Source organism: Equus asinus, chromosome 11, assembly GCF_041296235.1.
Source record: "Equus asinus isolate D_3611 breed Donkey chromosome 11, EquAss-T2T_v2, whole genome shotgun sequence".
Classification (NCBI taxonomy): Eukaryota; Metazoa; Chordata; class Mammalia; order Perissodactyla; family Equidae; genus Equus; species Equus asinus.
In genome coordinates, this window is record NC_091800.1 from 46,987,444 (window position 1) to 47,275,801 (window position 288,358).

General features: G+C 34.9%; 1 long non-coding RNA gene across 1 annotated transcript; it reads right to left on the bottom strand.

Annotated features, from left to right (window-relative positions):
• Nucleotides 1-45,177: 45,177 nt before the first annotated feature.
• LOC139039797 (uncharacterized) lies at nucleotides 45,178-211,187 on the bottom strand. Its single transcript, XR_011493009.1, has 4 exons — nucleotides 211,031-211,187; nucleotides 55,857-55,926; nucleotides 54,204-54,247; nucleotides 45,178-53,310 (listed from the first exon to the last, which is right to left on the bottom strand). It is a non-coding gene; the product is annotated as an uncharacterized lncRNA (long non-coding RNA).
• Nucleotides 211,188-288,358: the final 77,171 nt, after the last annotated feature.

Here is a 288,358-nt window from a genome sequence, read left to right on the forward strand (position 1 = left end):
TTGCTGCCATAGCTCACAGACTACATAAGAGTTACTAACCATTCTGCGCTGAAACAAATTACTATTCTAACAATAGAAATACAATGGCCCTCACATAAGTCATGCCTCTATAGTGTGGATATTGATATAAAAATTGCTTAGGACACTTAGAATTCACCCGTTAAACTGTCTTCTCTGTTAAATTTGCCACTGAGATATTTTCTGTATGTAAAGAAATAAGGGAAATTGCTATGAAAAACTATTTGGGGCCCACCTTAAAAGTCATAGGACATGTTATGATTGCAATACTTTTTAAAGTATTTGTGAAATATGAATATTAAATATAAAAAAATAACTGCCCCCAAACAGGTCGTGTTTTAGTTTCTTCAGTTTTAAACATGATTCATTCTGTTTGTGCTTTGTTTAACTAATGATATACAAAGTTATTCAGCTGTATTTTGACCATTTAAGATTAATATATCTAAATCTAAGAATTAAAAAACTCTAGAAATTGAGTTTTTGTCTTTGCTGTCAAGTGCCTTTATTTAAAATCATGAGCTAATAAGCACTGAATGAAACTTACGTAAGTACTTTGTTAAAATTGAGAGTAACCAAGTGCCCCATTAGCATTATATAAAAATGGGAGAGTAAAATCTAAAACAATCAAATAAACTCAAATACAGGCACATATATGGACTATATTTTAGAAACGATATGATAAATATGTCTTTATTATGACATGCTAAAATTATGTATTAGATAATTCAAAGAGTTATTTGTAAAACAATTATGGATAACAAAGAGTTCAACAAAATAGGCATAAAGAGAAAAACAGTGTTAAAACATTTCTCAATATTACACAGATTTCTTAACCATGTCCAAATTTCCAATTGCTGTGATCTAAATTTAATCAGCATCATGAAAAGTTTTCTGCTGTGGCTTTTAACAATGTTTAAAATTGAATGACTACTCGAGGGAAATAATGCTACCAATCTAGGTGTCTAGATTGGCATTGTAACTTGGACATCAGTTAGAAGATTGAAATGTTTGTTTTTTGATCATTTGCCAAATGCGTACTTTAGTGATTTTATATAATATTTTTTGGATTCTTTATCTTACAATAGAGGGTATACCTTCCCATTTGAAAATAATCAATGGCAATGAGGAAGGCTACTCTTTTTACATTGGATATACCATCCAGAGTTTATGAATCTCTACAATTCGTTGGCATTTCATAAAAGAGAGGTCCAAATAATTCGTTTAATTTTTTCTTCTTGGCCTAAGTGTTAAAGTTTGTGAGCAGAGAAGAGTTCATTTCAGGAGTACAGCTGAGGTTTGGTAAACCAGGGTAAAAAAAAAATGAAACTTGGTTTCCTTAAAGATGCAACTTGTCCTCTTGAGGCAAGAGACATTTTTACTTCTCTAATTCTTTCTAAGATTAAGAGAGGAGAAACTAATGTTAAAAGTGAAAAATCAATACCCAATAGGCAACAATAACATTAATGATGACAACAATAATAATATTCACTAGGATGTACTAAGTATTTATGTGCTTAAAAATTCTAGGTAAGTTTGTCTTACCTTGTGGTCCAAATTTATTTGAATATTTCAATACTGAAATTGCTGTTGGATGAAGCTGAGGTTAAAAGTGCTTGCCTTCAACTAGTATGCTGTATGTCATTCTAACATTTCAAAAAGGAAGCAAGACTTACATGGCAATAACTGTTTGTAAACAATATCTTTTTCATGCAATTTTTTCATTCTTATTTGATGTTAGTGTGTGTGTGGGCACATGTAAAGATATACACAAAGAATTGTTGAGCCAGTACTATTCTGTTTCAAATAAAGGTGACCTGGTACATTTTCATTTTTGGCAATAACTTTTACACACACGCATACCTTCTTAGAAGATGCATTAAGTTATTTTAAATCAAGAAAGCTAAAAAGCCCTTAAAATAGTTGGAAGTAAATACAAAACAATTTCTAATTAATAGAGAAAAGATAAAATTGGTTTTTTGAGGAACGACATTTTTTTAATAGACAAAAAGACAAGTTTTTGGTAACATCACAACCAGTAAGAGTTCAATAAGTTTATTGGTCTTAAAGAAATAATATTGCTCTAAAAAGACCACATGAATTAATTTTGAACAAAAATAATAAAAAGTATATTGTCATATATGTAAAAATATATTCAAGACCTTTGTGAAGAAAAGTATATCTTAAAAAGGGATATGAAAGAAACCTAAATAGAGATGTATAATTTTCAGTGATGAGAAGACTGAGCATCATAAAATAAGCATTTTGTTAATCTATATGTTCAGTAGAATTATAATTTAGCTTAATATAGAAATTCATCTTTTCAGGGGCCGGCCCCGTTGCCGAGTGGTTAAGTTCATGTGCTCTGCTTCAGCTGCCCAGGGTTCCACCGATTCACATCCTGGGCGCAGACATGGAACAGCTCACCGAGCCGTGCTGGATGGCATCCCACATGCCACAACTAGAAACAACTAGAAGGACCTACAACTAAAAATATACAACTATGTCCCAGGGGGCTTTGGAAAGAAAAAGGAAAAATAAAATCTTTAAAAAAAAAACAAATAAATTCATCTTTTCAGAGTTCAAAGCCTTTTATGAAGCTACTATGATCAAAATAATGTGTTACAGGCCTAGATGAGAAACGTTGATCAATGGACAGGATGTAGAACAGATAAACTGCTCTTATTGCCACTGTTCTACTCTCTGCTTCTATGAGTTGAACTTTTTCAGATTCCACATATAAGTGAGATAATACAATATTTGCCTTTCTCTGCTTGGCATATTTCACTTAGCATAATGTCCTCCAAGTCCACCATTATTTTTGCAAATGGCAGGATTTCCTTCTTTTTTTCTGGATGAATAATACTCCATTGTCTGTATATATCAAATTTTCTTTGTCCATTCATCTGTCAATGGATATTTAGATTTTTCCATATCTTAGCTGTCTTGTGAATAATGCTGCAATGAATGTGGGAGTGCAGATATCTCATCAACATAACGATTTCATTTCCTTTGGATATGCAACCAGTAGTAACTGGGTCATATGGTAGTTCTATTTTTAATTTTTTGAGGAATTTCAATACTATTTTCCTAATACCTTTACCAATTTACATACATATCAACAGCATACAAGGGTTCCATTTTTCTACATCTTTATCACCATATCTCTTGTCTTTTTGTAAAAAGCCATTATAAGAGATGTGAGATGATATTTCATTGAGGTTTTGATTTGCATTTTTCTGAGGATTAGTGATGTTGAGTATCTTTTCAGGCAGCTGTTGTCCATTTGGATGCCTTCTTTGGAGAAATGTCTATTCAGGTCCTTTGACCATTCTTTAATTGGATTATTTGGGTTTTTTTGCTATCAAATTGGATAAGCTCCTTATATATTTTGATTATTAACCCTTTATTGGATATACAGTTTACAAATATTTTTCCCATTTCATAAGTTGCCTTTTCATTTTGTCAATGGTTTCCTTTGCTATACAGAAGATTTTTGGTTTAATATAGTCCCATTTGTTTATATTTGCTTTTGTTGCCTGTGCTTTTGCTATCATAGCCAGAAATCATTGCAAAGCCAAAACTCCAATTTTCCCAATGTTTTCTTCTAGGAGTTTTATGGTTTCAGGTCTTACTTTTAAGTCTTTATTTGAGTTGATTTTTGTATATAGTGCAAGAAAAGAGTTCAATTTCATTCTTTTGCGTGTAGATGTCCAGTTTTCCCATTACCATTTATTGAAGAGACTATCCTTTTTCCTTTACGTATTATTGGCACCCTTGCTTAGATTAATCAAATACATTTCAGTTGATTTCTGGGAGCTCTATTCTGTTCCATTGCTCTATGTGTCTACTTTTTCCAGTATCATACTGTTTTGGTTACTATATTTCTGTAATATAGTTCAAAATCAGGGGATGTTATGCCTTCAGTTTTGTTCTTCTGTTTCAAGATTGCTTTGGCTATTCAGAATCTTTTGTAATTCCATACTAATTTTAGAATTCATTTTTCTATTTCTGTGAAAAATGCCATTGTAATTTTTATAAGGATTACACTGAATCTGTAGATGGGTTTGGATAGTATAAACATTTTCACAATAGAGTCATGCATCCCACAAGGACAGGGATATATTCTGAGAAATGAGTCATTAGGCAATTCAATCATTGTGCCAACATCATAGAGTGTGCTTATACAAACCTAGATGGTATAGCCACTACACATCTAGGCTATTGGTACTAATCTTATGAGACCACCATCATATATGCAGCCCATTGTTGACCAAAATGTCATTATGAGACGCATGACTGTATTAATTCTTCCAACCAAAGAACCAGAATATCTTTCCATTTGTGTCTTCTTCAATTTCTTTTCATATGTTTTCATGTTGTTACTTAGTGTCTCTTTCTTTCAACTTGAAGGACTCTAACATTTCTTGCAAGGCAGGTCTAGTGACAAACTTCCTTAGCTTTTGTATGTCTGGGAATATCTTTATATCTCTTTCATTTCTGATGGACTGTTTTCCCAGGTATAATATTCTTGGTTAGCAGGTTTTCTTCTTTTAGCACGTTGAGAAATCATCCCACTCCCTCCTGGCCTGCAAGGTTTCTGCTGAGAAATCCACTGATCACCTTATGGGGGTTCCCTTGTATGTGTGAATGGTTTTTCTCTTGCTGCTTTCAAAATTCTCTCTTTGTCTTTGACTCCCACCAATTTGATGATGTGTCTCGGGTTAATCTTCTTTGGGTTGATTTTGCTTCATCCTTTGAGCTTCATATATCTGAATGTACACATCTTTCCAAAATTTGGAAAATTTTCAGTTATTATTTGTTTAAATAAGCTTTTTGAACCTTTCTTTCTTTCACAGTGTCCTACCTGGATCACAAAAGGCACTTCTGCCTATGGATTGCTACCAGATTATTGTTGCTGGGAAGGGATACTAGCAGATGAACCTGGTGTGCCATCATCTTGCTGATATTTCACCTGGATGGCTTAATCAATTACTTTAATGAAAGGATTAACTATACTGGAAAATTTATCCTCATTCAACAAAATGAATAAGTAGAATAAAATAAAAATACCGTCACTGTAGAAAGTTGGCACTACCAAAAACAAAAATGTAAGTCACCATTATTTGAAACAAAATAACACTGTCTCAATAATTGCCTTGGTATGTTTTTATATGTGCCTCAACACACATACACAAACATTGAATAAATACTAACAATGGGGAAAATCACAGAAAAACCATATTGTTAACTAACATTTACAATTCTACAGGTCTTCATTCTGTCTTAGAGTCATAGAAAGTGTATTCCCATTTATAAATTTATTTATTTTTAAAACAGTCATTTCATTACAACTTTATTATTTCAAAAATAATTACTGGATTTATTTAGATTTTCTGAATAAAATGATTAAGTACAAAATAATAAATGTGCTTTTTTTTGTACTTTTATTGACACACAAGGTTGGTTATAATTCCCTGAATTACACTGGATAAAATTTGTGATGTTGATCATTTTTGTAGTGATCATATTAATTGGAATATTTCTATTTATTCGACAATGGTACCTGTAAGGAATTTTCTCATGTTAGATATATACTATGTTTCAATATGTCCTCTTTTTTTACTCCTAAATTACAAAGAGACTTTAATTAACACAACTGTCATTTAACACTAGCTTTTCTGAATATTTGAAATTATTTTTCTTTGACCAATAGTTTTGTGAGTTATTTTAATAACTTTCTAACATTGAACCTTCTAGGAGACCTAAGATTACATCTTCCCATCCAAGAGTTGAAAAAAAACAGGAGCTCCACTTTTGTGCAGACTCAAGCTAAAACCCCACCTTTAGCTCACATTTCATCTGACCCTTACCTGTGGGTAAGGAGATAAGTCCAGTAGGCCAGGCCTGGCTCAAATATTTACCCATCAACTGAGAGTGAATTTAGGTCCACTTGAAATACATCGGACTCATGCTGGGTTATCTGTTTCAATCTGAGATCATTATCCTCACTTCTAAGGTCATCTCTTTCTCATAGAAAAGTCATAAACAAAATTTTTCAGATGTCCTTGCCCTTCTGGCCCCATATTTTTACACTGGAGTTTTCTAAAGCAAATAAATCATATGAGATTTGAAAAGGAGAAAAGAAGGACAATCTGTGATTCTCTGGGAGCAGTTGCAGACAGTGTCATGGGCTGATGTGAGAAACCTCCAGCCTGGTATAGATCAAGAACATGCAGATGGATCAGTGGAACAGCTACGATAGCAAAGCAACATGAATTTAGAATATGATAAAGATTAATTCATTCATTCAACAAAGAGTTCTTGAACTCTTACTATACGTAAGACAACAATCTAGGCATTGAAGGTGTAAGTTAAAATAAAACAACAAAAATTCCTCCTCCAATAGAGCTTACATTCTAGTGTTATGGGGAGAGAAGCAGAAATAAACCAAATATAGTGATGCATTCTATTTACCTACCTCCTGAATCTAGGTTGACCGTTGATTGTGTTGGCCAATAGAATGCAGCAGGAACAACATTGGGCACTTTCTGAGCCTGGGTCCCAAAACGTTTCTAGTCACACTCTTGGAATCTGTGGCTCCATATAAATAAGCCCATGCTAACCTGCTGGAAGATGGCATACTACATGAAGGATTCACTCTATTCAGCCATCTCAAATAAGGCCATGATAACTGATCTACCGCCTGACTACAGAATCATGAGCAAGTCCAAGCAAGATCATTTGAGCCCACTGTATCTAGAAGAACTGCCCAAATGAGCCCAGCTCAAATTGTTAATCTGCAATATCATGAAGTGAATACATGATTATTGTAATCCATTAAGGCTAAAGTAGTTTGTTCTAGAGCAAGAGCATACTGATATGAGGTTTAATGCTACAGAGAAAGTACAGCAGGTCAGATGCACAAGAAGCATCCAGGTTGAAGTTACAATTTGATGTAGGATGGGAAGAGAAGTCCTTATGGAGAAGACGATATTTGAGTTAATTCTCAAAGAGAGTTAAGAAAGAAGCAAACATATTTGGGGGTCAGAACATTTGAGCCAGAGAGGATGGCAAGTTCATACATGAAAAGGTAGAAGTATGCTTTATGTACTTACAAAACAGCAAGAAGGCCAGTGCAGGAAGAGCAAAGTAAGCTTTGGAAGGAATTATAAGAAGTAGAAGAAGCCAAATGCAAACAGACTATTTTAGACAATTTTAAAGGCTGATTTTTATTCTGTATGAAATGTGAAGAAAAAGATTATTGGAGTCGAGGGATATGGTCTGATTTATGTTTTAAGCAGATAACTTACATAGTTGAGTTGAGAAGACACTGTAGATGCAGGAGAGCAGAGTCAGGGAGAGAAGATAGGAGACTAAGAGTAATTCTTCAAGAATGATGAAGACATATTAGGCTGCTACCAATTAGAACAATTTACAGTAGATGATTACTCTTACGTTTACCTGTTACACTAATTTCCCAGATAACTCAGTAGTTAAATAATTAAAACTTGGTAAAACTTTATCAATGAGTTTGAATCGATACTCAGATTAAATGAAGAACTTCTAGTTATTTATTTGATCAATATGTTTGTTAATTAGTTGATTAGAGAGTTATAACACTCCTTCAAGAAATAACTTATGCCTGAGTATATAAACACTTGGAAATTTCAATGTATTATCAAAGGACTAAAAATGATAGTGAAAGAAGAAAGGACATGAAAGATTTCAATTACTTATCATTAGGACTTTACCTTCTATTGGAAGTAGGCATAATGGATAGCTTTCTATTAATGAAAAAATAGATACTTATTAAATACATAATATATAAAATAGAATATATAAAAACATTAGGATTGTTCATAAGAAAGATGTCTATTTTTTGTTTTTGACTTTCCCTACTCTAAAGGAATACTGTACTGAGAAAGTTATTTTAAAGGCATATAGTAAAAATATACAAAATTATATCCAAACTATCATTATAGAGTAAAAGTTACGTTTTACATGGCTGTTTATTTAAAGTATCAACCTGATACAATGATGGTGACAAGTAGAAGACAATGCCATCGAAGATACTGTGCTCCTCTCTGATTAATGTCATTATAGTACAATTCTTAACTAGCTGGTTTGACCAGGGAATACAAATTTGGAACTCTGTAGAGAAATAGATAGGATCTATGTCCTATAAATAACCATCCAAATACCTTTCCCCATAATCTCTAACAAGTTTTTGTAAATCTGAGAAGCAATGGGCTTGAGCGTCCAACTCCAAACAAGGACCTGGATTACAAGTACTCCATAAGACTAGTTAAATTAAAAAAATGTGTGTCATAGATATTTTAATGGAGACTATGGCTATTATTTTGTTTTAAGTAAAGCAGGACAGTAGGCTTAATAGATATTCATGGTCATGGAAAAGCTTTCTCAGCATGAAAGTCATGGCCATGTAAAACTGAAAAGTATACGTTTGTAGGTTGATTACAGAAAACTCCATAAGTCACATCTCTCACATAAAGAACAGTTAAACCCAAATGCAAAACTAGTAAAATATTTCTGACATATATGATGAACAAAGTATTCATATCCTAAATATGTAAAATCTTTCCTTCAAATCAATATGACATATATTATCACTCAAATAAAAAAGTGGAGAATGGGTGTTTGAAATTAATTTACAAATATCTGAAAATAAAATTTCAGGAAGTGGAATATAAAAGAAAATATACTTTTTCTCATATCAATTTGGCAACGATCAAAGAAAATTTTATGATTTTCCTATTGGGAATAGAAATCTAAATCAAACTTTTTCTATCTGGATTTTAGACTGTAAAATATTTCAGGTATTCTAGAGACTAATATACCTTGCAAATATGAGTATCTTTTGACTAGGTCATTGGTTTTTGCTGAGGATGATTCACCTTGAGCTAACATCTGTTGCCAATTCCCCTCTTTTTGCTTGAGGAAGATTAACCCTGAGCTAACATCTGTGCCAGTCATTACAGAGACCAGCAGTTTTGTATGTGGGATGCCACCACAGCATGGCCACAGATGAGGAGTGTAGGTCTGTGCCCAGGAACCAAACCTAGGCCACCAAAGCAGAGTGCACCAAACGTAACACTAGGTCATGGGGCTGGCCCCTTGACTTGGTCATTTTACAGCAAAAAGTATATATATGCACTAATAATATTAATAAATTTTATTCGTTTATTTCACATTTTATCTACATCTTGCCCATGTTGCAGGTGAGTGCTTTCTCTGTTTTGGAGAGTTTGTCTGTTGCTTAGCTCTTTCCTTTTCATAAAGATTTACACTTCATCATAAGACAATTATAGATTGCAAAGTTCATTGTCAAAAGTAATGTAAGCATTGGGGCTGGCCTGGTGGTGCAGCAGTTAAGTTTGCATGTTCCAAGACCCAAAGTTCATGGGTTCAGATCCCGGGTGCGGGCATGGCGCTGCTTGGCAAGCCATGCTGTGGTAGGCATCCCACATATAAAATAGAGGAAGATGGGCATGGATGTTAGCTCAGGGCCAGTCTTCCTCAGCAAAAAGAGGAAAATTGGCAGTAGTCACCTCAGGGCTAATCTTCCTCAAAAAATAAAAAGTAATGTAAGCATTTAGTCTTGTCATATGCATTAGTTCTTTATGTGTGATATGTAATAAAATTTTGTTATATAGAATAATTGCAAGAAATTACCAGCCAAAATAATTATTTTTATTATAAATACTGTATATCTTATATAATATTAGTTTAAATATTGGTTGCTTATTAATCAGTAATGAAATCTAAGAAAAATATTTAACTACTTTCTTTCCTTAGCTGAAAATTTATAAAATAAGCTTGCCTACCTCATGGGATAGGAATTCATGGAGCATAGTAACAAGTTCATCACAGTCATTGCCATATTTAAGTAAATAAAATGTCAACAAACCAACATTTTAAACAGAAGTTAATCTTCTGTTTAACAAAGCAGTTGCCATCTAGTGAGCAGACATAATTTGCATAGTTCATTTTGGCTGATCAGTATGCTAGAAATACTGATAATATTGTTTTTTAAACTGTTTAATTTTCATAAGGTACATAATTGATTTAAAAAACTGTTTCTGGGGTTGGCCTGGTGGCGTAGTGGTTAAGTTCGTGCTCTGCTTCACTGGCCCAGGGTTCACAGGTTCAGACCCTGGGCACAGACCTACACACCACTCATCAAGCCATGTTGTGGTGGCATGCCACATACAAAAAATAGAGGAAGATTGGCACAGGGGTTAGATCAGGGCAAATCTTCCTCACCAAAAAAACCTCAAAAAATGAAATCAAAAAATTATTTCTACTGTATTAAAATCAAAACCCTATTTAAGAACACTCAGAAATAGATTAATTTAACAAAATTTCAAATATATAAGAAAGTGTTGCTTATAGTTTTCTTGTAATAAAATTCACATCATAAAAACATTTCAAAAACATTATCTCACATGTTATAATCCCCTTTGAAAATGTTATTTTTGGAGAAACATGTTAATTATGATTTTATGCTAGTATTAATTCAAGTTGTAGTTTTCAAGGCATATAAATATTGTCACAGCTTGAAAATTTTTTGCAAAGTAATATTTTGTCAATCTTTTTTTTTTAAACAATGCTAGATTCATTGCCACTTCTTGGAATAGTAGTATTTGTAGGGTAGTCTTACTGTTTTATAGAGCAATATGAATTCATTCTTGCAAAATTTGACTGTTACATAAAATAATTATGTCAGCCATTAAAATAATCTAGTAGAATGACAAAAAAAGAGCAATGAAGCTATAACAAATGACATGTTATTATTCAAAGACCAAAATAAAGGTTTTTATTAAATTGTGCACAAGTTAAATTACACTTTTCAATATTTTTGTGAGCGTATCTTGTTTTATTAGAATCAGTTTTGTTTGCAAAAAAGGTGAACACTCTTCTTACAACCTCTGTGATCTAAGTAAATTGAAAGAATAGGAGGAAAATTAGTAAAACCTAGTTGCCATAGTAAAGTACAGTCACATCAAACTAGAGAAGAATGAAAAATACACAACTCAACACAATCTCATTATTCATCTATCTGTTGTTTTCTCCATCACCACAATGAACTGCTGTGTGCCAAAATTTAATACGAAGGGCACAAAAAGATCTTAGATAACATACTAACAAGGAACATCAACTTGAAAATTCTTTTGGGGGCCAGCCCAGTGGCACAGCAGTGAGGTTCACGCACTCTACTTCAGTGACCTGGGGTTCGCAGGTTCAGATCCTGGGTGTGGGCCTGCACATTGCTCATCAAGCCATGCTGTGGCAGTAACCCATACATACAAAATGGGGGAGGATTGGCAGAGATATTAGCTCAGCAACATTCTTCCTCAAACCAAAAGAGAAGGATTGGCAACAGATGTTACCTCAGGGCCAATCTTCCTCACCAAAAAAACAACAAAAAAAACCCCCTGATTCAATTACTTCAATAATGCTAGGACAGAAGAGTGATAATACCAAAAATATAATTTCTGTATATATTTTATTATGAGCATTATATTCTGTTTCCTGAGTACACATGATGTAGCAAAAGAAATACTAGATTGGGATTCTTTTCATTTCTTTTCATTAGATTAAGAAAATGCTCTATCAAAAATTTCCAGGGGAGTCTATAAATAATTAGCTAGTATTTGCTGTCTTCTTAACGTCAGTTAATATACTGAGAATGAAGATTACTTAAAAATTATGACTGTAATATTCTGATTGAAAATCTTGACACAGGAAAAAATTAGAGAAACAATGTATTGGGTTTTATGACCTTCAGATTGAATACTTGTTTTTCTATATTCACATGAAATGTATTTTGACTCTGCTCTTCTGGATAGGAGTTCATTTTATTATTATAGCACTTGTCATGACTCAATAAGTGAAAAGCAGAGTAAATGAGTCACTGTCTGTCAACTAGCCCTGATTCTGCTGTGAACTAGCTAAGGGACAATTCCCTTGATAACCCAGAGCCTGTGAAGACTCATATCTCTTATAGTGTAATCAGTCTAAAATTATAGCAGGGAAAGTACATTTAAAGCAGTGGTTTTCAAACCGTAGTACATGGAGCCATTGAAAAAAGAGGAAGCCAACTAAACAGGACCTCTATCCATCCCTTCTTCAACCAGAGACCAGCTTCTATGTTGTTTTATATGATATAATTTCTTGTCAAAATTTACTTCAGGCAAATATGTATATAGCTCTACAAATCTTTTGGCACAGCCTTGGTTTAATTTGTGTTTGATGATTTGAGTTGCCAATTCATTCCAGCCTTGGGAAACATTTTCAGTCCTACATATTGTGATTACTTAGAACATACCACTAAATCACTGTGAACTAATTGTTGTATTTAAAAATGTGCTTTGCTAAGGTTGAATGTTTTGGTTGACTACAGTTTCAATCAACAAACATTTCTGGTAATATGATTCTGTACAAATATATCTCATGTGAAAAATAAATGTGTGTCTAGATTTAGCTTTGATATATGTTGAATATTGAGGGTTTGCAGCTCTTTTCTTTTCTTATTAATTTCTGGCTTCCAGATATGCAAGGTGTTTGCTTAAAATTTTCTATTTGTCATGGAATCAAGTTAGACATATGGCAATAGTATTACATGGAACAAGTGGCAGTGACTGTTTATTTTGTGTATACTTTGAGAAGAAATCGAGTGTTCACTTAACTTTAAGGAGTATATGTTATTGATATTTTCATATACTGAGACAATATTATGGAATAAGAAAAAACAAATTAATGTCAATTACTGTGAATCATATGCATTCATGAAGATTTTACAGCTGACGTTTGTTTTTTCAGTCATAGATTTTTTTGTGTGTTTTTTAGATTTTATTATTTTTTTCCTTTTTCTCCCCAAAGCTCCCCTGTACATAGTTGTATATTCTTAGTTGTGGGTCCTTCTAGTTGTGGCATGTGGGACACCACCTCAGTGTGGCTTGATGAGCAGTGCCATGTCCCCGCCCAGGATTCGAACCGACGAAACACTGGGCCTCCTACAGCAGAGCACACGAGCTTAACCACTCAGCCACGGAGCTGGCCCCATCAGTCATAGATATTATGTTCAACAGAATTGTCTTAGCCTTATTTCAAATGAAAAACTAAAGAAGTGAGAGTTTCAACTAAGTACACGTAAATAATCTGAGGACAATATATTTCCAATATAAAATATTTACAAAATTAGACACCAAGCTTATCCTTAGCTATTCTTTTTGATATCTTCTAATAAAATTCTGAGAGTAACATGGAATATAAAATGAAAGTATATTTTAATATTAACATACAGATTGCATGATTTATAAAATAAATGCTTTGTGAGAACATTTACAAACTAAGGGGCCCAAAATGAGCACATTATAAAAGTAGATACTTTCATAAATTATTCATAAATATTAACATTTATAATTAATATATATTTTTTCTCAGATTGGCACCTGAGCCAACAACCGTTGCCAATCTTTTTTTTTTTCTGCTTTATCTCCCCAAACCCCCCTCGTACATAGTTGTATATCTTAGTTGTGGGTCCTTCTAGCTGTGGCATGTGGGATGCCACCTCAAGGTGCCCTGATGAGCGGTGCTGTGTCCTTGCCCAGGATCCGAACCCTGGGCTGCCGCAGTGGAGCATGTGAACTTAACCACTCAGCCACGGGGCCGGCCTCCTATAATTAATATTTGAATAAAAGGCCATAAAATGGAGAGAAGAAATTGCCAAAAGATTATCCAAAACCATCATAAAAAATTACACTGTTTAAAGTGGGTAAGTTATTTGCTGCATGTTACATGTTTATAGTCTGCAATTAAAAGAATTTAATACACAAAGAGAGTTAAAAAATGCCACCTTTGGAATAAAAAAGCAAAAGAATGATAAGAAGAGTAAAAGAATGAACTCAGTATTAATTTTCTTGAATAATAGAAGCAAAATAAATTTTGTCATAGCGTGTAACTTGAAGACATGGAACACTCCTTGTTAGATAGGATACAAAAGTTTTGAACCCTGACTAGACGCACATTGCATTCATTTGCTTTTTAATACTATTCTGAATAATAGATTGCCTGATTAAGCAAAACTGTGTGTGCGTTCAATAACGTAAATGAAATTGTATAAACCTGCCACAGAACTGAAGATTATTTTCTACATGCAAACATCTTTTATAAATTTCTTTAAGATATACAAAAAAATAGATTGAAGGAAAAGGCACTGGAAAATCGCTAACAATCAATCCACCTAGAAAAGCAGTCTGTTGCCATGGGAAGTAATTAGAGGAGCTCTTTCAAAAGGTGTATGAAGAGAGGGTGGGAGTGGGAGCAGGGAGCGGAAAGCAAGTGCTGCAGTTGAAATCTCTTTCAACTCTGTGCTTCAGAGGTGGTTGAAAGGTGCTGAGCAGCGGGCCTCAAGAATGAGTAAGAATTAATCAAACAAAAAGCTCCCCAGTGGGTCAACCTCTCACTGACAGACAGGAGCTTTTACTGCTGGAGAGGAGAAATGCAGAGCCACAGCTTTATTTTTTTTTAATTCACTCACTTATTCATTTAACAGGTACTTAACGAGCTCCTACATTGTGTCAGGCATTTCTCAATATGGATCATAAAGAGAAGACAAAACCCATAGAGACCTGCAAAGGAATCCAAGACAAAGGCTAATTTAAAAATGCAGATCTTGTTGGTGGCATTGCTCCTCCACAATCAGAGAGAAGAAACACAGAGAAACAAAGTTTCCATGTGTGGGTTTCCCATGATGTTTTCTCCACGTGTTATCAACAGACTGCTGGATCTCTATACTAGAAATGAAAATTTATATCAACTCTCTTTTAATTTTAAATATGGGGCAGAATTTTAAGAGAATCAAAGCGGTGTTAGGCAATAGAAGTATTTTTACCTCACTTGGTTTTAAAAATTGCTTTCTTTGATTATTCTCAACAAAAAGGAGGAATGATTGTGAAGATTCTGAAACTGGGTCAATGTACTGGCAGGAGCACACTCAAATATCCCCCTTCCTGTATAAAAGTCCATTCATTTATTGCACCTTACATATACATGAAGAAACCTGAAAGATGCTCTTAGATGACTAGAAACATGCAAGAATTCCTGAGAATAAAATGCAAATGTGCTGAAATTGATGGGAAGCAAGAATCAAAAACGGCAGACAAAGTTTGTCACGGAGAAGTCAAAATAGAGATAAAAACACTTTTCTCTAACAAGGACTGGGGGGAAAACCCAGCTCAGAGAATCAAAATTAGAATAAACACAGGGAGAAACAAGGCTAAATGAAGAAGGACATTTCTATCAAAGTATGTCATTCGTGTTTTATTCTTTCATGAATAGTGACTACAGTATTATTTGAAACCAAGAGGAGACTCCACAAATTGTAAAAGTTTGGTGATAAAATTACCTATATTTAAAAAGTGAATTAAGAATAAATTAATGTGACAGTTACAGGATTAGAACATAAAATATATATTCATATCCTGATAATGTTGAAATGAAACAGTTTACAAAAACTGTAAATTTTTGCAGCTAGAGCAAGTTAGCAGATTTCTTCATCTATAATATCTTGTTTAAATAAATTATAAATCAGAAAACACAACGAACTTTTATGACAATTTTAAGACAATAGTAGATTAATTTATTTTTATTTTTTTGCTGTGGAAGATTCACCTTGAGCTAACATCTGTACCTGTCTTCCTCTATTTTGTATGTGGGACCACCACAGCATGGTTGACAAGTGGTATAGGTCCATACCTGAGACCTGAACCCATGAACCCAGGCTGCCAAAGCACAGCGTGGGGAACTTAACCACTACACCATGGGGCCGGCTCCAAGATTGCTTTTTTTAAATGGCCCCAATTCTTTACCTCTCCTTGCATCCATGTCCTTTGTAATCTCTCTGCACAAATGCCTCTTGCAATGAGATGGCACAGCTCTAACTATCAGAGATAAGAGTCTGTCTCCCCAACCTCTCACATCTAGGTAATCCTTGTGATTTAATTTAGCCAATAGAATGTGGTGAAAACAGAGTCATGAGGAATGTGGGCTTGAGGTTTAAGAGGACTGACTCTGGGAACCCTAGCCCCACAGTGTGAACAAGTTTAGGCTACCCTGGTAGAGGATGAAAGATTATGTTGACCAATTGATAGCGATCTGAGCCCCAAATATGTAAGAGAACACAATCAAGATCAGCAGAGCTGAGTCTCTCCCACAGAGGACTGATGAGAAAACAGCCCAAGTGGAAGAAATGCCCAGCTGCCCCAAACACTGAGGAACGACTGTTTTAAGTCACCGAGTTTCAGGCGTTTGCTAAGCAGCAACATTAATATAATATGGATGTATGAGATGAAACATATTTTTTATTTCCAATGACTCAACTTTATTAAAAAAATGTTCTGCTCGTATTTTACAAAGAAAAACTAACTCTCAGATATATAACAGAGACATACTTAAAAAAATAGTAGATTAAAAAGGTGATTCATGGGGCCAGCCCGGTTAAGTGCACATGTTCCGCTTCAGTGGCCCAGGGTTTGCTGGTTTGGATCCCGGGTTCGGATCCCAGGTGCGGACATGGCACCACTTGGCAAAAAAACATGCTGTGGTAGGTGTCCCACATATAAAGTAGAGGAAGATGGGCCTGGATGTTAGCTCAGGGCCAGTCTTCCTCAGCAAAAAGAGGAGGATTGGCAGTGGATGTTAGCTCAGGGCTAATCTTCCTCAAAAAAAAAAGAGGTGATTCAGAAAAATTGAGGAATATATGTGATACTAAGTAGTAAGTATAAAACAAAAAAAGACAGAGGAATAATAAGCTGGTTTTGATCCAATAAATATACAAAATAAAGTATAGAATAAAATAATAAAATATATCATCAATAACTTGAAAAGCAAAGAATAAATACAATGATGCCCTCTCTAGATCCAAGAATTATCCACATTCTGGAACATTATTTGCACAACCTTTTTTTTTTTCTTTTCTGCTTTGTTTCCCAAACCCCCCCGGTACATAGTTGTATATCTTAGTTGCAGGTCCTTCTAGTTGTGGGATGTTAGATGCCACCTCAACGTGGCCTGACGAGCGGTGCCATGTCCGCACCCAGGATCTGAACTCTGGGCCGCTGCAGTGGAGTACATGAACTTAATCACTCAGCCTCTCAGCCGGCCCCCTGCACAACCATTTTCAAGTAAAGTGTAGATATCCTGACATTCATCCTGAATAAATCAGGATGTTTTTAAAAAAATAAGTATAGTCTACATTGTTACAATTATAATAATATCATTATTCATAACAAAAATATCAAATTCTGTAATATAATTTTATATCTAGTCCATAGTCAAATGTCCTCAAAATATTTTGTATAGGTGTTGATTTATTTGTTTGCTTTGGTTCAGGATCCCGTCAAGCTTAAATGATTATACCTGATGTTTAAAGCGCTTTAGTCTCAACCTAAAATAACCAACCCCCACACACACAGTTTTTTCTGTCCTTTCTTTGTTTCTCCCTGCCTTTCTTCTTTCCTTCCTCCTTCTCCTCCTCTCTTCCTCCTTTCCTCTTTCTTTTCTTTTTTTGATAACTTAGTTTGAAGACAAAAGCCATTGTCTTTAGAGTATCTTTTATCCAAAGGAAAAATTCCTTAGTTGATATCAATAAGGGGGCTCCAAGGAAGAAAAAAGCACCCCACATCTTGCTTTACACTGAGATGCTCAAGGTGAATTAATTATAAATATAGGTGGTTAGACTAATCCACTCCTGATAGATATAGATGCTACCCTTCCATCTTTGCTTAACATTTTACCCAGAGTAAGGACATCACACATTTGGTAGCCGTTTCAAATACCCCACAAATATTCTGTATCTTCTAGGCCTTAACTGTAAACCTGAGGCCCTGGACTGGAAAGCATTTATTCCTCCTCCGTGATACTACCTCTGTAAATTTAATAGGGAGAGACTTTCTGTGTAAATGGAATTATAATATTAAATGCACATAACAGGGACTAATTCTTAAAATTCCAGAAGGCTTGTCTAGTCATATCCAAATTGTGTCTGCTCTCTTATATTTGAATCCGATCCCAGATAAAAACCTTCACACCATACCTAGGTCTCTATGGTCTAACAATTCTGCTGACTTAGGAAAAACAATTGGAACAGAACATATTAACAGATAGAGCCTACCAAACCATTATCCAAACTTCCACAATATCCTTTGAAGCCAAATGCAAAGGAAGGGAGCAAATCTATACTTGAAGGCCTTATGTCCAAAACTTTCCTCATATCTCTTGCATCAGAGTTTGTAACACTCCTGTCCTGCAAGTGAGAAAATGAAACAGACAGTGATATTGATTTGTTCAAGACCTCAGGGCCATCAACCAAGTTGCTGTCCTTCACTTCCTGGTAGTACCTGACCACAACACCCTTCTGTCATCAGCTGCATCTGAAGCCACTTGCTTCATGTAGTGTATCTTTGCACTGTGCCTCAGACCAGAATAGTCAATACCTGATTGCATTCACCCAAGAAGCACAACAACATGCATGGGCATTCATGTCACCATGATTTTTTTTTAAAGATTTTATTTTTTCCTTTTTCTCCCCAAAGCCCCCCGGTACATAGTTGTATATTCCTCATTGTGGGCCCTTCCAGTTGTGGCATGTGGGACGCTGCCTCAGCGTGGCTTAATGAGCAGTGCCATGTCCGCGCCCAGGGCGCGAACCAACGAAACACTGGGCCGCCTGCAGCAGAGCGCAAGAACTTAACCACGCGGCCACGGGGCCAGGCCCCATGTCACCGTGATTTACTAAAGCCTGTCCCTGCTACACACACACATTGTCTACCTCTTGATTTCAAACCAAGACTTCAATGACCTAAACCCCTAAATCCTTTGTGTTTCAGTTTTGATACAATATGTAGATGATTTCCCACTTTTTCTAGAAAATAAAGAAGCTTGTAAAAAGGATTTCATTTACTTGTTCTCTGCCTTAGCATAAAAGAGACACAAAGTTTCTAAATCCTAAATTACAATTTTGCCAAAATACAGTTATTTAGCACATACTTTATCTGAGGAGAGAAAAACTCTCTCTTCTGATATGCTAAAGACTATACAAACTTATCCTGAATCCCTTCAAAACAACAATTAAAAGGATTTCTAGTTTTAACGGGATGTTGCAGGTAGTGGGTATCAAATTATTCTGAGATTAAGATATGTCCTTGTAAATTGACTAATATTCTAAACTTGGTTTTCGGTGGCCAGGAAGTCCTCACCAGTGAGCCAAACCTTTCAGAGCCCAAATAATACCCAAATGAGCAAAGAGAGGGCCTCAAGAGTTCACACCCTGTCATGCCTCCCTTCTTCTTTCTCCTTAGACAAAGTGGTCGCTGTCAGGAGAGTCTGAAGGAAGACATCTATAGTAATGTGCCCCGCAAGGTCCCATTGTCCTTCACTAAATTCAACAAGATATCCACCTGCTCATGGAGCCAAACTAACCAAGTCTCTAAGATGTCTTCAGTCACCTCTGCCTCAACAAACAAAAATGAGGCCCAGAGACTGGTAGGCCTATACGCTACTGGCACTCTCACATGCCCCATACAGGGATATTACAGTAACCATCCATAGCATTACCAGAAAAAAAGCTGCTTTTGAGTGGGGCTCAAGGCCCAACTAAATTTGCCATTTGAGTTGAGGGTCTCAGCTACCTCTCAGTTTGTCGGTTGGAACCTATTGCAGAAGGCCACTGCCACGGGCCAGAGGCACCCGTTTGGCTTGTGGACTCATAAGCTCCTGGATCCCTAAGCTCCCAGAGTCACTTGAAAGTACACACCCTTTGAGAGGAGATTATTGCACAGGATATTGAGCATATCACCCTTGGCCGTGAAGTGGTCCTGTGTCCAGAAATCCCCATCACGCTGTCCAACTAGATGGCTGAAGTCGCTGAGTCGGAGCAGTTCAAAAAACCTCTCTAGTGAAGGGAACAGGGTATAAACTGGAGCGGGCAAAACCCAGGCCAGTTGGGGTTTGGCAACTCCATGAAAAAGTCTCAGCAGTGCCCCTCCATGCCTCAGGCATGTCAAGGAGGGAGCCACTGTCTCCACCGGCACAATAGGGACCCAGCTATAGCGACCTCCTGGACCTCACTTGGGTCTAATTCACTGATGGCTTCTCCAGGTTGACTTCTACTAGGATGGAATAGAGTACAGCTGCCATCCGACCTGAGAGAGGACTGTCCCTTGTGAAGAGCAGGCCACTCTTTTCACTTCAATAGTGGAAAATTTCAACTATTGCTACTTCTTCTGTCTGACAGTCCTCTAACATAAATAACCCTATAAAAAACACAGTTCTTTATTGGAGTTTTGCCAATAGTTTCTAATCTACCTTCTTTCATCTAGTCAGATCCCCAGTATCTAAAACAATACTTCCATAGAGCAGAAAAATGAATGTTTCTGAATAAATTAACTCAAGAAGAAGCAAATATCTATGTTCCTCATCCCATTTTCCCACCGAGTACCATGGAAAAGAAAATTCCTGTCAACCTTTCTACCCTGTCTGTGCTAGTAAAGAACATTTAATATTTCTGAACTCTACCCACAGAAGTCACAGATGAGAGCCTCGTGTTTAGAGAGTCAAATGTATGTATTAGTCAGCTTAAATCTGTCATAGGCAATTTCTCATAAGTTGCCCGGCATCTTTTCATCCAGAACTGAGATTTTTTTGTTGTTGTTCTGTATGTGCTAAGCCCACCATTTCAAATCCACCATAAAAAAAAAGATATGGGATGTGTGTTGAATGTGCCATTTTGCCTATTTTTTGCCAATGCTGGGTTACAGAATCAAGTTAGCTTTTCATACCAGATGACCTCATTCTTTAATTTATCTTTTACTATAAACCAAATGTATAATATTGGTGCTTTTCTGCTTATTAATACATTTGATATTTTACGGGTTTGTTTTGGGTATCAACTCTTTCTATGTAACCTCCATTGGCAGGAGGTAAAGGGAGTCTGGAGTCTCTGCTCATATTGTGCAGCTCCAGGCCCGGCAGCCAAAGTGAGTCACCAAAATATCGGCACGTGTGGACCAGAGGACGGTAATCAGAGATGAAGACTCCTAGTAGAGCAACAGTGTGTCCTTAAGATGTGTGAACAGTGTGGCCTGCGGTATTGGAGACACTGTAGGCAGTTTTGTTGAGTATTCTCAGCTGCAGTTTAGCTATAAAAGGGGTTAAATTCAGGGTCCAAGAGTGCTGTCTGGAAATTCAAATGAACACAAGAAGCAGGACTAGCGTCATGAACGGAGACTGCTTTGTTTTCTGATGTCAGAAGTTTTCTTAGGGAACCTAAACTGATAACACATCTTCATTTCTCAAGTGACTGTGGAGCCCCTGGGAGACAGCAAATTCCCATCTAGACCCTACCAAGCTCTTGTTTTTCTCTGACCTCGACTCCTGTGACTGTTCCTCACTCCACTTGATCCAGACTAACAATCTTGCTGTTCCTCAGCCAAAATGACCATGGTCAGGCTTCAGTGCCTTTGCACTGGTGGTCCCTTTGCCTGGAATGGTCTTCCCTAGATACTGGCATGGAATCTCCTGAATTTTCTACAGACCTTTTCTCAAATGTCACCTTTGTGAGGCTGACTTGAGCAACCGGCACTATTGATCATTTTATCCCGTTCTATTTGTCTCCTTTCTCCATCTTAGCATTTCTAATCTTCCAAAATACTTTACAATTGACTTTTTATTGTAGATTATAGTAGGTTTATAAAGTATTTGCTCTTTAAGAGTAGGAATTTTTTGTTTTATTTGGTTCTTGTTATTCATTGGAGCATACAAAGCGCATGAAATGGTCTCTGGCCATTTAATAAGCACTCAATGAATAAGTAGAATGAGTGTGGTATGGACAATCTCACTTTCAATTTCTGCCCTTGTATAAAGTATTAATTCACTTTATTAATGAATGTTTTGGACTAAATTATCATAAGAAATGGCAAACTGCACTGTTGTAATGTTCTCAGATTGTGATCTTCTTTACAGAGAGCCATGGAGGAAGTAGAATAGAGACTTTAATTTACGTAGCTTTTTGTTAATAAGCTATGGCTGGCACCACTGCACACACACACATATTCTCACACATACATATACACATGTAGCATCATTGCCATCTAGTTCTTTGTTGTCTCGATTGTTCAATGATCCATAATCAAATTTTAGAATTTAGAGACTTAGGTTGCATATTAAAATACAGGGGTATGACTTTTGTCCGTGGTGAATTGAACATATAGCTCACCTATGGATCAAAATAAAGGAAAATCCCAAATACATTATCCAGCGTAATGAACATCGAATATTTTTGAAGGCAGTAAAATGAGGGAAAAAGGTAAAAAAGTAGCTTAAGATGAATTTAGAAATTTAGAATTGAGGGAGAACTACTTTAAACGTGAGAGACTGTCATCTTATGCCTAAGGAAAAAGAGCCATTAGAGAAATTGAAGGTAAAGTTTCAAGAGAGAGCAAATAAATGATGCAGAAAATTCTTTGAAAACTGTGAGAAAATGAGATGTGGACTGCAAGTAGAAATATCAACTCCCATTATATATTTCTCGTCAGGGTAAAAAGGAAGAAAAAAGGTTAATGTGTGTCTTAGCCTGTTCAGGCTACTATGACAAATTACCATAAACTGGGTGGCTCAAACAACAGAAATTTATTTCACACAGTTCTACAGGCTAGATAGGCCAAGATCAAGATGCTGGCAAACTCTGTGTTCGGTGCGAGCCCACTTCCTGGTTCAAGACAGCCATTTTCAAGCTGTGTCCTCAAGTGGCAGAAGGGAGGAGAGAGCTCTCTGGGGGTCTTTTTTAAAAGGGCACTAATTCTTTGTAACGGCTCCTCCTTCATGAACTAATCACTTCCCAAAGGCCCCATCTCCTAATACCATCACTTTGAGGATTAGGTTTCAACATAGGAATTTGGGGTGACACGAACATTCAGTCTATAGCAGGGTGTTTGGATAAGTCCTTCCGTGTGACAGCATGCGGGAAGTTGAGAGGGCTGCTGCCTGGATCACTTGGATAGAAAATCACCCATGTATACAATGGTGGTTGTGGTGGTGGTATGTGTGTGTGTGTGTGTTTGCGTGTACTGTGGTTCTAGGAGCATCTGTGAGGATTACGAGGGCAATGATATGCTTGGCATGATAAACTTGAGAAGAGTAAAAGTTTTGAAAAATTCCCTGGGAGTAGAGATAATGGGGATTACTAAAAACACACCAAAATATGTCTTTGTGGAGTATTAGTGATGTTACTCTGATTGAAAGAGATGTGAGTTTGTAAATAATTTTAATGCTTTTGAATAACATCCAACTTCATGGAACAACACATTAGTCTTACCATCAAAATATTGAGAGATTTTTATAAGGACTGACACGCTTCCTCTGTGATGGAAAGGCGATTTCAATGACTGGTTTAATGAGTAATCAATAAGATATTCAAGGAATTAAAATTTTCAATTTTTCTCCGCACTGGACCTATTTGTAAAACATCCATGCTTTAAAATTCAGAATCACTCGAAGATGTTAGAGCATCGTTATTTCTATGTCACAAACAGGTTTTTCTGGGCTCAAAGAGGAAGAGATTGTAATGAACTTGACTAAAAATATATTTCTAAAAATTCACTTGAGAGGACAAGCAACAAAAATAGTAATAATTTTGTATTTTGCATATGGTTTATATAACTTTCACAAGCTCAAATAATCTGTAATAAATTATCAACCATTTCCTTCATTGTGAATCATACAAAACACAAACAAAGAAATCATCTTGTACGCAGTAATCTTATTAAATTGTAGTGGCCTAATAAACAAAGGTAATAAAAAGGGGCACTTTCATATCGACATTACTGTATGTCTCCTATACTATGCAGTACTTGGCAAAGTAATAATTATTCAAAAAAATTTAGAACCAGTAGCAAGTCTAATTTCTTACGTTGAGGACACGTAATTCCTGTTCTTTGATTTCAGAGAAGATTTTGATATATTTTTTGAGATTTTAATATATTAAAGTGAAAGAGATATTTAGGCTGCATAGAAAGGAACATCAAAAAAATGACTTGAGAAACCATTTTTTAAAACTAACATATTTTGCCCAGTTTTAACCGTCATTCAGTTTTTCACCTATGAAAATTCTCCTTTATGGTAACTATATATTTCAGGCATGTTTTTCATTTTCTGGGGTAATACTAACTTGGTGACATTGGCAAAATTGTTTTAGTTTTAAGCTTGATAGAAAGATAAATTGGATCATTATACATAGACATTATCTTTACCTAAAATCAACAGCAGCATTAGTAGGGCTGTTTTGCCTATCTAGTTTTTTAAAAACTTTAATTACCTCTGTACCTGAATTTTCTGCTTATCTTAGCTGCTATAGATTGGCCATGAATTTCCAAACAAATATAAATAGACCGAAATTCAGCACGATGAGTAGATAGGAAACCTCCAATTCTAATAAATAACATTTTAAATAATGACACAACTCCCTAAAATTCATGTTCATGACCTCAGAAGGAAAATGAAATGTGCTCTTGGAGAGGCTAAATGTTACCCAACATAGGGACAACAAGAATATTGGAAGTAAGCCACAGGTGTTACAAAAACAGATAAAAATAATTACTGCGGTACTTCCTTATGTCCTCTCCAGAATGTCAGCCTTCCACTGCAGCCTCCAGGAATAACATTCCCAAAGAGCTACAGGCCATTCTGGTTGAATGTTTTTCTGTTATTGATAATTAACAGTTACTGAGAGATTAGGATGCAATTAGGTGCTGTAATAAACATCAGCTAATCTGATAGCTACCTGGTCTAAAGCGACAATATAAATAGATTAAGTTTAGATTGAGGTAAAAGAGAGAGAGTAGAATTCTGAAGGGCTGCATGGTGGTAAATCAAGTATGGAAAATTCTGTGGGAGAAAGTGTTCCTTGACTTATTTTCAAACCAAATAAACCTACACAGAAATGGAAGTCATTTATTTATTCCACAAATATTTAATTGACTGCCCACTGTGTGCCAGTCAATAACCTAAACACTAAGGACTAAGCACTTAGGAAAGAATCGTCTTTGCTCATTGAGTTTACATTGTAGTAGAAGACATAGTAAGTAAATTACTTGCTCCTACTTGGATTGAGGAGACCAGGGATACACACTTAGGGTCACAAAACAAAAGACTGGAAAGTATGAAGACTTCTGAGGTCTTGCTAGAACACAGCCACATTCCATTAATAGATTGCCTACCCCAAGACCGTTGAGGGAGATGTTTTTTCATTGTTTAAAGTACTATTATTTTGATTTTCTTATATCAATAGAGATATCATAGAATCCATAGGAATGCTGAAGAATCAGGCTCAGAAAAAGTGTCAGGAGCCAGAAGAGGCTGGTCAGTGAGGATCAAAGCCCAGCACACACAGGGCCAGTCCCCTTAGGACACAGCTGGTAATGGACTCTCAGTACCACTGCTATAATGAATAATTTCAGAGCTATTCTTGGTATTTTATTCTCTTAAGATTCAAAGTCGAGGGTTAAAGCAGCTGATTGAGAAAACCTAGGTTCCATGGCCAGGTTCTAATTCTTTGCAGGAAGAATACAAACTTCTGGCTCCTTTCTGCTTCCACAGTGCATTATTGCATTATGGGGCGATGCATTCCACTCAGACTCACACAATAGGGTATTGAATGAATAAACAAAAGACTTTTAAAGCTCGGATGCAAAACAACAAACAAATAAACTGACATACCTACTGTTTTATTGCATAGCCTCTAAAGTTAACTGCATGCCCATATTATTTCCTTGGACTGACAAGAGTGCTTTAAAATTTAACTTGTTTGTTGCTTTAACTAACAAATGAATAACTGAATGAACGGTTGTAAATAATTCCAAGTTATACGCAAATTCTCAACTTTAAATACAAATTTTTAGTTTTAAACCTAATTTAATATGATTTTCACTTTCCTTGTTTAGGAAGTAGCTTGCATGTTAGTTGAGTGGTAAAGATATTTTTAGAATCACTGCACAGTGAAATTTTAAGACGTGTTATTGGGAGATGCCGTAAAAACATGAATGGAAGAAATATACATTTTATCATTCAGGAGATCTTGTCTTTGAGAAGATATCTTGCTAGAAGGAAGAAATTTTAATTATTACTATTAGTTATTACCTAAATCAGATGCCACATGGATTACAAAGAGATGCCCATTTTTGCATATTGGTTTTATCGTTGAAAAGGCTATGGTCCTTTAGGAATAAGAAACTCAAAGATACCTCAGAATGACAATCACATTTTGAAATTAGATGGCATAGAAAGATTAAGTGAGCAGAGATGGTAGCTACAAATATAAAAGAAAGCTGGGATCTGCAAGGATTTAATCAGATCTAGAATAACTTCCTTATCCTCACTATTTGAAACGCAACCGAGAAATGAAATGTAATGTCCCTCAGCTGCAGAACTGGAAAGTGAAGCAAAAAATAATAACCAATGATCCTTGATGGCATTGTGGAAAGAATAATAGAAAAAAGCAACATGATTTTAAATACTCATTAATGTTATTAAATAAAGATGAATTACATTTAAACATTCTGATATTACTGTGCCTAATCTAGGGTCTCTCACAAAGAATCAAATGGCTAGCAATCATTAGTACCAATCAGTTTATGCTGCCACTGGAGAGTCTGAGAATTCCCCCAAGATTTTGACTAATGGGAAAAGGAAAATTTATTACAGAGTATAAAGAGCAGCCATAAATCTCTACTTTTTAAATTGGAATATGTATTGGCAAATTAACTGTTAAAAACATAAAATGTGCTCTGGAATCCAGAAATATAACATTACATTTATAGTTCAATATAGTTTTTTAAAGGAAGGTTTTTTCTCTGAAAAGTAAGGATTTGGTATAGATATGTGAAAAGATAGCAACAGTTAGCAGCAATGGATATGGAAATTAAACTTCAGTATACATGTAAGGAAATTAATAAAATTTCACCATTAAATCACATAAAGTAACAGCATCATACCAACAATTATTAAAATAACCTTTATAAAGATACCACTGATACTTGGAAGATGAAATATCAAATAAGGTTCAAAATACAGTAGTGTGATCTAAATAAAAAAAAGAGTTAACGACTTAGAAACAATTTTGCCATTTGGAATATTCTATATAGTAAGGGATAATGTGGGGCCCTGTATATAATATTAATTTGGGCCAATACTTTGGCATAGCAGTACTCAAATCATAGTATAGACTCATTCACTCCATAAGCTATTTATGACTGTCCACGATGAGTTAGCATAAAAATCGATGCCAAACATTGAGTAAATTTTGTAAGCAATTTGCCAGAGTAATTTTATGTCTGTTGAATCTAATGACAAAACTGTTGACCTTTATTTCATATATTTTTTTTAAATTTCAGTTTTCCAAATAATTAATTTGTACTGTATTTTTAAAAAGCCGGCCCGGTGGCACAGTGGTTAAGTTCTCACATTCCGCTTTGGCATCCCAGGGATCTCCGGTTCAGATCCCGGGTGCAGACCTAAGCATCACTTGGCAAGCCATGCTGTGGCAGGCGTCCCACATATAAAGGAGAAGAAGATGGGCATGGATGTTAGCTCTGGGGCCAGTCTTCCTCACCAAAAAGAGGAGGATTGGCAGCAGATGTTAGTTCAGGACTAATCTTCCTCAAAAAACAAAGCATCAATCCCCCACAGAGTGAATATTCTAAAGAAAACAGAGAATGAGAAGCACTAGACATTACATATTGGATTGATCTGAATTGATTCAATTATGAGAGGTCAGATATAGTGTCGCTTAACACCTCCTCAAAGTTGTTGATTTCTGCCTTTCACTTCTCTGTGAGAGAGCTCAGCGTAATTGTGAAGACTCATAGCCATCACTCATATTTGGATGTGAATCTGAGCTCAGCCACATATTAAATGATCTTATATTTTAATGTGTTGACCATGGTCTCAAAAACAAGGATAGTAGGGGATAAGTATAAGATAAGACATACGCCAACAGGACTCACAAAAAGAAAACAAAAAATATTAGTGACCAGTTCTCCCTATTGCTGATGGAAGAAAAGCCTAGACACAGAATGAAAAAAATAATTCCTTGAAGGAGGAAGAGAGTAGAGAGCTCTAGGGTGTTTTTCCATTTCCCAAGAAGGAAAGAGGATGATCCCACATAACAATTATATGTGGGGAGTTGGCAAAGGAAATGCAATGTTAACAATATTCCTCCAGTCCACAATGGAATGAGGGCTTTGCACCAGAATATACAGGAATTATATCACCAAGTATGCTGTTGAATGCAACTGGCATTTTGTTTTCCACAACAAAATAATTCCAAGGACAGAAACAAGGCAGAGATCTACAGTGTGTTACAAGTTCCTTATCTCATCAACTCGTTATAGCAAACAAGTTGACTGGTGACTTTAAGTAGGTCTATTAAATAGATTAGGTCTCAATGCAAAAGCAAATTCTAACACCTCTCTGAATAGCCGGATTCTGTCTGAACTGCAGTATCTCAGTGGCCTCCCCAGGGCTGCAGTAGGAACAGAGCCTAATGAAGTTCTTGGGAGAACCTTGACACGTGCCTCATGGAGATCCAGGGTCACAGAATGCAGTGCCAATTTTACCTAGAGGAATCTGGAAGTGGGACATCCAGTGCCCTTATGGCTGAGTCAAAAGAGAAGCAGAAGTAGGAAGGCCTAAAATATGAGAGTTTTGTGGGGCTGACTTTCACCTTGGGCCTAATGACTCACGGAAAGTAACAGACCTTACATTTTCCCGAAAGAACCTGCCCAAGAGTGTGCCCTTCCAGAGGTGTACCAGTGGGGAAGGGCCTTGCCAAGAATTGTGAAAGGGCTAAAACTTTACTCTTCTTACAAGCTAACAACTTAGCCTGCCACGGTTTCACAAATGCAGGCAGATAAGAGAGACTCCTGGGTCAGCAATAAAGGGATTTATTGATCATGGCAAGCAGAATGACAGCGTGAGCTTAATGTTCACATCAGTGTTCTTTGCCCCTACCCACCACGGGAGCATGTAAAAAGTAGGCCCAAGTATATGGAGGACACATGGTGGGTTTGTGTCACAGCTGATGAACTGCAAGTTTAGGAATCTCTAATATCTTATAGGGGGCTGCTAGCAAACTTGCCCAAACACTGCCTAGAAGAGACACGTTACATTTATTATTCTGGATATTAAACAAATCTGCCCTTTGACCTAGAGGAAGACACTGTATCTTAGAAACTGTTTGCTATGCAAACATTCTTGAAAAGACAGTCCAGAACAAAAACTGATGCAAAATGTGTATAAATTCTACAGAGAATTGCTTTCCAGTAGATCTGAGAAAGCAACAAGATTTTAGGTAAATTTGTGTTAATGTGGTCAATGACAGTTACTGCACCTTGCCATGAGAGATGAGAGAACTATAAATAAAAGTAAACATCTAATACAGGTTTGTTTCATTAGTTTCATATTTTCAATGTTGCATGTCACCCATTTCCTGCCCTGAGATCAGAGGAGGCAGAAGAAGCAGAGACAGAGATGAAGTTGGAGCAGGGAGAGTAGCATAGCAGCCTACCAACCCCCTCCTCCTCCATAAGCGGGCACACACACACCCCCCCCCCACTGCTGGTCTGTGGAATGAAGTAGTCAGATATCCTACTTAAGATGAGGAAAACATGAAAGAAGATTTGCAGAGGGTCAGAAATTAAAGTTTGATATTATTGGGGATTACATCTTTAAATAAATAGGTTACACACATATGACCTTGAATATATTATTTAGTACTAAGTCTAAGTTTTTTCATTAACAAACGGGGTTAATAGTAACACCAAGACCACATTGTATAACTGTATAAGGGCACATTCAAAAGCACATGGTTGAAAATAATCACAACAGAAATGTTTAATATTGATATTATTATTATTTTTGTCAATTAGATGATGGTATATGATTACATTTACTTTAAACGCATTTTAAATGTTTTTTGCTGGGCAATGCAGTACTGTTTTTGACAATGGAAACAGAATAGATTGTGTATTTAAAATTAACGTGAAACATGTAAACATGTTGTTGTTAGTCTATCTGTATCTTGGGATTTATACCTTAAAGTGATTTACACAATGAAGTAAATTAAATAGTAGACCTTGAGCAAAGGTTTGCACTGCCATGGGAGAGGAGGGAATCAGTTGACAGTGCCTAAAAACAAGCTGACATATATACTAAATGGATAATTGAAATCTCAGAAGCCTAAACTGAAGAGTAGATATTAAAACGTTCAAGATACTTTCTGCTTCTGTCCTGGACCTCAAGGTTGAACACCCTCATGAAATTCCATGTTCTGAAATATAGATCCCTTCCTCACAAAATATAGAATGCCATCATTCTAACTGAAAAAAATGCTTTGAGAAATACATCAAATATTGATATTTGAATTTGGATATAAACTGGTTTGAAGCCTACAAAAGACTAGAAAATTTTGGATCCATGAGGGCATTACAATCCAGGAAAGAACAATTGTGCTAGAAAGGTTGAATACATAAGGAAGACATTTAAAAATGATCCAGGCTGAACCAAGAAAACATTCCTATTGCTGCAGGTCCTAACAAAGAAGCAGAAAAGCTGTATTTTCTCTATTATAAGGTCACTTTGATTACAAGAGAAACTTGTGATTTAATTGGTGTTTAAGAAGAGAATAAGCTATTTAAAGAGAGTGAACTGCTTTATTTTAACTTAATTGATGATAATTTTCATGTCCTCCAGTGAAAGACCATCAGGAACAAATCTGAACTTGAACCAAGTTAAGTTCGTTAACTCTTTGCATCAAGGAGGAACACATACATACATACATATGTACAATAAATATAGTAAACATGCTTGGGAAGAGAAAAAAATGATCACACTGGATTTTTAAAAATCCAGCTATGTACTGGTTTACCAAGGACCAAACCTAGGGCCTCAGAATACTTGAAACTAAAAGGAAAAATGAATGCTAATTGTATCACTGTTTTTAATAGCTACAAATCAGGAAACCAAAAATAAATTGCAATATATTTATATGATATAATATTAATATAGCTATGAATGGACCACAGCTTCACATAGTAATGTGAATGTAAATTAGTACCAATCTAATTATGATTGAGACTAGAATAAGCAAGTCCTGGAAGATGACTGTTCATACAATATTCATAAACATATATCAAAATCTAAATAAAAATTATAGATATAAACATATATATAATAACACTGCTCTTAAAAAATGCAAAGAATCAATGAAAATAAAATTCAAGATCTGGGTTATTTCTGGGTGTAAGCAGGGAGATTGAATAAGGAAGGATCGACAGTAGATAGAAAGAGTAGACAGAAGTAGATGTTTTTACGTTTCTAGCTTTTGGGTTTATGTTGATTTCACGGTTGCTCACAAACCCCCACCCACACTCCTACATACATAAACACATACATAGTGCTATTGACAGACTAAGTCGTCGTGTCTTCAAATAAAGATTATGATTAATTCAATTCTGTTCACCCGGGGGCAGATTTTTTGAAAGTTTAGACACCTCTATCAACAACAAAACCTGTTCCATGTACTGAATTAATAATTCTTACTATAATGACTCATCAAGTGTTAACACATTGCCACGTGAATTAGATGCCCAAACAACATTATCTGTATGAGAGAATGGAATCATAAAATCCTTTTCTGAATGGTAAATCGGACTACTTACTCTGACAATTGTCACTAACCCCATTGTTTACATACAAATCCTCCAATTATTGCTTAAATAAAAAAAAAAATAAAAGAGCAATATTAGCTATTTTCACCTAATAGGCTCACTTGATTGCATTCGTTCAAATAAAGATGTTAAAGTTTAAACAGAACATTTTGTCATTTGGGGGTTATTCACTCTTAGGAGAAAGGAAGCTACAAATTAAGAAACCTAAAATACCCTAAATAAAAAGAAAAAGTGGAGATGACTTGTAACTATAGACTGCTGGCTGCTTTTCCCATGCTTAACTGCTTCTGAGGTCATCAGGGTGATGTTGCTAGGAGATTTCAGACATCTATTGCTCATGATTTCTGCGTTATCCCCCACGAAAGACCCACTCAAGTGTGTTTTATTTCCCCATTTTATTCTTTTAATCCCCAAACACCCTACTTAAAGTTAACATCCAAAAATCATGGAACAGCTTGTTAACCATATCTGTTTTTTCATTATTCTTAGAAAACTCATTTTTAAAGCACTGACTTCATTATTGACGGATGGATAGATAAAATTTAAAGTCTCAATTATTAAGAAGTTCCTCAGAAGATTCTAAAACCAGTTGCCGTCAAAAATTTGTTTTCCTGAATTTGTTGGTATATCATAGCTTGTCTTACATTAACTTTGCAACATTTTCTGTAAAATGAACTGAAGTATAAAGTCCATAAATTGTTTAATTAACATTAGATTAAAACAGGCATATTTTTATATTATATGCACTTATAAAGAGTGCCTTATGTGAAAGAAAAATAATCAATTCTACTTTATTATACTCTAGTAGTATTGTGTATGTGTGTATATACAAAATGATAAACTAATGTCTTAAATTATACAATATATCACCAGATAGAGGCACCTAGTTTTGAACATTAGAAGACACTATTTTTAAAATTTAATTTGAATTTCCTGAGATGTTATCCGAACTGCTTATTATTTATGTCATTTGGTAAAATCTGGATTAATTTGCATTTTTGACAAGTAGTAAAATAAAGACTGACATAAAAAATGTATAAAAGCAAGTTTGTAAAAGTAAAAATCCACTAGTGTCAAAGGAACTGTATACTTTCTCACTGTCATGACTTATATCTGTGCCCTTCTATCCATTTCCAGAGATGGAAGAGTTTGGCTTGCTCATCAGTGCCTGTTTATATCCATGAGTTTGTTGTGGGGTTTGGCACTTGGATGGGTCTAACTTGGCAACTGTCCTGTATGTTGGAACTGCTCTGTGAAATCTGGTATATTTGGTTGTTTACATTGCTGTTGAGATCCAGACAAAATTCAACCTTGAAAGTCAACAGGGCACCAAATTATAAACAGAAAGACATTATCATTTACTGACAACATGGCAGAACTCTTTTCCCTGTATTAAAATGATTTAGGCATGGTGATATTCTTCACAGTTATCTGTGGAAGAGAATTCAACCGTGTGACTTAACCATAGTGAAATAAATATGAAAATCTCAAGTTCATTAAAATTTAAAATTTAAAAGGATTTTTATTAATCAGGCTTAAAGATTATTTTGGTATTCATAATCTCCCTTGCATTCCCATTTCCATACCATTGGTGATAAAGACTTTTTATACAATGGGCCAATCTGTATCCATGCTCTTCAGCAAAACAGATAAGATTTTTTCTGTCAAAACATTTAATTATAAAGTTGTTCGTGTTAGTTAAGAAGTAAATCATTTAAAGAGTAAGAAAGATTAAATGTAATCTTGAACGGAAAATGCTTACAGATAAAAAGGAGAGAAACTTGTATTCAAAGAAAGAAAGTAAATTTGTCATTTCAAGATAGTTAATGAGCTTCAGATCTCTTTGATGATGAGAAAGAGTGTGATATACACAAAAAAAGCTTTAATGAAGTATAAAATTATAATAGATAATGAAGTTCTTTTTTTAGAATATGCAATGAGCTACTGTTGGGTTTTCCTATTTCTTAAAATTATAAATGTATTGACAATGTTACGAACATGTAAAACCATTTTGAGTATTTGAGTAAGAGTTATCAATTCTAACTCAGGATGATCAAGATCAAACTAACATGTTTTTTTTTTTTACCTCAATTCTCCTTTCTGAAAGATTAGGTAAAAAAAACAACCATCTATGTTCAGCATACAGGACTTCAGAAAGGTTTATATTATACTGCTTGAATTGTAATATTATGGGAATTAACTGAGGAGGTTTATTTAATCATATGGTAAAGAGGCTTCATAGTGGTACTCTGAAAAAAGAATTTGTGAATAACATGAACAGAAAAAGTAAAATGACTGATAATTTGGGAAACAAGAAATAGTGGAATTTTGTGTAGCTTTTAAAATTATGATACTAGAAACAAAGTAAGAAACAATACGCCATTTACCAGTAGATATGTTAAAGTTAATTTGAACCTTCAAGTCCCAATGATTTGCCTCTCCAAATACTTCTATTTTGTGATCATTTTTTATTTTTCGTCTTAAATGTATGTAATGAAATAACTTGTACCGTTGTAAAATGTGTATGTAAAAGGATGCTCCCTGCAGTTATATGCATAAGGATGTTACTCACGATACTGTTTGCAAAGAAATAACATGCAGATGACTGAAATGTTCAATAATAAAAATCAGCTTGGGGCCGTCCCGGTGGTGCAGCGGTTAAGTTCACATGTTCCGCTTCTTGGCGGCCCGGGGTTCGCTGGTTCGGATCCCAAGTGCGGACATGGCACCACTTGGCATGCCATGCTGTGGTAGGCGTCCCACGTATAAAGTAGAGGAAGATGGGCATGATGTTAGCTCAGGGCCAGGCTTCCTCAGCAAAAAAGAGGAGGACTGGCAGTAGTTAGCTCAGGGCTAATCTTTCTCAAAAAAAAAAAAAAGTTTAAATGTAATTTAATTCTCTAAAAAATCAGAGGCAACTATTATAAAGGTTAAGGTAGATATACATCTTATAGCAAAAAAGATGTTAATCAGCTAGTAATTGAAAAATAAGGTATAAAACAGCACATATACTCTGGCATTGTCTAGATTATAGATGTAGATTGGCTTAGTTGTGCATTTCTTGGTGCAAATCATCCGCTAAGGTTATGTACTAACTGGGTAATGTTGGCTTAGGGGGACATGCTTTTGGGATTTATCAGGATTTTCACTATTAGGTATAGTACAGTGATGTTTAAAACATTTTAAAGTATGCTTTTTTTGATGAGGAACATTGGCCTTGAGCTAACCAACCCCAGTACATAGTTGTATATCCTAGTTGTAGGTCATTCTAGGTCTTCTGTGTGGGATGCTGCCACAGAATGGCTTAATGAGCAGTGAATAGGTCTGTGCCCAGGATCCAAACCAGAGAACCCTGGGCCACCAAAGCAGAGCACACAAACTTAACCACTCCACCACAGGGTCGGCCCCTAAAATATTTTAAAGAAAAAATATACAGACAAAATAAAAGTAAAATATGGCATTGAATAATACACTATTAATATGTACACACGTTGCTTTTGAAAAGTTGACTAAAATCTTTCCTTAATTTGAATCTTTGACTCCCTCTTTAAATTAATTGTATTGAAAACTATTTGAATAAGCACCATCCTTAGATGTCCAAGAGTCTAGGTAAATATGATTTTACGTATCCCTTATGTAATCATTTCACTCAGAGGATAATGTTAGGCAATTGCCTTTATTAATGGTCCCCAAGTAAAGCAGAATATGCTCCATAATGTGGGTGAGCTTTATCCAATCAGTTGAAGGTCTTAAGAGAAAAGATTGATGTCTGAAAAGCAAACTGTTCTTCTCTAGACTGCCTTCAAATTCAAGACTGCAGCATCACCTTCTGCCTGAATTTCCAGCCTGCCAGCCTGATCTACAAATTTTGGTCTTGCCAGCCCCTACAATGGTATGAGCCAATTCCTTAAAATAAATCTCTTTCTCTATGTATATACATCCTATTGGTTCTGTTGCTCTGCAGAACCCTGACCAATAGTGTAACTAACAATGTTAAATGTATTAAAGCCCAAGTAAATTGCAGCAGTTTTAAATTCAAATGCTTTTAGATGATACCAATCAATAGGCTCACTCTGCTCGTCACAATCTGAGCCAATTAATCACAACAAGTTAGGGATTGAGAAAGGAAGTTTAATTAGATTAGCTGGCAAATCAGAAGATGGGTGACTAATGTCTCAAAAACCCATCTTCAAAAATTGCTGAATCTTGAGGTAATTATATAGGGAAAATGGGCAGTAAGGAAAGGGTCTAGAAATGTACATGATGGACTCCAGGATTTCTCATGGCTCTTTTCTTCTATCAGTGATGATGAATATTCTATAGTGTTCTTTCTTCCTGGAGGCCTTCTTATTCTCTGGGAAAATTCACTAAAGTTATGAAGAACAAAGCTATCAGAGTACCTCAGCAGGAGTATGTGCACAGGCTCAGAGGCAGAAAATCATGAAAGCGTGCAGCAATTTATAATGATCACATGCTAGAAAGGTTTCAACTAGGAAAGAGTTATTTAGTGTAACAAGATGGTCTCACTTATGTTCACTTATAAGATGGGCTTACTTATGTTCACTTACGTAGGGACATAGCAGATGACTGAAATTAGGAGATCAGATGGGTATAAAACCTTAAGTCATGGTGAAGTTGAGATTCTATTTTGAAAAGCATTCAAACTGAAATATGTTAAACAATGTACTCTAATCAAAAATGCATGTAGGCTGATTCATCATGTGGAATACCTATGTGTGACTTAGTTCAAAGACTTAATAGAAGAGCAATAGAATTGTGGGTTAGAATGAATAGGTTAAACTTCACAGGGGTAAAGAGACTGAATCTTCCTTTACCAAAACTGACTTAGTGTTCCCTGTAACTTGACTAAACTTGGCAAGATTCTTCCTGACTCTGGGTCCCTGACATTCCTTTTCTGAGAGCATTTGCTTTAGAAAACCGGTAGTTGTACATCCTTTCTCTGCTCCCTTGAGATGTAAATCTTTTAAAAAGAATCTTGCGGGGCTGGCCCCGTGGCCGAGTGGTTAAGTTCGCGTGCTCCGCTGCAGGCGGCCCAGTGTTTCGTTGGTTCGAATCCTGGGCGCGACATGGCACTGCTCATCAAACCACGCTGAGGCAGTGTTCCACATGCCACAACTAGAAGGACCCACAACGAAGAATATACAACTATGTACCGGGGGGCTTTGGGGAGAAAAAGGAAAAAAATAAAATCTTTAAAAAGAATCTTGCTAGCTTACCAAACAGGAATGTTTTTCTCAAGTAGCCTAACTTTGGCAAGTTAACTCCAAACTGTAAAACTACTGCCTGACCTGAAGAGATGAGAAAGTTTGCTTTTCATTTTGGTAAAACCCATTTGGAAACACACATGGCCTAAAATTCCCCAGTTCTAGCTCTTAAAAACTCTCTAGCCTTTTGTTTTAGTGGAGTTAAGCTCAAATTGAGTTCTGACCTTTCTCTCCTCTTTCAATAGCCTTAGAAAAAGTCTTCCTTGTGAAGCCGGGTACCTGAAGGTTAATGTAAATATTCAGTAAGATCTTTCAGCCCTGTTCCCAGCACAGACATAGATGAAAAGAAGTTGATCTTGTCAATTTGCTATTTTCTTGTTTAACCCAACAGGTGACTCAAGGGTCACAAGGACTCATGAGCTTGTTTTACAGAAGAAAAGATAATGCCTTGAGGGAGGTTTTGGTCACCAGATAACCAGTCCCCAGCACCCTTGATGCCCAGAAGTCAGATTGCCCAAGGGTTTATCTGGAGTGAAAGAAATACAGATTATGCCTTTGTTTCCCAAACTCCTCCTGCCGAGCCCCTTAGCTCTGTAAACCCTTGCTTTCTTCTCTTGTTCAGGTTGATTTGAGAGAGCCTATCCTCCTGCCTTCTTGTTTTGGTCAATTCGAGTAAACCTTTCTCCATCTCCAAGTCCTGATGTCTCAGTGGTTGGCTTACTGTGCATCGCACAAACTTGAGATTAACAGGTTCAGTATCACTTGCTTATTTAAATTTGTTGAGTGCAATTTTTCCTTTAATTTCATTTTCATATTTTCATTTCAATTAACATACAGATATAAGTAGATATAGATACCTGAAAGTTTGCCTTTGACTAAGAAAATGACAAAAACAACAAAAAATTATTTCAGTAGTGTATGTATTTCTTCTTATGATCTTTACTCCTTTTTCCCTCTAAGTCATCAGGAAGTCTAGACAATTAGTAGAGACATAATTCAAAATAAAACAAACAAATAAGAGACATGATTTTATTATAAAGAAGCCTTATTTCCAGAAGATTTATAAGTCACCATTTCACCCTGGTTGATTGATGAGACTCATGATTATGTAGCCCATTTGTACTTCTCACTAAATCATTGAAATTGCAGATTTTTCTTCCCTTTTTGCAATTACATTAAAATCAAATGCTCATTTAGCAACTGTGATACATACACTGTCTCATAATCAGCTGGAAATTTATTCTGCTTTTCAGAGATACAAACACAGACATAGGTACAGACATAAAAGTGGAGAGAGAGAGACAGAGAGTAGTAAAGACATTACATTGAAATGAAATCTCCATAAGGAAAATGACCAAATATGTTATCCACTCCACATTACAACAAAGAATTCCTTAGAAGGAATAAAACTTTCAAATTTTTTTCCCCCATATCATTAGTGAGCTAGAGCAAGAATCTTGACTTTTAGCCACTGACCTCTTTTTTTCTTTTAATTTCATTCAAAGGGCTTTAACTACTAAATTACAACAGGAATCTAATATTACTCTCACATATTAGTCAACAGAAATTCTGAAAGATCAATCTTTAAAGTTTACAATACCTATGAGATATATATACACATACATATATGTATATGTTTTATCTTTTCAGTAAATATAGGCTATTGTATTATGTTAGTATGATATCTAGCATTGAAACACTTTCATAAAAAGATAAATATTTATTTTGATAACCCAAGTCCTAATAAGCACAACTTTAGGAATGAAAGAAAGTTCTTTAATAGAAATGGAAAGTAAAATCTCATGTATACATTGTAAGAATAGCAGTTTCAGAATTCACAATGTGAGTTTTCCTCAGATGAAAGGCTGTCAGAGATATGAAATCTATTGCAAATTTCCATCTCTGACACATAGATTTCTTAAAGGAAACAGAAGAGTTACCAGGTAACTGAACAGTTTAGCATGGTCAGGGTCCATATTTCTAGTCCCTGGTAAAGCAAAGGAAGAAGTAAAGTATTTGGTGGCTCAGCATACTTCCTACATATCTTTCGTGATTGCAGTAATAGAAAAAAAGTGTGAAGAAAACTGTATTCAAAATTCACCAAAATGTATGCCAACTGGATGCGTTTAGAATAGAAAACAAGAACAGTGATATTAGCCACTGGTGATATTGAATAATTCATTTCCTAATTTATTGCTGTACTGAAATTCAGAAACAAATACAGAGGTACAGGACAGGTGAGTTGTGAATTTCCGACAGTTTAAGTGAAAAACACCTGAAGTTTAAGTTGACTACAAGTGGAATATAAGTCAATGGCGTGACAGGGCTGTCAGAAAGGCAATTTTGACTTAGAGAGAATTAATACTGCTTCAGCGTCCATATTAAAATAGAGAACCATTCCTAGCTGTCAACCCTACTCAGATTAGGTTGTATATAGCAAGATAAGGTCTAAGTACCACAAGTTACAAAGTTCACAAAATCTAACTTATTTAAGGGGATATTGTCCATTTGTTTTTAAAATTTGGCTAAAGGAAATGAAACCACTTTCTTTAAAGGGTTGGAGATAAGAATGGGGAGTACTGTCTTCAGCTGTTGAAAAAGTTTTCTCAAAATTAAGAACAATTTCCGATATGGACTAAATGCCTTTGTTCTCTCAAAATGCTATCTTGAAATTCTAACCCTTAATGTGATGGTATTAGTAGTTGGGGCCTTTGAGAGGTAATTAAATCATGAGGGTAGAGCCCTCATGATTGGGATTAGTGTCTTAATGAGACAGGAGAGAGAGTTTGCCCTTGTTCTCTCCTCTTTGCCACATAAGGATAAAAGGAAAAGATAACCATCTGCAAACCAGAAGCAGGCCCTCACCAGGTTCCAGATCTGCTATCACCTTGATCTTGAAATTCCCAGTCTCCAGAACTCTGGGAAATAAACGTCTGTTGTTTAAGCCACCCAATTTGTGCTATTTTGTTAGAGCAGTTCAAGCAGACTAAGACAATTTCATTCCTTCATTCATCTATTAACTCAATAAATATCCACTGAATGTTGAATTTCTGCTATACACTGAGCTGGACATAGAAGATTTACAGTGAGACAATAAAACATGGTCGGCATACGTAAAGAGACTTTTGTCTTTCAAAACGAGGGATTGTGACATTAACCATAATGCAACTAACTGTAATAAGGCTCTGACAGGGGAGCAAAGGGTATTTCATAAGAGAGTCAGCTAAACTAGCTGGGCCCGTAATAAGGGAATCACATTTCTACCAAGAACTGAATAAATAATCTGAAGAATGTGTAAGAGTTCAAAAACTATAGTGATAACAGAAATGCAGATGGATCAAAGGAGAGGAGAAATTTGTATAAAATAGCCAATGAGAGGGGTAATGCTTTGGATGATTTGAAAGTAATTCTGTACTTATAGATTATAGAGTCTCTGAAGGTGTGCGGCAGGATTTGTTGCAAATAACATGGAAAAGGCTCAAATGATGGTGGGTCTTGTCAGGCAGATTCAGAACTGGAGTTAATCCTACAAGTAAGAGCAAACCATTAAATGGAGGGATAAAATTTTTGTTGTAAGTTGTGTGTCCTAGATAAAATAGAGGAAGGTGAAAAACATCAAAGAGAATTATAACAGTTAAGTTAAATTTCTCAGGAGATAAAGATGATCTGAAGGTTGGAAAAGTGTGGAGATGACGGACAAAGGAAACAGTCAAGAGAAAGTTTGGAGTTAGAATCTAAAGTGGGTGACACACCAGAAGGGTAAGGCAACACAGCAAGGGAATTTGGGAAATGAAATCTTCAGCCTGTCTGGCTGTGCTCAGCTGAAATTATTCACACAGAGAAGTAGGTGAACAGATATGGGGGCAGGGGGAGGGGGAGGCAACTAGAAGTCTTTGACTTGGTGTCCTTACCATAGCAAAGTAAAAATTTCCATCAAGTCTGTAGCATCACAGAGAGCTTTTGACAAGACATGTAAATTGATGTATTCTCATAACAGTAGGAGGATATTAGTAGAATCTATGGAAGTAGAAGACTTCTATGATTATGCCATGCACAGGAAGAATTATGTATATATATAATAGTATAATAGTAAGATCTTTAGGCTTAAATGTTATACCCAGCCTTGACATTTGATTGTTTAGCCTTGTGAAAATCAATAAATCTTTACAGCATTTATTTCCTTAATTATCAAGTAGAGATAATTTCCCAGGATTTCTCATGGCACAGAATTGTTGATTAGATTAAATGGGGTACCATCTATATGGCATCTAGAAATTCCAAAGCATTATACAAATTTGAACTACTGTTATCAAAGCTAGATTTGTAAAAAATAGAAGATTAAGTTAGAGGTTCTATGATGTAAGGGATATTACAAAAGTATTATTGATTTAGGCAAGATATCTGGGTTACAAATAATTCCATTTAATTTTGTATGTCACATGATATGTGACAGTGGCTTTTAATGGAGACAAGATAGTGCATAGTTTACCTGAAAAATTTTGATATTATAATCATCCCTGGATGATTTGAAGAAAGAACTTGAAATATTTATTTCAGGGAAAAAAAAAACTTTTCTACATATTCTTTTTCTTTTTGAGGAAGATCAGCCCTAACATCTGCTGCCAATCTTCCTCTTTTTTTCTGAGGAAGACTGGCCCTGAGCTAACATCCGTGCCCATCTTCCTCTACTTTATATGTGGGATGCCTGCCACAGCATGGCTTGATGAGCTGTGCCATGTCCGCACCTGGGATCCGAATCAGCAGACCCTGGGCCGCCAAAGTAGAATGTGCGCACTTAACCACTGTGCCGCTGGGCCAACCCCATACATGTTCTTATCCCATGGATAAAAACCAGTGTTATAAAGTTTCACAGTAGTCAGATTGTGGAAAATAATATTGCCATTTGGAAAATATCCTCTAGTCTGAGGAGATACCTTTTGATAAATATAAAGTCTGGCACTGTACTCTTTAGTCAGTGTTTATCATATGCTTATTAAAATGACTGCTTTCTCTGAAGAAATGAGTTTTACAACATTTCACGTGGAGAAAGAGACAGTCATTTAATCCAAATTAAAGCTTTCTCTACTCTGCATGTCTTAAAGCAAATGGCTAGCACACAATTGTTTTGATCAAAGGAATGTACTGAAAATTTGGGTTTCTGCCTCATGAGGAAATGTCTTATCTCCTCAGAAGTCATATTATTTTGAGGGACTAAGTTAGTTCATGATAATTAGGTACTTAAAAAGGGGATTGACTTTTCAAACTGAAATAACACTTTACATATGGTGAAGAAAAGTATAGAAATATGAAACTTCAAGTGACTGACTATGAATTGAATAAAATTGAATCTGGAATTTCACTAAAATGATTTCTGTTATATCATATTCCTTATTTGTTTTTGTGACCACTTTGTCTCTACAAGGCCTGCCCTGCCCATACTTTTCTTAACTATCATGATACCTTCCAGCCTGGTGTCCTGTATGTTCCTCCTCATCGATTTGTACCTTACATCAGAGTTCTCCAGGATTGGGGTTTTGCTCCTTATGTCTTATCAACCTTTGTCAGCTCTTCCAAAAGTGGATTTAATGCATATGAGTAATGAGAGATATGTCTTAAAATCTCAGGATAAGGCATAATAATATGGTGTTTAAGGGCACAAACTCTGGATTCCTGCAGCCTGGGACTGAATCCTGGCTAGGCCACCCACTCTCTGGGTGACCTACTCTGCACGTAAATTTCTTCTTCTTCCTAATAAAATTACTATGACTAACTTTAAAGTCTTGTTGCAGATTTTAAATGATTTAGTATATGTAAAACCCTTTGATCAGTGATTAGCACACAGGAGGTCCTCTATAAGTATTTGCTGTTAATATTATGTTTATTAATAATACAACAACATATTCAATTTTTTGAAAGGCCAGTGAAGTTCTTTTGGCAAACTACTGTCCTTCAACTTATTTGAGGTCAACTTATTGTATAGTTTTTCATGCCAGACATTCCAACTTTTCACACCCACTGAAGTCTACGTTTAGTGAATGTTTCTTGTTTATAAGGCCTTGGTTCCAGCAGTTGTATTAATAGTCATTTTAATATTCACAGCAATTGCAGAAGGCAGGTGCTACTTTTATTTCCAGTATAAAAAGTAGTAAATCGAGGCCTATGTTTAGTAAACTACCCCAATCACACAGCTGGTGAGGGACAGACAGGGATTTGAGCCTGGGCATCTAACTCTTCAGCCAAAACTCTCAAACATCATGCCTCCTCAGCGTCTCAGAGAACAGACCGCTAATCTATAAATGATCGGTAATCTCTTCCACTCCTGTAACATTTATTTCTCCCTTTACTCGGAGCCCTTATCCTTTAAACATTGATAAATCTCATCCTTAGTAAATAATAAAAATAATATCAATTTGGTGACTGTTTTTATGTGTCTCATGTCTCTCAAAATGAAAACATTCTTTAAAAAATCCTGCTGTCTTCAAGCGCTGAAATTCTTCTTTTGCCTAGGTCTATTGAAATTGTCACTCGTCTTTTTACACAGTCTATTCTTGTTTAGGTCACCAGAGACCTAATAAGTTCTATACACAAAAAACACTTTATAGGGGGCTGGCCCCGTGGCTGAGTGGTGAAGTTCACACGCTCTGCTGCAGGAGGCCCAGTGTTTCATTGGTTCAAATCCTGGGCGCGGACATGGCACTGCTCATCAGACCATGCTGAGGCAGCGTCCCACATGCCACAACTAGAAGGACCCACAACGAAGAATATACAACTATGTACCAGGGGGCTTTGGGGAGAAAAAGGAAAAAATAAAATCTTTAAAAAACAAACAAAAAAAACACTTTATAGTCTCTTTGTTACTTTGGCTTTTTCATCACATCTTGTTTACATTACTTTTTCCCGTGTCTATTTACTTGAGTGACATCATTTTTTCTCTTATTATCCTTATACCTTTCTATAATTATTCCCGCGCTGGGTTCTTTTTATTCCTTGTCCTTTCTCTACCCCATAAATGTTTCTGTTACTCAAGATTTCATTTTGGGTCACCTTCTCATTCTGCCTACTCCCAATCTGTGTCTTTAATATTTACTAAAGTCTCAGGACTTCACAACTTTACCTCCAACTCTGACCTATTGTCTTAGCTATAGAGACCTCAAATTATTTTTTTCAACGTCTCTTTCTGTATGTATTTCACAGGAATCAGTGCTCGTCTCCATGCCTACTGTGATATTCTTAGCTCTCTCAAGTTAGTTACTTGTCTCAATTCCTTGAAATTCATACCCACTTCCTTCAACAATACATTTTCCAAGATAGTGGGGGAAATCTTTTCAGCTTTATATCAACTAATAAATTTTAGGAACCATGAAGAAGCCTGAGAAGACCTTTTTATTCAGGGGAAATCCTTGGCTTATACCCATGGGATGTAGTCTGTTCTCGTCTGGAAAAAGCAATCATACTATTTACACGTCTTCCATTTTGCCCACTTTCTATTGAAATAGGCTCCAATATTCTGGTTAAAGTTAAACCTTGGAAGTTTTAAGATTTTCTTTTTATGAATCTTTTCCAATTTACAACTTACGTCATATTTTTTAAAAATAATGACAACTTGAATATATGGAAATTATTATAATAAAAATAGTAGGGGAATAGGAATGGCAGCTTCTAACAGTACTACTCCTTCAGGTAAAGCGAGTTTTCCTGTCCTCATTTATTCAAATCATTCTTTCTAGTATTGTATGGACCCTTAATAACAATTAAAATAATGAAAATTAATTGAGATATATGCATGATTTATCAAGGAACAAGTATTTCATGGAGATCGAGAACAGAGCTCATGAGAAACTTGAAATCCCCATGAGTAATGTTTTTTAATGATAGTTTTAAATATAAACTCCCACTGGAGTTTCAGAGAAGTAGTCTTTACTTAACATATACTTACTCCAAAAACTTAGACTTTTTTTTCCTTTTTAAAGATTTGCACCTCAGCTAACATCTGTTGCCAATCTTCTTTTCTTCTTCATCTCCCCAAAGCCCCCTAGTACATAGTATATTCTACTTGTAGGTCCTTCTAGTTGTGGCATGTTGGACGCCTCCTCAGCATGGCCTGACAAGCGGTGCCATATCTGCGCCCAGGATCCAAACCAGGGAAACCCTGGGCCACCGAAGCGGAGAGTGTGAACTTAATCACTCTGCCACGGGGCTGGGCCCCAAAACTTAGACTTTCTGAGAATGAAAAAAAAAAAAATTGTTCAAGTAGATTGAACACATGAGTCATTTCTATGGCACCATAAGTTAGGTGCCAGGTGTTCAGGGACCAGATACCCACTTTGCTCAGAGGAGATGCTGAGACACATTAGGTTCATAAATTGGGACATGTAAGAATATATAAACAAGATCAATTCTGACATATAACTTAAAAAACATAGACCATAGTTTCAGATCAGATGATTAAAACCTGACAGTATTTACAAATTTGTGTTACTTATTATGATTTCAAAAGTTTCTCATAAAATCACGCCATGATTTTTACAAGAAAAGCTTTCCTAAGACTCTACCTGATATGAGAGAAAATAATGCCGCATTAAAAAAAATTTCTTTTACATAGATTTTTATGTTAAAAATATTTTTAAAAAATAGATCTGCCTGAGAAAAATAATTCAACTAGGACATTAAAAAATGCTTGCTATATTAGAAGCATACTTCTGCACAATTCTTCTGGAGAAAACAAACGAACAAACAAGCAAGCAAGTAAGCAAACAAAAAGTATGTGTAGAAAAAATATTGATGGGCACACTAATCTCTATTCAGTTTCCTGAGTAACTGCCATAATTACAAGGTAGGGTTGTCAGAGTGTTTTGCGGTTTCATCATTTACAGAATCTGCACATTTAAATGTGAAAAGGATTGGCATAACACTTGGCGCCTCATATTATTTTAAATTATAATGAGCAAGTTGATGTGAGAATATAAAGGACAATGAATATGTCAGTTTGTTATTCAGGAATCCCCAGCAATATAAAATCAGCAATAATAAATGTTTAGTTTTGTTTTATTTATATGTGTCAGGCATTGATTATACCATCCACTACTATATGTCAGTTAAAGTGAATTAACTGTATCAACCTTTTATCAACACAGTTATACCTCAAAAATACTTTGCTCAGATGTGATCAGTGTGCAGAAAAAATACGTGAATTTCAGATATTTATCTTGCTTTCTAGTTGTGTGGAGAGGGATGAATTCTTGTCTTGATTATACCATTGATACCAAGAGCAGTCCAAAAATTAGATTTTGCTACAGTCTTTGTGAATATGCTTGTTACCGTATCATGGGATTATGTGAGGTGAGTGTTAGGGTGTGTGAGCGTGCGTGTGTATTTTATACAAGGAAAGAGCACCTGAGTACTCTTGAACAGAGTCAGTGTTCTTTGAAAAGTAGCACATTCCATGATGGGAAGAGACAGCCTGAGTCATCTCTTTGTAGACAGAGAGCAAGAATGCTTTATATAAATATCCAAAAATAGTGTTTATAAAGAGTTCAGCTTGAAAAGGAGATTACTATTGTTTATATCATGACAATTTTAATACCCATAAAAATTATTAGCTTTAACTGGAAAAGGTTGAGTTGGCATTTTCTCTTGAAAAGCTGATCAAAGCAGGGTGAAGTAACTCATTTATATATGAAATATGAAATACTTTGAGGTGTTCAAATCGAACACCTCATTACTAGGAATTTTTGTAGTAATAGTGTTTATTGTGACAAGCTTTTGTTTGATTTTCTACCATATGTGAAGGCAATATTCTTAAAAGACTGAAAAGATGAGAATAACTAACTTAATAGCGAGAGAAGACAGTGGACTTCAACAATTCCTCTAATCAGGCTTGAATTCTGGGCCTACCAGGGGAACCTATAGCTGAGAAATTTGCCTTTGATTCACCCAGCTCATGGTAAACACTTAAAACGTGTTGAGGTTGTTCCTCATTCCTTTTAACTTATGAGCCAGCAGAACCTTCTAGCTGGAGTCTCCAGAACAATTAGAAGAATCTCCAGGAATTTAACTATGGGCCAGCTTCTTGAAGAACTTGATTGTATTTTGACTTTCATCAGTTGGTGTGTTTGGCCATTGTGTATGTTTGTGACTGAAGGACTGTGCAAGCTTGCCTCTGAAAAAAATGTTATGGTATACTCTGATTTAGCAGTTTTCTATAAACAAATAAATGGCATTCTTTACATATGTAAGATCTTCTATTATTTGCCTATTCTGTTAAACTGTATTTCTTTCAACCATATCACTCTTGAGGCTGTCAAATAAAGGTCTAATCTAAAATTCGTTATCCAAGCTGTCTCTTCTTACTTTAGTGAGAAAACTACATTGACATAAACAAAGGGTCTAAATGAAACACATGTCATATGTTCTATAATAGAGTAATATTCAGAAATAAAGAACAAAAAGCATGAATGCTAATTTTGTGTAATTCTGATATAGTGCTGTTTAGGATCAAATATCATCCTTTTAATCAAAGCCATTTTCTTCTACAATATAGTCCAGTGTGAAACACAAAAGTCAGTACTTCACATGACTGAAATTAGAATTATTGAAATAGCATTTGAATAGCACAAAGAATTTCAAAACAAAATTAATTTTCTAGGCATGAAGGAGAAATAACATCTTGATCATTTTAGTTCTAGAAAGCTGAATTAAAAGTTTCTTCATGATTCACATAAAGTTCATTATCAGTTAACTAAATTTCTCCAAGACTAACATTGATTTCATAGTATTAGATTGTATATAAACATGGGAATACATCTGCTACCATCATCTATAGACAATGGTTCAGTACATCTGGATAGGGCAAAGTAACAGCTAAGGATTGAGGTATGTTCCCCTCAAAATTCATAAACCAAATCTCTAACTCCCAGTACCTCAGAATGTGACTATTTGGAGATAGGGCCTTTCAAGAGGTAATCTAGTTAAAATGAGGTCTTTAGGGTGGGCTTTGCTCCAATCTGACTTGTGTCTTTGTAAGAAGGGGAGATTCAGGTTTTAGAGAAATACCAGGGATGCATGCTCACAGAGGAAAGACCATGAGAAGAAATAACAAGAGGGGAGCCGCTTTCAAGCCTAGGAGAGAGGCCTCAGAAGAAATCAAATCTACTGGCGCCTTGATCTTAGACGACTAGCCTCCGGAACTGTGAGAAAGTAAATTTCTGTTGTTTCTGCCACCCAGTGGATAGTATTTTATGTCTACTCTAGCAAACTAATATAGTAACTGTATATTTTAAATATTCTTTAATTTATTTATAACTCATTGCTATAGTTAGAAATAAACACTAACTTTTTGGCATGCATTGTATATGAAATATTCATTTTGATGTTTTCTCAGTTTTTTGTATAAATTTCATTTTTACTAGGATATAACTTCTCAACTTAAGTTAATATGGAAACATCTGTTTTTTAAATCATTTTCCTTGACCGTGTTACAAATAATTAAGCCCCTTCTAACAACAAAATTTGCTCCCCCAAAACATCAAAGGATATATGCAGCAACTAGAGGAAATACGCTTCAAGTGAATCTTTGAAAATAATTCAGTCTTTTGTAATATTATAGATTGATTTCAGCTATCAGATTGTCTTTTAGACCCACACATCACAATACATAAATATGTTTATATATAATTGTAACGAAATGGAAGAGACGTTAAAACAAAAGAGAGAGAAGGACTTGTTGAGATAACTCCAAAGGAGTGAAGTTACAAAGGACTTTAGGAAAATTATAACAGTCACATTTTGCCATGGAATTTAGAGGAAATTGATCTTGAACTAGGGAATTGGAAAAGTTTACAGATAGAGAATTCTAAGCACACCAAAATTAACTGAAATTATAGTAGGAGATGGTTACATAGGTTTCAAAGTACAGTATGGAGAAGGAAAAAATGATAGCATAATGGATTGTACAGTTTCTAACTCTAAAAGGTGAGACAAGCTGCTGTGACCACATCTTTAAAGAGTCAGGTGAAATTTGGATATATTCAAATCCAATTATAAGGATCCAAATTTAGAGTGAAAGATATTTGAGAAAGAGGGCTGAATTGTCACCTCAGTTAAAATGATATCAAAACAAGTGACTGAAGGACTAGGGTGGACTCAGCCATCCTCTAGCTTGTGTGTGTGGCATCTAAGGCCCTTTTCAAAGATATGGACCAGAGCGCATAGGGTGTGATGAGATATAGGTTGTAATGTGCATTGATTTCCATGAGGAGTAGAGAAGATATTCCACAACTAGCTTGGAGGATACAGTGATGTTGTGGGGGAAATGTTATTGTCTTACTTAAATCACCAATTGGAACATGTCACTGGAGAAAATAGTCTGTGGCAATGTTGCCTAACCAGAATGCATAATTGAGGTGGCCATTATATGCAGATGGCGGTCTCTGCCACCGTCATTCTCTAGTTGTTGTTGAGCTAAATGTACCCAGTTTTAATTGAGTATGCTAGATGTGAACTTGCGGAGCTTCTTAATCTCTCCTCTGGAATAAACACCAAGCAATACAGAAATCTGGGGAAGAGGCAAGAGGTCACTGCTATGATCAAGGTAATGGTGAGGATAGGAGCTTTCTCACTAACTTATTTTCTAATTCCCCCACCTGGCTTATAGGTAAGGCAGATGTGCATGGAGGCTGGAAGTGGACAATTGAAGATTAAAGGAAGTGATTTCTTTAATAGCTGAAACCATACTCAGCATGGCAAATAATGTACAATAAAGTTATGGACAAAGGTGATTAGTATATTTTATTGGATTAGTTATTACATTTTTCCACTTTTATTTATGAATTCAGCTAAGGACAATTTTCATTTATATGGGCTAGCCTCCAGTACACATTACATACTATAGACTGCATTATTGGTAATGGCTCTTCTTTTGAGCCTTCGAGAGACAGTTTATGGGAATCCTTATGGCACAACCTGACTTTGCTGGAATTAGAGGTTGAACGTGCCCAACTTGCAGTTTCATGGAGAATGAATAATGTTGAGTGAATACTTTTTACAAAAACTTTACTTATAGTATGAATTTTGGCTTTTTGCATTTAAAATCAGTCCATCTTAGCCACATATAATATTTTTTTGGCTTATGTATTACTATATTTGATATAATATAAGGATTACATTTTTTATTAATCTTCTTTCCATATGCTTGACATAAATATCCCCATTTTTTTTCCCCTAGTCTTTCTGAATAATTTGTTTTAGGAGAGTTTTTCTTTTGTTTTACAGAGTATATAATTGATTCCCACAGATGATCACATCAGCCAAAATCCTTGCTCTCTCCTTACAGATTGTCTTCATCCAGCTGACTTAGCTAACCAGACAAAAAATTAGAACTTGGGTCTTTGGCCAGTAATATATTATAAAACTGTAAACTAAATATTATCAAAGTAATATTATATTTAAAGTAATTACTCATTTATATGTGACAATAATGCAAAGTTACATAGTGAATTTATTTGTACTACCTTGCTGAAGAAATAGAAAAAGCCTTACTGGAAAAATGGCAGCACACAAGGTATCGAATGAGGATGTGCAAATCACAAAATTCAAACCTTGATTACTTGGACAGACCTTAGTCTTGCAAAAATACTAGTTGCAGTTTTCCATAACCATAAGTTTTGTAGACTATGGTTTAATGTTAAAACTGGCCATCTCAGTAAGATAAGAGAGAACAAAATTGGAGAAAAAACATATTCTGGTGACTTCCGAAATATTAAAATTTTAAAGCCAAGTGAGTTATCAAAGTAACAAAATTATCTCTCTCTATATATGCTAATATTAAATGAGAAGCAAAAATTGTAAAGGTAATGGTTAATAGGCTGTTAGAATTATTGTTGTGTAATTTCCTCAAAATTGGTTTGTTATGGGAAATTGATGATGCCACTTTCCATTTGAAATGATTTTTCTGAACTTCTTTATACGCAGCAATGTATTTTCTGTGTAGAATCCCTCTCTAGGCAAATCATATTCGGACCTCAAGGTGTGGATTTCCCCCTCGCATACATGCACAGCGTTCATTTATAAAGCTTGAACTAATTCTTATTTAAACTCAAGAAACAATATTATTCTTGTACAAAACCCAAAACCAACTAATCACCAGAGCGTTTGAAGAAGTATAGAACCATCGGAAGTCTTTACTTTTTCTTTCCTCCCTTTGTTCATTTGTTCCTTCCTTCCTCCCTCTTTCCTTCCTTCCTTCCTCACTCTCTCTGTCTTTCCTTTGTTCCCCTCTTCTTCCTCTTTGCTTCCTTCCCATTGTTTCTTCCTGTCTTTCTATCTTACTGTCTTTCTTCATTTTTCCTCCCTTACTTGCATTCTCATTCTTTTTTTTCCCTCATGTTTTGAACTGATATTATCCTCTTGAACATTGTATTTATGACTTTCCTCCAAAAGGGCTAACTGTGTCACTGTTCAAAGCCAAGCCTCCACTCCTACCTCTACAATAATGCACAAAAAGTATGATGCTTTCCTCTTAGTGTATGGTTCAAGATTTAAACTCTGTTCTTTCCATCAAATAAGGGTATATCATATTAATATTATTTATGATCTATATACAGAAACTATGTAAATCCAAGCTCCTAAATGACATTTTGGCATTATTTGATAAGTGAATGAATGAGTAAAATAATTAAAAGAAAAAGCAGCATATATACAAAATGTCAAATAGATTAACTTTCAAGGACTTTAGTTAATTATGAAAGTAGATACATTTAGTTCTATTCGCTCTGGAAATAATGCAAAAATGATATTAAAGAAATGAAAGCACAAACGCTCATAAGTGCAAAGAGAATAAGAGAAGAAACAGTAAGAGATAATAGCCATAAATATATATTTTTAAAGATGAAATGTGGTTAGAAGAGCTACAGAAGCTGGATGCTATGCTGCAGGAGCCAGAAAAGGAGGGTGTAATGAAAACAAAGAGAAGGTGAGGTATTTGGTCAAAAACTGTGGGATTGCTTGAACACCTCTATAAAGAGATTGTTAAAGTGCAGGTCTCCACTTAGACTCTACAAATAGGACATTACTTTATTAACCACTGCGTAACATGGAACAGGTTGAAGTAGACAGTTGCCATTCTCAGTTACACAAGGCACAACTGAGAAGAGGGATAAAGGACAAACAAAAATGGGAGGATCAGTTACACAGCTACATGCATATTGGTGACAATCTCTTCCTCTTTTCCCTCGTAAGTGAATCCACATTTAGGTTGCAAAGAAATTGCTAAAACTAAACTCTGAAATCATGGAACAGAGGTAGCCTATTATGTAAGAAAGGAAATGCAAAATCAATGTCATTAAGTAAATACCTATTTGCCCTTTCTTCACGTGGTTCAGCTTTAAAGCCAGTAGCAGCTAGGAACATATTCCCCTAGGCAGGAGACTGAGTATTTTTATCTGGAGGCAAAGAGGAGTTCCAGAGAAAGAACCTGTAAACACTGTGAGAATGTGAGGGTCCCCAACCAATAAATAACAGCAAGCCCCCAAACTGACAAGCCCCAGCCATTAAGTCAAGATATGAATGATAAAGAGCAAAGTAAATAGAATATGGGACCAGGAGGAAATAATGCACAGTAGGCACAGAACAAACTGCAAGGCAATAATGATAAACAAGAATTGGATACTATATAAAAGAATGATCAGAGAGTAAGAAAGAACCCTCAGGAATGAAAAATAAAGAATAAAATATTTATCAAACTATTCAGGTTTTAAAAAAACTCTCAGAAAGAAAAATTGAAAGCAAAATACCTAAAACTGAGATCAAAAATAAAAAATACAACCAAAATGAGAGGTAGAAATGAGATAAAGACAAGAAAATTAGATAATCAATCTCTGCAATGCAGTAACTAATAAAAACCATAACATGAGAAATCTGAAAAAATGCAAGTGAGGAAATTGACAAAAAATTATTCGTGAAAACTTTCTAGACTTAAATGATATTTTTTCAGGTTTGATGAACCCACTGAAATCTGACACAATTAACTTTTTAAAATATCACCACAGGGCCGGCCTGGTGGTGCAGCAGTTAAGTTCACACGTTCTGCTTCTCAGCGGCCCGGGGTTCGCCGGTTCGGATCCCAGGTGCGGACATGGCACTGCTTGGCATGCCATGCTGTGGTAGACGTCCCACGTATAGAGTAGAGGAAGATGGGCACGGATGTTAGCTCAGGGCCAGTCTTCTTCAGCACAAAGAGGAGGACTGGCAGTAGTTAGGTCAGGGCTAGTCTTCCTCAAAAAAAAAAAAAAATTTTTAAATTTAAAATATCACCACAGCAAATCTCAGAAATGTTAGAACCCAGGGATAAAAATAAAATGGTAAATCTTCCATGGAAGGGAAAATAAGATTGGAGAAGCAAAACAGTACTAATGATTCCCAGCAGCAGTATTGGAACTGAAAGACAATGGAATAAAGTCCAGAAATCCAAGAAAATATTATTTTCAACGAAAAATTCTACATGCATACAAAGGCAAAGATATAATAAGAGTAATTTCAAATATCAACATATCAAAACTTTACCTTCATCATTTCCTAGGAAATTAATAGATGGTCTGTTCCCTAAAATTTGTGAAATAACCCAAGAAAGAGGAAATAAACCTATCTTCTGAACAAGGAATCCAGAAATCCAACACAGGCACAATATGAAGGTGTCTCTGAAAGCTGACTGAGAATCAAGTCTCCAGAATGGAACAGGTGAATGTAGGTCCCCATGCAGGTAATGAGACTAATATTTGATATGTTTGAATTTGAAATAAGAGGAAGAAACAAACTCAACGCACAGTTGGAAGAGATGGTGGTAAACACATTAAAGATAAGCGAATGATATGGTAACTTTTAACTTCCAAAAAATTATCAGAAAAATATAATCAATATTCTCAATAGGGAAATATATTTAGAAAGATATATTAAAGTAGGTACTCAATGAATACTGACTTCATGAATGAATGCTCACATGATGAATGAATTATTAATCACAATCAATAAAAGAGAATCATCTCAAATGATACTGTGAAGGAGGAAAACAAAGAAGTGAAGCAGGGAAAATATATACATAATTAGGAAAGAATTAAGCAAAATATAATGTTTAAAGTTCTCTGTATAAAAATCATCCTATGTTTACCTTTAGGATTATTTTCATGAAATTCATCTTTTGCATCTTGAGATCTAGAAGATTCAGGAAATGAGAAGAGAAATCAAGGTGTTATAGAAATCATCCTGTCAATATAAATAAGATATGATTAATCAGATTGGGAAAATAGGGCATGTTAAAATATAATCAAATAAAGGCTGAAATTAATAGTGGAGTCTGCTATTACCAACGGACCAGGACTAACATGTGGTAGATGAGACTCTTGCTTGGGGTGCAAAATTTAAAGTTTTGTCAAGAAACTTAGTAATCAGGAAAAAATATTTTAAAGCAAACTTTTTTTAAAAAAATAAAAGTTAATGCAAAAAATCTATGATGAACAGAATATTACATTTTTTAAACTTAAATTTATTAACAGATTCTTTGAGGTCACCACCATGTGTGGGGTGTGTGTGGAATATTATTACTGATAGGAACTGAGGAGACCAGACCTTAGCTTCAGCAGTTGAATATACATTGTATATACTATAATATATTTCAGTAGTGATGGTAACAGCAGTGAGGATGACAATGACAAGAGTGTGGATAGAACTAATAGCAAGAGTTTCACAGGTGTGAGGTTCCCCACTTCCCCTGCTGGGTCTATTCCAAAAGTGTGGGGACATAATTTTGCCAAAGACTTAGAAATTAAGAAAACAAGTAAAACATCTGATTTTGGTGAGTAATGTAAGCCTTCCCTACAACTGCCACAAAAATAATTTTTGTAGGAAGCAGAGACTCTGAATTATTCTGGCAGAGATAAATGATGCCTTCCAGTTTGAGTGTCAGTAAAGATGACTGGAGTTTGCACCTGTGTACTTACAGACTAAGCTTAATCTAGAAGTCTCAGGAATCATAAGCAAAGGTCAAATATGCACACAGGTCAACCACCTAATTTGCTATCTCTGGGTCACGTTCCACTGTCTTCATGGTCTTCAGTCTTCATCACGCGTGGGGAAGGGCACTGAGGAGCAGGGAAGCATGCCCATTGCAATTCCAATAGTCTCATTCAAGGAACTTTTTCAACTATGGTGCTATGAAGAGGTTGGTGAAATCCTTTCTTCAAAAAATTGGACCAAATTTACCCAAACTATGCTATCCAAGCTCTAGAAATAGACGAAAGGCAGATAGTAAATTGAGAGACATTTATTCCTGAAAAACTGAGGGATCTTCATGAAAGAACAGCATTGGTCTGTGGCTTTCTTGCCTAATGCCACTCTTATTCCTCCATAGTTGATGTAAGTTATAGTCTTACAAGTATGTGTCTGACCTGAAAAGCAATCAGCCTTGTCCCTCAGAGGGGGAAAAATGGATCTGGGACCAGGGCAAAATCCCACAGCTTTGTCCTTTAATAGTAGTGAACCTGGTAGGAAACAAATGGGTAAAACTCAAACCGTTTTTGTGTGTGAGGAAGATTAGCCCTGAGCCAACATCCACCACCAATCTTCCTCTTTTTGCTGAGGAAGACTGGCCAAGAGCTAACGTCCATGCCCATCTTCCTCTACTTTATATGTAGGACACCTGCCACAGCATCACTTGATAAGTGGTGCGTAGGTCTGTGCCCAGGATCCAAACCCACGAACCCCGGACCACTGAAGTGAAGTGCACCAACCCAGCCACCACGCCACTGGGCCAGCCCCCTCAAACCTTTTATAGCCCAAGTTTGTGGTCCTGGTTGGGGTAGGTGCCAACAAGCCAGCAATTTAACCAGGAGATCCTGAAAGGAAAGAGCCATAGAATGATTATATATGTCTTCACATATACCTAGTTCTTATGAAACTGCACACAAGACCAGGAGACATTCAAGAGGGCTTGGTGGAATGTAAAGGCCATGAAGGACTTGACAAGTGGCTGACCTTCGAGTGTACTTCCTAGCCTAACCACTCTGGTACAATCGGCGGTGGGTGGAAGCATTGCAGGCTTGAGGTTTTGGAGTACTAACTTTGCCTAAATTGTTGACTAAACATTGAACTACACACATAAGGACTGACCACTTGGAAATCAGGCTAATAATACAAAGAAGAATCTAAACATCAGGTAGAAACATCAATGGGCATGTACAGAAGGAGAAACAGTCCAGGAGTCCAGCATAAAATAGTATGTGCGACCCAAACTCAGTGATGGAAATGGACTCTGAGTGGGCCTGGATGTTGGCTTTATCAGACAAGACTTACAAAGGTATATTATAAATATGTTCAAAAAATTAAAAGAAACTATGCTTAAAGGATAACATAATATATATTTTTCAAAAGTTCTACTTGAAACAACAGGTAGAAGTTAAATAGACTTTATTAGCTCAATAAGTGAAATGACTTTAAAGGTGAATACATTTTTAAAAGGTAAAGTGATAACCATAAGGCAAAAAGACAATAAACATGTTTTGAATGAATTGGTTCCATTTCCATGTCGTTTTCCAATGGCATACTACTAGGCTAGACACTGGGGAGAATTTTATTTCTATAACGTTTAAACTTTTCCTTCAAGGGTTTTAAAAATGACTTCTAAATTATATGAAAAATATCTTGTATTAAAATTGGGTCACTGTATTTATGATGATCACATTCCCATTATTTTTAGCACTAATTGTATTTTATTTAAACAAATTTCTTTTTGGTTATTTTACCAAAAATTACATTCAGGGAACTTACTTGATAAGAAATATTATATAGATTAGGACAGACACACGCCACTAAACAAAAGACTAAAAAGTAGAACAACCTCAGCAGAATTAAAATTTGAATGAATAATTCACCAGCTGTTATTATTACAGCTCAAATATGTGTATTTCAGTCGAAACACTTGGGATTTCTAATTGTTCACAGTCAAATTCCATTTGATTTCCTTAATCTATTTTTCTTCTTTGATCTCCCATAATCTGCAGTCCTGTATTAGTGGCTTTTATTAATCGTAATTTTTTTCTACTGAAGGGAATTAGTATCTGAACATCTGAGCTTTGCATATGAGTGTATAAAATTGTCACAGCTCTGAGTGAAAGCTCTTACTTTGGCATAGGTGCTATGCTTAAAAACAAGGTTATAGTACTTAAAAATAGAGCATTTACTTTTAAGAGATAAAGTTTTATATTTTGCAAGGACACATCTGTTTGAAATTTCTTTAGTCAGTAACATGTATTATAATATCTTATAGCCGCGCAATAGATTGTGGTTTCTACAACTGATGTACGTGAACAATTTCCAGATATTTGGAGATCATCTGAATTTATGTTAAAAAAAAAACCCACACAAAATATAAATAAGTGTGTTTATCTTTCAGGAGTGAGAGAAACTCCAGTTCTCAGAGGAGTCCATGAACCCAAAATAACATCAAAATCTACATAGAAATTGGAGAGTGAGTTCATATATGAGTATATGTGTGTGTGTGTAATTAAAACAATCACTTTAAATAGAATGAGAAGCCTTAGAAAATATAATCTATCTGATAGTAATTACTCTCAATCATCAGTCAACGTATACAAGGGAGGTTTAGCATTTTAAGTAGACATAAGATTGGAATTGCTTGGTTATATGCTAAAAGAACTCTCATGCCAATATACTTCATGGTGTAGTACACTTGCCATACTCACAGCTTGGGCAAATTCACTTTATTAAATGGGATTCTGAATATACAGATGCAGAAATGTTTGCTTTCTGAGGCTGAAGAAATCAGAAATTATGGGGAGTGTGATTTGGGTTTGAAGACAATTCTTTACTGTTCATTGGTTTTCTTAAGATATCCTGAACTTCATTAAGTTCACTGATACAATGCAATGTATGTTTCACAAGAATGTATAAATTTCATATTGGGCCAGAAAAAAACAGTTAATGTATGGTAATACATTCAGAAATTGCAATGAATTCGAGCTTTAGGATTCTGTATAAAATGGGAAATTAGTTTTAAATTGATTGAACATAAGCATAATGTTATTGCTCATCAAAAATCAGTAGATGGTGATTTTTTTTTAGCCATAACAATTTTACTTCATAAATTAGTTCCTTTTGTATGTATTTTAGCCTTGACTGCTCCTGTACTAGTATAATAAAAGCATAAGTCTTGTTAATGAAAAACTATGCGGTTACTTTGTTTAAGAGACAGATTTGGACTAGATACAAGGTAGATTTCCTCCATACAAGTTGGAGGGCTTGGGTTTAGAGTGTGAACATATTACATATTAGAAAGCAAACACTTCAGTGAAGGTGGTTGTTGGATGAGAAGCACACAGGAGGACAGCTTCTTCAAGAACACGCTTTCCGAACAGTAGCTTTTACGTACTGGCCAGCTAAGAGACATTCAATAAGAGAGACATCGGGAAACATCAGAAAGACTGTGAATTGTGCTGCATTGCAGACCTTAGTTGGAGCCTCTGCTTTATTGCTCTTGTGACATAATTTCATATTTCTAAAAGTGGATTAAGGTAAAATTCCCCGGGACTCAATGAGTTGACACATGTAAAGCAGAGTTAAACACAGTAAAAATTAGTTATCCTTTATAAGTGAAGTCAAAAATCTGCTTTTAAGTAGCCTGATCTTCAGTTTTGGTGACAAGAATGCATCTTTCCTAGTCCCATCATGAGCCTTTAGTGTAATTCTCAGAAGAAAAGACTTTACAGTTGCTTTGGAGGATTAGCTGGGATGTTTCGATCTCTCCTGGAGAGAGACTCACTATGGTGAATCCTCTGTACAGTATGAAGGAATCTTTCTCCAGGAAGGTCTTTATATTCTTAAGAGAAAACATCCAGTTTCAACAATGAAATCTTTATGTATCAAAAGGGATTTACATCTGCAAAAGGACTGTAGTAACTTCTTTGGGGACCTTAAAATATAGTCTGATTTTTTTTTTTTAATAAACACACTCCTAATAACAGTTCTAAGATTTGAGTACCAACTCAATTCTCCTTTCTTCACAGTGCCTAGCATTTCTCCCAGATTTGTATTTGCATTCCCATAAAAACAATTAATTCAAAATATATATGCCATTTAAAAAAAGTATATATCTTTTTGCTTTCCCCTCTTTTATTTGAAAAATAGTAAATACTTCTTTACAAATATTCATGTGATGCCATTGAATAATGTAATGATCTTGTCGCCTGGGAAGGATTAGACAAGGAAATCTGCTTAGAGGAATAATTTGACCCTACACTTAAAATCTGGATTTTGAATATAAAATTTGAATGATAAATGCAAAATTCAAAAATCAAAATTCAAAATCATTTGAACTACTCAAATAAAAATAATGTCTCAATTTTTGTTATTTTTCAGATAAGTGGATTTTTTTTAGCTCTAAATACCAAGGAATTTGAGGAAGTTCTATAATAACAATGCGTTCAGGCTTCATGATTTAGAAAGTCTCAACATGTCCAGATAACATGCTAATATTAGGAGATTCACTGTTATGAATGTGTGCCCTGGAGAGCAGTCCAAGGATGTGACTGGAAAATCATTTGCCACAGAAATTAAACATGTGACACATGGATCCACTCAATCATCTCAGCAAAACTAAGAATAGACATGGGATTATCCAGGGAAGATCTGTAAAGGAGCCAGCCTCTTGTCTAATGGTCTGGACCCCTATGACATAAACAGGAGACCTACAAGGCTTTTGAGATTTTACATCACCACAAACACTGCCAGCTCAAAGGAAAGGAACAGAAGCACGAACTGAGAAAAGAATGCCAGAATTCCAAATTTCTACGGGTAGAAAACAGCTGATAGAGTTACTGAGCTGCAAACGTGCTACTTTTCAAGAAAAAGGAAAAACTAACTTTGAGGTAGAACCTTCAGCCCAGAAAGTGGGGTCACAGGTGCAGAGACAGATGCTGGTGTAACCAGGTGAGCAGAGGGCAACACCACAGACCTATAGGGTGGAGCACTGAGCCGCAACAGATTATTCTCAGTCCTTCAAATGTATTAGAATTTGTGCTACTTGATTTCAAACTTGCTTGGGGCCCATGACCCCTTCATTCCTCCCATTTTTTTTCTGGAACGGAAATGTCTATAACTGTTATCCTATGTCTGTCTGCCCTACCATCGTATTTTGGAAGCAGATAACCTGTTTTCCAGTTTTAAAGGTCCACAGATAAAGATGAATTTTGTCCCAGGGTGAATCATACTGTCAAAGATAAACAAAACCAGACAGTAGTTAAAGTGTTAAGGATAAATTTTAATCAGTTAAAACTATTGCAATAGGAAAAAGAGTCCAGCATGAACTGAACTCAACTTTAATTTGTGCAGAGGTTAATGGGAGATTGAGAAAGTAGAGAGTGAGGCGAGTGAGGCAATTGAGGGCTCAGTAGAATCAGGGAATTGAAAAATCAACAAGGGTTAGTCAGCGTAAACGTGATTAGGCCATTTGTGTCTGCTAGCTGGCAATTATCAAAGTTAGAATTCTACCTTCCCATAGTGACTGTGACATAAAGGTCTTATTCTCAGGTGTTGGTTGGCACAAACAGTAAATATTTTTGGCAGCCTTGATTTTTCTCCGTCAGACACTTTAAGAAGGCTAAGATCGTCTTAGGGATGTGGCTTGGGGCTTTTAGACGCTATGCCACTGTTTCTTCAAGTCTTCATAGGCCAAGGTTGAGGCCTAGTTGAATGGGGATCTCAGAGGAGCCTGGGCAGAGTTTGGTGTAGGATAGAATCTCTGTCAATACCCAGAGTCTCATCCATATTTGATTCAGACGACTTAGTTGATGAGATCTGTGGCTTTTGAGCTGATAAGATTTAGATGAGATTTTTTACTTAGAGTTGATGCTGTAATAGGATGAGACTTGTAGGCATATTGGGATGGGGTGAGTAACTTTTGCATGTAAGACAGATAGGAATGCTTGGGGGCTAAAGGGCAGACAGTGGTGGCCTTAATGGTGGCATCAAAAAGATATGTCCATATCCTAATCCCTGGAAACTGACTCACACTTTACATGGTAAAAAAAAAAAAAAAAAAAAAAAAGGAATATTACCTTATATTAAAAATACATATGTGATTAAGCTAAGGATTTTGAGAAGAGGTAACTTATTCTGCATTATCCAGGTGGGCCGTGAATCCAATGACAAATCTTTATAAGAGTAAAGCAGTGTAAGATTTGGTTGAAACACAGGGGAGAAGATACACAACCACAGAAGAGGAAGCCACAGAGGAAGACAAATGAAAACAATCAGTGATGCCACTAAAAACAAGGAATAGCAAGAAATGCCAAGGAATGCCAGAAGCTGGATGAGGCAGGGAATGGATTCTTCCTTAGAGCTGTTGGACGAAGTGCAGCAATGGCAACACCTTCATTTCAGACTTCTGGCCTCTGAGAACTATGAGACGATAAATGTATGCTGTTTAAAGCCAACAATTCAGTGATAATTTGTTACAGCAACCACAGGAAATTAATGTAAATTCCCTTGCGGATGCAAGATATGACCATGCTAGTTTTTTCACTATTCATTCTTAAAAAGTATTTGCCAGTAATGGTCTTGTCATCTATACATAGCTGTATTGATTTCTAATAGCGATCGCACATACATACTCATACACACACAGACACACACACTCCTATATGAATGCACATTCCAAATTGTAATGGGAAATGGGGACAAGTAGAAGTTGTGAGAAACAAAAATGCTTGCAATAAGTAAAAATATACATACTTTTGTAGTTGGAAAGAAAAAAATGCTTCTAAGTTTGAGTAAGATTTTATGTGAGATTTTATTATTTTTCCTGAATAGAGTAGATAAATTGCATTTCAAATGAAAATATAAATTTTCCTGAGAATACACTAATATTTCATTAAATTATGCACAAATGTTACTTTATATAATTACATTAATATATATTTGAGGAAATTAAAACTTCTTAGTCCTAAAATTTAAAGAAAAAGTAAACTTCATTTTTGTCCAAGGGGGAAAGAGATTCAAGCATGCTGCATAGTCATTAAATATCTTTTAACCCCTTTCCAATTGTTCGACTCCAGGATATAATCTTTTGCTCGATCTTAGCATTTCTCACTTATTGGCAATAACTTAATATAGTTGAATATAGTTGACCAAACCAGCACTCTCAGTCAACTTGATCTAATTGATATTTTAAAAATACTCCATCCAACAACAGCAGAATGTCTATTCTTCTCACATTCACATGGAACAGTCACCAAGATAGAACACATTCTGAGCCATAAAACACACCACAACAAACTTGCTTAGATTACAAGTCATACAAAGTATGTTCTAAGACCACAATAGCGTTAAACTAGAAGTCAGTAACAGAAAGATAGCTGGGAAATCCCCAAATACTTGGAGAATAAGCAATACACTTCTAAATAGTACATGAGTCAAAGAAGTTTCTCAAGTTGAACTAAGTGAAAATGAAAATAAAACTTATCAGGATTGTGGGGTTGCTAAAAGCATACTTAGAAGGAAAGTTATAGCATAAAATGCTTATTTTAGAAATAAAGAATGATCTAAAATCAATAATCCAAGTTTCAATTTTAGGAAAATAGAGATAGAAGAGCAATTTAAGCCTAAAACAAGCATAGGGAAAAAATTTAAATCTAAAAATCACTGTAACTGAAAACACAAAAATACTGAGAAAATCAAGAAAACCAAAAGGTGGTTCTTTGCAAAGATCAATAAACTGATAAGCTCTAGCCAGGCTGACTTGAAAAAAGAGAGAAGATACAAATTACCAATACCAGAAATGAAAGCAGGATCTCACTATCGTGTCATAACCATTAAAAGTATAGTAAAGATTGGGCCTGCCCAGTGGCGTAGCAGTTAAGTTTGCGTGCTCTGCTTCAGGAGCCCAGGGTTCAGGCATAGACCTACACACTGCTTATCAAGCCACACTGTGACAGGCACCCCACATATAAAATAGAGGAAGATAGGCACAGATGTTAGCTCAGGGCCAATCTTCCTCAGCAAAAAGAGGAGGATTGGCAGTGGATGTTAGCTCAGAGCTAATCTTCCTCAAAAAAAAAACTATAATAAAGGTATACTACAAACAATTCTAGCCCACAAATTTGACAACTGATGTGAAATGGTCCAATTTTCCGAAATGCACAAAATTTGCACGAGGAGAAAAACATAATCAGAATAGGCCCATATCTATTAAATAAATTGAATTAGTAATGAATAACCTTTCAAATAAGGAAGTACCGGGCCCAGAGATTTTCACTGATGAATTCTAAAAAACATTTAAGGAGAAAAAATGATACCAACTCTCCACAGTCTTTTCCAAAAAATAGAACTAGGGAGAATATTTTTAAATTCATTCTGTGAGACCAACACTTTCTAAATACCAAAACCAGGTACAATTATTAGAACAAAGGAAAACAATAGACTAATCACTGTCATGAATATAGGTGCAAAAGTTCTTGATAAATAGTAGTAAGTCAAATCCAACAATGTATAAAAAAATTATATACTGTGACCAGGTGCTCAAGACTGATACCACATTTGAAAATCAATCAATATAAACCACGACATCAACAGGGTAAAGAAGATAAATCGCTTGATCATATTAACTACGTAAAACAAAACTTGACAAACTCCAAAATCCATTATTGAAAAACTCTTAGCACATTAGAAATACAGGGACTTTCCCAAAATGACAAATACCTTCAAAAATTGTATAGCTAACATCATAATTAAATCTTGAGAAACTAGACACTTCACCTCTAAGACTGGGAACAAGATAAAGATGTCCTTCCAATCAATTCCATTCAACAAATGTATTATAAGACTGAGCTTAGGCAATAAAATGAAAAAAGGAAAACAAAAGCCATGTGAATGGGAAAAGAAGAAGTAAAACTGTTTCTATTCAAAGATAGCATGATTGTCTATCTAGAAATTCCCACAGAATGATTTAAAAAGATTATAAAACTCCTGTAACTAATATATGAGTAAAGTTTCAAGATGCAAGGTTAACTTACAAACATCAATTGCCTTGCTATATACTAATAATAAACAGTTGGAATTTGAAATTTAAAACAGAATACCATTTATAATAGTACCAAAATATGAAATATTTAAATACTAATTTAACAAAGTATGTTCATTATATATACATGAAAAACTACAACCATCTGATAAAAAAATCAAATGAGATGGAAATAGAGAGATATTCTGTGTTTCAAACTGGAAATGCTAATATTCTTCAGTATCAATTCTTCCAAAGCTGATCTATAGGTTCAATGAAACCTTGACCAAAATACCAGCAAGCAATTTTGTAGATTTAAAAAGAAAACAACTCCAAAGCTTATATATAAGGCAAAAGACAGAGAATAGTCAATACAATATTGAAGAGGAACAAAAGTTGGAGGGCTGACACTGATTTTAAGTTTAGTTGATAAAAATCTATCGATATTGGTTTATTAATTGTGGTAAATGTACCATAGTAATGTAAGATGCTAATAACTGGGAAAAGTGGGTTCGGCATATATAAGAACTTTCTATACTATCTTCTCAGTTTTTCTATAAATCTAAAACTGTTCTAAATAATAAAGTCTATTTTTTAAAAAGCAAATCTATAGAGACAAAGTGCATTCACACTTTCTGGGGTCTGCACAGAAGAACAGGACTTAACTGCTAATGCCCCTGAGGGATCTTTTTGGGATGTTGGCAATCTCCTAAAATTGGATTGTGTAATGGCTGCATAACTTTGTACATTTACTAAAAATTAATGAATTTTATGCTTAAAATTGGTAAGTTTTATTATATGTAAATTATACCTCAATAAAGCCAGTAAAAAAGAAAAATAAGTAGTATAAATACCAATATTAAACAGAAATTGTTGAGTCATACATAGAGATAAATATTTTGGCTGAAGAGAAAGCAGACAGTATAGAGAAAGAAAAAATTGATTAAAAGAGAGAAATAAGGAATAGGTACTGACATTTGGAAGTAGAGAAAGGAGAAACTCAACACCAACTTCTTTTACTATCAGCTATCTTTTATTATTATTATGTTAATTATTTTAATTTTACTAAGAAGATATATGCAATCTAACATAGCTTAGTCACTAAATATAGTTTTCATGGATGTAGCATAAATATCTCCTTGAATCAACTAAATACCAAAGAAGCTTTTGCTTGGTCCAAGACAAGACACAGGCATCCTATTAAATGTTCTCTTTTTTTGTGAATCGTAAATTCCTCACGGGATCTCTTGTACTTCTTCCTCTGGTCCCTATTTTGTGGAAGAGCTGGATAGACATACTCCTAATTCTTTCAGGACTCAAAGGGGAGTACAGCACATTTAAGAAATTCTGAGATCGGTCACATGTACCCAAAGCAGACCTCAAAGGGGAGTCCAAGTATAGGTTTTGGGTTTACACATCCTATTGACCTTACTGACCCTTGACCCTATGGACATGTGGGTGGCAGGAGGATTGCCCCAGCAGGCCCCTGAAAGCAATCTACCAGGATGAAGCCACAGTTATTTGAAGTAAAAATGAATATGACCCTTTTCTGTTCTAGATTCTTTGCTACAGAACCTATGTTGGGCTCTTTTTCTTATGATATTTGTAGTTAATTCTTGACTGTTTGCTTAGGAGAGGATATTCAAATGAGTTGTACCTCCTCCATAAGCTTTGTTAGATTTTTGTTTTTGTGTTATCTTCTTTACTTATTTTTTAATTGTTTGTTCTTAGAGGAAGAGAGAGTAAAAAGCATTCCGGTTTGTATAACATTAAAAAAGAAATTCAGAAATGATCAATGTGTGTCTGAATAAAACACAAAATTTTGACTCAGGCAACATGTTGATGTTACTTAGGAAAACAATTTTCTTTGCTGACCCTTTTTCTTTAGCCCAACTCTCTAATGTTGATGTTATGCAGAGTTGTTCTTGACTAGGAAGCATTATTAACTAGATTTTATTTAAGGGGACACCAAATAATTAGCACCCTTGTGTGTCACATAAATTCTTATCCTACTGGGGAAATAAAGATGTCAACATGTGGAGGCCAGAGTTTCATTTTCTTTTCGATATAGGCTGAGTTGGAGGACCTAGTTCATATATATGGGTAAGTATTCTAATTCTGAAACCCTGACTTAAACAGACTTAAATGCAGATAGAGATTTTAGAGATTTCTGGCATAGGGAAACAGAGGGAAATATGGATTTCAAGTAGCAACATTTTGCTCAAGAGAAGGGGGAAGAATCCAGTGTACATATTCCCAGTTTATTCTCAAAACTCAACTTTTCAGGTTATTCACTCCACTTTCCTGAGGATACAGTTAAGTGAGGGAACAAAAAGAAGACATATGTGTTATATTACTGGAGCTCTCTCCACATGGAAGGGAATACGAGGAGTCGGGAAGTAGAGTCTCTCATCTAGGAAATATGGAAAGAACTAGTTTACTAAAAATTGAGGGGCCAGCCTGGTGGCGCAGCGGTTAAGTTCGCACGTTCCGCTTCTCGGGGGCCTGGGGTTCACCGGTTCGGATCCTAGGTGTGGATATGACACCACTTGGCAAGCCATGCTGTGGTAGGCATCCCACACATAAAGTAGAGGAAGACCGGCAGGGATGTTAGCTGAGGGCCATCTTCCTCAGCAAAAAGAGAACGATTGGCAGTAGTTAGCTCAGGGCTAATCTTCATTAAAAAAAAAAAAAATTGAAAAGTGAATCACTTGACCATGCCCAGATGGAATGAGACGTTTCAGGTAAATCATGATGCAGTAAAGGTAGAAGGATCTGTCTGGGTGGAGCATGTTTTCTGAACACGGATGACAGGCATGGGGATGGATGGAAATGAGTATGAATATTAATAGGGAGAAAATGAAAATTCATTTAAAGAGAGAAAAAGAAAAGAAATACATAGACAGAAAGGATTGTGCCAAATATAAAGTTATTTCACTTCATAATTTTTCACACACTCTTATTGGTCACATATGACAGTTTTGGTAGATGGAGTGACATATTCTACAGAGCCAATTTTATTTCATTGTTTACAGTCCTAACTAGGTCACTGTTGATTATCTGAGAGAGTTCACTTCAACTCTCTTTGAAGTTTTTTCCTCAGGGTTTTGCCTGGGTGCACATTTGACAAGGAGCTGCGCTCTAATTACTGTTCCATAGATTTGACTCGCTACTTCTTGCAGGCTGGTTTTCTTGCTACCAGATCTTTCTCCATCAAATATTTATTAGAGTTCACACTGTGTATAGGGCAAGGTACTATGAAGTTAAGAAGAAGTTAAGGAGTCAAAACCGATGTGTCCCCAGATCCCATCAGGTTAGCAGTTTGAAGCAGTCACAGGGCACAGGGCAAGGAAAAAAACCAGCTGCATATGCAATTGGATGTTTCAGACAACGCCAAATCTGTTTCTTCTTGTCAAAGCTTTAATATCATCATCATTTTTCCTTTTTTTTTTTTTTGCTTGGTAATTTTTAGATTTGCAACAAATGCAAAATTGGAATAATTGAATTATTTGCTAATTCGATCTGTTCCCAGTCCGTGATTAAGTGACTTTTTCCAGTATTGCTTTATTGTTCTTAAAGAAAGTAACAGACTTGGTAGTGGAAGAAATAAGGCTCAAGTAATGTTCTTCTCTTTCTTATTCCCTGAAACCAAACTCATAGACCTCAGGTGTATTTAATCACTTCAGTATACTCGAAATCAAATAAAAAGAAGCAGAAGATATAGTGAAGGAGAAGGAATATGATAATGTTTTATACACACAGCCTGTTTGCAAAGTAATTTATTATCCACAAGTCAAGTTAGAATACCCTGTACTATGGTTTTTTTCTGAATTATTGGTTAATGAAATTTAAATTTGAAAAATATACCAAGAATTTGGTAGAAACAGTAATTATATGTAGAAACAAAATTATATGTTCAATAATTGTTTGAGGCGTGTATTCAAAATACCGTGCTTAAAACTAACTTTAGTGTGGGAGTTAGGTTCACGAAAACTATAGACTTGAAAATATTTCTTTTGCATTTTAGCATGGGAGGAAAAAACTGCGTACATTGCAAGCAAATCAGGAAAGAAGAATAACCTGTGCTATCTCACCTCATCATTAAAATTTTTTAAACTAGCCTGTCCTATGAGCTGGAGAGACCGTCTCTTAGCCTTCCATATTTACTCCTTTGGAAGCTATGTTTTATCAAACACATTATTTGATGAGAGAAAAACACAGTGAGAATCAACATAGAGCAAATAGTTTCCTAACCAAAGAGAGGGTGTGAAACAATGCAATAAAAGATTTATCAGATGCTTACAAAGTACTCAGCACAGTAAGATGAGAGTAGGGACTTGGAGAATTCTCAAAAAAGAGAATTCACAAATTAAACAATATCCATTAAATATAAATTGGACGGGCTTCAGTTCCAGGCAGATTGCTTTACAACAACTCTGGAAAATAGAGAGGGGATCCTAGAGGGAGAGGGAGAGGCGGAGGATGAAAGCCCAAAGCAAATTTTCATCCTGGAAAGAACAACTGGGTAGACCATGCGCTCACTGTTCATTCTCATTTTGGAAGTTTTATAAAAGTGTAAATACAGATGTGATGGCAAGAAAACTAAGCAGTAGTCAAATTCAAGACTAAGAAAACTGGTGGGTTCAGGCAAGAGAAACTGCTAATAGGAAACAGGAACATTTATAAGTCTCTACCATTATAATCTTGTGATGAACAACAAGCAAATTGTAGAATATGTAATTGACTGAGTGCTATTAAAACTCTTACTTGTGTAGCAGAGGCAAAACTTTATCTTTACCCTCTCAGGGTTCTGAATGTACCTGAGAATTAAATTGGCATCGGATGGATTAACAGGAGAAAAGTGTATAAATTTATGTAGTACAAATTTTACATGACCAAAGCCTTCATAAGGAATGAAGATCCAAATAAACGCAAAACCTAAGTGTTTTTAAATTAGGTTGAACAAAGAAAGGCAATTGTGGAAAAGTAACTAAACTGTGTGGGAGACTAAAGGAAGATAAAATTATTTTAACACGGTCTGTTTGTACAACATTTTCTTGGTCTCAGCTTCTCTTCTTCGTCTTCTTGTTTTTGGTGCTGAAGGCTGGCCCTGAGCTAACATCTGTTGCCAATCTTCCTCGATTGTGTATGTGGGATGCTGCCACAGCATGGCTTGATGAGTGGTGTGTAAGTCTGCACCCTGGATTCGAACTGGCAAACCTCAGGCCACTGAAGTGGAGCGTATGAACTTAACCACTACACCACCAGGCAGCCCCTTATCTTCTCTTCTTTGATGGTAAGAATGTTTCTTTCCTTCTGGTGTAGGAGAATATCTTCCATATGGGGATTTTATCTCCTGTTTTCAAGAAGAACAAAAGAAAAGGTCAGAGCATCCTTCTTTACACCTGCTCTTTTCCCAATTGCCTTTAACACAAAACAGTTTTTATGTTGAAGAGGCATATTTTGAGGTGACATATTCTGATTTCCTTCACTTGTGAATATGTGTGCTATGAAATTACTGAAAATGATTAAAGATCAGTTCTTTTAAAGACTGTGTTGAAGTCAGCATCTATTACTACCTGTTGGTCTGTTTCAATTGTTTTGTTTTCCCTCTTTGTTCTGTTTCTTAGTGTACCTAACCATTTTTGGTTGAAAATCAGATATCAAATAAAGTACAAAAATATTGACTGATTGCATTAGTTTGGGTTCCCCCATTAACAAAACCTGAGACAAGAATTTGAGTGTAAGCAGTTTATTTGAGAGGTCCGGGAAATGCCAGTAGGGGAGTGAGGAAGTCAGAGAAGGCAAGGGAAAGAAGCCTGTAAAATATGTTATCAAATTAGTCACCATTATGGGAAAGCGAAGCATAATCCCAATGAGGAAGTCGGGAAAATGGTCCAGAGCATGCATCTCAGAGATATCTCACACAAGGGGCAGGAGAGCTGAAACATCTGTCACCAGGTAAGGTCTGCTGATCACGAGTGGAGAGTGATTAATTCCCCACCATTGCTGGCCAGCCACGCTAATATGCTGGACCAGTGCGCTCTGACAGCCAGACAAAGTTCTCAGGCAAAGAGATGCAGGTTCTGGCATTTGGAAATGGGACTGGCTTAAAGGAAAATAGTAAATGTCCAGGGGGATTGTGGAGAACTGACAGTATCTGCTGTAGCGATGTTATCTCCCTCCTGAGAAGATTCACATTATCCTGTGTGAGGGTTAGGGATGGAATAAATTCCTTCAGTCCAGTCAGGGACTGAGGCTGCTTTTCAATCTTTCAAGCCTCAGTCTTTCTTGTAAAGCCATCTTTCTAAGGAGTAGCTCTGCAGTCATCCCAACTGAGCTCCTGGGGTCATTGTTTCCCAGGATCCTCCTTGTTCCTTCCTAAACAACTTTAGCCTTCGTAGTACGTGAGCTTCTAAAAGCTCTGCTCTGCTTTTCAGCCACTTTCAACTTGGCATTACATGCTCTTGGCTTGTGCAAATGTTTCGAGGGAAAAATTGATGCTGAGTTTCAGTCTCACTCCTGCATTTCCCTTCTTTTAGGGATCTTGAATCCTTGAATCCTCTCTCGCAGCATTTTTAAACGTCTTTTTTTTTATTTGACCACCTCAGTCCTAGGAAGAAGCCTAAAGCTCTGTCAGCTTTTCTGACTCTTAGCAGCATCCCACTGCCTGGCTTCTCAAAAATGCTTTGAGAAGAAAAGCAGAACAGACGATAGGAGGAGAGAAGATGGGCTTGCCTTTGTCAAGATTCTCCTTTCTCTGGAACCTTGCTGCTCAATGTCGGCTCAATGCCATACAGATTTTTTTTCCAGCCTTAAGTTTTTACAAGCGACTCCATCATATCTGGAGCAGAAGTCAAAGATAGTAGAAGATAAACTGAAAAGCAATCTTAAATTTTGAAAAAATAAATAAACAGCAGATAGACTACGTACTGGGATGGAAAAAGTAGCAAGGGATTTCCTGCTTTGCATAAATATTTAATCGTATTCTAAGATACCAACATGTACACACAAATCTACGTAAGTTTATTTTTGACAAAGGCTAACATCTTCCTCTATGCAAACTTTGAAACGAGCTTCATGTCAATATAGGGCTCAAAAGCACTACAATATTATTTTTGAAATTACATGCACATAGATATAGTCTTCTCTCTAAGGAGTGTTTCTGAGAGCATGTTTGGGAACTCATTGTCTTTTTCCAAGGTTGAGAAATCAATAGAAAAAGCATCAGCTGCTTTTGGGATGCTTTGCTAACATATTAGCTTACACGCTTTTTCTGTCAAGAGACTCTAATCAATATTATATAGTTTTCATGGCAAGTAGATAATACATCATTAACAATTTTTGAAGGCAAATAGATAATTGCAATTTTCACATTGAAAGTTGAAGTGTGTACCAAACTGACAAGAGGAGTTAAGTGTGATCAAATTTAGAGCTTCATATATTTTCCTGCTTGTGACATTGAATTGTTAAGCTTGCCTCAGTACCTGTGTTTGTTTAATTTTCATTATCATGATTCCCAAGGGGACACTGCTATTTTACAGGCCTCATACACACAATAACTAAAATCAGCCTTCGTGGAAGAGGTTAAGGGTAGGGCAATTGGATTTCTGCAATACTGATTCAAGGACATAAGATAGGGCAATGTCTGTACAATTCAGTCTGAAAAGAATCAATACCGAGTGTCCAGGTATTACGCTACTCTGAACTGATAGAATTCTAAATATATCAGAATGGAATTTTAGAGTATATTTTTTATAAGACCCTAGCTTGAGAAGAAATGAAATTATTAAGAAAAAATCTTCAAGTTCATCACTTTTCTGTCTAACCCATGGGAGTCTTCAGTGCTTGTTCACATTGTTAGAGGAAAACTAGGCACTTTAAGAATGGAAATTTTCTTGAGTTGGTAGACTGGGTTAGAAAAGACATCTGTGGTTCTGTTACTTGTACAGCCATTCCACTGATGAGTTCTATGACCTCTCCCTAGTCACTTAGCATTTCTCTGAGCTTAATTTCCTTCTTGTGTATAGAGCAGAAACAGCACTTGTTGTAGATACTGTTATATCCAGAGATGAAAACTGCCCATAAGGGTGAAGAAGTATAATTAAAGCCTAGCATTGTTTCTTTAAAAATTAAAATCACATTAAAAATTAAGAATGTCTTAAACAACCTCATCAGGGCTAGGCAGGAAAACAATGAAGTATATTGTTTTGCCCCTAAAATCATCCCTAGAAGATTAGTTGTTCCTCATTGCCAATGATATTTACAGATGTAATTGATCGTGGATGCTTGCTGACCAATCTCTTACAGTATTTAGTCTTCATTTTAAATATCCCATTTCTAAAATGAACATGAATTATTTAGTTAAGAAAGAAGTTTAAACATGGAAATTTATTGGAATTCCAAGGAATTTATGAAACAAAATAAACAGTATGTAGATGAAAACAGAACCTATATTCCTAATAACTTAAAAGCACACAATTAGCTGTATTTACCAGTTACCCTAAAATTTAAACTAAATATTTTTTCTTATTGCTATATTACCCCTAATATACACATGCTTGGAGATTTTTCAGATCTGAAATTTCTTTGAAAGAAATGGAATCTTACCCCTAAATTTGTGGCTTTTCTTTATTGAGTAATTTAGAGAAAGAAAATATTTACATTTGCTTTTATAAAGGATTCTTTAGCTATTCAATCAATAATACCTTTTAAATTTATGTCCTATATTCCTATTTTTCATACTTTCTGGGTTAGTATAAAATTACTGATACCTTTCTATAAAAATCCACACCTTAGAACCACATTAAATTTAAATGAATCAAAATGAAAATTCACATCTTAGAACCATAATAATTTTCAATGAAGTGAAATAAAGAATTTTATTTCACAAATGTCTTTTACTTTTCAATGTGCATAATGCAAAGAACTTGATATACTACTGGGCAAAGATCAAAGATGTACCTGATTTGGATTCCATTCAATAACTATCTAGTGAGTATTTCATTGAATCTAAGACATCACTAATTTTAAATGCATCACTATTTCGTATTTCACTAAGAAAGAAAAAAAACACTGAAAAACTATAACAAAATAATTTTAACATGTAAAATATTTATATTTTGCTTAATGAGCTCTTTTATACTTATCAAAACATAAATTTTAGACAGAATTTTGATGATATATATTTGTCCAGGTTTCTTTGATGTATACATAAAAATAATAAGCAAAATCAACTTCTTTATGTTCTGATTTTGACTCTTCTGCATCACTTTTCAACTCAGAGCCAATTTCCATGCTTTTCTATACATTATACTCTACTTTCAAGAATATTAGGGGTTGATATTTTCTGGAGTTTCTTTTTGAGATAGTGATAACTCCTTCTTTGACATCAATCTGCATGTGCAGTAGAATAGAACATTAAATATCTAGATTAAGAAGAGAATAATCCGTAGGTTTAATAGCTGCTTTATTATTATTGTTTATGTATATATTGCCCATCACCCAAAGTAAGTCCAACAAACTGGATGGAGACAAAAATAATTTTTAAAAATCTCATTGAATTGATTGCATAGGATAAAGAGTTAGATAAGATTGCTTGAATATTGTGGTGATGGTGTCTTTTTAACTCCAAGAAAATATAGCACAACAGACATCTTGTCTCTTAATAAGCACAGTTTTAGGCATCCAGCTTCTTTAATAAATAGTAACCTATTTTGGCATTTCTCCCTAGAATTCTTCAAAAGATTTTATGAATTTTGACCTATGTAGCTTGCTTAAATCTAGGAGTGTTACTGAACCAGCTTCATATTTGCCCACTGCCCAGAAAGCCAAACACCGAGAGGATGAGATTGCAGCAGAGAGAGGGTTTAATCAATCACAAGGCAGCCTTGCAAGGAAACAAGAACATGAGCCTCAAATTTGCTTCCCAGAAAATGGCGACTCAGGGATATTTATGAAATGGGGGCAAGGTGGTCTGAAATGTGAAGGTAGGTGATTGGAGGTGAGGAGAGGTGAGGTAATTGATGATCTGCAAAAGCATAGTCAGACTTCATGCCTCTTCATAGGACCCATGTTCACAAAATGGCAGCCTGAGCATGATCTGAGGGTGGAGTTTTCAGCCTCTTGACATCAAAAGGCCATCTATTGGACATCTGTGTGGGCCCAGTTGATGAGCTGGTGGCCTTAACCGACCTGAAGTGGACAAAGAGTTCTAATTCCTGAAAACCAGGTCATACACCCATTACCATGGTGATCCAGGCTCCGGGGAGATATTATCTATAGGAGCTTAGTGAGAGTTAGATAGCATATTGCCTAAGCAGCACAGTTAACAATGGGTGAGTTATACAGCTAGAAGCTACAATTAGTAATTGCAAAAAGGAAAAAACTTTAGTACCTAGATACTTTAATCATCAATGGCTGTTTGCTGGTTTCAGGAGATGCCTAGCCTTTATTTAGTCATAGTTCTAATGTTTTGTATTTTCTAGTATATATGTGTCTTTCCCTCATCATGGGCTATTTCTTGCTCATTTCAGATTCATCAAAACACATGGCTTATACATAATGATACTTTTTTCTTTGTTGCATTTCAAGCTATATGCATTTTCTTTCATAGAGAGAAAATTAGACATTGATTTTCACATGTAGTTACATCCTGTTTCACATTAACACTTTAATCTTCTATACCAAGCCCTCCTGCCTACCTACTCTAGTTTTCCCATCTAAGCTAACACCACTTAATTGTTTCTGTTGTAAGGCCTTCTTTCTTAAAAGGAAATCTTTGTTTTGTTTCCTACTTCATCATATTTTTCTCAGCTTTCTGCTATTAGCACTTCATGGCCATGTCTTCTTGTGTAATGTGATAGCCTAGCCCAACAACAGATGAAACCACAGTTCTTAGAAGAAGTTAGAACGTTATGAATTTTGCCTCAACTTAAGTGAGATGTCCTACCAAAAATAGTTTTAAAGCTCTAGTTCCCTACTGTTTTAATAGACAATCAATTCCGTTGGATGCTAATAGCTGACAATAAAAATAAATAAATCTGCGAAATGCTTTGTTAAACAAAGTTAAATAGAGCTCTATTTCTCAGACATTTGAATACGTGACTCTCTATCATACATTTTTAAGTGACTACAGCCAGTATTTTCACTCATCCTCTTATAGAGAGAACATGCAAGCTTTCTTTTTTTAATCAAGTATACAAATTTAGCACAGCAACGAAGCCATAACATCGTCAAGGAGAGAGTTTTCTCTAAAATACTCTTCAAAATAAGTTCACCTACATTACGGAAATGTTAAGCACCAATTGAGACACCAACAGCAATCCTCTCAAGCAGAAAAGAATTAAAAATTGAAGGAATAAGAATAATTGAAAAAGTCACTGATTTGGAACTGAGTGTTGTCAAAAGTAAAGAGCTAGTTTGTAGCACTAACATATTCAAGGAAATGATGTGCAATTGTTTTCAGTGACAATCAGCAGAAGGGAATCAAGCGCCTCATAGTAATTACTGAATTTCTGCCAGAATCTGTTATAACATTGCCTTAGGGGAGGCAAGATAAGGAAGATTCTAGCTAAGAAGCCACATGAAGGAAAGTAAGGAAACGAGAAAGGCCATTGCAGCTTTAACTTGTGAAGCTATCTGATGATTAAAGATGTTATGCTTTGAGAACCAGGGAGGGTAGAGGTAATATTTAATACTGGGTAATTAAAAACAGAATGATTTTTCTTGGGAAAAACATCATAAAATAGAACTTTTTAAATTTTAAGGGCAAAGATTATATTAAATATAGTATCTTACGGTTTTGAAACAATTTAGCAAATAATAAACATTTTACCCAGTGTCAAGAATTTGCATACAAATACTGGAAAAACATCAAGTAAATTTTTAAAATTCTCCGATTTTAGTGAATGTACTATGTCATTAGATGTAGACAGTGAAAATTCAATATGGGATAAAGAATTGAATTCTGTAGCAAACTATAACAACAAGAAACTAAGTATAGTAAATATATAAATTACAGTAAATTTTGCCAGGCTTAGAATTGAATTAGAAAAATACTATGGCTTTTAAATTTGAGGGTGTATAATTAAAATATGCAAGGTAGATGCTACTAATCTTCAAAGATTTAGAATACACAAAATGCATTTAATTTTAAAACCAACTCAGTGACTCAAAATAATTCCTTATTGTAAAGTGCCCGTAAGTCATCATTTGGAAATAATGACTATTATACTGAAAATGAATGGTATTCATAAGTAAAAATTTATTAATCTATATATTTATAAATATATACTGAAGAATCAGAAAATAATGTTTTTTTGCAAGAAAGGTAGTTTGGAATAGATGCTTTATGTAGATTATAGAAGATGAAGCTTAACAAAGCACAGAGATAGATAAATCTATATATAGAGATATCTTTATATGCATATATATATATATATATATATATATATATAAAGAGAGAGAAAGCTACACCAGTAATGGCAATAACTTCATTGAGAACGGAAGTTAAGATATCAGGTAAGAAACAGAAAAATTGAGTTTGACAGGTTTAGGCATTCAAATAATTATTTACGTTGATTAACAAAATATTTTTTCTTATTTTGGTAGGCAATACAAAGCAAAACTCCTACGGGACTACACCCCCAAGTCAAACTCCCCCCTTGCCCCCAGACAGTGAATACCCCTCTAAAACCAGTGAATTCTGGAATGTTACAACCGGATGGGCCATAGAGATGCTTTGATATAATCCAATCCGTTTACTGATTCTGTCTAAACCCCATGTATCTTTAGAGATCTGTCCACATTGCAACTTCTCCTTGAAGTCGTCTTATCAAGAAAAAAACCTTCTTCTCTTCTAAATCCCCTAACATCTCTTTTGGAACTTGCAAAATCTGCTCTTTCTCCACCCCTCCCCCCTTCCTCTTTTTTGCGTGAGGAAGATTGGCCCTGAGCTAACACCTGTACCAGCCTTCCTCTATTTTATATATAGGACTCTGCCACAGCGTGGGTTGATGAGTGATATGTAGGTCTGCACCCTGGATCCAAAACTGTGATCTCCTGGCCACCAAAGCACAGCCTGAATGCTTAACCACCACACCACTGGGCTGGCCCTGCAAAATCTACTTTTTATTGCAGCAATTTGAATTTTTTACCTTGTATCATAGTCTGTCAATTCTTAAATATACAAATGAAGTTGTATATATTTTTATTTTCTCCGTATGCCTTTCCCTAACTGTATGAATTATCCTGCACTGGACAAGTAGCCACTTTCACTTGTTTTTGTACTATAACTTTCCTCACTTTGTATAGATTCCCAAATAACATATTGTTAAATTTTTTAATAATTGGACTATGCATAATATATATTATTAATCAACATATCTTACTATATGTAGCATTTTGAAACTTTTTTTTCCTAAATGTTGTATGTTTAGGTCTTATGCTTGTGTTCATAGCTGCATTTCCTTTTTCTCTCTTCTAGATAGTATCCCTTGTATGATTTATCGTGATCCACATGCCCATTCCCTATTGATGAGATTTGGATTATTTCTATTTTTGTACATTACAAGCATTGCTTCTCTGAATAATTTCATAGCTGTCTCAATTTTACATATAGAAGAATTTCCCAAAGGTATATGCCTCTGCATAGAAATCCACAGTCATTAGCACAGACATCTGTCTATTCAAATCTGCAACTGCAACATATTTTCCAGAAAGGTTTTATCAATTTATGTTTCCATCAAAAGATTATAAGAATTTATTTCCACTTTTTTCTAAGTGTGTAGTAGTGTGAGATTTAAAGTTTTGCTAATGCTTTGTACTGAAAATATTACTGTAAATTGACAATTTCTCTAATAAATAATGAGGTTTAGCATAATTCCTAGATGATTTCTACATAAACTAGTATGCTTTTTACTTTACATTATTTGGAGTTCAAACATATCAGTTTGTAACTTGAACTTTTAATTTTTTTGTCTTGATGAGGAAGATTGCCCCGAGCTAACATCTGTTGCCAATCTTCCTCTTTTTGCTGGAGGAAGACTGCTCCTGAGCTAACAATCTTCCTCTGTTTTGTACGTGGGATGCTGCCACAGCATGGCTTGCTGAGTGGTGTGTAGGTCTGTGCCTGGGATCCAAACCCATGAACCCCGGGCCGCCGAAGCACAGTGCATGAACTTAACCACTACACCACTAGGCCGGCCCCTTGAATTTTAAAATTTTACTTAAAAAATAAACAGTGGAGCATACAGAAGTTCTTCATTTTACAGCAGTCAAGTTTATCAAAAAGTATTTTTTTCAGGTTTGGAATCTTTTTCCATCTTGTTGAAGAAATCTTTCCCTTTTCAAAGTTTATAAAAATATTCCTTAAAATTGCCATTTAAATATTTTTCTTTTACCTATAAGTTTAAGTCTGTCTGAAATTTATTTTTATGTGCTGTGAACTAGGGAATCTATTTCATTTCTTTCCAAATGAATGACCAGTTATCTCAGCCTCGTTTTTTGGAGTTGTCCCTCCTTTCCTCCCTGGTCTGTAATGCAACCTCCTTCATGCATCTACCATTCATGTACGTGTGGATCTTTTCTAAACTCTATTTTATGTTCCACTGATTTATTTTTATATAGTTACTGAACTTCTTAAATCATGATAACTATTTGGCTGTGGATTTTTACCTATTTATCTTGCTCACTATGCACTGGGATTCCTATATCTGAGAATTCGTTATTTTACTCATTTCTGAATAATTATTATCCATTATACATTTAATACATTTGCCCATTTTCGTTCTTTCTTTATGTAAGCCTAACAAGATATATTCAGAACTATTTACTACTATTAACTCCATTCATGTCTATCAACATATTGTTCATACTCCCATAATTTCTTTGCTGCAGTATATTTCTTGACATATTTTTCACTTTACTAATTTCACCTTCAGCTAATCCATTATTTTACCAATCCATCCATTGAGTAGATTATTTCAACTATGTTATTGTTTTTCTAGAATTTCTGTTTAATTATATTTCTCACTTGCTTTGTGTTTAGATCTTTTTTGCATCTTATCCAGTTTTAAAACTGTCTCCTTCAATTTTAAATGCTCTATCCATTGTGATTTTATTTTCCATATCTGATAACACCAATATTAATAATCCTTTGTCTCATAGTCCAGGGAAGGACTTTTTTGGAGGGAATATTGAGGGCTTTATTTTTTTCCTAAAATGGATTTTATCTTGTTGGAACTGGGGGTTTCTACTTAGAGTCCAGTGAGATTCAAAGTTTAAGCTTGGGATTTCCAGTATAACATAGAGTTCATTATTTCAAATATACAACCTATTTGAGTGGAGATCTATGTCAACAACCTCTCCGAATAATCCATTTTATTAATATTTTTCTACTTAATATCAGGGCAGGCAATTTTATTTCCTTAATTTTTTCATTTGTAGGTGGGATTCTTTTCATAGGCATACTTTTTACTGAAACTATAATTTCTTTGTCATCCCAACTTAATGCAGAGGGCTCAGGGTCACTTTCACCGCTTTCTAAAGATTCAAGTCTTAAAATCATCTTCCACATACATGAAGCTGTTCTTCCCTAAAGCACAGGATTCCTGGCATCAGGACCTCTCTTACTTTCCTTTCCTTTCTGGTTTCAGCTTTACGAGATTAGTTTTGTTCCATGTCCATTCCCCTATTTTCTTCTGAGCTAATTAGTATATTGTAATGTATGTTTGTTATAATTTTTCTAAAATCCATGTGTTTTGTGCTGAGGTACTATTTCAGCCAGGGTGGCCTATATTATACTGAGACAATAGAATATTCTAGTGTGATCTTAATGCAACTACAATTTATTTTTCCATGTGATACATCAGAGTGTGCTAATTCAGAGGAAGAGAGTGCCCAAGAATTTTGCCCAGCAATTAAATGTTGTTATTCACGCTACTGATACCAATACTCAGAGTTAGAGTCACATGGCCCTCTCACTTGTGCAGGAATCGTAATCCTACCATATACCTAAGGAGAAGTTGAATCAGATATAGGTGAACATTAAAAGGCTCTACCGTCAATCACATATTTGGTTCTCTTGTCTTCTTTTTACAAAACACGCCAAATCTATTCCCAAAGGAAATACTTAAAACCCCATAAATTCATGAGACAGCTCAAAATCCAGTATCTCTGGGTTATGGGAGTTAGTCTCTATTAGAAGGTAAGGCACAATTGTCTCCACATCAGGATCCGATGTGGCTCTTCTTGATCCAGGGACGTACAAACTAATAGGATAAAATATCTGCTTCTCACAAATGCGACATACAGAGGCGGACTATGGTCTGTAGAACTACCATAACTGTTCCCCTCTGGAAGAGAAAAAAAGGGAACTTGCTTTGGGCCCTGGTCTGTATCAACCCTTAAAATCCCTCTAGGCCAACACTGTGATGCCTTCTAACTCAGGACTGGGTGAAATTCCTTAATTAGACCGTGTTTCTGCTCCCTAGGAATGGCTCTTAATGCTGTTCGTTGTGGGCCTCTTCTCTGTCCTCTGAAAGATTCTCCTCTGCCTTTAGCCTTTTGGGCTTCTGCAGGATATTTCTTGACATATTTTTCACTTTACTAATTTCACCTTCAGCTAATCCATTATTTTACCATTGGGCAATGTAAATCTTTTGAGAGCTGAGCATATTTCTCAGACGATGTCCTGCCTTTAAGCTGTTAGAAGTCCAAGAATTATTTTGTGCCTAAGAGTATTTGTTAATTCAAGCAATTGGATTCTCTCACAAAAATTTTTAGGAATCTTACATATCTGATTCCAAGTATCTCCATATGTCAATAGCCAAAAGAGCAAGGCTTTCTGAGACAGCGCTTAAATTTGCTATGTTGCTTTGCTTCCTGCTGCTTCTACAATAGGCCTAAATATAGGTAGCTGGAGCTGAGAGGTCTTTGATTTGCGAATTATACCACTGGCGACAATTCTCTGTCACTTTATGCAATTAAAAATACTAAATCCTACACAATAGTAAGGTTAATCCACTCAGAAATTTTAACCATAGGTGACAATTTATTTATGGTTTTAAAATTTCCTTTTCACGTTGTTAAATTTTAATAAATTTTTGTTGCTCAAAATCTGCTTTTTTCTTTTTTTAGAATGACGAGAAGGGTAATATAAAAAAATATATTTTTTTATAATCCTGTAGGATTTCAATTATCTTGTCTCTGTCTATTCTTCTTAATTCTCATAAACTGGTTTTTTAAAAAAAATTTTAGAGCTCTTCTCTTTCTGGTAGTACCTTCCCAAATACAACAAACAACAACAAATATGTGCTATTAATAGTGTTTTGCAACTTTTTCTCCCAGAACTAAAATTTCACTAGATACATGATCCTTTAGTGTATTGCCAGGGACAGTTTTACTTTTTTTGGCCACTGCGTAACATTTATCACTATTTTCCAAATTCTAATATTCATATCTTCCATGTAAACTGATAAGCCTCACTCATTGATGACCAGCTTCAGGTACTAATATCTACCTCATTCAAGAGAGAATTGTTTACTCTGTGATAATAATCAACCTCAAAATTTCAGTGGCATAAAACAACGAAGTTTTATTTCTTGGCAAATACTTGTTAATGGTGCAAAGGTTGAGTACTACTGGAAAAGTCTCTCTCTCCCCTGTGGCCATGGCCGATGATATTCCACATGATGTGTATCCATTAGCTTGGGTCCTAGAATAAATTTAACATCTGGAAAAGAAATAATTCTTTGTTTTAAGGCATGGAGATTTTGGAAATGTTTGTTACCATGTCATAAACTGGACTACCCTTAGTTATACAGAGTATATTTTGAAATATCTAATTGTGAATACAGCTGGAAAGGGAAGACTTCCTTGATATCTTCTTGTATTGCTTTTCTTCCTCTCTTGATATTAATAACATCATCCTAATGTTCAATAAATGTTAGGATTTTGATACTATTGTATTTTAAATCACCCAAGCCCCAATAAAAATAAACTCCAGCTACAGGTGTTATTTCCCATAAGTGATAAGCCACATAGCCTCTCCCTCCTACAAGCACAGATATAAACACATTCAAAGGCAACAGTCCTAAGAACACATCCTACGCTGACAGCACTAATTATAGTGTCACTCTAAATTACTCTATTTTAACTTGATTTCCTTGGCTTAATCTCATACGGTTATGTAACTATAAAAATGTTTAAAGTAGGTCAGAGAAAATGCATAATACTATCTGGGTAGACATAGCTTATCTTACAAAGAGCACAACTGGATCTTGCCACTTTGCTGACTTGCTGGCCACTCTATTTTAGTCCATACAATCTCCATGGACTGCTCATGGGAAAAAGAACCAGCTACTCATGGAAAGCATCAGAAGTACAATAACCTCTATCAGATGCAACTTCAGGACTTTACCAGGATTTATTTAAGTAAATATTACTTTTGACTTTCATACTTTCTTACATAAATTACCATTTTCTTCATTCGTAAAATAATCTTGTGTAGTAAGTAGTAAAAATACTTCCCAATTTAAAGATGGGTAAACAGAATCTGTAGAGTTTGAGTTTCCTGTCATCAAAGCTCATAAAATATAAAGTAGGCATCGTATTTCATCTCCTTTGACTCCACATCTTATCCCACATTCTTTTTCACTCCTATCACACCGAATAGATACTATTATTATCTGTTTGTCATGTCAGGTGCTTATGTCCTGATGGTTGACCCCAATTTGGGCAAACTCTGGTTGTAGAAATAGCTTCTATTCTTGCTTTCATGGGCTTTGACATGACTGCATTATTTCCTCCACCAGGGAATATGATGTTAAAATGTATTTCTTATTAATACTGGCATTGACACCTTGTCTAAACATGGTAGGTAAAATCTCCTCCTTGGATCCCTGATACTTGATATATTAGAATAGCTTCTTTAAAATTCAACAGGTAAGCGAGCTTAAAAGAAAACACCATTATCATCCACTTATGCTATATGCATCTAATAAGTAAAATAAAAGCAATAGAGAATAACAGTTGTGTATTTTCAAAAAATATGCTTGTATCAGTCAGGATTCTCCTGAGAAACAGAATCAATAGGGGATTATGTATATTGTATGTATTAGTGAAATATAAATATATATAAGGAGATTTATTACATGTAAATCTTTATATATAAAATATAAATAGACTGGGGCTGGCCCCGTGGCCGAGTGGTTAAGTTCGCGCGCTCCGCTGCAGGCGGCCCAGTGTTTCGTTAGTTCGAATCCTGGGCGCGGACATGGCACTGCTCATCAGACCACGCTGAGGCAGCGTCCCACATGCCACAACTAGAAGAACCCACAACGAAGAATACACAACTATGTACCGGGGGGCTTTGGGGAGAAAAAGGAAAAAATAAAATCTTTAAAAAAAATATATATATAAATAGACTTACTGTAAGGAATTGGTTCATGTGATTGTAGGGGCTAGCAAGTCTGAAATCTGCAGGGCAAGTTGGCTGGAAACTCTGGCAGGAGTTGATGGTGCAGTCTTCAGCAAAATTTCTTTTCTAGGAAACTTGCTTTTGCTCTTATGGCCTTCCTCTGATTGTATGTGGCCCATCCACAGTTCTGAGGGTAATTTCCTTTACTTTTTCTACTGATTGTAAATGTTAGGAATGTGTACAAAATATCTTCACAGAAACGTCTAGATTAGTATTTAATTAAATAATTAGATACCAGGGCCTAGCCATGTTGATATATAAAATTAACCACCACACCATCTTTTACAAATTGCCTTCTATGTCACTTTATCTACTCTAACAGCATTGGCCATCTTATTTAAAGTTAGAAATTAGCAATTTAAATAATGTGTGATGATACTGAAACGTAAATTAGCTATTTAACGAAATAAGGCATTTAATGGGTTCTTAAAACTTAGTGTATATCATTTTTTTAATAGAAGAAACTGAACACAATCTCCAAAATGCATACGTCAAGAAATTTAATTAGTTCCTAGAGTGAAAAGCAAGTTTCATATTTACCATTTGTCTGACAGAAATCACTGTATTCTGTTTTTTTACAAAGGAAGTACATTTTGTTGTTACTGACAATACAAGAGATTACTCAATATTTTGTATGTTTCCCTGACCTTCCTCTGACATATTTTACAATTACTAAAAGTACATCTATAACTTTTGTCTTTTTACACGTTTTAATAAAAGTGTGGTGACATATTCTGATTACTCAATGCTCTTATATTACACTAAGTAATGATTAGTCTAAGAAGCAATTTGGTTCAAGAAATGGCCAATTATTCAACACTTCTGGCACCTTTAAATTAGAAAATTTGCTAATTGGATTTGTGTTTTTCTATCTCCAAGTAGAGTATGTGAATCATTTCTAGCAAAATTATTTTATTATAATTATTTTGCTTTAGAAAAATGATGTAAACAATGCATCTTGTGCACATTCTAAAAACTATAGACCATCACATGAAAGAAAAATAAAGCTGCATATTTTTATATACACTGAGAATTTTATAGGTATTATTAATGATGTGAAAATATTAACTTGACTTTAATTTTGGCAAACACAAAGTTTGGCAAATTCTGCTAGGATTTCGCCAAAACATGTCTGTCCTTCATCAATAGTTACAGGTTTATAGCCCAAGTGCATGATAGAGAACATCCCCTGGCCTCTCTTGCATTTAGATGTGGCATTGGGACCAAGTTCTCTTCCATAGCATGGGAGCAGAAGTGATGTGTGGCGTTTTTCATGGGGTGTGTTTGACTTCTCCACCTTCTCTTTTCTTCCTGTCCTGAATGAAGGCGTGCTACAGCAAGGCCCAAGAATAAAAGAGACGAAAGATGGAAGGACCTGAGTCTGTGAAGAGAGCTGCTTGCTGCCCTTGGTCACCTTCCCTGGATTGTTAAACTAATGATAAATGAAATTAACTGTATTGGGGCCATACATGGGTTATTTTTTTAGAGTAGTTTAGCCTAACTAATTTCCCAGGAATGTACCTGCATTAGTTTCCTGAGGCTGCTATAACAAATTACACAAATTGGGTTTTTAAAATAACAGAAATTTATTCTCTCACAGTTCTGGGGACTAGAGATCTAAAATCATGGGTTGGCAGGGCTACCTTCCCTCGGGAGGTCTAGAGGAGATTTCTTCCTTGCCTCTTCCACCTTCTGCAGGCTGTAGCATTCAGTGTGGCTGCATCACTCCATCCACCTCCATCTTTAATGTGGCTTTCTTTACTTCTCCTCATATCCCACCTCTGTGTGTCTCTTATCACGACTCTTATCATTGGATTTAGGGACCATTCAGATAACCTAGGATAATTTCATCTCAAGACCCTTAATATAATTACATCTGCAAAGGATGCTTTTTCCAAATAAGGTCATTCAGAGGCTCCACGGGTTAGGATGTGCACATATCTTTTGGGACCACCATTCAAAGGTACTATAGTACCTTTAAGAAATTTTATGACATTGTTTTTTTTTTCATTCTGAAGTGCAACTACCTATAATGCACTATCTATAATGATCTTAAGTGTCTTTATTTCTAGGAGCGAGGGATCTACGTAAAAGGAGATTAAAATAGCAAGCAGTTCCACTGCAGAAGCAGAACACTCTAACAAGCGGGACTCTTTCCACCTCAGTTTCAACTGAAGCATGAACACCATAAAAGCCATTGAGATCGTCAATGAAGAATCAAAAAAGGAGGGAAACTTCCAAAAAGGATTTCACTAAGAGAGAGGTCTGTGTGGCTTTCTCCAGTATAAAAACAGAAGATAAGGATGAAAGGATACTATTTCTAACTCCGTCTGTGGGGAGAAGGGCTTCAACAGAACACCTCAGAGCACGTGCTCTGTGCTCTGGCAGTTGGAGGACATGAAGGACTATTTCCTGACCCACGCCTGGGAAAGATCAAATGACCTGTGGGGTAGGAGGGTAAAGGGCCGCATCTGTAAAGTAACTGTTCTCCGTTCTGGGAATAGTTAATAAGTGCATGAATCCCAGTGACTACATATGAATTCTGAAGTACTGTCAGCCTGGCCTCATTTTAGAGGGGAGCTTGTCCTAGAGGGAAGTCTGACATAGCAGAGAACCCCAGCAGTAAGAGAGTTCCTGAGGAAAGAGCTGCAGCAGAAGTAGAGGCATGACCCACATGGTTGGAAAGGTCCGTGGGATCAGTCTCTGAAGAACCCACCAAAGCACCCACAAGGCAAAGTCATTCATAAACATGCACCATCCCCGCAGAGCGCATCTCACAGCAGTTCAAGTAAAGTGAGAATTGCCTGTCTGTCAATGTAACACACCCTCCTTCTCCTACTCTGAGAAAGAGGATGGGAGCCGTGAATGAGAAAGAAGGAACAAAGTCCATGGTTCTCCCCAGGAAGGAGGTGGCAACCCTACCACAAGCCCTAACTGGGAAATGGGAGGATTTAGTGTAGACGAATGCAGATATTTGTTACAACGTGTGTTTATAACACACAAATCTGCTTATGTGCAACTGATAAGTAAAATCACGAAAATGTGAAATCAGGTTAGCTGTTCATTTTCTCTGAGCTACTGAGCAAAGCTCAATGTAGGAAAATGTGCCACTTGATTGAACACCTTCCTTGTCCTCTTGCCCTTCCTCTATTTGCCCTGTGCTTTGCCCCAGAGGCTATATCCCTTTCTTCTCCTGAGGTTATGTCCTTTTCGTCATAAAAGCATGTAACATACCATCTCAGACCTGAGTAATCCTTCTAGCTGGAAGAATCCGTAAGCTGAACCAAAAAAAGGAAGAGTAAAGTAGGCTTAAGAATTTAAGAGAAGCATGAAGTTTTCTAAAGAATGAGAGAACATAGAGCACATGTGAGTTACTGACTGTAAGTTGTAACATTAGAAAGATTATACTATCTGAATGTATGAAGCTTAATGTTTACTCTAAATAAAATACTGTATCCTTTTTGAATAATTATTCAGTAGGACCATTTTGACTCAGAAGAGAGAGTAAATATATAGTTTATCAATTTTTATAAAAGCATATTCAACAAACCAACAATCTCAAGTGATCCATTGAGGTTATTAACAATGTGAGTTGAGACTGATTAAAATAGACAGAACAGGAGCCAGCCCAGTGGCACAATGGTTAAGTTCATGCTCGCCTCTTGGGTTGCCCGGGGTTTGCTGGCCCAGATACCAGGCGTGGACCTATCACAGCTTATCAAGCCATGCTGTGGCAGGCGTCTCACATATAAAATAGAGGAAAATGGATATGCCTGTTAGCTCAGGACCAATCTTCCTCAGCAAAAAGAGGAGAATTGGTGGTGGATGTTAGCTCAGGGCTAATCTTCCTCAAAAAAGAAAAAAATAGAACAGGGATAATGTGATTTTCTACTGCAAACAATTTGTTTGTGAAGTCAGAGGGCTGGTGATAGCATTTTCCCACTACTGCCCGAAGTTCTATCTCTGTATATAAATATGTGTGGCTGAATTTTTTAAAATATTAAATTCAATATAAACAACTTTAAAAACACCACACAGTACTAAACACCATATATACATAAAATGTCAACATTGCCAAGGCTTATTTTTTCTCTTTAAAAAATAAAGCAAATGTGGAAATATTACATGAAAATACTGAAAGATACTTACTAAAATGCAGGTGTGATTCACCATATGAGCCATACAGGTTGTCTTTAACATTGCCAATCACAAAATGTTGGATAATTTACAAAACCTTTGCAATAATTGTGAAAGGATTTTTTTCACTGAACATATTGGATATTTTTGTATTCTTTTAAAAAACTTTTCTACTTCAAGACAGTTCTATTTGTACAGAAAAATTGAGAAGATAGCATAGAGAGTCCTCATATGCCTCACACCCACTTTCCCCTATTACAAACATTTTACATTGGTGTGGCATCTTTGTTACAAATGACCCGATGTTGATACATTGTTATTGACAAAAGTCCATAGCTTATTTAGATTCCCTTATTTTTTATGTAATGTAATTTTTCTGTTCTAGGATATCAAATTACATTTTGTTATCATATTTCCTTAGGCTATTCTTTGTTGTGATAATTTCTCATACTTTCCTTGTTTTTGACCTGTTTCTGCTGGAGTATTGAGGAGTACTGATCAGGTATTTGATAGACTGTCCCTCAGTTGGGATTGGTCTGATGTTTGTCTCACGATTAGATGGAGGTTATGGGTTTGGGGAAGAAAAATTAAAGAGGCTTTCTTTGCTACAGGAATAAAATGACGTTCTAATTACATATCAAAAGTATATGTAATTAATACATGACTTGTCACTGTCGGTGTTAGCCTCGAACGCCTGGCTTAAGTAGTATTGCCGGATTTCCCCAGTGGAAAATGACTCTTTTTCTCCCTCTTCCCTCGTTTGCTCTTTGGAGGCAAGTAACCATATGTAGCCCACTTAAGGAGTGGGAAGGGACCTCCACATAAATTATTCGGAATTCTTCCACGGGGGAGATTTATCTATTATCTGCCATTTATTTGTACATTCAATTGTTCATTTATATCAATATGGATTCATAGGTATTTATTTTATACTTTGGGCAATAATCCAAAATTTTTTTATGATTTTTGCTCAAATTGTTAAAAATTTGAGCATTGAGAACTCTTTCAGTTGGCTCCTGTGTCCTTTTGTCATAACCTCATAATTTACAGTTGTGTTTTGAGCACTTACCTACTTAATGGCTCTACAAGAAGCTCCAGGATCATCCAGCGTGTTTTCTGCCCTAATCCTGGAATCCGCCATTTTCCAAGGTGCTCTGGTTTATTTTATTGGAGAATGGTATTAGAAACCCAGGTCTTGTCTCTACGTGTGATTTTTGCTACTAAGGTCTGGTTGTTTTTAGATCCTCAAAGCTAAAAGAGCAAGGAAATATTATGCCTATACCAATGTAAGTGTAACGCATATCTATAAATGTTTCTAATATGTAATCATTTCTATCTATGTTTAGCTAAACCTGAATTCATACTGATTTCTCCAACTTTAATCCATTACAAATAGAATATTTTAGCCTTGTCCACTGACTTATCCGTAACCATCCACTACAACAGTGAGAAAATCTAACTTCCACCTTCCACCATGCATTTACTTAATGTGTAAATCCCGCATGGTGTATAGTGGTCTCAAAATTGTTAACCTGTACTCCCACAGGAAACACCTTTCTCAGCCAGACTGCAGTGTTGGTACAGGGTTCCTTGTGTCTTTAGCCTTTCGTACTAGACTTAATTCCACAGTTACTAAGTTCAACTCCTTTTTTTTCTCACGTCATTGGGTGAGATTGTTTCACAAACTTTTGAAGCAGTTAAATTTTATTTTTGTTACATTCTGCCTTCTATCCTGAGATCCTCTGACTTCCTTAAATATATTTTTAAAAATTTACATGCATAGGGGCCAGCCCACTGGCACAGCGGTTAAGTCTGCACATTCCACTTTGGCAGCCTGAGGTTTGCCGGTTGGATCCCAGGCTTGGACCTACCCACCACTTGTCAAGCCACGCTGTGGCAGGCGTCTCACATAAAATAGAGGAAGATGGGCATGGATGTTAGCTCAGGGACAGTCTTCCTTAGCACAAAGGGGAGGATTGGCAGTGGATGTTAGCTCAGGGCTAATCTTCCTCAAAAAAAAAAAAAATCATACAAAAAGAAAAAAAACTTACATCCATAAAGGTTCATTCTTGATGCTTTAAACTTCTATAGATTTTGACAGTTGGATAGGGTCATTTGTCCCCAATTACACTATCATATAATTTCACTGTCCTAAAAATAAAATTCTTCTTTGCTTCACCTATTCAACATATTCTCTCCAACTCCTAGCAACCACTGATGTGTTTATTGTCTCTGTAGTTTTGCCTTTTCCAGAATTTCACATAAATGAACCATACAGTATGCAGCCTTTAGTTCAGAATCCTTCACTTAGCGATGTACATTTAAGATTAACCCATATCCTGTATGGCTTGATATCATAATCCCTTTTTAATTGCTGAGTAATAATGTACTGCATATATGCATTGCTATTAGATTTTTTTATTTTTTTAATCCATTCACTTATTCAAGGGCATCTTTGTTGTTTCCAATTAGTGACACATATGATTTAAGTTGCTATAAACTTTTATGTGTAGGTTTTTGTGTGGGCATACATTTTCAAATCAGTTGGGTAAATATCTACAAGCACGATTGCTGAAATCTTATGTTAAGACAAAATTTGGCTTTCTAAGAAATTGCCGAACTGTCTTCTAAAGTAGATTAAAGCACCATTTTGCATTCCCACCATAAATGAATGAGGGTTCATTGCTTCATATTCTTGTCAGAAACTGGTATTGTCAGGTTTTAGGAATTTATCGATTCTAATTGTTCTATATCTCATATATCTAGTATCTCATTGTTTTAATTTGCAACTTCCTAATGACAATTGATATTGAGCATCTTTTCAGATGCTTCTTTGACATCTGTATATCTTCTCTGATAAGATGTCTTTTCAGCTATTTTGCCTATTTTTAATTGGATTTTTAAATTTCTTATTGTGGAATTTTATGAATTTTTTAGTATTTTGAATAGATGTTTGCATTAGTCAGGGTTCTCCAGAGAAACAAAGCAGTAGAATATAAGATGTAGACAGACAGATGGATAGATGGACAGATAGATCGATCGATCTATATAAAGGATATTTATTATGAAAATTTGACCTTATGCAGTTATGGAAGCTGAGTAGTCCCACGATACATGCCATCTGCAAGCTGGTAACCCAGGAAAGCTGGTGGAAAGCTTCAGACTCAGTCTGAGTCCAAAGACGCCAGAACCAGGGGAACTTGTTGTGTAAATCCCACTCCTAGGGCCAGAGAAGATGAGATGAGATGTCAGCTCAAACGAAGAGGCAGGAAAAAAGGAATAAATCCTTCTTCCTTCCTTCTTTTGCTCTATTCAGGCCCTCATCAAATTGGATATGCCACTTTGGGGAGGGCAATCTACTTTACTGACTCCAGCAATTCAAATGCTAATCTGCAGAAATAGCCTTACTGATGATACAACCAGAAATAGTGTTTAATCTGAGCACTCCGTGGCCAGTCAAGTTGACACATAAAATTAATTATCACAAATCTACCTCGTGTCAACTTGGCACCCTTATATATCTTCTTAAGCCATACTTTATCTCCAAAAAAGACAATAACAAGGTCATAATTCCACCTAACATGATACAACTATCCTGAGTACTACCAAAAACACACTAATCCCTTCCCCAGAAGACGAGGTAATGTCGTTGAGTCATATTTACTCTAGTTCTTGACATCCTGTAACTTAAAACCTATGATGTAAAATTAACAATAGTTAAGTTCTATGATATAAAATCAATACATCTTCTGTTACATAACAGGATAAAGAGGAAAGAAAAACACACACACACAAACATATTCATACCAAAATAAGGAGGATATACTCATGACCAGTCCACCTCTTGGTCTGTTGATTCAGAGGCAAGAGGAGCCCAAAGTGATCAGATAGCAGTCTTGACTTCCAATTCAATGGAGTCATTGTTGTGTCTTCTGCTGGAAGCATTCTTCCCTCTGGAACTAAGGCCTCTAGGCCAGCAGGGCATAAAGTGATGGGAGCAGAGAGCAAAAATTTTGCTTGTGGGTCACTAGGGGTAATAGCAGGTGGTGCCACTCTCATTTCCAGACCTTGATTCCTGGACCCTTGCTATGGGAGAAACAGCATTAGATATTGGAAACTGGTTCAGAGTATATACAGCTTTCTGGAACACCTTACCCCAGTCCTGCAAGATATCGTCATCTAGTTGGTGCTGTAACTGAGTCTTCAAAAAGCCTTTCCACTTTTCTATCAAGCCAGCTGCTTCAGGATGGTGGGGAACATGATAAGACTGACACTGAATAGTTGCCTCAGGGACCTCAAGAGATGTTTTGGAAGAATTTAACTGTTCCTTCAAATAGATTTTTGTTGTCCTTGTTATGTTAAGAGATGCAATTATTGACTACCCGGAACTGGACGGAGCCCCATCACAAGAGTACACCTGCGTGAATGAGCTGAGAGATGGCCGAAATTATCCTTTGCTTTATTTTAATATTAAAATCTCTGCCTCAGGAGGAGCCTAAGCCTTGTTACCTTAACCTGTGATGTATGTAGAAACATGTTTTCCAAGTGAGCCTGCGCAAGCAAATATTCACCTCTCCCTTTTGAATATTCATTCCCCATCTGAAATAAAATGTCTCTGCTTTCCTAAGCCAGGAGAGCAACAGCTTTGGGAAATAATTCCTTGTGGGCTCCTTATTTGCAGCAAATACATTTTACTTTGTGTGACAACTACTTCTGGTGAAGGCTCTGATTTCAACTCACCAAGAAGCGAACCCACTTCGATTCAGTAACAAGACCAGCGAATTCCATGTGTGTGGGCTTATTGCCATATTCCTTTTGCTGTGAAGTGAATTCCTTGATCTGAAGCAATGCTGTTGAAAATACCACGGTCAATTAGGCAATCCCATAGGTGTGTGGGAATAAGACTATTCTGATTGCTACTTTGACTGCCATCCATTACAGGAACCATATCTAATTTGCCTTTGGCAGTTGAGTGCCATCACTTGGTCCCTGCCACCCTGAGATCCAAGTTACTCCCATTGCATTTAGACTTCCCAATTCAGTGACTACAGTTCCCTCTGTGAGGTCTGGCCTACAGAGAAGAGTGATCACAGAGCTCTTCAAGGATGCTGGGGTTCCTCTCACAAATTTATAGCTTACAGTATGGGTGAAAGGTATGTTTTCTGAAGAGTAGGTGACTAGGTTTTAAAGGACAAATCTACTTTAACATTCTAATCCCCCTAAGTCGTTGAATCCTTTCCTCTACATTAAATCAAGGCATGTCAAGGCAATTCCAGTTCACTCACAGGGGGCCATCATTTGGTCCATGTTTCAGCAACCAACTAACCAAACTGTTAGAACCCTTTCTGACTCCTGAGGAGCAACACTAATTGCAGAATCACTGCTTAGTGAGTCCACGTGAATAAGTTTGGCCTGACCCACTTTATGTTCCTTCTACCATTATCCCACACCTTTAATATATATTCCTGCACAAATTCTCTGGATTTCTGTCTATATAAATTAAAAAAACTCAAGTAGTTCTTTTAGAGTATATTACACCTCTTAATGGGGTCACATATAGTACCTCATCTTTAGGAAACCAGCTAAATTTGAATTAGTGATAAGCCTAGAAGCAACGAGGGAGTATAGACATGGGTCTGGAGGAGAATCGGCATTGTCTTGCATGGCAACCACCTTAGGGAGGTCATTACAGTTTTCTCAGGCAATGCAGGACTACTCCCCTCAGATGGGAGGGTAAGGCCAATACCAGTTGGGGGGGGGGGGTAGGGATGCCACTGTCATTTGTTGGAGAGACCTTCCACTGGCAAAGAAGACTCAATAGAATTTACAGGCTCAATGTACCCAGTTTCATCAGGGTCTTCCCACATGTCCAGGTCCTGACTCCATTCTTTCCCAATTGATGCCCTCGGTTAAAAGTAGACAGCTCGCTAGGATGAGTTCAACTTGTGTTGTAATTCAGCCAGTGGCAGAATGAGGTTGTGTTTGATTTTCAGCAATTTCAGTCCTGCAGCTACAAGAGATAAGAGTTTCCTTCAGGGCACACATAGACACTCTTAGGTCATTCTTGTGGTCCTTGAGATAGGAATCTGAATCTCTGAGCTCATCCTTTTCTTTCACTACTTTGTCCAGCAACGTTAGGAGCAATCAGTCAATGTCATTATAGTCATGATTTTCCAAAAATGCTTGAAAGTAAACAGAGCGATCTAGCTCTTTACTTCTTATGAGTAATTGACCACGAGTATCCAGTGCAGATATTCTGCAAATATTTATGAAGGGTTCAAGTCATGGACTACCAGTCCTCTCTTTACTACTAGAAATAATCAGGACATTTAAATCTTCTCAGAAGGCCAGAGCTGAGATGTGGTAGGAAATCAGTAAGGTAGGAAAAAAAGAGATGAATTCCTTCTTCCTCTGTTCTATTGTATTCAACTCCTCAGTGGATTAAATGATGCCCATCCACACTGATGCCTACTTTACTGAGTCTCCCAGCTCAAATACTAATCTTATCTGGAAACACAATCACAGACATGTCCATATATAATATTTAACCTGGGCACTCTATGACCAGTTAAGTTAATAAGTAAAATTAACCATCACAATATTGTTCATCAGATATGTTTTACATACAGTCGGCCCTCCATACGCAAGGGTTCCCCATCTATGGATTCAATCAAGTAGAGATTGAAAGGCCTACGATGAGTGCATCTGTACTGAATATGTACAGACTTTTTTCTTGTCATTATTTCTTAAACAATACAGCATAACAGCTATTTAGATAGCATTTACATTGTATGAGCTATTAAAAGTAATTTAGAGATGATTTAAAGTATACAGGAGGATATGTGTAGGTTAAATGCAAATACTATGCTATTTTACATAAGGGATTTGAGTATCCTTGAATTTTGGTATCCATGGTGTGTGTGTGTGTGTGTGTGTGGGGGGGGGGGGGGTCCTGGATCCAATTCCCCATGGATATCAAGAGATAACTTTATATCTTTTCCCAGTTCATGGCTTGTCTTTTCATTCTCTTAACTATCTCTTTTATAGAGCATAAATGTTAATTCTAATATAGTGCAATTTATCAATTTTTTGTCATGTATCATGCTTTTGGTGTTGTATCTAAACCCTCATCACCAAGATAATGTAGCGTTTCCCTCTAGACATTTTATAGTTTGGCCTTTTACATTTAAATTACTCATGCATTTTAAGTTAACTTTTTTGAGAAGTGTAAGGTCTGTATTTAAGTTCTTTTTTTTTTTGCATGTTGACTTACAATTGTTCCAGCAACATTTGTTGAGATGACTGTCCTTTCTCTATTGATTTGTCCCTCTGTCACTGACTAATTGCCCTGAGGAAATCAAGGGTGGGTTTGGAAGCATTTAACTGTTTTTCCAAATTGTATTCTTTTCTCTCTTGTTATGTTACGGAGATGCAATCACCAACCTCCCTGAGCCAGACCAAGCCTCACCACAAGAGCTAAGCCTATGACCTTTGCCTACTTTTAAGGATAAGATCTCCCCTGGAGGAGTTTAGGCCTTATTTCCATAACCTGCAGTGTATGAGGAAGCATGTTTTCCAACCAAGTCTGTGCAAACAAATACCCACCTCTCCCTTTTGAATATTAATTCCCCATCTGAAATGAAAAGTACCGGCCTCCCTTTGTTTGGGGAAGCCATGACTTTGGAAATGATTCCACATGGTTTCCTATTTTCTGCAAATATACTTTACTTTGTGAGACAACTACTTCTGGTGGAGAGTTTTATTTGACTCACAAGGAGGTGAACCCACTTTGGTTTCGGTAATACCTCTGCCTTTATAAAAAATCATTTGGCTATATTTGTGCAGGTTTGTTTTCTTGGCTCTCCATTATCTTGCATTGTTCTATGTGTCCATTATTTTGCCAGTACCACAGTGTCTTTATTACTAAACTTTTTAGAAATTATTGAGAGAGTATTGTGGCTTCTCCAACTTTGTTCATCTGCTTCAGTATTGTTTTGGTTATTTTATTTTTTTAAATTTTTAAAATTTTTCCTTTTTCTCCCCAAAGCCCCCCAGTACATGGTTGTGTGTTTTCAGCTGTGGGTCCTTCTAGTTGTGGCATGCGGGATGCCGCCTCAGCATTGCTTAGATGAGCGGTGCCATGTCCGCATCCAGGATCCGAACTGGCGAAACCCTGGGCCACCGAAGCACAGTCTGTGAACTTAACCACTGGGCATGGGGCCGGCCCCTATTCCACGTCTTTTGCCTTATAGTATTAATTTAACTGGTAGTTATTTTATATTTTAAATTCCAATTGTTCATTGTTGGTAAGTAGAAAAACAATTGAATTTTGTATATTAATGTTATATCCTGTGATTTTGCTATATTCACTTATTATACTAGAAATTTTTTGTAGCTTCTTTAGCATTTTCTACATAAATAATCATGACATCTATGAATAAGTGCAGTTTTATTTCTCCCTTTTCCAAGCTGTACACCCCTCATTCTTTTAACTTGTCTTATTGTAATAGCTATGGTTTCTAGTACATTGTTGAATGGGAATGGTGAGAGAGGATTTCCTTGTCAATAATTCAAAAAGAGCTATTAGATTAGAAAACACAGCAACTGATCAAAATTATTTTTTTTAACTTTAAATTGCTTGGTGGCTCATCTGACATCTTGTATACAATGCCTTAAATAAAAATATCAGTAATGCAACTTATACACTTATTAAGGTGTATTGAAATGGAAATCTTAGTTACCAAGTGAAACAGTTGCTTAGGAACCATTAGAGTTTGAAAGGACAAGAAATAACATATTTATTGAACATGTATTTTTGTAGTCTAGAATAGATTCTATATGCAAAATATTTTGGTAAACTTGTCTAACCACTTGACACTAAATATGGGGAAAAAATCCAAAGCATAATAGATTCCTATAATCTATGGTAGAGCTAAAAGCACAGTACAATCTCTTCACTACTCCAAAAGATTTTCCCTTAGTTGATTTGTTATAGTGTGTCCTGTAACAGCCAAGGACTTTAGAAGTAGATGTATTCCTGTCCTGACTTACTCATCACAGAATTGGGTAAGTTATTTTCTTCTGAGGAACTCACTTTCCTCAACTGATATTACATACAAACGGTCAAATATTTTAAGCATTATTTAATTATATTTTACATTTTAATACTACAGGAAATAAATACATCCTGGTTTACAAAGGTATGTACAAGTTAAGGTGGACATTGTGCTCTCATGGACTTACAAATAGATAAACAAAATCTGGGTGACAGTTTTACTCCAAGAAGGTAAATTGATATATGACTAAAAATTATTATAAATAATTCCTTAAGAAGAACTACGAACTTGTTTAACTTGCATCTGTGATTCTTAAGTTAAATTTCTCTTTTGGGAGACACTCAACAAATTTATGCAGTCACCAGCTTGGATAGTCGTTTTTCATGCCTGCTATTTAACCACTATGATACACACCCATGGATGCTGTCACATATTCTCTATATTCAGAAAACAACTGTCTCAAATTTTCAGTTTTGCAAACTAAGATAAATTGTAATGCCAGAAGTGCCTCACTTTCTTTTTAGTATGGTTAAAATCTGTATCTCCTAGAATTCCTAGTTTTTTTCATTTAAATTTGTATACCTTTTTTAAAAGAGTAGGTTCAGCTAATTTGATAGAAATGTGTATTTCCCAAGTAAAAGCTTAAATTGCACACAGATAGTTAATCTCATCCTCAAAGTTTTTCTAGTATATTAGTTGACTGTATGTTCCATTAAGTATGCACTCTCAGGAGTTGAATGCATTCACATATTAATAGCTTTACTTCATTAGTAAATCTATATTCATACTTACTACAAGAATTCATAAAATTGCAGTTTTAGTACAAAGAACAAGAGCAATTGTGTAACAAGGGCATTAAGCTGTCTAGTGAACTGGAATTCTGAAGTTAAATTAATAGGGTAGCGTGTTTACATATCAGGAAGAATATGGAAATTAGGTCTAAATAAACAGTAGAAGAATTGCAAATGGATCAACAAACTATCAGTAAATGAATGTTTGTATGTTATAGAATGCAAAAATGTTACTTATTGATGCATTTAAGTATTGTGCAACTAATTCATGAATATACATTATGTATATCCTATGCCATTAGAGCTATAAGCATTTAATGTTAGCTTTGTGTAGAATATAAATATTATCTATGCATTTCAAAAATTTAAATAGCTAATCAAACTTGAAATATTTCATTTGATTTCTTTTTTGTCAGGAGAGAGATAATTTGGTTAGCATCTTTGCTTAAAGAATGAAGATTCTCTGCTAAGCCACAAATTTGCTTTTGCTAAGGCGATTATAACTCTTAGATATTCCAATCAATCGAAGTGGAGTGTTTGGCTGCAATTTACAGTGTGCAGTAAAGATGCATAGGTTGATAAGTTATGTAACTGAGACTAGTGGCTTGCAGTTGCACATTTTTAATCACATCCAGTCATCCTTTGGAAGCAGTCTAGCAACCATACTTCTTGGGAAATTGGGAAATTAGCTGTCTTCAAAGGGCTTCAGATCATGGAAGTAATAATTAACTGATCACTGCATAAAAGATACATTTGCAAGGACATTAAATTCTTTCAATGATGAATTAAGGAAAACCTGTGTAGTGTACAGGGATCTGAGATACTTGTAGATGCAATGAAATTTAACGAAGATTTTATTATTGTTACCTTAAATAGCATAATTACTCGACAGGGAAACCACAATGTAGGCCAATTTTGACCAACATTACAATTACCTAGGGCATTTAATGAAAAAAAGAAAACAACTCAACATGACTAATTCAGAATCTCTGAGTGTGGGGCCCAGATATTTGTATTTTCTAGGATAAAAATGCTATCTAATTTGTTTCATCATTCTTATTTCTGATACTTGCATGCTCACACGTGTAATTCTAGAAATTGCAAGAGCAATAGTATATCAATTTTCTCTTCCCATATTGGGAATTTTAGTGAAAAATAATAGAGACTACAATTCACACAAATATGTGCTGGCAGTACAAATTGGGACAAATACTTAAATTCTTTCATCCTGAGCAGAACTGGGGATGGGGAAGCACTGCTCTGAGCACATTATATTCTAGATCAAAACATACTATTGTTTTCTTTGAAGTGGCAGGCTTACTTTGTTCACTGTTGAGAAGATGCCTAGAAATAAGCAAAGCCGTACTTTGTCTCAGTCATTCTTTTAAGTAAATATGATTTTCCATAAAAACAAAAGCTGCTAGTTCAACTCGCAACTTCTATGCTAACCCCACATGACTATAAATGACATGACAAACAAGTGTAAAAGTGATATCACTTAAGAGAACCCAGAACTTCTGTACACAGCTCAAGTGCTTTATGCAAACTTTCCATTCTGTAACAAATATAAAAAGACATGGTTCAAGGGTAGAAGTTTAATATATTTTAAAAATTTTTATTGCTTTACCAATGACATTCTTAAAGGAAAGGGATTTTTCCCCCAAGATTGCATAGTGTAAATGTCAACACAATGAAGAAGAAACAACATTTTAGCATTATTACACAAATAGAATTCCTCTGTGGACTCTACGAACTGATCTCAGGAGCTCCCAGGGATCTGAGGATCTCACTTGAGGATCACTGGTATAAAGAAAAGTGATCTTTGCAAGAAGATTAAATCATTGCACCTTCTTGTAATGTGTCTCCCTTTCTCTGGTTTGGCGCCCTCTCCCCATCTCTGCCAACTCACTCAGACCTCTGGTTCTCACTGTAGCTTCACTGATTGGCTTAGAAATCTTCAATAACTCTCCCTTGGTCTCAAGATAAAAATTCAAATCCCTTCACAGGCCATACAGTTTCTTCATTTCCCGGATTATGTGAACCTCGCCCAGGCTAACTGAATTACAGTACCTCAAAGTCTTGTTCCTTTGCATGGACAACTTTAGTTCTCCGTTTTCCTTTGCTTGAATCATTAATAGTCATCCAGAAAGACTACAGTGATTCTCGAGTCGGAGTTGATTTTCTATGTTAAGTACTTTCATAGCCTTTTACATGTTTCTCAAGTGGGACCCAATCACACTGTGCTGTAATTTTGTTCACCACGTGTCACTTCTATGTTAACCCCACCAAACTATAAATTGGTTGAGGATAAGGATAAAATTTGTCCTACTCAAGTTTCATATTTTTCAAAAGCAAACATCTGAAAAGTAAACGAACTTTATTTACTAACAGAAATCACTACTTAGAGCCTAACTTGGCTACATTTTAATGCCTAAAAAATAGTCTTCTCCAATAAAGTGAGATGAGAATGAAAAAATGGGGAAAAATCCTATTACCGAATATCTATATATATTCACTCACAAAATTCCCTCTATTATATTGTGACTAACATGAAAATAGAGTGACATGTTGTCCTGAAATTTCAAAAAGTTTTTGAATTAGCTCAGGACAGTCAGACCGTAATTCCATGCACATCCCTGATGTGAGTCAAACAATTAAGCTTCATGATGTCAGGAGTATATATGAAGCCATGTAATTGTATTTGTTTCACATTCAAGTCCACATTTATTGTCTAATAACAATTTCAAATTCGAGTCTAAAGACTCAGGAAATAGCTCATTTATAAAGTTTTTAATCATCTATTAATAACTAATTAACGATTGTTTTCCATATTTTGAATGCCTGTAATGAAGAATATTAGGGCGTTAATCAATAAGGTAATCTCTAAGTTGAAATGACATTATTTAAGATTGTGCTATGCCTCTGGTGAATGCTACAAAGATATTGGGTAATCTTTGTAAGAATATTATTTAGACTTGGTGTCTTTTTCGTTCTCTTTTCTTCTTCGCAAATTAGAACAAAAATGGAGACTCAATTTCATGTCCATGGGAATGAGTTAACTCTATTTTTGACTGTCTCATTTTGAGCATTTAACTGTCATAGGGCAGAGCATGGACCATTTCATCCATTTTAAAGTAATACACTGTCTCTTTGGAGATAGCAGTGTCATTTGTTTTCATTTTACTGAGGCCTCTCTCTTTAGATTGAAATATTTATTAAAGGGAAAGATCCAGCTCTCTGAGACATGTAACCAAAGGATGAGATTTCTTAATTCACATCTTAGCTGACACACATTCTGCTACCTATTTCAGTGTGGTAGGTTATAGGCTGCATTTTAAAACACAGTGTCTTGATCAAACTATTGAGCCTCCAGAGAAATAGGCTCTTGTTTAAGCTAAAAATTTATTATTCGCTGTTCATCTTCCCACACATTATGCATTCTATTCATTGTTCCTGCTCACTGTGCTTCTTTCAAAAATAATCCATAACAAAAGTATACTAGACTAGTACATAAAATTTGTTTCCGCGTCTTCATGACAAAGCTATGAGAAGGTTAATGAAATGAGTATATCTAAGAAACAATTTTTTTTAAAGAAACACTCTCGCTTTTTCCATTACAAAGGTTTAGATGACATTACTTCAAAATGTCTTCAATGGCAATATGGACTATGTTGCCATATACATGTTAGAATTAGACTAGATAGTGGCCAGCCTGGTGGCACAGCACTTAAGTTCACACGTTCTGCTTCGGTGGCCTGGGGTTTGCCGGTTCCGATCCCAGGTACGGACATGGCACCGCTTGGCACGCCATGCTGTGGTAGGCATCCCACATATAAAGCAGAGGAAGATGGGTATGGATGTTAGCTCAAGGCCAGTCTTCCTCAGCAAAAAGAGGAGGATTGGCAGTGGATGTTAGGTCAGGGCTAATCTTCCTCAAAAAAAAAAAAAAGAATGACTAGATAATCACTATTGTCTTATGTGTGCATGTATATCTTTTGTTCATCAATATTTAAGGGGTGGAGGAGTTGTGGAAAGGACATTTATAAACCTAGAAGAGATGTAAATATATGATGGTTTGCATAGGTAGAGACCAAAAACCCTGTTAATTTTCAATAAGAATTTTGTTAATGACAAAGTAGTTATGTGAGGGCAATTAGACCTTCTTCCTGAGGTAAAAAAGGAATTCTCTGACAGGAGGAATCCCTGCTATGTTAAGAAAGGCCAGGAAGAAAAGATATACAATTAAAAGAAATCATAAGTTAAAGGCAGAGAACAGTTTTTGATGTTGTTCACAAACCTCTAGTGAAGGAGGAAAATAGTCTCAGGCAAAGGATAGTCTTTTTAAGTGATTTTCCTTTAATTTTAGAGCAATGAAAAGACATCTGTCAGTTGTTATTCACAAAGGACATCTCATCTGATAAAAAGTGATATTAACATAAGCCAAATTTCCCAACTAGAGTTACAGTAGATAATATAACAATTTTTTAGCAAAGAATTTATTTGCTTACTTTTTAAAACATTTTATAAATTTAGATAAATTTGCTCTTAATGCTATATTATCCTTAATGTTTCTTTTTCTTTCTTAAAAAAAGTAAAGTAAGAATTATTATCGTCATTGCTTATGGGGAAAAATAGACTTGAAATATCACCATAACTAGAATTTAGAGTTAAATTATAAATGAAATATTCAATTAAAACTTTTGATAGCAGATAATATATATTTTTGCCTTCAACAGGGAATGCAAATGAACATACTAATTAGTTTTTTGCATTAATTTTTCTATTTGAAATTTTTTTTGAATATTTAACAATGTTATATATCAGAGGATATATGAGTGACTGATCAGGCTCAGTTATATTCGGTATTTGATCAATGAGTGAGCAATTCACAAAGAAGCAATTTGAATCTCTTGGTTCCCTAATGAGAATAGTAACTTCTACTTGTTTTAACTTTAGAAAAAATTTTAGAAAAATAATCTAGAAGAAATTTAGAGGAGAAAAGTTTTCTGTGGGAGGATATGATTTGTAGTTTCGATTAAAGCCATATCAAATATTGTTTCATAATTTCCTCTACATTGAAATATTTTAATATATGTAGTGGTAGAAGCAGATTTTCAATTTAAAAATAATGCTTTATTACCAGTGGCTACCAACTCTAGGTTTGATTTTAGGATATTATCTGTTTGTTGATTTAATTGTAATGTTTGTGTTTACCAGGAGATTCTTAGACCTATTGTCTATTGCAACACTTTCCTTTTTTTCATTGCCCATTTTAATTTATTTTCTGAAAATTGCCACCATGTGATGCTTTCTGTCTTTCTTTTTTAAATGCCTTATTAATGCTTTGGTTATTTATGATAAAGACTCTTTTACATATAATTTGTACTTTTTCTTCCTTAGCCTGGTATCTTCAGCTTATCTTTTAATGATATAGTTTGACATGTAAATTTCAAAAATTCACATACTCCAGTATCTCCTTCTTTTCCATTATGGATTCTAAGAGATATTACAGAGATAAGTAATGAACTAATGGTATTGTTTTCCCTCCTTTTGGGGAATTACCACTATATTATATTTTTGATTAATATAGTGTTGATTACTCAGAGAACAGAAACATTGATTAGAGCCACGACATAGACAATATTTTTTTCAATTCTTTAAATCCAACTATTTAAACTCATTTTAAAATTTAAGTAAATTTGCATTCTTCCTTATAATTTTCTAATTTTCATAAGTCTCTCAATAATTTTCTTATTGGTGATTTCCTGCAAAAAAATATAGTAAACCAGATCAAGTATTTACAGCCATAAACTGAAACTTCTGTAAAATTCACTGAGTTTATTTAAAAGTGAGTTTCAGGGCATGGATAATTTAAGAGCTGCTATGGTCCCAGTTGGCTTTTGAATTCTGGGGGGAGTGGGCGTAAGTGAAGATTTACTCAGAAACGTCTTCCCCCCCTGTAAGATTTTACAAATATTCAAGTATTCTCTTCAATATTCTATTAACATTTTAATGCTTTATTTTCAATGAATGTTTTTATTAAGGATCAATTTGGCATATGATATGAAGTATGGATTTATATTTGCTTTCCTTCCAATAGAAAGTTACACATGCCAATTTCATTTATAAACTAAAGCATCCCTTACGCAGACATTTCTAAATTGAACATTGTTATATATTAGGTTCCTGAGTATAATGGCTTTATTTCTGGATGGTAAATCTCTTCCACTTATGTACGTTTGTATTTATTTGGCAACCTTTAATTTTTTGGTTGCAATTAGAGAATAATAAGATTTGGAAAAAATCTGTCTTAACTCTTTCTCAAATAATCCTTTCATTCATAAAATGCTATTTTTCCTTTGGGTAAAACTGTTTCTTTTTAAAAATTATTTTCCCTCACTAATTGTAAACTTCTTTGTTGGTATATAGCATGTATGACTTTTAGACTCTCTTACATGGTTGTATAATCACCGCTATAAACATTGGTAAAATAATAAAAACAATAGACCCATCAGAAATAGAGATCCATTCAGAAAATTAACTCTAAGCAGCAAAACCAGTCTGCTACTTTCACTGGTGACAGTTTTAATCAATTAATATTGATTTCCACCCTGTAAATATGACTCAAGACTAAGATCAATAGGATTAAGGGACAACCACAATAATCAGACACACTGGTAATAGCAAAAATATATTCAACCAGTTTTCCTAGGCAGTGGTTTATTTAAAAAGCAAATGTGGATAAGTATGAAGTTTAAGGAGAGAGAACAAAACTCTAATTAATAATAGTACAGTGACAAGTCTACAAGAACATTTTTCTTAAGAAACTGATTTCACTCTTCTCAAAAGAATACCAAAAAGAAAATCTCATTTTGGTGGTGCAGCAGTTAAGTTCACACATTCCACTTTGGCGGTCCAGGGTTTGCCATTCAGATCCTGGGTGTGGACATATGCACCGTTTGTCAAGCCATGCTGTACTAGGTGTCCCACATATAAAGTAGAAGAAGATAGGCAGGGATGTTAGCTCAGGGCCAGTCTTCCTTAGAAAAAGAGAGGAGGATTGGCAGCAGATGTTAGCTTAGGGCTAATCTTCCTCAAAAAAAAAAAAAAGAAAAGAAAATCTCATTTTAAATAATTCTTTTAATGAACTTTTTGCACATATTTAGGACATGTTTTGGGAATTATAACACTAAGGTGGAAAGAGAGACCGAATGAATCTTAGTACCATTGCAAGTATTAACAGATATTAAATCTAAGAACACAGAATTTCTCAAAGAATCTAACACATTGGGATAATTTCTAGAATTTGGAAGCAATTTGTATCCATGACTTAAATAAAATTAATTTATAATGGGTAATATTTGTTATCCACAAAGTAACATAAGACAAGAGTACAAATGTCTAGCTGATGGCATTGTACACCAAATAAATGTGATCTATGTGGTGAATTCAAGCATAAAAACACAGAATATAATCATACGTAATGCATTCTTTGATTCAGTGCATTTATCCCAATGTGTAATTATGCATTCATTGTTAAAACCCTTTGACTGATACATGACTACCCTGCTAGTGTGTGAGCACCAGAAGAGCAGGACATTATGTCACATTTTCACCATGATTTATTTGCCCAGACAGACTGCTCGAACACTTACTAGCTGCAAGACATTCCTTGAGCAAAAATGTAAATTCTTTCACTTTCAACATATCATGTGTAAAATTAAAATATTAATAGTATCTACTTCGTAGTACTTCGTAGTGTCGTTTAGATAGGTAAGAAAATAATCCATGTAAAACATCTAACAGAGTTCCTGAAGCTTAGTAAGCAATCAATACCTGCTAGCTCTTCACTGAATGCCTCCCATGTTCCCTACTCAAAACAGAATAATTTAAAAACATGAGGAAATATTGTTTCTGCTCTAGATTATCTCATGGTCCGTGTTCCAGTGCAGTAGGAGAGGCCTACAGATAAACAATAAATTACATAGTTTTACAACACAAATTTGCCCTCTATTATTAAATAAGATACAGAAGGAGTAACACCCTCTGCATATCTGGGAGCTGTAATAGAATAGTTTATTTTTTTATTTTAATTTAATTTATTTATTTATGTTTTTGAGGAAGATTAGCCCTAAGCTAACTACTGCCAGCCCTCTTTTTTTGCTGAGGAAGCCTGGCCCTGAGCTCACATCCGTGCCCATCTTCCTCTGCTTTATATGTGGGACACCTACCCATGGTGTGCCAAGCGGTGCCATGTCTGCCCCCGGGGTCCAAACCGATGAACCCCAGGCCACCGAGAAGCAGAATGTGCACACTTAACTGCTGCGCCACCGGGCTGGACCCATAGAATAGTTTAACATCTATCTGATGAGATCTTTGAATCAATTGTAGAAGAAAGCTAGTTAAGAAAAATTCCCTTGGTTTTGTTTCTAGAAACTAGCTAGATGGTAGCAATACTAAAAAACTGTACATTTAGAAGAGCTGTATTGAACAGAAACGAGTTTGTGACCAGTGTAGTGGTATTGGGTGATAGCGGGGGTGGGAAATTATAAGCTCTCTAATCAACCTTCTCTTAATCAGTGACCTGGCTTCTATACTCTCCACTCTTTGTGAAAAATAAAGACTGATGTTTATGCATGATGGAAGCTTTCTGCCAATAGGCTGCAGTGCAATATGTTCTCAAAGTTCTCTATCTACAACTTGAATTGTGCTCTTAGCAAAAGTCAATTATACTTATTCCTAACAGTGTTTTATGCTAGTTTTAATCATTTTTAATTGACAAATTTAATTAAGTATCAGTAAAAAGATGGAAAATGAGTATTGAGAGGAAGGGGTTATGTTTTTCTAAAAAGTAACAAGAGTCAGTTGGGAAGACTATATCAAGACAAGTTGAGAGCAAAACAACACTGAGTATCATAAATACAAAAGAAATAAAAAAACTATTTAAAAAATCTAGAAGTGCTATGCATGTGGATTTATTTGCCAATATCTATGTTTTTACTCTCTTGTAAGTAGTATGAAAGTATAAAAATAGATGAAGCTAGATGGATATGTTTTATTTAACTTTTATAAAAATGATATATTTTGATTGATTGATCAGGCACTCAGAATAATGCACTATACACAAGTAAAAGGAATACTTGTATCAGAAAATTGGAGAATGGAGGCATATATATCATTAAGGTAGGATAAATATTGTAGCAAATAATGTAGAGTTTCAGTGGATTATCACAATAAAAGTATATTTCTAATTGAAAATACAGTTGATTAGAGGTCAATGAGTCATTTTGATGCAATCATTCTGGCAATCAATTTCCTTCTATTAATTGACTCCACTATACCCTACAACCTCTAAGTCCTTTGTTGCATCCTCTATCTGGCTGGCAGCAAAGAAAAGAGAACAAGATGAGTGCTCTTCCACTCTTATCTACCTCAGCTAGAAGTGACACACATCAATGCCACACATATTCCACACAGAAGAACCACTTGAAAACTGGAGTCTTGTGAACCCAGGTTGGTGATGCGCTCAGAGGGAGGAAGGAAGAACTGATATTAGCTCCCACCAGCAGTCTCTACCACAGTATTTTAAATTAGTCCAAACATTGGGTATATGATCCAAATGAGACTAATCACAGTCTTTCTCCAGAAATTCTCTGAAATTCAGCTGAGATGGAGAAATCCATTTACATCAAGAGGTAACAAAACAAACATACAGCTTAGAGTTGCCAAGAACGTTGTTTCTAGCATTGTGGAATAGGCTAGTTCAGAGAAAGCAGACACCTGGAGATAAGTTGAGCTGCAAGAAAAAGATTTAGTGGCAACAGGTTATATATTCTTGGTTCTTTCCTCTATCCTCTTTCTCCAGGGTATTTATATTCATTTGTGTTGCATTTTATGAGTACCAACCAATTGCCAGGCACTGTTCTCTTAGAGTAGGGGATGTAGGTATGAACAAACAGTGTCTCTTCTCTAATTTGGCTTACATTCTTATGAGGGGATACTGAAAACAAGTAAGCATATAAGTACATAAACAATATAACATAATGGTAGAGTATAATGCATGTTAAAAAGAAATAAAGCAGAATGAAATGATTGAGAGTGAATTGATGGTGAGAGTAATTTAGTTTGGAGAGTTTGAAAATAGGTGGTTGAGTCAAGACCTAAACAACAAATAAAAGCAACCAAAGGAAGGTCAGAGAACAAACTATTCCAGACAGAGGAAACAACCAATCCAAGACCAAGAGTTGGGAGGATCTTAGCATATTCAAGAAACATAAAGACGATCTGTGTACCAGATTTCAGGAAAGTAAGAAGATAAGAGTAGGATATATGTCCAAGGAGGTCAGCATGTTTGAAATTATGTTTGACCTTATGGGCAATCGAAGGTCTTTGGAGAGATTTGTATTAGGAGAGTAGAATGATCTGATTTTGTTTTATAAATATCTCAGTAGTCAATGAATTCAGTGGGAGAAAGGAAATTAGTTAGAAAGCTATTTTAATATTTCAGCCAATAAATAACAGTGTTTCAGACTAGAACCATAATCAAAGATTAAAAATAAAAAAAGAAATTTAAGATCCAATAAATTCCTCCTTTTTCCAAAAATACTATATATTGGGTTTTTGTCTATTGCAACCAAAATAGTGTTAACTAATCAAATAGTATCGTATTGTGTTGTGAAGTCAAATAAGACAGTAGATGAAAATGTCCATTGAATTTGTCATTAAATAGGACAGAGTTGATGTCAGTTGTGGATACGATATATTTATTTTAGCAAACTACTAAAAATGTCTTTTGGTATCCTTGTGAAAATGTTTAAAATGTGAACTATAGTACACTAAAACCATTTATATTAAAATGCCCCAAAACTAGCAATATGGGAGTTATTGAGGTCTCTGGTGCTTCATTTTATGAATAGCCTCATGTCATTTATAAATTAATCAAATTAAAATATGAGATACTGTTTTCAAAACTCTGGATATAGGAAAATTGAAAGGACATCTAATGAGTTAGATAAAATAATTGAGATTTGAAATTGCTTCACAATATTAGAATGATGATCTAAATCTAGCAAGCTGAACTAATAGCATTTTTTAAAATAAAACTTTAAAAACTCTACATTAATTTATATGGCATAACATGGTGTGAACTTGAATTAATAGCTTATTTGAATAATACGTGATGTTCTAGTAGTTGATGAACTCAATGTGGGGTCTGTGTCCCACTGATTGATAGACTAAAAGTGAAATTAGTTAATATTAATAGATATAAATGTTTAAATAAATTATCCAAAATCTGTCTGGAGTATTAGACCATTTATATTAGCCATCATTTAAGATGGACATAGATAACAGTCAGAAACATGTCCTGTGGTGTGTGGAACCATGACTTATGAAGAATCCAGGGTTAAGTGATTTGCAAAGAGATAGTATGAAAACATGATAGCTGAGTTCAGTTGATTTAAAAATTTTTCATCCAAATCCTTTTTATATACTGTTCCAGAGGGAGAACCTATAGTATTTGGTAGAAAAAGTAAAATAGTGAAATATGCAAGGAGATGAATTCAGTTGAATATATGGAAGATTCTACTAAGAATCCTTACCTCCGGCTCAATTACCTCCAAGAGTAGCCTGCTCTCTCATTATAAATTTTTAAAGCTGGGACAGTTATTAGTTAGGAGAATGGAGAAAGCACGTAAAAAATAAAGATGAATGGTTGAGTAGAACCTCAGGTCTTTTCAAATCTTAATTTTCTATGCTTCTATAATATCTTGTGAATTTTATTTAATCTAACCATGGTAATTTTAGTTGAATAGAATAATAAATAAACATATAGAGAGAGAGAGAGACATAAACTAATTGATCAAATGGAAGAAATATTACACAAGCCAGAATAAATTATAAAAAAGATGAAAAAAGACTCACAATGCATTTAAACCACACTATATACTGACTTCTTACCATAGCTTTATTTTATTGATTGAAATAATATTCTTTTATTCCTATATTAAAAAATAAGTAAGTCTTGTCTAGATAAGAATTCTGGCAATTCCCATAGGTTGTCTGCTTAATCTTATGTGGCAGATAGTCTGTTGATAACAGTTTTAAACACAGATTCACTTTGATCATTAGAATGCCAAAGACATTAATCAAAATTCTGAATTGATCCAGTGATAAATTCATACCCCTCTTGCAGCTCAGGCAGCTTCAGGCTGGGCATCTGCACTAGGAAAAAACATTACTGGCTCCTGTAATTTCCTCCTGGCTGCTTCTCTTCTTACTCATCTCTCGCCAGCTGTTCCGCTGATCCCTATGGTAGGAGAGGCACAGGAGTGTGACACTGTGCTTTCATTACTACTCTCCTAAGCTGGCTTCATTCTCTATGGGCCTCACAGTAGTTTAAAGATGACTCTTGTCTCCTGGGACACAATTTGAGGCTATTCAGACATTTCCCGCCAGGAGGGTCCAAGTAAATTTCCCTTCGCTGTTGCAGGTTCTTCTATATTATAGGGGGTCCATTGGTACTCCATCCTCAGTCCCAGCTCACTTACTTCCAGTTTCTTGCTACTGGGTTCTTTATACCCATCTGTGTGGCCCTGCAGGACCTATTGCTTCTCTTTCTCATGGGGCCCACATCTGGAAATGCATACATAATCCCTGCCAATAAACTATGAGAAGTTGGCAAATCCCGTAGTAATGATGCTTCCCGGCTCTGACAACAAACTGTCAAAGACACTCTTTGTCCTCAGTGCTTCTCAGGCTTATCTCAGATTCTAGAGCACACTGCCCCACCCACTGTTTGAGGTGAGGGGACTAGCACTAGGTTTTCCATGGCGGAAGGTGGAAGGAGCACAGCAGAGATTTTCCCTAAAATAACATCCTTACAAAATGATCTCACTCCTTCTCTCAAAACTTTTGTATTCTCAAGGTATGTGAGGGTGTTCAAGATCAAAGAGACAGTTTACAGTCAATATTACTTGAAAATCAGTACATGGTTATTCGGCACATCATTTTCAAATATTGTGTCTATTTCATCTTGGTGTCTAGTATAAACTTCTGATTTAAAATCCTATTTTAAAGAGAATTATTTAACAAAAAGTAAGCTTCATGGTCGGTAGAACCAGGTATCTTAAGATGAGAATAATAGACATTCTAAAAGGAAAAATAGAATTCCTGTTTAATGCAAAGAAAACAAGAATTCCTATTTAAAGAGTATTTACCTGATTCATAGGCAAAATTGAGTCTTCACATTGGAAAAGTGTATTACATCAAGATTAACCAAAAAAAAGATCATATTCATGTATCACTTGGTAAAATTCCTATAATCAAAGAATAGAAAATGATTCAAAATTTCTAGTTGTAGGGCAAACATTGCTTAGAGAGTCTGAGATAGCTGACTGAAGCAATAACTTCTCTCAAAATAAACACATTAAATTCTCTATCATAGTTTTTTTCCTTCGAGCTATGCCTTTAGAGCATTCTGTCTGCCTCCTCCTCTCAGGATTTATTTGACTTTCAGTTGTTTACACAGGCACAATTTGGAGCTTTCCTTCACCAGGACCCTAAGCATACATTTTGCCTTACTTCTGTTTTGAAACACCAGTTCACTAGGTCTCTTTCTTGTTTCATTTTTTTGTTGGAACAAGTCCCAGTACCTCTCTTACAAGAAGGGTGCATAAAAAATAATATTTTTAAAAGACTATGTTAGAGTCAAATATTATGAAATGCTTTCATGTTGCTACAAGTAGGGCTAAAGAGAAAATATTAAAAATAAACCAACCAGAAGCTCCTTGATGACTTGCCTTTGAATAGTATTTGTATGAGAATATCATGATAGTGGAAACAGAAAATTCCCACTCTCATCTCTTACAACTCCAGCTAAGAAGAATCACTTGCAAATGGATGACATTTCAAATGGATAATGATTTATTTTAGTATGAATGTATGCTTCTTTTGTGTTTATTTTAGTTTGTTTTTCACTCTTGAAAAACTGCTTTTGAAGCCATTCTTTATTTTATCCAAACTTCTTTTCAGTAGGACTGTGTTATATTACATTATGTCATAGATGGAGTATCTGTGTCTCCCTCAAATTCTTATGTTGAAATCCTAACCCCTCCTGAGGGCAGAACCCTCGTGAAAGAGATGAGTGCCCTTATAAAAGATAGCTGGAAGAGCTCCCTCGTCCCATTCACCACGTGTGGATACTGCAAAAATATGGCTGTCTATAAACCAGAAATCGAGCTCTCATCAGACACCGAATCTGCTGGTGACTTGATCTTGGATTTCCCAGACTCTAGAAATGTGAGACACAAATTTCTATTGTTTATAAGCTACCCAGTCTACGGTTTTCTGTTATAGCAGCCTGAACAAACTAAGACACATTTTTATTGAAAAACAGTAACTCCCACTACTTGAACTCCAGGAGAAGAGTGCATTCACTACTAGTTGAACTTGGGTTCAGCTATGTTACTTTTTTGGCCAATGGCATGTTAGCAGATGTGACATTAACAGGGCTTTTAATGTGTCTGTGTGCTCGAGTGTGTCATCTTGCACATCTGCCATCTCTAGAGGAGCTGCTACTGAGTAGCTCTTGCCCTTCAGCCTTGGGCTCAGGAGGAACACTTTGAAGCAGAGACTCTTAAGCTAAACTGCAGAGCCATGAGAAAAATAAATACCCATAGCTAGAAGCTAGAAGCTTTTGGTTTTTGCTTCTCTTTTCTTACATAGTAAAAGTTGATATAAAAATTGGCAATGGAAATAGGAGGAGTAGCATTTCTAAAAAGACCCTAGACTATATGGCTGTGAATTTTGGACCAAGTGCTTAAAGTGAGAAAACTCATACCAGAGGTAGGAAAAATGGCAATTTATTTTCTTTAGTGCCAAAATATTGGGGGGAATTTTGCTTATGATATTCTGAAAGACAGAAAATGTTCTGAATGTATTTTCAACATAGAACTTGGAGAGCTAGAGGCAAAATGTTGACATCATGAGCTGGTTGCTATTAGCTGTATTTTATAATTTACTATAAGATAGAGATAGCTCACAAAAGTATTTGCCAGTTTGCAAACAGGATTTCTAGCAAATATAGGGAAGTCATAACTTAACAGGTTTAGAAAATAAAACTGCTTTCTATCAAATAAAATATGACTGTTATTGATAAGGAAAAAGCCCAAATTAGGTGTGTTACTCAGATACCTGTAGTTACCATTTCTGAAAGGAATTAGTGTCACATAGACCCTTTAAGCTGGATAAAAGGATACAAGGAAAAATGCATTTGTAGAGCAGCCTGATTTGTTCAAAGGACCTATAATTTAGTCTGGAGAGACAAATGTCCTGAAAATAATTGAGGGTGCAGCTTTTGGCACATGGAATTGACTGGAATTTAATACTTATAAAACCAAAACATTTGTGAAGACTATTGTCAAAAGTTCTGCCAGCCAGATCACAAGAAACTGAAATTATTCAAGTTAAAAGAAATCTTTTGGTCTCCAAATTTTCAAAGACAGGAGTCAGGATGAGGAAGCTTCTCAGACTCCCCAAAGGGCATTTTCTTGAATTCTTTTATTCCTACCTAATTTTTCAGAATTGGCTATTGAGCATGATGCAAAAAGAAGGAATTTCCAGAAGGCAGAGCCAAGAGGGTACAACAGCTTGTGGTAACAGAAACTGGACCTAATGAAGAAATATTCCTTTCCCTCAGAGTCGAGATACCTAGTAACATTTATCCAGAATTGTGAAGGACCAAGCCCGTCTAGACGCCTTGGGAGGCTAACAGCTCCCTGTTCCACACACTGATGTTGAGTGTGAGGGAAGGTAATCACTGGGCTTTTTGGTTCAGAGAACTCCAAATAAAGAGGAACTGCAACAAGATTTCATAGAAATTTCAAGAACCTGGACTTCAAACTTGATGTTATGATTTTGACAGAACCTTTAGAGATCTTATATTTGTGTGTCAGAGAGACTTGAACAAGTAGGCAGATCATAATAGCTTGAATATTATTCAAAAATATTTACTCCCTCTACTTTACTTGCATGGGAGGAATCGACTTCCTAAACTTTGTCTTTGGGCTCAGTCACATAACTTGCTTTGACCAATATATACATCAATAGGTGTTAAATGAACAAGGGCTTAAAATGTACTTGCATGGCGTGCTCTCTTGTATTTCTGCCACCATCGTGAAAAGAGATTTTCCTGAATATGTTCTCCACTGTTAGTTAAAACCCTAGAATGAACACATATGTGGCAGAACCATTTTATTCATCTGTGGACCTGAACCATGACGTACAGCCAGTAGACCCTGAGCAAATTCTACAAACAGCGATAAAAAATAAATTTTAATAAATACGTTCATACCTGTGAAAACCATGTAGTGAAACACCTTAAAAACTAACTATGTGGTAAAAATGGTATCATTGAGCATCTTTTTTTCTTATTTTTCATGAAATTCTACTTCAGAATCCAATAATTAACATTGTGTTGCTATGACCATGTTTAATAATTCAGATTTCTTAAGAAACTTCTTAAAACCATCTCCACCACTTAAAAGTTCAAAATAATCGGCATAGTAATCAAGTCAGTGTAGTACTTGCAAAAGGGATGGACACATGGATCAACGGAATAGAGTAGAATCCAGACATGGACCCACACAAACGTAGTCAGTTGATTCTTGACAAACTTTAAAAGTTTGGAGGGGGGTATTTTAAAAACTTTAGCAGTTACTATATGTAAATCTAAATCTACCCTCTTTGGAACACGTCCATTCTTTCTCTTTAAATTTTTTTCATCGTACTGTCATGATCTTTTTTTAACTTATGGGCTAGATTTTAAAGTCTACCCCAAACACACAAATATAAGGTTTCACAGAAAATCCATTTTTAAAAATACTTATATCATTAATATATACTTATAGATATAATATTTATGCACATATACTGAAGTATCTCCTGAAATATATCAAGAAGGATTATTTGAGGAGATATTTCAGTACTAATTTCTCCAAATGGTCTCAAGACATATTTGGCATTTATGATTTCCCTCCTACATAACCATTTGGCATTCTAAGCCAATACTGATAGGTTTTCTTTTCTTTTCTTTTCTGTTTTTGAGGAAGACTGGCCCTGAGCTAACATCCATGCCCATCTTCCTCTACTTTATATGTGGGATGCCTACCAAAGCATGGCTTGCCAAGCAGTGCCATGTCCACGCCTGGGATCCGAACTGGTGAACCCTGGGCCACTGAAGCAGAATGTGAGTATTTAACCGCTGTGCCACTGGGCCTGCCCCACTGATAGATTTTCTACCTCTTAGTGCAGCCCAAAACTTCACTGTCAAAGAATATAAACCATTGAGTTGATGTCATAATTTAATAAATGTTATCACTGTTAAAATGTATTATGTAAAATGTATTACATTACCTCATATTGAGGATTCCTTGAGGTCCAATGTGAGCTCCCTGCTCATGCAACTTACTTCTGCCTTCAGAGATTGTTCTAAATATAGTACTTTTTTTTTGGACAATGATTTGGTCTATAGAACAGTGAACCTATTGTATGTTCTCTGTATCTATTATGCCTTAAAGTATGTTTGACAAACATGGAATATTTTCTGTTATGTCTTGGCTACTAAAACCTAGGGATCTCCCTCTGTGCTGGGCTCACCACAGTGTCCTTGAGGTATCCTGCTTTGGCACAAACATTTCATTACCATGGGATCCATTTCTTCTGAAGTTTGGGTGGTAGAGCTTCCTGTTTCCTGTTTGGGACCATCTGACAAGCCTTTTCTGGGATAAAAATGGAAGCATCTTAGTAACTCAGAAAATGGTCAGCACAATACATCCAAATGTGAATTGCTTTCAAAATCAAAAGTGGCTTTGTTTGGGGCCACCCCCATGGCCTAGTGGGTAGTTTGGCATGCTCTGCTTCAGTGGCTGGGTTTGGTTCCCAGGTGTGGGGCACAAACCTACACCATTCATTGGTGGCCATGCTGTGGTGGCAACCCACATACAAAATAGAGGAAGATTGACACAGATGTTCCCTCAGGGCGAATCTTCCTCAGCAAAAAATTAAAAACACAAAACAGAGGGGGCTTTATTTGGATTGTTTCTTTTTTTTCTGAATAGGAGATCCAAGGTATAACAACTTATTTTTATTTTGGAGGGGCTATCTCAACGTATCCAGATCATTGGACCTCCAAAAACATTCACAGAGTAAAGAAGCCATTTATTTTTTGGAATCACAGAATTTAATAGAATGATGTGTTTCTTCCTGGATTTCTTATCAGAATAATATCATTATTTGGTGGACAATGTGATGTCCTCTGGGACAGTTCAATGGTCAATATCCTTGCAAATTAAAATGTGTGCTAAATATAGTAGCAAGATAAAGATGTATTGCTCTCTTGCCGTGTGGAAGCAAACTGCTTCAGAGTGCTTGGGAGAGGGGAAATGTGGAGAGAGAGGAAGAGAGACATTGAATTTCCAAATCAATAGTAATAACAATTTTTAAAAAACTGGTTTTGTAATTAGCTGTAAAACAAGTGCTTAGAATTTTATTTGTGTTTAATTTCCTCAAGTAAGGAGATAACAGCTGGATGAATAGCTTAAATTGAAGTTACTTCCTCCTTAAACTTAAAATAATCCACTTTCATGTTATGAAATCACTCTCTCTTGAGCTTTAGGTTAAGAAGTGAAATAAAGGAGATGGTCTGGTAACCACCTGTGACAGTTAACTATTGATCCAACAATACTGCATATCCAGATATGCAATATTTTACTGGCTTAAAAGAACAGCTCTATTATTTCTCATGAATCTAAATTCCATTGGATGGCTTTGCTGACCAGGACCAGACTTGACTGCTATCTGCTAATCTCATTCACACATTTGCAATCAGAAGACGGGATGGTATAGGATGGCCTCAGATGGGATAATCAGCTCTCCAGCAGCCCTTCTCCACACATTTTATCCTCCTGCAGGCTACCAGGGTACATTTTGATGGTTAGTTAGAACAACAAAATGGGCTAAAGAGCAAATTCTACTGTGCAATTACTTTTCCAGCTTCAGCATGCATCCTATTTGTTAACATCTTGTTTGCCAAAGCAAGTCACACGTGTGGAACAGATGGGACCCATTGCTGAAATCCGTCTGCACTCTACTGCTCCTTTATCTTTTGTAAATTAATCACATTTCTAGTATCTTTGTCCCTACCACAGATGTGTTTTTCCTTTTGGTGTATGCAATTGATGGAACAGTAAATACAGAAACTTTCATTTTCTCTTTCTCCCCCAATGACCCTTATACTTTGATTTGGAGAGCCAATATGATGATAACACAGATAAGCATATATATCTTAATTATAGCTCAAGACTTTGGGACATGACATGAGTATGAATTTGTTATTCCATTTTACCAATTGTGAGGTACAATCAGGTAAAAATGCCCTCTTCCAACCCAAATTCCACAAGCTTTCACTCTAATTGGTAGATCACAGTTACATTCTGTATTCCCAGAGACTGGTTCAGAGCAGTGTTCCATAACTCCTAACAGGCTGAATAGCTTCGGTTTCCAAGCATGCAGTTACCATTTTCCCTGATCCAAAGGCTAAGGAAGATCCTGTACAGACTTATTGTAGAGTCCCCCCTCAAGTGTACCAGATACACTTTTATTCAAGGGCTTTAGGATTCTCAGTTGAATCCTCTCTCAGAACTGAGTAAAAGCTCCTGACACTTTATTACGGTAAGCCAAATCAAGCCTTAGCTTACCAGATATATTATTATTTATGATTACATGGATCATGTAAGAATTTACTTATCAAGATTACCATCTATTTGATTCTGAGTGATTGATTATATATTTGCAACCACCAAAGATCTCTGTAGGTCAGGCTGTTCCAATACCATTCTAGTTCTTCTGCCTATAATGAGAACTATGGCAACACTTTGGAAGCTAAAAGCAATGACATGACCTATGACCCCAGTATCACATCATTCTTGTTGAAATCAGGCAGCCTATTTGAATAGCAGTGTCTCCTACCTTCACCTCCCACTTAGAGAAGAAAATTAGCACAGCCCTTCCCACTTATGTTCGGCTCTCATTACCAATGTATTTATCAAAACCAGGACAAAAGGAATATCATAGCTCTCCATCTTCATGTTTATCATTAGCTCACTCTTTCTATCTGTTTCACTATCTCTGTATCTCTGTTTCAGTCTCTATAGCTCTTGCATTTCTATTGCCAGATTTTGATTTCTCCCCTTCACTCCAGCATTCCAGATTTATATATTCACCTCTTTCCTCCACAACTTGACTTAGATGCCCCATATGTGCCTTAAACAATTACAGAATGTCAATTTTCAATTACATGCCCCATTAAAAAGTGAATCCAGATACGTCATTGAACCCCTTTCTGCAAAAGGCTTAAGCCAGATACATTGCATTAATCCTATATTTTATGTAATTGAAATTTTTCACCTATTTATGACATTATAATGATATTCTACCGTATTTTTCAAAAGACTAATTTTTCTCATGTCTTTCTTATGAAGTCTTCAACCATATAGAAAAGCTGAAATAAACACCTCAAAATAAAGCTCTTGATATTTTCTCCTTTTTCTTTTCTAACCCACAACATCACCTTCATTGAGTAAATGGAACCATCAGTGAGTTTTCAGTTCAAAACCTAGGATTCATACTTGATTCCCCTGTCCTTACATTTGATATCTAATCCCCATACAAATCCTCTTTGCTCTATCCTCCAAATATGGCCCTAGTCCAGTGAATCCTCAACAACTATAGCTAGTCCTAACTGCAACAATCTTTCATGTAGACCACTGAAATAGCCTCCAACTAGTCTCCTACTTCCACACTATATTCTCTCAGACTAAGAAGTCAGAAATAATTTTTGATACATAAATATAAAATACACTTTTATTCAAAACTCTTTCATTCCTTCACCAGATGCCTAGAAGAAATTTAATTTCCTTGTCTTTCCTATTCTGGCCCTAAATGATCAAAACCCTGTCTGTGTAACTGACCTCATCTCCATCCACTTTCCTCTCGTTCCTTCCCTTCCAGGACAGTGACTTGAACTCAGAGAAAGGAATCAGGCCTCCTTAGCTCAATTCCCTAACTAGTTGTATAAATTTGAATATGCCATTCAATATAAAAAAATTTGGACATACGTTTGTTTTCTAGAATGAAGTTCTTTTAACAGATTATTTCTAAAGTATATAATGGATGAGTGGTTTTTAAAATCTATAATGCAGGAAAAGTATCAAGAAAAGCTGCAAATCCTTGAAGAAAGAAACAGGGGACAAGTTATTGGTTTGTATTTTTTTTTTTCTTGGTAGCACTTGCTTCCTTTCAGAAATCCATCAATAATCAGAGTAAATGATCTTCAACTAGGCAGCAGTTTTTCCTGTGTGATATACTACATCCATATGTACTATGTACCTGTGTCCATTTATACCCGTGTTCTTCTTGGATGGCAGATAGGTGCAAATTTTGTATGAGATGACTACAACAAAATGATTCCATAAAAAGAAGAGATTTTAACTAGGCATGGCAGTTTGATGACAATTTTGGCAAAGCTAAGAATATCTGGAGGTGATCTCTCCCATTCTTTTGTTCCTCCAATATCCTCATCTCTCTTCCTTCTTTTCTTTTTCTACCCTTGAACTTCAATTCCTAACTATTCTCTCATCCCCTCACATATGCATGCTGCCTCACACTGCTTATTTAAAAATATAATAACTCTAACACTGAGCAACAACTGAAGTTTTTCTGTACCTGAAGGCTCATGTTCTCTTTTTGTTTGGGCTTCTTAACCACATTTTGATTCTTTCTTTTACTTTTTGCTGTTGTTGTTGTTGTTGTGGAAATGTTGACTTGAGGATTTGGCTTTCAATTAAACCTCCTGATTAGCTCATCATGCTGATTAGGGATAATCTCTTTCCAATATTCCCTCATGTAAACACAGAGTAACAGTTCTCTTTTCCAATATGTTTCCTATTTACTGAAGTCTTATTTCTTAAGATAAGCTCCATTTTCTTATTTTGTATTACATGACTGAATTAGCTAACTCTTCAAACAAAAATTAAATTTTAGCTTATTTCACTTTGGGTAAAGCTGTCTAACAAGGTGACTCAGGCAACAGCTTTTACTTTTTTTTTTTAGTGTATCACTTTTGTACAGTTTTCTCAGGGAAAACATTACAAAACAAAACAAAAACAAAAGAAAGGTAAACAAAAAATTCATTACTTTTCCATGACAGTATTTTCAAATTCCACACATATGACTATAGAATAAGTCATAAATTCAGTTTTGAAAAGAAAAAAAATCAATGGGCTTAGAGTCAGAGAACCAAGCTCATTATAAAAAGCATGACACATAATCTCTGACTGATTAACTGGGGTTCTATCACTGCTTTGTCATACATATCTTGGCAAAGCCTGTTAGATAGCCATTGAAGGCAAATATACCTTTCTCCATGGAACACGGCTAGACTATATTGCCTATCCTCCTTTGCTTTTAGGAGCAGAACTAGCTACATGATTTGCAGGACCCAGTGAAGAATGAAAGCGTGAGGCCCCTTGTTGAAAACTTATCAAGAATTTCCAGATGGTGAATGGAGAGAACTAAAGCAAACACAGGCCATTCTAAGCACAGGCCCTTTGCAACTGCATGGGTCCTGTGATCATCAAATGAGCCTGGTCAAGTGTGATCATCTGTGACTAAATTCTTGATAAAAGAATATAAGCCAAAGTGCTATGTGCTTCATTTAGTCCTGGGCACATATCTTCCATGCTCTTCTATAATCTGACATTATAATGCAATGGTCTATTGTTTTTGAACAAAACTTATTCTATTTGGTGTCTCTGTGCTACCTTTTTCATGCAATTCCTTTTACCTTGAGCGTCAGCTCCCCATCTTCTTATGCTGAACTCTTATTCTTACTACAAGACGTTTTTAAATGTCATGTCCTTTGAAAAACTTCCCTCAGTTCACCAGGCAGTGTCTCACTGCTCTCTTTCTCCACAGCATGATATACATGCCTCCAGTATAAAACTGCTCACTTGAAACTAGAGTCATATTTGTCTTCCGGACTATGAGCTCTCGGTAGGTTGAGTATCATTCTCATTAACCTTTGTATTCCGAAGACCTATCACGGAGGTATGAAACATTTAACAGCTTTATGCTGAATTACTAAAAGTCTATATCAATAGGTAGTAAGCATACAGTCCCTTGATATTATCTTCCAACCTCATAAATATTTTGAATACCAGAAACTAGAGATGAGTTGTCTCCTCTCTGCCAAAATGTGTATTTGTTGCACACCAGGATAATTTGAAGAAATGCAATCCTCTAAATGACTATAGTTTATAGTGCTTCATTAAATGGAATGCTGAGAAGACAATTATATTTTTTAAGTTAAGGTTAAGGAAGAAAAATAATAACACATTAAGTTCCATTCAAGTTCAATAAATCTTGGTACAAACTGAATATAGCAGCCAGCTGTGATGGAGAAAGTTCACTTAATTCACTGACATTCATCCACACAAACAATGAGCATGAGAGCTTATAAAATGTTGAATATGTGAGTTCAGTATGTGAGAGTGTTCAATTATGCTCTGTGTAATAGACTATACCTGTTATATTCAGTTTCTGGCAGAAATATTTTAAAATGAGTGATTAAAAATAGCTGATGAAAACATATTTATGTTGGGGAATAACTTGAATTTAACACGCATTGGTCTTTTACATTTTATCTGCTACAGTAAAAATGTAATGTGTCTTTCTGGCATTAACTCAAGTTCAGAACAAGATAACACTTACGTGGCAGGATAATGTGAAGTAGTGGAAAGAACAAGAGTGAAGGGCAGTACATACTGTGTTTGTATTTCTCACTGTCAATTTGTAGTTGGTTTATCACTTGAACTTCACCTTTCTGACCTATAACATAAGTATGTTGTGTCACACAATTTCTCAGACAGGAATTTTGAACCTATATACTATCAAAATGAGATTAAATTTCAGGGTATATGCATACATAAACCATTTTTTTCCCCTAGGAATACATCCCATAAATTTCAAAATATTCTAAAAGATAAAATTCAGTCATACAAAAAGAATTGGTTGTATTCTTTCACATTCTTTAGAGACTTTAAATTTTTCTATGATTTCACTACTAGTATACTATCAAAAGTCACCTGAATTTTCAATATGATTCAGAAACAAAATTTCCTCCTTTCTTTCTTTTTTTTTTTTTTAGGAAGATTGGCCCTGAGCTAACATCTGTTGCCAATCTTCCACTTTTTGCTGGAGGAAGATTGTCACTGAGCTAACATCTGTGGCAATCTTCCTGTATTTTGTATGTGGGATGCTGCCACAGCATGGTGTGATAAGCAGTGCATAGGTCCACAACCAGGATCTGAATCCGTGAACCCTGGGCTGCCGAAGCAGAGAGTGTGAATTCAACCACCACGCCACTGGGCCAGCCCCCAAATTTCTTCCTATTAATATAAATTTAAAAACACACAAAAGTCTTCCAGCCAAATTATCAACATCCATTAAAGTCATGCATATCCAAATATAACAGAAATTAGCTAGCTAGCTGTTGAGAAAATTCACAGCACTTTCCTCCTGAGCTCAGAGTTAGGCTCCGTTTCTCAATCTCCCTTGCAGACAATGGTGGTGATATCACAGAGCCATAGCCAATGACTGGTGGCAAAACTTGTCCACCAATTTTAGGAATGACCACTTAAAACCTCGTATTTTTCCAACTGTCAGTTAGTTGTTAATGACAAGCGAGATAGGGCAGCACCAGCTTGAAGACGACAGGATCCCATTAGGCTGAATCCAACACTCCCACTCCCACTCCCAATCATATTTTACATAAGGAATAAATTTTTCTTTTGTTAAATTACTGAGATGTCAAGTTTATTAGTTACAACAGCTCCCTAAGTCACAAAGATCAACTTGAAAGAACAACTCGCAGATACATGTATTTATGATTCTCAAAGTTGTACCCTCCTATAAATTTTGCAGGAGAAGAATTATTTAATATTTTTTCATTTTTTATTCCTTTTGAAATTGCATTATATTTGTATCATGCTTTTAAGTAGATTATTTAATGTATTTATTATGGACCATAAAAATATAACCACCATATGATATATGATATGTACTATGTTACATTGTTTACCTATATGCATGTCATATATTTAACACTAACTAAAATATGGTCATCACAAAATTTCATTGTATATGAATTGTGCTCTAGAAAAGAAGACATTTTCTTTCATTTTTATCCCATTTTCTACTTTCAGTTTATTACCAATATTCACCTTTCATGTTATGGTTATATACATATATATGTATTTTTTAAAATATATATATGTATTTATATATATATATATATATGTAAAACATATATATGTATTTTTTCATCCCTTTTCCTCCCTGACTGAACCCATTATTATTCAAAAGCCACAGTATCCAAATTCTCACCAATATGTTACTTCCTGCTGTGTTTGTGTCTTTATATATTTGCTACTACAGTCCATAGCCTGATCCACTTATTAGACTGTAAGTTTGAGCTGGGTGAGAACATATGTATGTATGTATTGTAGAGGCAAAAGAACTATTCTTCCACCCGCTAGGTCATTCTGGCTGGTATAAGAATTAAATTGACATGAGACAGAATAAAAGGAGAAAATCGAGCAAATTTAATAACATGTATACATCGGAGAAATCCAAGAAAACTGAGTAACTTGCAAAAATGGCTGAAGCCACCACCTTAAATGCCATCTTCAGCTAAAGACAAAGGAGGATGTTGGGGGTAGTGGTCTGGGACTTCAAAAGAGGAGGAAGGCAATTTACATGGAAATGGAAAAGCAAATTTTTGGTAAATTTGCTGGCCCATTTATAGACAATGGGACCCAAGAAAGAATTTTGATAAAATAGGCATTGCTAGTGCTTTCCTATCTACCACACCTTGAGTTATCTATGGCGATAGTTCCTTCCTGGGACAGAACTTCTATCTTAAATTCTTTTAGGCAGTTAGGGGGAAGGTCAAAGCTTCTTTCTGAGTCTTTTACTCTTAAAAATAATTAAGCCAGGGGGCTGGCAGGTGGTGCAGCAGTTAAGTTCACATGTTCTGCTTCAGCAGCTGGGGGATTGCCAGTTTGGATCCCTGCTGCAAACATGGCACCATTTGGCAAGCCATTCTGTCTCAGGTGTCCCACATATAAAGTGGAGGAAGATGGGCACGGATGTTAACTCAGGGCCAGTCTTCCTCAGCACAAAAAAGAGGAGGATGGTTAGCAGGTGTTAGCTCAAGGCTAATCTTCCTCAAAAAATAATAATAATAATTAAGCCAAAGAGGCACATTTTGGGATGGCAAATTCTGATCTCCCACAATATGTATACACACACACATACACACATACAAACATATACACATTATGTATCACCAGAAGAGAGGATGATACTTGACACAGTTGATAACTAGATAAATAGAAGAGGGATGAATACATGAAAAAATGAATTTAATGTTGAATGTAATATTCTTCAAATGATCTAATCAATACAAAATACAAGGGAATATTTCCTGTGGTTAGGAAATAGCAGTTTCTACTAATGTGGGTTAAGAGTGAGAGTTTATTTGGAGATATAACACCCTGTTAGATCACACTGAAAGTGTGCTTAACTAACATATTATGATTTTAATTTCTCATAATTTTTTTCAAATCTATGTTTCCATCTTTAATAAAGAAATTTAGTTTTTGAAAAACAAAGCAGCCTTTTTTTTGTTTGTTTGGTTGTTTTGTTTGTTTGTTTGAGGAAGATTAGCCCTGAGCTAACATCTGCGAATCCTCCCCTTTTTGCTGAGGAAAACTGGCCCTGAGCTAACATCTGTGCCCATCTTCCTCTGCTTTATATGTGGGACGCCTACCACAGCAGGCTTGCCAAGTGGCACCCTGTCCGCACTCGGGATTCATGGGCGAACCCCGGGCCGCTGAAGCAGAATGTGCGCACTTAACCGCTGTGCCACTGGGCCGGCCCCAAAACAGCTCTTTTAAAGAAGTTCTATTACATTTTTTTTTTTTTAATTTTCAATCTCATTGAGGTCACTTTGCAGATTCACCCTGACTCTTTAGTAGTTTGTCCTCCAGGTTTCATGGTGGTTCTCAGCCTGAAGTTCCAGAAATCTTTAGGGTCATGAAGATAGTACTTGGTATACCTATATTTCACCCTTCTAACAGTTAAAGGAACTTGAGGGTATTATGTTAAGGGAAATAAGCCAGACAGAGAAAGGCAATCTCTGTATGACTCCACTCATATGTGGAAGTTAAACACATAGACAAAGAGAACAGATTAGTGGCTACCAGGGGAAGGGGGAGGTGGAGGGAAAGCACAAAGGGTGAACTGGTGCACCTACAACACGACTGACAAACACTAATGTACAGCTGAACTTTCACAAGGTTGTAAACTATCATAGATTCAATAAAAATTTTTTAGAAAAAAAGAATTTAAGGGCCAGCCCCGTGGCCGAGTGGTTAAGTTTGTGTGCTCCGCTAGGACGGCCTAGGGTTTGGCTGGTTCAGATCCTGTGCACAGACATGGCGCCACTTGTCAGGCCAGGCTGAGGCAACTCCAACATGCCACAACTGGAAGGACCCACAACTAAACTATGCAACTATGTACTGGAGGGATTTGGGGAGAAAAAGCATTAAAAAAAAAAGATTGGCAACAGTTGTTAGCTCAGGTGCCAATCTTTAAAACAAAATAATTTAATTTTGAGATGTCTAAACAAACTAAGTAAAATGTTATAGATATTTGCTTTAGGTTGAAATTTTACAATTTAGTGGTTCACATTATTTCAATTTAAAGAAAACTCTCATTGGATGTTACATTAATCTGTGATTTATAAAATTAAAGAAATGTTAACCAATATGGATTCTGATAAATAAGAAATTTAAAAAGCTTCAGTCCGGGGCTGGCCCTGTAGCTGAGTAGTCAAGATCACGCACTCTGCTTCAGCGGCCCAGGATTTCATAGGTTTGGATCCTAGGCATGAAGCTAGCACCACTCATCAGGCCATGCTGAGTTGGCAACCCGCAAAGCACAACCAGAAGGACCTACAACTAGAATATACAACTATGTCCTGGGGGGCTTTGGGGAGACGGAGAGGAAGGGGAAAAAAAAAGGAAAGATTGACAACAGATGTTAGCTCAGGTGACAATCTTAAAAAAAAAAAAAGAAAATCTTCTGTCCACAAGATACAGAAAACAATAAAATGCGTCTTTAAACGAATAACATTTTGAAACTGAAACTATTTTAAATAAATATTAGTCAATATCTTAGAGAATAGTTTTAGAATCCATTCCTAATAAGCCTAGTTGTATACAATTCTTCAACAAATCCTGTAGTTCTACCTTAAAATACATGCAGAGTCCAAGCATTTCTTACCATTTCCACAGCTAAAGTCTAATGCAAGCCACATCAGACGAAGAGAAAATCCTCTTGGTGTATTAACCTCCTTCCGCAGCTTATTACAGTAATTTAGCAACCTAAGGTTTCTTTTGAAATGTAAGTCGTATTTTAGTTTCCTCTGCCCAAATCTCACTTTGGATTTCCAACTCCCTCAGAATAAAATCTACATCCCTTAGCATAGTCTTCAAGGTCCCACGTGATCTTGCATTCTTTACCTTTGTCAGCTTAATCTCTAATTATTCCATCTTTAATATGCTTAATGCTTAACTAGGGACCTCGCGGCTTCTTGGAGGTTCTAGAAGCCATCTCCTGCCTCAGAAACCTTGCAATTTCTATTCACTCTGTCTTAAAACTTCTTCCTTCAGTTATCAACATAATTTGCTTTCTTAGGCCTTTCAGGTTTCTCCCAAAATACACCTCAGGAGCAAGGCTTTCCCTCTCCACCCTTTCCAGAACAGCAAGCTCCCCTACGACACCCCAACTCTCTTTCTCCACATTTTCTTCATAGCACTTCCCACCATCTTACATAGTATGTGTTAGCTTATTTCTTTATTGTTTTTCTACCTTAATGAGAATATGACTTCCATAAGGGCAGGGGCATGGTTTTATCTACTGCTTCATCTCCAAGGCATAGAACAGAGCATAACACAGAAGAAATTATTTACTGAAAAAAATCACTGATTTAACACACGATTCTTTACCACTATTAACTAGTCATCTCTTGACACTGTCATTTTCTTTAGCTTCACTGAAGGCACACATCTTGATTTTTTAAATAACCTATCTGTCAGCTAAAACTCTGTCCCTTTTCAAAACCTATGCTTATTATGAATACATAAATATAATCCTACCTTCTGTGTTTCTATCTTCTCCATAAGAAACTTCTCTCAGTTATAGACAAATCTTTAATTTTTACATAAATACCAATAGCTCAAATTTATATCACAAATGAGATTTCTTCTATGAGGTCTAGAAACACAGTTTCAACTGTCCACTCATCATTTCTACTTGTAGATTTATGAAGATACTTCAAAATCAACAAGACAATCAAAATACATAATTTTATATCCTTAACCTTCTTTCAGCAAAATTTTCTCAGAAAACCATTCCTTAATCTCTTAGTCTACCTCAGGTGATTTCTCTGTAATATACTTGCATAAAAACCTGTTTATTTCTTTAAGTGAATTCACATCATTTATACTAATAAATATAATACTATGATTACTATGCAATATATATTTCTATATCATTTTATTATACAAACACCCACACACAGCATTGTCTTCTCTGTAGGGATAGTCTAGCATAAGAAAAGGAAAATAATGAAGACATTGGCAATAATTTCTTCTCTGATACAATATTTTACAAAAAGGAAACTTGAAAACAAGCTCTCTGTTGGTTAGTTCATATATCATTAAAGACTCAAAAGTCATACTTTCATTTATCATAATATTCAAATTTAATGAACATAGAACCTAATTTTCTAAAATTTATAAGCTAGTATTAAATAAATCACACACATGCTCTAGAAAGGAAACATTAAATTTGAATATACTAATGAGGAAGCAAGAGTTGCTAAAGCATCCTCTCATATATTAAAAAGTAATCAAGCACAAATGTGTAAGAAGATGCATAATTTGTAATGCTTTATTTCCTAATTATTTTACCATATTTCTCAGTACTTAAGTACAGCAAATATAATTTCCATTACAATATGAATCATTCTAAAGTATTTAACATTGAAATGGTAATGTGTTTGAAACATCTCAGACTATCTCATTTAAATAAGTGATATTTAAATATTAAAAATATTCTGTTTTGATAAACAATTGAAAAGGAGGTATCACCATTGCCTATGAGTGATGAGATTCTCTAAAAAATTTATTTGACCAATGTTAGCATCATTTATATATTACAAAGAAATACTCCTTCCTTTTAAATTAACTATTTGATATGAAAAATTAGATTGTATTTAGTCAACAATATATTAGCTAATTTTAGATTTTTCACTATTTTGATCGTATTGTTTCCTTTTACTGGGCTCTAGAATTTGAAAAACTTGCACCAAACATAGAAATAAAAAATAAAGTTTCCTGAAATCCACCAATGATCTTCTCCAATCCATTTTATACATTTGAAATATTTTTCAATTTGCTTTGCAAAGCAGCATTAACACTATTTACATTTATAATGCCCACTAAAGATATTTTTTCCAGTTTTATTGAGATATAATTGACATATAACATTGTATTAGTTTAAGGTGTACTTGTAATTATTTGATATATGTACATATTTGGAAACGATTACCACAATAAGTTTAGTTAACAGCTGTCACCTCATATACTTACTATTTTTTTCATATAATGAGAGCTTTCAAGATCTAATCTCAAACAACTTTCAAATATACAACAAAATATTATTAACTATAGGCACAGTTCTGTACATTACATCCCCAGAACTTATTTATTCTATAACTGGAAGTTTGTACCTTTTGACCACCTTGATCTGTTTCTCCCACCCCACACTCCCCACTTCTGGCAACTACCAATCTATTCCCTGGTCGTATGAGTTTGGTTTCTTCGATTACACACATAAGTGATATCAAATGGTATTTGTGTTTCTCTCTCTGACTTATTTCACTTAGCAAAGTACTCTCAAAGCCCATCCATGTTGTTACAAATGACAGAACTTCCTTCCTTTGAATGGTCAAATAATATTCCATTATATGTATGTATGTATATACATATATATTTTTCCCTTTATCCCACTCATCCATTGATGGGCACTTAAGTTGTTTCTATATCTTGGCTATTATAAATAATGCTGCAATGAACATGGGAGGGTACAGATATCTCTTCAGAGTAGTGATTCTAGGGGCCAGCCTTGTGGCACAGTGGTTAAGTGCACATGTTCTGATTCAGCAGTCCGGGGTTTGCTGGTTCGGATCCCAGGTGCAGAAATGGCACCGCTTGGCAAGCCATGCTGTGGTAGGCATCCCACATATAAAGCAGAGGAAGATGGGCATAGTTGTTAGCTCAGGGCCAGTATTCCTCAGTAAAAAGAGGAGGATTGGCAGCAGATGTTAGCTCAGGGCTAATCTTCCTCAAAAAAACAAATATATTGATTCCATTTCCTTTGAATTTACATCCAGAAATGGAAAAATTACCCTGGAGAGAAAACTGAAAACTGGATAAAAAGAACCCCCACAAGGGACAGTCCTCAATGAGACAGAAGAGGCAGAAATTCCTTCTGGAGAGAAAAAAAGCCACCTTTGCAAGAAGCAGAGCTTCACAGCCAGCTGGGTGGGAGCCACCCTAAGATATACAGACAGTGGAAGAACTTCAATGGCATCTGCCAGGGTCTGTGTTAGCACACCTCTACTAGGTCACAACAATGGCCACCACCAATGTCTCAATCTCTGGAGAGTTCTCACTTCTCGTCGAGATGTACCCAGAGCCTCCCAGATGAGTCTCTTTTCACCAAGGGACTGTGCAGCTTTCTTTTTGGTGATTTTAGGTTGCTCTCTGAGACAGATGAATTTGTGTGTGGGTCTTTTAAGAGCCAGGGTTTAAGAGCTTTTTTTAAGAGGGGTTTTAAGAGTTTTTTGGTTTTCCTCCAATAGCTTTTCTCGGGGTATTCCCCTGTTGCAGTTAATAGCCAGTGAAGCCAGATAGTAGGACACTCATCTCAGTTGTACTGAGTCTGAAGGATACTTATCACTGGAACAGAATCAAGATCCAAGAAATAAACCCACACACATATGAACAGATAATTTTTGACAAGGGAGCCAAGAACATGCAATGGAGAAAGGAGCGTCCCTTCAATAAATGGTGTTGGGAAAACTGGACAGCCACATGCAAAAGAATGAAAGTACACCATTGTCTTACACCATGCACAAAAATCAACTCAAAATGGATTGAAGACTTGAATGTAAGACCTGAAACTATGAATCTTCTAGAAGAAAACATAGGCAGTACACTCTTTGACATCAGTATTAGCAGCATATTTTTTACTACCATGTCTGACCAGGCAAGGGAAACAAAAGAAAAAATAAACAAATGGGACAACATCAAACTAAAAAGCTCCTTCACAGTAAAGGAAACCATCAACAAAATTAAAAGACACCCTAACAATTGGGAGAAGATATTTGCAAACCATCTATCAGATAAGGGTTAATATCCAAAATATACAAAGAACTCATACATCTCAACAACAAAAAAACCAACAACCCAATTAAAAAATGGGCAAAAGATCTGAACAGAGATTTCTCCAAAGAAGATACACAGATGGCCAACAAGCATATGAAAAGACATTCAACATCATTAACTATCAGGGAAATGCAAATCAAAACTATAATGAGATATCACCTCACTCTGGTCAGAATGGCTATAAGTAGCAAGACAGAAAATAATAAGTCTTGGAGAGGATGTGGAGAGAAGGGAAGCCAAGTACCGCTGGTGGGAGTACAAACTGGTACAAACACTATGGAAAGCAGTTTGGAGTATCCTCATAAAATTAAGAATAGATCTACCATATGATCCAGCTATTCCACTGCTGGGTATTTATCCAAAGAACTTGAAAACACAGATTCATAAAGATACATGCACCCCTGTGTTCATTGCAGCATTATACACAACAGCCAAGATTTGGAAGCAACCTAGGTGCCCATGATGGGACGAATGGATAAAGAAAATGTGGTATTTATATACAATGGAGTACTACTCAGCCATAACAAATGATGAAATCTGGCCATTTGTGACACATGGATGGACCTTGGGGCATTATACAAAGTGAAATAAGTCAGAGGGAGAAAGTCAAATACCATACGATCTTACTCATATGTAGAAGATAAAAACAACGACAAACAAACACATAGCAACAGAGACTGGATTGGTGGTTACCAGAGGGGAAGGGGGGAGGCAGGAGGGCAAAAGGGGTGATTAGGCACAAATTGGTGGTGATGGATTGTAATTAGTCTTTGGGTGGTCAACATGATGTAATCTACACAGAATTTGAAATATATTACAATGTACAACTGAAAGTTATATAATGCTATAATCCAATGTTACTGCAATAAAAGAAAGAAAGAAAGAAAAAAGAGAAAGAAAGAAAGAAAGAAAGAAAGAAAGAAAGAAAGAAAGAAAGAAAGAAAGAAAGAAAGAAAAAGAAAGAAAGAAAAAGAAGGAAAGAAAGAAGGAAAGAAAGAGAAAGAAAGTACAGAAATCTTGGATAGTTATCCTGATTTTATTACTTAGATTAATACCCAACCACAAACTAGCGAATATATACACACACAAACTCACATAATCACACAAACTGCTGATCTCTAACCTTGTGGGGGAAAATTTAGGAGTACAAATTATACTAAAAATCCTTGGTTATTTAATTTATTTTCAGTGGATAGTCATTATAAACTTAAAGTCTCAAATAATTTGATTACTAAAAGCAATAGTGATGCAAAAACATGATGAGGGTGAATGTTACAACATGTTTTAACAACAACAAAAAAGCCCTCAAAAATGTTAAATTCTGAAAACAAAAACAGAATGAAGAAGTGGCTGACTGAGGCTGGTGGGGAAGCAATCATTTTATAACCCCAATGTCCATTCTTGTTTTTGTTAACCTTAATATTCTACCACTCCTTGAACTTCATAGGTAAACAAATGTCCTTAGCAATAAATGACTAAGGAAAAAATAGCTCATTTGGTGCAAAAAAACAGAAAACAAAATGCTATCCCAATTCTTTCTGAAGCAACAACAGGACTACGTGTTTATTCCTTTACACCTCTATTTCAAGCCGTTCTATCAAATTTTATCATCAAAACTTCAGCAATGATGTTAATCTTACCGTGGACATTATAATAGGCAATTTCATCCTCAGTTGTGTGTGGCTATACTGTTTCGTGAAATTTTTGTGTCCAATTTACAAACGGGAGAAATCTGCTAAAATGCCTTCTTGAAATAAAGTTGCAACTGTCAACTTCGACAGCTTGCGGTGTTCATTGTGGCTGCCAGCTTTCCTTCAGTATAAATGTTCACCTTCATGGAAAGTTAAATGGACCATTAGTAAAATTCCTGAGAGTCAGAGTTACAGTAAATGTGTCATTCATTGCGTCATGAATTATAGTAGGATTAGACTCTCAAACAATATTTTTAAGTGAGTAAAATGTATACTCGGCAGAATAAGAATAGCTTATTTTTTAGGTGGCTATTATGCAATTAAAGAACAAACATGAAACAAAACTTTCCAAGAGAGCACATTAACTTTTCATATTATACCGTCACACACAGGCAGTTAGCTTCACTAGCCATAGGGTGGCTTCTGCGGGGTTACCTTACATTGTCATGCAGGTAAATTAATACAATGGGGAAAAATTCCCCACTGGGGGTCACGTGCATTATCTAACTCCAAAATCCAGAGGAACTGCCATGATATATATTAAAATGGAACAAGATAGATCATTAAGAACTTAGTACAACCAATCAATAACTGAATAAAATTAAATAGTGAATTCAGAGAATCATCATTAAATAAATCTCATTCTTAGTGTCTTAAGTACTCTGGATTCAATATTAAATGCTATAAATAAATTACTGTAAACTCTTGAATGCTATAAAAGTGATTCAAATAGACTTCAAAGAATAGATCTTAAAAAGATATGTCAAATTGGTAGATAAAGCATCTATAATTTTTGATAAAATTAACTGGGAGAAATCATTGTAACTAATAGATCTATTCAGAAATGTGCAAATGATTAATTTAATCACCAATATATTTTGCTAGATTCTATGTAATATTTACAATTATATTTATATATGAATATATAAACAAACAAGATTATATATAAAATTAGATAGAAAATAAAATAAAAGGGCTTTTGCTTTCTTACTCATTTGAAAAGATTCTCAAATTCTTTCATAATTTAAAAAATTCAGGGGCCAGCCCTGTGGCCAACAGTTAAGTCTGTGCACTCCGCCTTGGTGGCCCAAGGTTTCACTGGTTTGGATCCTGGGTGGTGACATGGCACTGCTCATTAGGCCATGCTGAGGCGGTGTCCCACACACCACAACTAGAAAGACCCACAACTAAAATATACAACTATGTACTGGGGGAATTTGGGGAGAAAAAGAAGAAAAAAACAAAGAAGATTGGCTATAGTTGATAGCTCAAGTGCCAATCTTTAAAAAAAAAGATACAAATTAAAATTATGAAAACTTAGATTTTACTTATTTGGCAAAGAAAAAATGTAAATGAGTTAAGAACACTTTGTGTTGATGATGATGTGACAAAAAGGCATCATGCATTCCAGGTGTCAATAAAAATTATTAAACATTTTTGGAGAAAGGCAATGTCTAACAAAAAGTTTTGATTTGTACTGGGTAAAATTTTATTTTACCTATAAACATGGGAATATTAGAAAAGATTTATTTTTTGATTTAAAAAATTGTTTATCAAAGCATTATTTGATAAAATATTTGAAAACTGTATGCTAAGACTAATTGTGTATATTAAACTGCTCCCATAGAAAGTTATATGGAAGACTAGTTAGGTGTATTAAATTGCTTCCATTTAAAGTTATAGTGGTCCACAATTTAATAAAATGGAGGCTCTGTGTATTCTGTCAGTGAATCACAACCAATTAAAAGAATAGTAGTTAAGTAAAGCAAGAGAAAAACAAGGAATGTAGTATTTAGCACACTATCAGCTACATATACATGCATGCCCCTCTCCCCACACATTTGGAGAGACATCTCTGGAAAATTCAGAAGGAAATATTAGTCCTCTGTTAGAATGGTTATATCTGGAGTGGGAAATTGTGTATCTAATGGATAGTGGTAATGTTTTCTTTCCTTTGTTTTTTCTCATTGTGTGTGTGTGTGTGTGTGTGTGTGTGTGTGTGTGTTTAACCAGGAATGAGTGCTGTTATTCCAAAAGTAATTAGAACATTATAACTACACGCTTTAGTGTATCTGGCTTTTTGTGAAATGACATACTAAATATTATTACCTTGCCTTAAATATAATAGACTGCTTTGATATTTTTGTATAAATCATGAATTCTTAAAAGCAAGCATATAATTAATTTAAATATATCAGTAGACATGACTTTTTATTAAATTCAATCTGTGTTTTTGGATACATGTTAAATAATTACATAAACCAATATGATATTTAAAAAAATTGAAATTAAAAACAATTGCATCAAAAGTTTACAGAGTTCTAAATTACTTTTTGAAGTTGGTGGTACATGAAATGCAATATTTAAAATACAATAACAATTTATTTAAATTTGATCTATGTTCTAATTTTCAAATGACTTATCTTGTTGTCTAAATAATAGAATGAAAAGATAATGTAATTACTGATTACTGTGAGAGTGTGGCCTTAATTACAAATGAAATTGAATTGCATAGATATAACAATCAGTAAATCTACATTATTTAATAAAAGACAATATACAATGACAAGTCATTCTGGCAGACATATTTCACATGTTCGTTATGGAGTAACTTAATTACATCTGCATTTCAATACTCACTCTGCTTTGCCCCATAAAAAAATATGAATTAGCTTCTGGAAAGGAAAAATTGCACAATGCTACAATCAAGGATATATACAACAGAATGAAATAGTAAAATTGATAAACATAGAATAGTTGTTTTTAAAACATGCAATGAAACAACAAATTTCTGGCGAGTTTATTTACTAAGAAAATAAATATATTAATAAAAAAAGTGTTATAAATACAAATAGGCTAAACATACCACAACATTATGGACTGTAGACTATGTACTATATGTTCTAATAAATTTCAAATTTCTGGAGGAAATATACAAACTTACAATACACACAAAAATATTTATATACTATGTGAGTCATAAGCATAAATGAACATTCATCAGAGCACCATATATATTCATAAATAATTGAAATAACCTAATTATCCAATAATAGGAATAAGCTAAATATAATTTGGTACACATATAAATAAGGATAATCAAAAGATTTAAGAGTAATGCTATAGAATAATTGAAATCATTTACATAAATGTTAGTAACATATTTTAATAGAAACATTACAATATTAGCAGTAATGCCATTTGATTAAGAGATAGATAGATAGAGATATGCATAGAGCATTTTACAAGCTAGATAAAAATATACCATAATAATAGCAACTATAAGGCACAATGTTGGAAATAAACATTTTACATCATATTTACTTTGTTTTTAAAAATATTTTATGGCATATATGCTATTCTTTAATGGGGAAAAAAGTAAATAAAACAAAATAGATATATGTTTTTCTGCCCTAAATCTAATCCTGTTGGAAACCATTTACTTGGTTCTTAATTGACTTGAAAGTTGTTACCTCAAATGACATACTTCATTTGAAAATGCTTATCTTCTTTGAATCGTCTGATCATTGTTTTCCTAACAATTTACTAATAACCTTAAAGTTGATTATTTAATGAACATAGTCACTCATTTTATCCAAGAAAGTCATATTTATTGAAATAAATCACATTCTATACAGAATATTTTTGATTACTTCAAATATGAATAAATTTTAAATGTGTAGGTGAACAATATTTTGTGCTGTATGATCCTCTATTGTTATCATTATTCAGTTTTCTGAATCATATACTATATGGTATACTGATATGTTTATTCAGTAAATATATATTTTCTGTGTATAAAGTAAGTCAGAAATTGTGATGAGTACTGGAAACAAAAATACAAATTAAGCACAGTTCCTTTAATCAATAAACGATAACATTTATATTATTGGGGGGGTGAAAGCATTATATCTAGCTTGCCAAAAACTTCATAAAGGAGAAGTCTTTGAAGGATGAAGAAAAGTTAGAAAACCATGAAGTGTTCTTAGAATTCAAAGGGATTGGCAAATGTGTAACCCAGATCCATAAAACAGAATTGAAGAGTACATATGAAAAAGAGTACTTTCTAAGAAATGAAGTTGAAGAGGCTGTCAGGAGTTATGTCACTGATAAATTCTCCTGCAGGCAAACGTAACTAAATATACATTAAGAGTGGGGAGTTACTGAAGTGAATTTGGGTATGAAAATAAAAATTATATTTGCAATAAAAGAATAAATCTGGAACATGGAGGACTAAGGTTGCACATATGCCTTAGTGTTGCACACTAAGATCCTGGACAAAATAAAGATATTAATAATAATTTCAACATATCTCTGAACTCAAAGAGAGAAGGCTACAGCAAGGGTAGCCAAAATTTAAAGAAGTGGTGGCCCAATGGGATTCAAGAAAAATTTAAGTTCTAAGGGCTATGATCTGAGATTTAATAGCCAAATGAACAAGCAATAATGGCATTTGACCTTCATACAGTGAGATATTTGATATGAGATTCTTACATAAAGATGAGCCCCTGTGCAAAAGGAGATCAAAATTAACACCATCCATGAGTCCAGAGAAGTGCCTTGTCTTTACCCCAGGTTTAGTCAAAAACAAAAACAAAAACCTGTATATGTATAGATTGAATCCAACTTGAACTATTCTGTTGTGGTTGATGGTCAAACCTGAAACCCCCTTCATTAAACCAAGTTTGATGGGAATACAATGTAAGGAAAAGCAGACTAGAAAAAAATCTGCATAGTGGCAAAGATGTCAAAGAATAAAATGTGCCTCTTTATTTCATGGTTTAAGCAATGGGACAGAGATTGTTAATAGAGTAAAACTCATGACTTAAAATAAAATAATATTGATGGGACTGCTAAAATGGTGAGATGGAGAACTCTGTAACCTAACTCTCCATGAAGGCAAGGAAAACTCTGGCAAAAATGATAGAAATCAACATTTTCAAACTCTGCAAATTAAACAAAGGCTTAAAAAAATCTAAGAATTGTTTATTCAAGAACAATTGCTGAATCTCAATAATAATAACAAAATTTGTAATGTTGTAAATTAATCTCCTCCCAGCACACACTCATCACTATCACTTTGCAAATACAGTGGATATGAAACTAGCATACTTGAAACTACCAAATGGGACAGATAATATATGGATTACTTAAAGTTCCTATTTCCATAGCATTCTCACTTCACGACCTCTTTTGCAACTCCATGAGAAAGACTCATTTTCAAGGCATTTTTGTTATCTGTGGACTCAGCTCTGAGCTCCATTTTGTGAAATGCCTTACTCCCAAAGTATTTGTTGAAAGCAATCAGTAGCATTTGTTTAATATTGTAGGTGACTGAGGCTGCGATACCTCATGGTACACACAAGAGCAAGGACAAAACTTAAAAGGAAGAGCTTGGAAATGCTATGTTCATAGAGTGACCTTTGAAAAGCTCTAATATTTTCCTGGGTAATCTAGAAAGTCACTCTCATGTGCAAGGCTGTATGCATGCCCAGGAAAGATCTGAGTGGGTGCCAAGATCTCAGCTTGGCTAATCCTGAGGTCCTTCACAAGCAGGGAGTAAAAGCTAATGCAGAGTTGTCAACTGCCTAAGAATTGAAGGCATGCCTCAATTCATACACAGAGTCCCTTGATGAAGGGTAGAAGGTTTATTGGTTTAGTGCATTTAAGGAACTCCCTAGCCATGATTAGCTGACCACTTAGCTAACAAAGCAATGATTTCAGTGGTCACACATTAGAAAGGAAACAAACTTTGCAGAATTAGCCCAAGAAAGTCAGTAAACAAACAAATGTCCACTACAATAGCTACAGCAACAATAAGAATGAAATAGCAATAACAGAAAACCCTGGGGAGGAGGACCATGTGATATATAGAGTTGCCACATTACATTAAGTAAAGTATCCAGTTTTTAATCAAAAAATACAAATCTTGAAAATAAACTGGAAATGTGGTCTCAACATAGAAAAAAATCAATCAATAGCAATTATCCCAGGTAGAAGACAGATGTTAAACTTACTAGACAAAGATTTTAAATCAGCTATTATAAATATATTTAAAAAAGCATGTCTAAGAATTAAATGAAAGTATGTTAACAATATCTCAGCAAATAGAAAATTTCAAAAAAGAAATTAAGAAACAAATATAAATTTTGGAGTTTAAGAGTACAATAAGCAAAATATAAAATTTACTAGAAGGGCTCAAGAGCAAATTTGAACTGATAGAAGAAAGAATCAGTGCAATTCAAAATAGGTCAATTGAGATTACCCAGTCTGAGGAAGAGAAAGAAAAAAACGAACAAAAATGAACAGACCTGAGGGACACCATCAAGTGCAACAACATATGCATAATAAGACTCCCAGAAAGAGTGGAGAGAGGGAAGTGGGCAGAAAAATATTTGAAGAAATAATGGCTGAAGACTTTGAAAATTTGATGAAAATATCAATCTACAGAAACCCAGGAAACACAACAAATTCCAAGTAGGGTTAAATGAAAAAGATCCACGTCTAGTCCCACAAAGGTCAAACTTTCAAAAGACCAAGACAGAATCTTGAAAGCAACAAAAGAAAAAGATGTCATCATATCAAAGGAACCATGGAAGCCAGAAGGCAGCAGAGCACTGTATTCAAAGTGGTGGGGGAGAAAAAAGACTGTCAACAAAGAAATCTTTATCTATCCATCAAAATGAAACTATCCATCAAAAATGAAGGAGAAATTAAGATAGCTCAAGACAAACAAAAAATTTGAGAATCTGTGATTGGCAGACTTGCCCCTCATAAAGTAGTAAAGGGAATTGTTAAAGCTGAAATGAAAGGGCACTTCAACTCAAATCAGCACCATGAAATGAAGAACACTTGCAAAGTTAACTACATAGGTAAATATAAAAAACAGCAGAAAGGTATTTTTGTAACTTCTTCCTTATTAAAATGTAGCTTTATAAAGTAATAATTATAAAACCATGTTGATAGGCTAACAATGTATAAAGATGTTATTATCATAAAATAACACAAATCAGGGGTGAGCAAATGGTCTACATTTGAGCAATGTTTCTGTATGCTATTGAATTGTTACTATTAATCTGATCTCCATTCTTCTAAGTTATGATATAATCCCCTTAAAAGCCACAATGGAAACATCTCAAAAATTTTATTATAAGAAACAACAAGGGAATTAGAAGGGCATGCTGAAAATATCTATTTAACATAAAACAAGGCAATAATAGAGTAAAAGAGCGGCAAATGCATAAGACAAATAGCAAATAGAAAACAAATAGCAAAATGGAAACCATAAATCTTATCAAATCAGTGATTACATTAAATGTAAATAGATTAAACACTGTAATTAAAAGGCAGAGATGTTTTGATGAATACAAAAACATGATCCAACTATATACTGTCTACAAGATACATAGTTTAAATTCAAAGACACAAATAGGTTGAAAGTAAAAAGGTGGAAAGATATATATCATGCAAACTGTAACCAACAGATTGCCAAATGACTACATTGATATCAGACAAAATAGACTTTCAGACAAAAAATTTTTTATTAGAGATGAAGAGGGATATTTTATAATGATAAAATAGTAAATTCACTCTGAAGATATGATAATTATAACCACCTATATCACCCCAAATTACATGAAGAGATAACTTAAAAAATTTAAGGGAGAAATAGACAACTCAACAATAATAGTTGGAAATTTTCATACCCCACTTCTAAGAGTGGATAAGCAGGAGATCACAAAGTAAGTAGAATCCTTGAACAATATGATAAAATGACTAAACCTAATAGACATCTATGTAGCACCAGAATGAAATACACCAGAATAGAATACACTTTGTTCTTGAGCACACATGAAACACAATCCAGGATAGAATATACTTTAGACAATAAAGCAAGCCTGGATAGAGTTTAAAGAGTTGAAATCACATAAAAATGTGTTCTCAAACCAAAATAGAATTAAATTAGAAGTCAATAACCAAATAAAATATGGGAAATTCATGGAGAAATAAACATCAAACATCACAAATCTATATAACCAATGGGTCAAGGATATATCATATGAGGAATTGTAAAATAGTTTGAGGTAAAATAAATGAAAAGGAAAGCACAATATACCAAAACTTATGGGATGTAGATAAAGCAGTGCTTGGAGGGAAATTTATAGAAGCAAATGCCTATAGCACAAAAGAAGAAAGATCTCAAATAAATTGACATTTTTTCCTAACGAACTAGAAAAAAAAAAGAAACAAACTAGAACCAAAGCAAGTAGAAAAATGGAAGATGGGCCGGCCTGGTGGCCAAGTGGTTAAGTTTGCGTACTCCACTTCTGGGGCCCAGGGTTTCGCTGATTCAGACCCTGGGCATGGACATGGCACCACCGATCAGGCACTCACAACTACAATATACAATTATGTACTTGGGGCCTTTGAGGAGAAGAAAGAACAAAAAGAAGAAGATTGGAAAAAGTTGTTTGGTCAGGTGCCAATCTTTAAAAACAAAAAAAGGAAGATAATTATAACTAATAGAACAGAATAAATGACATGGAAAACAGACAAACAAAAGAGAAAATTAATCAAACAAAAAGTTGGTTCTTTGTAAAGAACACCACAAATGACTAATCCTTAGCCAGACCGACTAAAGAAAAACAAAAGCAAGACGAAAACAAACAAACCAACCGAAGAAAAAAATCCTGGATATGTCAGCATTCACTAATACCAGTAGGAAAGAGAAGACATCAGTACCTACCATAAAGAAATAAAACGGAATATAAGGTGGTGCTAAAAACAACTGTATGCCAACAAAATCAATAACTAAGATACTAAGATGAAATGGATAAATTCCTAAAAAGACACATCCTATCAGAACTGACTCAAAAAGAAATAGAAAATCTGGGGGCTGCCCTGGTGGCATAGTGATTAAGTTTTCATGCTTTGTTTCAGCGGCCCAGGGTTCACGGGTTCAGATCCCAGACCTGCACATTGCTCGTCGGGCCATGCTGTGGCAGCAGCCTACATACAAAATGGAGGAGGACTGGCATTGATGTTAGCTCAGGGACAATCTTCCTAACAAAACAAAAAAAAAGAAAAGAAAAGAGAAAATGAAAATCTGAATCGATTTTTAACAACCAAAACTATTGAATTAGTAATTTTAAAACTTCCCTCAAATAAAACAAACAAAAACAGAAAAACAAAACATAAACTCAGATGTCTTCACTGGCAAATTCTATCAAAAACTTAGGTAAGAATTTAATACCAATCTTTCACAAAGTCTTTCTTCCAAAGAATAGAAGAGGAGCAAACACTTCCCAAGTTATGCTAAGAGGGCTGTATGAGCCTGATAACGAAACTAGACACAGATATCATGAAAAAAAAGAAAACTACTGACCTACGTACATTATGAATATAGGCAAAAAAATTTCAAAAAGGTACTAGCAAAACAGATTTAGCAACTTATAAAACAATAAAAAGACAACTCAATTTTAAAATGAGAAAAAGATTTGAAAACATATTTTTCCAAAGAAGAAATACAGTAATAATAATAAATAAAATACAATAATAAGCCCAAGAAAATACGTGTCAATAGTCGTTAGATAAATGCAAATCAAAACTATACTGATATCACTTCACACAAATTAAAATGGCTAAAATAAAAAGACAGACTAACAAGTGCTGCTGAAGATAGAAAGAAATTGAAATCTTCATGCATTGCAGGTGGGAAGGTGAAATGGTACAGCCACCTTTGAAAACAATTTGGCAGTTCCTCGAAATATTGAACATAGTTACTATTGGATCCAGCAATTATACCTCTAAATGTATACCTAAGAGAACTGTTAACTTGTATCCATACAAAACCTTGTACAGAAACGTTCATAGCAACATTATCTATAACAGCCAAAAAGTAGAAACAATCCAAATGTTTATCAGTGGATGGATAGATAATTAAAATATAGTATATTTACTAAATGGAATATTCAGAAATCTGAAAGAACGAATATAAATATATTCTTCAACAGGGATAGAACTTGAAAACATTAACATAATTGAAACGTCAGTCACACAAGAAATTTATGTGGTGTCATTTATATGAAATGTCCAGAACAAGCAAATCTATAGAGACAGTATAGTGGTTTCCAGGGGCTTGAGTGAAAAGGGAAGGGTAGTGACTGTAAGGGAGTGAAATTTCTCTTTGGAGAGAGGAAAACATTCTAAACATAGATCATGGCAGTGGTTGCACAAATCTAGGAATATACTAAAAATATTGCGTTGTGCATTTTAAATGGATGAATTTTATAGTTCGTGATTTATATCTAGATAAGTGTTTGAAAATTTGACAACAAATTTGTTAATAAAAAAGAATTATCTCCATCCACCTTAGCTCAAAGGAAATATCAGATGTAGAAGATGTGAGATATAAACTGCTCCTTAATGTTTGCAGTAAAGTCAAAACTACATGATCCAAAAAAATAGACTATTATAGGAACTTATTTTTTTAATCTGATTTCACACATACTCACAATCCATACATTCAAACATTAAAGGCAGAACAATATTGTCTGTAGAATAAACAAGATAAAGACATAAAGAAATAAAACTAACTCAGAAGTCAAGAAAGTTTCTCTTTTTCTGTATGAGAAACTGGTATTTGACAGAGGAAATAGAAAATAAGTATAACATAAATGAGAATATTTGTGATGAGGGAATATTATGTCTTTAAAAATGGCTATGACATTAAGAATGAGTACATAGAAAGCTAAATAAGCATTAAAATAAAAATTATGTTAACTTAACGAATATGAAAGTGTATACTAGAATGGGAAATAAGCTGTAGAATGGTGCTTGCATGGTGAATCATACATGGAGAGTCACTTGGGAATAGTGTCTGTATCGCCATTACAATGTGAAATCTAAATATTGATCCCACAAAATCTATAATGCGGTTTTATTGGAAAGATAGGGCAGAGCTGTGTGCATGTGTTTCAGGGTCGATGTGAGAAGAAGATTGAAAACCTATCCCAACTGCAAATAATTGGAAATTGCCTAAAACTGAAAGATAAAGAAATAGAAACAGAAACATGGTTATTCAGAGACGTGACGGTCAAAACCAAATTAAACAGCTAGAATAATCAAAGTGCTTGCCTCTGGGTTGCAGAAAACAAGGCAAGAAGGAAGTACTTGCCTTTAATAATTTTGCATGCATAATTTTGATAAAAATAAAAATAGCAAACAAAAATATCAGATTCAACGTCTGTCAAATTTAATAGTGAGAAAACAGCCATAATTTTGCATTCTTCTGAGCACTTGAAATCTCTCAAACTTTTAAAAACATTTTTATAAAATGAGCAAATCTCCTTACTATGCCCACTCCTTTTTATGTGTAATTAGAAACATATGAACAGATGGGATTCCTTGTAAAATAGAAGAGAGTTTTACCTTTCCTTTTTTCAATTTGTAATTTCAAAGGTCATTTTGTCTTTAGAAGTAATGTTAAAAATTCATTCCTAATCTACTGACCTGTTTTTATTTCCTTGGAGTGTGTATAGGTAATCTTTTCCAACATTCGATGTCCTGTTTGAATAACAGTTAAAATCCAGGTCTTTTTCTGTTAATTACTACATACATATTTAAAAAATATAAGAAATGAGCGGCTAGTGCTATTTTGAACCTGGGATCAAACAATACTTTTTGTTTGTGTTTTGAATGCATTTTTATTTTATGATGAACACATTTAATTTCTTTCACAACTCCGTTACTAGAAATGTAATCATCACATTCGTTAGTTCTTGTTCATTTTCCACATATCTTCAGTAACTGTGAACTCTGAATATAAATTATGCAAAGATAATATTCTGTTCAGTAGCTTCAAAATAATTATAGGCAAATGTCTAAATCTGCTTTTGATGCATTTTGATGTCCATATCAGTTGTTGGCCTCGATCTCAGCTTGATGCCACAAAGACTATTTTTGTTTATGACTTTTTAATTTTTGCCAAGTCTGTGAAGGAGGATTGAAAAAGTTTCCTATTGTTTTTTCTTAAATTTGATTGTTACAATCAAGATCTAATAAAACTCTCATGGTGTGCTTACTGCATTCAAGTGTGGGGGTACATTAAAAAGAGTTCATTTGTACATTACTTATTTTACAAAGTCAGTTGGAAATATTTTATCACACTTCTTTGCATAATTCTCTCATCAATAAAAAAAGGAAAAGGTGCATCATTTTTCTTCTCTCTTTAAAAGGGAAAAAAATCAATTGTAAAACAAAGCAAGATGTAGAGCAGGCTATACTAACAATCAGCCAAGATCTTTAATCCCAATATCAATAGTCATTAAAGTTTTATATTGCCTAGCTACAGTTTAATTACTCGAGTATATTATACGTAACCTCTCTTTTTCTTCCTTGATGATCAGCAAATATGGTTCCTTTTTCTTATAAGGAAAACAATAGAAATTTTACAAGTAAGAGTATCTCAGGACAAAAAAGAAAAGAAAAAAATTGATTTTAAAATTTAGAAATTGATTTTAGAAAGCTTTAATGAAAAGCCTACTAAATGAGGACCTGGCCCCTACCATTTCTGCTTCTCCTATGGCTTTGTTCCATTGATTATAATGTCCTTGGCGATAGAGGTCACATTAATTTTATCACATCCAAGGATTCTAGGTGAAATATGTGGCACATGTGCAGGCTGCATGCTCGTTTGTCACATTATTACTTGCTGTCACTTTTGAAGGTAGGTGTCTTTTTGAAGAATGTGCCACAGCTAGAGGGTCATGTTATTTGCATAAAGCTCTGAAAGCTGCCTTTCCAGGGAGAATGGCTGGGATGTTGCTTCATTTTCTGTTTACAGAAAGCATACAGGGGACAGCCGTCAGGAGCTGGTGCTGACTCTCTTGTACATGGATAGTTCCCAAGGAAAAAAATGCTTAACAACTTATTAATGAATTGTAACTAAAAATTCCATTTACTGGTCTGCATGTTAATTTTACCACTCGGAATAAAGTAATGCTAGTCTGCTGTCAGCAGATATTTTTGCTTTATAATGTCAAAAGATGCCTACAAATTGAAGTGATTTATAGAAGCTTCCATTGCTTTTGGTTGATAACCAAATAATTTCCTTCCTTTACAAAATTAGAGGAAGAAGGATAGAGCTGAAGTTTTGAAGCTATTACAATGATTTTGTTAAAGATCTTTAGAGAGGTTTTCAGAATAATGCAAGTGTAACTATTGTTGTTGGAGTCAAAAACTATATTATTATGCATATATGCATAGGAACGTATTTTAAATAAGATGACATTTTTCAAAATGAATAATTTCCTGGGTGGATAAATATATTTTTTCTTGGAATAATGTATACGATTAATAATTTTAAGTAAAACCTATTATTTTTTAAATGACACGACAATGAAATTACTCTAACCTATGACGACAAATAAAAAAAAGTATCTCTCTTCCACCTAATGAAGATATTTAGTATAATTAATAAAAGTATATAATTTGACACATAATTATATATGTGTTCATATGCTTAGATTCTCCTGATTAAAAACAAGACATATATTCAATCAAAATATAGAATATAAACATCATATTTCTTCAAATGTGTCAGCTTCTTATTTGTTTCAGTGGATTAGAAATGGCCACAAATTCTCTCACATAACGCACATTAAGTGGTGAGTCTTTCACCTCCCCCTGAATTGGGACAGGCACTGGGACTGCTTTTACCAATGCAGAGTGGCAGAAGTATTGCCATTGCAGTTTCCAGCCTGGACCTTAGGGGACTGGAGGATCTTCAACTGCCTCTCTCAAAGAACATTTCCTGAACTGCTATGTAAGAAGTTCAACTATGCCGCTGGTGAGACTGAGTGGAGAGACCTGGCAGATAATGCAGAGAGAGAACAGCCCAGTTGAGCCCAGCCTTCTAATCATCCACGTCTATGTGTCAGACATGTGGGCAAAGCCTTTTTGGACCCTCCAGCACGACCCAGCTGTCCACCGAATACCATCGTCACCTTACTAAGGTACATGGAGCACATGGAGCAGAAAAATTGCCAACTTGAACTCCGTGTGAATCCCTGACCCACAGACCTTGAGTATCATAAAATGATGGCTGTTTAAGTCACAAATGTTGGGGTAAAGTGTTACCAGCAATAGATAACTGAAGCAACTATGTGTGTTTTAAATCAGAGATGTTGGTAATTCTGAAGCAGTTTTCAAGCACAGCTTCTCTTTATAAGCAAGGCGTGAAATGACTGTAATAATTAAACACAATACTCTTCATAATTTCCACAATCCCCAGTGAAGACAAGCTGAATGTAGTGCAAAGAAATAGTTGGAAAAAGACGAGTATTTTGCTACTTGGTAGTCAAGCATTTATTAGATAATAGCTCAACAAACTGTGTTGAATAGTTAACATTACATGCGCATAAACGAAGGCAATCTGATTGGAGTATGACTTCTTTTCACTGGTTAATTACTCAGTCTATACAACCTGATTGGTTTGAATAGCAATACAGAGACAGAGAAGATAGAGAACTGTATCAGTTAGAACTTTTGACTATGTTAAATAGCAAGAATATTAATTTTTAAAATTGCTTTAGATCAGGTACAAATATGTTTTAATAAAGAAAATATACATGGATTTTTTTAGATTATGTGCTGCAGCAGATCTTTACGTGTGTTTCCTAATGAGAACAACTTCCATTTAAATGTTGCTAATCACTCCTTTTTCTAGTGGAAGAGATGTGTAGTTGTCTTAGAACATCGCCTTTAGAGACTGCTGATGTGGTTAAAACTTCTCTTCTCATTTCTTAGCCAATTTAAATACAGCCCAGTCATTTGACCCTGTAAGCCAGAGTAAAACATGGATAAAAATAATTTCTACCTTATGTTTCGTTGTGCAAATTAAATGCTATAATTGATATAAATTCATTAGTACAGTATCTAGCAAATAAATGTACTAAGTAAATATTTGCAATAATATGATCTAGCTTAAAAGCATTTGAGTATTCCCTTTTACTTTATACATATTTTTTATTTTTTTATTTTTTATTTTCTTCTTGTCAAAGACGGACTATCTCCTTACCTCTTAATAAGTAGATGTTGAAATCTTTACAGGGAGGCCAAGGAGACTTCTTGTGGAATGCAAATGGCATCCTAACCTTTTGAATATTCAAAGATTATAGAACATCTGCTGGAGTGAAAGGAAGCCGGAGGTCCTGAGTGGTCCTTTTCATCTAGGATGGTATATGCACTGATCACTCAGGCTTAAGACCTAAAACTGAATTGTGCTAGAGAAGGACTAGTTCTATGCAGAGGTAGCCACTTTCCTCCTGGTATGGCTTCCTTTCTCTAGTAAAATAATACATTTCGCCTGCATAGGCAATTTACAGCACTATCTTAAATATGAAGGAGAAAAAAATCTGTTCCGATACCCTTTTTCTCTCTTTCTTTCCATATGCACATACATGCACACACATACTCAGTTTAATCTATCAAGCCATGAAACTACATGTGCTGCAGAACATATTCTTTCATATGCAGAACTGTTGGTTTTATGGGGATTCAATCTTTTATTGATAGCTTTATGAGTCTGTGCTCTGTTGTCTGCACCAGTTTATGCTCTTAATTCAGTAGCGTGTAGCACATGTGCTAAGAGTATTTGAGCAGAAGGCAAGCTATAACATGGTTATAATAAAATTGACTTAAGTAGAATATGTGAACATTGATGTGTTTGACTGAAGGTCAGGTAGCTGATTGTGTGGCTCCAAACTGACCACCTGGAAACCTAAAGCCTGCCTTTCACATGCAGATTTCCGAAGAAGAGAAGTTTAAAATTGGCAAAAGTTTGAAAGTGCAAGTGGGAAAAGGATGAGTGGGGAAACTGTTAGAAGCTGCTTTTGCATTTTTACTTAAGGTATAAAAAATTCAATGGTTCATATCAAAAAATGGGAGACTAATGATGGAGAAATTAACTTGACAAGCAGGCTGCACCATAACCTGCTCTTCCCAATAAATGAACGCTCGCGATATCACTGATGTGGAAGAAATGAGGTATTGAATTTTCTTTTTGTCTTTTTTTTTCTTTACTCAAACCTCCAGACCTCGCATTTATCGTCACAATCCTTTCCTTTCCCACAGCTCTAACCCTACAATCAGTGTGGGCTTCACCCACTTCCAGCCTCTTTCCCTCCAATGTTCCAAAGTTTGCAGCTAATTAGAAAAAATAAAAACCTTTCCCCCGCAAAAATTTTATTAAATTAGGGTTCATGACAGGTAGATAATTTTCATAAACTTCCTGGCTATTTGAAAATGAGTAGGAGAAATATTTGTCAGCTCAGATGGAAAAAGGGAATCTAGCAGAAATAAAGAAAGGGAAAGATTCCTTGCCCATAATGATTAAAGGAGGCACTTAGAAGGTTAATAGATGGTGAGATTGCCTGAAATGGTAGCACGTCTTATATTTCCTTTTAGGTACTTTGACAAAATGCATATACATCTCATCATATTCCATACAGTATATGTGTAGAGAGAAAGAAGTTTTGGTTATTAATTGATATTTTTAGCTATATATACATTCAAATAAAACCTGTTATTTATGTTTATCCACTCCTGACCTAGAAATGGCACGCTGTGATAACAATTCCTATCAATAGAATGATATTTTACTTATCAAATGTGGGTAGTGATATTTCTCTAGGCACAAAATTGTCTATTCTCTTTAACAGAACACATAACTTCAGAGTGCTTGCATTTAAAAAGATCAGCAATAATGTGGGAAAGTCCAACAAGATTATTAAGATTAAGCCATATAACATATTAAGCCATGTAACATATTGAACGATGATCCAAAACGTACTAAATCAGCATAAAGTACTAAAATCAGCATAAATTAATCCCTCAGCATTTAAAGGTATTAAATTATAAATTAAAGAGTTTGAATTCTAAATAGCTGTTGAAATTGTAGCTGACACATGGAAAGGAGTCCCAAATGAGGTTTACGAAATATCTTCATCTTTTCTACTTCAATTTCTAGCAACAATGCACTTAAAATTCATTGGAATGAATTTACATAATCTACAAATATTCAATTCAAGAAAATAATTATGATTTTTCTGAACGATCTTTCAGGTACCATAGTGAAATTTATAATGCTCAAAAACATATTTCAAGAAAGTTTGACTCTTTTCTGCTATAAGCAATATTGGGACATACACATATGCTTCATAATTTATGAGTCTAAATGTTGGGTGATGTAATTACTCCAATAAAATATAAATGTTCTTGTTTTTTCAACTATTTAACAATTTAGGACTAAAAAATATTTATCCTTTAAAGGAAAAATGACAATACTAGCTGTCTGCATTAATATACATAACCTTGCATTTTAACTAATATATTTTGGGATAATAATGTTGTCAAGCTTTTCAATAATTATTTTTCAACTAGTAATTTTTGGTCACATTAATATGGTACAGATTTTTTACACATAAAATTGTTCTGATTAAAATTAAGTACGTTTAAATTACTGAAGTAAGGTCTAATATTAAGTAAAGTGTAATTACATAATTGGTTAGCTTTTCTGTAAATAAAATATCTATAGTGAGTGAAGTGGTTTAACTGAGCCAAATTTTTTTCAAAAGTTTTTAGGGTCTTGAATTTGTGCAGAAAACATTATCATATATAAAAAATTTTTTCTTTTAAATTTCCTTTTCCAAACATCACAGTAAAAAAGGGAAAGATAAATGATATTACATAATTTATTGGGATCTTTTTCTGACTCCAAATACAAATGTGGATGGCTAGTGTATATTGGAGACTTTGGCATAAGTTAACATGGCAATTAGACATTGTGTATTAAGACTCAGTAGCTGAGCTCTGTGTTAGAAAGAGTCCTAACATGTACAAAGGTAATTATTATTTGTATGGCTTAATAGCACCATAAATAGGCTCTGGACACTGGCCTGGGTGCTATAAAAACACTTTTTTTTTAATTGCCCCGCCACTAACTAGTTTTGAGATGTGGTGAGCGTTATTAGTCCTCAAATTCTTCTTCTGGATACTGTGGAGCCCGTTGGGCTCACTGTGACATACAGTCCAGTTCTTAAATTCTTGTTATGAATAAATTGATGTGAGCAATAACAAGTTCTATTATTTTCAAGGGAAATAATCACTAATAAAAATCTAGAATGTTGCTAAGTCGCAGTGTTTGCAAGTCCTGATGGTCGGCGTTCCTTTATCTTGTTTTGGCATTACCCTGAAGAGCTTAAGTGCCCAGGTTAGCATACATTTTGGCAAAATTAGTCCTGACTACAGTTATCAATTCGCTCCCTCTGGTCCAGACTCACAATCTCTTAAGAGTTCCTTCCCTTAATAGCGTATTATCCTAAAACAAGTTGTCATTTGAAAAGTGAATGAATCCTTACTATGGAATAGCTCTATAAAATTGTTTGAATAGTGATTTATACTGATACACATGCAAATTTATACAGAACCAACTACATCTCTTTATAAATAGCATGTAGAACACAGTGTTGTCAAAATATTCGTGCATTCTCTAAAATATGATGTAAAATAAACACTGGAATCCTGGTTTGAATACTTATTGTCTAGGTAACCTTGAATTTGATTTTATATCTTTGAGTTTTCAATCCGTAATGAGTAAATAATATAGGTGAAATTCTTAACAGATTCTGACAGTCCATCCAATGTCCTGTCCCTATAGTCATTTTTATTGTATTTTTATCTGTTTGCCCACCTAATTTCCTTTTATATCCATAACACAGACTTACTCCTCTGTGTGTATGTGTGTGTGTGTGTGTGTGTCTGTGTGTGTGCCTGCATAGAGAGAAAGAGAAAGAGAGGTGGAGGGTAACCTTCTCTTTAAATGGTAGTGTGTCAATAGAAACTTAGCAATCATGTGGTATAAATCCCCAGAGATGTGAGTATATCTCTAAAATATTTATTAAAAAGTTTTGTAACTATGTATTCATATTTATACAAATTATTCTTCTAAATTGTCATATTTCATAATTAATTAAATCCACAATGTTTTATAAGATGTATCTGTCTTGTAGTATACAAGTCTGATCAAACACACAATGAAATTATAAATACATAAAAAAAACCAACAATATTTGGATCACAAATGCAGTATCTTAAAAAGTCAGACACACATTAGATTTTGAGGGAAGCCTAAAAACACCTGTAGAAGTGTATAGTTTCCAACGGAAAAGCTGAGTAAATTAGAAATCAATAAAAAAATGATTATCCAAAATCATATATCTTAAAGACTAAAGTATAATATGAAAATCCTTTGTGTTAAATAAGAAAGTATAAGGAAATTATAACATAATTAAAATTAGGGGCAATTAAAACACTACAAAAACATCCTGTGTGACAGTGTCACTTCTTTAAAACTTTAGATATGTTTATCAGAAATTAAGAACAAATTTTTAAAAATGGACTAGGTATTCAATTCAAGAAGATTGAGCAATAGAGAAAAGTCAAATAAGTAAGACAAAAGGAAATGATAAAAATAAGAACAAAAACCTTCGAAGAGAGGAATAGAAAAATGTAGTGCAGTTAAATAAAACAGAGCATCTGATTCTTGGAAAGTGATTAATAAATAAACAACTTTTGCAACATGAAACAAGAAAAAATATTTTAAAGTAAGGAAATATATAAAGAAGAGGGAAAAAACAACTGGAGATGCAGTAAGATAAAATAAATATAAATAAAATATAAATAGAATAAAATAAAATGAAATATACAACAATCGTATGCCAAAAAACTTTGGAAAACAATATGAAATGGTACATTTCTGGAAAAATTATAAAATGGCAAAAGTGGACCAAGAGGAAATAAAAATTGTAAAGTATCAAAATACAATTAAAAAAGTAAAATTAAAATGAGATCCAAAATCTTCCACCAACAGCCAAAATTTCCTCAGGCATGTTTTCCTTCACATCTGCATCTTTGGTCACCCTTGTTCTGTGCCATTTCTAATTTATTTCCAAAATGCACATTAAAACTGGTCAATTCTTGTGTTATTGTTTATGCAGTATTGAAAGGAATTTATCTTTCTATGATTATAGCTTTTTAAAATTCATACTGTAAGTATGCAGTTTTCAGCAGAATTTTATTTGTTCCCATGTCCTGCCGAGCTATCTTTAACTTGATTTTTAATGTTTATTAGCTCTTTATAAAGAAGATACTATAATTATTAAAGGCAATGACTTCCAGCTCTCCTTGTCTCAGATTAACGGATCTTAGAACTCTGAGTTAGTTGAGAAAATAGTTGAGAGTTAATATTTTGTGCAGAAATGTGATTTAGCAAAACAAGCAAAATAGAAACTAAACTGTAATATAATAAGGTCACCTGCATTGATTCGGGCAGTGTTACTTGGCTACTGTTTAGGAAAGATAAAAATAATATATGTAAATTAGATGTAAGTGGAATCAAAGGAATTTAACAAAGATAGGTTAAAGAACCCAATTTGGTTTCAGTGTTTGGAAGGTAAAATAATTTTTCAAGAGGCATTTTACCATTACAGAATTGGTTTAGATTTTCTTCTTGTCTTCTCCAAAGTAATTTGGAATTGTATAAAATGGAATTTTACAGGAATTGTACAGTATCCTTACTCTGATATTAATTAAAATGATCAACAGAATTATAAAATAAAGTGTATTTAAGACATAACTTTGATGGCATTATGTTGACTTTTCAAAACGTTCTGCAAAATTCTCTATCAAACTTTCATTATGAATTGCACCTGTAGTCTATTATATTAAATTAAAAGAGAAAGAAATTCTTGATTTGCTCCTTCTTAATATTCTGATATTTTAAAGTTCCTTCTCAATGCATGACATTTAATGAATTTCTATTGTATTAAAACATACCTACATGAACGCATTTTGTTTCTTAGTGTAGTAGAGTGGAAGACACATCGAACATCTAAGTGGTGACTATTACATTGAGTCCAGTGACTGGCCCTTAGTAACCCCCAATAACTGTCAGCTTTTATAATTTTCCTACTAATTTTGTCCTGAAAAATGGTGCCTAAGTAGATAACTGACTTAATGTTATTGAGACCCAATTTCCTCATCAATAAAATGAAAAGGACTGATATCATGATCCTTGATGAAATTAACTTATAGGAGTGCCGGTTTTTTGCTTTATGCCAAATAGTGTACCAATCCACATTGTCCTGAATGTGAGGCCAGGGGAAGGTTACGTTTATATGCCCCATTCCAAGTCTCTACTAAAATTGTACTTATATTGCAGAATTAGCTGTAGGAACATATTTGAGAGGGACCATTATGTAAATATTGAGAAAGCAAGATCATCAAGGGAAAAATGCTATATGACTATTTTCCACAAATATATTTCCCAAAGACAAAGCTCTACAAAAAAGTTTCTTTACAAAGGAAAAGTTTTGCATGCATTTCCCATTTTCACTTGCTTCGACTTACCTTTACTACTTCTAAATACCCAACATAAACCTATTTAGACATGATCTATTTTCCACTGCCCAGACAGATAAAATTTTACTTGGTTCTGTCAGACCAAATTAATACAGGAGCCACCTTCCCCTCTTCCATAAGCAACACAGCACTTCAATTTACCACATATGATAAGCTATCTAGAACTACGCTTTTGGTTCATGTAACTATCTCCTCTCCTGGAGAGTAGTATCTTCAAAAATGTGAAAACTTGTTCTCCTTATACCACTCATTGACCTTGTAATGGACCTGGCACATAACAAGAGGTCAAAAGTTAATGAAAGAAAGTAAAAGAAAAAAAAGGGGGAAGAGAGAGAAAAGAGAGAAATATGTAAGCCTCTCCTTTGGGGGAATATTAAAAGATTAATGTAGTAAAGCAAAATGAAAAATCACTTTTACATTAAATATGAACGTATAGCTACTCTTATCTGCTAATCATTTCATTAGTTACCTGAAATTAATTATTTTCAAATTTTTCAAAATCTAATTCATTTAGTTTTTCCTTTTTGATTTTGAGCAACAACCTTGATCTTACTATCATGCTCCTCAGGACTGAAGATTGGGCCCTCAGTGCTCAACATTCTCCTAGCAATAGCCTTCTCTCTTCCCATAACTCCCCCGCTTCATTATGAAACATGGCCTAAGAGATCAGTTCTGAGGAAGAAGACTTAATTTTAACTGATTATTCATGTCCTTCTCAGAGACTGTCAACATTAACCCCGTCATGCCTCATATCTCTGTTTATCTCATTTCCCATAAGAATTTCAAGACTTAAACCTCTTTCATCTCTATATACCTTTGTATACTTCTTAATTTGGCCCAATGTCACAGCCTACAAAGTTAACACCAAACCTTCTATTATTTCTCTGAACTCTGTCAGCAGCAAAATTTCCTATACCCTCAACATGTTTTTATGTTCCTGTCACTTTATTTCTCTACTCAAAAATGGTTGTCATTTAGCGTTAGTGTATCCTGTGCAAACTCCATTAAAGTAGTCTCTGTTGCTGTTTTTTCATTCTCCTATACTTCACATACAATGGAACCTGGAGATGAAATAAGAGTCCTCCTTACTCCTTATTGACATTTCAGTGTTTGTTTCTCCAGATTTCTAACCTTATCACCTACTCACTTCGAAGCACATGGTATCCATCTATTTTACCCATTAGCCCCCATTGCTTCAGCCATCTACCATTGCTTTCATTGGAGATTTTAAGACCTCGATCACATTTCCTTCCCAACCATTTATCCTGCCATTATTATCGAAATATACACTCTCTATAGATGTTTCCACCTAATATCCTAATTTTTCATGTTTGAGATGTCTTCTCCCTTTGGCATCTTCTTTTTAATCCATTCAGTGATCCGTTCCCATGGTCAAACATTAGAAGACCTTGATATTGGCAAGCTCTTCAAAATATCAGTTTCAAGTATCTGACATTCAGAATATCACATCTTAACTTTTCAACTCACTCACTATAGAATCCCAATTTAACAATTTTGAATTCTACTAGGACCCCAAATTGGTTGTCCTTACTATCTCTGACCTTCCACTTCAAAGTACTCATTTAAATATATAAGCAACGATTTTATCCTTTGCTTTCTGTCAAATATTTTGGGCAAAATGCCAACAATGATTGAAATTCAGATTCCCACCTTTTCTTTATCTGTTGCCAAGTAGTTGGGTAAGCTTGGTGAAAAACACACAACCACACTGACTTTCAATTCATTACACAAAGCTCAGGTGGAATCTCAATGCTGATTACCAATCACTTTACATTTCCTTAGTCGTTACACTCTCCTACACTCCAATATTTCATAAGTTTTATACTCTACTAAATCTTTGGTACTCTTCCTTGGGACACACTTTCAGCTGCTTGCTTGTTCCTCAATTTACTGAGGAAATGGAAGCAATCAGAAGAGAATGACTTCTCTTATAGTTATTCCTACACTCCTGGATATTCCTTTTCATCTTGACATCTCAAAGTGAAGGCTTAGTTCTGAGACTTCTCACTGCTCTGGTTATACCTGCTTTCTAGTTAGTATTATCTATACTGAAGTCTTTAAATAGTATCTATATGATGATGACTGCAAAAATTCCTATGGCCAGCTTTGATCATTTTCCTAAATTCTAGAGATAAATATATCCAATTATCTACTAAACATTTCCATTTGGATGTTTGATAAAATGAACATGTCCAAAGACAACTTCTTATTTCCTCTATATCTGCTCTGTCCCCTCCTCTCTTTACTCTAGTTGCTCCATATCAATTGTTTTCAATTCCATTCATCCGGTTCTCAGGCCCAAAAACATGGCATTATTCTGTACTTTCTTTCCCTCACACCCATTATTAGTCTGTTAGAGAAAGTTATTGCCTCTTCTTTTAACATGTATCAAGAGTCTGACCATTTCTCTCTCCACCTTCACTTCAACCACCTTAGTTCCCAAAACCATCCTCTCTTCTCTGGATAGTATTATTTTCTCTGCCCTCCTTGAATCCATTCTTGCCTTCCTACAGTCTCTCCTTTTCATACAGAACCAGAGTAATCTTTTAGGTGTATCTCTGCTCAAAACTTTCTAATATTTCCATCTCAGAATAAAATTCAGTATCCTTACCATGATTTGGAAATTGATACCTGAGCTAACCCTCTTTATCTTCTGACTTACCCATTCACTCACTTTGTTGTAACTACTCTGGCTTGTTTTGCTTTTTTTCAGTTCCTGGGAAAGGTCAAGCAGGCACCCATCTCAAATACCTCTTAGAGACATCAAATTGCTGTCATCCCTTGTGCAACGCTCTCACCCCAGGTATCTACTTGGCACTTACCCTCACTCAGAGATCTGCTCAGAGATACCCTAACTCATTGGAAATAGGAGAAACTGTGTCAAAAAGATTTTGAGTTTAGAGTAATAGAATGAGCTTTGCAACCTCTAGACAGAAAGATATATAGTTTAAAATTGCATTTTAATCTCAAAGAGATTTTTATCAAGCAAATTAGTTAATTCAATGGTTGGTATTTTATTTTCGTCGTAACTTTTTCCCAAACTTCCCACAACCATTGGGAAAGAGATTAAAAGTAATCATCAAAATAAAAACACACTTAACCTCATTTATTTGGAGGGATAATTAATTATGTCTATAAAGTGGGTAAAATGTCAATATTATTGCTAAAGAAAGGGAAAAAGGAAGTTCAGAGCATTTTGTGAGAGCATTACTCAGAATAATACTGTTGTCAATAGCAAATGGGCAGGGCTGTATTTAGATAATTATCTTGGAAGAGTTTTTCTTGTCTATCTCCAAAAGATTTAAATGACGATGCTGTATATCTTTCAGAAAACCCCTCCACAGTCTAATAAAGCATCTTGGCACAGAATAGTTTTCCTATAAGACCTCTTAAATTTTCTTTCACTCTTTTATGTATGTTTCACTAGTTTATGTATAATCCTTGCTCATGCAGTCAACATATTTTATCTCTATCAATAAACATTAGATATTTTACTTTTGATGATGTTTTGCATCTCTGTTAAAATCCTCACTTCTATTTCTTCCTCCTATAATTGGAACAGATAGTTTGCTGAATTGTTGTAATTGCCTGTTTGCGTTTAAGACTTTACCTTTTCCAGAGGTCATTCTCCTTTATGTAAAAAGAAAAAATATATATATATGTATATATATAAATGCACAAACAAAAAACACCGTAGGTTTCTTAACATACATAATATTTTCATTCGTGGATAACAGCTGCTGTTTGGAACACTATCATTTAACATATTTGAGGACTGGCAGATATTTAACTGTAGGAGAAAAATGTAATGTAATTATTTCATTTGTTCAGAGAATTTCAGAGTGCTTAGTTTAACACTTCTTATATACCTGGAAATTTTTACTTTCCTTATGAAAGCACTTGTGAAGGAATGTCAAGAGAAAGAAATCTATTGACGAGGAAGAGTTAAACGCAGCCCATTTTGAAATGGCTATTTAACTCTGTGGCTCAGGTGGAATCATTAGATTCAGCTTAGACTATTCATCTCAAGAGACCTCAACAAACTTGTCCAGAATGATACAAGAAATACCTCAGGATTTCCCAGTCCTTTCAATTGGTTCCGAGGTCATATGATATCACTAGGTAGAGGATTTGGCTATTTGGGAGGCCGAGTATGTTAAAGATGACGATGGTGATGTTAAGTCAGAGGTCTTTTGAAAGTGAAAGAATACCTGACCTAATTTATCAGTATCTACAATTAATTTATCATTGTTACCAATATATTTGTGTTTTATGAAATGGAGGGTAGTGGAGGGAAGTTAGGTGTTTAGCTAGAGTAATTTATTTTATTTTTTGATATAAAAAGCAACTCCCAAATCTCAGTGGCTTAATGGTATAATTTTTTTCTGGTTCATGTCATAATTCAATGCTAGTGAGAAACTCGGTTTGGCAGATGTTCTCCAAGTGTTGACCTAGGGATTCAGTCTCCATCTGACTTTTGAGGCTGCCAGATTAAAGAGCTGGCTGAAGAAACACTTCAGGGTGGAACAAGGTGTTTTTATGGATCAAGTCTAGAGGAGGTACACATCAATTACAACCGCATTACATTAGATAGAACCTTCTTACAAGGCCTAACGTAAACACAAGTGAGACTGTGAGAAGGATTCATTCCATGTGCATGGAAAGAGGAAATGGCGTAAGTAATCTAGCCAGGATCTTACAGGGTTATAGAAATGAAGAAAGCTATTTTTATTACCAGTCATTTACATTTTCATATTAATGCTTATAAACAGATAAATTCCAAGGTATTTTTATTTGGAAAAGAAAATTTCTATGTTCCTGTTATAGTCTAGGTGAAGGCATAGGTTGTGAACTGAAGAAAATCACCTGGAACAAACACAGCAGAAGATTAGAGAATAACAAGATGCCTTTGTGCTTAGTTCACATGCAATTTTTTGGAACCATTAAGGAAGGCTGAGCTGAAAGGATACCAAATTAAGTGAAGAATTATTCAATTGTTTCTAATTTATTAATATCTCTCATTTTTTGCTGATATTTTCTGTACTGTTTTGTTGGGAAGATGTTGAAAATATTAATTCAATTACAGATCCTGCTAGTGTAGCAGATAGAAGATCTTTAAGTGAATAATTCCTTTGTTGCAGGCATCAGAATAACACTCATGGATTCAGGACATATACCGTGGTGATTAATAACTCAGTCTTTGGAGCCAAATTGTATGGGTTAAAGTCTCAGTTGTACTACTTATTAGTTGTATCAGACAAGGTCCCAGCAGGAAATAGAAATGGGTTAAATGATAAAAATTGAATAAAGGAGGTTAAGAGACAAATATCCACGAATATGCTTTTATAAGAGCACCAAAAAACATTGTTAAAGGATGATTGAATGGAAAACATTTCTTGGAAATTAGAGATTAGGTATTGTTCTATAGATATTTATATACTTATCTCCCTCAGAACTGTTTGCTTACGTTTTAGAGAGACTTTCACCTTTCCTCTCATGAGATTATTTGCATTTACTTCAGAGTAAAGGTCTTTCTCCTGAGGGGAGATTGGGCCAATGTGCCAATCACCACATACAAACTATGAGTCTCATAATTTCATGGTCTTTCTCCTGTGGTGTAATTCCACGAATGAACAGGTGAACACTTGGCTCTTGTCATGTCCCCCATGGAAAATCCTGGAATAAGAAATTGAATCTAAGATGCTATGTGAGTAATAAACAGTCTGAATCAGAGATCTCATGTTTCCTGTCACAACAATTTATGAAGATGTGAGAAATTAATAAGAGCTTAGGGCATAGTTAACAACCACAGGAAACTAACCCTTGGCCTGCAGAGGCAGAAAGAGGGAGTGGTCACTATACAACAGGAAGAGTAATGGCTGCCAATTAGGAATTTGGGGATTGAAAAGAGTAAATTATTATTTTTACTTCATTTTCTTTCTTCAGTCTGATCTTTTTCATGTGCCTCCCTTTGACCAAATCCAAGTGGAAGTCAGAAAACAAATGAGTGCATTGATGCAGTTCATAAAATTTAGCCTCCTGAGAGGCCAGCCTTGTGGCATAGTGGTTAAGTTCGCACACTCTGCTTAGGTGGCCTGGGGTTAACTGGTTTGGATCCCGGGCGTGGACCTACACACCACTCATCAAGCCACGCTGTGGTGGCGTCTCACATAGAAGAACTCCAATGATCTACAACTAGGATATACAACTATGTACTAGGGCTATGTACAACAATCTTCATTAAAAAAAAAAGAATATAGCACTGAGCTATCTGAGGTAGTGCCCACTCTCACAGAACTTAACAAAGAAAAAGAAAGAAAGAAGATCCTCCTTTAGCTGCAACAGTATAAATTCTCCCAGCTACTTGAACAATATTAGAAGCAGACTCTTGCCAGTCAAGCCTCCAGATGAGAACACAGCCCAATCAACATCTTTTTTTTTTTTTTTGAGGAAGATTGGCCCTAAGCTAACTTCTGTTGCCAATCTTCCTCTTATTTTTTTCCTTCTCAAAGCCCCAGTACATGGTTGTATGTCCTAATTGTAGATCATTCTAGTTCTTCTATGTGGGATGCCTCCACAGCACAGCTTGATGAGTGGTGTGTAGCTCTCTACCCAGTATCTGAACCAACGAACCCCAGGCTGCTAAAGCAGAACATGTAAACTTAACTACTTGACCAAGGGGCTGGCCCCTCAGTCAACATCTTGATTGAAGCCTCTGAGGCCCTGTGCAGAGTACCCAGTTAAGCTGTGCCTCAACTCCTGACCCCAAGATATTGAGAGAGAATAAATATGTGCTAGTTTAAACCTATAAGTGTGTGGTAATTTGTTACACAGAATAGGAAACTAATATTATTATTTTTTGTAATACTATTATTAAATACTGTTTTTCCAAAGATCTCAGCTTTTCTTATATGATCACTAATGTCTCATTACCTTCATGCCATGTCTCCTATAATTCATTATCTTTTATCAGAAAATCTCAACATTAAGTAATACTATTCTTTCAAGTTAACATATGCACTAGGAAGAAACTTATATAAAAGTACAAAATATGCATATGAAGTATAAAAATTACTCCATATTTTATATAGATCTTGAGATAAAAAAGAAAAATATTTCTTTAAAAGCAGAAGGCCTTTCATATTGTTGATTTTCTGAAAATGACTCTTTCTCTGATGTAGATAGTCAAACTGATGAGTAACAGTGTTAAAAACTTACACATCTTCATGCTCAGAAATTATGTATTGTCAAGCTCAAAGGGAAGATTTAAGCTCAAATTATTCTTTACTAGTTATAGACTATGTAAAGTTTCCTACTGAGATTTTCATCACCAGGGCAAAGATGCATTAACTAGATCAATAAATAATCCAATAATTATCGGGCTACATTGTGTATGTCTTTCACACTGTGAACTTAAAGTGTGTAAAAATTCAGCAATCTTTTTTCCCTCAGTATAGCTGAAGAATAATTGGAAGTATGGATTTACTGGTCTCTCTTTGAATGTAATTGTATCAGAGTGAGCTCCCTACTATCTTTCCAGACTCCGGCTGCTGTTGTGACAGTCAGTGCTGGCCCTAATCTTATTGTTAATGTCAAAGACCGAGCATGACAGCCCCAGACAAGACAGGCTCCAGTGAATGACAGAGTAATCAGTCTGGAAAAGAACTGCCTCATCCATAAAGGATCAGACTCTGGAAAGTCACTATCTGCATGTTCACATGTTTGCTTTTTTTCTCATTCTGATGGCAGCTAGATCATTTAACATCCTATCCTTATGTCAAAGATTATTTGAAATTCATGTTATTCTAACACTGTAAATGAAAAGGGATAAAAATGTTGTGTATGTGGGTATTATCAATATATGAAATTCAAAATATCTGAGGGCATTCTGTGAAAATAATTTTAAAATATGGGATTTTACAAACTGCTCTGAAGAATGTCCCTTCACCATCTCACACTTAATTTTCTAAAATATAATATTGAACAGTTTCTGTTCAGGTTATAAAGGTGTGTAACCTTCTTTATGTCTTTAGACTTCTATTCCATTTGGTTATCATGTATATGTTAAGCAATCAAGTAAATTTATATTTGATGCTACACAGATAGGTACACATTAGCCAACTTAGTATATTGTATATGTCCATAATTTTTAAGATCACGAAGAAAATCCATTTAGTAAAGTTTTATTTCTGTGAAATCTTTTATCGTATATCTTTTTAAAAGGTTAACAATATTTAAATTTCTTATTAAAGAAAACATATTATATACGACACCGAGTGTTAATACTGTGTTTCTAAGTTTCTTATATAATAATTTTTGAAAAGTGTACTGTATCTTATTTTAAGAAATTTCACTGTATGTGTATGTAGCATAACCAATTCTGCAAAGAAGTACTTTGTAATAGATAGCATCACATCAAGTTATCTGGACAAAAGAATTTAAATCTTCTTCTAGTTATTGAAGAACAAATTAAAATCTTAGGTAATGATATAGATAGATTATTAATATCTCACTTTAGAAGATATAGAGAAAATATGTTCTTTTTTTAATAAATCTATGATAGATTTCCAAAATATGTGAGGAGTGCATTCAGTATTTGGGAAGTTTTTGGCTAGTAAAAAAAATAAAAATAAAACAAAGCAAAACAAACAGGAAAACTGCCAGCATTTTAATTTTAAGATAGTTAAAATTACTGTAATTATTATCACTTACATACTGATGTCCTATTAATAATCAAATAAGAATTTTTAATATAAATTTCCTATGACTACATGATGAGTCTGTGGAGAAATGCAATATGGTTTCATTTCAAAATGTATTTTGATTTAATATTTTATAAACATACATTCATATAAATTTTGAATTTTCATATTTATATAATTTTTGTTCCTTAAAATAACCAGCTATCCTAGCAATGTTGCTATTTACACTTAGAATTAAAAATGTAGATTTATCTTTAAACCTTATTATTTCATAGTTATTTGAGCATAATTAATAATAAATCCTCCAGCCAATGGGCCTACAACATTCAAGTTTTTGTTGACCTTGAAAGAAGCTGTTTCACCAGAGGAGAAAAGCCTACCTGCTGAATGTTAAAATCAATAAAAATCTCAATGCAAATAATCCATACTCAATCTATAAATCAAAATTGGTATAAGTTTATTGTATGAGCCCGGTCTGGGGACTACAGCCTGGGGACTTTCTTCCACAAGGAAGGAAGCACATGAAAGAAGTAGAGTGTACAGAGTGGTTATATACAATCTTAGAACAAAGAGCACACATTGCATAGGATACATCTCTTTTACTACAGTCATGAGATGCTTAGCTAGCATGGCAGGCCAGTGGTCACAAGGTGAGCACAGCAAGTCAGTGGTCAGCAGGTCAGTAATTAATCCTTGGTTTCTGGGAAGAAATGCTTATCCTTAAAGAAATGCTGATGTGGGAGAAAGTTATATCTCTATCTTTAAGGGCAATTTTCTTGTCTTTGGGACATTGTAAATGTTTAAAGCAGATGTACAATGCATGCTCAACAGGCCATGTCATGACTTTCTGGAAAAACAATGTCAGGCTGAATTAGTTTCAAACCAAATGGCTTTCTCATATACTCCAAAATATCATATTGCTTTTCATTTATTCATCAAAAGTTATATAAAAGAGTCAATAATTAAAGAAAACTTTTCCAATGATATTTCTATCAATGATAGCAGAGAAAAAACCCCAATATCAAGGATAACTATTCAATTTAATTATTTGTCTTTCCTTCAAGATGGGACATACTAAAGCATATTGAATGTTGTTGAAAATGACTCATGTGGGAAAGAGAAATTAATAATGCAAAAAAATAAAGCAAGAGCAGTTGGAATGCATTGAAAGGGGTAAGGATATATCTCCCATCCATATGAAGCAAACTAGAAAATAGGAGCACAGACATAGGGTAGTTTATACATTGGTCCTTGGAAGCTGAGTGAGTATCTGTTTAATTTATTCTATATTTTCTACAAAAGATAAGGACAACAGCTGAGATTATGGGGAAAAGGCAAGTCTGCTAGAGGTTTTCAGAGAAAAGAAAGATAAAATAGTCAATCAAGGAAATGGGAAAGCTAAATTAAGATGAAAAATATATGTTAAGGTTCAGCATTCTGATTATAAAATGAGAAATATCAGGACCACTGTGTTATCCCCCACTTCAACATTTAATTCCTTAGATTTAGGCAGACAAGGCGTGGATGTTTGGGGTTTAACCTGGATTTGTTATCACTAGGTGAGTGTAACACGGAAAGAAGTAGATATAGCATAGAGGGATATTTAAAAGTGAAATTAAGTGAACAACTACAAGAATAGACCATAAAAAAATTTGAGTATATAAAGGAGGTGATGGGCCAAGAAATAATGATGGAGTTAATGGATGGGATGAATCAATATCTCAAAGAATTACTGAAATGGATAGAATTCGAGTATGTGAACTGGTGATATAAGTGGTGCCACCAGAGCAAGGGATTTCTGAAATTGATATATGGGAATTGGTACAGTGTTTTATAGTGAGCAAAGTGCATACCATGGAAATGGATGTCTGTGGAAAGAGATAAAACTATTATAATGGTAATAATAGGGACAAAGTAGAGACAGAAAAGAGAACAACAAGCTAGATGCTAAATTCATCAGTGAATGGGAAATAGTATTCTGCATTTGAGTAGACGTTAGATATGAAGTGGGAGAGTTCATGGTATAATTTGTTGGCAAGAGCTAAAACAGAATTGGTCTTCTTAAAAGTAGAAACAGTATAAATGACTGAAAAACACACACCTCCATACTGTTCAGTATGTGTGGTATGTGCACAGTCGCAAAAGGATGACAGCGATTAATGGAAAGACATTGAGTGGAGCAGTCATTTTTTGTTCCCTATGCCATCTTCCCTCAGCTCGTCTCTGACACCAACAATAACGATGATGGACTGTTTTGTGTACAGAAATAGAATCTAATGTCAGATATCCTTCATGACACTAATCTTTCTGCTTTTCTTCCTCAGAGCTTTCTCCGATGTGTGGGGCAATTAATACCTCTAGCAACAACCTTCAGCCAATGGGAAATGGACAGTAGTGCCCAAGTGCTAAATGAACAGCAGAGCCTCTTGTCTTTCAGACAGTCAGCTCTGGGCTCAGAGGTCTCAGGTGAGTTGAGTCCCCATAGCCTACAGCAGGAACTTCACAAGCAAAACACCTTTCTGTGGCTGTTTCATATTCACCATCTCATACTCCTTATTCCCACTCCTGCTTCCTCAGATCACTCCCAAGTAATCTAGCTATAACTTCTTTTCACAGAATTTACTTTCAGACACTGAGATTTACACATGTAAAAGTTACATATTTCTTTAAGTAAATAATACAAGAAATTAACTGTGAAGAAGGTCATTCAAGACATAAGATATAGTTCTTCTGGTTAGAGTAGCAACTTGCCCTGGCCCTCAAGTCTCCAAACAGAGATTTACTAATTGTTACCACTTGATAAGGTGAGAAACCTATAAGGTCCTTTAAGAAGCTTTGTTTTGCATTTTCAAGGTGTTTTGATATACCTTCCTGGAACTTCTTGTCTTTTGCGGGAAGTCTGCCTACGTGTCTGCATGCCTACCATGTTTCAAGTAACCAGAAAAACACCTAGGGTCCCGAGTGCGGATGACGTGCGAGATGAATTGAAATCCACTTTGCCAGGTGCACCATCTCCACTAATAGCCCGCCCCATCTTGAACTCAGCTAGAAGTATAATCCTTTGATGTGAGAAAAAGGACACATCCCTTCTGACAAGAGATTTTTCACATGCTGAGGTATATGGGATAACTGTTCCAGTTCAAAACTGCTTCAGCTTGAAATAAAGATGCCTGACTCAGGGCCTATCAAACACACATTGTACATCTGCTTTAACCCTTAAGGCAAAGAATGCCCTCTCTCAAGAAAAGAATGCATACTTCCACTCCTACACCCTATCAGTAACGCCCTATTGGTAAGGCCCACATTAGTTCCTTTCCTGACATCAGGGGCATGTTGACCTGCTAATTTGCAACTGAATACCTCTTTGAAACTTTGGTGAATATGTACCCTGGGTGTCTTTAACATATGTTCTTCGTTTTAAGAAAAGTATAAGACTGTATTGAAAACCACGCTTCTCCAGAACGCTTTCTTCTTTTCTGGAAAAGGCCTTCCCGGGTTATAATCCTCAGTTTTGGCTCAAGTAAAATTCAGCTTATTTCTCTTATCTACAGAATGGTTATTGGTTATTTTGTGTCCACACCGTCTTGGAGCAGGAATGCTGTGATGAATGTCTGAGAGTTTGGTTTCTTGTGCTTCTTGAGGTGGTTGTGGATTGGCGAGAGTTCATATTTCTGCTATAGCTTTCTTAGGCTCCTCTCCTCTGTTGATTTCAATTAATGAAGAAGTAAATAGTACAAATAGTGCATTTAGTGCATATTACCAATTGCACTTTGCCATTTTCAGTGGAAAAACTAGACCACAGTCGTAAGATACTTTCTCCATGATATATCGGATGTGTAGGAGAAATATTCATATGATTTTATGGATTGTGGAATAAAATTTGAAAACTATTTGAGTCAAGTAAAGTCCGTAGAGACTACTTGTATAATTTCAAGTAGTTTGCTCAGGTGGCATGGCTAAATAAATGAGATGATGATGAGAATTTGCCTGTAATTGGGACCTGAGATTGTCCACCTCGATTGTCCACCTTTTATTTGGGATGTACCTTTTTACAATTTCAGGGCTAGCCATCCATACAGTAGTGCTTAAAATGGAGTCCACACTACAATCATTTTTTTCTGAGAATACTCATCAATATCAGTTCACTACACCTTTGCCTGAATGTGAAGCACAAGGGCAGACATGCCTCATTTGTAATTCCACTGCTGAAACGCTGTGGTTTACAAATCCTTTTTGCTTGCTAGTTTTGATACCTATGACTCAATTTCATGGTTTAGGGAGAAATTTTGTCACATTGTCTCTAGAAGAGTAAGAGAAAGTTGGAATTATATTTTAACAAAGATCCACACATTCTGCCTTGGAGAAAGTAATAATAGATAAAAAATAATTCCTCCCTCTTCTATCAGGAGCACAAGGTTGTTCCTAAGGACTTATTTGGTAGTCCTCCCCTGTGCTGGATTGGATGTGTACTTCTTTGTTCAGCTTAAGCGTGTGCATCATGTAGTACCTGGCCAACCCCACTGCTGTTTTCCTTCCCAGTGGGGAAGGAATAGGGTCCTTTGTCTGTAGCACTGGGTGCGTGCAGACCATCTCTCCCTGTAGCCGCCATGCAGGCGAGACATTCTGGCCATAGGGGACCTACGCTCACTATTGACGCTGACCTCACTCTGCCTCCTATCTCTGTGTTCCATTCAGGGCCTGTGTAAGTTATGCCTTTCTTGGGCACTCTGACACCTGCAAGCTATGCAGTAGGTTGACATCCTGCTGCCCCTGGTGGCAGGTGTTGTTATGCTCTTTGCTGAACTCCAGAAAATGGAAGTCCTCCTGTGGAGGTAGTAATGAGTGTCACTTGGTAATTTACTATTACTACTTATTGTAAATTATCATATATATTTTATTATTAAACATGATAATTAATCTATCTTTTATTTAACTTTTGTGTGTGTGAGTGTGTGAGGAAGATTGTCCCTGAGCTAACATTTGTTGCCAACCTTCCTCTTTTTTTGCATGAGGAAGATTGTCGCTGAGCTAACGTCTGCGCCAGTCTTCCTCTATTTTGTATATAGGACGCTGCCACAGCATGGCTTGATGAGCTGTGTGTAGGTCTGTGACCAGGATCTGAACCCATGAACCCTGGGCTGATGAAGCAGAATGTGCAAACCCAGCCACTACGTCACTGGGCCAGCCCCTTATTTAACTTTTGTTTTACTTAAAATCGATGTTCTACATATATGCTAAAACCAATTAAGTAGTAAATTGATGCAAATAGCTTAAGAAATTAATACTTCCTGAGAGTAAAATTAGATGTATAACAGCTTGACACAGTTAATAATACTTTTTTTAAGTGGGTAATGCCATTGTTCTGATAATCATCTCTTTTATATGGAATAACTTTTCTTGATCTTTTGATGATTTTATATATGTCTCTGCTAGGAAATAGCTATTCTTTAAGATTCCTTAGCTCCATGTTGCTATGTGTTGCCATAATTTCTGGACAAATTTTAAACTTAGACCACTTTCTAGATAATAGTCTGCAAAATCTTTTCTTTTCTATTCTAATTCTGCTCCTAAGAAAAGTTGAAAGCTCTTAGAAAATTCATTTAGGAGCTTAGAAAAAGTATTTCTTCTCTTTGATTCTTTATTTTCCTCCTCTGGCTCCTGCATGAGGATTATTCAAACGCTTGTTTCTGCTGCAGCTTGAAGAGAGAGTTCCACCTGTTTAATAGAGATGGGAAGCTTTGCTACTCATTATCCTGTTAACCAAACTCTTCTCTGGAATTCTTGAATATCAAATATCCCCTTATCTTTTATTCATTTAAGATTTTGTCACCTTTTATTCAAATGCTCTTGGTTCTATCTTTCTCTTTGTTACTTGCAACACTTCAAGTAGGCTTTAGGAATAATTGCATTCACAGTACCACCTAAATTTAGTTAAAACTTTTATAATTAAAATTATTGATTCAGAAGAAAGTCTTCTCAAAGCACATCTCATAAAATACACTAAAACAAAATAAAAGAATCCATATAAGTAAATGTAATAATCTTTGAGAAATATAACTAATTTCTGGAAATATATAATTTTTATGCCACTATGCTGGCAATATATTGTGTATATTTTTCTAATACACTTAAAGCCTATAAAAGTCATTATTATATTTATTATTTTCATTCATTTTTACAAAAAAAATGTTGAATCATAAAATCTTTGCAAATCACTATATACAAATAAAATATATGTAATTGGAGATTTGGAGAGAGAATGCTGGCTGCTCAACAAAATGTGTGGTTTTCTTCCTCCTGGACTCACAACTTGCCTTTCCTCTAAGCTTATATCTAGCTTTGGCCCTGTGACTGCATCCTAGCCCATGGCATGCAAGAAGAGATGCAGTGCGCCACTTCCATCTTGCCTCTGATACCACACACAATCTCTCTTCTATGCTCGTTCACCATCTGATGGTGACCTACCTATTCCCAAGGCATATTTGGTGCATTAATGACTTCCTAGACTCAATTATCTCAGCCCTTGAGCAGGAAAACCAACACTGGTCTCTTATTAGATTTAGAAATAAGTTTCTACTTGTATTAAGCCTGCATTTCTGTGGCTTAATGCCCGCAGATACCACAACCTTAATTAATGCATTGTATCCATGTTTTGTTAGGTAATAGTTCACTGAAAAGTAGAATTTCACCTTTGTCTTTCTTATGAATTCACCTGGATCATAAATTTATAATTTAAAACATAATTTAAGATAACCCATTAAACAAGTACAACAGTTGACAATATTTTGTTACCTTCTTTTAAACTGGTTGGTGATATATGGCAACTTTAAAAGAACACCATAACCAATCTGAGATTTTATCCTCATACAATAAATAAGCCTTAGAGAATATTGGCGATGCTGAAGCCTGGTTTGCTTTTTTTGTTGTTTTCCCCTTTGTATGGCTTAAGTCATTAATAAAAAGCCCCTTCCTCCAAAATAATATCTTGCATGTTTCCAAATTTCTCTTCTCTTTCAGCATAACACAATCATCTATAATATATGATGGGGAAGACCAGAAGAGTAGGAAAAGCAGAATGAAGAAAAGCAGAATAAATAAGCTTGTCAGTACAAATTTGCAGCCAATTTTTAACAGAGATTCTGTGGTGACTTATGACCATATAACCCATAAATCCACAAAGGTGTATTTGCCACCATTTTGAACTTAGATTCCTTCCTCTTGTCCAGACAAATACCAAAAGCTCTTATAGATAAAATAAGGGATCTAAACATATTCCAAAGAAATAAGAGAGGGAGTAGCTTACTGCAGTGTGGTTTCCTTTCATTGATCTGCAGTCTACACAGGTAAACATTTGCCTAATCCCAGAGCAGCTGGGTGTGTGGAGTCCTGATGCTTAGGTGTGATGGGATCCTGGAGGGTTTCTATCCTAAAACTTGGAACCTATAAGTCCCTAAAATTTTCAAACAAAAATAAATAGATAAAAGCAAAAATGTAATAAAATAACTAAATTCTGAGAAATAGATTAATATATTCATGTTAATAAAAATATTTATTTTGGGAGACTGATACAAGTTTGCTACAGCAAAATTCCTGGCCTAGGTTTCTCGCAGCACCCTAACTTATGACCTTGACTTACTTCATTTCTCTGAACTAAGATTCCTCATCATAAAAGGAAGGTAATAGGGGCCTGCCCAGTGGCATAGTGGTTAAGTTCACGTGCTCCACTTCAGCAGCCCGGGCTTTGCAGGTTCAGATTCCAGGAGCGGACTTAACACCGCTTGCCAGGCCACGCTGTGGCGGTATCCCACGTAAAATGGAGGAAGATTGGCACAGATGTTAGCTCAGGGTTAATCTTCCTCACACACACACACACACACACACACACAAATAACTACATGGAAGATACTAAAAGTTAGTTTATAGGTTTACAAGGAGAGTTGAACAGGGTAGAACAATTCCTAACATAGAGAAACTGTCCGATAGTGTGACTTGTTATTGACGTCGTGATTATTAACAATAGTAGTGGTGGTTGTAGTGAAGAGGAGGAGTAATTGCTGTGTTGGCTATTTTTCAATTTTCCCTTGATCATATGGGTATCTCACAAATATGCTCCTTAGATAAAATTGCAAAATTCTCGCTTTATTTAGAATCAGATGCCACATTGTTTTACAAATTCTAAGCAAAAATAGTCTTAGCATTTATGGAAATAGCTTTTAGCAAACTGATTCTTATTTGTTAGTTCAAAAAAGCAGATTAGTACATAGTGACATTTTATACTTGCCATAAATGACATCTGGGAAGCAGTTTTAATTTTTGACCTCCAAAATTTGCCAGATTATAACTTCAAGGACTAAGCTATATCTAAATATTTTAAAAAACCTCAATAAGGCAAAATTAATTGTCTGGTTTTCAATTCAAGTTAGTTTTGCTGTATAATATATATCTTTTTGATGGCAAAAAACCATGGCGGTACATAAGCAATATATATAAACTTTATTTAAAATCTTATGACTTAATAACATTTAAGATGCTGAATAATGAGGGAAAATATGCATCACATAGAAATATTCTTGTGATTTTTTTGAAAGATTAAATCAGCTAAACCTTGTAAATTATACAATGGCACTTTTTCAATAATTTAAGGTATATTGCAATCTATTGCAAAAAATGCACAATCTGTACATATTAAGCAAACAAGTTATTTGCCACATGTAACTATCAAATAAGATGACGCTCTGAGAACTAAAGTTTACTGATAGTAACTTTTTTGTGGGATATTTTGTGATATAAATAATGAAATATAATTTGTCATGTATAGCTGTAAAACTGTGAATATATTTCTGCTGATATTCATTTCCAGTCTCATTATTTTACTGTATGAGCTTTAACTGATATTCTGCTGTATTGTAAGCCTAAGAAATTTTAGTGGAGAATAATAATACACAGGGATATTTTCCTCCTAACATACAGTTCTTGAGGTATTATTAATTCCCACACTTGTGTTTCGCAAGAAAAGTGGAAGACAAGGACGTGCCCTGCCCTCATTGTGTTGAAAGCAAGCAAAAATGGTTATTAAATTCCTTACAGGGGCCAGTCCTATGGCTGAGTGGTTAAGTTCCCACACTCCGCTTCTGTGGCCCAGGGTTCAGATCCTGGGCACGGACATGGCACCACTCATTAGGCCATGTTGAGGCAGCGTCCCACATGCCACAACTAGGAGGACCCACAACTAAAATATACAACTATGTACTGGGGGATTTGGGGAGAAAAAAGCAGGGGAAAAAAAAAAGAAGATTGGCAACAGTTGTTAGCTGAGGTGCCAATCTTTAAAAATAAATAAATAAATTTCTTACAATTAATGGAAAAAAAAATAGATACAAAGTTCTCAGAGAGCACAAAGCGATTCTTTTTCAGACTTAGGGGTTGTATATTTAATTTTGTTTTTTGTTTATAACATTCAAATACATAGTTTCATTGTAATACTTGTTTCCTGTCCATAAATGGACATTGAGTATTAAAGGGATCAATACCCCATTTCAGTAAACACAGTCATCTGGAATATTGAAATTATATTGTTAATGTTGATTTAAAAAATCCAGGCTGGTGCTGTGGCCTAGTGGTTGAATTCCCACGCTCCACTTCACTGGCGCAGGGTTTCGCTGGTTTGGATCCTGGGCATGGACCTAGCACCACTCATCACGCCATGCTGACGAGGTGTCCCGTGTTGCACAGCCAGAAGGACCTAAAACTAGAATATGTAACTATGGGGGGCTTGGGGAGAAGAAAAAGAAAACAAAAAAAAAGAGAAGATTGGCAACAGATGTTAGCTCAGGTGCCAATATTTAAAAAAAAAAAAAAAATCCATCCAGCTCTTAGATTAGTTGAGAGAAGCCTGTGCTCATATTCAAATGTGAAAAAGATATATTCACTTATTAAATACTAATTTTTTAAGAAAAGGATTACTTATGAAAGAAGTGATTTAATCTGCATGATTAGTAACTTTCATTGATGTTTTTAGAGAAATAGAATTCATTCAGTTTTCATTTTTTTCCAACCAGAATTTACTGAACACTTCCTTGAGTTTGGCTTTGTTAGAGCTGCTGTGGATGTAGCAAAGAACACAACACACATTGTTCTTTCTCTCATGTAATTTATAATCTGGTAAGGGTAGGTAGAAAACAAATAAGTAACCCAATAAATGAGAAAGAGAATCACAAATGGCAATTAATACCATAAACCAAGTAAAAAGGATAATGGAATAGAGCGTGGGGTGACAGAACTAGGCTACTCTGCTTACTTAACTAGAGAAAGGCACTCTGGGGAGTTGGTGTTTCATTTGAGACTTAAATGATGAAAAGGTCAAAACCATGTGATGATATCAACTGATGTGATGGGAGGAGGGTGGCTAAAAAGTGATATTTAAAACAATAACCTTTAGTCTACATCCTGATTTTAAAATCAATATCAAAGCACAAAATCTAGGAGGTCTATAGCGCTTCCTAAATTGTGAGCCTCTGTGTCTCCATGTGTGTGTGAGAGACAGACAAAGAGAGAGACAGAGGAAGAGAGACAGGGAGAGGGACAAGGAGAGTGAGAGAGGGAAGAAGTGATGGAGGGAGGGAAGGAGGACATAAGAGCACAAGAGAGACTCTTGATTGTGTAAATTGACAGTGTGGTGTTTATGTACCTGCTTTCATCCAATTCTCAATAAGATCCAAGACCCAACCAGCTTAAGAACTGCTATCATAATAAAATATTTCCAACCAATATTTTCCAAAATGAGATGAGAGACCAAAAAACAATCAGATCTTTGGGTTGAGTTCAGTTATCCTATTCTTTTTATATTACTAGCTTATATTGTTTAATAACTTAATTTGTTAATTTGGTAAAATAGTTAACCTTTTAATAGTTTAATTTGTTAATGAATATTTTTGATACAGGCATGATAAGTTTATCATTTACCTTGTACTATTCATTATACTTTTTATTTTTTCTGTTAAGAGTTACTGTTTACTTTGACAGAGAACTGGGAAAGGCAAAGAGGTTGATAGCGCTTGGAGAATTTAAGCATGCCATCTGTTTGGATGAAGATGCAAATAATCACAAACACTGGGGGCTTCAACACTCCAGGCAAAACTGGATTCACATTTGTTTTCTTTTTGAAAAATAACAATTTCTTTTTTGTTTTTATTCTTTTATAATTAGTTAACTTAGTAACAATTTTGAAAGAAAATCAAGTTATTCTGTGCTAACAAAAGGTGCATTGCTACAGTGTATATACAAATATATCATTACACCACTTTCCCCTAAAATATCTGACAATTCGTTCAGCTATATCTGAAAAAAAAAAATGCCAGAATGATAAACTGCCAAGTTGAGAGACTTAATTAAGGAAAATTTATACCAATTTAATTGCTTCTGATCTCATATTATTTTTATCTTAATTAATTACCTCTGCTTTGGGCAAAATAGAGAGAACTGAAATGAGTAGAAGAAGAATTAATCAAATTCCAGTCAAGTTACTTGCTTGTTACTCTTGTAAAATATATTTCGGAGAAGAAAATGAATCCTTTGGCTAGACACAGTTTTGAAATTATGTTTCAATTACTCATGCCATTCTTTACTCCATTTTTATTAGTGATCGAGTTTAAATTATTTTTAAAGGGTGGACGATAAGGGGCCAAATTCTGTCATTTTTATTGGTTATGAGGAAGAAACTTCAGGCAAGTCTTCACAAAACACTTTAATTAGGGTTTAATCTATGTTCCACCTACATTGACCAGTGTGAATTGAACTATTTTTCCACTTCTTCCCTTCTTGATGAAATTGATGATGTAATCATAAGGGAAACCAATCTAAGTGATGTAAATTATTGATAATTGACTCCAGGTATTTATATGATTATTTTATATGTTTGAATAGCATTTAACAAATTATATCTAACTTGCAATTTTCCATGTGAGATGAGTGAAAGTAGGATGTGGATTGCCCTTAATTGATTACATAGTTCCTATGAAAATAGGATAGCACAATCTGCAAATCTAATAATGTTAGAGTACCATAGACAGGCAGCACCTTAACATAGGAGAAAATGTAAAATGAAAATGAAGGTATCCTTTTCTTGATAACGAATGACCTATTAACTGAATTTATGATCTCGGAAGATCTTTCTCCAAAAAAAAGTGAAATCGGCTTGTTTAATCAACAATCCCAAAGACTTGCATATTGCTGTCTGTGAAGCAGATGGCTTTCCTGCTGCCGTCCTGCTGCTTCTGCCTGCCACCTTTCCCTCTAGCAGCTGTGATTACTAGAAAAAAAATTCCCTTTATTGCCTACATGATGTGTCCATCACTGCAGTCAGACATTTTGAAAAGTTACTTTTTGGATCCTCTAAAACAAAGTGAGAAATAAAAACAATTTTAGTGGTACACACACCCGTAAAGTTTCCAAAATTTCCACAGACTAATCTACAATTCAAATAATAGATCAAAGATTTCTTCACTCTTTCTTTTACCTCACTCCTCCCCTGCTTTCCAGGGGGTCTCTAACACAGGTAGAGCTCTGTGTTGTGGTTTTCTTTATTAACCTTTTTGCAATAGGAAATTATTTGGGGAGTTAGTAAAACAGAATAAGGAGGCTCATGGAGTAGTTAGGTATAAATGTTCCTATAGATATTTATTTTTATGATACATTAATGATTCAGTCCAGCTACACTCACACCAGTTCATTAGATTTTATGTCTTGCATATTATAAATCAAGTACTTGTTGATTAGGAGAATAATACATTGAAAATTTCTCTTCTACTGTCATAAAAACAATTTTAATCTGAAATATTTTATTTTATTTTTTTAAAGATTGGCAGCTGAGCTAACAACTGTTGCCAATCTTTTTTTTCTTCTGCCTTTTCTCCCCAAATCCCCCCAGTACATAGTCGTATATTTTAGTTGTGGGTCCTAGTTGTGGCATGTGGGATGTCACCTCAGCATGGCCTGACTAGCACTGCCATGTCTGCGCCCAGGATCCAAACTGACGCAACCCTGGGCCACTGAAGTGGAGTGTGCGAACTTAACCACTCAGCCACGGGGTTGGCCACTGAAAATTTTGATGTAAGGTTCTGTAGTATCCTAATCCACGTAAATTTAATATAAAAGATATGCATATTTGACTTTCCAGTATTTTTTCCCTCATAGACCAATAATCAGCTTTTATAATTAGAAAATTTCCCTGTAAGTTATATAGCAATCTTATTTTAACTCTCTAAAATTTGCCACAAGAATCATAGTAAAACAATTAAGAAAGTACTTGTTTAGACCTGAAATGCTGATATTTAGTTTATAAAAAATATAGAAATTTTGAATATTTATTGTAACTTAGATATACTTATATAGCTCCCTCAAGATTGCCTTAGAATAAATTCAGTAATTAACAAGGCAAAATTTACTGATGAATATATATGTATTTAATACATACAATATATTTATATTTTTCCATATCAAGGATCAAAAGAAATAAAATCAAATCCCAAAGGCACTGAATTGCAAAAGAAATTTAAAGCCGCAATAGTGAACAAGAGGTGAAGTAGCTATTATCTTAGCTGGTCCCTACAGCCTCATTAATGCTTTCTCGTCCATGAGACAAGGGCAAAAACTGCAGTCAAAGGCAGCTGCTCCGGGACCAATAAAATAACAGGAATTACCAACAGCAAAGACGACATCCTCTTGGAGAGACAGCCATAAACCAGGAATCACGGGGAATACTCTTGGAAGAAAACTGTCAGTTAGATATAGAGACAGGAAATAAAACATAAGTTAGGGCACCTAGAGGCTGTGAAAGAGAGAAAGAAGAAATATGAGATTTATTATTTTAAAAGATAATGGTGGAAACTATTCTAGAATTGAAGAGACATTTAGATTGAAAAATGATAGCAAACAAGACCAAAAAGGGATAGTTAAAATGCTAAATATTAATAAGATAAAATAAAAATATGTCTATTTGTAGGGGAAAATCATAAAGCAGATTTTTCCATGGAATAACAGCAAATATACTGACAAGAGATTCCCAGTCAGTAGCAATAGATGGTGGTGTCAAAGCAAAAGGAGAAATACCTGTCAGTCTACAATATTTTACCTAGTTGATCTTAACCGAAGATGCTTATTCAAAAATGACTATAATAGGAAACCCAGAAAGAAGAAATAAGATGCTTGATGCAAGGATGAGCACAGTACTTGGCAAATTTATTTAAATAAATAAAATTATGATTAACATAAAAAATTCAATAAGTGGTAGATAAGATGTAACTAAAAGTCTAGATCTCAAGTATCTGAACAAGAAAAGAAGGTAGAAAAGGAAAGTTAAAATATTCTAAAACTTCTAGTTAAATTCAGAAGGTAACAAATTAGAATTTATAAGAAAATATTATGTGAAATATGTATAGCAGGAAATATAAACAGTCAAAGAATATTAAGATACTATGATTAATTCTCCAATTAACAGAGGGATAAAAAGAGTGAGGAAAAGACATTTAAAGCAAAGAAGCAAAAAAATATTGGAGCATTTGGAATGCATTCTAAATAGAAAATATTAAATAAGATAAAAGCAATAAATATAAATATTCAGTAAATATAAGCCAAACAAAAAGTAGATTAAACCCCACAAAAATGGGTAGAAAAAAATTTAACTTTATGTGCTTTTCAAAATATATTCTTTAATACGATAATGATAGAATTTAAAAATCAAGGAATTAAAAAAAAGAGTTGAAAAGAAAATAACAAAAATCAAAGTGTGGCAATAATCTTATTGGCCAATATAAAATTTAAGGAGTTCACCAACAAATATATAAAAGAGATAAAATATTATGCACCAGACAAAATTGCTTTGAATTAGATTAACAAATCTATAATCATGTTTGAAAATATTTATCAAGACTGTGTAATAAACAAACTGATTAAGACAATAATAATGATAGCTGACACCCTAACTACATAAAGACTACCATTATCACTTTACATTATTTATTTAATTGAATACTCGGAACAATTCTTTGGATAAGGAAATAATTTTATCCTCCTTTTAACGATGATCTAACTACTAAACAGAGAGATTTAGTAATTAATCTAAAATAAAACTACTAGAAAATATATTACCAGGAATAGTTCAATTCTAAAGCCAGTACTTTTATTCACAACAATAAAGTTACCTCCTTTAAACAACCCAAGGAAAAATTGTGAAAGGCATATTCAGAACTTTAATAAATACTATTTTCAAATAAATATTATGTTTTAAAAAAATGATCAGATCAAGTCTATGAAGAAAGCTTGAATGAACACTAAAGGGGGAAAAATTCACTTTCTCTGATGAGAATGAAGTAACATATGAAAGCAATTATAAAAATCCACAACAAGAAGCAAAGGAAAAACAAAACACATATATATTTGGACAACACAGAATAACAGAAAATAAGTTAAATAATATTTGAGTAATATTTCTATATATTGAATTGAACATAATCTTATATTCAAATTGAAAGAAAATAAGAGCACTGTATAAAAATAGGATCTTGTGAGATTCTTAGAGGAAAATATTTATCCTTAGATACATATATTTAATTAAAAATCAAGAAAGAGAGTGAATGAGTTAAACATTGAATAACAAAGCTGAAAATAAAATTCGAATAAACCAAAAACTCTAGAAAGAAAGAAATATTTTTAAAAAGCAGAAATTAGTGAAATAAAATAGTGAATATTATAAAAAATAAATTTTTTAAATAAATAAATAATAAAATTTTTTTAATAAAAAACTATAAAAATTACTGGTAAAAAAAGATTTTGGAGAAGTTAGACCTTTGGTTCTGTAGAATACATTTTGGATTTGGCTGACTGGTTCCTCATCTTTTTTTTCAATTTATTGCTCTATTTCCCATACTTTCTGTATCAATCAGGGTCCTACAAGAGAAACAGAACCAGTACCAGAGAGAGGGAAAGAGAGAGAGAGAGGGAGCTTTCCTCAATTTTGTTCTTGAGGCTTTTCAACTGTTTGGATTGAAGCCCACCCATCTTATCATGGATAATCTTCTTTACTTAAACTCAATTGACTGTAGATATTAACCATATTTATAACATACCTTTACAGCAACAGTTATGCTTACTTAAATAAGTGGGTACTACAGATTAGTGAAATGGACAAGTGAAACTATTCATCACAGTCCACATTTTGTCAATCTGACAGTTATACATATTTCCTTAAACCATACTGAATCTCCAAATAAAAACTATGACAGTCACACTTCTACCTAACATGATACAACAATCCCGTGTACAACTAACAACATGTTATTCCTTTACCCAGAAAAGGATGCAAAGTCCTTGGGTACTGTTAGCTCTCCTCCTTGATACCCTGTGACTTAGCATTGTGATTCAAAATTAACTCTTATTAATACATCTTATGTTACATGATAAGGGGATAAGAGAGGGAAGAAAACACAAACATTTGCTTAATATATATAAATATATATTAAGCATACACACAAACACAAAAACACATTCAAAAAAAAAAAGAAGAAAATACTTATAATAATTAAAGTCCTCATCTCTGCAATTGGTCACATGGTTGTAGCTGGCATTTTCAACTACCTTTCTCCACTACTCATTCCCTATTCCCATTGCCTTCAGCAAACCTCAGATGTTGTGGTTCTTTGCCTGATGGGCTCACCAAAACCTTCACCCTAAAAGGTCTGAGCTCACAGTTGTCCTTCATGAATCGGGTTGTAGTTTTCCATTGACTTTAATCACAGGTCATGGTAGTACTAAGAGACACCCTAAGGAATCTCCTATTTTCCAGATATAATCTTCCTTACCTCCATCGTGTAGTGGCAGCTCAATTTCCCCTTGGTAATCAAGATCGTTTACCCCAGCATTAAAGTAACTATCTTGTTTGCCTGCAAATTCAGAGATGACTAGCTCAAAGTAGGTGCATGGCTGTCTTAACTCCCAGCTCAATGGAATCATTGTTGTATTTCCTTGAGGAAGCATTCTTCCCTTTGGAACTAAGACCTCTAGATCAATGGAGCATAAGTTACCACGGACAGGATGCAAAATTTTGCTAAGAGATCACTAGGTGAATGATGTCACTACCATTTCCACCCTTTGATTTCTGTACCTGGGAATCCTGGCTTTGGGAGAAACAGCAGCATATATTGGAAGCTGATTTATAGTACCTACAGCCTCCTGGAGAACATTGTTCTGGTACTATAAGGTATTGCCATCGAGTGGCAACTGTAACTGCATCTTAAAAAGGCCATTCCACCATTCTCTCAAGCCAGCTGTTTCAGTATGCTGCTGGGCAACAGGATAACACCAGTGAATGTTCATTGCCACACTTCATTTGCTGCGAAGTGAGTTTCTTGATCAGAAGCAGTGCTGTGTGTAATATCATGATGGTTGATAGGGAATTATGTTAATCCACAGATAGTAGATTTGGGTGAAGCATTCTGTGAAGGGAAGGCAAATCCATGTCCAGAGTAAGTGTCTACTACAGTAAGAACAAAGCACTGACCCTATCATGATGGAAGTTGTGCAATGGAATCAACCTGTCACCAGGTGGCTGGCTGGTCATCCCAGGGAATGCTCCCATATCAGGGACTCAGTGTTGGTTTTGGCTACTGGTAGACTGGGCACTCACCAGTAGCCATACCAGCTCAGCCTTGGTAGGTGAAAGTTTATGTTGCTGATCCTATGCATGACCTCCATCCTTGCTACCATGGCCATTTTGTTCATGCGTGCTTTGGGCAATGACAGGAATGGCTGGAGAAAGAGGCTGACCTGTATGCACAGAATAGGTCATTCTACTAACTTCATTATTAAAGTCTCCCTCTGTTGAGGTCACCCTTTTGTGAGCATTCACATGGGACGCAAATATCTTTGTGACACCTTTTTGGAAATAGGATCTTTGCAGATGTAATCAAGTTAAAATGAGGTTGCTCTGGATTAGAGTGGGCCCTAATCTAATGACTGGTGTCCTTATAAAACAGGGAAACAGAGACACAGAGCCAGACACAGCGGAAGGAAAGATATGTAACAACAGAAGAGAAGATTGCATCAGAGAGAGCATGGCTCTGCCAACACCCTGATTTTAGACTTCTAGCCTCCAGAGCTACAAGGGAGTAAATTTGTGTTATTTTAACCCACCCAGTTTGTGGTAATTTGTTACAGCAGACCTAGAAAACAATACAGCTAGAATCTTATGTAGAGAACTTTCATTTGATACTTCAGGTACCTTGAAATACAGTTTGAAATGTATTTATTTATTTAACAGTCAAATTATTTAACCTTATTTTTATTTTTCAATGTTTCTAGTAATGAGTTGGTTCCCTAACAATGTAGTAGTTAGGCAGATAATAGAGAGAGAAGTAGACAGATGAAAGCTAGCTAGCTAGCTAACTAATGTGTACGTGTGTAAGAAAAATGAAAACTCCAGCCATTCTTTTGCTTGATGATTAAGTACGTCCATCCTTGATTGGAGGCAGGTCTTTCAAGATGGTTCCTGTGTCCTTTTGATATGTCCCCCAAAACATTAAATAGTATCCCTGCTACTGGGCAAAAGAAGATGCCCAAGTTTCTCCTGTACATTTTGTTTGTTTGCTTTGCCCTTGACTCAGAATAACCTATGTTTATAAGTGTCTTTATTTCCTTTTAGTATGAAATAGCTTCTAACATCACAATTTTGATGTTTCAGGTGTTTATTCTATTGAATTGTTATTGCTTCCAGGTCTTTCTTTCATGAACAATGCTAGGAAAAAAAATGAGTGTATATGTGAATTTATGTGTATATGTGTGTGTCTGTATAGGAATATACACAAAATTATTTGTATATAAATAATACACACACATCCACATATACATATGTTTCACTAGAGAATATAAGTTCACATCCATGTTTCCCTTTCAATTGTAAGCTTACTCTATTGCATTTATGTTCTTTGTTATTACACTTGTGTCTCTTCTCTGACTGAACATTTTGATCCCTGTTGGCACTAATATAACTATGTGCACAATTTATTCTGCAATAGACCTCTAATAATTTCAAAATAAATATAGTGATTCACTGTATCTACTATTGATAATAAGACTACTGAAAACAATTTAAGATTTCTTTGTAGTTCTTTCCTTAGGAAAATATATCGTTAAAGACGTACATTCAAAATACTGTATTTTTATATCCCATAATGTAATTATTTTCCCTGTGTTATTTTGCCATCAACTCAATATAAATTAGGTAATTTGTTTTAATATTTAGGGGTTGCTATGTGTGTGTTTTAATTTCACCTAATTCCTTTTGATTATGCAAAAGTATTTAAATAGTTCAAAAGTCAAAACTATATAGCAAAGCTCATTTACAGAAGTCGCATTTAAATTCGCAACTCTTCCACTATATTATGCTCACTTCTTCCCTGTACAGTGAATTACTTTTTATTCATTTTTGGACTGTATTGGCAATGTTAAGATACATGTAAGCCCCCATGTGTATTTATTCATGTCTCCCTATTCTCACAAAACTATCGTACTTTAAATATTATTCTATATATTGTACTTTTTATCTAATAATGTAGTTAGGGATCATTCCTTATTGATATATAGCTATTTTCTCACCTCTTTTTTTAAACTTGCATAGTATTCTATGTTGTAGCAATATCATATATTGTTCAATGCATTCTTCTTGATGGATTTGTAAGCATCTTTTAGGATCTGTTTATTTCAGTAGTGTTACCATGAATAACTTTATATATATGCTATTCGATATATTGGACTTGTTTTTTAATAGATTGCCAAAACAAAGATTGCTGGATCAATGGAAAATATTTAGACATTGCTAAGTATTCTTGAGTAAAAATCCCACTGTTTCGTTTATGTACAGTCACTATATAAGAGTGCCTGTTTCCTCACAATCATATCCAGAGGGTACATTGCCAAATTTTGGGATTTTTGTTTGTTATATTTTTTTTGTTTTTGCTGAGGATGATTTTCCCTGAGCTAACATCCATGCCAATCTTCCTCTAATTTTTAGTATGTGGGCCGCCAGCACAGCATGGCCACTGACAGAGCTACGTAGGTGTGTGCCCAGGAACCAAACCCTTGCCACTGAAGTGGAGCACACTGAACTTAACCACTGGGCCACTGGGGCTGGCGCACTTTTGGATTTTTAGTAGATAGGAAATTGCATCTTAGTGAATTGTGAATGTGCCTTCTCTTATCATAAGTGATATTGACCATTTTTCCTATAGACATAGAGAGTCATTTGTGTTGATTTGTCTGAGAACTAGTAGTTTATAAGTTTCAAAGATTTTTCAATTATGTGACAGTGTTTTTCTCCTGAATTTTTACTAATTCTTTATATTTTCAAATATTAGTGCTCTGCAAATGATAAAATTAATGAGTTTTGTTGTGTATTTTAGTTTTGTTTTGTTTTTAGTTTGTAATTTGTTTTTTAGGTTTCCTAATAGTCAAACTAGTATGTTTAATACAGCAACGCCAGATATTTTCATATAATAAAATATGTAATAACAGATAATATAATATATAGCTATCTAATGCTAAAATGTATTTTGAATCTTCCAAACAATGGAAATTGTATACTTAACTTGGTAAACTTATTTGATAGGGGCATATTTCTTACATAAATCTTAAGAAATTATATAAATTCTTTAGAAATTCAAAATACTTAAATCAAAACAAATTTACTACCTTATAGTTCTGTAGGACAAAAATACAACACAGGTCTCCTTGGGCTAAAGTCAAAGTGGAGGCATGACACACCCCTTTCTCGAGGCTCTATAGGGAAATACATTTCCTTGGCTTTTCCAACTTCTAGAGGTGTCCTTCATTTCTTGGCTTGTCGCCACCTTCCTCCATCTTCAAAGCCAACAGCACTGCATCTCTGACCATTCTTTAAAGTCACATCTCCCACTGACCACAGCTGGGATGGTTCTCTGCTTATAAGGACTCACGTGAGTAGTTTGGCTCACACAGAATCATCTCCTCATGTGCAATGTCCCTTTTGCCACATAAGATAACAAATTCATAGGTTCCAGGGATAAGTACGTAGACATTATTTTGGAGGGGTGACATTATGCTGCATACCACAACATTCATTTGTATGTATTTGTATTTAAGGTTAATCTAACAAGCCAAAATAATTTGCTCATCATACTTAATGCAATTATTTCATTTATTTTTTTAAGTTGCATATATCCTTAAATATTTTTCCTATGAAATAAAAGAGTAGATTCTACACCAAAGTTGAGACCATAGTTTACTAAATTACCATTATACTCACTCACATATAATATTCCTTTTTCTACCAGATACCTATTTAAGAATAATTTTCTGTATCTCATTATTTTGACTTTTCTTTAAATTTTAAATATTTTAAAATTTTATATATCATATATTTATTTATTTACATAAGTATATGCATTATACTTATTTTCAAAGTACATTATGAGTATAATAGTTTAAGTGCTATGATACTTTCTTCTCAGTATGACCAATTTAAATGTTATTTAATGGATGATTTCATATTTTGACAGCTATTGTTTTTTACAGTAGGAACTACAAAATACACTTAGAAATTCAGTTGAAGTTAATTCATTTTCCATCTAATTTACAAGTATAAATTCTATGAGTCATAAATTATATACCACTGAGGTTTAATTTCATGAAATACAACACATAAGTCCAATTACAAGTGGAGAGATAAAGTTATAAGTATCTTAAATTATTAAGGGATTGTAGGATGATAGTGGAAATCTAAATTTGGAAATTAGGTTGTTCTATTGTTATTTGACCTATTATCTCCAGTATTAGGTCATTTTCCATCTGGCTTTCATTTCTAGGTCCGCATGTTAAAATAGACAAAAAATTACACAGACAAGTTTGGGGGAAGTTTACAATACGAATATAAAATGTGTATCATTTTTTAAAAAGTCATGAAAATAAACAGCATGGGTTTGAGTTAAAATTGACAAGAGCTTGGCTTTGTGTAATTAACAACAGCAATAACAGCAATGACAATAACTCAACAACAACAACATATGTGAGAAACTGCAAGGGGAATTTGAATCCTGTTCTGATCACCATAATGTAATTAACTTGGGAGTTGGTGAGTGGCTTTGAGCTTTTTAAGCAGGTGGCTCAGAGAGGACATTGAAAGGATTTTTGGTGTACAATATTTCATTTTTTACCTTGCCTCTCTCCTACAGACTTCAGAGGTGACACTAGGGTCACAGAAGTTCCTGCCAGTATTGAGGACTGAGGAAAGTCTGTGCCAGTCAATGAGTTCAGCTTTAGGTTTCACTCCTTTGATATTTAGCGCTCAAAATATCCAAGATAGATGGATGACTACCAGGAGCAATGTCTTTTTCAAAAATGCAGCTTCTCCTAAAGCAATGAAGTTAAACTGTGGGCTAAATAGTCAGCTTTTATGTACCAGTAAACAAAATTCTGTGGTTCTTTGGTACCTGGGCTCTGCCCAGGGGCTCGTCTCTTCACTCTCCTTGTAAGAACATAAGTAAGGCCATCTTGTAAGTGAACATAAGTGAGGCCATCTTGTTACACTGAATAACCCTTTCTTAGTTGAAATCTTTCTAGCATGTGATCATTATAAATTGCTGCACACCTTCATGATTTTCTGGCCCTGAGCCTCTGCATGTACCCCTGCTGAGGTAATCTGATAGCTTCATTCTTAATAAAATTTTAATGAAGTTTCCCAGGGAATGAGAAGGCCTTCAGAAAGAAAGAGCACCTGTAGAATATTCATCATCAGCCACAGAAGAAAAGAACAGTAAGAGATCCTAGAGTCCATCATGTATGTCATGTATATATTTTTTTTCTCAAGGTTGGCACCTGACCTAACATCTGTTGCCAATCTTTTTTTTTTTTTGCCTCCTCCACTCCCCAACCCCCTTTCAGTACCTAGCTGTACACTCTAGCTGCAGGTCCTTTTGGTGGTGCTATATGGGACACCACCTCAGCATGGCTTGATGAGTGGTGCTAGGTCCGGGTCCAGGATCCCAACTGGTGAAACCCAGGGCCGCCAAAGCTCGTGAACTAAGCCACTCAGCCACGCCACCAGCCTGAGTCATGCATATTTTTAAACTCCCTCTTTACTGCTCATTTTCCCTATGTAACTGCCTCAAAATTCTGTCATCCTTGAAGATGCGTTTTTGAGACATTAGTCACCCATATTCTGGTTTGCTGGCTAATCTAATCCGAGTAAACTTTCTTTCTTGATCTCTAACTCATTGAGATTAATTGGCTCAGATCACAGTGAGAGGAGAGAGCCCATTGCTCTGCACCATCCTGAAAATCACTTGAAATGAATCAGTCTAGGGCCTGCCTTTCTGCCCTTCTCTAATCTCCTTCACCTAAGAACAGCTAATGCCTCCACTAGAATATGCACTCCAAGAACAAAATAACAGAATGCCTTCAATAAAAACATACAAATTATCAATAGTATATGCTATCTGAAGTGAAACTGTTGGAGCAGATAGACTAAAAATAAAGATATTAAATATATTTAAGAAAATTAGGGTAATTATGAGCAATGTGATGCTGCAATAATAAATGGTAAAAAAAAAAATAGAAACTGCCAATTGTGAAAAATGAAATGAAGAAAGAAATAGATGTGATAAGTAACACCATGGATATAGATGAAGAATAAATTACTGAGTTGGAAGATCTGCTCATTTAAGGCTGAATAAAAAAAATTGATAAGAACTACATTTTGCTGGATTAATGAAAAAGCAGGACAAAAGGAAAGATTCTAATATCAGAATATTGAAAGTCTCAATTTTTTTGTAAAAAGTAGAGGACCATGAAATTTGAAATTAAATGAAGAATCAAAAAGGAGGATTGTTCTTACTTATGTATGAACTTGCAAATGAAAGATAAGTAAAAATATACTTGACATGCTAAAATAAAATTTAAAAACATGAATTATAATAAAAACTTTCTATTTCTTCCAGAGAAGAAAAAATGGTCATGCAAAAAAGGTAAACTATCTGATCACATTCAGGGTTTTTAATGGAAATAACGAATAGCAAAGAACAAAAAGGTATAATAATTTGTCTTAAAGGTAAATAACTAGAAATTAGAATTCTATTTCACTCCATATTTTATCAGTAATATAAAATTTTATTTATACATATTTTACATATGTTATTTAGGTAATATGAATATATAAAATTTTATTTATACATATTTTACATATGTTATTTAGGTAATATGAATATTTTCAAAGATATATGAACATTGTTCTATGGGTGACTTTTTTTCTTTTCAGTTTAAATAAATTGTTTAAATCAAAAAGAATTGTTTAAAGAAAAAGAAGTTTGTCTCAAATAGAATTTTGGCTGTGGCTTTTGCCAATGGAATGGATATGAACTATATTTATAGGAAGCCCAAAAATTTTTAAGGGAGTTGTAAGGGCAAAAGTGCTACCAGCCTGGATTAAAGGTGAAGGAGATTGTATAAAACTCAGAAAAGTACTGGGCCTTCAATATTCCAGAGCAGAAAATGGGTTAAAAAGTTGCTTAGAAATTGAATTTTAAAAATGCCCTCTTCAGAAGTGACCAAGCAGAATGGAAAAAAAAATATTTCAAAGAATAAAGGTAAGGGCCATAGAGAACAATGACCAGAATATGAGTCCAGGAGGGCAGAGGTTTTGGCCTGTGCACTTCACTGACGTATTCCAAGAACTTAGGGCTACCTGGTATATAGTAATTGCTCAATAAACATTTCTTGAATTAAAAAAAAATGAGAAAGTGTATCTCTAAAAATACATTATAAAATCTAATCTGTGTTAACAAAAGGTGGCTGAAAAGTGAAGAGGACAAAGAGATCTGAGTTTGCTAAAATACTGTTTGATCTGAAAAAGATATATATGATTACAAATAAGATATGAAAATTGGTTAACAATGATGACATGCGTCTTAATTTAAGGATTGTATTTTACAACAAATATGTATGTATTTTAAACATGCAGAAGATAACTCAATACAGCAGAAGGCAAGAGAGGAGAAAAATAGAAATATCAAAGACAAGACAAGATGATATAGAGTAGTAGATTTGAAATTGCGGGGGCCTGGAATTGGTCACCCCAAGATGTGTCTCTTTGGCATGATGATTGTTTGGGGCTGGTTACTTTTAATAAACAGCAGACAGGAAAGCAACTGAAAAGTAGAATTTACTTACCCTTTGTTATGAGACATTTACGTTTGTAAGGGAAATCTCCATCTGTAAATGTGTCTCCCTCTCTGTACCAGGAAGAGGGCAGATGACCTTATCTCTAGAAACTCTTCTCAATGCAGAAGGCAAGGACTTAAATCTGCATAATAATCTTATTCCTGTTTATTGTGCTTGTCTGGTAACCTCCTGTAAGTGATACCCCCCACCCCCAACATCCTCCTTTGTCTTTAACTGAATACAATATTTAAGGTGGTAGCTTCAGCCATTTTGGTGAGTTGCTCAGCTTGCCTGAGCCTCTCCCATGTATACATGTTATAAAGCTTTGTTTAATTTTCTCCTGCTATTCTGTCTCATGTGAATTTAATTCGTTCTCCAGCCAGAAGAACCCACAGTGGGTAGAGGAATTGTCTTCCTCCCCTACAAAATAAAAAATAATAAAACTGAAAATATAACTCCAAATAAAATAGGTGTTAATTTAATATAAATGAGTTGAACTCACACATCCTAACACAAACGGCATTATATGACATGCAAAAGATGTTCTTTATAAAGAATAACTTCAATATAATAAGCAAGCCAAAATAAATCTTAATATTCAAAATAACTATTAAAAAGATATATTAAAAATTTGTGAACTAAAGAGAATCTTTGGAATCAATATTAATATCTGAGATATATATATATAATTTAAGGCAAAAATAAAGAAATAGAAAATAGTTATAAATGGGTAAAATAAAAAATACAGAAAGACTATCTGTCATCTATATGTAGGTAACTAACAATATAGCTTCACAATATAAGTGCAACACCTGCCAAAATTGAAGAAATATATGCATCAACATTTGTAGCAGGAAAACACTTTTATTATTGAATAAGCATTGAACGAGAATGTGATGCAAATCACAAGCAAGCCTGTAAGAAACTGCAAAGACAGAGAGAAATCCCACCCTTTTATATGGCCAAGCAGATACAACCCATTACAGACATGTTTCCAGATAAACAAAAACTAGTTCTCAAGTAAGAGGACTTGACAGCAGCATTTGTCACAGGTAGTTCATCAGAAATTTACCTGGTAATTGGAGTGACCACCTGTCTTAGCTAATTGGCTTTATTCAGAGGAGAAACAAACTTCTCCTTTGTTTATGACAGGAAGTACTTTTGCAACTTGGAGTTAAGTAACCCCCAAAGGCTCCTACCCTCCCACAGAAACTGGGAGATCTGGGCGCTATCTTCCTTGATGTTTACATTTCAGTGAGATGCTTTTTTTTTCTTTTTTTTTTCTTTTTTCTTTTCCTTTTTCTCCCCAAAGCTCCCCAGTACATAGATGTATATTCTTCGTTGTGGGTCCTTCTAGTTGTGGCATGTGGGATGCTGCCTCAGTGTGGTTTGATGACCAGTGCCATGTCCGTGCCCAGGATTCAAACCAACGAAACACTAGACCGCTTGCAGTGGAGTGCGCGAACTTAACCACTGGGCCACAGGGCCAGCCCCTCAGTGAGATGCTTCTTGAGTCCTTGAGAAACACATTCCTGGGTCTCAAAGCTGAGAAAGGGACTACCTAGTTTTCAAAAGGGTTTATGTACATTTCAAAGAGAGGAGAAAGTACTTAGAATTACACGTTTTCTGAATAAATGCTCTAAGAAAAAGGAGAGAAGGAGAACTTCTGCCCTTATTTTCCACAGGGAAAATTAAGCTTCTGTTTTAAATTTTCATTTGTCTTTACAGCATGCGGACAAGTTTTATACAAATAGAACATATAGAGTATGTATTAGGCTATGAAAATAGCCTCAAAACTTTCAAATAATCTCTATTATCTAGACTATGTTATTTCAGAGTAGTGAATTATAACAATAGATTAATAACAAAGGGATACCTAATAATGTCCCATACTTGTGAAAATTACCTTATACAGTATTAAGTAATATGTGGGCTAAAAAAAGAGGACATGGTAAATTTTTAAAAAATAAATTAAGGGGGCTGGCCCAGTGGTGTAGTGGTTATGTTCATGTGCTGCGCTTCCGCAGCTAGGGGTTCACTGGTTCGGATCTCTGGTGCAAACCTATACACCACTCATCAAGACATGCTCTGGCAGCATCCTACATAAAAACTAGAGGAAGATTAGCATAGATGTTGGCTCAGCAACAATCTTACTCAAGCAAAGAAAAAAAGAGGAAGATTGCAACTGATGTTAGCTCAGAGCCAATCTTCCTCACCAAAAAATAAAAAGAAAGAAAGAAAAGCCTAGACTTGATTAATAATATCCTGCATAGCACAACTTGGTTGATCTAGTTAAGGCAAAACATAGGTTAATTTTAGCTTTATTTATTAAGAAAACAATTTACAAAACAAAAATGTTCAGAATTTAACTAAAAAAAATGGAATAAAGCAATAGAGTAAGCCACAGAAAAAAGAAAATATTAACATTAAACGTGCGAGACAAAATCAATAAGCTTAAGAACAATAAAAACAAAATAAAAAATAACAAAGGTGAGTTATTTGAAAATAAAAAATGGTAGAACTGTAACCATAGGCCCATTTAGAGCCAATTTGAACAGACCCCATCTTTTATTAACAGAGATTAGGATTGTCTTTCGGAAAAACTGCAAAGTCACACAGCCAGAGCATACACAAAAGAAGAAATTGTGACCTGAAATGACCGCAGAATGAAAGATCCTCTTTCCCATGGAACCCAAGGACCAGGACATGAGTGGAACTTGGAAGTTGGACTCTTATCACAAGTGAGGGGTCCCTCATTCAGGAAGACAGGGTGTTAAAATTCCTTCCTCACTTCATCACAAATGTTTAAAACCCTAACATAAAAGTTTAGAACCTCATCACAAATGCTTAGAGTCCTGTCATAGTCATAAATGTTCAAAACCTTACAATAAATGTTTGAAACCCACCAGTCAAAACCTGTCCTGCCAGCATTTCCGCATGCCAGCCTGTTCGCCCTAACCTCTTAAATTTTCCCCTGAATCCTGAATGGATGAGACAGATCTGAGGGTGAACTTCCCCTGTCTGCCTGCAGATGGATCTCATAGAATAAAGCTGATTTCTCCCCCAAGAGCTGATGCTCTAATTAATTAGTTTTTTTTATTTATGGCCATCTGGCAAGAGAACTCCAATTTTGTGCAGTAACAGAACTCTGACAACACTAATGATATTATCACATTATAAATTTTTGTATATTTATATAGATATTATCTACGTAAAAGCACAAAAATAAAAAAAGGATATAATTATGTATATACTAAAATGCTAAATTATTGTTGGGGATGAAGAAATCCCACCCCCAACCCCAGCTTTTCTAAGTTGTTCTGAATGCTCTAAGAACTAAACTGACATGAAATAGATTAAGGAGAGAAAATCGAATTTAATTCTGTATGTATGGGAATCCCCAGAATATGAGGTTTCCTGACAGTCGGCAATTGAGATTTTACACGCTATCCTCAGCTGAGGAGAAGAGGGTAGGGTTTTGGGGCTTTAAAAGGGAAGAAAACAATTCCCAGGAAGATGCAAAAAGCAAATGTTTGGTGAAAAAATGTTTGCCATGTCATGCAGAGACAATGCGACACGGAGAGGACTCTGATCTCTGGCCCTGCTGAGTTGCCCCCACCACACCTAGCCCATGTTCTTTGTAGATATCTCTGGTGACAGTGCTCTTCCCGGAACAGGCCCTCTGTCTAAATTCTTTCAGGCAGCTGAGGAAGTAAAAAGCAAAATTTCCTGAGTCTTTCTGTCTCTTAAAAATAATCAGCATAAAATAATCCTCAGGCCAAAGAGACACACTTTGGGGTGGCATATTTTTTCCCCAGACATTATATACATGTTAAAATGTTGTGAACCACTTTCACTAACGTTTTTGAAAATATAGATAAAATGTAAAATATAGATAAAATGTAAAATATAGATAAAATGTAAAATGAAAATATAGATAAAATCCTAGAAACATGTAAAATGGCAAAATCAGTATAAAAAGAGAAATTAAAAATAACTATTAAAAATGAATTGGTAGTAAATAGTCTTTTTATAATAATGAACTCAAACGGTTTAACCAGGGAATGAATAGTATCAAAGTTTTGAGCTATATATTATTCTAGCTTATATAAGTTGTTCCTAAATATATACAACAAAACAAAACAAGAGGTCTTTTGTTTTTAGAGACTAGATAATCTTGATTTACTCAGGTAAATACAACCATCACAAATGAGGAAATACCCTATTAGTTGCCTATTTGATATATGAATGTAGATGATGAATTTCTACTTTATATACTAAAGTAATTCAACAGTGCAATTTTTAAAGAAATAAATTTTCAGGTAGAGATAGCAGATTTTATGAGGCTTGAGGCATATGCAAATTTTAGTCTCTTTTTTAAAAAAATTTAAATATATATGAGAAAAGAAATTATTTTAAATGGGAACAGAAGTCAAAATAAACACAAATTTGGAAAAGCTGAAAAATACCATACTTTCTTCCAGCTTACATTGTGTACTTCCACTAAGATATTTATATGTTTGCATTTTAGCATGACCAATAATTCAGTAAAAAATTCACAAATATTCTAAAATATATACATGTCAAATGTGTTTTAAAACTTCCCTGTACTGCATCTGCCTACATATTTCTACATATTTTTATAACCAAATTACTCTTTCACAGCATGCGTTTACTTATTAGTGAATATGTGTAGGCGTTTTGTCACTGAACACTTATCTTCAGGCAGTTTTTCTGTGTCAATAGCAATCTCACATGGCACTTAATTTGGAGCTGGTGACTTTGTCAGAACACGTTGTGTCAGCTATGCTAAGTTATCTGATACATTGAGATGCATAAACATGAGATTTCACATCCAGGCATATTGTTTGTTTGTATTCCCTGCTCTCTCCAAATAAAGATACAATCCTCCTCCCATGATTCCTATTATAAAGGAATATTTGTGTCCTTGTATTGTATGCACTGTATTACCAAATATATTTCTGAAAAAAAGAGAACATTCATTTTGAATATGCATCCGTGAAAACCATACATTCCTCCTAGAATATTACACATCTAATGACTGGAGGAAAAAAAAATCTGTCTACGATTTTCTGGCTCTGTACGCTTTAGATCCTGCAGGGCTGAATGACACAGGCCACAGTCATCTCATTACATCCCACTCATTCATGTCATGATGCCAGATGAGACTGCACAGTGGGAAGACATTCCTACAGGAGGATGACCAGCAATAACTGAAAGACAGTAGAACTAACTAGGACCTCCTCATGCAACGATAGTGGGGCTGACTCCAGAAATAACTATGATGCACGTCAATATATCTGTTAAACCCAAACTAAATATGATACCAACTAAACTGGTTAACCATTAGTGGGAAGTACATACATAGATATATCATGTAGCACTGTGTATTGGTTAGAAGCAATGGACAAGACATAAACATAAACACATTTACACATAAATCAAAAAATTTACTTTAGAAGAACACAAATGTCCATACAAACATAATATAATAATTATACATGTGGAGAAAATACATGGGAATGGAAAATAGAATTTAAAATGAACTGATATAGAAATAACCTAGAGAGAGGTCAGTGACAAAAATGTTCAATGACCTGTGGCCTATGATTAGAAGAATTCTCAGATTGTGAGTACCTAAAAAATAAATATCCAGTAAAAAAAAAAAAATACATATATATATATATACAATGAAAGATTCTTTCAAAATATAAAAGGTGATTTCAGTATTGCCTTTTTTTCCCTCTGTTTTGTAATAGGATAAAACATTCTCAGCTTTACTTCTGCCTTCACAAAACATTACCGTATCTTGAATACAGTGAGCCAAAACCACCCAAAATGCAATAATCAAGTAATTAAAAATGGAGTCTGAATAATCCTGAGTAGTCTATCATGCATCCTATAGCATTTAAAGAAATCTCCTTCTCCATCAGAAGACTATTCCCTTGAATTTGATACCTTTCTTTTTTCTTTTGAGGAAGATTAGCCCTGAGCTAACTACTGCCAATCCTCCTCTTTTTGCTGAGGAAGGCTGGCCCTGAGCTAACATCTGTGCCCATCTTCCTCTACTTTATATGTGGGACGCCTACCCCAGCATGGCATGCCAAGTGGTGCCATGTCCGCACCCAGAATCTGAACCGGCGAATCCCAGACCACTGAGAAGTGGAACGTGCGAATTTAACCGCTGCGCCACCGCCAGCCCCTGAATTTGATATCTTTATCATAACAAAGAATGGTACTTAATATATCACATAGAATGTTGAAAATTAAATTCTAAAATATTATTTTTCCAGTTTTAGATTCCTAAAGAATTTCAGAAAATAGTTTCATGTAATCATATTTTACAATGGTTTTTTGTGACTATAAATTTTATACTCATCTTGAAAATATGAATAAAATAAGTGTATACCTAATGCTATGGATTCTGATTTTATACCATTCACGTACCAAGCAGACATGAAGGTATTGAAATATAATCTTCAATATATGACAACATTTAAATGACATTTTGATGTGAGGTATCCTTTCTAATTAATTCTAAGCCTTAGTTTTGATCCTTCTGAAAGTTAGAAAATTGTAGCAAATGTAGATCAAAGTATTCTCATCCATGTTCCGTTAAACAGGTTAAAAATTCTACTTTAAAGTAGACATGGAGAAACTAGTTTAAAGCTTATGGTCTAAATGACAGGTTCATACCCAAGTTTATTCTAGCTTAGAGTTGGAGAAAAAAAGATGTATTATTTGTGAGTCTTCTTAAATAACTTACTAAATAATTTTTAAAAGCTTTATAAGGACTGAATCTAAGTAGTACTCAACACCCAATGGAAAATTTATCCAAATTTATCTCATCACATCAAACTTGAAAGTGCAAATATAAACTTATTTCCATTCACATCGTAAGTTGAGATGTTTCTGAACACCTCTTTGTTTACTGCCAAATCAATCTACTACGTACTTAAATACAATAAATGATATTTATGCATTTTAGCAAGAATTTTAACGGTTCCAATGATTTTGTGCAACTTTTCTATGACAAATACGATATAGATATATTAAACATGATCATTTCAAAAAGTCTTTTTAATGTGTATGTGTTAAGTACCTGATATCAATTATATGTCAGTTTTCTGAGAAAAAAAGCTTGAAATGTATATATACCTAAACTCAATAAATTCCTTCAGGGTATGAAAACAAAAAAGACAATTAACTCTTTATAATTATTAGCCAAATATAAATGACAATTTAAAGTATTATTAGTTACATTAAATACATTGGATTTGTTATACATAAAATAATTTCTCTTCACTAGTTTTGTTTTAAATTTGGAGATTGTAAAAATGAAATTGCATATTCGCTTCTATTCAGCAATAGATTTTTAACTTTAGATAGATTCACAGTAATGTGTGTGAGTGTGTGTGTATATGTGTGTTCAATCAAGTGTGTTAATAGCAAACAACTAGGAGCAAAGTTAATTCTTATTAATACAAGAATAAACATATTTTGGAAAATTTATCCAATGGAATACTAGTTAACTATTAAAAATGATGAGATAGATATTTAAGCACTGATATGAAAATAGCTTTAAGATGTATCATTAAATATGAAGAGCACACTAGTTTTGTACTAACCACATCTAGTACTGACTCAGCTGTCATAAGAATGGTTGAAGCACTGCAAAGATAAACATGGTATAATCAGTGATCAAGTTCTCCAAAGGAAAGAAGGAGACTGGTGAAGCAGTGCTCCATAATAAACATGCATCCTGTATACATTAAGCCTAATTTGACAGCTGTGAGATGGACCTCTCGGTCTTCCGCCTGCAGGAAGTTGTATTGACTAAAGACCCCAGCAGCAACATTCTGCAATCCATCCTTTGTTTATGCAAAGACCATGCTTCCCACAGGCTGCTTCAAGCTAATAACAGAGTGTGGAGGCATGATTAAAGCAGGTTCGCTCCTAAGAGACACAGAACTCCTCTGTCTACTGACTGCTTTTCCATACTTTTGACTCCTATCTCTTTTTCTCTTAGGCAGCACGACCTCTAATAAACTCCTTGGTGATTTTCAGAGGTCCTGAATGAACACATACAGAGGGCAAATTGTGAAAGAATACAAAACATGCTGAATGGAAGAATGAACAAGTGTTATGCACGTGGTGATGCCCCTTTACATTTCTTTCATATCTGTATTCTTTTGATAGTTCATTTCATTTCATTTTCATTTACTTTTGTATTTCCTTCAAACCACTTCAATTTCCCCGGCAAGGCTTTCAGTAATATTTTTGTTTCTTACGGAGGCTTCAAAATGGTGGTAACTTCATAAAATTGCATTTATATATTTCTTCCCTGGCTTCTATATGCTTGGTGTCTCTATTTTCATGATTTTTTAAAGGAAATCATCTTGCCATTAGTTTCTTTGAGTCTCCATAGAATTATTTCTTGGCAGTTTTGCAGTTTCCTGGGAGTATTGTTCTGATATTCTTAAATATCCTCTTCTCATGACATTGTACTCATTTATAGCATCTCTACACAGCACAGCATAGCACAGTATAACAACGTTGATATTGATTCCTTACAGTCATTATATGCCTTTGGGAGCAGATAGCTATTTGTTGAGGGTATGCTGGGAAGAAATAGGGGTGATATAGTGAGCTTAAACAGCCTTAAATTCTTCTTATAAAATCAGTTATGTTATCTTTTCCAGAAGGGCACATCCTCTCTGTTTCTATAGATCAGTGTAGCTAACATTAAATCCCATGTGTCCAGTGTTTTTTGAAACATGATCTTGTCATTGTTTTCCTTCCTTTCTTCTCCACCTCTTATCTCAGACAGGAAGCTGTTTTGTTGTTTTCTTTCTTTTTTCTGTATATTAAGTGCAATTTACACAAAGTAAAATGCATAATTCTTAAGCATGCAGCCTGATGAATATTAACCTATACCACACCTGGGTAACCACTACCCAGATCGAAACAGAGACAATTTTCATCCACGCAGGGAATTCTCTCATGTTCCTTGGATTCAATTCTCCCGCCTGCCTTGCTAACCACTCTTTTGAATTCTATTACATTACATTGGTTTTCTTATTCTAGAATTTCATATAAATGTGAGCATGTAATATAAACATTAACATTCTTGTGTGTGGTTTCTTTGGGTCAAGTATTGCCATTAACTTAAATTCATGTAGTTGCAAGCATCACTTTTATTTCTGTGTAACATTCAATAGAACTAATTTACAATTTGTTTATCTGTTCTGCTGATGGACATTTGAGCTGTTTCCAGTTTGGGCATATAATAAGTAAAACAACTATGAATAATTCTAAAGTTTTTTTGTGTGTATGAACATATGCCCTTATTTCTTGCATGTATATCCTAGGAGTGGAACTGGGTCAGATTAGACATATGCTCAAATTTATCGGAAACTGACAAAAACTTTTCACTGTGCTCTTTGCACTAAACACATCTGAGTGATTCAGTTATCACATATCCACTTATTAAGTTGGTTTTATCAGTCTTTTGAATTCTAGTTATTCTGAGGGGGTGTACTAGTAATGCAAAGCGGCGCAAATTTGTATTTCAGTAATACTGTTAACTGATGATGTTGACCTACGTTAGACAAATGTATATTTGAAGGCTTCCAAGTATGAAGGTTTGCCAGATAAATATATTGTATTTTCTTCCACAGTTTGATTTGCCTTTGAGTTTTCTTAATGACATCTTTTGTGAACAGTATTTTTAAAATTTTACTGTGTCTAACTTTTCCTTTTTTCTTCTTTTTTTTTCTGCTTTTTCTCCCCGAATCTCCCCAATACATAGTTGTATATTTTAAGTTGTGGTCCTTCTATTTGTGGTAACTTTTCTTTTATGAGTTTTGAAATCTGTTAAGAAATCTCTGCTCAAACCTAGGTCAAAAAACCAAATTTCTTGGCTTTGCTCTAGAAGCTTTACAGTTTTAAACCTTATACTTGGATTGATGATCCATTTGAAATTAAATTTTGTGTGTGGTGTGAGGTAGGAGATAAGGTTAACATTTGGCCAGATGAATATTCAGTTGCCCCCACCAATATTTATGAATAATCTTTTCCTTTCTCATTGAATTTCATTGGTGTCATTGTCAAATGTCAAGTGACTATGTATGTGTAAGTTTATTTTTGAAATGGTATATTTCTATTCCATTGACTTATTTGTGTATCCTTGTGTCAATACACACTCTATAAATTACAGTATTTTATGCAAGAACTTATATTGATAGAGGAAATTATGCTGAAATTAATATATAATAATTTGACATTACAAAATTACACAGATGAAGAACAGAATAGAGATTTCCAGAGATCAGAGTAAATAATACTTCGCAGTATGAAAGTTTGCATTTTTAAAATGTGCTCCCCCAAATGGTTCATGATATCCATGTATTATCATTATAAACCTGTCTCCCTGAAATTAATCTGACAAAAATTAGACACCCAAAGTATTTACTGAGTAAAAGAATTTGATTCTAATTGTTTTAACCATAAAAATATAAATAAGCTAATGAAAATATGTATAAAAATAAATAATGAGTAAAGTAATAAAATTCAGAATAGTTGAATTGTTAAGAAAGGCATCTGCAGTTCTCACCTCTCACTTTCACCAGCATTATGGTGTCATCTGAAGATAATTCACAGAAACTCTTCATAACACAGGAGACATGCCTTAGTGAAACTCACTGAAAAAAATATAGAAGTACAGAGGCCAGGCTAGGGGCATTGTGGTTAAGTTTGCACACTCCACTTCAATGGCCCAGGGTTCGTGGGATTGGATCCCAGGCATGGACACACACTCTGCTCATCAAGCCATGCTGTGGAGGCATCCCACATATAAAATAGAGGAAGATTGGCACAGATGTTAGCTCAGGGCCAGTCTTCCTCACCAAAAAAAATATATATATATGAATATGAAATAATATGTAGATAAATACAGTCTAAAAATTCCAGTTGCCAGACTATACATTTTTCTACATTGATAATCAAAACATAATTGGGCCTGTCTGGTGGCACAGTGGTTAAGTTCTCTCACTCTGGTTTAGTGGCCCAGGGTTTGCAGTTCAGATCCTGGGGGCAGATCTACACATTGCTCATCAAGCCATGCTGTGGCAGCATCCCACATATAAAATAGAGGAAGATTGGCACAGATGTTAGCTCAGGGACAATCTTCCTCACTTACCCCCACCAAAAAGCACAATCAACCTTAATACCTTAAGCAAATTTGGTCTATAAAACAATAATTTAGAGTGTTGTTATCTTACATGACAGACGTATTCTTGTTGCTCCAAAAATGTTAAAATACAATTTATAAAACCATAATCTCTTATTATAAAGTAAGTACATATAAAGCAATAAAGCTAATATGATTAAAACATTAATAGAGTTTTTACAATTATTTTTCTCTAAACTTTAAATTAATAACTTTTGATGCAAGAAATATTAATACTCCTAGTATCTACAACTTATAATTATACCATTTCGCTAATATGTATTCTCTATTATATTTTAAAAATTTGCAAATTAGTGTTAAATAGTAATTTGTATTTTAACCTTATGATAATTTATATTTAACTTTTTTCAACCATTATATATAAAGATGCTATTTTTGTTACCTAACAAAATGCTAGTAACTAATTATGTTGCAATATTAAAATGTAGATTTAGGTAATCTTAAAGTTAATGAAAATATAGCTACAGTATGAAAATGCTGTAACTGCTAATGTTAAGAATGGGAAGAAAACAATTTTAAAGTTCATCCTGCTCACTTTCTTGATGGTGCATAAAATATCCTCCATTAACAGTCTTGGATTATTTGTGTAACTATAAGTGTCCTGTCCACACTCCTACACTTCCCCAGACTTTGGCTCTGTGTACTTGGTGAAGGTCCCATGGAAAAGAATTGGCAAACAATTGTGGTTTCACTCCAGCTCTGAGACTTGGTGGGATTCTAATCTCTCACCCCAGCCAACGCCTGCCACTAAAAGCAGGGAAATTTTGCCCTTACTCCAGCAAATGTCCTCTGTCACTGTTGGGTTCACACCTCCTCCCACTGTGAGGCAGCAACGTAAGCATTACTTGATCTATTTTCTCCTAAAAAGGGCTTACTCCTCTGGACATTACTTTGCATTACTTTGTTTATATTTCTAAGAAGCTATTATTTTGTAGTTTATTTAATATTTTCACAATGTTAGAATGGAAATGAAATTCTCCTGCAAATTTCAACACCCTAACCTGAAGAAGTTCATAACTATTATCGAAAAACTAAATAAGCTAGATATTTTACTTGGAAATGAGCTAAAAAATTCACCCCCGAAGACTTAAGAAATACTGAGTAAATAATAAAACAAATTCTAGTGAGTTTGTAGATGAGTCTTATTAAACCATGGGATGGAACCTTTCTGTTATTGAAATCTTTTCAGAATCCAGAACACAATTTAAAAATCTCAACTCATTATTATGCAGGAATATGTCTGATACAGAAATGAACACAGTCCAGAAAATGTACACCACAACACAAGCTTACGCATCGTCAAAGTTGGGGTTAGTATTTAGTCAGCGAATTACCCAGGAACCAGAACGGTTACTAACTGACTGTCCATCTTCTGTAGTACTTGTGCCTGTACCTAATTTGCTGTTCCCTCCGATTGGCAAGTGTCAGAGCTTTGTGGGCTGCTGCCTATTCTAAGTAGGCCTTAATTAATTTATAAATTATAAAACTTTCCCCCTTTCTTTTACAATATTACTATTCATTTCTGAATGATGTATGTACCTACATCTATTTTTCTAACATATTAATATTTTAAATAGATATTCTTTAATGAGCATAGTATCCAGTATCCACTAGTTAAAAATATTACCTGAATCACAAAATATGACTGTTTCTAAATAACATTCTGTATCACTGCCCTGTGAGGTGACTTGTCTTTTAATCTCACATTATTTTAATTAATATTGCCATAGAATATGTTTTGATACTGTATAGGGCAAGTTCTTTCTCATTGGTCTTTTTTCACACTGTATTGACCATCCCTGCACACGTTCTTTTTCTGATATACTTTCAAATAATCTTATGACATTCTAAATTCCTTTAGAGTTGAATTGGATGATTAGATTATTTGTAGAAGAATAAACATCTTTGAGTGTTTCCATCCAGAAAATAAATAGTATGTCTTCCCTTTTGTCCATATTTCTTTGTTTCTTGTTAAGATTTTGTAGTTGTTTTATATAGGTACTACACAGGCTTTCTTATGGTTATTCTTAGATGTCATCTATTTTTACATTCATGAGTGGGATTTCTTTATTACTCTTTTCTAAATAGTTAATGCTTCTTCTCAGAAAAGTCTTTTATATTGTAGAGTATTAGAGAATAAGCCAGATTTACTAAATTATTTTATTTATTCTAATTATTAGTATTGATAAGCAGTAAAAGAGATGGAAAATCCAGACCGACCAATTGCTCTGGAGGCAATTGAGAATGCTGTCAAAAAATTACTTTTCCCAAAAAGTGTCAAGCTCCAAAGCCAAGTCTTTGAAAACTTCAAGGAACAGATAATGCCAAATGTTATTTAAACTGTTTCAGAGCCCGGCAAGAAAAGAGGAGCTTTGAAATTCCTTTAATAGAGTCAGTATGATATTGATGCCAAAACCTAAAAGTGCAGAACAATCTCACTTGTGAATACTGAAGCAAATATCTTAAATAAAATATAAAGTAGAAGACAGAAGAACTTTCAAAGGACTATGCAGCATGGCAAATGGGGCTTTATTTCATGGTTCAATCATAGGAAATCTATTTCTATATTTCAAAATATTAAAGTCAATAGAAAAATATAATTTTCCTAGATGGCAGGATGTCTTTTGATAAAATAGATATTTTAATTCTAGCTATATAAGCATATATCAAATTAAAAATCAGAAATGAGCTTAAAAAATGCAACACTGGCTGAATATAACCACTCTAGGCCTATTTTTGTAGTATCCCAACAATCATATTCAAAACTAATGTAAAAAGAGAGATTAAGAGGCTAAATTTGGCAAGGAAGCAAAATCATTCTTATCTGGTATTACGTACCTGAAATTTCAAGAAAATCAGTTGAAAAACTATTAGATACCATACTGAAGTTAACAAAGTTAAAATACAAAAATCAGTTCATTTCAATTACTAAATAGATCATACAATGGAAGAAACATTTTTACTTCCAACAAGAGCATAACCATAAAAATACGTATAAGATGATTCAACAAGAAATGTTCATAACTTTGCTGAAAATGTATTTCTATTAAAAGTGTCACTTTTTGAATTGCTACATCTTCTGATTGATAAGATTATAGTCACACTTTATTCTTGGTTTTATTTATGTAATTACTAGACAAATTTCTGAAGGTACATGCATGCATCCCAATTTCCCATCTCCTCAATTGTTTATTTGAAGGATACTCAAGATACCCTAAAACTTGTGTGTAACAGCCACTTTTATATCCTCCTTGGAATTTTTGCAGAATTTCTAGACTATTTCTTGCATGTTTCAATCAATATATTTTGTTTTTGTTAAAATTGATTAATAAATTATTAAACAGTGGGAGAAGACATCGTGACAGAGACAATAAATCCTTTGTTTGGTAAATGGGGAAACCACAGTATGCAAGTTAGGACACACACACACACACACACACAAATACACACATTTACATTTCTCCAATTTCTTGCAATATGAGTGTCTTTTCATGTATTTACTGATATTTGTATTTTCTTTTCTAAATAGTATTTTTATATAATTTACCTCTTTTACAACTGGGTTATTTGAATGTCCTTAGTTGATTCAAGGAGATTTTTATATATTATTATTATTCTGTAGTCAGTTACATGTATTGCAATATTTTATATAACCATTGCTTGTCTTTTTTGTTACTGTGCTTTTTAAAAAAAAATAATGAGAGAGCCTATTGGTACAACTTTAAAGTTTGATGACATATATATGTGCCAACGTGATTGATGGGAGTGTAATTCACCTATCTTGAGGAGAAATTTTGATTACAGTAGCTAGTAGAAGTTATATTGCATACACATTTGCCAAAAGTTTTTGTGTTTTTCAATGTTACATATGCAAATATATTATGCATACGGTTGCAATCTAAATGATCATTAATAGATAAATTATTAAATAAAATTTTACATGAATAACATGGAATACAATATATTCTTTACAAAATTTCTGTATATCTATATATATTGACATTAATCTAATTGCAATAAAATTAAGTTGAAAGAAATTGAAATCAAAAGCAATATATAAAGTATGCCCCTATCTACATAAAAAGAAACCTCCTCATATGTATGTACATACATGTGGGAACACATATGGGCTCACACGAACATTTCTAGAATGACACATATCAAATTGGTGACAGAATTATGTCTGGAAAGGGGAACTGGCTCTTGACTTTGAAAACGGGATTATGCTGAAAGTGAACTTTTTGCTTTCACTCTAACATTCTATAGTATCTGCCATTTTATAAATAGAAGGCATCTGTAATCCAGAAATAAGTGAAAAATGAGAATACAAGTGAATAAAATATAGCTTAATTTGACTAACTTCTATATAGAAAACTGAATACTATAAAATATAAATGGTGAATTCTCCTTTGATTCTTTCAATAATAAATATCCTTTATATAATAAAGATTACTTTAATTAAACGAATTGTAAATATATAGATATATATCCTTTTATGAGAAGATTAATGGAACTTGTCTAACAGGAGAAAAATTGTTTATAATTATACTATTAATCACTAATATAAAAATGCAAAATATCATTATATGAATAGATTCTAATTATTTTTAAAATTTCAATTTTATTTGTGAACTACACCATGAACTAAGAATATATTTTCGTAAACTATAGATCATATGTATTTAAAATAGACACCCAAGATAATTGTCCTGTAGAGTAGCTAGAGACATTCCATCTAAAATTAATAACAAAATGAAGAGTCAAGATAAGTTCATTCGTTGCAATGGCCTCGTACTGTGTGATTAAGAGGAGGAGCTCTGTCATCAGACTGCTCGGGCATAAATTTTATTTATAGCAATTGGTATCAGTGTGACCTGGAGCAAGTTAATTCATTTAATTTATATTCTTAATTTCACTGTTTATAAATATGGAGGAAATGCTAGTGCTTACTCAATACAGTTTTTGTAGAAATAAATGTTAAATATATAAATATAGTAACTACTTAATAAAACATAGCACCTATAACAGATACATCTCTTCTAATATCCAGAGCCCTCCACCATCAGCCCGAGCAAACTTTGCCAATTGCACTCCTCGGTTCTGATGTTCCATTTAAAGTTGGTCTACGTAACCATAGATATTGTCTCCTTTATTAAAATATCCATCTGTTGGTCTTCCATCCTTTTCCAACTTCACCCATCCATTCAATGTGTTTGTTTTAGGAGATAATAGACAAAGTAACTTGTACAATTCCTAGCAAGTAGTAAGCACTCAGGACTTGGGCTCCATCTAGCCAATAGAGCTCATTTAAATACACATAGTCTTCTGAACTCCTGAACACTTGTATTATATTCCATCTAGTTAGCCTAATATATACAGGTCATTTACTGTTAGTAAGATGCATGTATAAGAGCTCACATTTTTGTTTTATATTATTTCAATATTATATGACTTGCATTTTCTAATGTATGTTTACTAAAAACAGGAAGTCATGTTTCATTCTTTTTTGTCCAGCTCCTCAGTTTTTAGAATAATAGTGCAGTGCTTTCTACATTTATGATGAAACAAATATGTATTAAATAATTTTTCACATAATATTGATTTTATAAATTTTGTTTTGATCACTTTTTCTTTTGGTGAGGAAGATTGGCCCTGAGCTAATGTTTGTTGCCAATCTTCCTCTTTTTTGCTTGAGCAAGATTATCACTGAGCTAACATCTGTGTTAATCTACCTCTATTTTGTAAATGGGATGCCACCAGAGCACGGCTTGATGAACGGTGTATATGTCTGACCCAAGATCTGAATCCTCAAACCCCGGGCCACCAAGGCAGAGTGCACGGAACTTAACCACTACGCCACTGGACCAGCCCCCTTGATCAGTTTTATATACCCAACATTTCTGTTAAGTGATCATACAATCATTTAAGGAGCAATACTCAAAGTTTGTTGTTGTTTTATGTGTAGTTTTTCAATATGGATAATAGAATTACTTGATGCTTTCACAATCTCTGACCTGATATCTCTTATAATCAAGGATGTATTTTAGAAAATGCTGAGTATATGTAATCTTTGAATCCAGAAATTTGACAAATGGCCTTCCAAATTGATCAAATATTTATTTCATTTAAAATAATATCCCATTCAACTTCTTGAATAAGGGTACACCATACATATCTGGGCTAAAGAATGTTTAATAACAAATTAATTCATTGTTTCTCTAATTGTAATTCAGCATGAATATAATATTTATTTAATAAGAGCAATCCCTGCAATCCATGAATAATTATCATTTTATAAAAATATTAGCTGAGATAATTTTTGCTTGTAAATGCTAGACATCTGTTATTTGTATATGCTGGTAGAATTTAAATATTCTACATGGTTATAATAGGATAATAATGTCTTACAATGTGATTGTATTAAAATGAACTTTTTGCTATATTTATGTATTATAATAGCTTTTTTCAAATTAAAGGATTTCTCTTTTTGCTGAGGAAGATTAGCCCTGAGCTAACATCTGTGCCAATCTTGCTCCACTTTATATGTGAGTTGCCACCACACTGTGGCTGACAAGTGGTGTAGGTCTGCACTCGGGATCCAAACCCCAAAACCCGGGCTGCTGAAGCAGAGCACATGGAATCCAACCAATATGCCATGGGGCTGACCCCTAAAGGATTATTTTATTGGCTAGCAGAAATGCTTGTTAATTTCCAATAGAGTAAAAAGTGAGTATATTATGGCTTTCATTCCATTCATTGAGGAGTAAATAAGATAGAAATTAATAATACAATGTAGAAAAGGAATTATATGAAGCTGTAAATGTATGCTACTCTTAAATTGCTTACTGTGTAAGATACTGGGCTAAGAGTTTGTTGATGGAATTATATACCTTATTCGCCCTACAGCTTCTCCCAGGTTTCCACTTCCAAACTGATTGTTGAATGACAGGATTATTACTGTCTCTTGTCCAAAAAATTTCCTTCCTGGGGGTAACGTTTACTTAAATTCAAGTACATTTCTATTCATTTGTAGGTCACTGAACAATAAAAAGTTTTCATACATGATTATTTATAATTCCATGTGCTTCAGATAAATAAACGAGGACTCCACGAACTTTCCTTTGGTTCACCATACTATAAAAAAGAATGCTTTCAGAATAATTATACAGTAAAAACTCAAGCAAATTGACAATAGAACTTCCCAATGTTGTTTTCTGATTAACAAATTGTGTCATTCATTTAATTCACGGTTAAATCATCTACCTACCTCTGCACAATTACTTCCTATTTTGGAAAAAAATTTTACAAGTGTGGTTAGTGTATTTTGGAAGTAAAAAATATAAAATAGAGCTTAAATTCTTTTCAGGTCAAAGGAATAAAAATCAGTAATCAGATACATTTTCCATGCACAAAAGCTATTTTTGCCTACAATTTCCTAAGTAAAACTAACCACTGTATATTACCTTGGAGAGGGACGAAAAGGTTAACTTGCAAAGCAGTGATCTTTATCTAAGGCTCGTGCATTTTATTACCCATGGCAGTTTTCTCTACTTGCTGTCATAACAAAAGAAAATTGTAAATTGGAACACTTTATTCTGGGAAACTTGTTACTGAAGCAAAGTAATTTTTCTAAACTCTTTCTAAATTGAATGCATTTTAATTTTAAAATAAAACTGTGTTCGTTTCTACAGTTTCTTTATCCCTCTGGAAGAATCTGTAATGAGTTTCTGTCATAGCTTATTTTCACTTTCATGTTAGTATAAATTAACACTTCATTAAAAAGTATTCTTTTTTTAAAACAATGTTTCCCTTGATGGAAATGGAGGAGTAAGCATTAGCAACTATGATTAAGAGCAAATAACCGAAAGAGCTGGTGAGTCGTTAGAATATATTACTTGATATTCTGCTTTATTTTTTTAATCATCGATGATGGCAATTAGAGTTGATATTACAGTCAATAACCTCCACACATACAACAAATATCTTGGGTACTGAAAGAATAAGATTATTTTACATTTCATATACATTTTTAATGTCCACAAAACTGAATTCCTGGCAAAAATAGTCATTATATCACCTGATTATAACTAAAGAGTGTATGATAATGAATATTCATAGTAACTTTGGAAACAGATTGCTTATATTCATATTTTATGGGATAGTTTTCTTTCCGTTAGCTTAAAAAATATTATTTTAGTCATATTAATGACCTGATCAGCTGGTATCTACATTTCTATATTCTTATGTAATTGGTGTTTATTAAATAGGATGTTCAAATACATATGTCTATTAACAAAATGAATTAATATATTTAAAATATTTAGAACATTGTGGGCACATAATGAATTTCTTGTAAGTGCTTTAAGTTAGGTTGCTCAAGAAGCAGACAGTGAGATGGAAATCAGCACCCAGGAGATTTATTACATGCATGTATCTGTGAAAGGGAGAGTAAAGAAGTAGGACTGGACATGTGGCACATGCTCAATACTAATGTGGCTGGCCCAATGGGGAGTTTCCCTCAGAGTTATTCCAAGTTGGGTGAGGAGACTACGTCTTTATACCCTATGTTGATTAGTCATTGAATACCGGCTGCCCAGGGAAAGAGACACGATGTAGTTTTCATCATGGAAAAAATTTCAAAAGATTCTTGACAGCTGAGAGCAATTCTCAATGGCTGGAGTAATAAGAACATCAGAGCTTCCTTCATTTTCCACCTCTTGTATTGCTCAGATCTATTCCTCATATATGTTCCTACAGCAGTTCCTTCAGCATTCTGATGGACCACTTCTTAAATGAAACTTAAAAGAGATAAGTTAGATGATGAACTAGAGACCCTGGCATTGAAGCTGATCTTGGGACTACAATTTATACTCACAGTTTCCCTCCTCTCCTATTTATTTTATATTTCCTCTATGCTCAGCCAGAACTTCTGATGGTCTTCGTGGCAACCTGGTAGCATGGCCTAGACCTTCCTCCCTGAGAGAGTCGAGTCATGGGTCACATGATCTTAGCTCAAGGTTCTTGAGTTTATCCATTAAACATCAAAATTAGTCAAAGGAGTGTCAAAAGGCACCAAAATGGCCTGCCCAGATGTCAAATGTGTTTCTATCTACCTCCCTACCTCCTCTTGATAATCAGGTTCAATTTTCCTAGACAAGATGGTGAATTCCCCTCTTGCTGGCTGGACCATTGGCAGACAGTCCTTGAAGTGCCTAGGTAACAGCAGTACTTATGATTAAATGAGACTCTTGCTACATGTCTCATGATGGAAGTGTTTCTCCTCTCGGATATAGAACCTACAATCTATGAGGCCAAGAGTTGCAGGGACATGAAGTCCAGATTTCCCAAATGAGTCACTGAATTGTCTCACCAGGATCAAGCATGTCTCATGGCAGCCCATCGTTCCCCTCATCCCAAATGGGGAAGCTTTGAAAGGATCTGTCCATTGAGCCAGCCCACTCTATTGTTAAGTGTGTAACACAGCTTGATTTTTCCTCTGTCAAATCCTGCTTCCTTACTATTGCTTTCACCAATATTGATCCCAAGAGCACTCCCTAGGATAATGGTAAATGAGACTACTCCTGCTTCCAGCTCTTGGATTTTGAACCATGTATTCCTCCTACTAGGACATGTCACCATATAACAGTCTTTGATATGTTGCATCCTAGAAATTGGCACCTCACTCTTATAAAGCGTTACCATTGAGCTGGTGCTTTAGCTGTGCATTTGACTGGCCATTCTATTGCTCTAACAGCCCTCTAGATTTTGGATATTGTCGTTGTGAAACAATCAATGAATATCATGGTCTTGGAGTCATTCCTGCATCTTCTTTGTGCAACCCATTGGTCTGACATGTTATGTGAAATTTTTTGCAGGTGAATCATTCTGTAAGTCTTTGGAGAGTGTTGCTAGCTGAGACTCTGAATGTAGGAAAGTAACCTATATTTTGGAATGTGTGTCTTTCCTGTCAAAAATGAACTGCTACCCCTTCTAGGGTAGAAGAAATCCGAGGCAGTCAATTTTCCACCAAGTCTCCAGAGGCTCTCCTCAAAGGTTGCGGGGCTCAACATTTGTTCTTGGTGCTTGCAGGTTGAACATCAAAAGTGTTAATAGTAGGGGCTGGCCCCGTGGCTGAGAGGTTAAGTTCCCACACTCCGCTTCAGCGGCCCAGGGTTTTGCTGGTTCGGAAGCTGGGCGTGGACATGGCACCGCTTGTCAGGCCACACTGAGGCGGCGTCCCACATGCCGCAACTAGAAGGACCCGCAACTAAAAAAAAATATACAACTATGTACTGGGGGGACTTGGGGAGAAAAAAAAAGCAGGAAAAAACATAAGATTGGCAACAGTTGTTAGCTGTGGTGACAATCTTTAAAAAAAAAATGTTAATAGCTTCACCAAGCTTGTTATGCCAATGTATAGCCACCAGACCTGCCACCATAGTTATTTCATTCTTGTGCATTCTGTGCTAACTCTAGGATAGCCAACAACAGAAGTTGGCTACCATCAACTGAACAATTTATTTTGTCTACATGGTTCTTTAGTTCTCTTCCACAGTGGATGCCCTCTTTTGGGTATTAACTTGTGATAAGAGGATTTGCAATTATTGTGGCCATTCCATTATATCTATAGAGAAGGAAAGGGAGAGGAGAAAAAGGAAGGATAGATTTTTTTCATTTTTAAAATTAGAAATATAATACTCACTTCCAAATTTGAATGAACAGAAATTTTGATACATAAAGAATATTTTTTAGACAGTTTTATCACATCTTATGGAAGCTCATTAATAATAAATTGAGGCACATTGGTTACAATTATATAGAAGTGATTTAGATATGATAAAGACATATATTAAGAATGATATATATACTTCATTAAATATACAAAAATAAATAACAAAAGAGATATATTATCAATGTTCAAAGAGAAATGTCATGAAGGAAGCATCACGTCGGAAAAACATAAGGAGCAAATTTTAAAAGGCTGCAGCTAAATAATTGTAAAGGGATATCAGAGTCATCAAAAAGAAAATAAAGATATCAGCAAAATTCTGCATATTACTATCACAAATTATATGTCTCAAAGACCTGTTAATCATCCCTTCATGGGCATTTCCTACATGCCTTGCTCAAAGTTAATGACTAATTAGCACCTTGCCCCAAAAGGATTTGATTAGTGCATTGTCTGAAATAAAATTATACAAGCTAACGTTAACCGTTTAAAATCAAGATACAGTGCATCCTCTCATGGTGGAAAAAAAATCTGCCTCAAAATATCATTGCCCAGAAACCATGCCCAGAAAACTGCATAATTAATTATTTAGCAAAATTCTAATGTCTAAGCAACCACATCAGTTAGCATATTAAAAAAAACAGCTGATCAATTGCATATGTGTGTGCATATCTGTGTATATACGTGTGTCTGTGTGTAACTACATACATGTATACGTGCATGCGTGTTGGCACAGACACATATACATATGCATGTCCATAGATATTTTTGACAACCTGAGATGTTTAGTTGATTTAAAGCATAATGATTCCTCTATGTTTTTGTTTTTGGCTTAGTTTTGCCTTATTTTACATCAAAATGAGAAAAAAAGTATTTCAACTTTTGTATTTTATAAAACAGAATCCACGTTTCTATTTTATAAAATGTTTTACCTCACTAATATTCTCCTTTATTTCCCACAATTTTGAGTAGCTTTAACAATGATTATTTGTGACTTATAATCAGTTTTCTTACAACAGTGTATTTCAACAATGTGTCGCATGTTATGTGCCAGTGTTGTTTCAAATTGTTTTACACTGCACTCAGAGATAATTATAACCATTTGGCCTTCATCTAGTTACAAATTCACTTAGTGACTGTCACAAGAACTGTCTGAAGAAACTCTCTTGCTTCTTTCCCATTCATCATTTATCTGAGGAAAAACATCCAACACAATTCTTACAGCTCTCTTTTACGTCCTGGGTAAAAAACTCGATTCCAGTTCATGTAAATAATGTATTATTTATACAAACAGTCATCTTTAATCATCAAAAATCCCTTCTCAAATTACCACCAGGTTACATCAGAACAGTCTATATCATTTTGATTCCTAAAGAAATGTTTTCCTTAAGATTAGGAAAATTCAATCCAGATTTTCTAAAGCAAACCCAAAACATCTAAGCTTAGCTGAATGTGAATGTTTAAACTGTTTTGTGAAGGAAAAGATTTTTATCTTTGCTTTGCTATATTAGGAGTATTTGGGATGTTTCTCAGAGAAAGAACTGAATTCCCTGGATAGAAAGAAATATCTCCCGTACTTTGTTTATAGGAATGGATGCCTGGACAATTTTCTTTAAGAAGAACGAAACTTTCTTACCTGTGTGTAAGGCAGAACTGTCTTTCCTTAGTGATATGACTTCTAGTTAAACTGAACAATCCACTCTTTTTGAACTCCATTTTCCATCACCAATTATTGTAAATAAATAAAGTGAAAAAAGATTTGGGTGACAGTATAGGAATGAAGGTGATTGGAAGATGATGAAACTCAAAGATGAGAGAATGATCTAGAATGAACCCTCTTTGAAAGATATGTTGAGCAATCTGGCCGGGAGAGGCCATTTCAAAGGTCGTGGATCAGAACACAAGAAATGTGGTAGCTGAGAGTCCACAGAGCTAAATGCCTAGCCTTTGCCAGAATTAAAAACAATTTTATCACCTCTGCCCAAGGCTTGTATCAGTAAATTTTCTTATCTTCCTGTGAAAGTAATGATCATTGCCTAGTATGTGAGATAATTTATGGTTCATCATCATCTGCATATAAAATGAAAACCTACGTCAGAATCATCTCTCAAGGACAACAGAGAAACCAAAGGAGAACCTTCCCCTCCCCCACGAGCACAGTGGTGAGAACATTCTGCACATGCAGCTCCGCGGAGCTAAAGATAGAGGTAAAGTGAGCAGGAGAGTTCTCCTCTAGTAGGCAAAACTGCAAAAAGTTGTTGACAATTACAAGTACTAATAAGCATTCCAAATCAGTCCATAAATAGGAATATCTATTGCATATCCACCTCTAGAAAAGGATTTTGAAATTTTGTGGGTAATCTCTGCAGCATTTTTGATCTACTATATTGCCCTCCTTCTCCACTTTTTATTTCTAAGTTATTATCAATATTTATTCATTTTAAATTTATGAAGTTTACACTGACATTAAGTATTGCTTCTCTATTTTATTTTTTCTATATACACATTTGTAATACTGCAAAAATAGTTTTCAACTTATTTTTCAAATCAAATAAGGAATATTTAAGCTGCATTTTGAGTTAAATGGACTTTTGTGTGTTTACCTTGCAGTCTAACCAATACTTGTGATGTTTACTGCTTGTCTTCTAACTTTGTCCATTGGGACATAAGGACAAGTGACTGTGCTGGTGGGCATGAACCCTGGACAAGGTGGAGAGCATCTTCTTGCTTTGAGTTCTTATCAAAGCGTGTAGTCCTTCAACTTACTTAGTAAAATGAGTCAGAACAGTACACTTATCTATAGTACTTTTGTTTCCAAAGCTGAAAACATCCAAACAATACTGTGCTTCTCTTTCAGTGGTAGTAGATGAATGGAGCTGCAATCTGTACTTCACTTTGGAAGGACTATCCTGACATCATCCCCCTCAAAAAAAACAACTCCTGGAAACACCACTCAGTAGGCAGACCTGGAATTTTCATGGGGCTTCTCTCTTAGCCTCCAGAACGCATGTATCTTACCAACTCATTCAGAGCACCTGTTTCTTTCTTCCCATCAGATCTTGGCACTATAAATGTCATAGCCCAATATGCTATGTATGCTACAGGGTAGTGTAATGATCAAGGTCCCTGTGTGTTAATTAGAACCTTTAACAGGAGAGTTAATGTAATACAGAGGTAGGAAAATGTGGGTATACTGCCATTTCCTGATAGATTGAATCAAATTGTATCTGTGTTTTCTCTTAGAGAATGGAGAAGAAGCCTTTAGCAGATGGCTAGTTTCATGCCAGGGGATGCAGTAATTTTTTCTACTATCATTTTTCAATACATGTCTGTCTCCTGTACAGACCAGTCAGATGAGTTAAATGTGGATATGCTATACACACATTCAAGTGTTTATAGTAACACTTATTTATGAAGCTTACTCAGGAATATAGTATTGCTGTTACTTGGCTATTTTGCTAAAGAGTTTTGGTTCTAGAGATTCCACTTCCCCTATCCTACAATAATTACTCTTACTTTTAAGTTCGGCGAACCAAGGTGGTATTTTTGTTAACTGTTGAGTGTATCTATTTTAATATATTGAGGATCTGGGAAAGTACTCATTGGTTGAGTTGATGAACATAGAAAACCCATGGTGAGATGGAATCAGTTTCCAAATCCACTTTGATTAGTAGACCACTCCTGGATCACACGGCATTACTAATAGCTCAATAAATCAATCAAATAACTGAAAATGTTTATTCCCTGAATGAAGATTTATACTGGTAAATGGCCAAGTCTCTTTTTGGATGGAAGGTTTAAGAGAAAGTTTTATGGTACATAATTAAGATATTAAATCTTGAATACCTGCCTGCTCTTCCTTCAAGTGAGCGACATTACCTTTCTGAACTTAACCAGGTGGGGGAATTGGATGAAAGTTCATGACACTCCATTGTGATAATTCTCGACTTTTCTACTGTTAACTAGGCTTAGATTTATATTTTGATTATGCAAAAGAGTACAGTCTTAGATGGCTGGTTATCTCTTTCTGTCCTGGGATCAGCAATTATTCACCACCCATATTCCAGTGTGCCAACCATCCCAATTATAACCTTGTTTCCTCTTATGGTAAGCAAGTCCACCTTTCCTGTAGATGTTATTCACATGTTTCTTTGCCTCTGACATTACAGAATTCCACCATATCCATGCACACCAATTAGCTAATTTCAATCATTTCCTATATTTATTCCTGTCATACAGAGAACAACCGTTGCAGTGTTTTCAATGACAGTAATATGATATATTCCTCAATATCATTGAGAATGAGTTCCTTAGTCTACTGGCCACATAATTATGGGATAGTAAAATAAGTTACATAAAGTGAATTCTTTGTAACATTTATATTTCCTCAAGTTTTGGAGTTTCTTTCATTTTATCACAACAAAGAATTGCAGGCATCACAACTTCAGTAATAATAGACTAATTTTAATTCTTGGTTCAATTGATCTACTAACCAAGTAAAGAGATGGATCTGCTCGCAGATACATAAACTGGGATATATAATTAATAATCTTTGTTCATTTCTCTCAAGCTCTCTTTATAAGGCAACTCAATCTAGCAGTATGCTTGTTTTCAACTAGTTTTATATCCATTAGCATACATTTTTTCCATGCTTCTGAAGATAACCAAAATCTTATATTATTACTATGGAAAACTTTTGTTTTTCTGGTCAGATATTTTCTTGCCCACAGGGTGGCAACCTGAATTTTGGAGGCATTAAGAAATAAATGACATTATTGGGAGATAAGGAGAACCGGTATCCCTTGGAGTGTCTGGGGAAGCCTTGACCTTAAGTGAGGCCAGTACAAAATAAGCGGGGACAGCCTTCAAAAACAAGGGCAGGGAGGCCTCTCATATGACAAGGCAGGCCCAGAGGCTTTGAGAAGATTTTGATTTTCAGTGTTATTTAATTCTACCCATCCAGACGTCCTCATTGCACAACACAGGGTCCAACTGTATTCAAATAACTTTAAGATGAGAGACCAAGTGAAACTGGGCACTGAAAATAATTTAACAACCTGGAAGATAAGCTTTGTTGTCACCATAAGGTTTTATCATAGCAGCTGCCAGTGTCAAAGCCTGGCCTTCAATAGGAACTTCATTTTCACTGCTACAGATAATGACTTGATCGTTTTGTCATTCTATAACATGAATAGCCAATATCCTATACACAAAGTGAACACGATCTTGAATCTCTTCTAACCTATCTGTCTAGATTATTAAACCCAGATTTCCATATTGTTGAGTGTTGTTAGTTACAGAAATCCCTGACACAATTTTCTATTGGTCAGACTAGAGGTGAGAACACAATCTACTTCAACGAGCATGAAGATGGGGAATTGATCTCATAATGTTAAATAGTTTATTGAATTATTTGGGAGTTTGAAGAAACTTAATCTAGACTGAATTTCTGAACTTTAAAGCCACTGTACTGAAATGGGCTTCCTTAGAAGGTGCTTTCTGTCACATTCAGACTGTAGAATTAAGAATCAGCCTACCAAGGGGCCAGCCCCATGGCCGAGTGGTTAAGTTTGCACACTCGACTTCAGCGGCCCAGGGTTTCTCAGGTTCGGATCCTGGGCGCGGACATAGCACCTCTCATCAGGCCATGCTGAGACGGTGTCCCACGTGCCACAGCTAGGGGGACCAACAACTGAAATATACAACTATGTACTGGGGGGATTTGGGAGAAAAAAGAAAAGAAAAAAAGAAGACTCAGCCTACCAAATTAGGAGTTTCCTGCTATAAATAACGGTTCCAGATCCACGGCCTTTCTGCTAAAATCAGAAAGTTTTCTGCTGATTTGGAAAGATGCAAAAAACCTACCACCTCTGGCACTGTAATTGCCAGCACTGTCTTTTTCTCCCCATTTGTCTCCCCAGTTCTAAATTTAAATTTATTATGAGTATACTTTATTGATGAAATCTTATAAGATTCTCTAATGAGATCTGAAAAATACAGTTTTTAGAGTTCCAACCTCTTAATGTTAGGAGATGATGTTGAATGTCTGTTAAATTAGCTAATCCTCAAAGTCAGTCATATTTTCAAAACCTTTCACCCATTGATAGACTCTTTTGAATTATCCTCATTATTATGCATTCATTCTTTTTCTTTCTTTTAAATTGTTAACCATAATTTTCCTGGATTTTCTGGATGGAGGTGAGATTAAAGCATGTGCTCAATTCATCTGGACTCTTGGCAAGACTCTTCCTGGATGGAAAGACTTTACCAAAACTGGTGACTTAAATTTCTAGAAGACTCTTCTGAGCACATTTTATTTGTAACATGTGCCGTAGTTATTACTTTGAATGCCCCGAACTTGCTGTCCTGTAAGCACTTTTGGGAAAAAATTATGCCAAATTTCAACATGTCAAGCTATGATTAATCAACTTTGTTCCCCTAAAGATTAAATTACTACTGCAAAAGGTCAATAAATGCTAATGATTGTTATCTGGCCTTAGAGCTATGAGCAGAATTCTTAAAAAATGATTTTATAAAAAAAAAGGGAAAGTCATTTTGGAATAAATGATTGGAAAAGCCCCCTGAATTTGTTACTTTGGTTGTGAAAAATTTTATTTACAACAGAAAATTAGTGTCAGTTCTTCATAGAATATTCTGCTAAAAAGAACACCACCAGTCAAATGGAATAAATATTGGTCCCCATTCCCATGGAAATGGAATGGAAAGGAAATGGAATGGAAAGGAAATGTAACTATCCTCTTTTGTTCAACAATACTTTTTAGTTCCTAGTATGTGGTGGCATTTGTAAAAATTGTGAGGAGTGTATATAAAGGAGACTGGAGATGTTTCTGGAGCTTAAATATAGAGGACTTGACAAGGACTCTGCTATTAATTCTCATGTATATTATGTTATTTAAATTAAAGGAAAAGTCACACAGAGAGTGAGTGTATTATCCCCAAATGCAAGTAGTTTACACAGCACCATATTGCTTATAATCTAAAAGAACAGACAGAAATATGAGCAACTAATTTACCTACAATGAGTAGAACAATAAGCACATCAGTAGAAATACATAGTATTTTGGATGGCTAAAGAAGAGAGTGATCTATTATGAATGGAGAGATAAAAAAGAATTTATGATAGGAAGTGGTGATTATGAAATTATTAGATCACTTTCAGCAAGCAGAGAGTTAGAGAAACGCGTGTGCACAATTCAGCCCATGATGGTGGGTGAGGCATACAACATGACAGCACCAGGAGGATTTATTCAGAGAAAGCTTGGAGCAGAAACTCTAGCTAAAAGCCTATTAACAATTCACGTGAAGGATGATTAAGTGAACAAGGACAGCAATAAGATTGTACCAAAAATAAAATTTGAAGAGACACTAAAGTTGAACGTGGAAAAATTTGGAGCCCAACTGAATATTATGTCTCAACAAAAAGGAAAACTGAAATTATTTCTGCTATTTTTAGTATGAAAGATCGAAAGTATTTTGATGCTAATAAAGACAGCAGAGTGAAAAATTTGGAGAAGAGGTAGAAAAAATATAATTTGAGACATTGCAGTTTGTTTAAACAGATGGAGATACTACGTAAACAGGCAAAAATTAATTAAAGTGAAAAGATCAGGAAGTCAGAATAAAACTGTAGACTTAGAAGCCACGCATATAGAGAAGATAATTGTGGTGGCAAGGATGAAAAAAATATAATGTAGGGCATTTTTCAAAGGTACTGAAAACAGAATTTTACAAAATTCCTATCTTTAAGGATCAGATATGCAGAAGACTTATTTAGGAAAATATGCTTAAATGAGGAAGAGCACAAGCAGAATACTCATACGCAAAAGGGTAAGAATTTGATGGAGAACAACGTTTTCCCCAAAAGGCAGATAATATGAAGATATAACAACTTGAATTTCCTGTTAGAAGTTACAGTAGATTTGTTAGGGATATTAAGGTAGTCTTTCTCAAAGTATATTCTTTAGAATATTAGACCCATAAGATGTTACACATATGTTGAAAAGAAAAAAAAATATATCCATATTCAAATTGTTTTGAGAAAAGTTGTAATCTATATACCTAATTTGGTGTTTCCCGATATGCTTCAGCATATACAAGGCTTTGAGAAGCTCTGGGGTAGAGAAACCAGGTGAAATTTGCCTTTAAATGCAGTGTCTCAAAATTAATTTGACAACAGACTCCTTTTCTCTTTTACCTACAGCCTACTACTATTTCACAAACTTATGAATTAGTGAATAAGTAAAAAGTTAGGAAGAATAAGATTGCCAGCATAATGCCCTTTTTATCATGTATGTCAGTGAGAGGCAGACAAGAATGGAAAGTTGGCATGTGAGAGAGAAAGTTTTACTAGAAAGAGAAAGCATGTGATGTGGACTTCACAAGAAGTATTTTTCTCTAAACCAAATAAGTGAGAAGGTTTGGCGAAAGGGCATTTATTGAGGATTCTGCAGAGGATTTGCAGCTTCCACTGAGAAGTTTGCTTGGCTGATTTTTTACATGTGTCCAATTTACTCAATGTTTACTATAAAGTTTAAAAGAAATATTACTTTTATTAATGCAAGTTATTTAATATGAAGAGTTGAAATGTAGAAACTAATATGAAGAGAATTATGTAAAGGAAGATAAAGTTCTTTTTGTTCAGGACGTTGGAATATATTATTTTTATTATGTAGAATAATGGAGATGGAAGTTTCTGGTGAACAACAGAGTAACTAAGAAGAGCAATATTTATTGTGGATCCAAATGGCTTACATATTTATAATATCTTAAAATTACAGTAGATCTTAGCCTAAGACTTAAGTAGTACTGTCTCGAGTTTATTGAAGAAAAATAACTGAAATTTTAAAATACCCTAATACTACATAAATATGTATATTTATATATATTTTATTATTTTCTGGGAAATATTCACCCTGAGCTAACATCACTTGCCAATCTTCCTCTCTCTATTTTTTCCCTCCCCAACGCCCCAGCACATAGTTGTATATTCTAGTTGTAAGTCCTTCTAGTTCTTCTATGTGAGCCTCCACCACAGCATGACTAGTGACAAATGAGTGGTGTGGTTCTACACCCGGGAACTAAACCTGGGCCACCAAAGCGGAGTGCACCAAACTTTAACCACTAGGTTATCAGAGCTGGCCCCAATACCATATTTTTATTTTATTATTTGTCCATGATATTTGATGGCATTTCCACCCTTCCAGTTATTCAGGTCAAAAACTTTGGCATCAACCTTGACTTCTCAATTTCTCCCACATCCCACATCCAAACTATTAGGAAATCATGTTGGCTCCACCCATCTTCATCACTCCACTCCTTAGAACTTGGTTGGCTTCACCAACATTCCTTGCCTGGACCACTGCACTAGCTTCCTAACTGGTATCCCCAAATTTCCCTCGCTGCCCTACAATCTATTTTCAAGGTAGTAGCCAGGGTGATCTTTTAAAACATAAGCCTTGGGCTCAAAATCCACCAATAATCCCCTATTTTGATACAAATAAAAGAAAGAGCCTTTACAATATTTTTACAATGGTCCACAAGGCTCTACCTCAGTGTATTTTCAAGTGAGGGTCATTGTACCCCCAGGGGACATTTGGCCATGTCTGGAGACAAATGTGATTATTTTGCATCGGTAGGGGTTTCTACTGCCACCTGGTGAATGGAGTCCAGGAAAGTTCTAAATATTTTACAATGCACAGGACAGCCCCTCCACAACAAAGAGTACCCAACAGTGTGGAGATGGAGAAACCCTGTCCAAATGATATGAACCCTGTTGTATTTCCGACTTCATCTCCTACTAATTCTGTACCCCACTGCTCACTCACTCCATTCATTCACTCTGGCCTCTTCCTTCCCTCAAACACACCAGGAACATTATTCTTTTTTTCACTTTATTGTTCATTTTATTTTTTCCAGCTTTATTGAGATATAATTGACATATAATATTGTGTAAGTTTAAGGTGTACAACATGATGATTTAATATATTTATAAATTGCACAGTGCACCGTCAAAGCATTAACTAACAACTTCATCATGTCACATGATCACCATTTCTTTTTTGTGGTGAGAACATTTAAGATTGAATTGAGGCCTTTATGCTAGTTTTTGTCTCCGCTTGGAACCCTTATCACTCAGACATCCACATACCCAACTCCCTCATCTTTTTCAAATCTTTGGTCAAATGACATTTTCTCAGTACAGCATTGCCAATCTGCCTGCCCTGGTCTACTTGTTTATTTTTTCATAGCCCTTAATATCTTCTAACATACTATGTACTTAACATATAGTCATTTTGTTTATCATTAAATTATTGTCTTCTACCACAGTGTGAGCTCCCCGAAGAGAGTCATCTAAGTTCGTTTTGCATGCTCATTTATCCCAAATATCTAGCACAAACAAGGTACTCAATATATATGTCAACTTAATTAATTTAGTTTTCACTTCATTTATTTTATTTCCAAATAAATTTAGAGTACTTTTTTTAGTAATTTATATGAAAAAGGTGGTAATTTTTATCTTCCATCAGAGTTGGCATGATCTGTGGCTAAACATATTCTTGTTTGTTTGCTTTTACTTCCCCTTGCAGAGAGTTGAATTTCCTGGAAAAGACATAACAGCCTTGTTTTTTTAGGTTGTTTATGTGGGGGAAAGAAATCCAGAAGGTTAAAATGGGGAATCATTAATTTCCTATGGGCAAACAAAAAAGATTAGAACCCAGATCCTTTCTTAGCCATTATTTGCTGCTTTTATACCTTTTAAAAAGCCCAGCATCCTAAAACAATTGCCTGAAGTTTTTCCACTTACATATTTGTATCTCAGTGAAACATCGCGATGTAGGTCATTACTACTACAGCAGGAGACAATGCTTTGGGATATTGGAGACTGATTAGTTGCTGGGCTGTGCTTGTTAACATGCAGACTCTTGAGTGAAGATTACATTTGCATATTTCTTTTCTTGTCCAGCATGACACACATTTTTCTTTGCCTGCCTAACACTATTATCATGTTTGAACATTCTTATCCTGGGAATTAATTTTTCACAGGTTTTTCTGTTTGCTCCATTTCTTCACTCTATTTTTGATTCTTTTAAGATTTATATTTATATAATTCTGTCATTAGCTAGTAAATTGTTCAAAACAGCATTTTCTTTGATGTTTTTTTAATTTTTTATTTTGGATTTGACTCCTCAGAGAGGATATAGTTAGGATTTGACCATGGGAAGCTGTGATCTGTTTCATATTTATGATTTACACTATTCTCTCTGCTCCATTTCATATAGCATGCTTATTACCCTAAACTTTTAAAATATGTATTTTTTCCCAAACACTCTCTACTCGTATTTCTACTTTAAATAAACATAACTATGCAACTGCCATCAAATATGATATATATTAATCCCAACAATTACATGTATAGAGATGTATTACATGACTATAAAGCTAATGCATTGGAATGGGATATATGTATATAAATGTAAGTTTAAAATAAGCCATTGAGGGGCTGGTCCCGTGCCTGAGTGGTTAAGTTCGTGCGCTCCACTGCAGGTGGCCCAGTGTTTCATTGGTTCGAATCCTGGGCGCGGACATGGCACTGCTTGTCAGGCCATGCTGAGGCAGCGTCCCACATGCCACAACTAGAAGGACCCACAACTAAGAATATACAACTATGTACCAGGGGGCTTTGGGGAGAAAAAAGAAAAAAAAATAAGCCATTGAAATTTTATACTTTATTGAGAGACTTTTGAAGAAAGGAAAAATGAAAAAAAAAATGAGAAAAATTTAAAAAATAAGAAACGTTTTAAAGAGGAGAAACTAATAAATGCAGAGTTAGAAGATCATTAAAGGACTTCCGGCTTAGTTGGCAGAGTAAGGTCACTCTCTGATGCATCTCTCAGTTGCCTACACATAACAATGGGAAAGAAAATATAACAATAGAAACAAGAAGTCATAGATTACCTGAAAAACAAAGTAATTATCTCTTTTGACCAGAAAATTAAAAAGTAACTCAAAATAATACTTAGAGTGAGGCCACCAGACTGTTGTGCTTTGGGTTTTGAGGCTGGCAATGATAGTTGGCATTTGGTTCTTACAAGTTAAAGGGCACTATAAATGTTCCACTTCAACAGACTAGTCCCAAGGACAGAGAAGATGAAAAGAACCCTTCTGTCCACAGATACTTAGAGTAGATTGAGAGATCCCGACATAAATTAATAACTTTGAAAGAAAAGATAAGAAACAATGGTGGAGAGTTGAAGTCACTATGTGCTTAGATTTCCCAAAGATGACTCAGGTCAACAAAGCACAGACCGAATACCAGAAACTGTAAATAAAAATACATTTATGCCAAACATACCATAGTAACTGTGAAACATCAAAGATAAAGAGAAAAATCTTAGAGACTTCTAGAAGAGAAAAAACAGATTTCCTACAAAGAAAAATTTTTGATAGAGAGTATTCTTCTTAATCATATGAGCACATGCCAGGAATAATAGAGTTGTATCATCTCTTTGTTGGAGAAAAGCACCCACGTTGACTCAGCCCACATAACTTCCTTCCTCCTTTGATTTCTTTAGCACTTAGCACATAAGATTTGTTTGCTGACTTAGTGAGGACTATACGCAAAATTCAGTTTTAACTATTTTTAAACAACCATGACATTGAATTTACAATTTTATGAGGCATAAATTTGAGAGTTAAAAGGAGACTAGCATTTATAAATGAAGATATTCATAACATCTTCCCGTCAATGTGGCCTAACAGAGCTTGCTTTGCCCTTGTTTATGTTCTAAGGATAGATGACAAGTTACACGGGGATTTTTCCTTTCTCCCCAAATACATAGTTGCATATCCTAGTTGTATGTCCTTCTAGTTCTTCTATGTGGGATGCTGCCTCAGCGTGGCTTGTTGAGCAGTGTGTAGGTCCATGCCCAGAATATGACCCAGCTAACCTGGGCTGCTGAAGTGGAGAGGGTGAACTTAACCACTATGCCATTGGGCTGGCTCCCGAATGTTTCCAAATCAGTAAGGATGGAAAAGAAATGCCAAAGATGTGCTATACTTTCTATGTGTTATGGGACATACACATGAACAATAGACTTTATCTGAATTAGGCAATAGTTTAGTCGTGTAAAAATGACATTTAAGGTGAAAATACATGTGCATGGTATATTCTTGTTCTTTTGTTGTTTTGATAATTTTCTGGGCTCTCTCAGAAGGTAGTGCATCCCCTGGGTGTACAAACCCGACTTGGGGAACGGTAGAGGAAATTCATGAATCAGGTACTCAAAACATTGTGTCTAAGTTACTTGCACATAAAACATTTTTGATTTGAAATCTGAGTCATTCCACCAGGCAAAGAACCAGGAGCATCTGAGAAGCTTTTTATGCCAAAGAGAATATGAAATGGATAGCAGAAGAAAGTAGTCATAAATACCAGCTATGGCCATACTAGTTCCAGAATCAAGGACTTTAATGGTCATAAGTAATTTATTCCTTATTTTTATATAAATATATTTGTAAATATATTTTGCAATTTTTCTCCCCTCTCTCAATCCCATGCCATCTGACATAATATTTCTTAATTGTATATCTCAGTAAATGCTTTACTGGAAATATTAAAGGAGGAATATGAGTCAGCAAGAAGGAACTTCTATAAAGATAAAGTAATGGTGCATCCTTTTTCGAGGGTACACTTCTGATTGATGTGTTTTCAATTTTACAGGGAAGACTGTTATGTTAGACAATAGCATGATTTTACTGTTGCTTTAATTTGAATGTAAGCACAGTTAAGTGAAGCCAAATTGACAATGGACAGACCTTCGTGGACTGTGCTAAGATAGGACTACATTTCCCAAAAGAGCAAATAGTTGCAGGTTAGTTTCAGCCACAGGAAATATTTTGCGCACAATTTGCATGACAGAAGTCAAGCATCTAAGACGAAGCAGCCAGATCCTTTTTATGCTTAGAAGCTGGGATCAGAGCACCAGCTGCTGTTTCAGCGCATCCATGCTATCGCTGATCTACTGGCTCACCACTTCTCTGAAAGTCTAGCTCTGGGTTTCTGAATCCTGGGCCAGCATTTTCCACCCATGGGGCAGTCATTGGGTCCATAGCCCCTTCAGTTTCTCCAATTCCTGGGCTAAATAAAAAGGGGCACTTGCTGTCTGTTACTGGATTTCAAAGGCTCACAGAGGGTCAGAGAGCAGTGCAGGGTCCAGCTTTCCCTCATAGGCTACAGTTTGTTTATGCTCCTCCCCGCTTTCCACTTCACATGCAATTCTCTTCCCTCCCCCTCCCTCAAACGCCTGTCCTGATGCTACAGAGCCAGCACAAGACAGAGTCTAATATGACTTGTTTAACCAGCTCTCACATTGCGTAAAACTAAATCCTTACAAAAAAATCCTTTAGTTTATATTACTTTTAGTAATTTTGCTTCTTTGATGAACCCTGAGTGATACAGTTCTAGAAACTCAAATGATCAAATAATCATGTTATACAATTAAGTAGTGTGTTTATGTGTGTATGTGTATTGTCCAGTCTTATTCTTTTATTGTTCTGCTGGACATAATCAGGAGTCAGCGTGTTCCATGTTATTGGAATGATTCAAATGGTGACATATTGGAAATCATATGACAGAAATTGGTAATTCATATGCCCTCAAAGTGTGGTCTGCAGATCACCTGCACCGAAACCATCTTTAATCTCTGATGTTTGATAAGCTGCAGAACCTATATCTGTTCCCCAGAGATTCTGATGACAAAATTTTGGAATTTGTATTTTTTGGAATTTGCATTTTTGAAAAGCAATCCCTTATGTCAGGGTAAACTTCAAGTGGATTAAATATTCAGACATTTTTTAAAAGCCCTGAATGTACTAGAGGAAATCACAAGTGACTTTATATTTATACTTGGAGGGGGAAATATTTCAACCTAAAAATCTAAGAAGCCTTAAAAAAAAGGCAGAAGAAATTTGATTATATAAAAATTTTTTTAAAAACTATATCATAAAAATATCATAAGTAAAATCAAATTATAAACTATTAAATGAGAACAGAATACATGTAGCTGATATTAAAAAATATAGGTGATCTCCTGGAAATCATAAGGAAAGACCAACAACATTGTTATCACGCAAAAATGGGGTTCTCCTGTCTGATGTGCATAAACAAATCAATTAATTACGGCATCAGCTTTTGGGAAAAGGACTCACCTTTATTCTGCAAAATTGACCTGCAGGCAGACACTGGGTGTGCACCCTCAGATCTGTCTCCATGATTCAGGATTTGGGGTGAAATTGAAGAGGTTAGGGAGAACAAGCTGGCATGTGGAAACACTGGCAGGACTGGTTTTGTTTGGTGGGCTTCAAACATTTACAGTAAGGTTCTAAACACTCCTCAAGCATTTATGGTGAGGTTCTAAACACTTATGATGAGATGGGGAAGGAATTTTAACACCGAATCGTCCTAGATGACAGAGCCCTCACTTTTGATGAGTCCAATTTTTAAGTTCCAGTCATGTCCTGTCCTTTGGTGCCATGGGGAGGAGCATCTTTGGTTCCGAGATCATTTCAGGTCAATATTTCTTCTTCTGCACATGCTCTGCTTATGTGACTTTGCAAATTTTCTGAAAGACAATTTCTTAATTACACTGTTGAAAAGATGGGGTCAGTTGAACTGGTCTCGGAGGGCCCACAGTTACAACATTAGAGAAACCACAAAGTATATCAACATTTAGTGCATATGAAAGGGAATAAAAATCTCCTTTGAATGTATAAAAGTATGTTCAAGTCAACTCGTAAAAGAAAGGTAAATTAAAATACAAGAAGCAAAAATTTTAATGTAACACTTTTGGCAAAGCTCCCAAAATTTGAAAACTCACACCTTCTGTGAGTCTGGGAGGAAACAGACATTATTACACGTTGACTGAGCAAGTGCAAATTCCTACCACTTGAGAGTGATTTGGCAACGTATATCAAGTTCCAAAAGCATTTACCTATCAACGGTGCAGTCTGACCCCTGAGAATTTTTCTTACCTGTATATTTTGAACTTATAAAATCACATTTGAATAAGTTGAATTTTTTTGCATATCAGAATTGTGGTTAGAGCCAAAAACTGGAAATAAGGTGTTCCTTAGTAGGACTCTAAATAAATAAAATATGGTACTGTAATAAACTATAATGCCATGCCCCTGTGAAAAAGACCAAGAAAGAAATCTGTCAACTATTACAGAAAGATAACCAGGATTTAGTAGGTAAAAGATAGCAAAGTGTACAACAGTGTATATAAAGTACTATATTTTGTGTAAGAAAATGGGACTAAGAATTTATAAATGTATTTTATTGAATTTGAATACAGATAATCAGTAAAGAAACACAAGAAACTAAAAATAGTGATTATCTGCTTAGAGGAAGAGGTCAGAAGTGGGTAGGTTGGGGGTAACTGGACATTTTAGGGTAGGCTTTAAAATATCGTTTTGATTTTTGTGCCATGTGAATATAACTTCTATGCAAAAATAAAACTGAAAAAAGAAATGAAATAAAATGAAGAACAGATTACTAAAGATTTGAGAACTACTGACTTAGATTGTTGGGTTAGGTAACCAATAAAGTCCTAAGTATCTGAATTCTTTAATTCAATACTTATTCATGATTCTTGATAAAAAATATATCAGGGGCCAGCCCATTGGCGTAGTGGCTAAGTTCACATGTTCCGCTTCAGCAGCTTGGGGTTCGCAGGTTTGGATCCTGGGTGCGGACCTACACACTGCTCATCCAGCCATGCTGTGGTGGCATCCCACATACGTAATAGAAGATGATTGGCAAGGTGTTAGCTCAGGGCACATCTTCACCAAGTAAAATAGGGAGATTGGCAACAGATGTTAGTTCAGGGCTAATCTTCCTCACCAAAAAAGAAAAAAAAAAGTGTATAAATATACATACATACATATATATATGTGCATTTACATGTACACACACAGACACTATATACCCTCACTGCTTTACAATATAAAAAACACTTCAAAATTTGCTAACTTATTTAATCTAGCCAGCACATTGCCTTCTCATTTATTCCTTATATAATAATGAACACTGAATCCTTCTTCATAAAAGGAAAAAGAATGCTCTATGCATTATCCATGATATTAAGCATTATTTTTCATTTGTATAATGCTTTAAGTTTTACAAAATACCTTAATGTAACTGCTCTAATTTGATCACTATTACAATCTTATTATTCGTTATTACTATTTGACATAGAAGAGAACCAGTATTAGAGAATAAATTACCTCTGCCTGGTACATTCTTCACCCAGACTTTTTCTTCCACTTTTTAGTTGGTTCTCTCCCAACATAACATAAGCTGCTCAGAAAGCCTTCCCTGACACAATATCTAAAGTAAAATACCTTTACAGTCTCTCTTTTTCTCTTTAATTTTCCATTACAGATTTTATAACTAACTGATATCCTATGCTAGTCTATTCTTTCTATTCTTTTTTGCTTTTTCATTATCATCATTTTCCCCAACTAGAACATAAGCTCCATCAAGGCACAGCTTTTATATGTTTAGTCAATTGCCTTATCCTCAGTGATTAGAAGAGTGTCTGGTGTAAAGTAGAAATTCAATAAATACCCCTTGTGAATTAATGAACATCCATATACTCAGTTTAAATATAACTGAAAACTGAAGAAATAGTAGACATATTTTCAGACCCTCACTGAAAGACCTATAAAAGCACATACTCCAAAGAAAATAAAAATGATCCCAAGGGAAAGTTGTGAAATGTAATAAACAATCATGAGCAAATACAATAATAGATATAAAATAAGTTTAATGAACTATTTTAAAATTTTGATAAAAAGATAACTTTATATGAGATGAGAATGAGATTACCTAAAATTTAAGTCCATTTTTGATAAAAATTGGCAAACTAGATTTTGTTAGAGAAATTGACAATTACACGTACATATGTTAATAAGTATGGAGAAGCACTAAAAAGGGGAGTATAATCTACGCTTTCCACATTAGAAGAGGAAAATGTAAATATAGAGATCATATAAATCTAAGGGAATAAAGCAAAGAAGGAAAAAGAACCAAACAAAACATGTCATATCAAAAACATAGATTAAAATGGAAGAAATAAATCTAAATATATCAATTAGTAAGCAAAACAAATGTAAATGGTTGAAATTCACCTACTAAAAGCAACATTTAACCAGATTGGGATTAAAATAGAGAGTCAAAGGGCCAGTCCACCGGTGTAGTGTTTGAGCTCACGCGTTCTGCTTTGGTGACCCTAGGTTTGCAAGCTCGGATCCGTGTGTGGACCTAGCACCACTCATTGAGCCATGCTGTAGTGGCATCCCACATAAAATACAGGAAGATTGGCACAGATGTTAACTCATGGAAAATCTTCCTCAGCAAAAAAAAAAAAGAAAAGAAAAAGAAAATTTTGAACTTACACACTACTAGTGATTTTTGTCTAAAAACTGTTACATCATAAGACAAGTCCTTCATTTTTATTATCTTTCTTGTTACAAAATTTAAACTATTTCTCTTTTACTTTAAAAGTATGTACCACTTTTGAGAAGAATTTTTGATGCATACATACTCTGTTTTTCATAAGCAAAGATGATGCTAAAGATGAAATGGTGGTAAGCAATTTATATTGAATTTTTAATTTTTTTCCAAAGGTATATATTTAACCAATTTCCATTCCCCGAAATCACTGTATCCTCATTGGGCCAATGCTAAGTAAGGGGCATTGTGGTAGCCAGCCTCCAAGAGGGTTCACAATGATCCCCACCTCCTGGTATTTACACTCTTTTGTAGCCCCCCCCCGACAATGTACCAGGGTTGGTCTGTGTGACCAATAACATATGGCAGAAGTGATGGTATGTGACTTTAGATCAGGTTATGATACTTCATGAGAGACCCTGAGCCAGAAGAAGCTACGTAAGCCATTCGCAGATTCCAGACCTTTAGAAACTATGTGGTATAATAAAAATTTGTTTTGCGTAATTTGTAATCCAGCAATAGATAACCGATACAGTTATGGTTTTACAAGATAGCTGGCTGGGGTGAAGGGTGCAGGTTGAAACAACAGAACAAAGTTTTCCCTGCGGGAATTTACCAGGCCTGTAGGGAAAATTATACCTGTGATCAGGTGCTTAGCACCAATGCTTTAAACAGCCAGGGTAACTGTATTCAGGTATTGCATATTACGTTGCTGATCTATTAATATGCACAGCAAGCTGTTTAAAGAACAAAATCCTAAAGTTTATGGAACACAGCAGACCCCAAATACCCAAAGGAATCTTGAGAAAGAAGAACAAAGGTAGAGGCATCACATTCCTGATTTCAAATTATATTACAAATCTATAGTAATCAAAAGAGTACGGTACTGGTATAAAAACAGACACATAGATCAATGACACAGAATAGAGAGTTCAGAAACAAATCCCTGTGTATATAGTCAATTAACTTATGACAAAGGAGCCAAGAATGGACAATGGTAAAAGGATAGTCTCTTCCATAAATGGTATCGGGAAAACTGGAGAGCCATATGAAAAGAATGAAACTGGATCTTTATCTTACACCATACACAAAAATCAACTCAAAATGGAATAAAGACTTAAATTTAAGAGCTGAAATCATAAAATTTCCAGAAAAAAAGTTAAGGGGTAAGCTCCTTGATACCATTCTTGGCAATGATTTTTTTGGATTTGGCACCCAAAGCAATGGCAACAAAGGCCAAAATAAACAAGTGGGACTATGTCAAGCTAAAAAGCTTCCATACAGCAAAGGCAACAACCAACAAAATGCAAAGTAACATATGGAATGGGAGAAAATACTTGCAAACTACATATCCTACAAGGGGTTAATATCCAGAATATGTAACTCAAAAGCAACAAGATGGATAACCCATTTAAAAAACTGGCAAACGGTCTGAATAGATATTTTTCCAAAGAAGACATCCAAATGGCCAACAGGTCCATGAAAAGGTGCTCAATATCGCTAATCATCAGGAAAACACAAATCAAATCCACAATGAGATACTACCTCACACCTATCAGGATAGCTATTACCAAAAAGACAAGGGATAACAAGTGTTGGTGAGTATGTGGACCCTGTTAGTGGGAATGCAAATTGGTACAGCTTCTACAGAAAACAGTAAAGAGGTTCCACAAGAAATTAAAAATAGAGCTATCATATGATCCAGCAATCCTACTTCTGAGTATATATATCCACAGGAAACTTAATCGTTATCTTGAAGAAATACCTGTACTCCGAGGTTCTTTTTTTTTTTTTTTTTGAGGAAGATTAGCCCTGAGCTAACTACTGCCAGTCCTCCTCTTTTTTGCTGAGGAAGCCTGGCCCTGAGCTAACATCGTGCCCATCTTCCTCTACTTTATACGTGGGACGCCTACCACAGCATGGCGTGCCAAGTGGTGCCATGCCTGCAACCGGGATCCGAACCGGCAAACCCCGGGCCGCGGAGAAGGGGAAGGTGGGAACTTAACCACTGTGCCACCGGGCTGGCCCTACTCCGAGGTTCTTAGCAGCACTATTCACAATAGCCAAGGCATGGAAACAATCTAAGTGTCCATTGACTGATGAACGGATAAACAAAATGCAATATATACATATACAAAGGAATATTATTCAGCCTTTAAAAAGAAGGAAATCCTGTCATTTGTGACAACATGGATGGACCTTGAGGACATTATGCTGAATGAAAGACAAAGATAGATACTGCATCATTTCACTTCTATGTGGAATCTACAAAAAAAAAAAAACAAACTCACAGAAACAAAGTGTAGAAAAGTTGTTATCAGGGGCTGGAGGGTGGGGGAAATAGGGAGAGGTAGATAAAAGAGTACAAACTTTCAATTATAAAATGAACAAGGTCTGGAAATGTGTAAGATAGAGACTACAGTTGATAACACTGCATTATACAATTGAAATTTGCTGAGAGTAGAACTTAAATATTCTTACATACACAAAAAAAGTAAATGTCAGAGGAAATAGATGTGTTAATTAAAAAGAAAAAGAAAAATATATTTATTAACCTGAACCCCAAGAAAATACAATTTTAACTGAGCTAAACTTAGAAATATGCTATTTTAGAAAAGAAGTGGGATCATTATAAAAGTGCCAATAAAAGGTGATAAACAGATTAATTAGCAATCACAATATAAGAGAAAATACTATGTTAAAAAATGCAGTTCACCTTTCATTAACTATGGATGGTATATTATTTTATGCAACTCGATAAACATTATAAAAATCTCTTTATAATGCAATTTTGATGGCTTAGGTCATTAGGTGAGAGGTGTTTGCTCCATTTTTATATTTGGTTCACTGACTTAGAGCTCAGAATTTAGACATGACTTTTTTTGGTATGTATTCAATTACTAAGCAAATATATATATTAATTATCTTTGGTTTACACTGTATTCATTTTTAAAATTTCATTGAGTTCATAATAGTTTATAACATTGTGAAATTTCAGTTGTGCATTATTATTTGTCAGTCACTATATATATGTGCCCCATTACCCCTTATGCCCACTTCCCAATCCCCTTCCCTTCTGGAAACCACTAATCTGATCTCTTTGCCCATGTGTTAGTTTATCTTCCACATATGAGTGAAATCATGCAGAGTTTGTCTTTCTCTGGCTGGCTTATTTTGCTTAACATATGTTGCAATTGGGACGATTTTGTCTTTTTTATGGATGAGTAGTATTCCATTGTGTATGTATATATATATATAGATATATATACATATATCTATATATATATGGAGATATATAGATATACCACATCTTCTTTATCCTTTCTTTAGTTGGTGGGCACTTGGGTTGCTTCCACATCTTGGCTATTGTGAATAATGCCACGATGAACATAGGGGTGCATAAGTCTCATGGAATTGTTGATTTCAAGTTCTTTGGATAAATATCCATTGGTGAGATAACCGGATTGGATGGTATTTCTATTTCTAATTTTTTGAGAAATCTCCATACTGTTTTCCATAGTGGCTCCATCAGTTTGCATTCCCACCAGCAGAGTCTGAGGATTCCCTTTTCTCCACATGCTCTCCAACATTTTTCATTTTTTGTCTTGGTAATTACAGCCATTCTAACGGGTGTAAGGTGATATCTCATTGATTTGCATTTCCCTAATGATTAGTGATCAGACAATAAGTTTTATAAAATTTTAATTTGTTTCCTGGCAATTGCATCAGTCAGTGTCAACCTGAATGTAGAAATTACTCTAGAGCTTTCACAGAGAGAGGAGTTTAGCACAAGAAATCTGTTACAAAGTTGTTAGATGGGCCTCAAGAGCAAAAGCGAAAGGGATTTATTAGCAGGTGGGAGGCTGCGCCAGCCCAGGGCAAGAAGGGGTACAACTCCCATTGCTGCAGCGTCCTTCTGCTTGAAACCATGCCCTGGCTGCTGCCAGGAGTTGCAAAGAGGAGGCTGTGCCCCCGAGGCACAGCACCGAGACTTCCTGCATTTAATCCCCCTGCCATGCCCATGCTCCCACTGGAATTCTCTGGGTGCTAAGGAGTTTGGAGCATGCTGAGAGCCAACAGACTCATAAAAGATACAGCAATAGACAACAGTTTGCAATACTGAAATAAAAATACTTTATAGATCATGAATAAAATACATGTATGCACAGTTTCTTCTAATAGAAACATTGTTTTCACCATTTCTCATGCAAATGTGTCTAACCATGTGGTACTTTGACCTTCACTTATTTCTAAGCTTTATCACATTTCTAAGGGTTCCTATACATCTGGATTTTCTCTCTTAATCCCAACAGATATCCTTGCCTACTGGACAAAAACAAACAAATGAAAAATAAAGAAAATAGTCCTTCAGGATGTAAGGCCCTTATCTTTTTAGGTAATTCCTGTGAAAAGCGCGTCCCTCTCCTTGTCTACAGTTAACACCCCACTCTTGTTCTTATCTCACAATCTCACTGTCCTCAAGGGCTTCACTTCATCAATTATCCACAGCCCAGGTATTCCTATTAATTTTTCCCTCCTCTTTTGGTTCTTAGCTATACATATAAACACTTTAAATTTTCTTGCCCCTTAAAAATTAATTTTTGACCCAAGATACCATTTAGTTATACTTTTCTCTACTTCCATTCAAAAGTGCTTGTGGAACGTTTTGCCCAAGCTCACGTTCTCCACTTTTTTTCTTTCCTCCAATCAATCTCATTTAATATACACACCCACTCCTACACTGAAACTACTTTAGAAAAGAGTTCACCAGTGACCTCCCTTTGTTTATGTTTTGCTGATCATACTGAGTGTATTCTTACAGCTTTTGATATTGCAGCTGAAGCTCTTGCTTTTGTGAATTTCTTCTGTGGTCTCAAATGAGATATTCCGCTGGCACGCCTTCTGTTTGTAGATTTGATGTTTTCCTCTGTGTTCTGTGCATGCCATGAGTATTTCCCACTCGGAATGATCTTCAGAAAAATCTCATCCCATTTGTGACTGCAACTATTCTATGCAAGAGATGCCTAAAGCTATATCTCTGGATGGTGGGTTCCAAATTCCTGTGCCAACTTGTTTGCAGCATATAACCCATCTGAATGTCACAGGAGTATTGTTCAACACAATATGAAAAAGTGGAACTTGTTATTAAATCTCTGCAAATCTTCTCATCCTGATGTACATCATTTCTAAATGAACAGCACCACCATGGTCTTAGCTGTGAACACCAGGAACTTCACTGACAGCTCCATGACATATATCACTCACAACAGTGCTGACTGAATCTTATTTATTCTACACTCTTAGCAGAACCATATATTTCTCTTCTTTCCCACTGCTGATAGCTGGCTTTGTCTTATGGATTACTTTGGCCCATGAGGTCTCTCTGCATTCAGACTTGTCTTCTTCTAATACATTTTTCTATTGTAACCTGAATGATATTTGTGAAACATAACTGATCACTCCCATAATTGACTTTCTCCATTGGCTGTGGAAAGCATTTGATATCAAGTTCTAATTCATTAGCCCCTAAAAGTGTCATGGAAGGGATTTTGGTTTCGTCTCTTCTTCTTTGTTATTTTCTGTTGTATGCCCTGCATTTGGGAACTCTATTTATTCAAATGATTCCCGCTCTGGCTTTCACGCATGCTGCCTTCTGGTCTTCTTAACTTCTTGCTTACTCACTGTACTTACACTCTCGTTCCCTGCCAGTGCCTCAAGTCAGAAATTCCTTTCTCTTTGAAAGTATCTTGATCTCCTTTGCATCTCAAGGGCATGCTAGTTTCTCTTGCATAGTGTTTTTGTCCATAATTGACAATACATTTATTAAATTTTATTACAAGTTTCTGGATATTGACGGTCTCTAAGTGCCTTGAAAAGAGAAATTGCATATTGTTGATATTCAAATCAACTTCATGACGTAACAATAAGATAAATTAACAGAAGAACAAATAAGAAAAAAAAATATGGTAAATTAATTCAACCTGTGTATTGAATGCCTATAATGTGCCAAGCCTTGTTCAGGAGCTGGGATCCTAGTGGTGATTAATTCAGACTCAAGCTAGCTTTCTTACCAGTTTTCCACATGAGACCCTATATTCTTTGAAAGTGGGACAGGCAAGGGTTATCAATGTTATACCTATTGTCACTTAATAGATACCTATTGAAAGAATAAGTGAGATAAATTTTTGCAATTGTACCTCCAATTTGTAAAGGGTACTGCTTTTTATATGTCCCACTTTTGGGTTACCTTCATACTTTCCTTTGATTATAGGAGGAGAGATCTGTTACTAATCCCATAGAATTTTAGAATTTTTCAGACATCTAAAATAGTCTTGTATCCATTTAACAGAGGTAGCCTCAATTCTATTTGGTCTTCTAAGACTGGTATGCTTTTAGTCCACAAGAATAGCTTATAATTATCTAAGAGTAAAATGGAGTAGGTTAAAAGTGACCTCTGTATACCTAAGCTTAGAGTTTGAAAACCATTAGGCCACAAGTTTTGCAGAATTCTATAATGACTCATGTATATTAACTGGCTTCTATTGATAAGACAGCTTGCTATAACAACAATATGATAGTGAACGACACTTTAAATATAGTAAATGGAATATAATCTACTAACTTTATTTCCCAGATTTTTCAGGTGTTTTAGAATTCTATAGATTTCAGACTGATGGAGGACAGGGAAAGCCAGGATTGATTTCATTTTATTATAGAAATGGCATGAGAAATAAAAAACATAAGAGGCATACCAAATTAGCAAAGAGAATAAGTGTACATAAGAAATTGTCTGTCTTTACTTCAGCAAATAGTTTAACTATGTCAATGCAACATACTTGGTGAATACATAATGTTAGGTTATAAAATTTGAATTTCTAACTTTAACTGATTTTAAGGAATTTTGAGTAAGCTTGACTTCTCAGATTAAAAAAAATCTTGTTTGACAATTTGCTTTAACTTCATTTTCCTCACCGTTTCTCTGATGCCCAACAGATAGAAGAGTGAAGGCATGATTATTCATGTACTAAATAAAGTGTGTTTAATTACAAATTGTGCTTACTGACCTCAAAACATAATTTGTGGTACTCAGTTGAATGTAATTTTCCTTCTAATTACCTGAATAAATTACTGCGTTTTCTCCACCCTGCTTTTTGATTTCATTCTGCCTATTGTTTGCTCTCAAACCTGACTGGCAACAGTCTGAAGATGTTTTTCCTTGGAGGCATTTCATTTTCTCTGAGGGAAATGAACAGTTTGAAGTGATTTTATTCTGTTCTCTGACAAGTGATACAATAAAAGATGACCATATCATTCTGGAGACCATTATTATTTTAATTTTTAAGAAACTTCCAGAAATGATAAAAGAAAGAATGAGAACAAAGTTTTTAAAAATCCAGCCAAAAAAATCCCAAATTCATTTTTTTAGGAAATTCTAAGTCAGCTTTATAGTTGGAGTTTGGGCACATACATTTATGGTGTTCAATTACAATATTTTAGCATGTAGTGCATACTTGACAATAATTTGATAGTATTTTTTTCCTAAAAATATTCCTTTATAGGCTTATTCTTTTGGGATGTTATTGTTAGCTGCACCAAGATCCCAGACTCACCACATAAAATATATTATTTTAGAGCAATATGGATTTTTTTATTAATAGTCTACTAATTATTACGTAACTGGAGAGAGGAGTAAATAAAAACAGGTTTCTGTCTTTGAATGAGCATTTCCTACTAAGACTATTTGTTGTGATTTTCTTAGGCAGTAAAAGAAGTTAAACTCATGGTAAACATGTTTAAGTTTGGATAGTTAATGTACAATGTAGAGTGAAGTCAAAATGATTTTATAGGTCAGAATAACTTGGCCATAAATTTTATATCTAAAATATATATTTTTTGTTTTTTTGAGGAAAATTAGCCCTGAGCTAACATCCGTGCCCATCTTCCTCTACTTTATATGTGGACGCCTTCTACAGCATGGCTTGACAAGTAGTGCCATGTCTGCACCCAGGATCCAAACGGGCGAACCCTGGGCCGCGAAAGTGGAAAGTGCACACTTAACCACTGTGCCACCAGGCTAGCCCTAAAATATATATATTTTTTAAGCTGGAGCATTACTAAATGTTTTCACCCTAAGTGAAATAAAGCACATAGGTAAATATTTCCCCTGCGTGCTCTTGAAGAGGATTTTAGAGGGAAATAAGGCAAGTGTTCTTGAGGGTAATGAATAAATGAGTCATAAGTCTGCTTCTGATGGACAAAATGGAGCACCAGAAAGGTCTAAGTCCTGATCACAGCATAGCATGAATATTATAAACAGGTGATGATAGCCTCAGTCTGTTTTTCGTGTGTGAACATTCAAGTCATGATGTAAGAAGAGCCTATGTCACTGATCTGTACCTGGTAACAACCACACGGTGGAAAATTCTGGACTGAGAGAGAACGAAACCCTGAAGGACAGGAGAAGTGTAGGCAAAAAAGAGGGTAAGTAGCTGGTTTTACTGTCCTGTCAGTAAATCAGAGTCTTTTCTCTTTTTTAAATTTACTGTGTTAAAGAATGCTTAATTTATGTGAATCATATGGGTAAGGTAAGAAAATCTAATCGGGGCTATGTTTATCAAGCCATCTTAAGCACCAGCTGTATCAGTCTTAAATATTGTAATTTGATACCCAAGAAATGTAAAATTTTAAAAATCAATTATAATATAAAAATCGAAAAGCCAGTTCAGACCCATTAATTTAAAAAAAAGAAAGAAATTAAATTCAAAACCCAAACACACAAACAAAAATCAGAAGTCAGAACAGAATTATACAAATTCCTGTATAAAGATGTTCACCATAGGATTATTTATTTAAAAAAAGGGAAACTATAGGGGCCAGCCGGGTGGTGCAGCAGTTGAGTTTACATGTTCTGCTTCAGGGGCCTGGGGTTCTCCAGTTCAGATCCCAGGTGTGGACCTACACACCACTTGTCAAGCCATGCTATGGCAGGGGTCCCACATATAAAGTAGAGGAAGTTGGGGATGGAGGTTAGTTCAGGGCCAGTCTTCCTCAGCAAAAAGAGGAGGATTTGTGGCAGATGTTAACTCAAGGCTAATCTTCCTCAAAAAAAGGAAGGAAAAAAAAGGGAAACTATAGAAACAACCAAAGTGGCTAGCAATAGAAATCAGTAAACAGATAACATATGACACAGCCACGGCATGAAAATAAATGAGATTAGGAGAACATGATTTAGTGATATTTCAACATTATTAGAATACGATGTTAAGCGAAAATTGGAAAATACTAGACACAGAATGAAATAGGACTGCAAGAAACAGCATTTTAAAACTTTTAAAATAAACTTTAAAAATTTAAAATAGATTTAGGTTTACAGAAAAATTGTGAAGATAGTACAGACAGTTCCCATATACTCCATCCCAGTTTCCTCCATTATTAACATCTTACATTAGTATGGTATTCTTGTCATAGTTAATGACATGATACTGATCCTTTATTATTAGAGTTCATATGTCATTCAGGTTTTCTTATTTTTTATCTTTTATTTTTCTGTTGCAGGATCCCATCTAAGACACCACATTACATTTATTTCTCATGGCTCCTCTTAGCTGTGACTGTTTCTTAGATCGTCCTTGTTTTTTTATGACCTTGACAGTTTTGAGGAGTACTACTCAGGAATTTTGTAGACTATACATTAATTGGAATTTGTCTGCTGTTTATATTAAATGTCAAACTGGGGGTATGGATTTTTTGAGAGGTAGACCACAGAGGTAAAACACCAATTCTCATCTCATCATATCAAGGATATATACTTCCACCATGACGTCACTGCTGATGTTGACCTTGACCAGGTGGCCAAGGTCGTAGTTGTCAAGTTTCCCCACTGTAAAGTTACTCTCTTTTTTCCTCTCTTCCCATACTGTACACTTGGAAAGGAAGACATTCTGCACAGCCCACACTCTATCACTGGGGAGTTATAATCTTTTTTCTTGAGGGAAAAATATTTACATAAATTATTTGGAATTCTTATGTATGAGAGATTTGTCCATTCTTCCTTGTTAATTTATTTTTTCAATCATTTATTTATATCACACCATCATTTTTGAAATAACTATCACCTGGTTGTAGGATTAAGAGTGATTTTTCTCATTTAAAATTTTCTATTTTTATAAGGAGCCTGTAAAATTTTATATTTCTGAAGTTTTAATTTTCCTGTTATATCTCATGTGTAAATATTAAGAAGCTGAGATGTGGGGCACCTATAACCTTTCCCTTATTCCAGGAATCTGACTCAGGCATCCTTAACCAAATCTCCAACTGGCACATGCCTCCTCCTCTCTTCTGGGCCTATAGTGAAGTCATCCTTAAAACATTTTGTTCACTTGAATCCCAGAGATTAGCAACAAGGATATATAGTCAATAGCATTTGAGCAAAAAAGGAAAAACACTTTTACTTGTGTGTTTTTGTTGCTTCTATCCGTCTTACTCCTGCCAAGGCTAACCTCGTCTTTGCCGTGGTGAGTACAAATTTATAAAAATGTATTTCCTGCTTACAGGCCATGGTATGATTCCTGTTTGGAACTCTGAGTGCTTAATATTGTTTTTTACAAATTAATATATGCATGCTATTTTTAAAGACAGAAATGCCCAGAATGTACTAACTAAACATACTCCTAATTCTCCACAGAAATACATAAGTATTACTACAAAGCATCCAGTGATAGCTGATTTTTAAAAATCACAACATACTACATGCCTTTTTTATGATCAAGTTTCTATTTGTTATTTGTATCATGAAGTTTTCTTTGGTTACATATGATGTTTGTCTCCTGTGCTAAACTAGGTTGAGAGAAGTTCAAGTATAAAACACTGTATTTACTCTCTGTCTCCATTGTCTTAAAGAAAACTTTATAAGATTTTCCCTAGTCCCCTCCTGCCCCCTGCCAATAACTCTGACACATTCCACAGATCTTCCAGTTCATTCTAAAGTCTCACTCAAGTATAAATTCTCCACCCTCTCCAACCTGATCTAAACATTCCGCGGACCAGCGGTGGAAGGGTCTTTATTTTCCCCACTATTTCCCTCTTCTCTTCCTCTGCCTCTTCCCTTCTTCCTCCCCTCCTCTTTTCCTTTCCCACTCTATTCATTACCCTCCTGCCTCTCTTTTTACTCTCATTTCCTTTTCCTCCTCCTCCTCCAATCACCATGCTACTTCCCTGGTGGTTGTTCTAGGGTTTGGTGGGAGAAGAAACAAGGGGGTTAAAATATCTTCCTGAACGACTGCTGTTGAACTGTGATGCTGACACTTCTGTGTTGTATATATGAACGTTCTAATTCCTTTTGTTGGCTTTTGTGGATTCATTAAGGACACCCTCTCCTCACAAGGTGTACCCTTTTTGGCACTATTCTTAAAGAAGACAATAGTCTTGAAAGCTGATTCTTCCATATTCCCACTCTGTTCCTGGATTTCACGGCACACCAATACAGAACTACAAGAAATGTGCAGTTACCTTGTCCTGACAGAATTCTCTAGAACAAGGCCTTTTTAATGCAGCTGTAGCCCAGCTGGTTCTACGCTAACCCTAAGTGAAACAGGCATGGCCTCATACTACCCACTCCTCCACTCCTATCCAGCCTTTTGTAGTCTGGCCTAGTCCACATACCATGACCAAAACACACACCCCATTGCTATGTTTTACAATGTAGTTTATTACCTGAGCAATCCAGATATACTGATATTGTTCCCTAGAGTTAGAATATAACGTGGCTTACATGACTGTTGGCATGAAATTGTTAAATGTTAACACTAAGCAGCCAAAGCAGGATATGTCTCACCATATGATTAAAGATTCAGGTTACTCACAAAATGAGTGGAGTATACAACCTACCACATAATATGCAATACATGATCCAGAAGTCACAGAAAGAGAGGGCCGATGGAAAGAGAATGCAGGGACACACAAGAACAGAGAAAAACCTACTCTTATATAATAAGGAATAAGAGTACAAATTCAGCTCTGTACAAAAGGGGCTATTTTTAAATGCAGTTGGTAAACATTAGTATTTAAACTGAACTTCGAAAACTCGTCTACTTCCAAAGACCAAGAATTCTTCATAAATAATGGAATCTCCATTCAAAGTCTGCATTTTGCTGAAAATGACTTTCAGTCTGGCATCATAATAATTGTACATTAAAATACAGTGACCAATATCACCTATCGTTAATTGTATATCACCTTTTAATTGCATAACCGTTACCATCATTTTTCCTTTCTTAAATTTAAAACATAGATTCCAAAATAACAAATGTGATCAAAGCACAATATATTAATTTCCTTATATATATTATTTTCTGATTTATATTTTACACAACCTGTTTTTTCTCCAGCCTGGAACCTTTCTCGTGGCAATTATGTAATCAATATTTAGGTTTTAGGATACATCCCAGAAGACTGAGAAAAATAAATGTATGGTGTATTTTATTTTCTGTCTTTTCCACTTCTTACTTTGGGATACTCTCTGTTTACAGCATTTATTGTACTGAGTGATAGCCCATCATTGTGCCTTGATAATAAAATTCAACAAAACACAGTAACTGAAGATCTAATTCTGTTTAATCATTTCATCAGGTAAGAATTTACTGTTCACTTAATATGTACTATCAGTTGTTCTAAATGCTGAGAATGCAAAGATAAATAAGACATTGTTTCTAACACAGAGGGAGTCACAGCCTAGAGGGGAATGAAATAGGCTTGTGCTTCTTCCTGACATTTTCATTCATCCTTTTCTTCATTATGGGAGCCCTTGATAACTCCCCACAGCGTATTAGTTCTTAGAAGTAATCCAGAGGTGAATTAGAAGGTATTTAACCAGGTAAGGACTCATAGTCTGTTGTTTTTTGAGATATCACTCTTGCTGCTAGTCAGAATAGAACCTAGCAGTCCAGTTCTAGTCATTGAAGAAAGTCTGCATTTCTCACTATGCTTTATAGAACCAGAATTTAGCACAGGCCCCAGCAAAAAAGTAAATGCTTAATATTTCTTCTTAAATTGTTGAGTTAACACATTAATTAAACTTTGCAAGTATTGCTTTCCTTATAGCTCCTGAACCTATTGTGTCCCTTCATTTTTGTCTGTCCCCCTCACTGCCTATGATGGTTGGACCTCAGTTGCACAGTTATAACATTTAGACAGCATACCAGCCTGTCAAACACTCGTTTTCCATACTTCACCTTGTTTCAGTTTTCCTTGGTTTGTCCTACCTCGATATTGTACATATTTCATCTCTTTACACCTTTCAACTTTTCCACTCTTGCTATAAGCAACTGAAGATCCCTCATTAATACTATAGCATGGCCAGGAAATTACACAAGTACAATATCATGTTGCCAATAATAGCAGTATGAAGTGCTATGCTAGCAGAGAAGAATGTGTGATAACTATGCCTGAAGGGGTCAGAGAAGATTTCATAAAAGAGATGATCTTTAGAAAACTAGAAAGGAAATTTTTTAGTTGGAAAAGAGAGGAGTAGTTAACTTCGCTGTGGGGAAAAACTCTCAGCAGTGACAGAGACACATGAGCAATTGAGTATGATCAAGCAACAATAATTAGTTTAGTCTAGTTTTATTGTGGAAATAATTCAAGAGAGTGTGAGGAGCTGGAACTGTGTGTCAGACTGGACTGTAAAGAACCTGGTGCAAAATGATAACAGATTTGAACTTTATCCTCTGGCAAGTGCTTTTATTATGTGAGATTAAAAGGATGAGATACGTGTCTTAGAATGATAGCACTGGTGAAACTGTGATGCTGGATCTGAAGAAAAAGAGCAAGGAGTCAATGAGAGCACTTAGACAAGGACACTGCTTAGGAATAAACCATGATTGCCATAGGCCTGAACTAGGTCTTGGTGAAAAATAATATAATACAAATAATATTTAGGTCTTTATGAGGGAAGTAGGTGAAAGAAAGGAGTCATATATTCTTTCACCAATTTATTCAACAGTGAATTGCACATACTGAGCAAAGTGCTATATTCTGTGGCTAGAGCAACAGACAAAACTGATAAAAATTCTTGGTCACATGGTGCTTAATTTTTGGTAGGTGAGATAAGCATTAACCAAATATGCAAAATAAATATAGTATGAAAAATGATAACATTATTAAAGGAAATTAAGAGGGAAAGAAGATGGGGGCAAAAGAGTAGTAGGAATTTTAAATGGAAAGTCTTAGTGAGACCTGAATTTCAGAGAGGCAGTCATGCAGATCCCTGGGAAAGAACATTCCAGGCAGAGGGAAAGGCAAGTTCAAAGTCATTATTTGGATGAGCAGAAAAGTAGTGAAAGATGAGGTCAGAGAGTAGAGAGATGTATAAAAGATGTTTCTACGTGGTCAGTATTGTCTTTAATTGAGTTATACAACCAGAAGTAGATCCTTACTCTACAGGTAGATTTTGAGTTGGGTTTTGCACAGATTTGAGTTTTCTGAAGAAAAGCCAGGAGAAACATTCAGTGAGCTAACAAAAGTTTGACTTGTCAGTTCAGAAAGCAGAAGGGGAATACAGAGTAAGAGGAACTATACAACAAGTTTGGAAAAGATCAGTCCTAAAATTAGAAGAAATGAAGGGCTGACTCAAAAGTGAAAAAAGAGAGTTCAAAAAAGTAGATTGTGAACAGCATTGAAAACGTTCTGTAGAAGTCACATAGGTAAAAACTGAAAGTAGGTCGTTGTATTTGGTGATTGAGACTGTTAGTGACCTAAGCAAGAGCACTTTTAATGGGTTAGTAGGGGGAGAAGCAGATCACTTCCAGTCTGTGGACTGTGTGGACGTGAGGGCGAGAAAGGAAAATGAAGGCTGAGCATTTTTGTTTGTGAATGCATGGAGAAGTTTATCTTTTTCTTCTTTTTTGGATCACTTAAAAACTATGCTTGGTTACACCAAGAGTTTTGGTAAACTTAAAATTCTTAATTCCTATTATGCTATTCTGATCAAATTTAATACAAGAACTTCAAGGAAGCAACAACTTGCTTTATTGTGCTGGAATTAGCGGAGTGATCTGGCTGCTGAATAGAGTCTAGCAATCTGGGAGAGCAGGAAAAACATGTGATCCCAAGTGAAAAGATCTGGATTTCAAAGATGAGTCTATTAAATAGTATCGAGCAGAGTGTTCAACTTCTTTGAACCTTAGTTTCCCTATCTATAAATTAGGGATGCTAATCACATCTGCCTCAAAAGTCTTTTATGAACATGAAACCAGTGAATATATATATATTTTACAAACAGCATTTAAACTTACAAATGTTGGTTCTTGTTATGATTAGTAACAGTAGATTTTAGAGACGTTGAGTTGGAGACTCAGAATTCAATGAGGTGTGGGCCAGTTGCACAATGGATATTGTGTCTGACTATGAATCAGAATTCAATGAATGACAATTTATTTCTTATGATTTTAGGCAAGTCATACTTCCTGAATTTCAAACATAGTATCTGTAAGGAGGTATTAAAAACATAAATATCAACCAACCTAAAAGTGTATAACTTTCTTCCTATTTTGACCAATTTTATTGTTTTTAAAGCACTTAAGAAATTATTTTTAATTTGAATTGTCTGTCGTACAGGAAATTTTCACTGCAAATTATGAAACATTGTATATCTATAAAGTTTTATATGTTTTACATGTCTTCATTCCAATAATACTCTGATGTAATTAGATTTTACCTGTAACTGGTATTCATTTTAAATATATATGTATCTTCTTCTGATTCTAAAGAAATATTTTAATAGTTCCAAAATAGTCTTTAGTGCAAATAGAGCACCTTTGATTTTCTTTATAAGATCATTTTTCATAACCTTTATATTGAACATCTTATATCACTTTAATGTTGCTCTTTGAAATTCTATTTCTGATCTCTTCAACATCAAACAGAGAAGGAAACATACCAAAACCTCATCACAGTACTTCCCTTAAGGGATCCAGGATAAGGTCTCCTGGCACAGTATGTTAACTCATCACTTATCTGGGTGCTTAAGCTTATTTCGTCTCTGCTTAAAAAGAAAAGGTCAGATTCATGTTGCTGATATTCAAGCATATGGATCTCTGGCATTCTGCTTTAAGGCCAGAATATAGTTCAAATGCACTCACCTTTTCAATTAAATATCACTTATATTGTCTATATACTTGGTATTCAGAAGACAGAAATCTTTTTTAGCCAATATCAGTGAAATGCTTTTTGTGTACACTTTCCCCAAAGAGTGCAACTTAATTTTGTACTAAACATCTCCTATCAAAAGCCTAGTTGAGAAATTGAATGTTCAAAGGAAGATGTATATCAACTAAATCTAGAGAATATTTAAAAATGATAGCTATGTATCCAGTTCTGGTAAATATTACTTTTAGATTCTCAGATGCGAAGACCTTAACTTTGCATTTTACAATTAATGGGTTCCTCAGCAGGATTTCTTCCTCTCTCTACCTCTTTGATTTTTACTTTTATTCTTTTGGATGTACTATGATACAGTGATAAGAGTATGGGATTTCACATTATAGAACTATTCATTTGAATGCAAACAGCTTTTGAAACTTTATGATTAAGCAAGTTTCTTAACCAAGATGATTCCTTTCCTTTTCTGTAAAATGGAAGAATATGTACATAGATACTTTTTCTGTGTTTTGATAATTAAATAAAATAATATGTATACATTGACTGATGAAAAATAGAACCTCAGTAAACACTGATTGTCTTCTTTCTAATATCTTTGGTTGTTATATCCTTTTTAATGTAAAGAATCTGAGATTATTTTATGGAAGCACGTACATTAATAAATTAATAAATGTATATTTGATACCAAAATCTGCTCAAGAAAAAGATGAAGGAAAAGGATTTGGTGGAAATCGGGCCATCGAAACAAAAATGATCTCCCATAAGTAAACTACTATAGTGGCATTAATTAATTTTTTTAACTTAATTAATTTTGTTTTTTCATTATTTTGATATTTGCCAATTTTAATTCTGTTTTAATTATTTGTTTGGGTGAATTCCTATAGACAAGGATGGGGTGGTAATAAATTGCAATATGTTTAAAATAAAAAATATCAAAGAATACTGTGAACTGCTTTGAGAATATGTAGTTATTTTATTATTCATAAACTTATTCATTGTTTTTTACAAACATATTATTCACTGAGAAAGATCCTCAATTAAACCAGGCTTTTTGGAATATGTCTATTGACTACACTTTGTCTGGCCTTGCAGACCAGTGTGTTCAAAAACCTCAATTCAGTATGTTTATCATCACAAATATCTGATCCCAAAATGGTGTTTCTCATAATGAAAGAGTCTGGAAGATGAGGTCATCTCAGAATTGAGTTGATAGACATAAGATTAAAGGATACTAGACTCTAAAATTCAGATTCTAGGGGACCGGCCCCGTGGCTGAGCGGTTAAGTCCACACGCTCTCCTGCTGCGGCCCAGGGTTTTGCCAGTTTGGATCCTTGGCGTGGACATGGCACCACTCACCAAGCCTCGTTGAGGTGGTGTCCCACATGACACAACTAGAAGGACCCACAACTCAAATATACAACTATGTACTGGGGGGATATGGGGAGGAAAAGCAGGGGAAAAAAAAAAAATATTGGCAACAGTTGTTAGCTCAGGTGCCAATCTTTAAAAATAAATAAATTGATAAATAAAATAAAATAAAATTCAGCTTCTAAATGTCCATCCTTACCTCAAATCCACGTGCATTGTAAGAAACAGCAAATTTCTATCAAATAAAGTAATTGTTCTCAAAGTGTAAAAAATTCACAATTAGTGAATAAAATATGTACCGTGATCATCCAAATCAATAAATTATGATATCAGAATTTTAATATAAATAGGTAAAAAACATCTAATAATAAAGTCTTCAAATGTATCCAATGATTGATGATGACAGAACTATTTGATACTACATTCAATAAACATTGGTGTTGCTCAGTATGCACCAGATATTGTTGAAATTCTGAGAATAGAGCAAACATAGTGAACCCGTAGAATGAAACTGTCAACCAAGATGCTGATTAGCATTGAAAGAAAGGGGAGATTGGAATTTCAGTGTATTTTCAGAGAAATTTTACCAGTGTAAACTCAAATATTTTTCCAAGTCTGCTTCTTCGTACTTTGTGATTTTATAATTTTGCTAGCAATATTAATCAGTAATCAAAATATTTACACATTGTGTGCTGACCAAATGTCCTCCTATATTGATGATTTTTGTTTCAGCAATACTTAATCGCATTTACTACAAACGGCTATGAGCAGGATTTTCGAATGTTCAGCACACGCTTCACTCTATGTGAGCACATTTTGGCAGTTCTAGGATATCTATAACTTGGAAACGTAAACTCAATCTCACACTTAACCAGGACCCTAACTAAGATATAAATTGCTGAGTAACAATTTTCAGTGTTATGGAAAAAATTATTTACATATATCCATACACACATAACATGTAAACTGAACCATTTCCAGAGGACTGTAAATAGCACGTCGAATGCCCTCATTTCTCAAGCGGAGCATACACTGGATTTCTATTTGAGAAACTTTATTACAATTGGCTCCCTTCCAGATATGTATCTCTAGTCTTGGTTTTATTCAGAGAGTTACAAGCCTATTTGGAGCTTTTCCTAAAGTGCAGAGCTAAGAAAAATATATATCTTTCTAATATTTCTTCCTCTGGCTTATATTTTAGGCTACTTTCTGGTTCTAAACTTGTCATTGGCTAGTAAGTTTACAGCGTGGTTTTCTTTATAGAAAAAATTTTCTGGAGTTGCATTCTTTCTGCCATGATTAATTTATGATTTGGTAAATAGGTTAGCGGCATCTGTAAAAGAGTTTTGAAGAGCGAGGGAGAACAAGTATTAAAGAGCTATAAAGATTGCCCTTGAGCCTGGGCCTACAGAAATGGCCCTGTGAGGTCAGTATATGGCTGTATAAATTGCCAGATTGTGCAACTGTGTCTGTCTCTCTTAAAGTGAAGCTTCAGTTTCTTAAGAAAAAATTTATATATATATATATATACATACACCTATATGCATATATACACTCAGAAAATTAAAATTGTTATAATATTTACTTTCAGAAATAAAAATGATCTTTAATCATCTATTTTTCAAATGATTTTCCCAGCAATTCTCTTATTTTGACAATTTTAAAGTCATTGGTATATTTAGAAGGCAAATTATTTAAAGATTTATTTTAACAGAACTTTGTACCACGTATTTTTCAGTTATATAGTGATGCTAATTTTTGTTAATATATCCTTTAATATAGAACTAACTTTTAAAAATTATTTTATTTTGACCTAACCAAGTTTCTCTGCAGACATTCACTGAGATCATGTCATTTGTGTATTGATATTGCAACTGTACCCTTGATGTCCCCACAGACTTTCATTGATTTAGTTTAGTTTTCCATTTAGAATGTGATTTCTTACAGCCTTGCATTGACTTCTGGGGAATTTTGTGATGGCAGAAAGCCCCATAGATTTAAATAATAGAGATGCATACTTATTTCTTAATACATATACTATTTCCTCGCTTACTCGAAAACATTAACATATTTCTGAGGTATAAATAACATATAATTTTCTTTAGGTAAGATTAACATGAACTTTTATTGACCTATGTGGTTGAGTGAGAAACAATTTTCATGGATAAATTGTACTTTGGGATCTCATCATTATTATAATTTTTCAAAAGAAAATTGAAATTCCTCTTTCATGAGTTAACCCTAAAATTAAATCTTCCAAATAATGTTAGCAGCCCTAATCTGTGTGTATGTTTATTGCTTTTGTCCTAAAAAAGTATTTATCCATTTTTAAATGGATTTAAAAATGGATTTCCTTAGCACTTTGAATTTGTAATGAATGAAACATAACGATTTAAATGAACAAATTTTCTGTAGAATATAATTCACTAAGGACATTTTACTATCACTTGTTTGTTTAAGAACTGTCATTTGAAGACCAGCTAATGCATTTGGTGTTATAGTGTTAACTTCCTATTAGAAGCACTTATTTTAAATTCTCTGCCTGTGAAACGAGGCACAAAAGGGTGTATTTGTGACTTATAAAATACAATTAAACTAACTGGGTGTATTTAAATAAAAACTTTATCTTGGTCTTACTATAAATATGTTCTACCTAAACTAGCTATTCTTATGGAAGTATTAGAGGCAATATCCTCTTGAAAGAATTATGTGTATTTCTATAAAGGGTTTTCAAAAATTTCTTTTAAAGTATTGAGTATGTTGAAATAAAATAACAGATGTTTCAATGTTTAATTCTAAGCAACAGACATAATGTTGTGTAAAGATTTTTGGAAAATTAAATTTAAATGATTATATGCTGCACTTATATCTTAACCTCTCTTAATCTACCATAAAAATATGATCCTATGAGTTACTGTCACAAAGAGAAGCACATTATATTCTTAGGAAAACATAAAGTAACTTTTTGTGACAAAGCCTTTTTTTTTTAAAAAAAAAATACACTATTATACTTCTCGTGGTCAAAGTGTGAATTAGTTGTTTTTTCAGTATCTTCTGCCAATAGGAGGTTTTGTGATAGCTTATTGGTCATAGTCACTAGTAGTATTTCACCTGTCTTAGGTGTTAGAGAATGTTTCACTCTGTCAGCCAGCCACTTGTTTGCTTTGAAGTTAAATTGGAACATGCTTCCAAAATAGCTTTATAAACATCATCCGATACTTGAATAACATCAGTCATTGAAAAACCAGCATAAGCATGTCACAATCATGTTAACTACCTGATAAATATCAGATGTAGCCATATCCTCCATAAAATAACATGCGATTTTTATGTAATAATACATTTTTTTCTAAGTGTAAATGAAAGGAAATAATGGCATTATTACAAGAAAAATTTCATCTGCCTCATACAATTGGCATTAAATAAATATACCTTTCCATACATTACTATACTCTTTCCCGTAGTATTTAATTTATAAAATAAAAGCATCCACATCCGTTTGTTACTAAAAACATAAGATATACTTGCTATCTATAAGCAAGCGGAATTAAACAAAATTCATTAAAACAAACTGACAATGAAAATCAGCATATGGTGGGCCAAATGAGTGGTTTAGGGAAGCTGTTACATGGCAATTGAAAAAGATAGATTGATATTATTTGAGGAAAAAAAGGAATGTGGAAGATGGGCTTCTATAAGCCTTTGAAATGCATTAGAGAAAAACAAGAAAAAGAAAGATTATTATTTGGCAAGGATTGCATATTCCTTATCTCATGGTAGTTAACAGAGTGAATGTTTTATTTCTGCTAGAACAGAGGTGATACTACACAGATAAGCTGCTGCTGCTGCTTTTTTTTTTTTTTAAGGAAGATTAGCCCTTAGCTAACACCTGTGTCAATCCTCCTCCTTTTGCTGAAGAAGACTGGCCCTGAACTAATGTCTGTGCCCATCTTCTTCAATTTTACATGTGGGACACCTCCACAGCATGGCTCGATACACAGTGCACAGGTCTGCGCCTGGGATCTGAACCAGTGAACCCTGGGCCACTGAAGTAGAATGCATGAACTTAACTGCTATGCCACTGCGCCAGCTCCAATAACTTATTTTTAATTGTTGATTAGTCTTTCAATGCTAAACTATGTTAATTGATTTTTTCTTCTTGTAAAAAAGTAGAATCCCCAGAGAGAGTTTTCCTTTCTTCCATTGTTTCTTTAATTATTATTTTTCCCAATTATTTCCCATGTCTGGCCACTTCAAAATCAAGTTGAGATTTTGCATGCAGGTCCATCTTCCAGAAAAAAAATCTGTTGAAATATATGTAAAGGAAGAAACAAACACATGATGGAAGTCTAGATCTTAAAAATATCTCTATACAGATAGATAGCTATGCATACATATAAATGCATATATTAGTGACTAATGTATATTTTAATTTCTGAGTAGAAATGTCAGAGTAGTTAGAATTTACTAATGCTTTTCAAGCATATTATTAAACAAAATAGGATGTTCAGGTTTAGAAATTTTAATGTTTTTTAAAAACAGTGTAGATTTACATCATTTTCGAGCAAGACAAAGATAGAAGATCCAAAAAGATAGGAAAAAAATCTTTTCCAGTGAGGAAGATAGAAAAAAATGGTCACCAAAAAAAGGGAAACTTAGACAACTACAGTGTAGAAAAGGTAGTAATACCTTCAAGAGTATCGCTTCAGTAGAGAGCGTTTTTTGCTGCCTCCCAGGATCTTTTAACTTGAGTTATCTAATACCTTCAAGTGATGCTGTAGTCCATCCATATAAAGCTGGCTCTTTTTGTGGCAAGATAGCCAATTATGCAACATTTACTATTATCTTAGTTTCAGTGTCTTCCCAGAATGTGCTCCATGTCAAAGCTTCCTTCAGATTTGGTGGGCTTTCAGACTCTACTACCAGCAATATGAACATTATTATTATAACATTGTAAAGCTGAGCCCACCACTGGTGTTTAGTTATCTCCAGCCTCTCCAATAATTGCTCCTACAGATTCCACCTCTAATAGAGTCTTAAAACTTCCTAGATATTTCTTTTAGTCTTGGATAAAGTGTGATTGTAATGAATGCCTTAGAAAGAAGAAATTTACATTTAATACATTTCTATTATTAATATATATTACCCTAGTGAGGGAGCTTTATATTCTTGAACTGATTTGATTATTGCATTAATTTCATTTTCTAGATAAGTATACTAAATCTCAAAGAGTTGAAATAACTTGCCCAAGACAGCATGAGATGATAAAAGCAAGCACAACCCCGGGTTTTGCAGTAGACTCAAAAGTGAAAACACTGAGCCAAATGAACTCTGATTCTATGTGTGTGTAGAGAATGATTCAGTGCACATATTCAGTATTTAGAGAATTATGCTGCTAAAATGTCAAAAGGCTACTGATAAATTCTCATCCTTAAGCCTTAACAACTGTTTCCATGGCAAATACTAATTTACTCAGAATTTGAATATAAAAATCTCCAATAGATACATATTTAGGAACCCCCTTAGAATTAATAGATTCTTATTTCAAAATAAAATGAAGTGACATCAGATAAGTGCTGGTTAAAATTTATTTGAAGTTATTTACATTTTATATGGTCTCATTCCCTCAAGGTTTTAGAATATAACTAGAACACATTGAAATATTAATAAAGTTTTATAAAGATAATTTTAATTACTAAGAACTTTACAATGGCAAGTCTCAACAGAGTTGAGAAAATTATTTCAGCTTTCTCTTATTCACAGTTTCCAAAAGAAGGTGAGTTACCTCACTTATTTAGCACACAAATGTCAATAGAATTACCTCCTTTATTACCAGATTTTTATACCTAGAATTTCCTGCTTATACAATTAAAACAAAGAGCTTCAGTAGAAACTCAAATGTACTCTGAAACATTTTACCTAATGATTTCAAAATTATTTTGGGGGTCAGCCCTGGTTGCCTAGTGGTATTCTCTGCTTTGGTGGCCCCAGTTCAGTCCTGGGCACAGACGTACACCACACATCTGTCAGCAGCCATGCTGTGGTGGTGGCTCACATAAAAAAAAAAAAAACGAGGAAGATTGGTAGCAGACATTAGCTCAGGGCAAATCTCCCTCAGCAAAAATGAAAGAATAAAAACAAATAAAAAAATAAATAAAACAGTACTTCTCACTTAAAAAACATTATTTAGGAAGGCTAGAAGGAAATACATTAATTGCTGGCACAAATACTTTAGGGTGAAGAAATTATATGTGCTTTATTTTCTTCTTATTGTTTACTTTTCCCTAATTTCCTACAATGAGCATTTGCTATTTTTAATAACAAGAAAAAATAAGCTACACTTTAAAATATTTAAGTTCACTATTATGTGAGAAATAACAAATAATTCTATTTTATGGGATTAAAATTAAAAGGGGTGAAGGATTTAAGTTGAAGATGGATTGAACCAGAAGACAAATGATTTTAACATATGTTTGTAGTAATAGTGTATTACTTATGCATAGTAAAAAACTGAAACTGAACCCCTTTTGATTTGGTATATGAAAATAAATGAACTTTATTTCCATTTGATAGGCAGTCAAAATATACTATAGCTTGTCATTTTACTTTTTCTAATAGATCTCATTTTGATTCTTGTTTCTATACTCTGTTCCTCCTATCTGAAATGCCTTTCTTCTTTATTTCTTCCCAAAGATTATTCATTTTTCCATGCCCTGCCCATGTTTTCCATCTTCCTAGATAAGTTCTCTAAAATGAGTTCTATTGATTTTACTCCTAGCTAAGAAAAATTCATCTCAATTTCCAAGTGCAAAGTCTATACTCAAATCTTATTTCCCAAATTATCTTTCTTTTTGCTTAGGAATCTGGTAATTTCTATAGTGGTTTATAAAGCAAAAACAAACAAACAAAATAGAAAATGCATGATGACAGATGTTAGGGGAAATGAGCATGCACTGGCATGGTTGGTAGGAGAATAAATTGATATAGCTGATAGCATAGCTAAGCAACAGAAAAGAAACTGACACTCTGAAACAAATAGTCTATATATTTAAACATTTATACAATTTAATAATTTATAAATAAAAGATCATCTTTATGCTCATGTACTCACTCATTCATACAGGTTCACAGTTTTTGGGAGGACCATAACCTATTTGGATCATGGGCAAATATAAAGAAACATTATGGAGTGAATATGATTATAATAGGCCTTATACAATGATGCTATGGTGTCTCTCCCAACTCGGGGAAATAAGTGAAAGCTTCCTTGAAGAGAAGAGTTATGAAACAAATATTGGTAGGATATTTGGGAACTAGGGTCAGGCTTTAGATACAGTCATGTGTGATAACATGAAGATTTTTCATATCTGGCCGAATGGTTTAAAATTTGATAACATCTTTGGGATATGTTTTAAATAAAGAAAGGGAGTGCTAAATTTAAAGAGCTCTCTGGCAGCACTATGAAGATTGGATTGGAGTTGGAAATACAGTAGATTCATGAAAGCTAATTAAATGGCTCTGGCTGTGATCCAGGGTAGAAATGAAAAGGTTCTTAACAAAAGAATGGTGATGGTGTGGTGGTGTTGTGGTGGGTGGGGAGGCTGGGGGGGAGGGGAAGGAGAGGGAGGGTGATAGCAAATAAGGAGCAGTTTTGAGAGGTATTTCAGATACCAATTTGACCAAATTTAATGATTTCTTAAGATATCAGAAATAGGGGTATAAAAGGAATCTGGGCCTTTTTCAAATCATGAAACACAAACAAAATAATTATATTTTATAGCACATTGGGAGAGATAGCTTAGCTTTGACCAAAGGTCATTGTTTGACAATAGGACAGAGATGAACAATATCCAGGCACACCACAACAGGAAACTGCTCGAGATTACTTCTGGACTTCTGCTAATGTAACTGAGTGAATGGTAGATAGTTCCTTCAAGTGTATGTTTTGAGGCCTGCAACAGCTGATGAGTAAAGTTTTGGACAAGTTATATAAATCCAAGTGCAGATAAATCAGCAAGTAATTAGAAATTTTAGTCTGTATTTCAGGAGAAAGCAGTAGTAGGAAACGGGGATTTAAGGATTATTGAGCTTTAGGTGGTGGCACAAAGCCATGGGTATGCTTGAAATCACACAGAATATAAATAAATAAAATGAGAGCAGGTCAGTGAAAGAATCCAGGAAGCACTAAAGTTTAAGGAGCTAGAATGAGTTGAGCATCCAAGAAAAAACACTGACAATAAGCATATAGAGAAGTTAGTAGAACGATCGATAGTTTTATCACAGAGGTGAGATGGAAGATGAAAGTGATGAACAACATTAATTTCTCTACAGGAATCTGATAGTAAAAAGCAACAACAGCTATTGAAATTAGAAACTAAGATGTCTTTGGGAACACTGGGAACACTATAAGTGGAATGGTAAACAAAGTGCTAAAGAATAAATACGAAATTGGAGGTCAGCAAACACTATAGTCTACTCTCTTAAGAACCTGTACTATTTGGAAAAGGAAAATACTTCACTAGCTAAACAAGATAGAGTCTGATAGGATGGCAGTTTTTACTATTAGCTTCTTGTGTCCATTTCTTTGTTTTACTTAAAATGGAGAGGCATGGACAAGGCAGAAAGAGCAATAAGAGAGGTAAAAAATGGCAATATAATTGAAGAAAGGACAACTGATGGAACAAGGCCCAAATAGGCAGGAAGGTACAGATTCAAGATCAAAAAAATGGGGAAGTTACCCTCCACCAAGATAACAAAAACCCTGACCTCAGATGGGAAGTTAAGAGGGAGGTGGCATTACAATGCAGATGATTTTCTATGTCAAAAGAGTAAAATATTGATAGAGTTTGCGTCTCATTGAATCTGTTAATTTGTGAATTAGGCGACGAGACTGACTGTGGTATGAGAAGGGGTCTATGAAGTGAGGGCTTGGAGAATCAAGGAGGGTCATGAGTAAAGGACTTGGAAGGACTGCTGTATAAAACTGAGAATCCTGATGAGCTTACACATCGTGGTCATGTGATTTTGTCTAATTACTTTCAGAAGTAAGGTTGGAAAGGCCGAAGTTCGGTTTATTGTTTATATTCAGGTTTAGAGAATTAAGTGGCCGAAAACCAGTTAGTAAAGTGGATAACGTTTGGGCAAAAAGATAACGTAAATAATAAATACAAAGAAATTAATGGCAAAAAGAGATTTGTTCAGAATATATATAATGGAAAATATTTTCTGAAAATTACAAATTCCTGGATAAAAATCCAGAATTACTTATCAAAAGATAAATTAATGCTTGGTATAGTATGTAATATGTTAGCATCTATAGCAGTTTATACTAGTGCTGCTATAAGTAAAAGAACCAACCTACATAAGGATCCTTGTTAGCTTAAAATTCCAGTCATTTAAAATCCAATTTAAAATAATTCCCCATGAATGACATTTAGTATGTAATTTCATTTTCTTATGGAATATACACTCCATTTATTTTCAGAAAAAGTGTGCAAAATAAGTAAAAATATAATTACTTAGACAAGCCTCTCAGAAACCCAATAACACAAAGAATTGCATTGTCAAATCAGACACATGGAGGTTGAGCTTTACAAAAAATTCCAAGCATAGAAATAACCATGATGTATGAGCAAAGTAGAGAGAAGTCTGGAATTGCCACTACAGCTGTTAATGTCTTTTTTTGCTTGAGTGTTCTAGTTCAGAGTAGCACATGAAGTCTTTAAATAATGTTTTCAGCTACATTAATTACACCAAAGGAAAAAAAATGGAGCTGATTCAGTCATGAGACATCTCCATTTTATACTCTGATATTTGCATAGCATACAGCATTCCAGGGAGACGTGCTCGTAAGTCCATACATTCTAAGTGTATTTATGTTAAGTAATTCAGATGGGTACATCTGATAAGGGCATTCCATAGATGAGGAAGATACCAGGAGATGTGACCAGACTATGTTCTTTGTTCCTTTCCTGCAGACATTCCTCCAGTGAAGTGAGAGACTCATCTGTTGGCCTACTGCTAACCATTTTATTCCAGAACCATACTTCTATACTTGACAACGTGTGATCTTCAAATATTCTTTGAAATTTCCAGCTTCTCATGCTGGGAATTACAAAATCAAAAACATCAGTACCTTAGCTGTACCTCTTAGCTAAACAATGATATGAAGTAACTTTCAGCTGCTTTCCACATATTTGCAACTCTAACATCAATACAATTGGGCTCCTTAGGTAAATAAAGTCTTAGGTAATGTCAAAAACTATCTTACTGATAGTTGGGTCACTTTTACCTCTGGGACTCTGAAAATGGCTTGATTTAGAGAAGGCTACTTTATTTTATATTTCCTAGACTGCTAACATTTTTGTTTGTATCTATGTACGTGGTGTATATGCTGGGTAAGCTTACTCCCCCTATAGATAACAGAATTAGAAGCTAGAGTTGCACAAATGGATATGCCAGTAATGGGGTATAACAATTGGCCAACATCACAGTATATTTCAGGAACAAATACATTTCTCTAATTTTTCAACCTGAGATGTTAAAAATTGTCCAAGGCAGGGGCCAGCCCAGTGGCATAGTGGTTAAGTTAGTGCACTCTGCTTTGGCAACCTGGGGTTTGCGGGTTCGGATCCTGGGCATGGACCTACACACTGCTCATCAAGCCATGCTGTGGCAGGCATCCCACATACAAAACAGAAGAAGATTGGCACAGATGTAAACTCAGGGACAATATTCCTCAAGCAAAAAGAGGAAAATTGGCAACAGATGTTAGCTCAGTGCCAATCTTCCTCACCAGAAACACCCCAAAAAACTGTCCAAGCCATCCTATAATGTCACAAAACTACCAAACACTCATTTACAAGAAAGTGAATTTGTACAAAATGTAAAGAGGAAACCAGAAAAAAAAGTAACTCTCTGTCTTGTAGGATTCTACAATAGAGATCAAATGACCTTACTGAACAGACATTTAAATAGATCACAGAGATAACACTTTGAATTAGTTTTACTTTTATTTAAGAAAATCCTACCAAAATCTATAAACCAGCCAATAAAATGTCATGATTAACTGCCTCAAAAGCTGCCAAAAGGTCCTACAAAATCATGAAAGACAACACCCGTTGCTGCAATCAAAAGGTCATTATTTACTTTCAATACAGCAGTCTCAGCACTATGATGAGGATGAAATCCTGATTGAAATTGCTCAAATGAGTCAAATTGCATCATGTGTTAATGTAATTGATTACAACCTCCAACACTTCAAGCAGAGCCTAAATTAAAAAATGAATGATGGTGTTGCACTTTATCTAGCAGTAATGAAGCTTTCTTCAGCACTTCTGGCTCAGTATAAATTCATGGTCATTTGAAGAGCTGACCCAGAGCCAAAAAAGAAAAAAACCTCTTATAATGCTCATCAATGACATTATGAGTATCAATATCCAGGCACAAGACAGAGGACAGGCTCCTACTGAGACTCTATCTCCTACTCTAAGAGAACCAACAGACCCTACTAATGCTGAAAAAGGACTACCAAAAAGGGAAATGAAGGTTATGAATTAAAGACCATTTCTGCATATCTACTTTGGCAACTGTGAATATTTACTGTCCTAAACTGAATTTTGATGTTCACATATGATGCTCCTCTCAAGGTTTTGTTATTTAAGGATATATAAATGACATATTGCTAGATCTTAGTGGTCCTTGCTCCCTTTGGTGCCTCTCACAGATTTTGAGAGACAGGAACTGTGTCATTGGCCTCAAGAGGGTTGCTCCAGATGCATTCCAAGAGCATCTCAAGGTAGACTAGAGGGAGGAGGCAGAGACAAAACCCGGAAAAATGCTTCAAGAATCACAGCCAAGTTTGGCTCATCATTTATGCATGCACTCCAGAGAGAAAAACAGTTTAAAAAATAAAAGTGTTGCCATGTAATAACAACAAGAAAGGTAACATGCGAGTAATCATTTTTTTTGCCAGGAGTTATTGTAAGCAATCTACCTATATATGAAAATTAATGTTTCCATTGGGTCCATAAAATATCCTTTAATATGCAAAGTAATCCCTATTTTGCAGATTAGGAAACAAAGTCAAAGAAAAGGAATTCAACAAATTGACTCTGATTCAAGTATGAAAGTTTGAAACTGAATTCAGATATTCTGGTTCAAGAGCCTGTACTACCGTCTTATGGCATTACTGTGCCATCTTTTTCCCATATGTTTTCTACCACTTCTATGGTTAGTGACATGGGAAAATACACTTCAACTCTTATGCTACATTGTACTACATTTTACAACCCTTGAATGCACTTTAGTATACTGAAAACATCCATCCATACATACATACATAAAGTGCATCAGAAACCTGAAGGATAAACCCTTAAGTGTTATTTTATGCACATATGTATTATGTACATACATATGAAACGACAACTCATAAATGGATAAAATATTCAAAACTTTCATATGAAAAAATTGTGAGAGGTTATACATTGTCTTTGGGTTAAATTGTCTATCACCAACTGTTTAGGGTAAAAGGATTTCTCAATAGTATCAAGTAGCAATACAAAAAATTATTTTTTTTGCAGTAATACTTTCACCATAATAAACTGTCTTAGCAGAATGACATTATGACAGTCAAAATATTGTTACACTTTATAATTTCCCACTTTGAGACACACATATTGATTTTTATATCCTAAATATATAAGGTATGACAACAAAGAAACTATAAAATATTTTGAACTGAAGTAACAACACAAGGATGATTTCACACAAAGTCATCACTAAATTTTATTAAGTATATCAGCTGTCTCATCGACTGATTTTTGAAGTGGTAGAATGACCTAGCACATAATATCTAATGACAAAGGAAGTGAATGTAATTAAAAGGCAACCTGGGACAAAAGCTAATAACTGACAAATGAAGAGAAAGCATTAAAGTTATGTTAAAAGGTGAATTAACACCCTTAAATAGAATAATGCTAAAACACTCTAATGACTAAATTTCATCAATAATCAATTTTCAAATTCTGAAGTCAGTTACTTGTCTTTTTAAGTCAACTGTCCTACTTTCCCAGAATTGATTAGAAAAGACTAACTTTCATTTTTTTCTGAGCAATTTCAAGTCCTTCCATCAGTATTTTACTTTTAATTTCTGTTCCATATTTACTACAGATTCTGCTCTTTTCAATTTTTATTCATGTTTCACGCCTCTGATTTCTCATTTGGTAACATCATGGGGCTTAAAACTGTGCTTTATTCAAAAGACCACTAAACTTAGCCAACTATTTAATGGACGTTGAATCGGAAGAACTGTGGTTGAATTTACATTTTACCACTTACTAGGTGAGTAGTATTGAAATTAACCTCTTAAGTCTCTGCTATCTTCACTGTACAGGGAATTTAAAAATAACTATATCTGTAGATTACTTATAAGGAACAAATGTATTAATTTGAGTGATTCCTTCAGTTGTACAAATGTAAAATATTATTTTCAATGGTAACTGACGGTTCAACAATACTCAAGGGTATAATTAGGAGAATGAAAAATAGCAGTATATGCCATGGATGTTAAGAGGTATAAAATAATGTAGCTCATCGTATTCAATCCAACTTTCTTATTTTACACAAATGAAGAACTCATTGTCACAGAGATAAATGTATTCAGTCTCATAAATATCAGACTTAGAAATTTTGGAAAAAGTCTCTTGAATCATGGTTTAATTTTTTTTTCAAAAAGTAATTATTCAGGATACACTAAGCAGATAAGTGTGGATATAAACTAACAAGAAAGAAAAGGATGAGATCCTGTTTCCAAATTGACACAAGGCTATTTTAGAAAATTGTGCCAAATATAAACACTAAATAAAGAGACTAGAATAGTATTCCAATTCTGCCTTCGAATTTGTGACTATGGACATTATGCTCCATTTCTTCATCTGTAAAATGAATAGAATGAGATAATCTATAATGTCCTTCAGCTCAGTGACTCAGTTTCTTATCATCCTCCACTGCCTGTTGTATGCCAGGCTTAGGAATTTCGCCTTATGGTAAGAATCACATAGTTTAATCCTAGTTCAGCCAGGTACTCTCTCGACCTGTAATAGATTACTTGGTCTAAACTTTCTGTTCTCTAAAATAGAGATGCAAATAGTACCTATTTCATAGAGATGCTCTGAAGATTAATTGTTATAATTAATAAAAGTGTTTGACGATACAAAGTGCTCAGTCAATATGAGCTGGCAATTTCCATTAGGATCATGAACACGCATCTACCAGTATCAGCAGAGCCTCATTCAGAGCAGGTGTTCAATATATGAATAATAATGATAATAGTAATGGTGAGAAGCATTTATTAATTGTACAATGTGCCAGTACAATGGGTAGGAATATCTGATCAAGGAATTATGACCCATTTCCTCTTTAAGTGAGAGGTTGCAGTTTTTAGAACATCAAATGAGTAGTATTTCAACAGTATACTATTATTAACCATCATCCAGATCTGAAAGGCAGTAGAAATCATGTCTGAATGAAAATACTGAGCAATGTCCTTGCAGCATTATTCACAACAGCCAAGATATAGAAACAACCTAAATGTCCATCGATAAATAAATGGATAAAGAGAATGTGGTATATACATACAATGAAATTGTTATTATCTTAAAAAAGTAAAGAAAATCCTGCCATTCGTGACAACATGGATGGACCTGGAGGACATTTATATTAAGTGTTCTTACCACACATACACACACAACAATAACAAAGGGAGTGGGAGGAAACTAGGAGGCGGTGGATACGTTTATGGCCTTGATGGTGATGATGATTTCACAGGTGTACACTTAGCCCCAAACTTATTGAGCTGTATGCATTAAACACGTACAGTTTTTTACATGTCAGTCGTGTCAACCTCAATAAATTGGTTTCAAAAAGAGAAAATACTAAGCCATTTTCAAATATGGATCTAAAATTCCAAGCCAGTGATCCCCTGATATTTTTAATCTCTGATTCAGATGGACCTGGGTGTGACATTCTAACACTTAGAGCACATCAAAAACTGCTGCTAGGTAATTGCTTTAAAACTTAAATATAAAAATTGCATTGGAGATTGGGTGAAGAATTTTCCAAGTTACTTGTGCATTATTCTGTAAGTAATATGGAAGACACTGATTGAAATAGAAAAACAAGTTCAAAGATTAAGAAGTCTAAAGAAAAAAGTGAATAAATCTAAAAAGCAGCACTTACAATAAATGGGTATCATGACATTAGCAAGTTAATTTTAAGGAATATAGCATAACAACATAAAATAAAACAGTCCTTGCATTGAGCTCATTTGTGTGCCATTGCTCTTTTTCAAAATCCTCTACCAGATAAATGTTGCATAGATGACATTATTTATTGAAAGAGGTGATGTGAAATTGTCTTTGTATTCATTCAAACTGGAAATCAAAACATCTTTTAGATCCTGATATAGCAGGGATTTTAATGGAGAAGGAAAAGAGAGCAGATGAAAGAATACATTGGTGCTGATTCAGGGAGGAGAGAAATTGTTCAAGCAGAGGGCGGATTCAGATAAGAAAGCAACAGGACTGCATCAGCTACAGGGTCATTGGATTTAATTTTTTTTGCTAATATCAGACTAACATCAGTAAAATAATTTTGCAGTTGCTTCTTTGGAGTCTACTTCTTTGACGTTTAGTGTTTTTTGATGACATAGTCTACCCTACAGTTGGTGTAGGAGGATTATTTCCTTTCCTCACTTGGTATCTGAACTCTGATGAAATCTATGGCTTTGGGTACAGTAGCGATGCTCTTGTGTGTGTGTGTGTCTGCATGCATGTGTGTGTATAGTGTGTGTGTACCTATGCTTACTATTTTCTTCTATTTGTCAAATATTATATGCCTATTGTTCAGATATTGGAATATTTGTGAATAAAAATATGAAAATCACCCAAATTCACCCCACCAATATGTTGACTATGTGGATGGAATTATGTGTCTTTTTTTCTGCATGCAAATAGAAAGGACTTTCTAAGGGGAGGCCTCTTGGTTTTGTCCATCACACTCCTGAGTGTCAACCACGTGCAAGATGTCAAACCCAGAGCTTAGCAGGGGCCTTAGCCCATGAAGACACTTAATAAATATTTATGAAATGATGGCTGAAAAATTATCACAATTATTCTTTTATATAATCAAGTATTTTTCAAACTCATGATTTTTAATTGCTTCCTGGTAGTACATGTTTATATATGTACAAAAATATTGCCTAATCAAATGTGTATAATTTTCGTGCAATTCTACTTGAAATAATTGCTATAAGTTAGATTTAGCATTTAACTTCAAAGTAACACAATTTAATATATTTAAAAACAATGTAAAATGTCTGTGTACTTTACCAGAACAGTATGCTATGTTTAACTTCATTTTTCTCTTCTCAAAGAAGTTTGAGAAAATGGAAGTTTAGGAATATCTTACCATCGTGGATCCCTAGGGCTCACAGTTCTTTCTGACATTCTCGTTCTTCGTATCATCAGGTTTTTGTTCTGAGCAATTTAATGTTCCTATTGATTGGGAATTATGCAGGAAACATCTAGAACAATGACACCTCTTTGTAGTTTGGGGGATTTACATCTAATTCAGCTTTTGAAATGTTTCACTTATACTCAATTATAGCAGTTTGAGCATGCATTTATATCCTACAAAAAATAAACCACAAATGTAACCATAAAGCTTCTAGGAAGGTAATCAAACCACAAAAATATTGTCAATTCAATTTGAAATGTAAATTATGTCAGATTTCTTTAGCAACTCAGCAAGAAAAAAATGACACAATTCTAAGCACTTTAGCACAGGAAGAAAGAAAAATGCTCCTCCTTTTTGTGAAAATTAAGTGCTTCAAAAAATAGAATTTTACAATAAGTACATGGATTTACATGTTTTCTTCAGAAAAATAAAACAAGAGGCACTTAGGAAAGACTCCTTTGTTGTAATCAGGTTTAAGAAAGCATCATAAAAGCAGGAACGTGAACTTGTTTCTGAGTTTCCTACCTAGCATTGTAAATCCTACTTCTAGAACAAAACTTGAAAAAGAAAGTAACCTTTAATAAGTATGAATCTGTCACAATCGCTCTGTCAGCTAAGTACCGTTGCCCTTATTTCTCTGCAGGGCTGCGAGTTTCTCAGGCAGGTTATGTCACTCGCTCAAAGTCACCTCATCAGTACGAGGCAGGCCAGAGCGTACATCGAGCCCGGGTTTACGCCAAAGCCCCCTGCGCTGTCCATTGTATCATGTTGTCTTTATATAAGTAAAGAGAAAATGATTCAGAAAATTGATCAGTGAATGAATGAACTAGGCTGTATAACTCAGAAAAAAATAGATTTTTGCTTTGTCACAAATAAAATGTGTTCATATCTGCATGATGACTTTTCATATTTCATTTACACTTTTACCCTTTATTTTGAAATTTTGTTTCTGTTGTATTTTTCTTTAGTCTTAATTTTTTGAACCACACATTTGTCTGTAGCTATTTTATGTTTTCCCCCTCAGGCTCTATTTCTTGTGTAATGTTGCGTATTTGCTGGAAGCATCATTTCTTAGTGAGGTGAATTTAACTAGAAATCAGTTATCTGGTTATTAAAGCCTTATGTAACTGACATAATCACATTGCTTTTTCCTTGATCTAGAAGTGAATTTTATTACATATGTTTAACTTCACATTTAAATAAATTAAACAATGAATTTAAGTCATTGCAATTAACTTTCTGTCTTACCTGATATGTTTGTGCTCCATTGGAAACAATTCAACTGAAACCGTAAAAACAATTGGTACAAATGGATAAGATTTTCTTTTATTTTTGAATATGACTTCTCTATAAGAAAATTATTTTGCTTTAATACCGTATTTTGTTATTAATGTAACAAAAGAATTATACAATAGTGCATTCATGCGTTAACTTTACAACAAAACTATTATTTGATATACCTAAGAAAATGTTCCAAATTAATTACTGAAATATATTGACTTCATATAGCTGGCAAAATATTAAATTGATCAATCTAAAAACTGTATTATAGCGTTGCCATGTGAACAAGTATTCACTATATAAATGCATGTAGTTTTATGTGTTTATACTTATAAATACGAATACGTAGAGCTAAGTGTGTGTGTGTATACAGAGAGAAAAGTAGAAATACCAAGAAGTTTGCATAATACAGTACAAGAGTGCCACCTTCTGGATTCAGTACATTTAGTGACAATTTTTTATCATGTCCCTACTTTCCAAAATGTATTTCTGATTAGTGATATTTCTTGCTAGTTTTCCCTATATTTACTATTCACATTTAAATATTGTTTTTAATGTCACTATTCTTTTAATATGCCTGGAATTAATTACGTATATACAAAGATTTTCTAGATAATAACAGTAGGTTCCAAAATTTACTCCAGATGTAGTAACTGATATATCAGTGATACTAACAAAGCCAAACCAAAACAATGCAATGAAAAAATATATTTGAAAGTAAATTAATTCATTTGTTTTCTAACTATACTAATTGATAAATCAGCAATAAATATGTATTTCCAATATCTTGTGCAAAATATAATAACAAAACACATTTTCTAATAGATTTTGCTGGTCTGGTATTCTGAATTTATATACACATAGGTTTCCTATCAAAAGTAGTAAAACTAATAAGAAAACAAAATTAAACACATTTAATATTAATACAAGTTCATCTACATTATCAGGAGTGATCAGAGGATTGAGCAAACATGTCTTGGATTTACAGTTGCTGAATAAACTTCTTTCCTCCTTTGGTATCAGGCTCCCTGACCCACCAGAAAATTGGATCATGATGTCCTTCCTCCCCTAAGACCTCACAAATCATAATGAGAACTTGCTCTCAATTTAAAATCTCATCCGCCATTTTCAACAGTGTGCTAACTCACTTAAAATAGTGATAACTTGTAACTGTTAATTTTAATTATTTACTAAAAGTTGTTGATCTTTTTCTGTTAAACGAATGTCAAGTCTTTGGGAGGGACTTGGATGATGGTGGTTTTAGGGGCACTTTGCTGTATTTCTTTTCCTTTTGCCCCTATTTCCTTCCTTCCTTCTTTCCCCTATGTGTTTGGGTGTGTAGGGCACGTAGAGACTTCCCTGAGCCTATAAAGATTATACTCTGTTTGAAGCTTTCTATTTTGCACATGGATAAAGACTAACTCTGCATATAAATATATCAAGTATGCAAAAGAATCTGAAATATGTCAGAAGAGATACACTGTTCTTTATGGTAGACAATATTTTATAATGTAATGTAAATGTTCTTAGCCAGTCTAATATTAATGCTAATTTTATGTAACCTATTTTCTAAAGGTCTCTTAAAGAACTTCTAATTCTCTCTTCTTTGGAGGAGGATTGGGAGTTCAAGAATCATGACACCTCTTCATTATATGTGTAAAATTGTGATAAGACATTATTTTAAACATAGCATAATATCCTTGTCCAGATTTCTTTTCCTTCAAACATTATTCATTCACTCTTGAATCCCCAAATGATAACTTCTCAAGTATGTTCAACTAATGGGAATATGGAGTGTATTAAAACAAAACGAAAGTGAATAATGAAACCATTCATTATAACAGAAGATTTTAAATGCTTATAACTTAGAGATCTACATATAATTCAAATAATCAGAGCATTGTGGAAGAAAATTCTCCAACCCTATTAATATACCACCAAGGACATATTTCGAGGTTCCTGCACTAGTTTCTATCTTACAGCTCCCAGTGACGTCAGTATCTGCCCCAAATACAAAACGAGTGCAATTTATACATAAGAGATTTGCAGCTTTGTCAAGAATAGTACTTTAGTTTCTATATATAAGAGCTTAGAAATTCTTGAGCCTAAAAACAAGCAACTTCAAAAATATGTGGTAAGCTCTTTTTAGATGTACATATAACCACCAAGAAAATTAATGGGAATTAAACATTCAAAGGAAAACAAATTCCTTTCAATCTCTTACAAGGTTATTTTCAATAAAGATTTATTTCTACTGAAATTTCACAACTCCACACATTCAAAAATAAATACATCATTTAAGTAATTAGTTTAAATAAAGTCTTTGTATTTTGAGTAGAATGAGATAAAACAGAGTGTAAATTAGCATACAGAATCAGCAGTCTCATTACCAAATTAAGAGTGCAGTGGGGGTTCCAGAGACACAGACTCAGATTTGCATGTCTTGTAAATTAAATACATGCAAACACACCTAGAGAATTCTCATAGTGGGTCAAGTAAGGACCTGCGTGTGTGAGGCACTTAGAAATCTCCTGATACAAATCTCTTTTGAATGAAAGAGGAAGTTGAGCATATACTTGATGCAAGGATCAGTTAACTATGAAAGAGGAAGGGCACTTGTCATTGCAGTCTGACACATGTTATGCATTACCTTTATACTAGATCTTTCAGATTCCCGCCAGGATTTCCAGGACGTGGTGCTATCCCACAGGCATACCTACACAGGTAAAGTAAAACCATCATTGAAGTGTCTGTAATCAACTGAAAGCCCAACACTACGCACCTTTGTAAATTTGATTCACAATTTTGGAAGAAACATATTTGCCCCAGTTAAATTTGATGACTCTTTATTGGTTGATATGGCACCCCATTTGCCTTTGGAATGGTGGAGGAAATTTCCATAGCAACCAGGCCTCAATGGCTCCACATGCAATGCCTGGAGAGAGCAGAAGAGGACATGACATATGCTGACATATAGTCCAAGTGACTGATCATCAGCACATGGGTTCAGTGAGTGAATCCCCAGGAAATTTAAATTGACTACCCTGTCTAAAATGCTGTGGGTGGTGCTGAACCAAGGAAATGTAGCTTTAGTTAACTTTATTTTGAATCTTGAGAGACCTAGAAAAAACCAGAAAAAATAAAACCATGAGTCCATTTGTAAAGGTAATGCTAATCTTTAAAATTGATTAGGTCTCCGGAACATACTTCAATTTTTTAAGGACACTAGAATAATACCAGGGCAAGACTGCTATTAAAAATCTCTCTGTACTGTGCTTATTGTCACTGGAGAAAAGAAAAAAACTGCCCCTAAAAAGAGTAAGGTCAGTTTCTACAAACACAATAGAATCCATCACCTGCAATAAGTGTTCACCAATTTATCCCTGGTCCCCTAAGAGAGTGAAGTCAGAGCCCTGTCTTCACTGTCCCGGTGCCTCCATGACTCTGCACTCACCACCTGATCCTGATTCATTGGTAGATACTTTGGGTGTATTCCAGACAAAAAAACAAAAACAAAAAACAACATTAAACTCCCATGAGCAAAAGTAGGAATTTTCCTCAAAAATCTCTATATACTCTCGCCAAGAGGAAATAAGGTAAACCGAATTTGAGTCTGGATCTTTAATGCCTTGACTAGATAAAAGAAGCAAGATGAGTGACTCGTTTTGTGCATTTTTGAATGGTTTACATCCTTAGCACACTAACCGCAGTAACAAAACTACTGCTTTGTTCAAATGAACAAAAAAGTTGGTCGGAGTGGTAAATACATGTTTTAAATTTTCTGGGCCTCACTTGGCCTTACAAGTATATGAGTTGGTACATTTCCCAGTGGAGAGATACTTGCATGCCCCTGTTACAGTATCAACAACAAAGGGAGAAAGTTACTAAAAAGCCAGAAAACAATAATATAGAGTGATCAGAGGGAATGAAGAGCTTCTATTACTCCAAAGCAAAGCTCCAACCTTCCGTTCTGGAATCTTTACGGATTCTTGTCTTGTATCAGAGCTTCTCCTCAGGACGAGGAACTCAGATAGAAGTTCCTCCTCCTAACCAGGACCTCCTAACCTTTTCAGCAGCATGACATACATAGAAAATGATAATATGAGATAGAAAAGGGAGGTATTCTGGAGAGGATTTAGAGGCATCTATGTGAAGCTTGATTTTTAAAAATAATTATATTTATTATACTTTATATTATGAAATTATTTTTTAATTAAAGCAAGGTATTAGGGAAGATATTATATGTTGATCAAATTTTTTTTCAAAAATGTTGATAAGAAACGAGGTTCTTCCATAAGCCTAACTTTTTATACCAAATTCTGTGATTAAACAGATATACATATTTCCTGATCAAAGCTTTTTAACGATGTTCTTTTCAAATTCTTCATAATCACAACATACTAGAAAGTTTTGCACATAAAATGATAAAATATTTAACCTCAAACTGATTGTCTTTGAGGAGAGCAAGAGCTAAGCATGGACTACAGCAAGGGACAGTCCCCAAGTTATCCCAGTGCTCTGACTACTGTTGTTAGAACATAGACGTTTTAATTGGCCCCAAACCTCCAATATTCAAGTATTCTTTAGTACCTATCCACTTCCTGATTTGGAAGGAGAAAAAGGAAGGAGCCATCTTAATGCACACTGAAATTTAAACTTTATTGAAAAATGCTTGCTATCACTGTCTTGGATTCTGAGTAGGACGCCATACATATATGTCTTATCCTAGAGGCCAAGCGTCATTTCAGTTCTTCCTCCAGTTTCTTATTGTGTCAGCCAAACCTGCTGTCAATTAGGGGCATTACTTTCCACTTTGAGAGAGAGATTAGCAGAGGATCAGAGAATTTCTCAAAGCACTGTGGCGAGGCCACTTCACTGCTCTTTGCCATGGTTCGATGGATCATCCTGGGACCAATGGGATGGGAAGTCCATCATATTGAGAAAGGTCCTCTCTAAATGTTTCTTTAACATCGCCTCCAGAATATTAGTGGTTTAGGGTGCTAAATTAATTATCTTGAGGATGACACTTATTTATTTGGTCAAAAATGGATTTTGCATGTCATTTTTCATATTGAATCATACCCAGCCTTATTGTCTAGCACAGATGATCAGACAGTCTTAAAAATGAAGAACTGCAACTCAGCAACCCCAGAAAGAATAGAAGCCATCTTCTCTGATTTGACAGGTGTATTGGTAGAGTAATTGAACAAATTTGTTAACTCAGAGAGAAATCAAAGTAACACACACAAATTTAAACATTTTAACTTAGACAAAAGAAAATTAATTCATCAATAATAATATATCTAATTAACAATCTTTTTGTACACCACCTCAATAATACAAATACTTTGTGTCCTATTTATTTAAAAAAGGGAGAGATGTTAAACATAACAGAAATATCAGTCTGAATATAAAAATTCTTCCATATATTTTGCTTTCCTTCAATCCCTGAATCTTAAAGTTCTTTGTCAAACCAATTTGGCAGCCATTTCTTTTTAATGATTTGCCGTTAGGGAGTTTCTCTAAAGTATTCAACTTAGTGGATAGAGAACAAAATAAATCTATTTTCTCTGCACTCATGCATCATAATTTTGCATATTATTTAATTAAATCACATGAATAAAATAACACATGCCAAAATTAGTGTAAACAGTCACAGGACTAATACAACTCATGCTTGGTAAGCACACACACACAAAAATAGCTCAATTGCCATGACGATTAAAAAGAACATAAAGCATTGGTTCATCTGGCATGTCTATTATGTGGAAGTAAATTATGAAATCTTCTATAATGTTAGCAATTAAACTGTTCAAAAGTAAATGTCAACAGGGGCCAACCCAGTGGTACAGCGGTTAAGTTTTCGTGCTCCACTTTGGCAGCCTGGGGTTTGCCAGTTCGGATCCTGGGCATGGACTTATGCATCACTTACCAAGCAATCCTGTAGCAGGCATCCCACATACAAAATAGAGGAAGATGAGCATGGATGTTAGCTCAGGGCCAAATTTCCTCAGCAAAAAGAGGAGGATTGGCTGCAGATGTCAGCTCAGGGCTAATCTTCCTTAAAAAAAAAAAAAGTAAATGTCAACATCCATTTCTAAGTAAACTTCTTATTCCCACAGAGGAATTAAAGTCTCCTAAATGAAATTTTTTCTCCCTTTAAAAACATTTATTTTCAAAAATATTTTCTCCTTTATCATTTCTTTATTCAACTTAATCCTAGCTATAATGCCCCACTCATGTGCCTAAGGAGAGCCTAGATTATTTTCCCCAGCTGTAGCCACTTGAGTCATTCTCTACAGTAATCAGGTTCATTTCTTCATTTTGCATCTGCAAAGTCAGTTAGTCTAACTTCAGTCGGTCCTGTGTCCCTACGTTTCTGAAGATTCAGCTGGCCAATAAAACATGCAAAGGCATTTTAGCACTAGAACAACCTCCAGGATATTGAGAAAATGCAATAAATTCTGCAGAAACAAATGCAAACAGCTATATCTTTTTATGATCTAGACACAAATTCCCTTAGAAAATAGCATATCTGATGCAAAATTGAAACACACAAAACAATATACATGAAAATATAGTTTTAAAGTAGAAAGTCAGAAGTTCACAAAGAAATCACCTCTGTAGCTATTTAAATACACACAGGCACACAGCTTATCCCAACGTGGGTGATTCCACATGAGCAGAATGTTATGAACTTAATGTTTGTGTTCCTCCTAAAATTCATATGTTGAAATCCTAATCCCCAATGTGATGGTACTAACAAGTGGGCCCTGTGGAAGGTAATTGGGTCACGAGGGTGGAGTCTTCATAAACGGGATGATTAATGCTCTTATCAAAGGGACCCCAGAGATCTCTCACTCTTTTTCCAACCTGAGGAAAAAAGGGGAAGATGGCAGTCTGCAGCGTGGCAGAGGCCCCTCACCATTATGCAACCATGCTGGCACCCTGATTTCAGACTTCCAGCATCTGGAACTGTAAAAAATAAACTTCAGCTGTTTATAAGCCATCTGGTTAATGGTATTTTGTTATTGCGGCCTGAGCAGACTAAGACACGTATGTCTGGTTGAAGGTCACAGACCACAGGAGAAATTTAATTGTTTGGGTGAAGGAAGTAGAGAAACAAATGGAGACAAAACAATAAAAGCATTCTTGGGCTCACAATCACCAAGAAGATGCTTCTTTGTGCTACAATTTAGAATCCAAAATACGTGAATGAAAATTTTAATTGATAGAACTCTTCCATCAAGTGATTCATTGGTGTACTGTCTTCGTGTTGCCTGGAGAAGATGGGACTCCCCTTCAGACCGAGGTATCTTGAAACGCTTTTATTCCTGAGAAACTATCTAGGCCTTTCTTCCTTTTTATTTTCTTTTGACTCTCATGCTTTTGATACTTCAATGCCGAACTGAATAGAATTCTCAGTGTCAGGAGACAGACTCCATCAATTTCTCTCTTGTATCCCAGGAATGGGTCTGACATGGTTCTCCATTTATCGGAATTAGAAAATGTCCTCAAAGAGATTGCTTAACTAAAATTGGTGAGTTATTATTATTATTTTTTGATATTTCTTTAGCCTCTATCCTCCAATATTTGTGCTTTCTCAAATCTCTCTAGTTCTTAGACTTCTACTTTTTCAAGCTGTGACTACGTTTACCTCTTCTATTGTGATAAGAGGTTCACCTCTCTGTGCAGTAGGACAACTTGACTGGAATTCCTGTTGTATTGCATTTTCTTCCCTATTTTCCTTCTTACATCTGTCAAATGTAACATGAAACTTTAAAATATTAACCTCATCCCTCTCTAACATATTAAGGACCAACACTACTCACTGAATTGAAATATTTCTTCTTTTAAGAAAAAAATGGACTTTTATAAGAGACAAAAGAGACTTTAGGCTGATCACATTCTTCCTCGAATTTCTGACGTTTCCTTTTGAAATCCCTGAACTTTGCTATTAACATAACAGACTGCGAGGCATTTTTACTTCTCACTGCTGTTTTCCTCTAGTTCTGAGAAACATGATTCCTAGAGTCAAGGTATTTCCGGCACAGACTGTTTACACTTTCTATTTAGCCCTGTTTGCCACACATTCACTGATTTTTTCCCTCTTTCCAATTCAGGAAGACAATTCCTGTACTGTAAAGACCCCATTTCTCTTTATTCATTGATGTAGTCAACCACAGCACTGGGTTTGAACCTACATTCAGCAGCTCTAAAATATATAACCACGATCAATGGTTATCTAATCAACAAACCAAACCCAAGTTGAGAGCCTGAGAGAAATTTCCAGTAGGCCACAGGATTTCACAGAAGAATCCCTTTTCTGACCCTGGATGTTATTCTAAGCAGAATAAAGAGGAAGAAGATTTGTCATAGTCAATATAAAACCAACTAAAGCACCTGGAATTAAGGATCCCATGACCTAAATAAATCACATAGGCAAGCCGTGGTTTATTGAGTGAGCTGACCCTTACTCATATAAATTTTATTACTGTTACAATTTGAAGTCCAAAATAAAACTCTTGAGGTCCGCCAAATGAAGTCCTACACATTCCTCTGTCAGAATCTGCCTGCCTGGAAAGTTGCCTACCAGACTTGTAGTAACATTGGCAAGTTGAATTATAAATACATAGAGAATGTCATTCACTCATTCATTCATGCATTGATTGATTGATTCATTCATGCATTCCTCATACAGATATTTCCTGAAAAAAGAGTGTCTGAAATATTCTTCTAATTATAAGTAGGTGCTTTAGTGAAAAATATTAACATATGCTCTATTCTCCAAGAGCTACCAGTAAAACACAGGTGATATTTAAGAGAGGATAACGGTTAATTTTCTAAAATTATATTAAGCAGTGGAGGAAAAGCACAGAATGCAGGTTTTGGACTAATCTAATGAGAATTCCAAGTTCATAAACTTTCCCATCTACTGAAAATATACCAGACATTGACAATGAGATTTCAAGCAGGTTTTTAGTAAGTTCCCATTCTACGGGGTGTTAAGTTTATAGTAAAAACATGGTAGCACACGGGAAGCAAAGGAAATTATTAGGAAACCAATTCATTGAATTTCCATGGCAGTCAGAACAAGTTTGTAGAAAATTTAGAATGAATACTTTGGGTAGCAGTAGTTAACATAATAATTTAATGTAATGCTAAATTGCTACATAAATACCTAGAGATCTGAATTAAAATATTTAAATAAATTTCTTGGAACTTTTAATTTAGCAAACTTTAATGATTTATAGTGTATTTGAACTAAGAGGTGGCTTAGTTGAATCACTTTATTTTATATTTGAATTTGTGGTCAATATATTGGACATAAATCATGACATATGTTACAAAAAAATAAAGGGAAGGAATTTATGCAATTTCACTTGTTAAAAGTTATTTTCCCAAAACTCCTGTTTGACACCTTTATATAACATTAATATACCAAATATCTTTTTTTTCCTCAAATATCTTTTGAATGTGATATGTTACAAATAAATATTCAAAATGAAAATAAGACAAGGTATACCCTTCAGCTAAAACTAACATTCTGTCCAGATGTCAGATTGGATTTAAACTTTTAAAGCCTGATTTAGAGTTTGACACTAATTTCCTTCAATGCCAAACTACATTAGCCTTAAGAAATGCAAAACGACTAAAAATAACCACGCATTGTATTCTTTTCTTCTATTACGTACAAATCTCTCTCTTTTAGGGCTGAAGTCTATTCATTATTGCTTTTTTAGGTGCAAATATGAAATAAAACATCTTTCACCCACCTCCTCACACACAACGCATGAAATCTCCTGCTCAAACCTGACAGTTTTACAGATGAAGTAACTGCTGTAGTGGGGCTAAACGCTACAACTTGATGGTGGCAGAAGAAGGACTAGGACCTAGAGTGTCACATTCCAGGACAGTACTTCTGTCTCTTAACAAGAGTTTGCAAATTGGTATTTTACAGAAGAAATGTTTTCTAACCTGTATTCTGCATACATATTATGCTAAAAGTAGACCAAATGTAATTGAAAGTGAATCGCTTTAGTATTTCTGATTTGCTATAGTCTCTACTAATTCTGATGCTTGTATATCAGGTCTAAAATATCATACACTTGAGTTTAATATAGGTTGTATTCTCCATTTTAGCTAACTCCTTTCTCTGTCAGCAAATGTCCTATAAATAGGTTGAATGAAACTAATGTGCTGTAAGTGATATTTCTGCCCATTTACCAAATTTCGGGAACGATCTCTCTGCTTTTTAAGGAACAAGTATGTTGGATTTGCATTTAAATTCTATTCAACATTCCTAGTATGCCTAAGTATTTTAGAGTCAGGAAAGCTAAAATCTGTATTTCCTATGTTTTATTGGAGTAAAATTATGATTTTGACTTAGAGAATCAGGTATATTGTTTAAAATTTGGAATGTTTAAGAAAGCAGAGGTGGCATTACCACTAATTTAGCTATTTCTACTATTTCTTCTGGCAAACCCAGTGAGAGACTTTTCCCCCAGTAACTTTTCCAGAGGACCCACTGTCCAAACAAAATTTTGAGGATATCAAGAGGTGGGTGGAAGCATTCATACTGTACAGTGGATCCTGGTAGGCACCAAATGGTTTTGGAGCCAGCAGGGGCATCGGGATTACAGAGGCTTTCTTTTTTTTTTCCCCTTTTTCTCCCAAAGCCTCCCGGTACATAGTTGTGTACTTTCAGTTGTGGGTCCTTCTAGTTGTGGCATGTGGGACACCGCCTCAGCATGGCCTGAGGAGCAGTGCCATGTCCGCGCCCAGGACTCCAACTGGCGAAACCCCAGGCCGCCAAAGCAGAGTGCATGAACTTAACCACTTGGCCATGGGGCCGGCCCCTACAGAAGCTTTCTGATGATGGCAGTTGCAAAGTGGTTCAGAACTGTCAGAGAGTCTGGTTTGAAGTCACTCGTAAGTGTCTATCCTAAAGTCTATAGCTTCAGCCATGCCACGTTTCTTTAGACCACTTAACCCTCTGAAAAAACTGTTCCTTGCCTAAACTAATGACACGGTATTAACTTTCCCTCAGCTTGACTAAACTTTAGACAGGCTGATTCCTGACTCTAGGCCTCTGACTTCCCTTTTCTTAGGGTATTTACTTTAGAAAATTTATAACTGTAAATTCTTTCTTTGCCTCTTTGAGATGTAAATCTTTTTGTTTGTTCCTTTATATTTGGAAATCTTAGTGATTTATTTTACTGTTTATAAATATGTTTCTAGGTAAAAAAAATCATAATGTCAGAAATGATAACATTTGTACTTTTTATACCTCAAATTTCTCTCTTTTTCAATGTGTTGTGTCATATATCTAAAACAATATTAAGTAATATGATAATATGTTCTTGTCCTGACTGTGAATTTAAAACTTGTGCTTTAAAACATTAAAGCAAGATTTCCAACTACTAAAATGTGCTGATTTGTATAGAATTGAAATTCTTATTTTGGGTTTTCTCCCCAGCTTTATTGAGGTACGATTGACAAATAAAAATTATGTATATTTAAGGCGTAAAATGTGGTGTTTTGAGATACATATACATTGTGAAATGACTACCATGATCAAGCTAATTAATACATCCAGCACCTCACGTAGTTACCTCTTTTGTGTTTGTGGTGCGAGCACTCGAGATCTACTCTCTTTGCAATTTTCAAGGATACAATACATCATTATTAACTGCAGTCACCATGCTGTCCATTAGGTTTCCAGAACTTATGTATCTTATAACTGAAAGTTTGTACCTTTTGAACAATACTTTCCCTTTCCCCAACCCCAGCCTATGGTGACCCCCATCCGACTCTGTTACTAGCAGCTCAACTGTTTTTTTTTTAGACTCCACATATAAGTGACGTCATGCAGTATTTGTCTTTCTATGTCTGGCTTATTTCACTTAGTATAATGTCCTCCAGATTCATCAATGTTGTCCTAAATGACAAAATTTCTTTCTCTATTTAAGACAATAATATTCCATGTACATATATATATATATATATATATATATATATATATATGTAGCAGAAGTTGAGAATTTAGAACTGACAGCTTTCTGATCATGACAGATTTCTGATCTCAAAAATCTCTTAATAGTGATGATCTAATCAGTGCAGTGTTTATTTGGTTTTGGAGCAAGCAGCTTCCTGATTGCTGAAGACACAGCACACCTATTTGTGTCCTGATTATAAGATATGACTTTGGAGAAATTCTCAGACACTCAACCTGGAATCTACTTCTGTTCAACCAATAATCTTGTGAGCTATTTAATTCATTGTAATAAAGCATTTTATGTATAACTTGATGGAATGGATCCTGTTCTGTACTACTGAATCTTGACCAATATATGTACTTCTCCTAAAACAGTCTGGACCTAAATTTCTCTCAGTAAGGTTTTGTCGTTTTCTGTTTAGTAGCTGCAAGATACATCATCTTCTAGGCTTATTCTTAAGTTTATGATTTTTTAAATACTATTTTAAATAATACTTGTTTTTCAAATTTCTCTACTTTTTGTTGCTAATATTTAGAAATATAATTATTTTTATAGTAACTAATTTGTCATCTTTCTACACTTACTTATAAATTTAAATTTTTCGTCTGTGGAGCATTTTGAATTTCTGAAATACATAATTGTGATCTCAATGACAGTAGGTTTGTTTCTTTTCAATTCTTTTTTCTTTCTCAGTTCTTCCTTCCTTTCTTCCTTCCTTCCTTCTCTCTCTCTCTGTCCCTCCCCTCTTTTCCTCCTCCTTTTCTCCTTTCCTTTTCTCCTCCCTCGTTCGCTCCCTCCCTTCTTCCTCCCTGCCTTCTCTTTCTTTTTCTCACTTTCTTGCTTGCTTCCTTTCTCATGCCTTTTGTGCAGTACAGACATTCACCGTAGGGGTGATGGTGGGCACTGTTGTTTTCTTCCTATCTCAGGGGAAAGTTTTCAATTTTTTACCACTAAGTATAAAAATTGATTTAAGAAGTCCTGTTGACATCTTTAGCCCACTTTTTAATTGTTATGCTTTCTCTTTACTGATTTTAAGAAATTCTAGATAGATAGATGGATAGATAGATAGATAAACTGGAGGATAAATATATTACAGATATCTTTTTCCAGATACTGTTAAGGTGTATTTTGAAGAAACAAAGTTCTTAATGTTAGTGAAATCCAATATAATAAACTTTTAATTTATGTTTTTATGTCTTTAGTACCTCTTTATGTCTTATTTAAGAAATTCCCCAGCACCAGCCCTGGGCCAAGTAGTTAAGTTGGCACGCTCCGCTTGAGGGTACCAGGGTTTTGCCGGTCGGATCCTGGGCGAAGACCTGGCACTGCTGATCAGGCCATGCTGAGGCGGTGTCCCACAGAGCACAACCAGAGGCACTCACAACTAGAATATACAACTATGTTCTGGGGGGCTTGGGAGAAGAAGAAGAAAAAAAAGAAAGAAGAGGATTGGCAACAGATGTTAGCTCAGGGCCAATCTTAAAAATAACAAATTCTTTTATTCTAGATTTAAGAAAATAATCTCCTAATACAAGCCTTATTGTTTTATACTTACGTTGAGGCTCTGCTGGAGGACAGAAATTAAAGCAGTTGCACTGTGGTCTTTTTTTTTCTCACAGTTAACAAGGAGATGTCCCAGGGGAAAAGTAAGAAACCGGGTGACCTGGTGACAATTGAATAGGCTGACTAATTGTCTTAGTCTGTCCGTTTAGGCAGCTATAACAAACGTACCCTGGACTGGGTGGCTTAAACAACGAGCTCTTATTTCCAACAGTTCCGAGGCTGGGAAATCCAAGATCAAAGTGCTAGCAGGCGCAGCGTCTGGTGCTTCCTCGTTCACAGACAGCCGTCTTCTTGCTATGTCCTCACGTGGCAGAAGGGGCAAGGAGGCTCTTTGGGGTCTCCTTTATAAGGGCACAAATCCTTGGCAGAGGAGGGTTCCTTTCTCTGGAATGTAATTAGGCATTTCTGATTATGCATTGGTTTTAGTAAATTATTATAGAATGTATGGATTTATGATCCAGGATTTGAAAAAATTTCATGTATTCTCAGGAGCAACATGAAGATGTTTTATAAACTAAATGTTCCCCAAGGTGAGATAATAATCTAAGGACCACAATTTCATAGCCTATTTACTGTGGACCAGAGAGCATACGTCTGATGTAAGAAAGAAAGACTTGCGGGGCTGCCCTCCATATCCAGACCTAACCATACTTCTTCTATGGCTCTTGATTGGCTGCTTCTTCTGTGCCTCTTGATTGCTTCATTTCTTGCAATTATTAGTAAATTTGGATACTGGGTAAGATCTCTAATTTGCATTAGTCAAATTTGAAAATCCAACTCTGTGTTTGCTCAATAATTGCTCTCAAATTAAATTTTGTGTAAGCTATGAGGTAAGGCCTAAAATTCATTTTTACCATATAATTATCCAATTGATGAAGCACAACGTTATTTAAAAGATCTTTTAGTCACTATTTTGCTGTAACACATTTGTTGTAACTTAGGTGATTATATAGGCTGTTTCCATTAACTTATATTTTCATACTTGCATCAATGTCATACTCTTTTACTTATTGTGAATTCACAGTAAAGCTTGATATCTGGGAGTATAAGTCCTCCAGCTTTGATTTTGTTTTTTCAGGATTACCTTGGCTCTTCTGTGTCCTTTACAATTCCATACACATTTTAGAATCAGATATCATCTCCACCATTAACAAAAAGAAAGAAAGAAAGAAAGGAAGGAAGAAAGCAAGCAAGCAAGAAAGAATCTGTAATCTTTGAATTTTAACTGAGATTGAAATGAATTTCTAGACAAGATTAGAGAGGGCTGATATTTAAACAATAATGTCTTCCATTCTATAAATACAGTATAGTCTTATATTTAGATAAATAAATTAGATAAATTAATAAATTTAGATAAATTAACCTCTGCAACGATTTGAATATTCAACGTGTATGTTTTCATATGTATAGTGAGACACTGGTATAATTTTGATGCTTTTCAATATTATTTTAAATGATATATTTTTTAAATTGATGGTTGGTGGTATATAAAAATAAAATTAATGTGTGCATATTTGCTTGTTTCTAGTGATCCTTCTATACTTATTTATTAATTCTAATTCTGTATTCTTCTGGATTTTCCTCGTCAGAAGTCAAGTAATCTGTGATGACACTTTTATATGTCCTTTTCCATTCTTTACACAATGTATTTCTCTATAATGTTTTTTTCCATTGGCAAAAGCTTGTAGTACAACCTAAAATAGAAATGGCCACTGAAAAGATTTTTATTTTGTTCTCAAACTCAGAGGAAAATCTTTCAATATTTTGCCATTAAATACAGTGTTGTACAAAAGTTGCTTTTTTACTTTTGTTGAGATACTAGTTGTAAGATTAAAGAAATTCTATGTTTCATTTTATTTAGAATTTTCAATATCAGCAAGTATAAAATTTTATACTTTTTCCTATAAATTGAGATAATTAAAGATTTTTACTTTTTCCCCCTTTGCTAATGTACAACGCATTGTTTTTCAAATATTGATTCAGCTATTATTTTTCCCTCTTGTATTTTCTTGACGAATTTTGATATTGAAGTTATTCTGGGCTCATAAAATGAGTTGGGAAGTGATCTGTCATTTACTCCCCTCTGGAAGACTTTACCTAACGTTCGTAATATTCCTTAACTGTTTGGAAGAATTAACAAATAAAGCCATCGGAGCTTAGAGTTATTTTTGTGAGACACTGTAATTATTAATTCAATTATGTACTTTAAAAACTACAAGGCTGTGCAAATATTCTATATCTTTTTCTGTGTCAGTTGTAATGAATCATGATTTCCAAGAAATTTGTCTATTTTATCTAAAGTTTACAAATTTATTAGAAAAAAGCAAAATATCCTCCTATTATCTTTTTAATGTCTGTAAGATCCATAATGATGACTCTTTTCATGTCTGATATTAGTAACATGTGCTTTTTCTTTTTATTGATCAGTATTTCTAAGTGTTTATCAGTTTTTAATTTTCTCAAAGCTCCAATACTTGGGCTCGTAAAATTTTCTTTATTGTATGTCCCTTTTTACTTCCTTGACGTCCACTTTTTAACATTATTTCCTAAGCTTTCCTCTAGGATTTTGAGATGGATGTTCAGATCATAGAAATTCAACCTTTCCTATTTCTTAATATATTACTTATTTTATGCTCCTGAAATGTTGCAAGATCATAAACATTTTAGCTCCATTTTCCTTTTTTTATTTGTTAAACTAACTTTGCATATATTTTAACACTACGTAAATTTTAAACTTCAGAAGACACTATCATTGTCATCATTATTACTGCTAGTGAAGTGGTGGTATTAAGTCAGCACTCATTTAAATCATTCACATAACTTCTTTGACCTTATCATTGCTCATTTCCTCTAGAATTTCTGTATCTCCATTAGCAAGTATTTTCCTTGTACCTGAAAGATTTTCTTTGTAATTGTTTTCATGCAGATGTAACAATTAATTAACTTCTATTCATTTGAAACTATGTTTATTTCAACTTGCGTTTTAAAGAATTTCTAACTATCACTTTCTAAGTTGGCAGTTATTTAATTTCAGCACTTTAAAATGATATTTCATTAATTTGCGGCTTCCATTATTTCTGCTGAAAACACATGAATCCACCTTTCTCAACTCCCTTAAAAGTAAGGTGACTTTTGGATAAAGGTAGGAGTGACCAAATTAGATGCCATTGCTAGAACAATCTCTCATAAAAGGAGTCTTGCTTCTATGGAATCTTAGTTCTTCTAGTCCTTTTTGTGTGTCGCAGCTTTCCAAACTGTTTAAAAACATGAATTTCATCTTTTATTTTTTCAGTCCTAATTTTTGTAGTAGGAACAATAGCTACTACATTATATCTGAAAGCAGACATTTTAATTTATTTTGTAAGTTTTATTTTCATTGCAATCCAAATAAGTATACTTACCTACATCCTGGGCCTAAAAGGTAAATATTAGCATATTCTCAAGATTTTAGAGAAATGGCAATTAGGAAAAAGGTGGTTATTCATTAAACATATTAAATGTTTGTATTAATTTAACATAGAACTCTGCCTAATGCTGATTCCTTAGTAAGAGTTAAAACTTTCAAATAAAAATTGCTAACATAGACACTTTGAACATTGAACTGGACTACAAAAAGAACTTCTATTTTAAACACAATAATTTGTCATATAATTCCAAATTGACATCAATTATTCTCTAACAGCCATAAGAAATAACTACACTGTAATACTTATGTGGAGCGTGCCCTAAAACCATAATTACTGTCACATCTGCTACCTACCTGATTAGTATTTTACTCCCACTAGATTTTAAACTGTTAATATAAATGCTTTTTATTTAGATGCTATAAGTAAAAGACAAAGCCAAAAATGTTAGTGCCAAATTTTACATATTTATAGATAGTAACCATATTCTCTGTGAAATATACATATATGTTGTATTTGAGAAATCAACTAATAAATAGTACAAAATAAAATTGAATAAGACTTAGTCTATGTGGAGTACAATATCATGTTTTATAATTATAGATATGTTCTTATGGTTCTTAATTACACAGACATTGTCTGCCTATAACACAGCTAGAATTATTAAATGTTAATTCTGTAATTTCAGTTTCCCCAAACTCATTTGTTGGCTTTTCAAAACTAATCAGCACATTTTTCAGGTAGAAATGAGAAAAAGTCTCTAGCTCATCCTCCAATGACTAACACACGGTACCACATGAATCTTGCCATCTAATCTAAAATAGCCAAGGTAAAGATTCAAAATGTACCTTTATATTATGGAATGGAAAATATCTTAGAATCTGTGCCTCCTTAATCCTTATATACACTTTCCATGAAGTGGGAATTTTCTACCTTCCATGCTGATTAGAATATTTTTAATTACATATATTTTGACTTTTGAGGAAAACACAAAGCATTCAGAAATGGATTGCAGGTTATAGTAATAAGATTGCAATTTCTAAATAGCTTTCAGAATATATATTAACTATTCCCATTTGTAACTTTTTTTCTTTTCTTTTCTTTTCTTTCTTTGCTGAGGAAGATTCGCTGTGAGTTAACATCTGGTGTCAATCATCCTCTTTTTGCATGTAAGCTGCTGCCACAAAATCGCCACTGACAGGTGAGTGGTGTCGGTCCATGCCTGGGAACTGAATCCAGGCTGCCCAAGTGGAGCATGCTAAACTTAACCATGAGGCCACCAGGGCTGGCCTTTGTAATCCATTCTTATCCTTTTCTCAATTCTTATCTTTTTCTATTTTAGAGCAATTTATTTTTATTCCTTTAATCGTTTGATTATTAAAATGTTATTTTTTTATGTCTACTATGTGTTAAGTCTGTGATAGATAAAAGGAGAAGAAAATTGTCACTCTCATGGATTCCAATAATAAAATGAAAGATATTAAACGCTGATTTTAATTTTCCAAACATTTAAGAATGTTTGTCATTGAATCATCTAGTTTTTGTGTTGCACTTGGGAAAGTAGAATTATTTGTATGATTTTCTTCATCACTATTACACATTGCAATTTATTTTCATCAAAGTTGAAATCAGCACAAACTGTATAGAAAACAAACCTTTCAAGTTATAATTGGCCTAATCACAAATCCATTTATCTTCAAATATACAAATAGACAACTTTCTTCAATATATAAAAGCATTACTGATGAATTAAAACCATAAATTTGAGAGTTGGAGAAACATGGTTGGAGATTAAAAATCATCATCTTAATCAGCATTATTTGTATAACTAAATGAGAGGCAATTTAAAATTAATTTCATTTCTTTAATTAACTCTAGTCAGGAGTATGTTTGATTAGTGCAATTGTTTCTGAACTGACAATTTTGTACTCAAGAAAAATGGAATGTTGATTTTTAGTATTATATCACCTTTTTACAATATTATAAAGAGACTTGTTTGGAATATTTAGAGATGGCATGGTCTAACTACAAAGAATTCAATTTTTTTGTGTATTTGAAGAGAATATGAATAGATCTATACATAATTTTTTTGCTCTGACAACTTTTAAGTACATGTCTTGGACATATTACTTCTCAGGTGCTCTTATGAAAGAAGATAATAATATCTAACTCATGGAATGGTGGAGGAAAAAATGATGTGTGTTATTAAAGTTCTTTGCAAATTCCAATATTCTAAATACACATATGGCATAATTATAATATAGATTAAAAAATCATAAGATATTTAAGATCATGCAATATGTAGACCATAAAATACATATGGTCTCTGTCTGCAGCCATAAGGTCTCTGTCACAATGGCTGCGTTTTGCCATTGTAGCGCTAAAGCAGCCATAGACAATATGTAAGCAAGTGGATGTGGCTACGTTTTAAGACTTTATTTACGAAAACAGGTGGTGAGGTCTGTTACAGATCCCTGGTATAAATAATAATAAGCATGACGTTTTAAGCAAGTAAAATCATGAACAACTGTCAATATAAGGAAGGCATTCCATTAAAAGTATGTTGCAGGGGTCAATGACCCCTGCTCAAGTTGCAGAGATCTTGCCAAGTGAAGCAAGCATATCTATTAACAACCAATAAAATGAGACATAGACTTCACAGAGTAGCTTAACAGAAAAAAAGAGACAGAATGAAGAACATCTGCCCAGAATATAAAGGGAAAGATCACTCGCTGTAAAAGACAATGGATATATTGCAGAGACTTATTTAAAGAGAGTAATTTAAATATTTGAATTACACATTTGTGTGAGAGTGAACAGAAAGTAAAAATGGAGTTGATAGATATAACTTACTTTCTTTCCAGTTTGAATAATTTTAGGAAGATTTTATGTGTTTTTTTAGAATAGACCTAAAAGGATCTGATAGAAAAAAGTTGACATTTTACTGATATTGTCTTGAGACATAAATAAAAGGGCATGGTCATACCAAGGAGTCAAAAGATAAAAAGTAAAAGAGCCATTGACAGCACCAGGGAAAAGATTTTTCCTTTAGTTACAACTAGATATCTATTTTATCAATTCCTAATTAAGCGGGCTTCATCCTCTTTGCTCTCCATTTTTAATCTCGTCCCTTATACTGTCATATCTTTTTGACTGTCACACAGATGTCACCATAGGACACAGTTCTAAAGTCTCCATATATCAGGCAAAGGGGTCCTCTAAAGAATCTCATCATGTCCTTCATCTGAACAGAACTATGCAATAGTTTTCATACACTTAGAATAAACTTCAAACTTCTTGCATTGGCCCTCAAGGCCCTTCATGATATGGCTCCCACCAACTGAAGAATGTCACCTACTCACCAACCTTGCCCTCAGTCACTAAGCTCCAATCTATTGTTTTTTCTAGTCTTTGAAATGACAAGTTCATTTATGTCTAGTGGCCTTCATATTACAGCTCCCTCTACCTGATATAACATTCTTCCAGATCTTTACATGGCTGGCAGCTCATTCAAATTCGGTTATCACATTGAATATAATTCTCACCTCTGAACACTCAGTCCAAAATTCCTCCATTTGGGGCTGGCCTGGTGGCCCAGCGGTTAAGTGCACACGCTCTGCTTCGGCAGCCTGGGGTTCTCCAGTTCTGATCCCGGGTGCGGACATGGCACCGCTTGGCAAAAGCCATGCTGTGGCAGGCGTCCTACATATAAAGTAGAGGAAGATGGGCATGGATGTTAGCTCAGGGCCAGCCTTCCTCAGCAAAAAGAGGAGGACTGGTAGTAGATAGCTCAGGGCTTACCTTCCTCAAAAATAAAATGAAATGTCTCCATTTATGCCACTCTTTTGTTTTCCTTTTAGACTTTATTACAATTTGATATGTCTCATTAATTTTTACTTTTGTCTTCTATTACTCTACATCTGGCACTCTAATGCATGTACTTCGTCCATTGTGTTTACTGGTGTATATTATAACAGTTCTAACAGTTTCTGACATGGTAGATATTAAATAATTTTTATTTAAGGAAGGCAGGAAGGAAGGAAGGAAAGAACAATTCTCCTAACACTGGCAAGGATGTAGGAATAAGTGTCGTCACAGGAATCCTGCAATATCAAGGCCAGAAAAGAATAACTGTAAAGAATGCTAAAATTATTGGCAAATATAAAGACAAGAGCATAGCAGAAGGCCATATAAGGAAGCCAAAGAAGTTGACCGTAACTGATAACATAAAATTTCAAGATAAGGAACCAGGAATCTCAATTCAGAAAGTGAAGGCCAAAATTAGCAATCCTACAAGTATTGTATGTATCACCAATTCATTGATACGTATGAAGGGATAGAATTCTGACAGCCAGACAAGATTCAAGAATTGTGTGTAGGAGATCTCGTCAAGATGGCGGCATAGGCAGACTCTGAACTCATCTCCTCCCACGAACACAACCAGGTTACAACTATTTTTGGAAAAATTACCCTGGATAGAAAACTGAAAACTGGATAAAAAGAACCCCCACAACAAGGGACAGTCCTGATGAAAGCAAAAAAGGCAGTAATTCCTGCTGGAGAGGAAAAACCCACCTTTGGGGGCAGCGGAGCTTCTCAGCTGGCCAGGTGGGAGCCACTCTAAAGTACGCAGCCCTCCCTGGAGGAGTGAGGTCCGGAGTCGGGGAGATACTGCTATAGGCATCCTTTGGACTCAGCCCAACTGAGACGGGGCTCTTACTGTCTGGCTTTGCTGGCTATTGACTGTAGTGGGAACACCCCCAGAAAAGCTATTGGCCAAAAGCTGAAAAGACCCGGGTCTTAAAGGGCCCACGCACAAACTCACTCATTGCAGCAACCTAAAATCACCAGAGAGAAGGCTGACAGTCTTTTGGTGAAACGAGACTCACCTGGTGGGCTCTGGGGGCATCTTGGTGAGAGGAGGGACCTCTCCAGAGACTGAGACATTGGTGGGGGCCGTTGTTCTGAGCTGGTCCAGGCGTGCTGACAGGGACCCTGGTGGGCGCCATTGAGGTTCTTCCCTTGGCCTATTAGCCCAGGGGTCTGCCACACCCACTAGAGCACAGATTTAATCTAGTTCAGCCAGGGCAGGCAGCCTGCCCTAGGGACTAGCCCCACCCAACAGCAAGCCTCAGGCTACTTTTAGGCCTGCATTGACTGGGTACCTTGATCCTCTACAGGCAGGCAAGGGTGTCTGACTCGGTAGGGCAGGGCCTGTATGAGGACCAGGTGAACTGTAGGGGACATTGGTGGAGAGGTGGGGGCCTCTGCAGTACAGCATTGGGGTACGCTCCACGGGGTTGGGAAGTGTGCATGGACCAGGACTGTGTTGACGGTGTGTGTGGTCCTGGGGGGGGGGCAGGTGAGGCTTATCAGCAGGCAGAAGACCTGTGCTTCACAAATAGCCATAAAAAGGATCAGCCACACCTTCCAAAGCCTGAAATAATTGAGTGCTCCTGTGCCTAGGGCCAGCCCCCCTCAGCTGCAATCCTAAGAGAACTGACAATAGCCTTGTAGGCCTGAAGCCTATCACAACTGTAAGCCCCTGAGCCTAGCAACCAGCTACACTATGTACCAACTCAATTAAGAGGAAAACTGCAATAGCAGTGTGCTGATAGACTTTGTAGCCAACAGTGCTGAGGCAACCCAAACTGGATTTACAAACAGCTGGCCAGGGAAGGAAAGACTAGACTCCCGGGGTACCTGCAGTAAGAGGAACACTGACACAGCAGAAAGACACAAGTATCCTACAAAGGGGCCACTCCTGTATCTTCTGGACTGGTGACCAGAGGGAAGCACACTGCTGGGCCCCATAAGGCATCTCATACATAAGGCCACTTCTCCAAGATCAGGAGACATAGCCAACTCACCTAATACAAAGAAAATAGCACAGAGAAAGAGGCATAATGAGGAGGCAAAGGAATACTTTCCAAACAAGGGAACAGGAAAAAAAACCCCAGAAAAATAACTAAATGAAACAGAAATAAGCAACCTACTCAAAAAAGAGTTCAAACAAAATATCATAAGAATGCTTACAGATATTGGGAGAAGACTAGAGGAACACAGTGAGCTCATCAGCAAAAAACTGGAAAATATAAAAAAGAACCAATCAGAAATGAAGAATACAATACTGGAAATGAAAAATTCGCTGGAGGGACTCAATAGCAGAGTAGAGGATGCAGAAGAACGGATCAGTGAGCTAGATGAAAGGCTAGAGGAAATCAACCAAGCTTAACAGAAAAAAGAAAAAAGAATTAGACAGAATAAGAACAGTGTAAGGGAACTCTGGGACAATATCAAGTGCACTACCATTCGGATTATAGGTGTCCCAGATGGAGAAGAGCGAGACAAAGGGGAGAAAAATTTATTTGAAGAAATAATAGGGGAAAATTTTCCTAACCTAAGGGAGGAAACAGACATCCAAGTACAGGAAGCACAGAGAGCATCAAACAAGATAAGCCCAAAGAGGCCCACACCAAGACATATTATAATTAAAATGTCCAAAGTTAGAGATAAAGAGAGAATCCTAAAAGCAGCAAGAGAAAAGCCACAAGTGACACACAAAGGAAAGCCCATAAGACTGTCAGCGGACTGCTTAGCTGAGACCCTACAGGTGATAAAAGAATGGCATGATATATTTAAAGTACTAAAAGCTAAAAACCTACAGCCAAGAATACTCTATCCATCAAGGTTGTCATTCAGAATGGAAGGAGAGATAAAGAGCTTTCCAGACAAGCAAAAATTAAAGGAGTTCATCACCAAGAAATCAGTTCTACAAGAAATGCTGAAGGGACTTAGTTAAGCGGGAAAGCGATGACCACAAATAGAGATTTAAAAAATTATCAAGAAAAAAAAAATACCACACCAGGCAATAAAATCACTTGTAAAGGTAAAAATATAGTAAAGGTAGCAGATCAACTACCTGTGAAGACAATATGAAAGTTAAAAGACAAATGTACTAAAATCTCCTATTTCAATGATAAGAGGGTAATGGATAGACACACACTAAACAAGAGACTATATATATGATTTCAAAAACATAAAATGTGGGAGGAGGGGAGTGAAAAAGTAGACCTTGTAGAAAAAGGTCAAGCTAAAGACTATCAACTTGATATAGACTGTTATATACATAGAATATTAAATAAGATCCTCATGATAATCACAAATCAGAAACCTATAATAAGTAAGCAAAAAAGGAAGACAAAAGAAATCCAACACATTCCTAAAGAAACCCATCAAACCACAAAGGAAGAGAGCAAGAGAAAAAGACAGGAACAGAGAAGAACTACTACAACACCCGGAAAAAAAGTAACAAAATGGCAACAAATACGTATTTATCAATTTCTACTTTAAACATCAATGGACTAAATGCTCCAATCAAATGCCATAGGGTGGCAAATTGGATAAAAAAACAAGACCCATGTATATGCTGCATACAAGAGACACACTTCAGACCTAAAGACACTCACAAACTGAAAGTGAAAGGATGGAAAAAGATATTCCACACAAATGCCAAAGAAAAGAAAGCAGGGGTGGCAAGACTTATACCAGACAAAATAGACTTTAAAACAAAAACTGTAACAAGTGACAAAGAAGGGCACTACATAATGATAAAAGGAATAATCCAACAAGAAAATATAACACTTGTAAATATCTATGCACCCAACAGAGGAGCACCTAAATATATAAAGCAATTATTAACAGACGTAAAAGGAGAAATAGACAGTAACACGATAATAGTAGGGGACTTTAACACTCCACTTACACCAATGGATAGATCATCCAAACAGAAGATCAATAAGGAAACACTGGCCTTAAAGGACACATTAGACCAGATGGACTTAGTAGGTATATATAGAACATTCCATCCAAAAACAACAGAATACACATTCTTTTCAAAGTCACATGGAACATTCTCCAGGATTGATCGCATATTCGGCCACAAAACAAGTCTCAATAAATTTAAGAAGACTGAAATAATATGATGCATCTTTTCTGACCACAAAGGTATGAAGCTAGAAATCAACTACAGGAAGAAAACCAGAAAAGCCACAAAAATGTGGAGATTAAACAATATGCTACTGAACAACGATTGTGTCAATGAAGAAATCAAAGGAGAAATCAAAAAATTCCTGGAGACAAATGA